Source organism: Haliotis rubra, unplaced genomic scaffold, assembly GCF_003918875.1.
Source record: "Haliotis rubra isolate DU_JTF1 unplaced genomic scaffold, ASM391887v1 Scf36, whole genome shotgun sequence".
NCBI lineage: Eukaryota > Metazoa > Mollusca > Gastropoda > Lepetellida > Haliotidae > Haliotis > Haliotis rubra.
Genome location: NW_025767035.1, coordinates 1,610,708 through 1,875,927, shown reverse-complemented (window position 1 = coordinate 1,875,927; position 265,220 = coordinate 1,610,708). Strand labels below are relative to the sequence as shown.

Genomic DNA, 265,220 nt, shown 5'->3' with positions numbered 1-265,220 from the left:
CATGTCTCCATTGTACCAGTATATATTTACATTAAATTACTCAGCCAAGATAGTCACATTTTAACAATAATTCATTCAATTTTCAATTACTTAAAATATAAATTATGTATACCTTATTCCTCTTAGTTTACATATAATTACATTGGACATTTGTTTACAAAAGTGAGATCTTTTTCTCTTCTTTTATGTTACTTGCAGAATTGAAATCTGGATTTGAATACACACTGCCATTTACAAAATTGGTCAAATGTGACATATGTTACATTTGGGATTACACTTTATTAGTAAAGTACAAATTCTAGTACTTTTGTTTGGTTGAGTCCCATCCGGGATTCGAACCAACACCCTCAGAGTCAGGCACCTAATCGCCTGCACACAAAGTCAGCCGCCTAACCTGCTCGATCAGCCACCGCGTGGTGGAAGCCGCGAATTAGTACTTGAATTTGTACTTTACTAAGAAAGAATAATCCCAAATATAAAATGTGTCATAAAGTCTGGATTTGCGAAAGCAGTCATCACTGGTAGGGCTACGCTGTTGTGAAAGTAATGTGTCCTGTCACAATACTCATGGTCACCCACCAGATTGTGTCGACTGTCAGGAGAACGCAAACTAGCCTTCAGCAGCCCCGCGCCTATCAGCTGGAAATGGCCTTCTTCTCCATGGTCACGACTTCACGTTGATTTCGCCGGCCCATTTGAAAGGACATGCATTCTTAGTCGCTGTCGACGCGCACTCAAGTGGATGGGAAGTCATGCCACTTCAGTCAACCACAGCGACTGTCACCATACAGCACCTGAGAAAACTCTTCTCTATCTTTGGACTACCAGAACACATAGTGACTGTTAAGGGGACCCAATTTACCTCGGATGAATTCCAGGAGTTCCTGAGAATGAACAATAATTCGCCTCATTCGCACAGCACCGAAGAATCCTGCTGCAGAATCAGTCAAGATGACTCTGAAGAAAATGAAAAATCAAGAAAGTGACATTCTGACAAACTTCTGCATTTACTCAGGGGAAAACCCACAGCTGCAGAGTTGCTCATGCCGCGACAACTACGCACAGGACTGTCTGCATTGAGACCATCAAAAGAAAGTCTGATGTGAAAGAAAGAAGATCCGACTGAGGAGACAGCAGGATTCTTCAATATAGGTGAGGCAGTGTTTGTGCTGAAGTGTCAGTGGGACAGCAGGTTTGGAAGAAACATGTGGATCAAATCAGTCCACGACAAGCTTATTTTACACAACCCTCCAAAGCGCATGATGACCTACCTGAGTTTCCAGTGATCCTGAGTCCTCCAGAACCTGAAGTGGTAGATAGATCGGACCATTCAACAGGCCCGGAGGAGAAGCTCGAAGCCTCGGGAGCAGTTGCACCTGAGACAACTACAGCTACACAGAGACGGTACCCACAACGAGTACGACGTCCACCCGTGAGGTTTGACTGCTGAGATGGGGCTGTGCAAAATGATTGTAATTCTTGGTGTTAAAGTTCCAGTTTCAAGTTTCATAAGGGAATAGACTTTAAAATTAGTGTTATGTTATTTTACAGAAATTTTCAAAGACGCTAGAAGATGTGTAGGCTTTACTTCGTGTTCGGTTAATAGTTTTAATGCACAATGGCATTATAACAATTAAGGTTTATTAATAGTTTCAATGAATAACCAACATTTTAATCGTAAAACACTTAGGGGGAGCGGTATAGTGTATTGACAGACTATACTTTAACAGTATAAGGGAGACAACTCCGCAAGCCTTGTTACCACGGTGACAGAAGTTTACCAAACAGAGTGACGTCCCTTAGGGGACCCCTGCATGTAATCCCTTGGCTGGGCCCCGTCTCGCATATCGTAATATACGAGCCGGTACAGGCCGGTAAAGAGACGATGGCTGAGAAGGCCTACGAAAAGCCAACATTGACAATGTTATGTCATTTTCCATTGGTTGCTATTTTTAGACGGCCGCGCTGTCCTTCATCGGAAGACGTCCAAAACACATTTTGTTTAAGAAATAAAGTTCGCTCTACCCCAATGTGTTTTGTAATAAAGTATAGTTTTGCCCTGAACTACGAACTTTACATCTTTTTCTAAGATGCTAAATGTAATACTTTCTAAGGATAATTACGATTAATTTAAGGCAGAAAACAAATGACGGTGTCGGTGACCTAAATTAAGAATCCTCGCACAGGGGCTAACTGGTGCGCTGTTCTATTGATGTGTTCGCCCCTACGTTAAGACGAACGTTACCAGAAAAAACAAATGAAAACAGTTTGATGACGGTTTACGTTCGGATTAAATATCTTCTGAATTATTTTAATTACATCTGTCATTAACGTAAACCTATGGGGAATATCAACGTCGCATTTCTTCTACCAACGTAAGTTTAGATCAGTACATCCAGATGAAGCGGAGTAGTCAAAGCGACATTCCACGATTGCATTGTGGGAATAAAAACATTGCGAACGTTAACCGTGTCGCTGAAAACTTGTGAGTCGAATTGAGACATTTTTTAACCGTCGGAAAACATAAACGTAATGTTTCCACCGGTGATGTTAGCTGCGTGAAGCAACTGCAAAAGCAAGAAACGGGATGCAACGGAGTAGTTTACTGTAGGAGGCCGTACGAGGCGATGACAACTGACGGTGCATCGTGACGTCACTTACATTGTGACGTAATGTAAAATAATTCGATTACGAGGGGCACACTAGAATGGCGCAGTGACGGGATAACGTCATTCAATTGTTACGTCATCAAAAACTAGACCTTTTTATTGTCTCATAATGTATTTTTTTTCGATTGTTCTAACAGCTAAGCATCTTAGAAATCGTTTTAAAAAATCGGTCATGCAGGCACTTGAAAGACCTTTGAAAATATAAATTGTTCTTATTTTCTGGAAACTTCTTTCAAAATTCTTACTTTCTGTTATTGTACATATTTGATATCAATATTCACGAAATAATAATAGTAAACGTAAATATTCGTTTTATTTGAGTGAAAGGATCGTCGCTATTTAAATGCACCCTAATTTCCCTATGCGACAAAGATTTTTATTATACGCTTGTCAGAAAAACTGTGAGCAGAATAAAATCATCACTGATGTATGAACGACACAAAATGTGCAGGTAAATTTATACATGTGTACATCAGTCGAGCCACGCATACAAATTAAATCTCGTATTGCAAATATTCTAAACTTTCCTTGCTTGGATGATGTTAGAAAGGTATGTGTGTTTTAGAGTGGGTAGGTGTGCCAACACTGTCACAAAATAAGTAGTAAGGCGGAAAATGAATTTATAACATTTTGTGGCGATATATAAGTATTGAATTATTCACTTAGAAAATGCCGACTGTGTCCTGAAGACACTTTAGTACAGCAACAACAAGAAAATTTTGATGCGATGCATCAACACCGCGGCAAACTCTTTGTTCATCAATTTTCACCAAATATTAAATCAACATGGGTAGGCTTTTTAAAAGCAATATGGTCTTGTCATCAATACAAAGTGGTTATATGAAATTGAGCAATATAGATAAAGGTGTGAAAAACGAAGGCGGAGCAAACTCTACTTGTTTAAAATGTAAACAAATCATCACAATTCAGATCTTACACTGTGGTTTACAGATTTATGAACGTTTGATAATTAGTTGGTTTGAACATACCTTTAATAGGAAATTGACAATGTTAGTGTTGTATACAAAATCTCGTACCTTTTAGACAAGTGTCAGCAGATCTAAAATGTATTCTACATCTGAATATAATGTTATAGTCGGAGGACCGTAGATCCAAGGCAACGTTCACTTTCAGAGATCCTATGAAACTGCGTCACAAAAATACTTCCGCATCCAGTGGTATTATTTTCAGTAATTTCATTACATTTGAAGATATGGCTAGTACTCTATTAATAATGATACAAAATTAGTCAAAATACATCTACACTAACAGGAGGAATATGGGAATCTAAGAACTAAATTATATATCAGATCGGGGCCATCCCAAAATCAACTCATTGCGTGCTTTCTCTGATGTAGTACTTTGTCATATTTTCTTATGAATTGTGAAACTATCAAAACATATCCGCTCACATTGTGGAACTTTGTATTAGTATAGTTTGGTTCATGGTGAACAAACCATAACGAAAATATAGCGTCCATATCCACAACAAATTCTCTCCCAGTATTCTGAGTTACATTGACCTAGTGTTAACCATGTGGGAGTTATGACCCCTTATCTTTATATGTGTATGGCCTCTCTGTCGTCGTTTTGACGTCATAGAACAAAAATCCTTTTTCGACATTTTATTGCGAGTCATTTTTAAAGATTGAGCGTATAACGTTATGCATAAGCACACACACCCCCATTTCACATATACTTATGTAGTTCAGATATCAGGCTGTATTTTCTTCGCTCACACTTTCCGTAACGATGCCAAATTAAAAAGTCGTAGCACAGTGCTTTCATCAATACACAAATCAAAAGCGGAGATATTTACTGCTTTTAACGCATAACAAAGATTTGGACAACATTTAACAGTGTCTATTTCTCAAACCGCCAAGGTGGGTGCACTTATATTTAATACCAACGGATAGGAAATTTAATATTTCTACATTTCTATGTAATTTTATAGGCATACGCAGAACCAGGGACCACGTAAGCGCAATTCTCGCACAACGTTCACTTTTCAAGTCTTATGATTTCTAGATCTTTCATCGCGACGGAATCCAGAGTGATCAATCCGGATGTGACGTCAAATAAACGAGCAGAGCGTTTTAAATGGCCTATACCGGCTCCTAGCTTTGTCGAACGTTAGCGCGCAAAGGGAGCCGGGGACCAGCTTAGTAATCCCTTCAGAAATAAACATGTCTGCGGTCACGTCAATGTACGTTGTTCTGTCATTGACTATGGTCGATTATGGTGAAGACGATAGGTTTGATACACATGATCACATTTTAACAATAATTCTTTCTATTTTAAATTGCTTAAAATACAAATTCTGTATACTTTATCCCTCTAAGGTTACACTAAAGATGTATACGTCTTTGATTACAACATATTTGTTTACAAAAGTGCAATCTTTATCTCTTCTTGTATGTTACTTGCAGAATTGAAATCTGGATTTGCAAAGTGATTCTTCACTGGTGGGGCTACTCTGTTGTCTAAGTATGTGTCTTGTTACAATAGCTATGTTCATTCAACCAAAAGTCTTAACTATCACCTTGTGCCTTTGTCTTTACAAGAAAAAGAGTAAATTGGAGCAGTTCTTCGTTTTAAAGCCACCATCACCATCATAGTTCTGACAAAACCTCGAAACAACATCATATATAAACTGCATTCTGATTAAATACCAGCTATTTAATGTGGATGGAAAACCAACAATAGACGTTAGCCAAGCGCCCAAATGGGTGATGCTGTTTGAACATTGTGGAGTGCGCATGCGCCAGAATAGCAAGTCGATGTCATCACGGCGCTGACGAAAAAGTCTTTTAAAATCATAAATAGGCAAGTACGGTTGTTGAGAAAATATTGATATATACATAAGGATATGCTGATCAAGCTGTGTTATAGTTTCTAATGAAAATGACTCACAAGTCCAAGGAAAAAACGATAGATAATGCGGCCAAGTCTAAGATGTGCCAACTGCCAGACGACGTCATGGATATGCATTGTGAAGTCATCATAACAGCACCGGCTGTTCACCAAATGGCGGATCGTTGTGCAACTAATTACGCCTTGAATAAGTCAAACTTACTCCAAAAGAAGCTATCAGCGGCTGCAAGAAAGACACAACGTGGTGGTGGAACTAAAAAAGGTAACAATCTAATTCTTATCCGCGGGTAGCTTTGAAGTCATCAAAGACTTTATCGTAACATTTTATACAGATGCTGAAGCCCGTACGATTCTCTCTACAAACCAAAAAAGTTGACAAAGCTGGTCTGATTGAATCTGAAACGTTGAGACTAAGTTCTGGGAGCAGCACAAGCCCACGTTCACAATTAACTTGTTGGAGCAGGACAACTTCAAAAATCTTAATCAACGGTCCACAGTTAATGCTATTTATGAAGGAAGACCTACAGTGTTTGAAATTAATCCTGGACAAAAATGTGTCTTTCATTGTTAATGTTAATGACTATGTGAAAAACGTGTGTTCCGACCTAAACGGGAAACATGTGAATGAAGAATGTTCATATTGCGAGCGACACTGCAAGTGACGCGCAGTCATTTGCAGTCAAGGCAAGCACTGGGTACATTATAAATGTGAAAAACTTACTCCTGTGGAAATCAACAACCTAGATTCGTATCCTGACCTACCATACGCCTGTACACACTGTAGCGGGGCTGATGATTTCAAGGCGATAACGATGACGGAAAACCACAGGACAGTGATCAGTGCAGCAAGAATGAGGATACAATCCAGAAAAGATCGGATGAAGATAACATCAATAGAAGTATTGATAACCTCATAAAGCAAAAGGATGATGTGATTCGCGGCCTGTTGTTAGAGAAGGAAAACCTGCTTCAACAGTTACACCAGTGCCAAAATGAAATTCTTAAACTCAAAAGCTCGGGTGCAGACAATAAACCTACATCTTCTAAAATTTATTTATCATCTGCAGATACCGCTCAGCTTCAACTACCCTCTACCGCTCCACCCTCAACCGGACAAGTCTACTCAATCTTCCCGTATTGACACATCCATATCGTACGGCAGATCGTACGCTGACACACTACGCACAGGTAGAAGGATGTCAAAACAAGTTCCCCAAAGAATCGATGAAGCACAAACTCTTATTGTGGGTAGCTCTCTGTTGAAGAACATGAGCAACAGAATCCTCTCAAACAAGCTCAACCAAAGATGCGTAGTTGACACAAACAGAGGAGCTCATCTGAGGGACATTCAGGGGAGATTGTCAACTCTTCTAAGCAAGACTAGAAAACTGCGTAACATTGTTCTTGTTGCGGGTGGCAATGACACTGCCGATCAATCAACATCTGTGCGAAAGATCGTTCAACAATATGAAGAAATATTAACAGAAATAAAAGCCACCAAAGACGTCTCTGTCTACGTTTCGTCAGTACTTCCTCGCTAAACCCCGACGTGGTACAACTCGAAATCCAAAGAGGTAAACAAAAACTTACAAAGGATCTGTAAAAGTTACTAAAACACACGACTGTGCGTTTTTGGACACGTTCGAGGAGATGATGCACTTCAAGCCACATGATGTGCTCGTTCAGGATGGCATCCACCTGTCAAGGAACAGAGTGAAAGTGCTCAGCAACTTACTAGTGGTGTCAATATCCCTAAAATCTCAGTGCGAACCACACGTCAACAGGAATCTTCGGGCCCCTCCGGCACAGAACTACTTCTCATACCCTGATGACACAACATTCTCCGTGAGATATGCGCGCCCGAACCCTCAGTTCCTGTTCCATTCGAATCAGATGCCTTTCATGTCATCTCCATACTATCCAAATATGCCTCCTCAAGTACCAAGTTCAATGTGGTCTCATCCCCGTTATTGACTGGGGTTTTCACTGTTTATTTTCAGAAACTAATAATGACTGACATAGCTTGTATAGGTCTTTTCTATAATGCAGTTTATTCATCTTGCTTTAAAAGTCAGATCTTTTATTCAGACAGCTTTCTCTATAATTTCTTCTTTATTTGTAAATGGATCCGCAAATGTTGAAGAAATTATCAAACACAAATTTTAAATGTTATTTTCATTAGCAGCTTGTTACTTTTACTTCTTTCGGGCGATGTTGAATTAAATCCAGGCCCTACAAAATCTGCATCTGAGTTATCAATATTTCACTTAAATGTTAGAAGCATCCGTCATAAATTGTGAAATATTCTTCATGATATATCTGACTTATATCTTGTGTTTTACTGAGTCGCATTTAGATAGTAATATCCAGACTAAAGAACTACTCATTGACTACTGTCAACCCCCGTTCAGAAGGGATAGAAATTGTTTTGGTGGAGGTATAATAGTATATTTTTTCTGATTTATTACATGTTAAAAGAAGACAGGATTTAGAAACACCTATGTGTGAAATGATGTGGTTCCAAATATTTTTGCCTTATAAATGTTTAATGTTATGTGTGTCATATCGTCCACCTAACACTGTGTCATGTTTTTGGAATTCACTGGATAATTCAATTAGTTCTGCTCTTGATATATCAAAACACATCGTTTTGCTGGGAGATTTTAATCAAGATCTTTTATGTACTCATTTTCACAACATACGTGACCTGATTATTCACTACAACCTACAAAATGTTATTACAGAACCAACAAGAGTAACGCCTGTCTCATCCTCCTTGATTGATCCCATTATTTTATCTGAGGATTGTTCATACAAAGACGCAGGGGTCGTTGAATTCACATCAGATATTAGTGATCAAAAGGGAACCTATGTCTATCTTTCAAGCTTTGTAAATGTCAACAGTGCATACAAGAAACAAGTTTGGTTGTATAACAACGGTAATTATGATGCTTTAAATAATCTGATTAAAGGAAACTAACTTGGGGAGTATTTTTTCTAAAACTCCAAATGTTAACGACGCTTGTGTAATATTTACTTCTCTGCTTAAGGAATATATGGTTAGATGTATCCCAACCCAGAACGTTTCAGTCAGACTTAAAGACAAACCTTGGTTTGACAGTGAACTTCGGAGAAATTAGAAAAGAGACCGTTTAAGGAAGAGAGCATTTCGAACACTGAATACTTCTGATGTATACAAATTAAAAAGCAGAGGAATAAAGTAAACAATCTTAAAAAATAGACAAAGGAATTTTTTATTCGAATTTAGGTATTTTTTTTTCTTTTCACTCTAAAATCAGCAGGTTACTGGAAGGTTTTAATTATTTGTTGAAAGGTTCTACTTCATCGGGACCCATTCCCCTCTCGTAACTGATGATACCGGAATACCTTCAGCATGTACAGACATTGACAAAGCCCAAACATTAAATAAATATTTTTGTATCTGTTTCCAATATCAATGATGACGGCAAGACTTTGCCACCTGTTAGCCATCGCTGTCCTAACAGCATTAGAAGCGTTAGTGTTTCTGAAAAGGAAGTATCGGATATGATTAAGACTTTACCAGCAAACCTAGCTAGGGGACCTGATTGTATTAACATGAGGAGGATGTTAAAACGAATTTGTACATCAATAGCTGAACCTCTTTGATTACTGTATAATATTTCTTTGAGTCAGTGTGTTTTTCCTTCAGTTTGGAAAACAGGCAATATTACCCCTATTTTCAAAAAAGGAGATAAATCCCTCCTTACTAATTACAGACCCATAAGTTTATTATCTATCCTCGGGAAAAGTTTTGAAAAAATAATGTTAAAGCATTTACATAACCATTTCAATAAACATAGCATTTTAAGCAGGTTTTACTACAAACCACTCTACCACATCTCAACTCATTGAAATCTATCACAATATATGTTCAGCTCTAGATACTCATCACCTTTATTGTATGATTTTTGTATGATTTCAAAGGCCTTTGACAGGGTGTGGCATAAAGGGCTATTGCACAAATTAGAAAATTATGGTATTCGTGGCCATTTACTTAGTTGGTTAACAAACTATTTATCAGATAGACGACAGAGTGTTTCCATCAATGGTACATTATCAAAAGAATTAAATGTTACTGCAGGGGTTCCTCAAGGATCTGTCCTTGGTCCATTTTGTTCCTTGTGTACATCAATGATTTTACCTGAAACTCTAACAAATGTCACAAGACTGTTTGCCGACGACACTTCAATTGGTGTTGCAGGAAAAGATGTAAAATAGTTAAGTTTAACCCGAACAAGACCAAATTCATGCTTTTTAAAAATGGAAATTGTCCACAAGTTCCTGACTTGATTTTCAATAATGAACATTTGGAACGTGTACATCAACATAAACACCTCGGTGTCATCTTTTCAGATAATACAAAATGGTCTCATCATGTATCTGCTGTAATAGAAAAGGCCTCAAAATTGTTTCCTCATTACGGACGCTAAAGTACGTATTACCTAGATATATCCTTTCTAGTATGTACGAAATGTATATTAGACCCTATTTTAGAATATGCATCTGAGGTCTGGGATAATTGCCCTAGCTATATTTGTGATAAACTTGAAATGTTACAACTTGAAGCAGCAAGAATTGTAACCGGATTGCCTAAATTCGCTTCAAGATATAGTTTATACAGTGAAACTGGTTGGTTACCATTGAAAGTTAGACGAACACAAAGGAAACGCTGTAAATTCTACAAAATTGTTAATATGCAAGCTCCTGATTACCTGATAGATTTCCACCTTTTACTGAAAGCATTTCCGGATACAACTTGCGTAACAAATCAGATTTGGCTGTTCCTAAATTTCGCACCTCAATTCTCCAAAAGTCATTTATTTATGATTCTGCAAGTTTGTGGTATGCTCTCTCCTCTACAACAAAATGCACAAATTCATTACCATCGTGTAAATCAAAGTTATCTAAAAATGACAAAGTTCCAAAATATTTCTAGTTGGTGAAAGAAAGACAAATATACTACACACGAAGTTAAGACATTCGTGTAGTTCATTACATGCAGATCTGTTTCGTGTTAATTTATCAGAGAGTAGAGCTTGCAATTGTGGTGCTCCGGTGGAAGATGCTAACCATTTCTTTTAAAATGTCCAAAATTCGTCAGTTGCCGTTTTGATCTGAAGCAAGACTTTGAACTATCAAAAGTTCACTTAGACATTGATACCATTCCTTACGGCAACCCTGCTCTGCCAAATGCTATTCATGAAAATATCTTTAGACATGTGCATAAATACATTATACGAAGTAAGCGCTTCGATTAATCAATACTATGTCTTAATGTTATTATGTCCATTCATTACGTCCATTCATTGTTGTTCATGTTTCTGATGGGAGCGGGCGGTAATAAGTTACATAACTTGTGCCCAATCCATTTCAACACTGAATAACATATTTTCAAACAAACATTATTATAATCAGGACGAGGGACGTCTTTTAAACCAATTCATCAGCAGATCCTGCAACGCCTAAGGGTACACGCCTCTGTCTCCCTAGTAGCATGAACTATACCAACTCCTCAGCCGTGTAGCATACACAATGTTATTCTTGTTTCAGATGTTGCTGGTGTAACCTACATCTTGAACACATGAGGAGGGTCTTCTGTCAGACAGAGATATATCCGTGGGAAACCCGATTCCAAGGACACACACCCCCGGTAGAGGTCCAACATGAAGCTCAGGGCCCACTTGCACAAAACGATTGTATCTCTACAATAGTCGTAACTCTGATTGTAAGGTAATTGTAGGGTCACCCGCCTCTTGCACAAAGCGATCGTAAGCCTACAATAGTTGTAAGTTAAAATTGAAACCTACAATAGCCCACTACCTATTGTAAGTGCCTACAATCGATGGTAAAATGGCGTCGTACATATATTTTAGAGATAGAACATCACATTTGGAGTTATTGACGGAAGGTTAACTCATTTCAAGGTATAGGTTGCCTGGGCATGCCATATTCTCACTTTTGGAGAAAGTTCGGCCACACATCGAACATGGAACCAAGCGTTCACATGCCATTTCCCTGAAACTCAGTTGCTGGTCTACACTTCGTTACTTGAGTAAAGGAGGTTTTTAATGGAAATAGGTGATCTACATGGCGTTCACGAGTCCTCTGTGTCTCGCGCCGTCCATCGGACAATCCGTGCCATAAACAACGTTTTGGTCATCAAGTTCAATCCTGACGCAAATAAAGTTAGAATGCAAGATTTGTACAAAATAGCTGAATTCCCCCGCGTTATTGGGGCAATTGATGGTACACTTATTCCCATTAAACGACCACCTGCTGACGAAGAATTGGCCTACATTTGTCGGAAAGGCTTCCACGCTATAAATGTTCAAGCCGTATGTGACGCCAACTTGAGGTAAACTTTAATTTCAGAGTAGCTTCCCTTGTATCTAAATATAGAATAAGGGAGTTAATGTTGTAACGATTTGATTACATAACACTGAAATGTTACGATATGACAGAATTGTAAAACCAGTTTCGTTATTATGAGATATATGGGAAAAGAATAAAGTTTCATATATACCAAAAATAAGTGGAAATAATAGAGTCAAAGCGAAAACGGCTGTAGGTGAATATTGGTACCTAATACGTACTCGTCTCCACCCCGAATTCGTACCCAAAACGAACTCGTACCAAAATAAACAATAATTCTTTATTCCTTGGTATTAAAGATGTATTCAAATTTAAGCACATAATTTATGTAGATAAATAAATAACACATACACACGTGTAAAATCACATCAGATAATTATCAAATATTGATAACAAAGCACATTGGAGCTGGTGATTTTGCAATAATTTCAAAGAGATATCAAAATACTTTTTATTTTCAAGCAGTTGTTCAAACTAGTGGTCCCTTAAGGAAAAATAAAGTCAACTGAAACGAAAATTAATGTTTATATAAGCTTCTGTTTATTCCCCTTTTTCTTATCAATGTATACTTTTGTATTGTGATTTTGATAACCTATAGATTTAGTGAAATGCAATATTTATCAAAATGATCAGATGTATGAATTTAATGTCTCAGATACGATAAAAAAATGAAAACAATGAATAAAAGTGTTTAACTTTCATAATAGTTTGCTGATATTCCCAGACTAGAAAGTGGCCACGAATTCACTCTTCAATTTGGTTACGAATCCACCTAAGGGACGTAACTCTAAATTGTTGTGTTTGTTGCTATGGATAATCTTATCTTCAGCACAGAAGATTACGATTGTAACTTACAATCGCAATTGTAAAATGAGATGAGTTACAACTGTGCTACAATCGCTTTTGTGCAAGAGTTGTACGAGTTACGATCGCGATTGTAATTTCGATTGCAAATGCCTACAATTGATTGTAGCTACGATCGTTTTTGTGCAAGTGGGCCCAGGAACCCAAGATGAGCACCCAGGAGCTTCATCTTGATGCCCAGGAGCTGCACTTCAGCCTTCTGTACGGCCCTTAGTGGTGCCTACCGCCAGGAGCCTGTGATGCGATGTGACAGAAAACACCTGGCCCCAGGGATAGGGGGTCAATAAAGCCCACTGTACGGGCTACCCTAGTCTCTCGTACAGACCCTGAAGCAAATATATCCCAAGAAAGCCCATGCAAGTCTAGAAAATGTGGCAAGTCTAGATTTCCTCAGCTTCAGAAAATGAAGAAAGTCTGAGGGCTCCTTTTATTATATATATATTTTTTACTATGAACGTTTTTTTTTCAGGAAAATATGTTCATTTCAGAGACTAGTTGTTAGTCTAGGGCTACCCCTTGGATGGAGGATGGAGATGAGAGTGACAACGATAGCCTCAGCTGTGAGGAAGCCTTCAATATACCAGCAGGTGCCCTGTGGGCCGACATTAGTCCTGTTGGGGACCTGGTACTGGAGGCTCATCTTGGGTTACAGCTCGAGGTGGAGGATCAGTCTGGTGGGAGGTACAGATGCTACCCCCAGACGTAGGAGGAAGTGTGAGAGGCACATGAGGGAGGGGCGTGAAAGGAGGGGTGTGTAGAAGAACTGGTAGAACTTAACAAACCCAATGGACCTGGGACTGGAGGCTCCTTACCAGCTCGAGGTGGAGGATCAGTCTGGTGGGAGGTACAGATGCTACCCCCAGACGTAGGAGGAAGTGTGAGAGGCACAGGAGGGAGGGGCGTGAAAGGGTGTAGAAGAACCTGTAGAACTTAACAAACCCAATGGAATTGGAACTTTACCTTGAAAACATTACCTTGAAGAAAACACTTGTTGTCGTTGCTATGTTGCGACCATCTTTATGAACAATGCATGAAACATGTATACAATAGAATGTTAGCTATTCTTTACATGTCGTAGGTGCACATCAACAAAGTTTACACAAATTTATGAAAAATATATATTTTGTTTTGTTGTTCTTGTACTACTTTATAATTGTTCAAAGAATGCCAAAAACATTTGTTGTTACATTAGTATTAGGCAATAAAATATCTTAAATCACATCTCTGGTGTCCTGATTGTTCCTTGTGATAGTGCAGATGGTAGTTACATACCATCCAAAGTTCGAGCTATTTATTTACGAAGTCAGTTTCGGGAAAGTCATTTAAAGGGTTAAAGGTCATCTGGATAAGCATACAAACTATAATTGAGCATAACCTGTGTGGTCTGCCTGGAAACTCTGACATCAGCGAATGCTGCCTGTTTGGTTCTCCGTTTGTCAGAGAATCTGTAGAACCTGGCTCCTGAGGAGACAGCCCTGAGTTTCCTTGTCGGGTCCGTCAGTGTTTGTCCTTAGCAAGATCTTATTGAAATACACGATTTGTCCCTGGAACCAGAACTATACTTTTGGAAATGAACTGGAGTGTCAACCACAATTTAATTAGTTGAAAACAGTTTCTAAATACGACTGGATTCAAGAAATCGTAAATTTTAACAACTTGTTAATGTTTTCCTTGCTAGGTATGTTTTGCAAATCTAATATTTTTTAACAAATATACCATTTGTTTTGGGATGTGAAGGCTCATGAATAACTGGAAAATGTCCATTTATATATTCCACTTAAAGTTAGGATCAAGTTTCAGCATGATTCACTTCTGGCCTCATCATATTGTTCGTAAAGGAAGGACATTTCCCATAGACAGGTCTTTGAATGTGAATATTATAGACAGTTTACCATGGATGAAGAGTACAGCAAAGTGCTCACAGAAACTATATGTTGAACAGTCACGTGAGAGTACACGCCTGCCGCTACTTTGTGTCGTCATGTGACAGTCATATGTTACCACAGCGAACGGTAACATTATAGGATTCAGTCGTTATTCGTGTCATGCTGGGATGTAGAACTTTACTCAAAATTGTCAAAATACGGAACCAGTAGCATCGATCTTCTTACATGAAACGGTCTTAAAATCACTGTGCCTTGTATGGTACAAAATTACAATTGAAGAAGATCTATTTCTTGATTTCACGAAAGCATATCTTTTGTCAAACCTTACCACGCTTATGGTTTGCTGAACACCAACCTGGGTCTTCACGGAAAGAACACAATGTGTGAGCTGTGCGGTACGAGAACATCATTAAATTGCATGACATCATCTGCGATGTACAGTACCTTAACCAGAATGGAGATACAATAATTACATGATAGAGAAAGGGGATTTGCATAATTTCAGGATTTCCTCACACAAAAATGAAAAATGCTACTAATGAGTTCCAAGTGGTTGTACATGTCGGGAAGTTAACTCGACCCATTCTAAATAGTCAGTGAAGCGGCAGTAAACTTAAATTACAAACAGACAATGCATTCATTTAGCTTTCAGTTACCCGTAATCCATGCACAGTCTGAATCAAACTTGCTGGGGGTTGACTTCATCTCGCAAAGAAACGAACTGACGGACATACGACAAAATTAGAGAATAAAAGTGTTACGTTTTTCATTTAAAGAGGCGGGTAAACATCAATACACTGAATAGCAGAATTCATGCACATTCCATGCACACCCTTCCCCCCACATACAGAGAGCTCCTCTGGCATCACATTATTTACCACTATCAAAGAGCTCCGCTCTTTGACTTAACGTCACTGTGAGGAGTATGCTAACATTCGTCATCAAGTGTGTCGTTGTTTTCGGCTATGACGTCACAAAACAGCATCACGACACACTTTGACAATCATTTGCCTCTGTTGGCTTCGATGACAGGAATGCCGTGAAGATGGGCTGGCTATTTTCTCAGTGAATCTAAACCATGCTTTGCAAAATAAAGAGAATGCGTATTGAATGGACGTTGCCGTTTAACATTTTTTCTGTGGTGTGCGTGGTGGAGATGTCGCTGCTGAAAGAACACTACAAGATTTGCAGGGTAAAATACTATAAAGATCTATCAAACGTTGCAGATTGATTTTGTATAAAAAATTTGAGTAAAACGTTGCGATGGATTCTATGAACAATTTCTTTGAGAGGCCTTTAGAACTTCTTTATTACATTCTTAGTATATTCAATATATTGTTATCCTTCTGTGTTTTCTGTGACGTATTACAGAAACGTAAATTTGAGAGGAATAGATTCATAAAATATACAGTTCGTTGTTTTAAAGCGCTGTTATGCTTCGGTTTATCTTTTCCATAATGGATATCTTTCGATACTTTCAGAATAGCAAACATGTATAATTTATATATACCTGCATATTATAGTGTGTGTGCGTGCGTGTGTGTACGCTGTCGACCGGGGATCGGCGGGAGCTCTTCAGGATTAAGGTTCTCTACTTGTGCTCTTAGAAACTGATTCAGTTGCCAGCCCGAAGCAGATACCCCCGAACACATATAATAGTAATACTTCTATTCATCATTATCATCACGTTGGTAAAGGAAGCGATAGGTTACGATTTGTGCTACCTATTATTAGAACACATACACACACGAACGCACACACGCGAATTACATTCCGGTTTTGAAGTGTAGAAGTACGTTTCAGGTTTAAGATGTATCTTTCCAGGTCCATGCTTTCAAGTCTGCCTCACTCTGTGGTTAAAAACGCCGAAGTTGATCTGAGTACGTCATTTACATTTGAGTGAATGTTGTCTATTAAGCTGACATCTCTTCCGTGTGGGGTCCAGCGGGGTGTTTTTGAAATAAAAGTACGGCCCCTTGTACAGCGAAAGTCGGTCTCCCTGACATTGACCTGACTGATCATTAGTTTATTAATGGCCGGGCCTGATAAAGGGAATACTAAATCCCGTTGAACTGTTCTACCTAATATAACACAAAAACTTTCTTAAATTTAGTCATAATAATACATTCATGTTACATCTCTTTAAATGTCCGTGGAACCATATAACCGAGAATACAGTGCCCGGAAAGTTAGCTGAATAGAAATGATTTTTTAAATATGCACTTATATGTTTTCTGCAGAACTGAGCTCTGGATTTGCGAAAGGATTCTTCACTGGTGGTGCTACATTCTTGTGTAAGCAATGTGTCATGCCATAATACTTATGATCATCACACTAAAACATCCGATCTATATCTTTGTGCCTTGGGGTCTACAATATAAGATATATATGAGTCTGGTTTGACACTTTGAACAGTTTAACAGTTGCACCGCGACGGTGTATTGTTGAACTGATGCAGATCTTTGACTTGTATAATACTGTCGGTCATCATCTTGGGTCATACATTCACGAAACATGTTTCACATATCTTATGTCATTGTTTGGAGACGTGAAACCGCCTGATATTAACCCCAATTACATAGTCATGTCAACGGTCATAAAAATACGTAATATCAAATAAGAAAATAATAATCTATTACAAAACTGGTATGTTTGGTTAAGTCAGTGATAATTATTCGATAAATGACCAACCCTGTCATGCGCTTGTGTGTTTAATGGAACATAATTGTGAAACCCCAGGTGTCAGTATGATGGTTGACAGACTGTATGACAGTAAAGTAAGTCATGGCCAAGGGTGCGGTTGTGTTTAAGCTAGACTCAAAGGCAACAATAGGCGTTAGACGTGTGTAACACCAGTGGATGCTAGAACAGCCAAGGCACACAACCCCTCAGCCGTGTAGCGTACACGATGTAATGATTGTTTCAGGTGTTGCTGGAATAACCTACCATCTTTGGAACAAATATGGAGGCTCTTCTGTCAGAAGGAAATATTTTAGTGGAAAATCCAAGGACACACGCCCAGTAGAGGTCAAACATGAAGCTGAGGAGCCCAAGCTGGACCTTCATCCTGACGCCCAGGACCTCATCTCCGGCCTTCCGTACGACCCTGAGTGGTGCCTGCCCCTGGGGGAGCTTGTGGTGCGTGGTGACAGGGGATGCCTGGTCCCGGGGGGAGGGGGTTCCATATAACCCACTGTACAGGCTACCCCCTTGGATGGAGGAAGGAGATGAGAGTGGGAACGATAGCCTCAGCTGTGAGGAAGCCTTCAATATACCAGCAGGTGCCCTGTGGGCCGACATTAGTCCTGTAGGGGACCTGGTACTGGAGGCTCCCTACCAGCTGGAGGAAGAGGAGTAGTGTAGAAGGAGGTGTGGCTGAGGGGGTGAAAATAAGATACGGTGTAAACAGGGTGCAGAAGGCGGGGGTGTAGGTGGGAAGGAGGAGAAGAAGCGGGTGTAGCGAGAGAGGAGGGGGTGCATGAGTGTAAAAGCAGGATAGGGAAGGGAGGCTTGGGCTGGAGGACTGGTTCAGTCCTAGAGGAGAAGCTGGAGCATGACATAGATACAACGGTGCAAAAAATGTTCTTGTTGCCAAGTTGTTATCATCACCATGAATATTTACTTAAATCTTTAATCGTATTTTAGTTACTTCATGTTCATATCGAAACATATTTTTACAAAAACATATATTTTGTTACCGAATTATTCTGTTATCATCTCCATGAATATATATTTAAAATATGTAAAAATGTGTGTTTTTTAATGTTACTTCGTGTTTATATCGTGTGTTATAGATATTTATACAAAAATATATATTTTGTTACCGAATTATTCTGTTATCATCTCCATGAATATATGTTTAAAATATTTAGAAATGTATTTTGTTACTTTGTCTTTATATCGTGTGCTGTCATATGTATTTATACAAAAATATATATTTTGTTTCCGAATTGTTGTTTTATGTATGCATATATTTACTGGATGTAAAAACATATTGTAATATTATTTTCATCAATGAAATATCTTAAAGTACATACGCGGTGCCCTTGTTACATTGAGGCCTGAAAGGCACGAACTATATAGAATACTATATGCATTATGACAAGGTCATGATGTATTGTACTGTGAAGCATTTCGAGTCGGGGGTCATCTCAAATGTTTTATGCTTTTTTAACATCTTTAATCCTCGAAAAGACACCAGGGCCTGTGCTCTGGAGGACATCTGTATCGGACTATTTCACAATACCTTAACATGATTTGTAGACATTGGAATGAGGCAGATACAAATATTAAGCGGGTAAGTTTATCATGGTCAAATATCCAGTGTAGGGTATTTCTTAAAAGTAAATACCCGCTACCTTCGTCATAGGAAAACAAGCAATAGGTGACGTTAGAAGAAACTGTCCACTCACATTACACCAACTGGCGATATATATCTGTGCGGGATTACTAATGCTTGAAAAGACATGGTGATGTCACTTAATGGTGTCGTATTGGTCCTGGGTATCTAACAGTACCCAGTGATGTAACACAATGGCAACCCGACGATCACCTGTCTATGGGGAAACTGAGGGTATTACGATGTTAGATTGTATTATGATTGCTCCCCTTAGGTTTATACAATGACTGGTCCCGGTATCCCATGATGCCTAGTTTGTACCAAGATGGAGAAGTATGCATTAAAGGTGATCGAAAGTAGATCCGCTCGTTGTTATAGAATTGTGGAATGGCAAAGCCGTGCCACCACGAGAACCCAACGAAACAGAGGGTAACTCATCAAAATCACAAAGGGTGGATGCTGTAAATAAAACGTTGTCAAATTGACAATTTTAGCGTTGTCATTATTGATTTGACAATTATAAGTTGTCAGTTTGAACATTGAGAGTTGTCAGTATGACAACCAAAGTTAATTATTGTGACAACATTGCGAGTCTTATACTGATTGCTTTAAAACAAACATTCATTAGATATGATATTTAGATAGTGTTGACGATCATGTTTATAGTTTTACCACGCGTTTTACACAGGATATGTGTTGACAATAGTTTATTGTCAAAGCATTGTCATATTGTTAGTTTTCTCAAACTTTGACAATACAAGGTTGTCAAACTTGACGGATTGAGCGCATGCGCAGTTCCAATGTCCTTCACAGCGAAGGTCACAGTAAATGAGTTACAACGCGTCGGCAGCGTCAAAGTGAGCTGGAAAGGTGGTTACAGTATGTATATGCAAAACACTTTTACAATGTCCTTTCATTAGATTACTATAGAGTACGAATACAGTGTTTCTGATTCTCGCATTGTCCATATTAACGGAAAATCATGGAGAAATGTCTCAACTGGTCAGCACACAAATTTGTGCACAAGTTCCGAAGAATAACTGGCCATATAGCATCAGATATAACACAAATATCTGTTGAGCAATAACATTTAGTACTTACGTGTGCTTGAGAATGTCAAGATGTTGAGTTTAATCGCATAGATTCTCTATTCCATTATTTTCAGGAACACGGTTTAAATTTGACAACCTTCATTGTCACATTAACAACATATTGACAATATATTAGAGTTACATCCCCTAGCTCAGTCATACCATTAGAGTTACATCCCTTATGTGTAAGATATCAGCATTAAATTGGTAATATATGTTTAACTTGTACAATTTAAAGTAAGAACTTCCTATTCAGTGATAAATCTCAAATTGTAATGTATCTGTAAAGCCAATAATACCATGAATAAGAACTGGGTTTTTGTTTCCCGATATCCTCTGTCTTATCAGTATAATGATATCATTGACGTCTTATTTCAAAGATGGACTCATTTAGCGAGTGAAGTTTGATTTATAAGGTAGCAGCACGAGAGTAAGTTTCTCAGATTTTGTTTGTTTAAAATGAATATATTCCATGAAGTCGATATCTTTTAATCCAATATTTACTCACAGAGACTAACATCTCAGACAATGAACTCCGGACTGGGAAAGGTGTCTGAAAGAATCTATTACCTAATCAGAAATTTATCAAAAGTCCAGGATTATGTCAAAGCTTTGATGAAAGACCTGGATACAAGAACTGATGAAACAGAAAAATATGTAAGCATGTTTTTTCCTGTTTCAGTCGCTATTGCGTAAATGTAGCTGTTCACCCAATGAATGGTTGGTCCCTGAAAATATAACCTAAAACACCTTTTTTATTTGTTGAACGGAAAATTTTATGCTCCAGGTAATTTGGACAATGAATGGAAAGATTTTAGCTTTCTGAAAACCTGATATATTTTTCATTAGGTGATACAACAATCTCCTTGTGTAAGCATGTGTTCAGTCATGCCTACAATAAGTTATGGAAATAGTGTCAATGATGTTATGCTCTATCCTTTGTACAGATACAGTTCTGGCCACAGTGATCCTGGGTCTTCCTGGGCTCCAAAGAGAAGAGCCGAAGACCTTCATAGTAAAGGACTGTCAAGTGAGTTACACTGGATATTGTTATATTGTTAAAATATAGGAGCAAATATGAGTCGATGTTAATCCATAATTCGTTGTTCTACATCATATAAGTTTGTAAAGAAAGTATTTTGTGTTCAAGTACTTTTCATCCAAAACGAAAATAAGTATTTATGGTATGAATATTTATAAGTAGATAAATATTTATATGAGTATGTTTTACATATGTTTATTCCTTTAACGTAAGTGGCTAAGGGTACACCTTTGCACGGCCTAGAACAAGTATTTCATTTCAGTTTATAGGTTGCAATTACATCCTTCATTCTCTGCGATGGAGTTGCAGAGGAAGCCTTCACGGACATGTGTTTCCATGTGTTTTCCGAGGGACAGAAAGTGTACACTACGGACAATGTTATTGATGCCGTCAAGGTTTACCTTGCAGTTTTTACATCTATAATTTGCAATGTGCCCAAGGTCTCAGGAAATCCCATTTTTCTTGGACAAAATTTTTGCTGAAAATCAACAATAAATTTATGGGTTAAAAACCTTGACAACCAAAGATGTTGAAAAATCAGTCAATTCCATGATCTCGAAACTAAATGCAGGAAATTGAATGTGCTGACTAGAGCAGACCGGAATATAGTAAAGTATTGTATATACATCTCGTAGTGTTTGATTAGACTAACGCTTAGTCTCTGAATATAAATAATTTTGATAGTAGCAAACAAGCTCCATTTAAATTGAAAAAGAGCGCCTGGGAAACCAGCGATTCGGAACCTGAGGCATCTAGATATGCTTCATTTACATTTTTATTTAGGGCTTTAGCATTGCAGAGAGGGCTAGGGCTGTAGGGAAAATGTTTTTTCAGGGACTGTGAGACAGACTAGTGTTTGATCTGTAATGTTTGTTTGAAAATCCATTTGGTGCAATTGAAACACAGCCTTACAACATTGCCCAATGCAGATTTTAATGTTGTAATTGAGAAAGTAATTGATGCTTGATTTGGCAGAAATAATGCAGTATCCTAAAGCATTGTGTTAAATGAAAATGTTACAGTTGACCCTGGTATCCCCTACAATTCAGATATGTTTTGCTTTGAATAATCCAAATTTATACAATACGAACATCACAAAGCAGGTATGAATGCATGATAGGAGCGGTTATTATTGTTACTTTTAATCATAGGGTTTGAAATGGAATCATTGTTCGTGAATGTATTTGTATTGTTGTAGAGTTTGCATATATTGCTTGCATATCGTCTAAAAGTAATTACGAGAGTTTCAGATATGAGTTTTTACATAATTAATTTTAAAGTAATTTTAGACATTCTTTGTGTAGAAGTTGAGAAATGCTGTGATATCTTGAAATATGTTCCATACTCACACTAGACAGAAGACATACATACATACATACACACACACACACACACACACACACACACACACACACACACACATGCATACACAGATACATGCACGCACGCACACACACACACACACATCTATATATGTGGGTTACAACTATATACACACACTGTTCATATACTAATGAAAAACAGTACACCTGATTGATTGTTTAGAAATAAAACATATTGTTCTCCACACAAGTGTTCATGTTTGTTTTCACAAGATAATGCTTATTCTTAAATGTATGGATTGTATTTTCAAATTGTAGTCATACTTTCCTTATGATACCTATATTGTTTGCCATTGGCTGTGTGTTTATATTATGCCATTGTCCAATTGTGACAATCGAAATGCATTAAAATTGACATCTTTTCCATTGCCAATTTTGAATATATAACATATTCAAATTGAATATCTCTTGACAACAATTTGAATATACAACCATGTGAATGACAACCCAAAATGCATTGTCAAAAGTTGCCCATTGTCAAATTGACAACTCAAGTTGTTATCTAAGGCACCCCCGTTTGATTAACTTTTTTAGTTGTCAAATTGACAACGTTTAATTACAGTGCATGCTGCAGGGTGAAAACTGTAGGTAACACGTGTTCGTGCCATACCCCGGATCGATGATTCAGCGGTCATTTGAAATGCACCCTGCATGTGCAATGGTTTCGCGACCGTAACGTTTTCTTAACCTGCACTAAATATATCTACAAGGCTATTTGGACGAATAACCTCTAATAGTAATAGTAAATGTTTTAAAAACACATGAGAACAGCACAGGAGATCTTCCTCGATTCCAGTAGGTTCTACGCTAGAGAATGTGTCCACCTGTCTTACCAGAAATGGGCTTCACACATTGTACGTATGTGGGGAATCGAACCAGGGCCTTCGCCGTGATGAGTGAACGCTTTAACCAATAGGCTAGAACACCGCCTTTAAGATCAATGTTATAGGTTCTACGCTCTAAATACTGTTGGTTTGTGGCTAGAATGTGTCGATCTGTTGACGGTGGTTCATCACGCAGTCGCCGAGTATGCAGGCGATTTCTAATAAAAATGTTAATCCTTTTTAAAAATAAAAATGTTAATCCTTTTTAATCCTTAATTTGAACAAGTGAAAAGCGGGTTCATTGGTAGTTTCGGCTCGATTTCCTGAAGCCCGGTTTCTGATTGATCCATCCTGGGCTTTGGTTGTTGACCTTGGGCACCGTGTGCGGGGCCGATCATTAACATTTTGTGTCTGCAGAAACCTGTTCCATAGTCTGCAATTCACAGACTGAGGCATGTATTGGCTCCGTCTACCAGTTTGAAGAATGTCAAGAGCACTAAGGCATTAATCACGTTGAAGTCAACTCATTCTCATAACAGGTGTTACAAACTGAAGCAAGAGTTGGGGAGCTCACCTCTTACAGCGGATAATGAACCTCAATATTACCAGAGCGATTTGTCGACCTTACATTGACCAGTGTCCTCAGGTGCACGGAAGAACTGCACGGTTTTGAGGGTTAGGTTTTGGTTCCGAAGCCGTTCTCTCTTCGGTGATTATTTTTCAAAGATGATTTTTCGTCTGATGACCAATCATAAAATGTATATTTTATTACATCCTGAGTGTTTGGACAGTATATTAATGTACTCTAAATTCCTCCATGTGAGTAATCAGTGGTATGGGTTGGACACCTTGTCCAGAAAATAACCCAGTATCACCTTCTTTGCCGGTTACATCGCAGAACAATAAATACTATATCTGAACGTTTTATATCTGAGTATTATCTGCCAAGGACATTTGTTTCCCATTTACCTGTAGATGTTTCATGATAAAGGGTATATATGAGGGATACTGACCGCATTTTGACAATCATTTGCCTCCTGGAATGCCGTGAAGATGGGCTGGCTTAGTGCTTTGTAGAATGCGTGTGCGTTGCCGCTGCAGTGTGTGCGTGGTGGAGATGTCGCTGTTGAAAGAACACTACAAGAAGCAGGGTGAAATACTATAAAGATCTATCAAACGTAGCCGCTGCAGTGTGTGCGTGGTGGAGATGTCGCTGTTGAAAGAACACTACAAGAAGCAGGGTGAAATACTATAAAGATCTATCAAACGTAGCCGCTGCAGTGTGTGCGTGGTGGAGATGTCGCTGTTGAAAGAACACTACAAGAATCAGGGTGAAATACTATAAAGATCTATCAAACATTGTCGCTGCAGTGTGTGCGTGGTGGAGATGTCGCTGTTGAAAGAACACTACAAGAATCAGGGTGAAATACTATAAAGATCTATCAAACATTGTCGCTGCAGTGTGTGCGTGGTGGAGATGTCGCTGTTGAAAGAACACTACAAGAATCAGGGTGAAGTACTATAAAGATCTATCAAACATTGTCGCTGCAGTGTGTGCGTGGAGGAGATGTCGCTGCTGTAAGAACACTACAAGAAGCAGGGTAAAATACTATAAAGATCTATCAAACATTGTCGCTGCAGTGTGTGCGTGGAGGAGATGTCGCTGTTGAAAGAACACTACAAGAATCAGGGTGAAATACTATAAAGATCTATCAAACATTGTCGCTGCAGTGTGTGCGTGGAGGAGATGTCGCTGTTGAAAGAACACTACAAGAAGCAGGGTGAAATACTATAAAGATGTATCAAACGTGCCCGCTGTAGTGTGTGCGTGGTGGAGATGTCGCTGCTGAAAGAACACTACAAGAAGCAGGGTAAAATACTATAAAGATCTATCAAACGTTGCAGATGGATTTTGTATAAAAGTTTGAGTAAACAGACGTGCTTCTATGAACAATTTCTTTGAGAGGCCTTTAGAACTTCTTTATTACATTCTTAATATATTCTATATACAGTGGAAGCCCTCTAAACCGGCATTCATTGGGACCGGCAAAACATGCCGGTATAGAGAAATTGTTCCTTTTTCATGTTGATAGTCATCATATTCTTTATTCATCAATAAAGATAACATCGGGAAAAGCACAGAAAAACAAACCAGTCTCATAGCAGTTAAAGACATCTTCAGGCGCAAATCCGTCAATGAAAGTCGGGAGGCGGGACTTAAACTTGTCAACATCACTCTGATCTACACTGGCACTTTCTCCGCTAACTTTGAACACTTTGATGTCGTATCGTGTCTTCCAACGTGCCAGCCAACCATCTGATGCCTTAAACTCGTTGACATTTAATTCTGAAGCAAACTGAATAGCTTCCTCTTTCAAAACAGCGCCAGAAATGGGCATGTTTTTACCGCGGGCAGTCAAAAAACAATCATGCGTCAGTGTTAATTTTGTCAAATTAACTGTTTTTATTCACACGACAATTAATTTATAATACAAGTGACAGGTGTCACTCACCAATTTACCTCACCTACTTACTGGCTAACAAGGATAAGTTGGACCGGCACAGAGAACGCGTTTACGAGAAGTAGGCGGTGCACGGCAATGAGGAAACCCATTTGGTTTGTGAAAGGTAGAGCAGATGTAGGTTAGTGCACGTGCATTACATGACGAATAAATCGATTCCGCGCGTAGCTGCACACGCCTTGCTGATAAGACTCTCAGTCGGTGTAGCAAGTCGCACTACACTTGACCGCGGACAACCTGGGGCCCCTTCGCTAACAATGGCAAGCGCCAGTGGGCGGCACTCATACATGCTATTACGGGTCAATTGTCAGGTCGGTGCTCAACTTATCCTTGTTTGCCAGTAGGCCTAATCTCTTTCTCAATTTCTTTGAGAGGCCTTTACACAACTTCTTTATATATTCTACATATTGTTATCCTTCTGTGCTTTTTCTATGAAGTATTACAGAAACGTAAATTTGAGAGGATTAGATTAATAAAATATACTGTTTTTAAGGCACAGTTATGCTTCGGTTTATATTTTCCATTATTGAGATCTTTCGATACTTTCAGAATAGCATACATGTATTTATATATACCTGCATATTTTAGTGTGTGTGTGCGTGCGTGTGTGTACGCTGTCGACCTGGGTGGGGCGGGGAGCTCTTCAGGATTAAGGTTCTCTACTTTAGGTATAAGAAACTGATTCAGTAGCCAGTCCGAAGCAGATACCCCCGAACACATATAATAGTAATACTTCTATTCATCATAATCATCACGTTGGTAAAGGAAGCGATATGTTACGATTTGTGCTACCTATTATTAGAACACATACACGCACGCACACACGCGAACTACATTCCGGTTTTGAAGTGTAGAAGTACGTTTCAGGTTTAAGATGTATCTTTCCAGGTCCATACTTTCAAGTCTGCCTGACTCTGTGGTTTAAAACGCCGAAGTTGATCTGAGCACGTCATTTACATTTGAGTGAATGTTGTCGATTAAACTGACATCTCTTCCGTGTCGGGTCCAGTGGGGTGTTTTTGAAATAAAAGTACGGCCCCTTGTACAGCGAAAGATGGCCTACCCCTTTCACATGGTAAAAGTCGGTCTCTGACATTGACCTGATTGATCATTAGTTTATTAGTGGCCGGGCCTGATAAAGGGAATACTAGTGAGTGAGTTTAGTTTTACGCCGCTTTTAGCAATATTCCAGCTATATCACGGCGGGGGACACCAGAAATGGGCTTCACATATTGTACCCATGTGGGGAATCGAACCCGGGTCTTCGGCGCTTTAACCACTACGCTACCCCACCGCCCCAAAGGGAATACTAAATCCCGGTGAACTGTTCTACCAAATTATAACACAATAACTTTCTTAAATTTAGTCATAATAATACATTCATGTTACATCTCTTTAAATATTCGTGGAACCATATACATTTTGTACTAGTAACCGAGAATACAGTGCCCGGAAAGTTAGCTGAATAGAAACGAATTTATTAATAAGCACTTATATATTTTCTGCAGAACTGAGCTCTGGATTTGCAAAAGGATTCTTCACTGGTGGTGCTACGTTCTTGTGCAAGTAATATGTCCTGCCATAATACTTATGATCATCACACTAAAACTTCCGATCTATAGCTTTGTGACACTTTGAACAGTTTAACAGTTGCACCACGACGGTATATTGTTGAACCGATGCAGATCTTTGACGTTTATAATCTGTCGGTCATCATCTTGGGTCATACATTCAACGCGCTTGTGTGTTTAATGGAACATAATTGTGAAACCCCAGTGTCAGTATGATGGTTGACAGACTGTATGACAGTAAAGTGAGTCATGGCCAAGGGTGCGGTTGTGTTCAAGCTAGACTCAAAATCAACAATAGCCGTTAAACGTGTGTAACACCAGTGGATGCTACAACAGCCAAGGGACACAACCCCCTCAGCCGTGTAGCGTACACGATGTCATTCGAACTCTGAGGGTGTGGGTTCGAATCCCGGATGGGACTCAACCCAAAATAGTACTAGAATCTGTACTTTACTAAGAAAGTGCAATCCCAAATATAACATATGTTACAAATGTAATTCTTGTTTCAGGTGTTGCTGGAATAACCTGCCATCTTTGGAACGCATATGAAAGATCTTCTGTCAGAAGGAAATATTTTAGTGGAAAATCCAAGGACACACGCCCAGTAGAGGTCAAACATGAAGCTGAGGAGCCCAAGCTGGACCTTCATCCTGACGCCCAGGGCCTCATCTCCGGCCTTCCGTAAGACCCTGAGTGGTGCCTACCCCCTGGGAGCTTGTGGTGCGAGGTGACAGGGGATGCCTGGTCCCGGGGGGAGGGGGTTCCATATAACCCACTGTACGGGCTACCCCCTTGGATGGAGGATGGAGATGAGAGTCATGATAGCCTCAGCTGTGAGGAAGCCTTCAATATAACAGCAGGTGCCCGGTGGGCCGACATTAGTCCTGTGGGGGACCTGGTATTGGAGGCTCCTTACCAGCTGGAGGCGGAGGAGTAGTGTAGGAGGTGTGCAAGGAGGAGAGGGGGTGAAGATACGACACGGTGGAGAAGGTGGGGGTGTAGGTGGGCAGGAGGAGAAGAAGCAGGTGTAGCGGGAATGCCAGAGAGGAGGGGGTGCATGAGGCGTGTAGAAGCAGGATAGGGCAGGGGGGCTGGGGTTGAAGGGGTGGACTGGTTCAGTCCTAGAGAAGCTGGAGCATGACATAGATACAACGGTGAAAAAAATCTTCTTGTTGCCCAGTTGGTATCATCACCATGAATTTTTACTTAAATCTTTAAACATCGTATTTTAGTTACTTCATGTTCATATCGATAAATCATATATATATTTTGTTACTAAATTATTTATCTCTATGAATACATATTTAAAACATATATTGGTTTTTTTGTTACTGAATTTATATGTTATATAAATATTTACATGATATATTTTGTTTCATATTTGATTATGAAAACATGTGAATGACAAATTGGTATGTACAAAATTTTAGTTTTCAAGCATGTTTTTTAATAATCTTATGTACAACATTTATAGATACAAAAATTTCATATATTATTTCCGAATTACAATAAATAATCTCTCAAAGCATGTCATTAACTGTAGTTATACGAACGACATATCCATAAGTGTTATTTTAGGTATATTGTCATGATACATTGAAAAAGATGGAGTATAAAACAAGCAATAAATGGAGTGATGTAAAAACAAAAAACAAAAGTCAACCTGTTAGGATATATTTTATTTCATTCTGTGAAGAACTCTACCACAGATTTCCTGTTGCTATTAACATAATTTACAATTGTATGGAACCTATGAGGCACTACTGTATACAGCAGTAGCCATGATCATGAGTTACCGTAAGTGATTAATGATCCAACATGAATGTAAGTCGACACATCTTCATAACCCATAACTCACGAGAAAATTGTACTTGCCATAGTAGAAACATGAAACTTCGAAAAATGTTTTTATTCCCTTAAATTATTAAAGAAAAAGCCCCAGTTACAATAAAAGAATAGTTTATTAGGAGGAGTACTATGTTTATAAATCCTTATGTTATCAAGTATTTTTGGTATGTTATAAATGTCTTGGTACTAACGACAAACCAAATATTTTCAACCTGTAACTAAGGCCAATTAGGGCATGCTTTGGTTACTCTTCTTTTCAAAAGAGGCAGCTACCAAAAGCTGCTTTTATTCAAGTCAAGAACACCACCACATAAATGTATATCTCCTTTTCTGTATCACCTATTGAGAAGAAATCTTACCAAACAGAAAAGATTAAGATTAAGATTCGTGATAGATTCTTTGCAACACCATGTCAGATCTGACATATGGGTGATTTACTCAACACATCACATTGTCATAGAAATAAATATCTGAATGAAGACAAGTTAAATGTGAAAATCAGAGCACCCTTGGCCAGTTTCTTAATCAGAGGAGGGATGTCCCCAGAGTGTTTTACTAGCAATTACAAAAGGGATCTGCGTGCTAATGTTTCAAATGGATATCAAAAAACTAATTTAAAGAAAACCAATTTTGATAAATCACATCAATATAAACTTGATGAAGGAACAATGGTGATTACCAGACAATTTAGAAAAAATAAATAAAATGTCTCCAGTCCACAAGGACACTCTGCTAGTCACATTTAAAACATGTCAATGATCACTGACTGACCTGAGCACCACAATTTGTCAATGAGTTCATGAAACAAACAGTAACACAAACTATGGAAATCAAGTTTGAGTGCTCTCAACAATCCAAATAATCATATTGAACAAGAAAAAGATCCTTCATGACAAGTAAGGCCTTAGATATTGACAATTGTGAGCAAGTAATTTTTCAAGGTAATGCTGTAGAGAAATAGCCTTCACATGTCAGTAATAATCGGAATTGGACCACTCAAACAGTGCTTGGTCACAGTGTTAAACATTCAATAAATAAGTCTTTTCATGTTCAGCTCCACTTAAGTCCATTTGCTCACAGATGATTATTTTATATGTTAAATAATTCTTATTACTGAAAAAAACTTGCATATCTACGCAAATTGGTGTCAATATAAATATTTCTGTACACATATGTATAGAATCACAACAGGAAGTGAACTCTACAGATTCATATCTTTCATGAGACACAAATACACAGGAAGGTAAGTTCACTCAACTCATCCACTGTCACTGTACTAAGAGTCTTACTGTTTATACAATCCCTGGAGGACATGAAAAGCCCATCCCAGAGCACATATTTACAAAACAACTTGATATGTCCTGCAGCAAGTTAACAAGCATGAAAGACCTTCTGATGAAAGGGCTTCAATTATTAACACTGAAAGACCTGAAAAACTCTGTACAGAATAAATTGTTCAGGACCCAGGTAGAACTGCATTCAGAGGATGACTGAAGATGAATGAGTCGAGTGAATATACATTTTTCATAACCATACCATGCACACCTGTTATGCAGTTTCTGCTTTCTATATACAAAACCAATACAACTACAAAGCTAAATCGCCTCCAGTTCTTTGAGCATTACATAGGAATGGAGAAATTATGGGGAAACAGGTCTATGTTTAATTGAAACAGGGCTGTTTGCAGTGTCACGGTTTACTTCTTTACAACTGGTGTCTCCTTGCAATATTTTGACACGTATCATAATGTTAGAATTTGTCAGTGGATAATTGAAAGTAAAAGATTATCATACAGAATTTTCAAAAAGTCAGAAATATACAAAGTCATGAAGAGTTTTCACAAACAGGTGTTAGATACGTATTCCCAAATTATGCATTTTGGTCACTTTAATGAATACAAAGACTGTTTCTTAGCATGTTATCTCCACCAGCCTGGATTGGTGTCACATCCAATTCAGAAACTATTAACCTACACAGTCAACATACATACCACCATCATTGTACTGGCTAGCTTCTCCCATCTTGCCACAGACAATACCAATTACACCAAACATTTTGCTGGAACCATGGGTGAACATGTTTTTACAAATGACGAAATCATTTTTTTTTAATACTCCAATCTAGTGCAAATTACGTCAAAACTTCACCAACGTGGTTTGGTTACAACAGCCAAGAAATACATACTGGATCTAAAACATTTGGGATGGAAACTGGAATTGATATCATGTGCTCCATGTATCAAACTTACAAATGTCTAAAATAGACAATACAAATCTGAAACATCCTTGTCATCTCAAAAATAGCATACCTCTGCATCAGAAGTGTTTTTCAAATAGTATGAAAAAAACACCAGTGCACACTCAAGTGTGTTTGGAAATATTTCCTGTTTGTAGTTGTTAACGAAAAATTGGAAGCTTACTGAATGTGTACGCATCGACAAAAATAATGTGAAGCAGGTTATTCCTCAATAGTTGAAGAACCTTGCAGAATATACAATCTTTTCATAAACAATCGTAATTGAAAATTCAACATTTTCAGCAGTATGTTATTTCGAAGAATATGATCTTGTGTAGAAAAGTCTACATCTGTCAAATATAAATGTTATTCATAACGCGGAACACAATATTCCTCTGATGTTGAGCATGTTTATACACTGCACAATGGGGACGTGAGAGTTGTCTCAAAACAACCCTGTTGCTTCAAAGCTAGCATGAAAGGTTGTCCTTGACAAGTATTTCTTAAAGCAATATCATTCACTCAAACCAGGGCCCAACATGGCCTCATTGACCAAAAAGGACAATCATTACCCTCTAGAGATGGGAGCAAACTGCAGTACCTGTACTGCTTGTGGAGGAAAGCCCTGATGCACAGAAGAACCTACGTAACTCAGAAACAAACAGGCTCAAATCAATAACAACATCAATAATAATCATAACACTTAAGCTAATGCTTTCAACCTGAAAATCTGTCATGATCAAACAAAAAAAGAAGAAAAAAGTCATTTCCCACATAATGAATGCTCTTACCTGAAAACCTAGGAAATGAAGTTTGCAACATGGGCTGTTTAATAAAAGTGAATTCTTCAATCAAGAGAAGGTACACAGACTGGACCAATTGGATGTAGGAAATGTTGCTGCTGAAACAATACAAATCCAGCACAATGCTGACACAACTAAATTATTTCATCCTTCTGCTCAAGATTCCACCATTTAAATTTAACATGATCTACTGAATTTCCTGTTGTGTGTTGAAACAAGGAAATATGGCAAAAATGTACAATTGCAACAATATACAGAAGATATCACAAGACCTATTTTTCTATACATACAAAACACACAGCTCATATGGTTCATCCCTTACACAAGGACTTGTTATCAAATTATCAAAGAGTATTTCATAGAAAAGCAATATATTACAAAGAAGACTTGACATCCTAACACCTGTCATTTAACCAAAATTATGATCTAAACGCTTGCCGCTATTTACTGTAAGCTCAAAGCCAAAAACCTCGAGTTGTATGCAAAACCCTGTGTGAAAAAAAAAACCATCAAAAAGAATTAAAAATAAAACTCCTTAGAAACTTTGGATGGATTTGAAACTATAAATGATGTTGTCATGAACCTGCATATTGATGCATTTGGATTTTGCGTTCACATAGAATCACTATGGTCCAATGTTTTGGCATATTCCTGTAAGATGGTGCAGGCCACTTCTAAGCTACATTGCTAATCAGCATGGCCTGCCAAGAAAGAAAGCTGCATCAACAGCAAAAGCAAACAGTGACCATTGGTAATTGGGGAAAAGAAGCATATTCTATCATGAAAATATCTTCTTTGAAAGCTTCAATAGTACAAAGAACCCTTAATTGAACAAGCGATCTTTGACATCAAGCAGAGAAGCAGGTTAAAATTATGTCCAATTGGCATATAAAACACGGACATTTTTTAAGTTATTTTCATGAAGAAGATTACTCGAGCCCCTACCCTGTTAGCACTCCTGAGAGGATAATGATAAAGATTTGACACTTGGTCACATTTCAAAACACGAATTCCGCAGAAACTATCCTGAATCTCAATGTTCTGTCAATATCTGAGAACGATAACATGCTGATATTGATACTATGTTGTTCGATGTTGATGAATAATATTCAATTATGCAAATGGTTATTAATGAGATCTATAACTATTGAATAATACAGTTATCGCCCTAGCTATATTTCATGGCTTATCTAGGAACACAAACGGTTCAAAAGGGTTTCTGTGTGAAAAGGAAGAAAAATGAACTGAACGCTATGTTCAAATATGAAAATAACAAGTCAAATCAAAGTCTAGTATGAAAATGTCTTAACAAAATGTACTCGTAACTTTTGATGATTTAACTTGAAGATTCTGGAGATTTTAGTTTGTCTTGAGCACTAGAGTATATTGTAAACGCCTGAAATAAATAACTGCCACCTCTTGGTGTCTTGTCTTGGCAGTACAGTTAACACAGAAAACGGAAGCCTTCAATTTGCCAGCTGACTCCATATCACAAAACATACGTACACATTATCACAATACAGAAGATGGTAGGCAAGATCATCCAGTTCTCTGCAATGTAGAAATCCAGGGGAGTCACATCCATGCATACTGGAAACATCAGATCACTCCTGAAGGTGTGTGTTACTACTAATTTATCAGGCCAAAACAAGAAAAACAAATAACAAATTTGGAGAACAATCCAACAGATAAATGAAAGCTACTTCATTGTAAGTTAAATGGCAAATGTGTTTTTGAAAGGCGATTCCAGAAATCAAATCATGAATACAAAAACATTCAAGGTCAAATGGTCGTCATATTGATTGTGAGCTAGCTAGATACTGATACTCCTTGCATTCATCTGTCTTGGCCAGGTTTGTCTGTACCAGTCAACAACGATGTGCTGCACACCACACCTGGACTTCACATCACCATCTTCATTCCGAGTCCTGAACACTCGTGTCCTCCAACAGGGGGCACTGCCTCCCACAGTAACATCTTTATTTGAGCATTACTTAGAATGACAGGACACCATGGACACAAGTCCTACTCCAGGACTGCTCACGGCTGATCAACTTAACACCAACGTTTGAAAATATTTCACTGTCAAGATTACAGTTAACGTCCCGAGAAATATTGAAAAAGTTCCTGAATAAAATCAAATGCCTATTTTCTTCCAGTTGAAACATGAAAAATAAAGAAGTTCATATATTTCAGAATACTGTTTGGACAGAATCTTCATTCTTAGGATACTGATACAAACTGACATCAGATTTTTCACCGTAATGACAATTTCAGTGACAGCTGGATTTGCACAAGACACAAGTGGCTATGTAGGGATTGTCAAGTAGGCATTTCACTGAGTGCACTATACATATTTGGTATACTTGAGGGAAAGACTGATACCTAAGTGTGTAAAACGTCTACACAGTGCCCCTGTTACAGTAATCTCCTACATATATACAGTGTTTGCTCTAGAGGAACAATTTTCAAGTATTGGCCCATAAATGTTACATACTGCCATGGAAATATTTCAACCAATCAGCATGGGATGTAACAAACGACTTTTATTCAGCTTCTACAGTAAATACTGATTAAGAAACTTATGGTTGGCAGAGTAATCCTGTGTATAATGCACACAGGTACATCACAGCAACACATCACTTATAAAGCCATTGCAATATTCTTGTGCCAATGTGGTGTTATCACTGCTCATATGAATGGTGCGCCTCTTCTACTTTATCAATGTTTTCAACAGCTTACCAGATTCTTACTGGCTTGGGCCTATACCAGACAGACTGCTACAAATGATCACAAGGAGAGCAATATCAACATATAGATCATATTCACTTTTTATTGAAGGAGCAATATCTAAGACTTGATGTCATTTACTTTTGTAAGTATTCGAAAATTTGAAGCATGAGTTTTTCAAAAGAGAATCACAATAACAGCTTGGTGTTACGTTTTATTTTGTTTGGGTACTTTTTATTACAAATAATGAATTCAATATTTTCCACTAAATTAAAAAACATGTATCCTAAGGTAAGTTGTTATAAACAGGTATTTATAAAGTAATAAATAAGCCAACTATCAGTTTGTTTTACAAAAGTATTTGTAACTTGTGTTCTCAGAAAGCAGGTCTCTCATTTCTCCACTGAATGTGTCAGACACGATCCATGATGTATTCTGGTGGCATGAAAAGACCACTTCAAAGTGTGACCAAGGTTTGGGTTGTTACAGCCAGGCTGGATATGAGATACACATCCAGAGTTTGGGCCAGCACCTACAACACTAGGCCCTAGTTGAGGATATATACCCATTTCCCACCTGGCTGTACTTGTCACAGTTCTGAGAGGATGGAATGGTGCATTGATATGAGTGGATCAGATTAAATAGTCGTCAATTTTCCTTGATATTTTATCATGGATATCAAGAAAAAAACATGTTTCAAGCATTGTACAAAGCGATCTGAAGCATCAGGCCTTCTTTCATCTCATGTTTGATGCGGTATGTGATACAGAATGACATTTCCCATGGTAGCACATCCTGGTGCTACCACAACGATTACAATGAAATTATACAAAAGACTTCAAAAACAAGTACCTACCATCTTCCCCTACATCTATGATCATACTAAATAAGTAATTTACAATAAAAATGTATACACAGTAGGGGTGAGGGAAGTGCAGTATATGATTCTCTGTACATTTTGTACACATTATACAAAATAAAAACAATAGTCTCTCATTCAGCTTCTTGCCACAAAGCTTAGTGTCCAGTAGTAAACACGGTAGTTACCTATGAAGTGATCACCTTTGTGTCTGGTGTAGCAAAATACATGTATTTCAGTCACCAAGTAGTCCATGCACCGAGACATCGACCCGGCACGTTCATACAACATTAAAGTTTCAGTTCATTGGCAATTTTGGATGCAATGTTCTTAAAGCCTATTGATGTGCCAGAGATCCGTTTGAAGCGCACTCCATTGAGGGAGAGCCGTGGGAGTTTACAAACTTCCATCTCCCATTGCACCAGACTGTCCGTGTTCGGATCCCCATGAACACAAAGTAACAGAAACTTTTCCCTTTGTTCATAGTCGCAATTGTTTGCATCCAGTACCTTCCTAATCTCCTTCATCATATCATTAGGATCCATGGAACTCGTCGTTTTCATACTCCACGTAAATCGCAACGACCTTGGCTTCACTGCCTCACCCTCCCTTGTCTCATTCACCGACCTGCGGAACAATTTGCTGAAAATTAGAAAAACAACCAAAAACACAATTAATGGCCAACCCTCTGTCACAGAGTCTGAGCTGAAGATTTTCATCCAGTAGGTAGAAACGTTTGTAAGTCTAGTAGTTGTATATCCCAGCAGCTGCACAAACCAATCAAGACAAAGGAGACACGATAGATATGGGTTATCTAGTGTCTGGGGGGCAAACAGGCAGGTAGATGGTCATCTACTAGGGGCCACAACATGCAACAGAGAACATGCTTGCGGAGACATAGGTGCATGCAACTGCGGTCTAGTAGGAGATGATGGTTACACATACGTCATAAATGATTATTTATATTTTTGTAAAAGTGTAAAAAAATTTGTTGATATAATTAAACAAAATTCATGAGATTCATAGCATTTTTTAGTGAATATGCGAGATAGCAGCATATGTATTCTGTTGAAAACAGAGAGCTTAAGTCTACTATTTTCAGTATTACTTTTACACTAAGACCATGTCTAGCTATTAAAATACCTTAACTACGCAAAAGCATGACTAAGCTTTTAGGTCCAAGGAAAGAGGACTCTTTGAAACCTTGTTAAATTTCTTATTATAACTGGAATGTACGTTTAAGAACATCAACCAAAATAATTCATTTCATGAGAATCTATTTCAATTAGAAAAATATTCAGTCCACAAGGTTTCGAAAATATTTAAAACAAATATATAGATTACAATACCTTCTGATCAAATAATTTAGGAAAATCGTGCGAACATAGTTCAAGAAAAACATACTCAAAACAGACCCATGGATGTTAGAAACAATATTGCTTATTTTATCAGCTTACCATAATGTACCAATCACGAGCATTAATGGTCCATGGAATTTAATTAAAAAATGGAGTATTTTTATAGCATTCAGAAATAATCTTTCCCATATTTCAATTCAGACAAATTTCTGTAAAGAAGCTCCCTAAAAATGTCAAATCAAGAACAGAAAACAAGAAGATTTAAAAGAAAAAAAAGGTGATCTGTGTGATACATGCCAGAGTCTCATGCTATTAAAATCATATATGTTGACTAGAGAAGGCCTGCAGATTCTTGAAGTAATGGTTGAAGAGAGCAAGAGATGAGGATGAAGATAGAGACTTCTTGCAAATAAGGTGAAATTGATCAAATGTCTTAGCATGAAAATGGAGTGGCAAAAATAAAGTTTATTTTGGAAGCCTGGGTCAAAATGCTATGTCCATGCACAGCCGGAGAGCTCCTTTTAGAGTTTCCAGAATGACTGATGATGCAGGTGAATCAGGATCTGCACATTCAAACAGTCACAAGCAGCCAAATAATAGAAATACAGGAACTGCTGAGATACAACTGTTTCAAGAGATTTGAAATTCCCCTCAAAAACGTGACATATTCCTAGTTCTCCCCGGTTTAACTCGGTGAATGGAGGGTTGACGTCAAAGAAGTTATTAACAGAGAGGTGAGGACAGAATAATATGGTAGAAGCAGCTTCATGCGTATACCTTACCTCTTCAAGTTATCTAGGTATAGGTTGCCTTACACAAGACAATGGTAGAAACTATACTCCCTTCCTGGCTTTAGTGCTGGAACAACTGACTTCAGTATGCAAAACAACTTTCACATCAAACCATGCTTCGGTTGGAAATAAAACACCAAACAAATACCATGCAGTTTGGAAATAATCATTGCTTTCTATCAAAACTGAAAAGTCTCAAAAGATGTTCATTGCTTTGATTGAAACAGAACACTCAAATGGTTTTCACAGAATTAGATATTCAGAATCACAGCCAAGGAGGGACAAATATAGAAACTACTACGTGCCCTGGGACGAGACCTGGACAATACTCTAGTGGACATGTATCATGAACACAGAGGTTGATTCAACTGAAATGATGTAACATTCTAGTTTGGGTTTTATTGCATTTACCCATGCCAACTGCACAAAGGTAGTGCTTAAACCTGAAAGAAAATGTTATTAAGTTCAGTGTTTTTTCTTCTCAAATCTCTCATCACTTCATATTTACCAAACAAATTGTCTTTCAAAAGTGAAATACAACTTTTGTTTTACCGAAACATTTGGCAATATATTCCAAAATGAGAAATTGTGAGACTTCCCACAGAACATCTTGAATGATAATGGAACAGCGAACATGTACATTTTTATTCATCAGGGGAAAATGTTGCTCTACCAACAAAACCCAAACCAGATCTATCTGAATAGAAAATGACACACATATTGGGAAACATCTGTGACTGAAATATTAACTTTCATGAAACATTTAGAATAGAAAAACAATCAAAATATTTCTGATACAACTCTTTTTCACGGATGCTTTCCCAATATTCATTAATGAATGAGCAATGATTTTATGTACTCTTCTTCTACTTGTCAGCTCAGGTCTAGGTGATCTACACAAGCCTGTTTCTACAGGACAACATGCATGTGTTAGAAAATACACAAAGTGTGTGAGATGTCAAGAAGTGGTAGCAATACATGGTCATGGTTACAGCTACACAGTTAGTACATATATTCATCAATAGTACACAACCTGAATCACATCATGAAATGGTAAAATTTCTCCTTGATGATATAGGTTTTTACATTTGTTTTGTTAACATTTCAAATATCCATTTTTTTGTTGTCTCAAAATGAGAAGAAGATAAAACTTCCTACCTTTTGAAATTGAACAAACATTTGAAAGTTGCTCACAAAATTTTTTTTTTAAGTTTATAACAAATTGTAAGTCACTTTTGAGATATATGAATCGTAAGACACTGGAAACAATGCAAGAAATACTGATAAATAATTTCTGCTAAATGTTATAGAGGAGAATGTGAGAGATGTGAAACATGATCAGCAAAAGGAAAGCGTATGAACATGAAAACTTGGTATGAAATGGACAACACAATCTTGAAAATCCAATACCATGAGAAAAATCGTGCAAAATAAAGGAGATCTTTGAAAGCAAGATACCAAGGAGAATGAATGTGAGGTAGATGAAAGACGCTGTAGGACAGTGAAGAGACTGACTTGCAATGAAGCCCAGTATGTTAGCTGGAGCAGTAAGGGAAAGAAATAGCACTGAAATTTGGGAGTTCTTCCCAGAGAGAAGAGATACAACAACAGCACACAAGTACATCTACTTCTTGCTTCAGACATAAGCAGTGTTATATTCAAGCTTTTCCACCTTGTCGTGGGTTTTAATCCATTACATTAGTCAATCATGTCTTCAACTAACATAATGATAGGCAATGGTATTAATATTTTACATATTGGGTTAGTTATGTGTTGAAGGATGTGGTTTTGTTGCTAATTTGCCTGTTAATATCTCACACAAAAATATTACGATGAAACTGATATATGGATGACTTAATGTTAAGTTGCCGACATGATATTCCCTTAATGTTATCACTAATACACAATGATTCTTTTCACATAAGAGCCCTTAAAACAGGAAATGAGAATTTTGATTTTTGTCTGATATGATTGTAGATGGTCCTCTCTTAATTCAAGTTGACTACAATAATGCATCAAGGGCCTTGACATGGTCAGCATTCACAAACACACACCTAAGGCCAAGGGAATCTTAAGATTCATACTTAAAAATAGACTTAAGGTGCACTCAGAGAGGTGAACAGGAGCCCATTTCACAAAGCCGTTCCTCCTTTTTCGACTGTTGTTATTCTATATTGAATGTTTAGAGTTTGGACAATATCCGTACTAAAGTTGCTACATGGCCTGGGACATATACAGATTCAGGGGCCTAGCTTAAAGAATAAAGTTTATCTTTTTAAATTTATCTCTCAAAGTAGTGGTAAACTTGGAGTTTCATTTGAGCGTAATGAAATTAATGCTATATAATGCTATATAAACACTGACATTACGCAGTAATTATTCTCTAAAACAGTAACAGAAGGTGGGACGGTATGAAAAGTTGTCAAGAGGATCACTGGTGTAGAAAATGTCCTGTCTTAAACCCTCAAGTTCTGCAAGTAACTGTGATCCAAACATTTTCGTTCAATTACTTTTCCTTCCATTTCCCTAGCGAAACAGAAATAAATTCCACTATAAAATTATTCAAATCCCACTTATTTTGATGGTTTGTGAATGGACTCGAGGATTAACATGTGCAAATGGCAAAAGAAGCAATATGAAATAAATGGAAGATGTGACTTTTGGGCCATGATTCTCACCACGTGGTTATCTGTTCTATCTGCTTGTAAACCGACCAATCAACACGTACAACTGATGGCCGGTTGGCATTCACTTACATGTACTTTGTAGCGGGGTTCCGTTTCTGACGAACGCTAGTGGGTTCCAGCTCTGGTTGCCCGTCAGGTCTGAATTGTGATCAAATCATGCAACACATATTACTTGACTGCCAACATAGCCCCAGCCAGCTGCCCTAAACTCCTTATCCATCCGTCAGGATGTATACACCTTCAGACAAAAAGTAGTTACCAAAAAATAAGTTCCCTTCTTCAAAGCTTTTTCTGAAGAAATGTCTAGGTATTTGAAATTAAATAGTTTTCTGAACCGATTCCTTGTTTCTTATAGAACATCAGCTGAATTGTTTAATTTCCTTAAAAAGTCGTCACACACAAATACGTTTCATTCCTTGAGTTTAATATCCCGCATAGTGAAAGGTTCAGAGAGTTTTGTGCAGGGTGGTTTAGTTCACAAAGATGTCTCTTGTCAGGCAAGAAGAGGTTCACAAGGATCAGTCAGGGTCCCAGTAGCCAATCATCTTGAACCAGCATCTCCATATCCCTTCACAATCTTAAAGCATTCTGTACTTATGTAATGGCAACCATATTTCTTCACAGAATGTTTCAAGCTTCAGTTATTCATATAAACAGACAAATGCCTTGTATACCACTATAAAATAACTGAAGGTTTCACTGTCTGTAATTCCACTATGTAAGGTTGCCTTGTGTTCTTAAGTAAGTACGAATGCTCTATGGATAGTTGTGTGGAAAAAGGCAGCTGACAAGTAACCCTGATTTTCTTGCCTGTGCAGAGATATATGCATGGGGGCAGAAAGTATGAGGGTTAACCTTGGCTGCAGGTGTGTGTCCTTACATAAAGACTGCTGGATAACAAGATCACTGTTGGTATTGATCAGGAAGTTGATCAGGAAGTTGCATTACCTTATTTCTTCAAAGTTTCTGTTTCTGAAGCAAATGTCTGTATGGTGCTCTAAAGGTCTTGCGAATGTTACCATAAATACAGAGACAATATTATGCCAATTCAAACACTGGTTACAGCTTGTGGCAATATAATTGGACATTTATTTTTAGTGTGGTCGTAACACATGAATGGTTGCGAATAGGCCCAGGGTATATATCGTAACGGAATGGAGATACAAGATTATGGATATTATGGGAAACCGCAGAAGAAAATCTTGATACAAATTTGAATCGGAATATGACAGAACTGCTCTGACATCTGCCATCCCCATGCTGACAAAATAATTTCTCACAAATGAGAGAATATGCATCACCCTGAGCTTATTGTTTGTTTATCCAGCATTCTTTGAGTAGAAACTCCCAGCAAATCATGCACCATAGTCAAGGAAGGTTACCTCCTCCAAAAGTGCACTTTGTATTGGTGGAGAGATTAGTGATTCACAAGCAACTGGCCAAACTTCCATGCAACATAGTAACAAGATGGAACGACTAACTAACTTGGAAAGCCTTAACGCCCAGAACACAGTCACACCCACTCTAGTGGCTTGTCATGTAGGATAGGACACAGGTCAACATTACATTGTTCTAACCGACAGACCTATGCCAAAAGTCATACAGTGTGATCCCATTGTTACGAAGGAAAACCTGCAAAAGGTTATGTAAATGGTTAAATGGGGAGATCAAAGAAGCCATTACAAAACAGACAGGAGAATGGGTGGGGACCATGCCCGTGAAGTAATTCTTCCACCATTGGGACCTACCTTCTACTGAACTGTGATTTTATCCGGTTGAAGAAAGATCCCCTCGCACTTGAAGGACCCATTGCCGTTGTGTCCTGTGAATGTGTGGGCATTGCTCCTGGGCCGTTGTATGGGTTCACATATTGCCGCCTATCTTTTCCATGGAATGTGTTACGAGCATTCGTGCCTCGTTGCAAGTTGGGCTTGTTACCCCCTGACATAGCTAAGGACTTCCCAGGTGCTGTCCTGTCAAAAGGAAAACCCCTGTAAACCAATGAATGTGCGGACAGTTACAACACGCAGTGCACACATGCACACAGGACAAAGCAAACATGGGTAGATGGTACTAGAGGAAACACAGGCCACTGCCCGTACTACATACAGTTGTGAAAATACATTGGCACAATACACACTAGGTCTATTATCTAAGTGCTACTTTCTCTACTATATGTAAAAACACGGACACTACAGAATGTGAATAAATCACTAGCATCAATACAATATAAAATCTAGGTGCTACTATGTGTCTCAAACAAAGGATGAGGTGACATTAGTACAATATCTACCACACATATTACATGATTGATTGATGGGAGGTGTCAGTAGTTTCACAGCTGATAAATGTTCAGGCATTACTATCACAAGAGAAGAGTTTTTTTTAACAGTCACAACAAATGACAAGATATAAAAGTAATTAAATTAGCAAGTGTGCATTGGTTGAGTGAAGTATATTCTGTCCACATCTCCTTCACATAACACAGCACTGACATTTACAAGATGTTACCATGACAACACTTTTGCAGATATCAGTCTTGACAAACTGGCTGCTTCATACATTTATTTAGGAGGGAAAAAAAGAAGAAAAGATATCAAGTCTCTAGTCATCCCTGTCCTCATATAAATGACTTGTTTGGCCGTGTCTATTGGAGATGACATCTACATCTACTACTAAAGCTAGCTCACCGACTATACTGTTAGTGGGTTGGACCTAGGGTGTAACACTGTCAGGGCACAAACAACACAGGTTTACACAAGGGAATGAGTGAACAACTGGCTGCAGTCATATTTCACCAATATCAACCTTTATTACCATACAGACTAGCGGCTGAGGGCAGGTGGAGAGATTCAGGGTACGGTGACACAATTCACATATAACTACTCTCACATCCTACTGTCCACATTAGTCATCTCGTTTGTTAGTTGGACCTTTACTAATCTGTATCTGAGTTAACAGATTGAGATGGATGTACACCTGTGAAGTGTATCAAGTTCCATATTATACCATGACGATCATTAATCGTGAAGGTTCTCGTGTAAGTATCCTGCCACCAACACTGGGAACATGCAGACAAGACAGAACGTAGTCTTACGTCGGCCGTAATGGATCATTATCACCGAGGGGAGGCAGGTCAGTAACCCGAGATGACTGAGAAATGCTGGCAGATTTCACATGACCCTTTGGCCGAGCAGAGGGAACATCAGGTGCCGGCGAGGTGGAGTTTGGAAGATGGCTGCAAAACAGAGGGTTAATCTTTCAGTTGCAGTTAGTTAGGATCATGATATCAAGTGACTGCAAGGTAGTTAGTATGTGTACAGGAAAACCACACATCTGCAGATTGCTTCAACACAGAAATTTGAAAATCATAGTTATATCTCTATAGTTATAGAGAGCAAAACAGCTGAGGAAGGGGAGTGTCATCCCCAATGATTCGTGGGTATGTATACACTATGTTCCTGAACCATCATGCATACACATGGCCACTTTGTGGTGTAGCCACTATTTCAAGCCATCTAATCAAGCGACGAATTGGTTCCACCACATATGGGCGAATGTACACATGGGAGATCATGGAACAGTGTAATTAGTACACACACGAAATACTATTTTGGAACCTCTACATAATGACCCACTTTTTTCAAAAGAGCCAGATTATTCTTCATATCCCAACAAGAACTCAATCTGCAGATGATGCAATTTCACAAACACACTCTGTTCACCTTCAGTCTTCACACCGAACATGGTCACGGACAAATCACACGGGACTGTACAAGGGGAGGTGGTTAGGGGGTGGAGGAAAGGGTGTAAATAAAACCAAACACTAAATAAGGAGTGTCCTAACCCTTAATAGAGAAAAGTAGCAAGGGTTAGTGCAATAGGACCATGCGTGGCGGTGAATAGACATTTTACCTTGACGTGGACTCAGCATCATTAGGCCTCTTCCTCCTTTGACTGGAAAAGTCAAAAAGATATGTCGGAACCAAGCATGCGTTCTACATAGATCTTCAGGTATCAGCCTATGCATGCTGAGAACTCATTCAGTAGCCCTTATACATTGGATATCATCAAGGTCTATGAAAACAGTCCATTTTGTTCATAATTTCCTGAGAATGGAGTCTGTTAGTTCTGGACATCTTAACATCATGCTGTGTAGACAGTGGAAACCTACTCGGTTCAGTCACTAGTCCCCGTGATATGTACAGGATATACCTCCACTTCAGGGAGTCCCAGGTCACCCTTAGTATCCAGGGTGCTTTATCGGAGAAATATGTAAGAATAATTTTCCCACAAAAATTGGTTTCGGAAACACTGTCTTATCCCATCACAAACTTGGCACAGGATTTTTCTCTCTTCAGCTTAAAATTAACTACAAATCAATTTCTTTTTGGGGAATCTGCTATTTTAAAGCACATTTACTTGCACATTTAGACCTTTAGATTTTTTCCTAGGAATCAAGACATTAAGTAGGGAATTTATCCCATTATAAGGTGCTCCAAGTTGTATCGAGTCTTTTGGCAACTAGACCATTTCCAGTGCCACACTACCTAGCTGAAAACTTGCGAAAGAATATTGTGATTCTTGACTCTGTAAGACAAAACTATTATGCAACTTTAGCACCCTTAGCTCAAACAGAAGGATGGAATTACTTCTCCCATAATCATCGCCTCCCATACTCCTGTGGTCAAGGGAAGGGTGGGGGATCTATGAAGGGACACAAAAGGGGGTGTGGTGTTTCAAGTCAAGTGACTCAATGTGGGAAAAAAGTTAGGTTCATCTCAAACAGTGCTTGCTGGAACATTGCAAGTTGTGTGCATAACAGTGTTAGACTGACAAACTGTTAGTCTGGGATTTTGGATTCCTGCTGTTTCATACATCATGAACTGAACCTTCTGTCACAGCAGTGTCATAGACAAACATTGTCCATGTTCCATAACTTACTCCAATCGTTTAAAGAGCTGAAGTTTTAAACATGCATGGAAAATGGCTTATCAGAAACATGCATCTTCATAAGGCAGCATACGTAGTAATGAGAAAACAGGCAGAAATATTCATCTCATCCATGCCATTCTATGCTTGCTATATAAGATTACTACCTGCTCCTTGAAGCAAATGAAATGACTAGTGAACAGGTAGAGCACGTCCACTATGACACAATACTTGTCACTTTTTGCACCTGTCAGCAATATTCCAGCTACAGCAGTCACAGCTCACAAACATGATGTTTTGAGCAATGCCCACAATGCCAGGACATCAAGCTTGTGACGGAGCCTGGCTTTCATTTCTAGTCTCCTGTCACAAAAGACAAGAGAGCACAGAGGAGCAATTTTAGCCTCCGGCCATGTGTTGTATGGCAATCCACTCGATCAGGGTACACAACATGCTATCAACCAATTCACCATTATGTCAACCATTAGCTGTGTTGTTATTCTGGGTAAGAACCGGGGTCTCCAGGTTACTTTCACGATTGGTTATTATATTAAATAAAAAGGAAGCTTACAACTAATCATTAGTCTTTTTCAGGAAAATGTCTAACTGAAATGACAGGTCATCATTGTTAAACACGACTATCCTTATGTTTCCTAACATAAACATGATGAGGGTCGATGTCTTGTCTTAACTGGAGCGAAACACATGCATGTAGTAACACCATAATGACAGGTAGAGCAATGGTGTCTTTCGAAGATGTCAGGTAGTGGGTAAAAGGAAAGGGCTACCCGGGGGCTCAAGTTATGGACAGAAGACTGGACATGACATACCACAAGACGCTTGCACACTTCAACAGGACACCAGGACCAAATGTCCCAAACAACATGCTACTCAGATCATCATCATCATCATCATCATCATCATCATCATCATCAATAAAACCACTGCCTATTCCAAACCCTGTGATCACAACATACTGGATCAAAGGAATGAATGCATGGTGGTCTTGGCAGTGTTTCCTAGTGTGTAGAACAACAATTAAACATGAAGTAGTAGGAAATTGGGGTGGTTTGCAGCACATATATTTATTTAAACATTTTAAACATTAAGTGGAGAGAATAGTAACCATTTCAAGACATGTCAGAAAATTGAATACTACACACCACTACATATATTTTATCTGAGATGGAGAAAAATTTATCATTTATGTTAGGTTTCCTCAGTTCAAAGATCATTCACAGCATTTTCAAAATTCACATTTTTTAAGTTTCAAGTCAATGTAAATTTGGAAGGTAAAAAAACCCCTCGATATACACAAAACTTTAAAACCCACCATGCATCATCAATTCAACAGGATTTTGGCCAATCCTAACTCCATACTTACTGCTGGTCAGATTACTCAACTACACTCATATCAGGTGACGATGATAGTCATAGGTAGAGGTCAATGTATCACTCACCTGCGGATGTCTTGCCCATTTGTTGCTTTTGTCTTGACAGGTGTGTTGTCACCTGGGCTAAAGGTGCTCCGACGCGGAATGCTCGGGTTTTGGGAAATGACGCTGTTCTTGGGTGTAGATGTACTGGAAGTGTGGGGAGTTTTCCTTGGCACTGTTGCACGACCTGGGCTTGGAGCAGCTATCTGGAGACGCCAACAAAATGATTCGATCTTTCAATCTGGCTACCTCATACCTAATGGCTCTCACACTGTTATTATTGAGAAACGTCTTGGCAACAAAAACAAGTTTATTATCAACAATAGTTTGTTAAATCCTGCAGTCAGCAATATTCCAGCTGTAAGACAGTTCCTGTAAATAATTAGGTCTGGACCACACAAACCAGTGATTTATATGAGCATTTGTTTGTTGTTAAATATTGCAGTCACGATGTTCTGGCTATATCAAAGCATCCTGTACATCATCAGGTTTGTAGGAGACAAAACACTACTGAACGTAACACTTCAAAGGGTTACTACAATTAATTGAGGACTGATAATTCAAACAGACATTTGTTCACACAGCCTATTCTAATGCTTGTATTATGATTTAGAATTACAAAAAAATAATCAATTTAGCAGTATTTGCATTAAAGAAACAAGATTAATTTTCACCTCGTGGTTTGAGATGCTGGAATGCGGACAACCTACCTTGGGCGACTCGACTGTCACAGAGCCACCGGATGGTGTTTTCATCCTGGCTGTTAATGTGCTTTCTTTTGTCGTTGACGAGGTGTGATCCACTGTGTTCTGACGACGAGACGATGATGTAGATTGTGCTGCAGATGTGGTGCCTGCAAGAGTTGTTGAATACATGCAATACTGATACCAGTCACAAGTAGGATAGTCAACAGTGAAGAGAGAGAGAGAGAGAGAGAGAGGGAAGATATAGACTATGTCAGAGAACTACACTTACTTTGTAAGGACGAGAATATTAAATGTATTTCAATTTTGTTTTAACTGAAATTTATTATTATATACTACTCACACTTTGCTAAAGATCACAAAACTTCGCAACTTTACTTAAATGTAGATTAATAATTTGAAATTGTATCCATTTAAAACTGGATAAATAATGATATGGTAACACATGTTTAACAGCCACTTTAAGCTAACAGTATGCACTTGATACATGAGTAACCATAAAAATGGTTTTCATGGCACCAATCAACCATTTTGCAAATCATGGAACGAGTCCTTGACGAGTACACACCTGTCAATAGCAGGTATGGGATCCACAAGATACAATGACATACTCAAACCTAGGCTCCATGCTTAAAATAAGCTTAGATGTTTAAACCAAATGTGATGCCACATCACAGTTTTCTGTTGAATCAATGATTTGATCCTTAGCAAATTGTGAATAGTATATTATTTTATGTCTTTAAAACTGTTCAGTAATCCAATAAGAATTCTTTCAAAAGATAAATCTGAATTTGTTTTTAAAATGCACTGGCTAATATACAGTTTCTTCCAAACACATTTTATCCTGCATTTTCACAAATGCAAAGCATTCAGAGGTTGGCATAATGGAATACAACCTTGGCATGTAAGTCTTCTTAAAAAGGTATATCATAATATCAGTCTAACATATTTAACGCTTAATGTAAGACTTGGTTGTCACGACTGGTTGATGTGACGTAATATTTTAACTCCCTCACTTAAAACATGCTCAAGACTCTATTGCAAGAATAGTAGTGTGTGTGTTCATTATTCATAAGAATAGAAAATTCTTTTCACCTGATTCCTAAAGAAAATGTACTTGCAACACCAAAGAACATGCCCAAACACCACTATCACTATAATCAACTGACAGTGCTTGCATTCACATCATCAATGAAAAGGTCACAGGACAAAGTCTACATATTCATTACGGGAAACGATATTCAAGAGGTATTAGACTATGACAATAAAACTGTGAAATTTAAAAAAATACAAACCAAGAACATTATATTTTGGAATAGTTAGCAAATGAAATTATAAACAAAAAAAATTGAAATAAAGAAAATTGTAAATAAACAATAAATAAAAAGTTACTTATGAGAAAAAGGAGGCTCAAAATCCAAAATTGTCTGAAATTCCTGTTATCAAAACAGGTGAAACCTGAAGCACCAGTTTAAAATCATAGTCCAATGCTGAGACAGGGACAGTGCGGAGTGAAAAAAGGGTGGAAAAATCACGGAACACCAACGTTTGTTACTACCGTTGTTCTCGCCGCCATGACTAAACCGCCGACTCTTCTGCCCGGTGCTGCCACTGGTTGCTGATTGACTGCGTGTAACCTTGTTTGGTGATTGGCTATTCGTGCTATTCTCCCCGTGTGGCCGATTTGGTGTCACTGGTATCCGACCTAACGACAAGTTGCTTCCTGACCTATCACTGCCCTCCAACTGCAATCAGAAAACAAGATCAAACAGTGAAGTATTGGACAAAGTATTTGCTAGTGTGATGGAAAAGTTGAGGTAAAATTTGTTTCACCCAATACAGCCAATATCTGTCTGTATGCTTATTGCAGAACACCACTCTCATAAATATTCCAGCTGAAGGAAGGTGGCCTCTAAACATTAATACCAGGACCAGACAAGCCAATGATTGATATAATGACCAACAAGCAATATCATCCACGATCATTATCAACCAAGTCAGAGAGTGTGACTACCCAATCCATTAAGTCATCATTTGCAACAATCAAAGGCTTCTGCAGACATCTTCTGAACCAAAACCTTGAGTGGATGCAACCTGTTTAGATATTTGCAGCAAATTTTGAGGGGGGGAGACTTTGGTCAATTGCAGCATACCATCATGTTGGCCCTTTGGTATCAAATCAAGGGGTCAAGCGGAGGGTTACCAACAGAAAAGTAATTCCGAAAATAATCGTAAATCAATCGAAAGAAGGATAAAAAATAATTATCGATTGTGAAAAACATTTTCGATTAATCGGGAATTTTCTTGCTTTAGTATAACACACATAAATGTTGTAAACTAACCATTAAATTTTACGAACAACATGTGCTCAACAGCGTAAAGCTATGCGCATTGTATTCATAGTTTCGTATTCATCACTATGGTAAATATTACTGTAACCTGTCTATGAATACATCTATTGTAAACGTAATGAGATATACTGATAAAGTTTTAACCACTCTTATTGTTTAATTACAATTCCAGTGTCTTTCTTGCATGTGTGCATTCACTGCATGACTGTATTAGTTATAAAAAACATTAATGAAAAAACATCTGGGGAAAACCCTTAAAATTGGTGAATACATTAAAAATGTATATATTTCGATTATAATCGATAATCCTTCACCAAAAGTCCTCCAATAATCGATAGTGGACTTGATTTCCGATTCCCAACACCATCCGGAACTACTCACGTCTGACGTCCTGCGTCCCAGCAAGAGGTATGATGCCTGAATATCATCATACTTCTGTAGCCGTAATGACTCCTCTATGTCTTTCCTGTTGTAGCCCATGTTCACCATGATTTCTGAAACAAGAACCACTTAAACTATACTACGTTTGAACCATACTTCTGTGCAGCAAGCAATTTAAAGACAACTTCATTACTTAGTTTCTCTGGGAGTAAACTGTTTGTAATGATGCATAACAACACAGGAACCTGTTACTAGAATACTAAAGACACTCAAAGAATCAAGTGAATTCTTAAGTCATCATTTAGACTCAAAAACAAAATACTGTTTAATCTGTTACACTTGTTACAAGAGTGTGTGCACACAATGAAATCAGAAACATTTACAAAACTTCTTAAAAATAACCTTGCCCACAAGAAACAAAACAAACAGGCATTATCAGGCAAGATAGAGGATGATTAATGACTGTCGTGATGATGGGTCAATGATGTCACTATGAAATGTATGTTGCTCAAAAGAATTTCAAGAACACACAATTCTTTCACATTACTGTAGTCATAGCATGAAATATAAACTGAAGTAATATGAAAGAATCAGGAGTTCTTGAAATTCTCTTGGGTCATACATGTTCTGAACAGGTGCTTGCTGCTAATACTAGTAATTCATGGACTATAATTTCCATCAGGGATGTTTTATGAAATAGAGTTTGCTCAACGTAACAGACATATTTTCAAACAAATTTCCATCATACTGTTGTCATATTTGAAAGGTGTTTTCATATTTTCTATTATTTACTTAAACACCACCAAGAAAAAATTAACAATCATTTTCAGATATTTAACTGTTTTCGGAGATTTAGTCTTTCATGTGAATCATCTAATAACAATCGATAAATGAAAATTCTTTACAGACTTGTATCACCAGATGTTTCAAAAGAAATGTGAGCTGCAAATACCTATTCATAAGAATAGAAAGGTTTGTTTCAATATCCCAAAACAAGTTTACAATTCACAACTGGCACACACAGTGAGGACAAGAAGAAAATACACTTCAGGAAATATGTGCTAAGGGTTTAACACTGCAACACCAGAATATGAGAACTGCAATATATATCACACTTGGGGCCATTAGTCTGTTGAAAGTCTAAAGTGAGTTAGAATAGATCAAGTGTTATGACTGCTTTGTAGATGGGATGATGATGATGATGATGATGATGATGATGATGATGATGATGATGTTGTTGATGATGATGATGATGATGATGATGTTGGGATGGATAGTGGTGTTATCCACATTTCTCTACATCAGCCATTCTACCTTCACTTCAGCTATACATTCCTTGCCACTTGCGAAAATACAGCATGTTTACTTCTCAACTAAATGAATAGCCAATCTTCTAACCTTAAAAAATTCAACATTTCTAATTCATACTTTCGAATTTGCAGTACTGAGCACTTATAACAAAAATAAAAAAACCTTTCAAATGATTAGCTTTCAAATTGAGAAAAGACTCTTAAAACACTTGTAGAAAAATATCTTTGTCAGAATGGTGTTCTGAAGTCAAGGTCATTTGCCTGAAATCACACCTAATTTCAAAAGTTGACAAAAACAAGCTGGATCAGTCAACATGATTAAAAATGAATTGAAATTGATGGGTTAGAATAATATATCTGGATGAAATGTTAAGTTTTCAATACTGTGCACTACAGTGATCTATATATTGAGAAGAAAACAAAGCAGCAAGGCGGAATATTCAAGGGCATGAAACAAGGATTCCACAAATAGGGTACCACCTACAGGTGGCAAAAATATCACCATGGATATACAAAACACATGCAACAACAACAAAATTGTTCCGAAATATACAAATAACGTGCAACAGTTGGAAACAGATGAGAATAAGGTGCCATATTGTTGAGATAGTGTGCATAAGTAAATTTAGCCTAGAAACTGTCTATGTGTGATCTTACATATTTTGAAATATATTGCTGTCACAAATGTAACAAATATTTCTTGATATGCATTCGCACATTTTTTAGATTAATTTTGTGGAAGAGAGGTCAAGAGAATCCTTGTTTGTGTTTCCCCACACAGTGCTAGGCAGAGGTAGCTGCAGCATTGCCATCTTGTCAAACAATAATTGCTCTTGAAAAAATAAATCTATTTAGTGTTCAAGTTTCAATCATGGGGACGAAAATATTTTCAGGAAGTATGCCAAAGCTTTTTACTTTAATTTTCTTCCTTGGGACTTGTAATGCATGGAAAGAAATTAGGCATTGATTACAATGAGACTTGAACTAAATAAACTCTTTTTTCAGCTTTATCAATGATTTGACAAGACCCTAAAGACATAGACACATTTACCTATCCGCTCAGGATCAAGCTGATCCTTTGACGGCTCTTGGTAAGGTTTTAGTTCTCTATCTTCAAAACCAATATTCATCCAGCGGTCTTTCATAATACTCTGATCAAAAAATAAATCATGTTGTGTTTCATTCAAAGCAATACACGTACGGTGTGTTTGACTTGGAAATAGAAGGACATGTGCATATTCGCTGCCATGCTGATGAGGTAACACAGATATAGCAGGTATAGCCGCTGCAGATATAACACAGATATCGCATGTATAGCCACTCAGTGGGATATAACACAGATATCACATGTGTATCTGCTATAGGAATAAATGTGACAGCCAAAATAAGCAATATTTGTGTGTTCAAGCATAGATATGCTTTTAAATGCAAACATGTTGCCAATAAATATACACACAAATGGGTTCGAAATACAACAGTAAAATAGGATTAGCTAGTTTCATGCAAATTTTTAATGGGAACTTATTCTTCCATCCAGAAATATTGTGTCCCCAACACCCCTGACATGCTCCATGCAGCAGTCCCTCCATTTCCAGACCTCCAACAACACTAGTGTGACAACACAGAACTAGCTAACAGCCATGTCCTTGGCTTCATACCTATTCGTACAGGATCGTTAAAATCTTGTGCAGGCTCAATATAAGGTTTAAGTTCATCATCCTCGTAACCTATATTCATCCATCGGTCTTTCATTATGGTCTGTTGCACAAAGGGAAGAAGAGCAAACACATACATGATTAATTGGTCCAAATTAGATCACTATGGCCACAGTTGAATGTCAATCCGTGTATACAGTTTCAAATCTCAAACTCATGCTGAAATCAAATTTCTTATGTTCATGGCAATAAATGCATGAAAAGGAATGTTTCGACAAGAACTTTTGGACATAATGTACGAAAGTTAACATTTGGAATGAGTGACCGAACACGGTGTTGTGCCAGTCAGCAATATTACAGCTACATTGTGGCAGATTGTAAAGTACAAACAAGTGGTCAATAATGCAAGCAACAATCAACACAAGGGACGTTTTTTTAAAAACTTTGCAAACCTTGCGACAATATCGTAGCAACTCCAAAAGATCAGACAGGTCAAGATACAGTCTGGTAACCACATGGCGAGTACAGGTTTACACTTCTTTGTGCAGTCTTTCAGCAACAACACAGTGGGTAATACCCAGAAATCGGCTTCAAACATTGAGCCATGCGTGAGGAACATGGAGCCTTAGTCACCAGTCACTGGTACCAGCCAATCACAAGTAAGATACCTTTAATTGTAGTCAATAGACTGGCAACTGTCCATAACTCTTGAAAATTCAGATAATGCCTTATTAATACATTTACAGATGTTGAAATTTTGAATCTATCATAGCACAAAATTGTTTACATTATTAATTCCTTGACTCACCTCTAAACTGGCCCTTTTTAATGGATTTAAAACTAAAAACTTCTTCAGTAGATTCTCACAGTCTGTTGACATATAGAATGGTATTCTATACTTCCCTCTCAAAACCCGTTCTCGTAGCTCCTGCAAATACAACATCATCATTAATATCCCCTAACTTCCAGGTGCAATCATTCAAAAAAAGTTTCAAGCATTTGGCAATCATTTGAACGAGTTCACAGACAAGAATTTCATTGCCAAAACATTCATTAATATTTTTTGTTTTGTTCAAATACTCCATACAATTTTGGTTATTTGCCACAGAAAGAAATAATTTCTTAAATAAAACTCAAAATTCAATTCCTGAGCATGACCCACAAAACTATCTTAAGACTTATCAGAACCCTGACTTGTTCTACAAAATGACCTTAACCCTAAGATACTGATGCAAATTAACATGACATATCCTCTAGTCTAAGTAGTGAAAAAATAGAGGGTCACTTCTGTAGTCAGGATAACCTTAGCACTCTACAGACAGACTTTAAGACAAAGATTTGTCAAGGTGAGGTGAAATGGGGTTTCACGTCCATGCCGCAGTTAAGCATGAATAGCCACTCAGACACTTTATACTTCAACATTGTTCATCTGAACTCATAGACAGAGAATAACAAAGCCTTTACAACAGGTCAGGTGAGTGATATGGGGTTTAAATTCACACTTAAGAATATTTCGCTCATATGACGACGTGCATGTGTGTGTATGTGTGGCCGCCTGTACTAGCCCAGACCCTCAGCAGGTTTTATAGGGCTAGCTCACTGAGATACCATGCCGTAGGCATGACTCCAAGCCGATCAGACCTTGTTGTACCCATTATTGCCGAGCGCGCCAGGCAGGCACCAACAAATATCATATTTTAATGTCTTTTGGTATGACATGGTGTGGGATCAAACCTGTGACCTTCCGTTCTAACCATTACAACACAGAGGCGGTCAAGATTTGTAAAGAGCATCCCTGGTAAGATGACTGACATCTTACTATAACACAGACATGACCGTTCATCCTTGAAATTGAAGCTAGCCTACTTAGCTACTAAATTTGTGTCGAGGATACAAATAGAATGATGGTAGTCCTCACTGACCATATAGCATTTAAAGGTTATACATTTAAACAGTTCTCAATGCAGAAAATCTTAACACAGTAAACCTCTGTGTCCTGTTCAAGCACAATGGTCCTCTTAACTAGTCACAAAACAATACTGAGCCTGCAGTGTAAGTGCTGGTTACCCTTGACTTACAACTGTTTGTCAATAGCACTTACTTTTAAATTCTGTCCGTCAAATGGCAAGGAGCCACTGACCAGTGTATATAATATGACACCTAAACTCCACACATCAACCTCTGGTCCATCATACTTTTTCCCTGTAAAACAAAAAGTCAAAAGTCAATAAAATAACACCAGTGGCACAGAAATTCTATGAAAACTACTGTCTAATGTCCAATCAAGCAATACAAATGTAAATATGTATACCAAAGCCATGACAGATTAACTGGATCTTGTGTTCTTTAACTTCTCTAAAACAGCCATGGCCATGACAGATTAACTACAATGTAGTTACTAAAATGAAATGCTTTTTCTAACTTCTCTGCTACCACAAAGAGCATTGAAATACATATTTTTTTTAAAAATTAAGAACCATTGTTAGAAGGTATGCAAGTTATTCAGAATTCATCTATGTCAAGATGGCATATGTTCACCAGGTTTCCCAGCATCTTATCTGGAGATGGTCTTACCTTGAAACAACTCTGGTGCAGCGTATGGAGGACTACCACAGAATGTGTCCAATTTGTTTCCAGGAACAAATTCATTGCTAAAACCAAAGTCTGCTATTTTGATATTCATATCTCCATCTAGCAACAAGTTTTCAGCCTGAAATACAGAAGAAACAAACATAAAAAATATGAAAAATTACAAACTTCTTATGACTATCATTTCAGAGAACCTAATAACCTATAAAACAGTCATATTCTGAAGTCCTCGCACTGTGAGAAATCTCATTGTTGTGAGACAGCATGATGTCACCATGGAATGTAATGACACCAAGGATGCTGTAACACACATCAGTGGTAGCTGAACTTGCTCAGTTAATAGAATATGAACAAAACAAAATAAACCTTAAAATACATATTGATCCAACATAATTAATATGGTTTCCATTTCCTCAAGCTGAAAAGCACACTTACAAATTCTGGACAGATAAAATAGAAGAAAATACTTCTCTACAAATATATTCATGAGAAGGGAATATTCACATTTCTTTTTCCTTTTTTCAAATCCCATTCATGGTTTCAACCCATCAGATTGCCACACACTATCCCATTTGTTTTGCAGTACTGTGTAAGCAATACTCACTTTTAAGTCCCTATGTACTATGTGCTTATGGTGACAATACTGCACAGAGGAAACAATCTGAAAAACAAAATAAACATCTTGAAAATCTGTTAACACAATCAACACATTTAAAAAGCCAAACCTTTCTTTCCCTGCAAACATATAATTTCCATGTCATAAGTCAGGGCATTTAATGTAGTGTACTTGAAGCAGTACGTGTGTTGCCTCACAGAGTCAATTCTTCAGAATTTTCCCTGTGTGTAGTTGGGGGCACAGTTGCCAAGTCACCTAATGTGCCACAATATCCAGTGCAGAGTTGTGTCCCTTGGGCCATAAACATATCATGGGTTCAAACCCGGGTACACTGCAAGTGTTTCATCATAGCCATGTTCATGGGTCTCACCTAAATTATAAACGTCTGAGATGTGAAACACTTCAGGTTTTCGTCCCACAATTAGCTGACATGCCATGATGTACCTTGGAAACTGTCGGTGGTGTTCCTCCTAACTCAATCCTGTGTTGTAACTGTGAGCTGTTGAGTGTAACCCAGGGTTGTATAGCTGAGACAACTGTGACCAAAGCTGACATGCAGAACATGTAACCTTGCCTTCACAAACGAGGACTAATGACAAACTGCTTGTTGCAGGGAAATAACTTAATCACCTGAAGACATTCACTTAATGTTTACGTGTGCCCTGGCAGATTTTATTAACAGAAAGACTTTGACTACAAACCATAATATGGGCAAATGGTTAGAAAATTAAAAACTGCCACTGAAATCACGTAACTGCTCAATGGCTTATTATGTTGAGTGAGTGAGTGAGTGAGTGAGTGAGTGAGTGAGTGAGTGAGTTGTTTCTTTTTGAATTGATGCCACTTTCAGCAATATTCCTGCAATATCACAGCAGGGGACTTATCCAGTTCAGAGAAGTGGTTCAATTACAATGCTGTGTTCTCCTTGTACATTCTTGAAAGATTTTTAAGGATATTTTTAAACCAATAGTAAGCTGGCAACACATGAGTGCATCAGACAGCCTGAATGGCCTAAACGGCCTTTACATCTATGCATACCACTTTGAACCAGGGTTTGAGCATGTGGCTAGGTAGGCCATTTACCATTATCATGAAGTAATCATTAGCACTCAATGCCTTAGCTGGTGCTGTCAATGATATTAAATGTTGACATTTTGACTGAAAATTATCCCATATGACAATTCAAAAGTCTGTAATAAAGACTAACCTGGCTGACTGTGAAAGTTTACTCTTAAAGCTGCTCAGCTGTTCTTTTCAACATGATAAGCATGTTCCAAAGGCTTCAGAAAATAAATTTCTTGTCAAGTTGTGTTTTGTAATCCCATATGAACTGATAATCAGGATAATCACTATATGGATACAGCATATGGATTCACTGGACTATCTTGTATTGTGGATGTATGCATGAATGTGGAATTACTGAACAGTTTAAAAGCTGCCAACAGCTGTGACATGACACAGATAGTGGACAGTCTCACAACACCTGGCATCACAGGCATCTTCATGTACTCTTCAGAAGTGAAATACAGGAATCTAAACACTTGATTACGACTTATACGGGAATGAACCCACCTGAATACACAGAATCAAATAGTACCTTTTGATAGGCATTGCGAGGCGACTGAAAGGACAATGTGGACAACCTAATTGAGAGTGCATGTCATTTTATCTCGATTGAACTGATCACTGTTTATGATAACAATCACTGGATTGGCCCAAATACATTTACTTAGATCATTGTTATATAGCTGGCATACAAGGTTAAAAAGAAAAGACAGAATACACAAAAGACAGAATTAAAAAAGTGAAAAAAAACACCCATATACATAAAAAAAGACTAAAATGAGGACCTCGCTCCTGAAACTGTTAAAGGCTACACACAGAAGGAACTGGATTAAGAAGCACCATTTCACGGGAGGAGTGGTGTTATTCCACAACTCAGCTTGGTTCCAAGACATGAACCGGTTTGTATCTAGTGCACTCAACAGTCTTGATTACATATCAAGACACTAGCAGTATGCTGTGTTTGCCACATTAATTCAGATGCGACATGAATCAATGAGGGTTGATTCATCAACTGTGTGCTTGGAATATGGCTTGCAGACCCTCTCCAGGAGGGTTATATCCCACAACAGTGGGTCTTCTCTGAAAAACATGACTCAACTTGTCGATACCCTTATAACAATGGACACAACATGTAGAAACTAACAAACACTTATTGTCAGTAACCCACGTTGTAAACATGAAGTACACAGCAAAGCATCTTGGCGTCATGTCAGATATAAAGTATTTCCATCGTAGATATAACATGGTTATTGTTCAAGATATTTATGCAATAAAACTTCATCCACCTAGATACTGGCCTAATTTCATGCTGAATGGTTTTGTAATCTTAGGGCCATCATTGCCTAACTGTTTCAATGTTCTAATACTAACACAAGGAAATATGATGATGTATACACAATATGAGCCTATCTGCCAAAGATTAAACTAAATTTAAATCCAACTCAAGCAGATCTGATATTATAATTAACCCAAGAGAAAATAAACTCAAACTTTGTATGACCTCAAGACTATGAATCACCATGTGCTCAAACTTAAAAGGCCAATTCATGACACTGTTAGATAAAACATGTAAATGAGTTCAAGGAACTAAAACACTATCACACAGGATCTGTGTATTCAACAGGAGCAGGGTTCAGCTGTACTGGGAAGGCAGTGCAGAGGCGACGGTCTCCCTCTGCAATGTATTATCAATGCCAGCATGTCCTGTGAAAGGTTTGTATTGAATAATAAGCTTTATTCCTTGGTTAAGTGTACACAGCCACTGACAGTAGACTTTGCCTTGCTTCCTACTGGAGCTAGTCGTACACTTAACCAACGAAGCCTAAGCATTATAAATAGACCAGGGTTGTAATAATTAACTGTTGATATTTTTTTATTTAATTCCCTGTCAAAGCCAAGAGCTTTAATTTGTAACTAAGCCTGACACAAGAGCAACTAAATGCACGATAAAGAAGACAGTTCTAATAAATGGTGGAATTGTCTTTCCAGCTGAGAGTAAGAGCAAGTTTCGATTACTGTCAGATCCTCATTAATGGCTTCCGTCCATGTTTGGAAAAATATGGATTTTGTTCAGGGCAAATCTTGGCATTAGTCCCATACATTTCCTGAACAATACATCACCATTAAGCAACAGGCATGAATCACTGATAAACAGGTCAGATCATGTATTAATCACTGAAACAGATGTTAAAGCAGACCCATTTCAGTGTCAAACAAGGGAATCAATACAACTGCATCACAAATCAATACAAACAAAATAATATTATCAACTGTAAAGCTGAAATATGTTTCTTGATCTATCACATATCACAGGGACATCTATCTGAAATCAGGCCATACTCCTTCAGTGAGAGGGACTAGAGCTTCAATATCACGTTAAACAGTATTTCACAAGAATTAAGGCATGCCAGAGGGTTGTTACTGTTGAATAATTGTCAGGTGGTCCTTTACAGGAAGTAAACAACTCTCTCAAAATCTCTCATTAAGGCAGGCCAGCTTAACTTGAGAGGAAAGCCAGAAGGGAGGCATGTTTCCAACGTTTACTACTCCGATGAATCCCTGACCACCCACTTGGTGATGAAAGGGCTACAGTCATACTGTGGGTGTACCAGGATTCGAACCAATCACGTGGGTGTACCAGGATTCGAACCAATCACGTGGGTGTACCAGGATTCGAACCAATCACGTGGGTGTACCAGCATTCAAACCAATCACGTGGGTGTACCAGGATTCGAACCAATCGCAGGTTTCGAGTACCAAAGGCATGCACAGCCAACTGCAACTATGACTGGCACCCACCTCATTAACATAACCAACAGGAACCACTGAGAACCTCAGTCAATGCCAAACACATTTGTGTCTTCAAGTCTCAACCATCATTTTCGGTAGAATTTAGGCTTACTATGTGAAATAATCTTACTAGAATAGAATATATTGTACTAGACATGGGCTATGGACAGTAGCTGATTGGAATCTTGGATCAACAACCCGCCAATACTGCGAAAGGACACCTTTTTTCAGGATGTGCTAAATAAAAAAATATAGTGCTAAATAAAAAAATATTGTGCCAAGTTAACCGCTGAAGAAACATTTCTATTTTCAAAGAGAAACAAATGAACTCTGTTATTTGCCAGAAATAATGTCCAATGGAAGTGATCTTTAGAGTGTTTGCCAAACCTTTCCCAAATGCATTAACTCCAGCGTTATATAGAAGCTCAAAGCTATTAGCAAGAATCATGTCCAATCGGACGCAAAGACCTACAGAGGAACAGTAACATATCAATCACTGATCTTAACCAATACCAGAGCAAAAGACACTACACTTCAAATGTTACAAACTTGCAATGACTTTTCCGAAGAAGAAATTTCTTAATGGCTTTAATTATAATGAAAACTGACATCTTCATATGGCTGTGGCTAGGTAAACAGTATTTGCAGAGTCTAATAATACATGGAATGTCTTAGTGGGATGCCAATCTAAAAAGCACATAGGATTAATATACCTGTGCATCTTCTTGAGTGTCTCTTCAAGTAATTACAGAACTATTATAAAGAGCAACTATTCCAATAACAGGCTGGGTCCAAACATGCCAAGTATCAAGTCATCATTGTACTCTTCAACTTCCTCAATGATTGCAAGTGAACTGTCTGTCCTGTGAAATTGGTTGGTTATATACTCAATTCCAAAAGATACAGCTATTTGTGTTTTGGTGGATGAAACCCAGGGATACATCCTAATACCAACTTTGTCAAACAGATATTTCCTTCATAGACGGCATGAAAAAGTTAACGCTGCATTCGGAAATATTCCAGCTATATGGTGGCGGCATGTTAATAATTGAGTCTGGTACCGACACTCCAGTGATCCATAGCATGACATCGATCTACGCAACTGGGTTGGTTCTGAAAACTCAACATATCAGATCCACCAGATCAATACTACTTTACCAACAACAGTGTTTCTTAAGGTAAAAAATTACAAATTCGAGTTTATTATTTGGTGAATATCTTATTCTATTCTACAACACAGTGATATTCTATAGCCCTAAAATAACGCAAGTCCAAACCAACAATTGCTGAAGGCATGAATTGCAATCCATCCCGTCCAGTACAATACCATTAAGTCACGTCACCTGCTGATGTGAACGTCAGTCACTCCTGTTTCAAGTTGATGGTACAGCGGACAACATTTCTGTTATTTTTTAAATACAGGTATGCCATAGAAAACAAGTAATACATAATTTGTTGAAATAATTTAATGAGTATACTTTAGCATACAGAATCGACTGAACATGCCATAGAAAATTCCAATACATTTTTTCTCCCAAACGAAGACAGTTTATTCAAGGGCTCTTTAGGACATACTGCACATTTCCTGGCCAACGTAAGACAACAGGCCACTACTTGATACACCTATAGAACAGCTGTCTATACCATGGTTAGGTCAGAGGTCAAACCAAGTGTACAGCACTTGGAATCCCCACTTCATTACAGAGCAAAAAAATTGTCATGGGTAAAAATAGAATATTCTTACATCAAAGGATATCAGATAACTACATTGATTAAGAACTGTTCCCATTTACCACTGACTTCACATTCTCAAAGGGCTGCCAGAGTAGCTCTACAAATCATTAGGTTCTCCTACTGAAGCTAGAGCATATATTTTACACAACAACCACACCCCCATTCCATTCCCCTTTTCAGCACTTGCATTTATTTGGTTGACTTGAGGGTTGATCTATAGTTATCTTAAACAAACCTCATACATAACTTTATTCTACCTGTGCAAGACTACAAATACAGATCAACTTCCAGAAACTTTGCATTACCAACAGTCATACACACCCAGAGTCTATGTCTGAAGCTACTGTAAATAGATTATGAAATAGATAAAAGATGGCGAATTATTAATCTTTTTGTTCATTGTGTGTATAAATCTATGCAGTCTAGTGATGAGTTCAACATTATTACTGAAGGCCAAGCAGCTTTTTCCCCAAATGTAGTCAAGGTTTAGTTTAGATATGTCTACTGTCACATTTCTTAAGTCAGGCTCAATGCATACATCATGTATATAGGGAAGACAAAGCAGCAAAATGTAAGAACCAGCTGGATTCGAAGCAACTGAGTTATTGTCCATAATAAATAGTGGACTTCTTGAACTGAACAAACGTAGACAATCCCTAAGATGACAAAACAGCTACGTCTACCCAATGTATTATTTCAAAGATGGCTGCTTGAGGGATAAGAAACTGCAACTGATCAATACTATTCCCATTTCTAAATACCCTAGATCTAACTTAAAATAGTAGCACATTAATACAAATATTTGTCTAAAATACTCCATTAACCTAATTTCTTGATAACATAGTCTGTCTCAAATCAAAGTAGACTGGGAAAGAGACCACTTGTTTCCGTGGAGCCTGTGCAGACATTCTCCTACTGGGCCAGCAAGGGCACCCAATAACTGCTGATGAACACAAGTGTCATATGCCTCTGAGGAGGAAGCAGTCAGGCAGGGATGAAGGCAGACTCTCAGATTGTCTGGGTTGCCTGGCAACGCACAGCTGATGCTTGACTAGAGGGGCTGGCAGAGCTGCTTGAGTATTTAACCAACAGTCAGGCGATAACAGCTTACCATTTGGAATCGGTTTGAAAGAACGAGGTGAGGGAGGAACACACTTTCTCACGCAACTCGAACACATTTCTCTTGTCAATTCATATGGTTGGGTGGCTGAATTTTTCACATGCTAAACTCAGTTGTATTTTTTATAAAGAATATTTGTAGTTTTATTTCGGGGCTTAAGCTTAAAACAGATGAAGTAGATTGATTTTCCACACCTTTAAACATGTTAGGTATAGAAGAAATTTCACCTTTGTTCTTGGAACAACTTCATGTCTTTATTATGGGGACCTAATTTCATTAAAACACAATTTTACAATGAGTGTTACTGAAAGTAACAACTAACTAAAAATAATCTTAAACTTCTGTAATCAAATGTAGTTCTTCGATAATATTTTCTACTTTTTCATATTTCATGACTATAAAATAAAGTAAAAGCTAACTGTCTGAACAATACAGATTTCATTCAGTTTCACTGTATATAAGTTTTTCTGTCAAATCTAATTTTTCTGTGCTTCAGTACTTCAGAATAGAGGTGGCATGTTTACAATGGTCGTGTAAGCTGCAAGTATTCCAATCAACCTAAATCTCAAACAGAACTAATTACCCTGACAAACACCAAGGGCAAATCTGGAAAATGCAGTGTATCTAATATTGAAGAACGTTATAAATGTATGGAACAAAATTTCAACATGAGCATAGTTTTACACTTCTCTTACCCATATTCCACCAATATTAAACAGAACACCTGAAATGGCTTAACACATAGTACCCTGGTTGGTAATCAAACCTGGGTCTTGGCATGAAGAGTTAACCACAACGTTACACCCTGCTGAGACCTGTGTGAACAGTTGAAATAACTGGTCAGTAAAAACTGCCAACTGTCTACCAACAACATAATTCAAGCCACTGGGACACACAGACATCTGACACATAATACGTGTGCTGCTCTTATGACCTCTGACATTAAATACAATATGTTAATTGAACTACTGATGATTTATTTCGTCTGGTGGTTATTAGTGGTGGCAACAGGATATTCTAATGAAATACAGACCTATTAAAGTATGTGAACACTGTTTTCCACTGCAGCCAGAATTATACAAAAGTTTTTAAACAATCAAGTCCTATGTCAAAGAAACTAGTGGCTGGTTATATGACCAATGATCCACACAATCATGGGTTGACCAATGATCCACACAATCTGGGTCGACCAATGATCCACACAATCTGGGTTGACCAATGATCCACACAATCTGGGTTGACCAATGATCCACACAATCTGGGTTGACCAATGATCCACACAATCTGGGTTGACCAATGATCCACACAATCATGGTTTGACCAATGATCCACACAATCATGGTTTGACCAATGATCCACACAATCATGGTTTGACACAATCATGCGTTGACCAATGATCCACACAATCATGGGTTGACCAATGATCCACACAATCTGGGTTGACCAATGATCCACACAATCTGGGTTGCCCAATGATCCACACAATCTGGGTTGCCCAATGATCCACACAATTATGGTTTGACCAATGATCCACACAATCATGGTTTGACCAATGATCCACACAATCTGGGTTGACCAATGATCCACACAATCTGGGTTGACCAATGATCCACACAATCTGGGTTGACCAATGATCCACACAATCATGGTTTGCCCAATGATCCACACAATCATGGTTTGACCAATGATCCACACAATCTGGGTTGCCCAATGATCCACACAATCATGGTTTGACCAATCATCCACACAATCATGGTTTGACCAATCATCCACACAATCTGGGTTGCCCAATGATCCACACAATCATGGTTTGACCAATGATCCACACAATCATGGTTTGACCAATGATCCACACAATCTGGATTGTCCAATGATCCACACAATCATGGTTTGACCAATGATCCACACAATCATGGTTTGACCAATGATCCACACAATCATGGTTTGACCAATGATCCACACAATCATAGGTTGTCATTTATCAAAACAGTTCTCTGAAAAGCATAGCATTATTTCTAGCACATACTGAGAATACTGTCTCTTCTTAAAAAGAAGTCAGCACATACTGAGAATACTGTCTCTTCTTAAAAAGAGGTAAATGTTTCATCAGTATACTGACTCATGATTCACAGCCATATTCAAACCCTTGCATAACACCTGTCTACAGCAGCTAGTGTATGTTGAGTAGAGCAAGGCATAGACTAACAACTAGTCTCTGAAATGAACATATTATACTGAAAAAAGTTCATAGTAAAAAATATATATATAATAAAAAGGAGCCCTGAGACTTTCTTCATTTTCAGAAGCTGAAGCTGAGGAAATCTAGACTTGCCACATTTTCTAGACTTGTGTGGGCTTTCTTGGATATATTTGCTTCAGGGTCTGTACGAGAGACTAAGCAAGGCACAGCTACACATGGAACGAAGACTGATCAATAGCATGCCTTCTGTCACAGTAGTGAACAGATCATGCATACTACGGCAAACTGAGAACACAATCGGAATGTACAAGGCTGAAAAACATTGGACCACGTTGTGGATCTTCAATCAATAGCCATATTAAATGAATGTCAACGTGTTCCCTGGATCTCTATTGACTTGTCACGGCTGACTAAGCATGTCCTGAAATAACGTAATTGCCCATGATCTTGCAATACTAAACTAGCCATGATTAACAAGCTTAGGTTCTAATCACGTAATTAGCTTGATGTTTGACCCCTACTGTATAATCACAGCTGCACTGTTCCTGCCCAGCGAGTTAACTGTGCTGTGCCTAACTTATGGACTCACCAAGTCATAATTAGAACACATACTGGACAGCAATTTGTGCAAACTCATTTAGGATCAAATTCCATCATCTTACACTGCTTGCAAGTTTCCTTTACATCACTAGGGGTTCATTGTTCATGTGAGGAGGGACAGAAAGGGTGAAGTACCATGGAAAACCACAAATTCAAATTAATTGGGGTTTAGGTGAAATGTCAAGTTGTTAGAGTCAGCAAGTAAGCAATCTTACTTTAAACAGTAGTTCTGTTGTATGACACAGCATGTCAGCTTAATGCAAGAGGAAAACCCAAGGTGATGTACGTCCTTGCCACTTAGGTAAAAGCCACAAACACAGTGAGTGAGTGATTGAGTTTAGTTTTACGCCACACTCAGCAATATTCCAGCTATATGGTGGGGGTCTGTAAATAATCCAGCCTGGACCAGACTATCCAGGTATCAACAGCATGAGCATTGATCTGCGCAATTGGGAACCGATGACATGTGTCAACCAAGTCAGTGAGCCTGACCACCCAATCCTGTTAGTCGCCTCTACGACAAGCATGGGTTACTGAAGATCAATATCCTAACCCAGACCTTCATGGGTGAACACAGATATGAAAGCCATGAGCACACATTTGGAATTGCCAAGCTAAGAGTCTATATCACGGTGAAATTGGTGTCCTCAAACCGCACCAAAGGTTTCAGCCATTCTCAAGGGACACAACCATGCACAGAATCATAAGGGCACTTTGGACAAACTGTACAATTCTCATTGTGCAACAATTCCATGCCCCATTTCACACTGTAAAGGTATATTACAGTATGTGTGGACCAGTTAGATATTGTTGACTTTTCATTGACTGGAGTAGAGGCTGCAGTATTACCTGACCAACTAAGGTGCCAGCTTGTTCATGAAGCTTGCTGGTTAAAATCTAAATGCACAGTTTCGGTAAGTAACTGGTGTTAAAACATTTGAATCTAGGGGAACTCCAAATCTTTGACTTTCAATATAAGAGGTATGACAATGATGCCTTATGCAAGGCAAAATGTCAACAACTGATATGTTTTGAAGGTAAACCTGAGAAAGGCAATATGGTACTACTGACTTACCTGTCTAAATTTTGCCCTTGCTTCTTTTTCTTTCATCCTCCCATGAGCAACTAGGTAATCAAATACTTCCCCTGCAAAGCAAACATACAGGTGTGAGAAATGATCAGAGGCAATAACTCATTCATCCAATAAGAGGAAACTGACTGACTGACTGAGTTTGGTTTTACGCCGCTTTTAGCAATATTCCAGCAACATCACGGCAGGGGACACCAGAAATGGGCTTCACACATTGTACCCATGTGGGGATTCGAACCCGGGTCTTTGGCGTGACGAGCCAACGCTTTAACCACTAGGCTACCCCACCGCCCAATAAGTGGAAACATCATAGAATGTCATCAGTCTTTTGTAGCTGGCATGTTTGTTGGACTAACTGAAATTCATATGGACAATTATTTTGTACTAATTTCAGCTACAGGTTATTCTACATCAAAAAAGTGTGACAGGGGTTCAAATTTTTTTTTAAAAGCCGCTTGCCACAGGGCAAGTGACTTTAAGAAAGTAACTTGTCCTGACTAATTTTCCACTTGCCCTGATTTTATGACATAATTATGATGATGTAATTATGAAAGAATAAATCAACATGGTATTTGATGTTAATGTTTACTGGACTATTGATTGAAAAGTGATAAATAGCAAAGAACGATAACTCTACTTTATTATCATTGCGAAATGTAATAGCTACATTTTGAGCAGATATGAAATTAAATCAAAGTTGATTTTCGGTTTGAAACCATAAGTGGAAATTATCTAGTAGCCCACGGACAAGTAAGATACCATTATTTGATTGTCCCGGGCGTCGGGCGTTTGGATTTTTGAACCCCTGTGTGAGCAGCTACATCAGTGGACACTGACTGTATTGTGTCATTTAATCTTTAGCCTGCTGAATTAATTTCAGCATAAGGCGTTGTAAAGAGGGTGGGTGATTTCAAACAGTCGGTGTGTCATTAATTAAGGGACAACTGAAAAAATATTTGGCACATTAATACTAGATAGAAAAACGAACATTATTATCTAAAAACATCCTAATAATTTCAAACATACAGAGGTTAATGACAAGGCAAACATAAATAATGTAACTTTTCCTGAAATTACCTGGATTACTTGATTGACAGTGGCATGCATTTCATATAAGGAACCTGAATAAATCATTAAATTAGCGCAAACCGATTTCAATATTCGTATTTCCGATAACTCTTAATTATCTTACTTCAAATTCGTATATTTGTATCGGCAATTATCTGCACGACGACAAATTAAAAACATTTCTGAAAAATAATAATCGAAAACTTTTCATCAAGTAAACAAATCGTTTTTCGATGTCATCACATATTTTATTCAAATGGCACTATTATGTTTATTCCAACGTGTCAGGTCATGAAAATTGCAGAATATATGATTTATCAATATTCACGAGTCCTAATTTTAAGTGTTATTGTTCATTATCTTCGACACAAGCCTACAGAAAACCAGTGTTGCATCGTGTTACCCGTTTGAAAAACAAACATGGCGCTCTTCGTCCAACCCCTACATTAATCAGTGTCTTGTTAATCAGTGAGTGGTACGTGTCACTTACATGGGCAGTTTGACTGTAAAAACCAGCAAGAGTTTAGTTGATTCGAGGGTACATGTATTTAAGGTAAAATCGTATAATGTCAGTCGTGTAATAGCCAGCATCGCCAAAATGTCTCGGCCGGCAAAACGAGCACGATGTGAGTTGACCCTTCAACAAAAAGTGCAGCTGATAGAAGATTTTGATAAAACGCCTCGACCGACACAGAAAGCATTAGCATCAACATACGGAATCGGCAGACAGACTGTGTCTGATATTTTGAAGAGCGGGATCATTACATTAAGAAGTTGGAAATTAACATGAATGATCAAGCTAAAGCGTGTGTTGGAGAACAACAAATTTGACAAGATCAACACCATGACACATGAATGGTTTATGGCAGCTCGAAGTAAAAGCCTGCGATTTCTGGACCTATTCTTAAAGAAAAAGCTGTTCAGTTTGCTCAAAATTTAGACATTAATGACTTTAAGGCATCAGATGGCTGGTTAACATCATGGAAAACCACGATACAGCATAAAACAATTCAAAGTCAGTGGCGAGAGTGCCAGTGTGAATGCAGATGATGTAGCAACATTTAAGTCCCGCCTTCCAGATTTGACTGGCGGCTATTCTGCAGGCGACATCTTCAATTAATGACGAGACAGGTCTCTTTTTCGAGCTCTTCCGACAAAACTCTTGCTTCCAAATTACATGCAGCAAAGGTGGGAAAGTGTCAGAAGAGCGATTAACTGTGTTGCTGTGCTGTAGTTCCACTGGTGAAAAACTCAAATCACTGGTAATAGGGAAGGCCCAGACGCCCAGATGTTTCAAGAATGTCAGTGTTGACGGATTGCCTGTTTTTTTGGCGAGCCAATCACAAAGCTTGGATGACATCAGCCTTGTATCGTGATTGGTTGGAGCAGCTTAATGTCGGCAAATCTGCGGAGACAAAGAAGAAATATTTTATTATTCATGGACAACGCCTTCCCACAACCATGGCCTTAGTCTGAGCAGCGTGAAACTTTGCTACCTTCCTGCAAACACCACGTCAGTTCTGCAACCCTAGATCAAGGTGTAATCCGGCGCATTTAAGGCACGTTATCGTCGATATCTTTTGAGATCACTTGTCTCTAGAATGGACACATGTTCCAGCGGATGAGCTTTACGCAAAGCAATCACGCGGTGTTAGATGCAGTGTACTGGATCGCGAGGGCTTGGAGCGAGACAACACCCTGACCATTACGCAAAGTGTTTTGCTTTATGTGGATTTGGTGTGTGTGAAACTGTTTGCAGTGGCGATGAAGAAGGGCGACAACATTCCTCTAGCTACATTAGTGGCCACGATAAACAAAGGAAACTACAAGCTGTGCAAGCGATGAATATGTCGAGTGTGATGGCGATTTGCCTACTGAAAACCCAGACTTGAGTGAATTTGAAACAGATCTGCTATCTCAAGTAAAACACACTGAGAACAAGTGTACTGAAGATGAAGGCGAAAATGGCGTCGAAGATGAAGGCGAAAATGTGTTTCCTAAACTGACTTTAAATGAAGTTCTAAGAATGTGCACCCAGATCAAACATTTAGCCTCCAGTCAGGAAACCGACTTCTGTATCATGTGCAGAACTTGGAAAGTGCAGCTGAGGACATTGCACTCGAGGCATCGGCACACAAAATACAAAGTAAAATCAGTGACTTTTTCACAAGGTAAACAAAATATATCTTGTTTTTATTTGAATGAATAAACATGAATGTGCATTCAGACACTGCCTTGTTTCTTATTCAGACATGTTGTTAATGTTAAAGTGACAGTACGACCTTGAACTTCCTGTGTGCGCTGGCGTCATAAGCGAACTTGCAACCCCCCTAAACCAGCACTCTGTCAAAACCGGCATTTTTATTTGGTCCCGAGTGATGCCGGTATTGACAGAGTACACTGTAATTATCTATTACTTGTGGCTTTGATATTGCTGATTCACAGCTTCATTACAACAAAATTATTCTGGATCTGGTATGATAATTTTACATTACTTCATAAAATTCCATGACATGAAAACATTCTTTCAATCACTGTCAGTGTAATCATTGCTCCAAGCCAGTTTTGGTCATCAGTCTGTTTCCCAGATGAAGTCTGGGTTTTTTAACAGCAAAATATGAACATTCACAGTGTGCAAGTAGGTATAAATATTAGGTTACATTTTGCAGTTTTAGATTGCACCAGTGCAAATTCTAAATCGAGCCATGCACTGGGTCACTTGACCAGTTCTGCAGTAGTTTTCTTCTTAAAAATGGACACACGTCAAACAATGTGAAAGTGAGTAGAATTAAAACTTTGAAAGCTCTGCTTTTTGAGGCAACAGAATTATTTCAATTTTTCTCCTACTTGGAGATCAAAAGATGTGCTGTTTAGCTGTTTTAATGTCTAAAACAAACACGGATTTGAGTGAGATGCATTCACACCTGTAGACGGTGACTATTTTTTATCCCATCATTCCAATTTTAAGAAATCCATTTACATCACATTCTTACACTAGATCTGGTTTCATCCGTTTCTGTGAAAGGAAAAAGAATTCATGCATAACGTCTTCGATCATCCGAATTGTCCTTCTTGTGACGATAGACATATAACAATATTATGTTATTATTATGACATACTGACATTTCATAACATCTCCCCGTGTCAGAACATTATTTGAAAATCAACGACCGTGAGATCCATTACGACTTTGAATTTGTAAAAATAAAGATCTACACACCAGCAGCAATATTGAGACGAAAAAATATACAACAAAAGAAGAAAATGACATCTACAGTTGATTACAGCTAACAGTAACCTATTGAAGGTGTTTAATAAGTTAATTCTACTATAAATTTTGGATTTTACGAGAATATGAATCCATTTAGAAAATGTATCAATGGTCCTTTTCCAACTCGTACATATTTTGCCTCCATGGGTGCCATGCCGTAAGTGCTTCCGGTTTCATCAAGGGTGGGTACAATTACAAATATTGTGATTATTTTTTATGATCTGTATTATATAGGTATTGAATCGTTTTCTTAGAATGTATATGAGTTCAGATTCTGATTCTGAACGTGTATTTTCTAACAGCCTTTGTGTATTGTCACCTAAAACCCCCGCGAGTTGGGCCACGCCCTTGCGCGTCACCCACGGCTGTCAACAATGTCACTGTCGGAAGGTTTATCAAACAAAATCATTATAAACTCAATAAATATGATAATTTTTTTACAAAGACAAAATAACAGATACCAAATCAGACCATGTAATTAATTCCAGCGAAAATAATTGGATCTATCAAAAGGATAACACAATTTTTTCGGCATCACGAAAATGTGGAGTTGTTTGTTTATCTATCGTTCCTGTTTCATCCAATCGATGTAACATTGAGATTGTTTTTGTTTATAACAAATTAAACCGAAAGTTACTAATTTTTAGAAAATATAAAACTTCAATGCTTTCTCTTCACCAAAGAACAAAAACATTGATCAAATTTGGAAAAAAATATTTCATTATGAAGAAAATATTAGACTGGGTACCACTCAACGTGATGTACACGAAGTCAACAATGGCCGTAATTTGTGGCTGTGTGCGGAGAAATTTGGTGAACAAATATTTAATTCGTGGGCATTTCGTTTTAAGGTACATAAACTAATTGAAGATTATATATTTAGAAAGCTGAGAATTAATGCATTCCATACATAATTCAAATGACACGTAAATCCGACTTGTTGAATAATTATTGCAAGTTTTATTTGGGGATGTCATTATGCTGCTGTCCTGTTGAATGGGTTCGACAGTAGCATTGAGAGGATTGAACTAGTCCCTAGTGGTTCTCACAATCAGTCTATTTATGACAATAATAAATACAGTTTTCAACCCTTAAATGACATTTACAATATTACTATAAACAAACATATATCAGGAAACACCAAGACTGAGGCCTTGTCTGGCATAAAACCTTTGTGGCAGTTTATCAACAATAGATACCCACACAAATATTTCATGTTCTTCAACATGTTCAGGAGTAAGAAGCTACAAAATTTCCACACCCTTTGATTCTGTACCCATACAGTAGAATTATACTCAAGCTGAAAGCCACTTTGATTTCAACGTTATATTTTAGTACTGTTCACACTAGTTCCCATAATACGACCTGCTACACTTGCAGTGTAGTTGTCTGTGCCTTACACTGTACACATCCATGACAGGATAACAGCTACCTACTTCAGGTACTTGACCCAGTGTTGTCTTCATTAACATAAATCAATCTAAGCAATGATGTCAGTAGCATACTCAGGTTTCATACATAGGTCACACAGGGAGAAAGAAACAGAAACATTCATTACCAACTGCTCAAGCCCGAGTCAAGTCTAACCTTATACTAGAGCTGAACTTGACAACCCATCAGGTATTTAACTTGACAACCCATCAGGTATTTAACTTGACCTGATCAGATCAATATACTGACATGTCAGAAGCAAACTATCACAAATTCCCACACTGGAATTAACTTTCCTAATTCATGTTTCATAACTAATATAACAGATTTGTAAAGGTAACCTGCATTTCACTGATAGCATGGCCAATACAGCAGCAGGAGGCGTAGCACTTGGTTTTGTATTATTTTACTGAATTTAATTTCAAAGTGAGGAATTATCTCTGAATCTTACAAAATAGGAATTCTAAAAAGATCTCAAACAAATGGGTGTAATGTTGAATGTCAACTTCAATGACGACCCTAACTTCCGCAACTAGGTCAAGAACAGACGACCCAGTGATTGAGATTATGAGGAGTGTTCCACTCAATAAATCACTCATCCAGACAGTGACCTGAGAGAAAATAAAGTACTGACTATAGCTCAGATACTTCTACAAGAAAGGTTATTTTCTGAGTGAGTATGATCATGGCATGTCTTATTACACACAATGATACCATAATGACACTGTCATCCTGGTAAATCATATTTCTTTAAACCAGTAACAGCGGGAAATGAAAGAAACACAGAAACTAGGGTGAAAATGAAGTGTGCACACACCCTTTTCTCAATAGTGTGCACCCCCACTTTTTCAGAAAGCTGTATCCGGCCCTGTTCTTGTGAGGTTAAATTTATATTTTAATATATACTAACAAGCACTCAAAAGATTTAGAAATCAGATATTAAGAGCATAAATCATTTTCCAAAGCATAAAATACTTCCTTGTGAATTGAATTGGTTTGGTTTCTAGTTCTGCATGAGACTAGAATCGAGTTATATTTAAAATCATGTTAGTGGTTTCTGTTATGTCCTATCTTAAACAACTTTAAGTGAAGACTTTTTTCAACAATGGATGTGAAGGCTCTAGTCAAAAATTGTTTCTGGTCATAAAGCAAAGAACTAATTCTGCAGTCAGACCAATATGTTTATATTACATGATAAATCAATATTTATCCATATTATGTATAATATAATTACCATTCCAGCATATCCAGAAATCAAATTCAAGTATAACTACCTCAAAACCTCGACCATTATTTGAGTGGGAAGGGAATATTAGTTTATGCATTATTATTATAACAGTGAGTGAGTTTTTAGCCGTTTTCAGCAATATTCCAGCAATATCACAGTGGAGGACACCAGAAATAGGTTTGACACATTGTACCCATGTAGGGATCGAACTCGGGCCTTCGGCGTGACGGGCAAACACATTAACCACAAGGCTACCCCACCACCCCTATATGCATTATAACAGCTGTATCTTCGTGAATGGTAAATAAATTCATTTAGGCCTGGCATTTCAATGTTTAATATAGCAGGTTCAATTATCTACAATGTGGGAGTACAATGACACAATCAACATCACAGTTAGACATGTTGAACATCATGGCCACCTGATTAGTTGCCTCATCAGTCTACTCACATTAACATATATACACGTTGGATACTGTTGGGTTTTATCCAATGCTCTTAACTAAATACCCATGTCAGACTAATTAAGGAAGAATGCGATTATTGTCTTTGGAATACAAGTTACCCTGAACAAACATCACATTAGCTACAACTTTACTTACTTAATATACATGATTAATATTCAAGTCACATTTCCAAATTCATCTGGAACCCAGGTCTGACAACTGTTGGAAGTTTAACCCATGAAGTGGAGAGGGAGAGAAAGAGAAAACATATTATTTTGTTCAAAGTGATTATTTTCTTGAAATTTAGAGGCAGTCCAAAATTGTAATTGGAGATTGCATCTATTTCCCTGATATAAACAAAGCATCAAAACCTCCTCTTCTTTCAGTTGAACAAAGGTTACCCTCACAAACCATAACAATATTTATGCTATATTTATTGATATCAATTAGAAGTTTTATATAGGACAAGTACTGAAGAACTGAACTAAGTGTCTGACTGTTCTAGGTTTGATGAATCTGTGTACTGGGACCAATGTTGTTTTTCATATCTAAATATTTCAGTCAGTCTGTCGGGGGGAAAAGACATACTTCTATGTTTTTGACAATCTTCTGAAGTGAGGTTTAACATCACATTCAAGATAATTGCCCTATTAGTGACTTGCATGCAAGTGTGTGTGCCAGTGTGCTTGTACTGGTCTGAACATAATTTTGAGAATATTTCGCTCATATCACGACAGCTTAAGGATATTCCATTCAGACACATTAAAAAGAAACAGATTCAGTCCATGTATATATTAACCATAGATAGGAATATCTCAAGATGGCAATATACTGCATGGAATTTCTTAAACGCCACTGATGAAATCAGCCCCATTCCCAACCGGTATCCTGTATGACTTGTTTCTAGTGGAGGTGTGATACTCATCCCAGTGCATGCTTTGCTGCTGAGCGCCATGTTTGATGGGGGTTAAGTACATGATGACTCAGTGAAGGACTGAATTCATAAATATAGCTGACAACATAGCTTGGAAAACCTCGGGGCTAAAATAGATTCAGGATCCGTCAACATCGTTGTATTCACATCCAAAGTTGTATAAATATTCAACTTCCTGATAGACAACAGACTGAAGTGAATAGTTCCTGTACATGACTTGATGCATTTTAACTGCAAAGATGCACTAAATAAAAGCCAAGGTCAAAATGTTCCTGCTCTTAGCATGTTTATATACGAGTGAGCGAGTACTGCTTCATGCAACATCAATAATATTGCATACAGCATGTTGGTATGCATTCATTATTAGGAGTGGGTGAGTGAGTTCAGTTTTACGCCGCTTTTTACAATATTCCAGCTATATCATGGCGGGGGACACCAGAAATGGGCTTCACACATTGTACCCATGTGGGGAATCGAACCCGGGTCTTCGGCGTGATGAGCGAACGCTTTAACCACTAGGCTACCCCACCGCCCTCATTATTAGGAAGACAACAATACCTTTTACCAGAAAATTTGGAAAAGTATGTTGGCAGTCAATTGGATTATATTAAGGGGAAAATTATATAAAGACGAAGTACTCACCTCCACTTGCGTATTCCATGACAAGATACAGTGTCTTTTCTGTCTCTATCACCTCAAATAGTTTGACTGAAACAAATGTACAGAACACCTTACAGCTCATACTAAACACAAATACAGAGGTATCTGACCATTCTTAGACAACATAATATTATGAAATGACAAATATCCTATCTTTTGCCTAACTGTCATCCATACAAAATAAATGAAAAAACCCAACATATATAGATGTTCTGTGATTTAATTCAAACTTTCCAAATTTCGTTATATTTAGTTATAATATCTGAAACCTATAATATCAAATTTATTCTGGAAGTCAAATTAGTCAACCCCTCTACATCTGGCTATGATGTCAGTGTTGCCATTTTGCCCGACAATTGAATCTGGAACGTCTTGTCGAGGAAGGGAAATCAATACCGCGTCCCATCTGCACAGCTGACATCATGTGCACAGATAGCAGAACAACCTGTGTTATACAGTCACAGGGAGTCACAATTACTCAAATTATCATTTTCATGACATAATTCCATGGGTTATAATTGGCACCACTGCAGTGTTGCTTGCTCATTCATTGGAACCTTGTCAGTTGTGACCAATTTAATCCAGAAACCCTAACGTACAGAAATCATGTCAGGAAACTATTTATGTACACAAAGGATATTACCACTTATAGTAATCCAGACAAATTCCACGAAGTGATATTTCTATTAGGGAGGTACCGTTGTTGTTATAATAGTTTGTGACTTCAGCCACATGTTCAAAGCCATAGTCTAGTGAAAGCCTTGTCGGTCGGTCTATCAATCAGCAAATTATAGTCTACATAACATCAGTGTCTACTGAACCATGTTGCAGCCTGAAGACTTAAATATTTTGGTATAAATTGATATAGAGGAAGTGAAGATCACAATCTTGTTTCACTTCAAAGTTAATGATATTTTAGCAGTTGAGTAAATGAAGCTGTTATCAGTATTCTAATTACTTTGGACATTAGTTCACTGCATAAATATGGTACACAAACAGAATACCGGATACCCATCTGCCATTTTTAACTGAGGTCATAGCATAACTGTTTTTGAAACAGGCGAAAAACATTGGACATTAACAGTGGAAAGATAATTTAAAATTGAAGTTTCATAATGGTGTACATCAACATCATCAGTGATGTCCATTAAGGACTAATTTCAAGAACACATGAAAGTATATTTCATTAACTTTGGAAACTGAAAATGACATTTACTTGCCATGGCATTTGTTTATGTGAAACTGTTCAGTTTCCTTATCACCAATATGATGGATGGTATCTGGTACTCCATAGTCTAGACATAATTTGGCTTGCTTTATATTGAAAGTACAGAAATATTTGAAGGAATTAGGAGGGATCTAATAGGAATGTATAGATAGAAGGAAAAATGTTCTTCTACATAAGCTCACTTGGACTTACAGTCCAGCGAGGCTAAAATGATACAGGGAAGCAAAGAGATGAGTGTAAACAGGAAGTACAGCAAAGGTTTTCTACAAACATATACTGGGACTAGTTAGGGATCTACAACATGCACTTTACCTATATCTGGATGATCAAGCACCTTCATTATCCTAACTTCTCGAAAGAGCTGAAAAGTGGAAATTAAAACACATTAAACGATGAACAAATAAAGACCATTTACCTATATTTGGGTGATCAAGCCACTTCATTATCCTAACTTCTCGAAAGAGCTGAAATACAAGTAGAATCTTTTCAGTGGACAACATCTTGACAATTGTATTGGATAATCAAACTGATTCACCAGCCTTATTCTCCTTTTGATGTAGATTTGCTTGATCAGCAACTGTAACTAGATCAATGCAGAGTAATATTCAGCTCCATAGAGCCAATGAAAGCTTAATGAGATGCTTTTACCTTCTGTGTCTGCTTTAGCAGTTGAATGTTCAGACATAATGCTTTATCCATTCTTAAGGGGATTTTCAAATTGCCCTTCAACCTTGGCAGTAGATATTTGCGATTGACATAGGAAAATGTCGCGATTATCTAAGAATGAAATCATAATATAAGTATAGTTTCAAAGCTGACCAATCATTTGTGTATTAAATAAACTGAGTTTTACACCAGGGTAGAGGTCAGTCGAGAGTTAAAAAAACACATTCTAAAACGGTGAATGAGTTGCAGAAGATAAAGAAGGAAATGCTCAAGAAAAGTCTTGTGTGTTTCTTTACATTTGCAGAAAAGCCAGCAAGTTCTTAGCTGCATGTAATACAAGACGGGGCCTGAAGTCTCCAAGGGAAGGGATGGGGACTCACCCACACACATTCCAATGTGATTCTGCATCATTAAAGTCCTAAAACATGGACCAGCGCCTATAGTGTACAACAGTAAGGGATCCTATGTCATCCAGCTGCCATGACAGCTGTGACCATCAATACATTCCAACCAGATAATCAGGTTGTAATTATGCTTGTATCATTGGTGAAACTAAGGCTTAATATTTCAACATTGTTCATCTGAACTACCAGATAGAGGATAACAAAGCCTTTACATCAGGTGAGGTGAAATGGGGTTTAAATTCGCACTTAAAAATATTTCGCTTATATGATGATGTGCATGTGAGTGCATGTGTGGCTGCTTGTACAGGCCGAGACTGAAGCTGGTTTTATAGAGCTAGCTCACTGAGATACCATGCTGCAGTTAAGCAAGAATACCCCACTCAGACACATTATACTGACTCCGAAGAAGCGACCAGTCCTTATTATACCCATTACTGCCAAGCGCCAGGCAGGGACTAACAAGTACCATATTTTAACGTCTTTTGCTATGATGCGGCCAGGGACTTTCTGCTCTCCGGGCGGATGCTCTTACCACTACACCATGGAATTAGTTCCTTTACATCAGAAGCTGTTACATGCAGTCCAGAAAATCTTCTCAAATTACAACAGAATACTGCCGCAACATATTTGAAAAGTAAACACATCAATAAAGAGAATAACAAAAGACTCTAAACTTTACTAGTCCTTAATGCTCATAGCAATGATAATATAGTCCAAATGTTTGCAGTATTGCACAGATGCATCTGGTAACCTGGGTTAGTACTGGTCTTCAGCCAACACACTTGTGATAGAGGCATCTTACAGGCTCAAGTGGTCAGTCTCACTACATGGTTGAAGCATGTTATCACATTCAGACATTTGGAATACCAATGCGTAATCCAACAACAGATACAACTGGAATTCCAGATGTCCCACTGGTGTTCAATCAATATTGCATATGTGTATTGAACTCCACGTGTGCATCAGACTGTAAAATAATCCACGGGTGTTATACAGTAAGGTGATGCTCCATTGATTGTCTGCATGCCGCAGTTTGCCTGAATGGTCCCCAAGTGCGACAAACTGCTGGCATAATTGCATATATCTTTCATTAGTTCAGCTACTCAAGAATGTTTCCTCAAATTACATTACAGATGAAATCAACAACCATTAAACAATTCAATATTATGCTAACAACTGCTTGCATTCTGGTATCTGTTTTATACGAAGTCTCGTGTTGACCATTTAAATGAAAACAGACAGGTTGCACTAGCCACGAAGATAAGCATGGCAGCCTGCACAAGCCACAGGACTGACTGACTGAGTTTGGGTTTAAGCCGCTTTTAGCAATATTCCAGCAACATCATGGCGGGGGACACCAGAAATGGGCTTCACACATTGTACCCATGTGGGGATTCGAAACCCATGTCTTTGGCGTGACGAGCCAATGCTTTAACCACTAGGCTACCCCACCGCCCCACAAGCCACAGGAAAGCATGGCAGATTGCACTATGCACAGGAAAGCATGGCAGACCGCACTAGCCACAGGAAAGCATGGCAGATTGCACTAGCCACAGGAAAGCATGGCAGATTGCACTATGCACAGGAAAGCATGGCAGACTGCACAAGCCACAGGAAAGCATGGCAGACTGCACTAGCCACAGGAAAGCATGGCAGATTGCACTATGCACAGGAAAGCATGGCAGACCGCACTAGTCACAGGAAAGCATGGCAGACCGCACTATGCACAGGAAAGCATGGCATACTGCACTAGCCACAGGAAAGCATGGCAGATTGCACTAGCCACAGGAAAGCATGGCAGACAGCACTATGCACAGGAAAGCATGGCAGACTGCACAAGCCACAGGAAAGCATGGCAGACCGCACTAGCCACAGGAAAGCATGGCAGATTGCACTAGCCACAGGAAAGCATGGCAGACTGCACTAGCCACAGGAAAGCATGGCAGATTGCACAAGCCACAGGAAAGCATGGCAGACTGCACTAGCCACAGGAAAGCATGGCAGACTGCACAAGCCACAGGAAAGCATGGCAGATTGCACCAGCCACAGGAAAGCATGGCAGATTGCACCAGCCACAGGAAAGCATGGCAGACTGCACTAGCCACAGGAAAGCATGGCAGACTACACTAGCCACAGGAAAGCATGGCAGATTGCACCAGCCACAGGAAAGCATGGCAGACTGCACTAGCCACAGGAAAGCATGGCAGACTACACTAGCCACAGGAAAGCATGGCAGATTGCACTAGCCACAGGAAAGCATGGCAGATTGCACTAGCCACAGGGAAGCATTACAGCCTGCACTATGCACAGGAAAGCATGGCAGACCGCACTAGCCACAGGAAAGCATGGCAGATTGCACTAGCCACAGGGAAGCATGACAGCCTGCACCATGTACAGGAAAGCATGACAGCCTGCACTATGCACAGGAAAGCATGGCAGACCGCACTAGCCACAGGCAAGCATGACAGCCTGCACTATGCACAGAAAAGCATGACAGCCTGCACTATGCACAGGAAAGCATGGAAACCGGCACAAGCCACAGGTAAGCATGGCAGCTTGTTGAGCTATCAACTCTTCACTGATATCTGTGGCCAGATAACGTATAGTAAGGACTAGACTGTCCTAGTGTGTGTTATCAATATTACAAGCATCAGCAGTTTGACTGAGCCATCACAACATCCATAGCCATTTCAATGTATATAAGGAAAACAACATTCTGGGCGGGTAATTAATTATGGCCTTTGCAGCATCCATGACACTCATGTTCAGTATCATAAGCAAGGTGGAAAAATCAGGACTATAACACCTGCTGACCCCCAAACATCGCCAAACCACTTACAGATAGAATATCTGGTGTGAAATTATTTCAACTGATCAAGTATCTACCTCAAGTTAACAACGTGAAGGTGACAGTTCCCTATCAGGGTGTCGCTAACTACCACCTGGACTTGTGATAACACTGAACTTTGAACTATCACCAGGCATGGTGAGACAGCAAAACAGGCAGCTCTATTCACATTATGTCGTGGGAATATACTGTCGGTTTAATATTGTTGATATCTAACGATCCCAGCATCCCCTTGATTTTGTTTGGCCAAGAAACATATATCTTAAATGAAACAAAACTGGATTTGATCATACTAATCTCAACCTTTGAAACTTGACAACTGAAATACATTTGACTTTGTTGGCTCAATTTTTTGTATTTTAGGAAAAGAATATCATTCATCATAAGTAGGACAAAAAATGGACAGTGTCATTGACAATTAGTACATGTGAACAACTGAAGGCACAAAAGTTCGCTATGAATGGCATTACAGGATCAGGAATGGCAAATAGAAGCCAACATTTACTTAAAAAGACCTACCTGTTACATGTACTAAGAATATATTAATAAAAAAGTGATTGCATGCCTTGATCTTTTGATCAATGATGTAAATGCTCACTGGAAAGCCTGATAGAGTTCTCAGATAGAGCTGAGTTTAACACTCCTTTGAATGGTATTTCAGGTGAACCAGGCTGACAACATTCACAATGTGTATGGAGCAGGAAAACCAATAATCAAGATCAGGGCAATGCTATGAGTCAGTGAGACATAATGTGCCTCTTTCAACAAATATTTCAACAATAATCCAGCAATATCATGGTGGGGGCACCATGTATGGGCAAAATAGGACATTCTAAGAAAGTATGAGTAAACTATTTCATTCCCATCCATTACATTCCCTGTCAAATGAAATACATTTACCAGTAGTTAATTTTATCAATGTGAAAACAACCAAGTGAAAGACTTTGAGGGGTCACATCAGCAATATTTCAGAAAAATCATGACTTGAATATGACCTAAAAATATTCATCCTGTCTCAGCATTGAGATTATTAACATTTCACATCTGGAATTGCTGGAACCTGTTTACTGGTAAGACAAGATGGTTGGCACCTATCATCAATAATATCCAAATAACCATTGAATGAGGTCTACCTCCACAAGACCAAGAGCAAGGTCAAGCCTTCCAATAGACAAAAGAAATAATATCTATTGATATTCATTTCTAAAAGTATAACTACTTCTAGATCTTATATTTTATAGAATAATTTCTCGGTCATCATTTTTTATATAACCTTGTCATTTCAACATTAAAATAAAAGCAGTTCTAACTAATAATATGAACAATGGTTTCACAGGGATCATTCAACAGATAAACATGACATCTCTACAGTAAATATGATGTTATGATATGTTTTGGCATGTAATACTTTCGACACATACTTTCATAAATTCACCACCAATCATAAATAAGTACTAAGTGATTTATCAAATCAAAAACAATAATCTGCAAAATGCTTGCACACAGGACCAGGAAAGCCAAATTTGTATGCCAAGACATTTTCAGACCTTGACCTATCAAAGTCATTTAAAACCTTGTCAGTTCAAGGCCTAGGGCATCATCCACAGAGCATATGTAACACTACAACATTCATAAACCTATGATAAACTTACAGTTAGGACACTTCGTAAGTCTACGAGCACTCAGTGGATTGGAATCTCGACGTTTAATTCACATTAAATGATTATGGACATTATGTTTTCAGTTCAACTAAGTTATCAAGTGACACACAGAATGACAGTGGCATGATTCCTGTCAAACACCCTCCCAAGGCAATCCAGGAGGATGGTGATAATGATTCAATTAGCCACATGCAGTATCACAACAAGAGCGGCAGAAAATCTTATAAAAAAACATTTCAAAGAAGACTTTTTCATGACCAGCAATGCCCAATCTCTAGATTTTACAGATTTGTCCGCAACAAAATCAAAGCTTTCGACACTTACTCAAGGCACTTGTACTCAAATTCAAAGGAAATATCCTTTCGGAATGCAATCACATTTAATATGTAGAGCATTAACCAACTGTTACAAAGGAGAAGCAATGTAGAATCAGCTACATGCTGATTCATGGGTCCTTTCAAGCTCACATTAATGTATTAACAGTCTACTTAATTAAGACTACACATAACTTCATGGGGCATCTAAGTGCACAATGAGGTACTTTAATAATTAGCTAAAAGAAATATTTGAAATCCTGTTGATATTCTACACTGATCAGCTGATGAATGGATGCATGCAACAGGCTCTCATCAACTGTATCTAAATATCAAGTAACAAATTGTAATGAATGAACGAGTTGGTTTAATGCTGCATTGAACAGTATTCCAGTTATATTACAGCATCAGCTAAATGTGGAAGGTAACCCAGACAAAATACAGGCCTGAATGTGACAAATCTTGACTCAACAAATAACAACACCTCAGACAACTGCTCCACCCATGCCCCTACCCAGCTTCAGTTAACACACAAGTCAGTGATGACTACTTAAGACATCACAATCTTGCAGCCATTCATGGCAAAACTAAAATTAGGAGTGAGTATGGTTTTATGCCACTGTTAGCAATATTCCAGCAATATCACAGCGGGGGACACCAGAAATAGGCTTCAAACATTTTATCCATATTGGGAATCGAACCCGGGTCTTTAGCATGACGAGCGAACGCTTTAACCACTAGGCTACCCCATCACCCCTCTAAAATTAGGAAGTCATAGTGGTATTACAACCTGCAAAGTATGGCAAAGCCTTGAGCAGGAAAGTCCTTGCTTCATACTTCCAGCATTCCACCTCTAGCTCTGATGATATTCAAAATTAGCTTGGTCACTGCTGACTATAGATCACTACGATCAATAATATGATACAAATGCAGACCTACACCCAACGGAAATTTAATCAGTATCAGATGTGTATTCTCCAACATCTGAGTTTCATATTTTCAGCCGTGTTTTATTAACTTAATTACTTGCATTGAAACAGATGCGAAACCAGTGGGCTAGGGATTCTATAGATAGAGATAACAAAGAAAGTACTTCTGGAACATATGTAAACGTGACTTCATCACAAACTGATGCTCATGGTTACTGTTGTTCCTTTGCCTGCAGTATTCCATGTCTGAATAGCTGCACGACAAAAATAGGCTGATTCTTACTTTTGAAACTTTTCAGGCACTTCTCATGACGTTAGTCCAGTTATGTCTAGGCCTGTCGTTAACTGACCAGACAAACCAGTGATTAATAAATATCCTCGGCAAAATTCAAGAGCAACAAAATCTGAGTTTGACACGATCAAATTTAGTTGCCTCAGCAATAAATTCAGCAATATTTTCAGTGTCTGGAACCTACTCTGGCCTGAATGCCAAAGTGTTTTGACAGTTCGATTTTTCAAAAGATTAAATAAAGGTGAATTTTATCAATATTTTCCAAGCAGCTGCTCCTAATGGACACATGACATACAAGATTTATGAATGTTTCATGGAGCAAAAGAAGATCAGCTCATTCATCATTCATCATACATAAATACTGACTGAACTGAAAAAAAAAATGGTATCAAATTGTCATCATTCAAGCTCATTAAAGTTTCTCACCTTCTGAAGACTTGATGGATTTAACTGTGTCTTGTCAATAATTTTTATTGCAACCTGCAAAACAAAAAACACCAATATAAACACCGGAAAAGATACACGCATGGATAAAAAGAATGATTTCCCAAGCTAGATTCACTTCAATGATATATTGACAGGAAGTAGTCGTGGTGTGAGTCACAGGAGAAAGTGTTAGTTGTGTTTCCATTGCTTTTAAGTACCAGAGAATCAAACAATAAACAGGCTCTGTAGCTCACCTGATAGGTCTAAGATATTTGCAAGATCACAAACCTGATACATTGATTAAATTAATTTACATTCAAGAAATTAATTCATTTACATTCAAGAAACTAATTACTTTTCATTCAAGAAATTACAATTTACAGATCAAATGAGATGGCTGAATGACACAGTAGTCTGAGTGAAATGATGCTCACATGCAGCTACAAATTGTGATAATTCTTTCACAAAATGTTTCAATCTAGTGTTGTTAAACTTTCTGGGTTTTATCATGTCAGTATTGGGAATTAAATGTGTTTGTGATAACTATAAATCTTGACAAAATGATGAGTCATCAATAAACTTGATATTTGATGAAATTGACAATGATTGTTGTTGATTGTTTACATTCTATCACAATAAAACCTTCAAAATATTTGGTTCATGTATTCAGAATTCCTTCGGTTTATCGGTGTAATTGTTTAATATGTTTTTAGCCTACTGAAATACAACTGGGTGTTATGGGGTAAAGGTGATTACAGAAATGTGGAAATGATGCATCTTGAAAGACTACCTTCAGCGGAAAAATATGATCATAAATTGCCAACACCATGTGGAACCTATTAATGAAGCACTAGATTACAAATTAAACCAGCATTACAGCTGCAGAGTACAGTATAATGAGAATCACACTTTGACCTTTCCTGTACATGCCAGGGTGTAACGGTTCTCCAGACATGTGAAGTGAAGATAGTTCAATGCTCAACTCAACCTGCCAAAATGCTCAGCCTACGCAAACATCTGCGGTCAACGGATGGGTGTGGATAAGTGCAACAATTGCACCATCGTACGGAATATTTCATCACAACGTGCAAATGCTTTAGAATTTATTTTGTTTGTACTTGAAATGACAATGTACAGCTAGTCTGTTTCACAGTCCCTGAACCAGATTATTTTCCTTACAGCCTAGCCCTCTCCGTAAAATGCTAAAGCCCTAAATGAAGCAAGTCTAGATTTCCCCAGGTTCTGAATCTCTGGTCTCCCTGGAGCTACTTTTCAATTTAAATGGGTTTAATTGTTACAATGAAAATTATATATATTCAGAGACTAAGCGTTAGTCTTCTAAAAATCAAGATGTGACATTTTCACTTGAAATGATATGTAAGAAAATGTAGCTTGGGTGGCACGGAACAGTAGAATATGATCTTTACACTCAAAACAGACTTTAAATAGTGAATGAACAGCCAGTGTTATTAATATTCATGACATTATGGCAATTTCTGTTGGAAAAGGACAATGAACTTCGTCTGGGGCTATTTCTGGCCTATTATCATTCATGTCAAGATATCAAATACTTCCTTAGTCTGTAACATAATGGCAAAATTCTCCACTACACTACAATTCAATAGACAACATGTACATATATAGCAGGGGTGGTGGGATAGCCTAGGGGTAAAGGTGTTCGCTTATAGCGCCGAAGACCCGGGTTCGATTCCCCACATGGGCACAGTGTTTGTACCCCATTACCTTTGTTATTCTACCGATAACAAAAACAATAATAAATAATTGTCTTGATACTGAAAATTAACATAATGTGGTTGGGTTTCCACAAAATCAATAATCGTGATGCCGGATGGTCTGTTCGACCATCACTGTATTGTCTGGTCCAGACTCTATAATGCAATACAGTCAAATGGCAGTCATTTGCCATGTAATCAAAGAAAGGGACACAGTCTTTTGAACATCACAATGGACTTCCACCCACGAGCGTCAATCCTTAAAACATGGAGGGGCAGTCAAGTGGTTAAAGTGTTCACTCGTACTGCTGTAGACCTGGGTTCGATTCCCCACATGGGCACAATGTTTGAAGCCCAATTCTGATATTGCTGGAATGTTGCTAAAAGTGGGGCACATCTTAACGCACTCACACATATTTAGCATCAGTGGCGATGGAGTTGTTTGGAACTATCATGCATGGAAAGTTTTAAACAGTGGGGCAAAGCAAGGCTAGGGAAGATATAATCAGCCTAACAGTATAGCTATCTCGGTCAATCCTCAACCCACAAACTACAGACAACTACAATAAAATAACAAATAATATAAGACTAAAAAGAAGATGTAACCCAGAAAAATCTCTACGTTCAACTACAATATTAATTAGTTTCATTCAATACTTTCATTTTACATAATCTTGGACTAGCATAAGATAAGTTCATACTGTGTCTTGGACTAAGGTTATGATGATCTACGATAAAGTGATGAAAGTAGACAAATGCTTAGTCTCAAAATTTGTATAATTTTGATAGTAACAAACAAGCTCATTTAAATTGAAACGGAGCCCCAGGGAGACCAGAGATTCAGAACTGAAACTGAGGAAATCTAGACTTGCTTTATTTAGGGCTTTAGCATTGCAGAGAGAGTTTGGCAGTAGGGAAAATAATGTGGTTCAGGGACTGTGAGACAGACTATGATGAAAGCTCAATGATTGTAATGACCAAACTTCAATAACTGATAGTATATAAAAAAATAAATGCTTATGAAATGTTCAATCATGCATTATTTATTCACATAATTTACCATAAACCTCAACATTAACCGATAACCTATAACTTTCAATTAAGGACATAATGACATGAATTTGTGAGTATATCTACCGTAATCGGCTTTATTAGTGACCTGGCAAATAATTCAAACAGGTCAGAATTAGCAATATTTCAACAGCTGCACCCACACAAATGGGTTTCATAGGACTTGGGGGATACTGTTACCAGTACTCTGGTAAACAAACGCTGAGGACACAGGGTGTCACATGGTGCCAAGTAGGATGGGACATCTAGTACAATTGGGTCCTTTAAGATGGGGTGATGAGTTGGGGTACAGAGAAAGTGTACCAAGTAGGATAGGGTGCTGAATATTCAGGGGTACTAGGTAGGATGGTATACAGTAAGATTGTGTACCAAGGATGATAGGGTGCTAAGGAGTGAGTGAGCGAGTGAGTTGGGTTTTACACCGCTTTTAGCAATATCCCAGCGGGTAAACACCAGAAATGGGCTTCACACATTGTACCCCTGTGGGGAATCGGGCCTTCCGCGTGACGAGCTAACGCTTTAACCACAAGGCTACCCCGCCGTCCCTGGGTGCTGAAGATGGGTAGACAGTAAGATGGTGTACGAAGTAAGACAGGGTGCTGAGGTAGTTGTACCAAGTAGTATGGTATATAGTAATTGCTGTACCAGTGAGTGAGTTTAGTTTTACACCACACTCAGCCATATTCCAGCGGTCTGTAAATAATCGAGTCTGGTCCAGACAATCTAGTGATCAACAGCATGAACATCAATGTACGCAATTGGGATGTGATGATGTGTCAACCAAGTCAGAGAGCCTGACCACCAGATCCTGTTAGCCACCTCCCACGACAAGCATGGGTTAGTGAAGACCAAATCAAACCCGGATCTTCACGGGTCTTGTGCTGTACAAAGTAGGATGGGGTGCTGTACAAAGTAGGATGGGGTGCTGTACAAAGTAGGATGGGGAACTGATGAGGGTGGGCTGCCGAGTAGGATGGGTATTGAACAGGATAGTGTGTAGATAAGTGATTCCAAGACAATACTGATTGTCATCTCCTACTCAGGGTAGTGGTCCTTTTCCAATCCCCTCAAATAACACTTAATGAACACATGAGCACAACTGAACAACATATGCTCCTTCATTATTGAGTTAAAGCGTAACTGCACTCAGTAATATTCCAGCCATATGACCCTTCTTGTGAAAAATCAAATCTGGACCATACAAACCAGTGACTGATATCAGCAACATCACCTGAGATCAGGGTACGCCAACACACAATCAAATAAGTCACTCTGTTCTGTACGCCTGGTGTATTGACACAGCTCAGTGAAACATGTACAACATGGGTGCTAACACAGTCTATTGTGAAGATTTATCAGCAGGAACAGTTTTAAGCTTGGTAACAAAATACCAAGCAAATCCTGACAGAAGGACATCAATGTCAAATATATCTACGTCAAAGATCTCAGGTTTGTTATTCCCTAAAAGGTGAGAGAATTTTGTGATATACAGCATTCAGGTTTGGACCTCGCAAACTAATGGCTGATTTTGATTTTCTCTATGGTATAAATAATGATGTTTCTTTGTTGATTGCCGCCGCACTCACCAATATTCCAGCTATATGGTGGCGATGTATGATGATCATGACACATTCAGCCAGATCACTGGCTGCACAATCACCATCAAAACATGTACAACAGTTAGCAACAATCAGAATAGAAGCATTTGTTTATAAAGTGATACAATGTTGTAGTTTTTGTCTGTTCAAGGAAAGGGAAATATATTGCCACATGAATCTACAGGGCTTACTGATATAGAGACAATGACACAAGTCAATATGTAAAGTTTGAATGCCACTAGACCAAAGCGTAAAGAATTACTATTAAAGATGACGGTATGTATCATGTGATACATGGACATGGCATTGGCATTGTTGCAACATGTATCATAAATCATATTACTGGGATACATGTTATTTGTCAATTATTTTTATGAACAGGTGGGAAGAAATGCAACTTCAGTCAATAATACTGTTTTCCCATTGACAGATACATGTCACTTAAAATGATTATGAACTAGTTTGATTTACTGTAATGAAAATCATTGGATGTCAACATCAATGTTCATCGTAATAGCAATGAAGTGTCCCTATGTATTGCACTAGCCAGCTTGTCCAGATACAGATAACACTTGTTAAAAGGGGAAAATATCTCCATTTGTGAAGCTGATGCAAGATTATCACTCTTATATGGCAACATGCATGTGTGTGTCAGCTTACACTAATCCGGATTATTGTCAAGCCCTGAACAATGTTTTTGCTTACTTTCAATTTTTCAGTAGAAACATATCTAAGTATTACAAAATGGGTAAGTTTTTTAACAAAATGTATATGAAACATGTTTGGCAGACCCATACAGATTGTCCATAAGGTTTTCTACCAGTTAATCCCTACTGTGACACTTAATGGAATGACTGACTGACTGAGTTTAGTTTTACGCCGCTTTTAGCAATATTCCAGCAATATCAGGGCGGGGGACTCCAGAAATGGGCTTCACACATTGTGCCCATGTGGGGAATGGAACCCGGGTCTTCGCCGTGACGAGCCAACGCTTTAACCACTAGGCTACCCCACCGCCCCCTTAATGGAATGAAGAGAAGGTTCCAATGCTTCTGCAGTCAGCAATAATATAGTTATTTGATGGTGTTGACTGGGCAGGCCATTGGATGAAGATGCATATGCAGTATTTCCACCACGATGGGGAATGAAAATCACTAGTCACAGAGCCTGAACATCGCATCCAGGATAACTTATAGTACAAGCTTCTTGTTACTAAGCAGTGCTTACAAGTGATAAACCTCTATACAGAATCCCTTTATGGAAAACAAACACCATTTCTTCCATTTACAATATGTTACTGAGTTAATCTATTAATAGTATAACTGTTCTTGCTTACAAAGCAATATTCTGTTTGGACCTTGATCCAGTTTCCCATGGGCACAACATCATGTCATGTGTTATGGTATTTGTTTAGTGACCAGCATGTATATATTCTTCGAACCCTGAGGCTGGCAAACCAAAAGTCTCTTGCATGTACACTGATCCATGACTTAAATGTACAAAGAATAACCTAGAAAAGTATAGAATCATCTGCTCAATTCATTAGAGCCCTATAATTCTCTTACTGGGTCATTTAGATGTTGGTCTTAGGATGCACAGTCGGGGGGGACATTTAGGTGTGGGGTTTAGGATGCACAGTCGGGGTGGACATTTAGGTGTGGATTCACATTCAGGTGTTAGGATTCATAGTCAGAGACTGGGGTCATTCAGGGGGTGGATCACTGGATTCACATTCAGGTGTGGGGTTTAGGATTCATAGTCAGGGGGTGGATGACTGGGGTGCACATTCAGGTGCAGGTCTTAGGATGCATAGTCATAGGGTGAATCACTGGGGTGCACATTCAGGTGTGTTTTTTAAGATGCATAGTCAGGGGGTGAATGACTGGGGTGCACATTCAGGTGTGTTTTTTAAGATGCATAGTCAGGGGGTGAATGACTGGGGTGCACATTCAGGTGCGGGTCTTAGGATGCATAGTCATAGGGTGAATCACTGGGGTGCACATTAAAAGTGGGTGTAAGTGGCACAGAGTGAAAGGTCACTGGGACACACATTTAAGGAAATTGGTCACTGAAAGCCCATTCATGGGTGGGTCACCAGGATGTGTGTACAAAAGGTGGGTCACTCCTAAGAATGCATGTACGGAGGGTGGGTCACTGGAACACTCATTTCGGGGTGGATATTTGGGGATATTTTACTGGGATTCACAGTTGTTTCATTTTAATGGGTATAATGCACAAAATTATCTGGCTCTATCCATAATCAAGATACCTCACAGTGTCATCTATTTACCAGTTCAGGGACAATCAGATTGGCACAGAATACAGCTGAAATATGACCCCAAAAACATATTGTCTGTAGCCAGAGTGGTGAATGATATCATGAACATTGGGATATTTTCAACAGCACTCACATCTGAGATGCTGATATTGGTTATAAATGTTGATGTTTTATCCAAATCATTGAAGTGAAGATTTAGTCCATGAATCACAAATTAGTTGTACACAGTGGTATACTCCTTGTGAGGCACACATCTGTGTGAAAGGCTTGGATGGTCAGGATCGGGAACTTGGTTAACTCCATGTCACCATACGCCATTTTAATCACTGGATTGTCTGGTCAGGAGTCTATTTTATAGACCATTGTCATATAGCTAGGACATTGAGGTGTGAAACTTTTGATGGGTGATACTTATATAACCCTGATCTGCAGTGCCCCCCACAACTGTGCACGAAAAACACATTATGTCGGAAAACGCATGTTAAATCTCCAAATCATCATCGACCCCCACATGTTTGAGCAAGTAGAAAGTTCACCGATAGTAAGCTTACATGTAATTTCATTATTTGGATTTCCATAGCACAGGGGAATTTAGCTAATTAAGGTAAGATCACTGGCATAACTTGTAACTGATTTCAACACAAACTGATTTGTATTTCCATAAAACAGATTTTTAACTGAGTGAAGTGACAAAATTAGAAATTCAGTAAATGTGCAACATGCAAACAGCCATTTACACCATTACCATGACATGGTCTGTGAAGTAAAATAGGTCTGATGCCCTCATTATTATCTGTGTCAACACTATCCCATTGGGGTCCTTTACACATACATAATCAATATTTTCTTATATGATTTCCAAAACAACCACACAATATACATAATAGAGGCAGATACAACTGATCACATCCAATAAGTTTACAGCTCTTAGGAACTAGTGATTATGAAACAGAATTATTTCTTTTAGATTTCCAGTAGTCTCAGGCTAACAGACCTGGCCTTGAAATGGTAGGCAAGAATGAGGTTAGGTAGGTTTAGAATATATTATAACTACAAAAATCTACTGTCAGTTCATATTTCAGAATTGTCCAAAATATTATATAATCATTACTTTTGTTTTTCTGTTACAAAGCAAACACTAGATACACTGTGTTGGGCACACAAAAGTGTCTTAGGAGTTCAATGTCAAATGGAGTCATGAATCACTCACAGCTGAATTGTGTCAATGTACGATTCATTTCAAACAATGAGATAAGCATATAAAAATATGAAAAAGTTTTGTTGTTTCTTATGGTTATGCAATGCCAACAACAAGCTCTGTGGGGACTTGACACCGAGCCTACTCTGTGGGCAAATGCAATCAGCTGATTTGACAGCGAAAGTGAACCATTTTAGTAGGCCATTGTTTTCACTCCTTTTCATGGCCTAATTATCCCACATCATATGGTCAATTACCTCTCTTCCAGTTGGCACATGCTTGGCAAGTTTGACTTTTGCAAAATTTCCCTTCCCAATCGTTTTGATGAGCCGGTATTTCCCTATGTGGGGCTCATCTGTGGTTCGGGGTCTGGTGATTCGTGGGTCCCGGTTCGGATTGTCATCCGTTGCCTTCAACAGAAATTGATCAGATGTGCAATACTGAACATTGACATACAATGATAAAAACTCAAAACACATACCACACTCAAATTCGACATAACACCGAGGCACTTACGTGGAGATCTACTGTCACCGACTCGGGGAGCGGCTGAAGGGGGGTCCGAGTTGTGGTAGACATTTTGAATAAATAATTGGGATGCTAGCGCTAATGAACTGCAGAAATAAGCTGCAAAAACAATAACTTCGTCCCCAAGAAAGGTCCAACACTGATTAAACTGACACACATTAATCCGAGTCAACGCAACAGATCCAGAAAATTGTTTTCAAGACAATCTTTTGTGCCTAGAACAGGTCGCTAAGGCTGACGGGCTGAGCCGAGTCTGACAGGAAGCCTGGCCCCCCTGAATTTTCGTGTGTTTTGCTCCTGACGAATCTGGCCATGAAAAGTCTATTCTACCCCAGTTCTAATCTTCATGGTACACGCCATCATCTAGGCAAAATTACCCTGCGTTTCTGCATCCCACAATTGTATATTTTCTCCAAACACTTCCGAAATTCCGTGAGGCAAAATGGCTGACTTTTCTTCCACGCCAGGCTCGCGAGCCGTGCGCATTGAGGTCAGGATGACGGTATGTTATTGGTTAGCCCGAGTATGACATCATTTTGCCAACACAGCTGGGAAAAATAGTAGTAACTTCGTTTACTGATATTCTTTGTAATTTTATCGTGAAAATGTGGTCTTAAAGTAGTACACATTACAATTAACACATTAAGTAAGTGTGTGGTTCATTCGTTCGAAGAATACGAGCTGCTGACAGACAAGTCAACGCGATGACCGGACCGGCAACTTCGCAGGTGCCCGATTGGTTTTTGAGGCGACGCCCACTTTAGGGACAGGAGTGCTTTCAATCAACCGTGAATGACCATGGCAAAAGTTACTGGGTTCAGACATGGCTCACATACATAGCCGTTCCCCAAAGATGATGACATCATTGGAGTATGTAGAGGACATGGGGTGTGTGACGTCACCAATATAGACGAGGTAGGTTTTCCCATGTGTCGACAGGTGATGTCAGATAAATGAAAGGGAGCTGGATCTATATATATAACAAGATGGAATATATAGTTATATACGAGTGTTTATTATTAATGAAGGAACTGAGAATGTTTTCAATTTAAAAAAAAATATTACTGACATATTCAGTGATTGTACACTGACCTTCACAGTGACTTTACACTGATAAATGTCATTAGGACATTTTCAAGATTGCATTACTTTTTGTAGGACTGTATGGCATTCTACAATGTTATTGCCAAATTGTAAGAATATCTTGAGGACATTTAGAATGAATTTTTATCAGATTTTAATTTCTGATTAGTACACATTCCTTTGCAGAGTAAAGTTATAATAGTATTACCTAAAATGGTTAATTTGGTATGGCTATTCATGCCTTAATCGCTGCAGTAGTGGTATAGGAAACAAGATGGCAGTCATAGCTGTTGGTTTAGATTTTCAGTATATGGAATCCTTATGAAAATTTCATTTTCAACAAAATATTTGGATTTGTATTTTTGTAGTTGTAGAAGTGAATTGAAAATGACTGAATATGACTGTGGGACACAATAATCACAGCTTTGATCAGGCCAAAATGTGTTTTCCACTATGGAATATATGTTTTTACATTGTAACCAAGAGTAAATGGTTAACCCAATCACCAAACACCCTGCCTTACTACCAAACACCCCTCACATCATCACCTACACATGCAGACAATTGCTGCCTGAATTAATTTCTTTCTTACTTGATGTAATACACCTGTACTTATGCCAATCAAACACCTGTGCTTCATAACAATTACATGATTGACAGTAACTGTACACAGAACAGTGTCTCAACTAATGTTTCTAAAAATGGCTTCCACCTCACAATTTGATAAAATTTTGATAACTATTTCATGTCCTGATAAAATAAGTTGCAATAGTTTATAATTCACAAATGTTGATGTGTGCTAACAGTATGGTAATATCAATGCATCTGTTGCTATAGAGACTAGTAGATGCTAATTACTCTGTCAAAGAAATGCACAAATTCTGTATGACTGTATTATCAACTATATCGACATGTTGTAATTAGCATGTCAGAATACCAGTGTTAATGAGACAGAGAGAATAGTTGCTTTACGACCAAGGCATAATTACTTGAGAACTAAAGAGATGATAATTACACTGTCATAAATCTGACTGTCTGCAATATACAAGCACAAGAACCATTGATGTCAAAGGTATTCACCAGATATTCCAGTTAATGTCCTGAAAACACCACTCAGGCCATCGTTACAACCCTCCACCTTATGATCACTCAGGCCATATTTTTTAGGAGACATGATTTATTTACACAGGTACGGATTCCACTGACACTAAACGAATGAAAAGGCGGACATAAACCTAAATGTATAATTACTTTTTAATGTCAATTAACAGACAATATAGGTTCAAAGACAACATTACGTAAATTTATGTCCTACTCCCATTTAGAAGACTGTTTGAAGAATATAAAAATATGATGACATGTTTTTTTATCTATTTATTTTCTAATTACTTACCAGGATCATGACATTCTATAAACTAAGAAATATATATGTATACAGCCTTGTCTGCTTCTCTGATCAGCTGACCTTAAAAATGGTGATACTGGTGCTGCTCTGTGTATACATTGCATTATCTCCTATAATAAATTCAGCATAGTCCCAGGGGGAATTAGTTAAAATGGGACAACAGGTCCCCATTCCTCAAAGTGCTAAGATGATCAGAATTCCTATACTTTAACATCAGTTTATGGCAATCACAGTGTTACTATTGCTTTGTAACATCACCTCGGAACCTCTCATGGTTGTAAGAGGTGACTTGTTGCTTGGGTAGTCAGGCTTGGTGATTGGGGTCATTGAGTGTAATCAAGCCCTGGTCCCAAGGACTGTTGCTCATGACATCAATCACTGGATTGTGTGGTCCACCCTCAGTTAAGTCCATGTTGCCACCAAATGGTATGAAACAACAAAGAATTATCAAAAAGCAGATGTGTCGGAACATGGATGAGAGTAAGCTGACTGTCATACAACAAAAGGCCGATGTGTCGGAACATGGATGAGAGTAGGCTGACTTTCAGTTTGGTTTGGATGAGAGTAAGCTGTCATACAACAAAAGGCAGATGTGTCGAACATGGATGAGAGTATGGTGACTGTCATACAACAAAAGGCCAATGTGTCGAACATGGATGAGAGTATGGTGACTGTCATACAACAAAAGGCCGATGTGTAGGAACATGGATGAGAGTATGGTGACTGTCATACAACAAAATGCCAATGCTTACAACAAAAGGCTGATGTGTCGAAACATGGATGTGGGGTATGGTGACTGTCATACAACAAAATGCCAATGTGTCGGAACATGGATGAGAGTAAGCTGTCATACAACAAAAGCCAACATGGATGAGAGTAAGCTGACTGTCATACAACAAAAGGCCGATGTGTCGGAACATGGATGAGAGTAAGCTGACTGTCATACAACAAAAGGCCAATGTGTCGGAACATGGATGAGAGTAAGCTGATTGTCATACAACAAAAGGCCGATGTGTCGGAACATGGATGAGAGTAAGCTGACTGTCATACAACAAAAGGCCGATGTGTCGGAACATGGAAAAGAGTATGCTGACTGTCATACAACAAAAGGCCGATGAGAGTAAGCTCATACAACTGGAACATGGATGGATGAGTAGCTGACCTGCTGACTGTCATACAACAAAAGGCCAATGTGTCGGAACATGGATGAGAGTATGGTGACTGTCATACAACAAAAGGCCATGTGTGTCGGAACATGGATGAGAGTAAGCTGACTGTCATACAACAAAAGGCCGATGTGGTGACTGTCGAACATGGATGAGAGTATGAGAGCTGACTGTCATACAACAAAAGGCAGATGTGTCGGAACATGGATGAGAGTATGCTGACTGTCATACAACAAAAGGCCAATGTGAGAGTATGGTGACTGTCATAACATGGAACATGATGAGAGTATGGTATCATACAACACTGTCATACAAAATGAGAGTTATGACTGTCATACAAAAAGATAAAAGGGGGGCGATGATGATTGTTATAGAGATGCATGTACTAAATGAATGACACCCTCCCTAAAATTAATGTACAAAGTAAGTGACTCTCCCTGCATGTCATGTACAAAATCATTTACCCCCACCTCTCATAATTTCTAAGAATGATCTTTTCATAATTTTATGTACAAAATTGCTTTCCCTCCCCCACCCCAGTACATGTGTACAAAATTGATGACCCACCTACCTCCCCAGAACAAAATGAGTGACCTCAACCCCCAACCCCCTTAAAATGATCATTTTTTAGCATATTTTAGGAGCAGTATTCAGACAGCTTGGTGTTCCAAGCCTCATCCCTTGTCCTTACCCCAGCCTGTTGTAGTTGTTAATCTCTGTATGGAAATCGTAGCTGTATCACCACATCTTACCCAACTGTTGATCTCAAACTGAAATAATACAAGTCTGGCAGCTCTGTCTTTATGCTATCAGGAATTTGGAAAATGATAATTCCAGGTTCAATCTTTTTTAATCATCAGCAGATCTAACATGTTTTGTCTTTTTGAGATGATAATTGATGTGAACATGGTCAGCTCTAAATCCACCTCATGACGATAAAGTTTTATAGATACCTATATGAATAACTGTTATTAAGTTCAGCGAAAGAAAAATCAAAGACCTAAATTGTCAAGTTTGCAAGATTCCAAAAAGATAAGATGACCCAAGTCAGTGCCCTAATGGTAATTCCATGTGGTGTGAAGAGAAACTTATCAAAAGGCCCACGTCACTGTCCTTCAAAGATTACACATGGTATATCTCTTAGTCATTCTTAAAATATGCAAGCTGTCGAAAAATATGATTTGATAATAGCTGACTCCTAGCCAAGTGCTGAGAAATAGTGAGTTGGGATATGTTTTGTTATGTTACAGTGAATGAAATTTAAACATGTTCTTTTCAACACAACATGTTTTGAACGTGCAATAGTGTCAGATGTAGAGGTAATGCTAACATGTGTCAAAAAGTTCTGATTAGAGATTGTTTTTTCTTGATGTTTGAACATATGCAAGCTATGACCTAAGCTGAAGTACTTTTGCAGGAAACGCAGAGCAAGAACTCATGCTGTGTCACAGACAGATGTACAGTTATAAAAATAATCATTTTCATGCAATCGTGTTATTATTTCAAAACTTTCAAGTGATAGAGGTGTAATTATCATCATATAAACATACCTGATAACTTTTTCCATTTCTAACCCCCCAAAAGAAGAAAAAAAAGTCTGGGCATTTTAAAGCATAAATCTTTTTTTTTTTCGTTAGGCCCTGCTCAAAAAATAAAATCCTAATGTTTTTATTGGCCAAAAATGTAAACTTACAAGAAATCTTTATTTAGATTGTTTTTTACCCCATATACACTTCATAAATTGCCAAAAGTAAAATACTCTTTGCATTTATAAGGAACATTACTTTGACTGGTGATTTTTTAAATATTTTTTTCCCCCTCCTGCGTTTAGGTTTTCTGAGGCCAAAAATGTGTAAAACAAGAAATAAAATTGGTCTGGCCTTATGTTCAAATAAAACCATGTTTCAGTATCTCCTATCTTAATCAGAGTACATGTACATGTATTCTCCTGTGTAGTACAGTTGGGTAACCCAGTGGTTAAAGTATTTGCTGAAGAACCGGATTCCATTCCCCACATTCTTACACCCTGTGAAGTCCATTCCTTGTGTCCCCCTGCTAAAAGCAGCATTAATCCTTCCAGCTCCCTCATTTGTTGTTGTTTATTAAGTTGATCTCACATTTGTGAGAACATTATTTTAATACCATTACTGTAGACCCTTGAAAAAGACTGGTGTTTTTTCACTTGATATGAGTAAAACATGCCTTAATTTATTAAAAACCATAAAAAAGGGTTAAACAGCACAGCTAGTAGTAACTTTGGTAAAGTAAAACATTACAATCACATTATGTGACAGTAAGAACTGACTTCAACAGTTGGTTTTTTTGGCATTTAAGGAGTTATTAAAGTAAAAGATAGTGCACACACTGTAAGTCAGTTTGAAATGTTTGAAATGCTTCAAAAAAAAAATTGGCCAAAAGAAAACAGACTGTAGCCATACTGCTCATCCTGATGCCAAGTTTCCATGTGTAATGATTGTGTTCAGCAGAGCATGTTTTTGACAATGGTCAACATCACGAACAACTGAAAACCTTATCAGTTTGTATGTACAATTTTTCATTGCACGCACTTGGCCTAGAAACCAAACCAAAAATGTTATATTTTTACAGGAAGGTGGTGTGTTGTTCAAGCTGGTCTATATCTTTAGGTATTCCTATTCCATTGTTGTTATATGAATATAGGTAAGTTAATGATTGTGGTATCATTAATGTTGAAGGAGTTGAAAATGAGCTGATCCATCAGACCAAGTGACCGTTAAATTCCTTGATGTGAAATGGGACTGATTTCAAACCTCAGATTGACCAATTCATCAACTTTTTAGAGATGTGCTGAATATAATTCAGGCTTAGGGATTCTGGGTTAGAACGGATCTCCAGCACTGAAGGACTCGATGACTTATTTGATTGTGTATCATGGTACCCCAAAGTATGGAACAATGGTCGTAATATCAATCAATGGTTTAGCTGGTCCAGATTTGATCATTTACAGGCAGATTGATACACTCTGAATATTGCTAAGTGCAGAATTAAACAAACACCCAAAAAATACCTTCATTGGGTTATTAGAAGTCAACAAATTAATTTGAGTGTCACCCCAGGCCTGAAATGTATCATTAAATTGATATGAGTAGCTCTGGCTTAGAGCTATATAAACTAATCAGCAGCTGAATCAGGCGGGGCTACTGATGAAGATTGCCAGGTTGTAGGTGTTATCACAGGTAAATCATCAGTGTCATGTATTCACCACCACTGATGTTGCTGTACTGGACATGTTTAATGTGGGGGTAGGAAGTGTTGTACTTATACATTATGTAACAAGTTTACCCGGAATACAGACACTGTCCCACATGGCTGTCATGACTGCTTGATCAACTTGTGTAAACAAGGGACTACATTTGACAAGGAAGTTGGTGATAAACACTAAGTCTTTTTTGTGAACGTTATGGTACCCATGTTGGCCATTGGTTCCACTCGTGCACAACAAACTTGACATGGAAACTTACAGCAAACTACAGTAATAGCGAACTGAAAGTGACCACATGTTTCAATTTGTTATAACCACATTTCCAATCGAAAAAAAAGTAAGTGGCCATGACCAGATAAAAGTTTGTCATTAAGTTCAATTTATCTTGGTTCCTTATAAACATAGTTTACTGGATTTGTTCAATCGGAATTCTAGGAGTTGGTGAGTCAGTAATGAAGCATGCAACTTTATAGATGGCAGTTTGTTTATTGCATAAAGCAATGTTTTGGTGTAGATTCTTACACCGTTATCACTTTTAGCTTGAAAAAGGTGTAATAATCTACACTGAAAAGTCGCTCTATGCAATAAACAAGAAGGTATCATCCATAAAGTTGTATGTTTCGTTCTAGTTTATTGGAGTCCACTATGTCCAGATACAAATGGGGCGTGGGGTAGCCTCGTGGTTAAAGCGTTATAAGACCCGGGTTACATGGGTACAATGTCCCATTTCTGGTGTCCCCGCCGTGAGATGCTGGAATATTGCATCCAAACTTCAGTCAGTCATTACAAATCATTATGAATGCATAGATTGCATCCTTTGATTTCATTATGTACTGTACATCATCGGTAATGACAGACAAAATAGCCTGGCATGGTGTTATCACTAATTGGAGCCCAAGATGTGTCACTAGTCTCCATTGTATGGACGACACCTTGAAGATGTCCTGTACTGAAGAGCGCCATCGGTAACAACTTGCAGGAAAATCAATGATGAAGCTGACAAGAAGGCTTAGCTTGTCATTGTAGATCTATCACCTTCCATGGCCAGGACAGACATGGGAAGTAACGCGAGGTTTACAGGGCAATTGGGTCTCTCATTTAATCATGCGTTGTAACAAGTCTTCACGCTGCCATCTCTCCTGATGTTCTGAGATCAGGCTTAGGCAGAGAGTACTATGACGTCCATGGAATGACTAACTGGTGTTATTATGGCCAAGGGCAGATAGCAGATTGTCTCAACCAGGAATCAAGTGTCTCTGTGTATAATCCATAGTTGTCTTCCAAGCACTCTGCCCCCATATAGCTGGTATATTTGTGAAACTGGTGTCACTGTAGGTGACCACATGTTGTGGCTGTTTGTCAAGCAATGTTGAATTCAAATTGTATTATAAGCCTCATTGCTATTATAAGAATCAGGTCTTTATTTTGCGAGCAGGATGAATATTTTTACAATATGAAGGAAATAAAATAGTCATACTTTCACTCTTACATTTTCCGTATCAAATCAACCTAAAATAATATATTACAATAGCAATGTGATGTTTTCTTTAGCATCTTTGTACACACAAACCTTTGTATAACTTTGTAGTGAATACCTTGGCTGTTCTGATCACCAAGAAGATACAAAGCAAGGAGAAACAAAACAGCTGAAGTGTTGAGGAAGTGGTTGGCTGTCCGTTTTCAAGCTGTTATGACCCGTGAAGATCCGGGGTAGAATAGGTCTTCAGCAACCCATGCTTGCTACAAAAGGCGACTATGCTTGTTGTAAGAGGCGACTAACGGGATCGGGTGGTCGGGCTCGCTGACTTGGTTGACACATGTCATCGGTTCCCATTTGCGCAGATCGATGCTCATGCTGTTGATCACTGGATTGTCTGGTCCAGACTCGATTATTTACAGACCGCCACCATATAGCTGGAATATGAAGGCAACTCTGCTTTCTTTGGGCTAGAAGGAAAGCTTAAACGACTGTTTTAATAAAGACAACAAAAATTCTGCAACTCAGTGAAAGGAAACAGAATTATTGCAGCCACTTCATCAGGTAAAATATTTTCCTAAAAGATGTTTGCAAACTTTGTGTCAGTAATGTTTACACACTGTAACAATCCTTGATTGTGATGACTAGGAGTAGCTTAATGAGTGCATTAATCCTCTGTAAGTTAAACATGTCTTCCCCTGGTAAATTGACGTCCTATATCCTGATATTAACCCTGTATCATCTGGTACATTAACCCTCCATCATCTATCATCAATGCAAGGCGACATCCTATCCCCCCGAAAGTTAAACCTATGTAAGTTAACACTCTGTCACCTGTGTAGTTTTCTGTGCGAGTTGTTGACCTTTAATCTCCCGGTAAGTTAAATCTCTGCTAAAGATAACCTTCTGTGACATTGTATGTTGACCTTTCATGAATATTATTGCATACATTTGCATACAGTCTGTATTTACATAAGTAATGTCATCTGTGTTCATTACATGACCCTTGCAAGGTGGGGATGACTGTCCCAGTGTTAAGGCTGCTGCAGAGTTGTATCCCTTAGTTGTACAGACCAGCAGGATAGCTTCACACTGACAGGATAAGGGGCAGTCGGGGAGCCTAGTGGTTAATAATGATAATAATAATGATAATATTTATAACATGCCTTTTCAGTATAAAGATCCTGCTCAAAGCGCACAATCTGATCATTATTACCCTGGATAACCCAAGCTGCCTGTTAGGTGCTAGAGGGTTAATAGTCCCACCGGGTACCCATTTTCTGCTGGGTGAACAGAGGCAATTTTGAACAAACTCACTTGCCTAAGGTGAGACCATATGTATCACATGTGCTCCTGGTTAATGTGTTTTCTCGTTGTTCTGAAGTCCTGGGTTTGATTCCCCACATGGATACAGTGAGTTTGTAAAGGCCATTTTAGGTGGCCCCTGTCATGATATTGCGGGAATATTACTACATGTGGCATAAACCCGAACTCACTCACTCACTTGTATCATGTGCATGAGGATATACATTTTTGTATATTTTCATCCTTACAGGATCTGTGGTCTAACACCATTCCAATTCTCATGGGTTTAACCATGGTGACAAATGTCTTCATAATCTCAGACATTCTTCCCTCATAATACTGACATGAACTTGTCCAGCTCAAAAGCTATTTAGATCAGTAACAGATGTTAAACTCCATATCGCTTACTCACTAATCATGATTTGTCGTGTGGGTAAAATTCAGGTCTACATTTAATCTATTTGGGTTTTCCACAGCAACACCATCAGTGTGTGCTGACCTGGCACATAGTTCTCGCTGTATCTTGTTATCTTATCACTGTATCTGATGTAAGAAAAACTATATAATGTTCCACTGTCATCACGCCAGTCTCGAACAGTACAACTCCTTATGAAATCCTATTAATCATGATCGATATGCACGTACAGGTTAACAGCACAACTGCATGGTGAACATGACCAGCGATATTGTGCACATGTGGGGCTAATAGCACCACTCAAAAACTGCTGACGTAAGGGAACACTTAGCCCTCATGACTAAATCATCATGTATGATAAAAAACAGTGGCAACCTCTGTGACAATAGACACCAATGCCATGGTCCCACCCTGGGCATATATATTATTCACAGATAGATGTGTCAGTTCTGCATATATACACCACTCGGACAGCCGATAATGGATCATTCATGACATGCTATGGTGTGCTGATAGACAGTTTACATTCAAGAGGCCTTGAGGATCACCATATGTGATGAATACCATTGTGAATGAGTTGCGGATATTTTCAATATTATACACCTGAAAATAAATCCTTAACAATGCCTCATGTGTGTAAACCATGACAACTGGAACGTAATGTGAGTAGGTGGATGTGGTTGGTATGGTCAAGGTGCAGATGTGTTGAGTTTGTTTCCATAGTAAGATTGTGTAAATCGATGTTGCTGCTGTTGCAAGCGAGCCTAGATTCACCTGCAGATTTGTATAGGTTACTAGGGCGGTGGGGTAGCTTAGTGGTTAAAGCGTTGGCTCGTCACGCCGAAGACCCAGGTTCGAATCCCCACATGGGTACATTGTGGGAAGCCCATTTCTGGTGTCCCCCTGCCGTGATGTTGCTGGAATATTGCTAAAAGCGGCGTAAAACCAAACTCAGTCAATCAGTATAGGTTACTGGTATAGTGGTTTTGCATTAATTAATGGGGGCCTGGCCCACTGGGATATATCAGAAATATTGGTGACTCCACCTTTGGGCAACTGTAACATATATCCAATTGATGCCTCTACCTTTGGGCCTTAGTGATATATCCATGTGATATTAGTGCCTCCACCTTTGGGCCATAGTGATATATCCATGTGATATTAGTGCCTCCACCTTTGGTCCATAATGATATATCTATGTGATATTAGTGCCTCCACCTTTGGGCCATAATGATATATCTCATATTAGTGCCTATATCATATCCATGTGATATTAGTGCCTCCACCTTTGGGCCATAGTGATATATCCATGTGATATTGGTTCCCCTAACACAGAATTACTGAACTACACCTTTGGGACAAAGTGTTATATCTAACACATTACTGACTGCACTGTCATAAGTGACTGTAATATATGAGTATGTGAAATACTACTGACAACACCTTTGGGGCACTGTGATATATATGATGTGAGCTCATCTACTTTATACCAATTCATTCAGATTCATTTAGAATTTTAAAAATATAGAACTGTCCAGAATGAATTCAGTATTACTGGATGTTTTATGTCTGTCAGCAGTGTTTTGGTCCAACACATGAAAGGGAGCTTCATTGAGGAAGTGGTTGTATAAACATTTACCCTGCTGGCTGGTGGACGGAGTCTGGCAGTAGCATCTCCAAGCTACTCTCCACATCATATGACCAAAACAGACTGATGTATATATACAGGAAAGGTTTACATATCCTACTTTCAACATTATGCGGTCCAAACAGACTGATGTATACAGGAAAGGTTTACATATCCTACACTCCACTGTTTGCGGCTAGGACTAGGTTTCAGGATGGCAGCAACAGACTCATAAAAATTCCTCAGATCACTTTCAGTTTTGTTATAACAGCTATGAAATTGTATAGCTGTAAATTTCAAATCTTGAACAGGAAACAAACAAATTAAACATGAAGGATGTGCCATGACTGCGAATTGTGACAGTAATGAATTAAAATGTTTTAAAATTGTTTCAATTAAAATGGAACCTTTTAGATCAGTTTTAGTATTCAGTTCTATTGAAGCCAATTTTTGGGTAGTAATTCTGGTATAATTTGAAATTGGTTTAATTTTGTTTGCTGGGTATTACACATGAATCTGTTTCTGTTTGAGTGAGAGGAACAGGATCTGACCATTAGAGAGCTAGTGAGCCTGGAATTGCTTAATTACATGCAATATATTAATTACATGCAAGATATTAATTACATGCAAGATATATAGCTCATCATCAGGAGAGTTAGCATGTAAATGTCAAATAAAGGAAATGGTTTTATTGATATAAAACAATCATTCTAACAATCACTATTAATCATATCAAGGATGTAATTGGTACAGAGTTGTTGTCTTTGTACGTACACTCACATTGCCTGTATCGTGGAGAAGCCGGGACCAAGTGCATGCATGAAAGTATCTGTGGAGTAGAACGTCAGCAAATAGCATTGGACAGGGATGTATTCCTGTGCATTTCTACATACCAACATTAAACATGAATTGTTTGCATTGTCATGTTACAGTAGACAAGTGGGCGTATGGAAGTATTTTTTTACATGTAAATGTCAATGAGAAGCTGGTTTGAATATCTGTCCAAATAACTGGTAAAATGTAAGCTGGCAATTTTATGTGGGAAGTGACAAGTGGAGGTTTGGGAAGGGTTGGGGTGGGGCGGGGTGGGGATATATTGGAGACAAATTCAACCTGAACTGGAACCCATTGTGCAATAATCTTGGTTAAAATGTAGAAATGTAATTCAAACTAGTAGGACAGGTCTATTAAGTTCCTTAGTTATGGCATATGAGGTTTCAAATAGTACATTGCAGGTTTCAGGTTTCAAATAGTACATTGTGGGTTTCAAATAGTATATTGCTGGTTTCACATAGTACATTGTGGGTTTCAAATAGTACATTGCAGGTTTCAAATAGTACATTGTGGGTTTCAGGTTTCAAATAGTACATTGCGGGTTTCAAATAGTACATTGTGGGTTTCAAATAGTAAATTGCAGGGTTTCAAATACATTGCTACATTGTGGGTTTCAAATAGTACATTGTGGTTTCAAATAGTACATTGCAGGTTTCAAATAGTACATTGTGGGTTTCAAATAGTACATTGTGGGTTTCAGGTTTCAAATAGTACATTGTGGGTTTCAAATAGTAAATTGCGGGTTTCAAATAGTAAATTGCAGGTTTCAAATAGTACATTGTGGGTTTCAAATAGTACATTGTGGGTTTCAAATAGTACATTGTGGGTTTCAAATAGTACATTGTGGGTTTCTGGTTTCAAATAGTACATTGTGGGTTTCAAATAGTAAATTGCGGGTTTCAAATAGTACATTGTTGGGTTTCAAATAGTACATTGCTGGTTTCAAGTAGTACATTGCTGGTTTCAAATAGTACATTGCAGGTTTCAAATAGTACATTGTGGGTTTCAAATAGTACATTGTGGGTTTCAAATAGTACATTGCTGGTTTCAGATTTCAAATAGTACATTGTGGGTTTCAAATAGTACATTTGTGGGTTTCAGGTTTCAAATAGTACATTGTGAGTTTCAGGTTTCAAATAATACATTAGAACATGGAAAGGACATTTTTTAGTGGGTAGCAGATCTCCATGATAATTGTTTAAAGCAACTATTTTAAGGACCATGCCTATCATCCATGTTTTGATGGTCGGTGGGACATGAAAAAACATTCCCTACTTTTTTCATACAAGAGCAAGCAGAATAGTAATAAAACTGATTGGGTTGAAGTTATTAAAACAGCATTGTAGATTTGACTTCCGTGGGATACTGAACGATTCGGTGAGTCACAACTAACAGGGAGGTGTTTGTATTGGCGAGCTTTGTGATGAGCTTTCCCGGAGTTTGAAGGTGATATTGAAAGGGGTATTATGACATTTTCTAATATCCCATTTCAGGTTTAGCTGAAATGATGTCTATGTATAAGATTAGCACTTTATAAAAAGGGAAGGGTTCAGCTTACTAATGTACTCATTTGTAAGGGTCCTTCTTCCGCGGTGTCATTGACCTTTACAATTTGTGGAAATACCCAGGATGATCAGAGGAATTAGATACTGAACAAACATAGCAGAAAACATGCCTGACTGACGGATAGCCACTGTTTACAGACGCTGTTCTGTCTCCGTGAGACAGAATATGATTGGTGATTCGTAGCGAAACTGTATGAAAATGTATTGCATATGCATTATTGAATGAGTGAGTTTGGTTTTAATGCCATTTTAGCAATATTCCAGCAATATCACAGCAGGGGACACCAGATTCTGTTTGGAAAGGGCTCTACACAATATGCATTATTGAGATAGGATCTCTAAGCATTGATGGATTTTTCATGGAAGAGACACATACCGGTAGTAATGTGAAAGTAAAATTTCATCCTGAATCTGAGCAGACGTTTTGACAAATTGGTAATTGGTTTGGACAGAATGTTGGATTACTTGGATGTTGGTTTCGTCAGATTGTTGGTTTACTCATATGTTGGATTAGGCAGATTGTTGGATTACTCAGATGTTGGATTAGACAGATTGTTGGATTACTCAGATGTTGGTTGAGACAGATTGTTGGATTACCCAAATGTTGGATAAGATAGATTGTTGGATTACTCAGATGTTGGTTGAGACAGATTGTTGGATTACCCAGATGTTGGATAAGATAGATTGTTGGATTACTCAGATGTTGGTTGAGACAGATTGTTGGATTACTCAGATGTTGGATTAGACAGATTGTTGGATAACTCAGATGTTGGATTAGACAGATTGTTGGAGTACTCAGATGTTGGTTGAGACAGAATGTTGGATTACCCAGATGTTGGATAAGATAGATTGTTGGCTTACTTGGATGTTGGTTAAGACAGAATTTTTAGGGAGAATGTCTGGTTTCTGAAGTTGGTTTGGATGACCCTTTAGTTTAGAAAGAATGTAAGACCTATAATGTTTGAACCAAGTTGTGGTGAAGAGGTCATACTGAACAGAAAGGTCTGTTTTCATAATTAGATAATTAAGTCTTGAAATAGATGTAGATTCTGTTTGAAGCTGAAGTTTCATTTTGTCATTGGAACTCCCTACTTGGAACTAAAACCAGACATGTACTATTTATTCCTACTTTGTTGTTTGAAGGAGACATTGTCCAAAATGCAAGAAAACTGCTAGATCAGTTCACAAAAATATCTTGCTGAACAGTAAATATTTGATAGTGCTTGTCTGATACCTTTCACAGAGTAAGGAAGACTCAATTAGGCTTTGAGTAGCTCCAGTCTGGCTGGAAGCTACAGGCTCTCCATGGTCGGTTAAAGGCATACTACTGAAAACAGCATTGTTCGTGTGATGCTGGATTGTTAAAGGCATACTCCTGAAAACCCAACACTGTTCACAAGATGCCTTTGCTGAATTGTTAAAAGAATACCCCTGAAAACACAGCATTATGCACAAGAGTGCTTTTGCTAGATAGTGTAGCCCTGGCTAGACTCAAGGCATTCCATTATCTGTTAAAGGCTTACCGGTACTATTCAAAACACTTTCACTGCTGGATTGTTAAAGGTGTACTCATCAAAACAGTTTGGTACACTTAATGCCTTCTACTGAGTTGTTAAAGGTATACTCTTTAAAGTAAAGTATTGTACACTTAATGCCTTCTACTGAGTTGTTAAAGGCATACTCTTTAAAGTAAAGTATTGTACACTTAATGCCTTCTACTGAGTTGTTAAAGGCATACTCTTTAAAGTAAAGTATTGTACACTTAATGCCTTCTACTGAGTTGTTAAAGGCATACTCTTTAAAGTAAAGTATTGTACACTTAATGCCTTCTACTGAGTTGTTAAAGGCATACTCTTTAAAGTAAAGTATTGTACACTTAATGCCTTCTACTGAGTTGTTAAAGGCATACTCTTTAAAGTAAAGTATTGTACACTTAATGCCTTCTACTGAGTTGTTAAAGGCATACTCTTTAAAGTAAAGTATTGTACACTTAATGCCTTCTACTGAGTTGTTAAAGGCATACTCTTTAAAGTAAAGTATTGTACACTTAATGCCTTCTACTGAGTTGTTAAAGGCATACTCTTTAAAGTAAAGTATTGTACACTTAATGCCTTCTACTGAGTTGTTAAAGGCATACTCTTTAAAGTAAAGTATTGTACACTTAATGCCTTCTACTGAGTTGTTAAAGGTATACTCTTTAAAGTAAAGTATTGTACACTTAATGCCTTCTACTGAGTTGTTAAAGGCATACTCTTTAAAGTAAAGTATTGTACACTTAATGCCTTCTACTGAGGTGTTAAAGGCATACTCTTTAAAGTAAAGTATTGTACACTTAATGCCTTCTACTGAGTTGTTAAAGGCATACTCTTTAAAGTAAAGTATTGTACACTTAATGCCTTCTACTGAGTTGTTAAAGGCATACTCTTTAAAGTAAAGTATTGTACACTTAATGCCTTCTACTGAGTTGTTAAAGGCATACTCTTTAAAGTAAAGTATTGTACACTTAATGCCTTCTACTGAGTTGTTAAAGGGTATACTCTTTAAAGTAAAGTATTGTACACTTAATGCCTTCTACTGAGTTGTTAAAGGCATACTCTTTAAAGTAAAGTATTGTACACTTAATGCCTTCTACTGAGTTGTTAAAGGCATACTCTGTAAAGTAAAGTATTGTACACTTAATGCCTTCTGCTGAGTTGTTAAAGGCATACTCTTTAAAGTAAAGTATTGTACACTTAATGCCTTCTACTGAGTTGTTAAAGGCATACTCTTTAAAGTAAAGTATTGTACACTTAATGCCTTCTACTGAGTTGTTAAAGGCATACTCTTTAAAGTAAAGTATTGTACACTTAATGCCTTCTACTGAGTTGTTAAAGGTATACCTTTTAAAGTAAAGTATTGTACACTTAATGCCTTCTACTGAGTTGTTAAAGGTATACTCTTTAAAGTAAAGTATTGTACACTTAATGCCTTCTACTGAGTTGTTAAAGGCATACTCTTTAAAGTAAAGTATTGTACACTTAATGCCTTCTACTGAGTTGTTAAAGGTATACTCTTTAAAGTAAAGTATTGTACACTTAATGCCTTCTACTGAGTTGTTAAAGGTATACTCTTTAAAGTAAAGTATTGTACACTTAATGCCTTCTACTGAGTTGTTAAAGGCATACTCTTTAAAGTAAAGTATTGTACACTTAATGCCTTCTACTGAGTTGTTAAAGGTATACTCTTTAAAGTAAAGTATTGTACACTTTAATGCCTTCTACTGAGTTGTTAAAGGCATACCTTTAAAGTAAAGTATTGTACACTTAATGCCTTCTACTGTGTTGTTAAAGGCATACTCTGTAAAGTAAAGTATTGTACACCCTTAATGCCTTCTACTGAGTTGTTAAAGGCATACTCTTTAAAGTAAAGCATTGTACACTTAATGCCTTCTACTGAGTTGTTAAAGGCATACTCTGTAAAGTAAAGTATTGTACACTTAATGCCTTCTACTGAGTTGTTAAAGGCATACTCTTTAAAGTAAAGTATTGTACACTTAATGCCTTCTACTGAGTTGTTAAAGGTATACTCTTTAAAGTAAAGTATTGTACACTTAATGCCTTCTACTGAGTTGTTAAAGGCATACTCTTTAAAGTAAAGTATTGTACACTTAATGCCTTCTACTGAGTTGTTAAAGGCATACTCTTTAAAGTAAAGTATTGTACACTTAATGCCTTCTACTGTGTTGTTAAAGGCATACTCTGTAAAGTAAAGTATTGTACACTTAATGCCTTCTACTGAGTTGTTAAAGGCATACTCTTTAAAGTAAAGTATTGTACACTTAATGCCTTCTACTGAGTTGTTAAAGGCATACTCTGTAAAGTAAAGTATTGTACACTTAATGCCTTCTACTGAGTTGTTAAAGGCATACTCTTTAAAGTAAAGTATTGTACACTTAATGCCTTCTACTGAGTTGTTAAAGGTATACTCTTTAAAAGTAAAGTATTGTACACTTAATGCCTTCTACTGAGTTGTTAAAGGCATACTCTTTAAAGTAAAGTATTGTACACTTAATGCCTTCTACTGTGTTGTTAAAGGTATACTCTGTAAAGTAAAGTATTGTACACTTAATGCCTTCTACTGAGTTGTTAAAGGCATACTCTTTAAAGTAAAGTATTGTACACTTAATGCCTTCTACTGAGTTGTTAAAGGCATACTCTGTAAAGTAAAGTATTGTACACTTAATGCCTTCTACTGAGTTGTTAAAGGCATACTCTTTAAAGTAAAGTATTGTACACTTAATGCCTTCTACTGAGTTGTTAAAGGTATACTCTTTAAAGTAAAGTATTGTACACTTAATGCCTTCTACTGAGTTGTTAAAGGCATACTCTTTAAAGTAAAGTATTGTACACTTAATGCCTTCTACTGTGTTGTTAAAGGTATACTCTGTAAAGTAAAGTATTGTACACTTAATGCCTTCTACTGAGTTGTTAAAGGCATACTCTTTAAAGTAAAGTATTGTACACTTAATGCCTTCTACTGAGTTGTTAAAGGTATACTCTTTAAAAGTAAAGTATTGTACACTTAATGCCTTCTACTGAGTTGTTAAAGGCATACTCTTTAAAGTAAAGTATTGTACACTTAATGCCTTCTACTGTGTTGTTAAAGGCATACTCTTTAAAGTAAAGTATTGTACACTTAATGCCTTCTACTGAGTTGTTAAAGGCATACTCTTTAAAGTAAAGTATTGTACACTTAATGCCTTCTACTGAGTTGTTAAAGGTATACTCTTTAAAGTAAAGTATTGTACACTTAATGCCTTCTACTGAGTTGTTAAAGGCATACTCTTTAAAGTAAAGTATTGTACACTTAATGCCTTCTACTGAGTTGTTAAAGGCATACTCTTTAAAGTAAAGTATTGTACACTTAATGCCTTCTACTGAGTTGTTAAAGGCATACTCTGTAAAGTAAAGTATTGTACACTTAATGCCTTCTACTGAGTTGTTAAAGGCATACTCTTTAAAGTAAAGTATTGTACACTTAATGCCTTCTACTGAGTTGTTAAAGGCATACTCTTTAAAGTAAAGTATTGTACACTTAATGCCTTCTACTGAGTTGTTAAAGGCATACTCTTTAAAGTAAAGTATTGTACACTTAATGCCTTCTACTGAGTTGTTAAAGGCATACTCTGTAAAGTAAAGTATTGTACACTTAATGCCTTCTACTGAGTTGTTAAAGGCATACTCTTTAAAGTAAAGTATTGTACACTTAATGCCTTCTACTGAGTTGTTAAAGGCATACTCTTTAAAGTAAAGTTTTGTACACTTAATGCCTTCTACTGAGTTGTTAAAGGCATACTCTTTAAAGTAAAGTATTGTACACTTAATGCCTTCTACTGAGTTGTTAAAGGCATACTCCTTAAAGCACAGCATTGTACACGTTTCAATAGGTGATTATTTTTGGACCTATTAAGGCCCACTCAGCTCTGAGATTCCTGTACTTAGAGGCATACTTCTAAAATGCTCATTTGACAGTACTGGCTGCTTTCTGAAGAAATACTGTTAAAAAATCCTTTCAAATCAGGCAGTTTAATTTGTAAGCCACAAGGATATATTTCGGCCTTTACAGTGATATAACCTTGGTAAAATTATTCAACATTTGATTCACAATTATTTTTCTACATCATGAATATTGAAAAATAGACCAGAATATTATTTCATGGTTAGATAGATATGAACTAAGTGATTTTTTAAAAGAAGTTTTCCTAAAAAAAACACCCCAAACATATATTTACCTGTGTAAATTGTATTGTTTTTCCACCTGTCCATGTGCTATATTTTGTTAATTGAATTGTACTCTTGGTCATGTGGCCATAAGTACTGAAGAAAGTTCTTCTTCTTTTTCTTGCTTTCAGGTTTGTAGAGCTCTAAATGGAGCCAACACGTGGGAAATAAGTGAAACAGTGTTAACACGATATCCTTCCAACAGTTAGTAGCGTCATCAGTTTTGAAACATGTTGATATGAAACATTACTGCTGTCATTACAGAACTGTCTGCTGTTTCATAAAACATTAACATAAAAGTAGAATATATAGGGGCTATATCCATTTCCCACAGATTTTTTTTATCCAGCAACAGGTGTCAATATGATTATGATGAAGATCTTAAATATTTTACTAAAAGGTATAGGTTTCTGAATTTTCTGAAGTTTTCAGTAAAATGGTATGATTGATTCGGCATGACATCATGGTAGTTTGGTAGTTGTGTTGCATGACCTTAATAAAGTATGTCGTAATAAAGTATGATGTACAAAATTTCTGTGACTTGTACAGAACAACTACATAACTAATATTATGTGACTGTTTTGCATCCTCGTGCTGTGATGATGCAGTAATGAAAACAAACACGTATGGTAGGGCTTGTTAAAACTAATTTCTTGTCATTCATTACCATCCTGCCTCAAATGTTGTTTAATTTTTTACGCACTTTTAAGAAACATTTCATTTTTCATTCAGAGTTTGTGTTTTAACTGTATTCCAACTTTTAGCACCTCAACAACAGGGTCTGTGTAGAGGTCATGTAGTATTTTAAAATAAATTTGTTCAGGGCTCCAGATAAGGGCCGTATCAGCGTATGTACGGATAAAAGATATGCACGATACGGTAGGAAATAATTTAGAAAACGTAGCAGATACGCACCACAGCAATGGTGTACGGTCTTAGAATCATAATTACAGACGTATTTATCTGAAAAAAAGTATTGTTTTATTGTTTATTGACCTGTTTACACAAGAGTAGCAATGTTGTGGTGCATATATGAAACGAAACACAATATTACTGATAGTCCATTAGCTTCCATTCAGTACTCTAAACGTACACTTAAGGTTTTCCAGTACTCAATATTGAACAAATAAGGAGTACATACTCCTGATGTTGAAAAATTATCTGGAGCCCTGTTTGTTAGAACAAAACAACTTAAAACATACTGATGAAAACCTCCATCCTGTTTCAATCATTTAAAAAAAAAAAGAAACACACAAGAAACTATTTTTAACCCAAGTTAACTTGTCTACGTTGGCCTTTATGTAGGGGGTAACAAATATACATAAGTGGTTATAGACATTCACCAACAATTTGATGACATCTGATAGTACACTCAGTGTGAAAACGCATACCTGTCAGTTCTGTGAGATTGTGTATACAACAGACCTCACCCCTCATGCAAGTCTAATGTAATCCCATGCTTGACAGACTTTGCTGTTATTTTGTACTGGTTCAGTATGTGAGAAAGCAGTTGGAGTTTATCGGTTCAACCTTCAGCATGTTCGGTGTCACAGAATGTTGTCACCCCTGATTCGTGTTTGACAGCTCACCAGGATTTGACAGGTGATGTTTAGACATGTTGTAAACCATCTGATCACTGTCTTCTGCATGGACTTTCACGTGATGTATTTATTATCTTAAAAATAAAGGTGAGCTACATAGATTAAGGATTCCTCCCTTTCACTCCTTCAAAGGCATTTCTTACGCTCAGTGCTTGTCAACAATTCAGCAGATGATCCTGATTACGGGAATCACAATTATATTTTTAGTAAAACTTGGATCTTTTAGTCTGTAGTTTGTCAAAGTTTGGCCTAGTAATAAATATCCTGAACAGGCTTTCTTATTGGGTAAATTTTGAAATAATCTCAAATGCACTCTTCAGACTGTTGGGGATACAAGGAAACAGCTGGGTTGTCTTCCTTCCTTACTGAAATTGTGTTTTGCATGTGACCAAAAACTGTTTGTGTGGTTTTGTGGTTTCATTTGATCAAGTTATACATAACTTTAACAACATTTTAGCTTGATTACCATTAACAGTAAAGTTTAATTTCACACTATAAAGACTTTTATTAACCTGTGTTAATCTTTTACATTAAACATTATTAGACTCTTCTTACATTTTCAATAGTTAAAAAAATATTTTATGCTAAATATTATGCCCTATCAGGACCCTGATAAAAGAACACTCTCTTTGATAACTGCTGTTTTACTTATAACTCGTAAATCACACCTGAAAGGCAATATGATCCAAGTATAAAGACATTTGTGTAATAGTAATTACTCTGGCAGCATCACCGCTAAGGTTAAGGTAACCTTTAAGTGTAACCTTTGCCTTATGTGATGAGTGAGCATGGATGTCTTGGGGCTAATGCAACCTTGATGTGGCCTAGGGTCTGATAGCTGTTAGTATGCAGATTCTGTAGCCTTGTGAATCAACTACACATCTTAACACTGATTGAAACAATAGATTTGTGTTGAATCTGGCCTTCAAGTGTGACTCACATGTTACACATAGGGAACAATGTGTTACCCACGCAATCCTAGTCATCACACTAATGATGCTGCGATTTACCTGAACTTCTGTTTATAATAAGCAGTGTTAAGCCAATCTCACTCTTGGTAATATCAGTATTTACAGTCATATACTTTTTTAAAAATAATAGTGTACATGCTAGTCTCACAACACGTGTTTACAGATTTATAGGCTAGATAGATATAGCATATCTTGGTCAATATGTCAGTGCCCACAGACCCACTTTCTAAAGTGATATCAGGTTTTAATTATAATTACTGGTAATATATGGACAAAATTTGAAAGTTTAAAAGTAAATTACAAAAATAATTCTAATAAAACACATGATAATATTTAGATGTTTTCACTCAGGTTTTATTTTGTCTGTAGAAAGAATTAAAAAAAATTCCTGACCATTGTTTTTAAATAATTTCCTCAACTGAATGACACAAATATAATTTAAAAAGTATTTGTTAAAATTTTCTGTGTAATTTAGAACTAATCAAATCACAGTAATCACAGCTGAACTGAAAATTGTATCAGAAAGGAAATATTGGGATGCATTTGGGTGTGTTTGTCTTTTTAGGTTGATCAATATTTGTGTATGTGACATTATTTTCTCTGTGTAGATAACAGCCAGGAAGTGAAACTATCACTATGGCCAGATCAGGCACCTCTGTCTGAACGAGTTTCCAGTCCGCTTTCAGTTGGAACCTCAGACAGGGGATGGGTGATGGGGAAGTTGAATAAATACTTCATGTCAATTCTTTTAATAAAAAACATTTAAGTGACAGTATATTGATGGTTTGGGTGTTTAGATATCATGCATTCATTTCTAAGTGTGACCAGTGTTTGCCTTTAACCCTGAAAAGCTGCAGGCCCTAAGGACCTAGAACCACAAAAAGTTGTGGGTCCTGATCAGAATGTATAGGCCTATATTTTAATTAGCTGACGCCGTCGGTTCCAAATGAATTCCCGTGCTTCAAATACTCAATAACACCCGGAAATTGGCCAACACATGATGTTTATCGACATTGTAAACACAAAAGTAAACCAAAAGGTCCACACACGTTTTTGTGTCTGCACTCATTGACATAGAGTACGGGTACAGCAGTGCAATGTCATCAGCCATCCGTTTCGGCTGTCTCCCATGGTAGCATGTAGAACTGCTCATTTGTGACGTCATTCGGACTTTACGTCACAATATGATTTGAATGACGTCATCTCAGCTGACGACGTAACAACACGATGGTGTGAGCGATGTTTGTACCTGTATTAATACGCAGCGAATTTCCGGGAATCGAATGCCATTTGATCAAGTTTTTCAACCAATCAGATTAAAGAACACAGTGACTTTTGGTTTACAATATGGAAATAATGCTCTTAGTTACTTCAGTCGGCTTTGGGCCTTAATTTCGAACGCTGAGTCTGACATCACATCTTTTGTTCATTGACAGTTAAGTCCTCAAACCGAAACAGTAGAGCCATGACGAGGAGGTCGTCTACCCAATACCTACAGAATAACTGACTTCTGTTTTTATTACAGGCAAATTGAAGAGAAAACTTGTTTGTTTTTTGTATGAAGGAGTATCAAAATACTAATTAACAGCTTGATTGGATAAGAAGCCAGAGTATTTATGAGAGCCACGATTACAACAGAGATGCTGCGGTCACGTGATGCCGATCAGTTCACAGCACACGTCATCATCGCCTGATCACACATATGATAAAGTATAACCACAAGTTCCTTCACTCTCTGCCTCAGAGATGTGATACCTTTTCAATGAGCTGTAAATGTTTGCTCAAAACATGAAATGTAGCCATGATACATGTATTATATATCCTAGCCTTGCTCCGAGGCTGTACTGAATGCTAAGCTCATGGATGTATATATAGTAATTCTATCCTTTAATGAGGCAAGTCTAGATAAGGGGACAGAGGATAATTTAAGCTATCAATTATTACCTTAGAGTCTTGGGCAAGTCTGTGTATATCCCTTCCATAGCACTTGTTGCAGTTCTAGCATTTTTGTCTCAGCTGACACCATTCTTGAGAAAAACAAAACAAATAAAAACCAGAGCCTAGTCAGGTTGATGAGTCTGTCAAGGGAAGTCATGGTTTTAGCAATGAGAAGTCACTTGACGTGAAAACAGTTTTTGCCAGTGTAAGCAGCTCATTGAAAACTTAACTAATCAGCACATTTGGCTGCCAACTTTTTCGTTGTTTATATACTTTACTCATAAACAGGAGGATCTGAATGGTGCCAGCAAGCTTGTTGTTAGACAGTTTCCAATGTAGCAGCCAAATGATTGACCTTCCTTGTTAACTTACGAACAACTGCTTCTGTGTTTTACTTTAAACTGTGTATTGAATTGTAAGATTTAATTATCATTCAATTACAGAAACCAATATTTCTTGTCAAGGATTTGGTAAATTAATGTGCTTGTGCATCCAATGGGACACAGTAGTGTTTTTCTGGGTCTATTGTACACATTTCTTTGTACTGAACACACATTCCTGCATCATGTAAAGCCCTGACTAATAACTGCTGTTATTGTAGCTCTAACTGCTTCTTCTACTACTACTACTGCTACCATCACTACCATTACTACCATTACCACTGCCACAACCACTACTACACTTCTACACCACTACCATTACCACTACTAAACCACTACCACCACTACCATTACCACTACTACACCACCACTACTACACCACTACCACCACTACCACTAGTACTACACCACTACCACCACTACCATTACCACTACTACACCACCACTACCACCACTACTACACCACTACCATTACCAGTACTACACCACCACCACCACCACCACCACTACTACCACTACTACCACTACCACCACTGCCACCAGTGTTCTCCAGCCCTGCGTTAAAGTGACAGTGTTTCGGTCATGAGGGCAGTATCTCTTGTTGCCCTGGCCCCAGCCCAGGTCAAGATAGCCAGCAAATGAAGCAGATAATAGCGATACAATTACTGTAGCTGATTTAATGTCAACATGGCTAAGTGTGAAACTGTTTACACAGCTCAGTAGCTCTTTGCCAGCCAGTGATAGAACGCCATGCAACACATAGTATTGCCAGGCTGCATGTGCTCAGGCTTGCCTGTAACGAATTTCACCAGGACGCTGGTTTTGGTTATTTAGTTATGCAGATAATTATGTATATCAGAGGCTTGGGATTTACACAGAATATTTTTGTTAGGAAATATTTGAGTGAACTTTTGAACTTGATAACTACTTTGAACATAATCTTGATTGGAAAAATTAATTAACCTGTTCCCAAGAAATCAACCAGTTATAGTCTGGGTTAGGACCGAAGGAAAATTGTATTCTTTTAACTCACTGACTCACTGACTTGCTCGCTCAGCAGCCTGATCACTCACTCAACCACCGGACCACCCACTCAACCACCCACTCAACCTAACACTCACTCACCTAACCACTCAACCGCTCCCTCACACAACCACTCCCTCACACAATCACTCACTCACTCACTCAACCAACCAACCACTCACTCAACCACTCACTCACTTAACCATTCAACCGCTCCCTCACACAATCACTCCCTCACTCAACCACTCACTCACTCAACCATTCACTCAACCACTCTCTCAACCTCCCATCCCTTCAAGAATATGATTGGTATAATTAATAACAGTCCTTTTCCCCTGCAAAACCTAAAAGACAACACTAAGATGTATTGCACAAGCAAAACTATTCAGTGAAAACAATATTTTTTATATTTATTTTCCCCAGTTCCACTTTAAGAACTAGTGGGAGCAATGTACAGGTCTACTACACTTTGATTTTTGAAAACCTTGGCATGGATGTCTTCATGAAAAGATAGACCTTGGCACCACCCCAGATACCTACTCAAATTGAACACACGAGGAACATGGTAATATCTTAGGAAATAACAGCTTGCTTTCATGTATAAATTAGCATAGAGCATTTCAGATAAGAGGTTGCTAAATATAGAAATACATGTCAGCATCATAACTGAAAGAGTACTTTAAACATATTAATATTTTTACTGTTATTGAAATCTTCATCAAATTCATCCGTTGATACAGACTTATGATAAGTCCACCATTTTGATAAGCCATTGCTTGTACATACATGGCAGGAGAAGAAAAGGTGTAATGGCCAAGGCCTTTTCGACTAACAACCAGTCTCTGAAATGAACATATTTTACAGAAATAAGACAGTTCATAATAAAAAAAAAAATATATAATGAAAAGGATCCCTGAAACTTTCTTCCTTTTCAGAAACTGGACATCTAGACTTGCCACATAATCTAGGTTTGCATGGGCTTTCTTGGATATGTTTGTTTCAGGGTCTTATATGATAAACTAAATGCCTGTATGTGGTCTATGAGGTGTGTAACAGGGAATTGTTATCTGCCCTTCGCTGTTTTAGTAAAAAATTTTAAAATCTGGACACCGGTTTCCAGTAATCATGTGCACATGTGAAACTTCGTTTGCTGGATTAAAAGTTCCTAATTAGGCAAGAAGAACTACACAAAATGAAATGTCATATGTATTGATTGACTGCCCCAATATAAACAGATCAATGCGACCGTGACACAGCATGGAGCTGATCAGTAAGTCATGGACTCATTAGGGATACTGATTGACTTCTAAGAAAAGAAATGTCTGATGGTTCCCTGGCAGCATGGCTGCTCTGTGATAAGGGATGATTGGAGCCACCATTAGGATTATGTAGTAAAGCATACTGATTCATGAATCATTAAGATTTCAAGTTACTCCAGTTAATGTAACAAGATCTCATCATGACAATGATAACAAATCAGAGATATGCTTTTAAGAGTTCAGTTGACAGTGCTGCATGAAATAATCTTTTTTAGTTGAGATCGTGCAGTGAACTGCTGTACGTGCATATAATGAACTGATTAATGTAGAAAATTGTTTTTATACACGATACCATTTCTTAGAAAGTTGTCAGATGTGACAGACGTAAAATTATATTGGGATTAAATGTTCTCAGTAAAGAACAGATTCTAGTACTTTTGTTAGGTTGAGTCCCATCCTGGATTCAATCCCCCACCTTCAGAGTCAGGTACCTAATCGCCAGTACATAAAGTAAGCGATCTAATCCATTCAGTCACACTTTACTGAGAAGGCGTAATCCCAAATTTGACATATGTTATATATATAGAGGATACTAAACTCGCTTCCGTGTAATACCATTTTTATTAAACGAGTTAATGGTTTGATGCTTAATCTTTCACGAGTTTAATAAAAATGGTATTTCACGGAAGCGAGTTTAGTATTCTGTTTATTACTCTCCAACATAAACTGATAGAAACTGCCTACGAAGTGTGATGACTCTCAGCTTTCCACGAGTCAAGCAAGGTCTAATACCACTGTGCCAGAGTTATTAGCATTGTAACCATTATGACGTCATACGTCTAGCGGTATTACACTAGTGTTATACTGCCGTAAAAATATTACACTGCAGTATCTTCCACTGGCGAGTAAGAAATGTTATTATGCATGTATTGTCTCGATGAGACACATGAAATTATTCATAGAGTGGATCATCAACATGGACTTTGTGTGTACTGGTTAACAGGGAGTAGTGGGCCATGGACTCCTCAAGGGTAAAGCCTGACAAGCAGTGTGCTGCAGTTGGGAAGACTTACTACCTGGGTATCTTTGTCACATCTAGGGTTAAGGAGTGGATCAGATAAACATGTATGTTTGTAAAAGGGTGATTGCTGGCAGGTGTTGATGAAAATGATTCCTCCCCTGTCTTCAGGATAATGGCTGCTGGTTCTCACTGCTTGATATACGGAAGCGGCCTGGCTTACATTTAGGGTTACGGACACTATAATATGCAGATTCTGGCACTGCATGACACACATGACTCATGACACTGCATGACACAGGGCTTCTGACACACAGGGCTTCTGACACAGCATGACACACAGGACTTCTGACACTGCATGACACTCAGGACTTCTGACACAGCATGACACACAGGGCTTCTGACACAGCATGACACACAGGGCTTCTGACACAGCATGACACACAGGGCTTCTGACACTGCATGACACACAGGACTTCTGACACGGCATGACACACAGGGCTTCTGACACAGCATGACACACAGGGCTCTTGACACTGCATGGCACACAGGGCTTCTGACACTACATGACACAGTGCTTCTGACACTGCATGACACAGGGCTCCTGACACTGCATGACACACAGGGCTTCTGACACTGCATGACACACAGGGCTCCTGACACTGCATGACACACTGGACTTCTGACACTACATGACACAGGACTTCTGACACTGCATGACACAGAGCTTCTGACACTGCATGACACACAGTGCTTCTGACACTGCATGACACACAGGCCTTCTGACACTGCATGACACACAGGGCTTCTGACACTGCATGACACACAGGGCTTCTGACACTGCAGGACACACAGGGCTTCTGACACTGCATGACACAGGGATTCTGACACTGCAGGACTCACAGGGATTCTGACACTGCAGGACAGACTGGACTTCAAATATGTATAGGTCATTATGGCCTGCAGTAAACGTGTGTTGGTGTACTTATCACAGTAAGTTGCATCATTTCTGTGTCATTTTTTTTTTCTTCCATCGTACCCATTTGAGGGATAATGTGTTACTGAAACCAGCTTTGAGTGACCAGAATCTTACCAGACACACTTAGTGAACTAAAGTAAGTAGTCACATGTTTTACATTATGTATGAATTAATACATTTAACTGAGTCTTAAGTTCAAGTGTAAAGTATTTTCAGAATTGACTCAGCAACCCCTAAAGTCTATGGATTCTGATGGGAGCCTGGAGGCATATTATCATTATTTCCAACACAGTGTGACATATAAGAACATGAAGATACTTACTTTTGCCATTGAGTATATGTCTGACCTGATCCTCAAGGGGTTAAACCTGGCAGGTGTGTGTTAATTTCTGGGTTGCTATTCCCGCATATCCTACCAGGTGTCTGGTGGTAGACCACAGTGTGTACTATTTGGGGCTGCACAAAGTTCATCCCAAGTGGAACTGATACAGAAGCTAATGGGGAAATGTCCCTCTGAGACTTAGCCTTTGATGATGGTGTATCACTGGAACCATGTCTGTTTAGTTACTTCGTCACTGGGTGTGCTATTGGAGATACAAACACCTGGCTGAAGTTTAACACCAAGGATTTTTTTTGTTTTAATTTAAGTTCCATTTTTAAAAATTTCAAATATGTAAATGGAAGTGTGTTATCTAGAATATATTGCGTACTGATGTTCAAAATAGTATATAATTGCCTTTTTGAGTAGGATTATTAGTATACTGCTGTGTTGTGTATATATATCTTTTCAGATCAACTCAATGTGAGAGGATTCCCAGCGTGATACTGATTTTAGATGCCTACTGCTTTGTTTTGATCTATAAGCTTGTGCATGTAGCTGGCAAACTGTGTTTGATAATACGAGGAAAATCTGTCATTCGAACCCACAAACATTGGTTTCAGTCATCCCTATAGGACAGAACTCGGACCAGAATGTTATGCATTGTTAAACAACGAACACAGTTCTCCAAATGATGAATGATAGCATTAAACATGAATAACGAAAATTTGATCAATCTAAAACATTTGGAACTTATAACCCCTTTAAGTATGTTATGGGGTGGTTGGGTAGCCTAGTGGTTAAAGCATTCGCTCGTCACACGGAAGACTCTTGCTCGATTCCCCACATGGGTACAATGTGTGAAGCCCATTTCTGGTTCCCCCCCGCCGTGATATTGCTGGAATATTGCTAAAACTAACTTCACTCACTGTCATTGTTTAGTGAGGTGAGGTGAAATTGGGTTTAACGTCATACTTGAGAATATTTTACTCATATGATGACATGCATGCGTGTGTATGTGTGGGCGCGGGTGCTTGTACTAGCCCAGACTTAAGCTGGTTTTATAGTGCTAGCCCACTGAGATGCCATATTGCAGTTAAGCAAGAATACCCCACTCAGACACATTATACTGACTCCGAGCCGACCAGTCTTTGTTGTACCCATTAATGCCGAGCGCCAGGCAGGGACCAACAAGTACCATATTTAAATGTCATTTGGTATGACACGACTCAGGGATCGAACCCACGACCTTACGCTCTCCGGGCGGACGCTCTAACCACTACACAAGAAAGGACTCAGATCATGTTTAGTGGGGACTACATCACAATCTTGTCTGCTTAGTCACCATGATGACATCTTCTTGGCCGCACATTCATACGTCTCATGTAATTTTCATGAAAAACATATGAACTTCCTTATTGTCAGAATTGTGATGAATCATTTTTGACATTTTTGTAGAAATTATGTAATTTTTAAGAGTTTAAGCTAAGAATTTTATAATATAAACTCAACTGAAGGTGCTGAATTTAATTTCTGGTTTTATTCATATATTATCATTTAATGTCCAGTTTAATTCTTCTACCTTAAGACATACATTCTGTGTTAAGACATTATTTCTTGGAGAGTGATAATTAAAGCTATTTGGTCTTGTACAGACAGAAAATTGCTTTCAGAAGAATGAAGCTCAACTGTTGAACTGAGGAATTCAATTTGAAAGTTATATTATGAAGGAAGACGAAAAGTAACTACAGTTTCAAATTAAAACAGTTATCTTTGGTAATGGAAGGCCATAGAAGAATCAACACTTTCAGATCAGCAGAGCTCCAAAAGATAAGTTTTGCAAAATCAATAACTTCCATAGATTCCACAGCGCATTGGATTGAAAGAAATGTTTTAATTGAAAATGATGTTTAGAAAGCCATTGTTACTCATGAAAAGGCTGCTAGTTGATAAGTGATACATGGTGTGTGCGATCTTCTTAACATCAGTCTTTGACCTTGAGCCAGGAGCATGACCTCCTCAAACAAAGGTCACCACCTAACAAGTTCACACCAGTCTGTTTTCATGTGTTTGTCTGAGTAGTTCACAGCCCTTGGATGAGGCAGATGGTCTGTAAATCTCCTACTGCCTCAGGATCTGCCAATAGTTTCTGTCAGACCTCTGTGGTCTCGCTGTAGGTCGGTGCATGGTTCAATCCTATGTCACCTCATACCAAAAGAAAATGTTGTACTTGATGATACCTTGCCTTGTGCTCCGTATTGGGGAATTATACCAGGACTGGTCAGTTCGGAGTCCTTGTACTGCATCTGATTGGAGTATTCTTGTTCAACTGCGACATAGTATTTCAATGGGATATCAACAGTAGTTTGTTAACCACATGTTTGTTAAACCACAACCACCCACTCACACACGTCTATTAAACCACACAGACCCACTCACACACGTCTGTTACACCACACCCATCCACTCACATACATGTCTGTTAAACCACACCCACCCACTCACATACATGTCTGTTAAACCATACCCACCCACTCACATACATGTCTGTTAAACCACAGCCACCCACTCACATACATGTCTGTTAAACCACACCCACCCACTCACATACATGTCTGTTAAACCACAACCACCCACATGTCTGTTAAACCACACCCACCCACTCACATACATGTCTGTTAAACCACACCCACCCACTCACATACATGTCTGTTAAACCACACCCACCAACTCACATACATGTCTGTTAAACCACACCCACCCACTCACATGTCTGTTAAACCACAACCACCCACTCACATACATGTCTGTTAAACCACACCCACCCACTCACATACATGTCTGTTAAACCACACCCACCAACTCACATACATGTCTGTTAAACCACACCCACCCACTCACATACATGTCTTTAAATCACACCCACCCACTCACATACAAGTCTGTTAAACCACACCCACCCACTCACATACATGTCTGTTAAACCACACCAACCCACTCACATACATGTCTGTTAAACCACACAGACCCACATGTCTGTTAAACCACACCCACCCACTCACATACATGTCTGTTAAACCACACACACCCACTCACATATGTGTCTGTTAAACCACACCCACCCACTCACACACATGTCTGTTAAACCACACCCACCCACTCACATACACGCACATACGTGTCTGTTAAATCACACACACATGTCTGTTAAACCACAACCACCCACTTACACACGTCTATTAAACCACACAGACCCACTCACATACATGTCTGTTAAACCACACCCACCCACTCACATACGTGTCTGTTAATCACCCACCCACTCACACACGTCTGTTAAACCACACCCACCCACTCACACATATCTGTTAAACCACACCCACCCACTCACACATCTGTTAAACCATACACACACACTCACATACATGTCTGTTAAACCACACCCACCCACTCACATACGTGTCTGTTAAATCACACACTCACACGTCTGTTAAACCAGACCCACCCACTCACACACACACGTCTGTTAAACCACACCCACCCACTCACACACATCTGTTAAACCACACACACACACACACACTCACATACATGTCTGTTAAACCACACACACACACACACACACACACTCACATACATGTCTGTTAAACCACAACCACCCACTCACACACGTCTGTTAAACCACACCCACCCACTCACATACATGTTTATTAAACCACACACGCACCAACTCACATACATGTTTGTTAAACCACACCCACCCACTCACATACGCATACGTATCTGTTAAATCACACACACACACACACACGTCTGTTAAACAACAACACCCCCCCACCCCCACTCAAACACATGCCATCATTATACAATTACAAAAACCTTGAACATGACATTAAACTCCATTTGACCATCTCACTCTAGCAGATCATGCCATGTGGGCGTGTGGTCTCTGAACATACATAATTTTGATAGTAGCAAGCAAACTCATATAAATTGAAAAGGAGCCCCAGGGACACCAGATTCAGAACCTGAGGAAATCTAGTCTTGCTTCATTTAGGGCTTTAGCATTGCAGAGAGGGCTAGGCTGTAGGGAAAATACTGTGGTTCAGGGACTGTGAGACAGACTATTGCTACACTATCAGCCTCTCATTGTCTGGCCAAGATTCAGTTATTTAGAGGCTGACATAACATAGCTTGAATATTGATAACATTTATACTTAAAACATTCACTCAAGTGTTTTGTGAGCGAGTGAGTTTTGTTTAATGGCAGTTTCAATAGCAGTTTTATTGTATGAGACTTGATGTTGGAGGAAAGCCTGAAGCGTTACAACTGTCTTAGATGTTTAGATCGTTACTGCTTTGGTGAAACCCACAAGCCAGGTTTTGGTGCTCACAAACCGAGAAACATAATCAGGGAGGATTTTCAACCCGTGATTACTAGCATCTCTTGTTATTCAATGGACACAACAATTACAGGTAGCTCTGACCTGTTAAGAGATACTGCAGTAATACATTAGATTAGACTAACAACTAGTCTCTGAAATGAACATATTTTACTGAAAAAAGTTCATAATAAAAAAAATAAAATACAATGAAAAGGAGCCCTGAGACTTTCTTCATTTTCAGAAGCTGAGGAAATCTAGACTTGCCACATTTTCTAGACTTGTGTGGGCTTTCTTGGATATATTTGCTTCAGGGTCTGTACAACAGACTAACATTGGATCTGTTTGTACAGAGACAGGACTTAGGTTGACAGTGTTGTAAGTCCAGAGGGCTGTAGTTTGTGTCAAGGCCATGCCATGCCAAGCTACGATATACTGAATATCATCATAAAGATGTGTCTCGTAATTAATGCAGTGTCCTGCCCTGGTCTGAAATGTGTCATGAAATTAAAGTAAGTACACTCGCTTATCTTCCATGAAATCTGCAATATGATATTGGTGTTAGTTGGTTAATTAAATAATATAAGTTGCTGTCTTCACAAACTTTAACCTTGGATTGTTGAACATGGGATCTGACATCCTGAGATAAAAATCAGAAAATGGGGAATGACATTTATATAGGTCAAAGACTAAGACTGAACTTGTTCAAGTACTGTTACACACGATTTGGCACAATATGTTTATAATATACGAGCCGACTTTACCACAGCTAAATTTCTCACATCGTCACGAAGGTGGTTGCGAGTATTTAATTATAAGATTAATTTACAAGGTTAGCGAGGATGTGGACATACAAGATTTGTACTTACATGACTACTTTGTCAATTGTATAAACAACTGACCACTCTTGACATGGAACTTGGTGAGCAGCACTGTCTAAATGTTGGGTTAATTTAGGCGATGGGGTAGCCTAGTGGTAAAAGTGCTGCTCGTCATGAAGACACACGTTAGATTCCCCACATGGGTACTAGGGTTGCGCAATATAACCGGTTTACCGGTATTTACCAGTTCAGACATGAAAACGATACGTATTGCGATACGCTGATCGAAAACCTGTATTTTGACATGCAATCGGAAAACTTCGTAACACTCGGAAATCTTCAGATATTTCCGTTTTTAAATTGTTCCTTTCCTTGTTTCATTTGTGCCAAACATTATTTACATTTTTATTTTGTCATGATTAAAAGTTTTTATTAAAGCCTAATCAAGCATTGTGATTTTGTTGTGTTTTTGCTTTATAAATCAAGCATTAACTCGACTGTAAGTATTTTTTGGTTAAAAAAACCTTCTTGCAATATATTGCAATACATATCGCAATACATGCTTTTAGTTTCTGTCCCTGTGCAGTGAACCTGATGTGACACACACAACTCCAATACGTCCAGATAATAGTCAGTCACTCCCCTAATGTGCGCCCGTTACATTTGCATTTTTTGGATTTATTTCATGGCAATTATTTCACTATTTACAGTACGCTGAAGTCTGCAATAACATACTCTCCTCTGAAACACATTAACAGATTTGAGTGGTCATGAATACAGTCGACATTTGACCAATTTCCCCGACTTCCCAGTCCATCAGCCATGTTGTAAATGTTTCCTCAACCAGATCTCCAGGCTGACTGTGCTGCTTACTCCTGCTGCTGGTGATGTTTGTGGCAGACCAGACGACCAAGGATGACTGAAAGATTGCCGTAGTGATGTGAAAAGAGCATTAATGAAGCAATGTGGCTCTCTGGTTAGACTGTTCAGTGATGGTACACCGATCTTGATGATTCCTGTTGATTGCTGCATGTACTGTTCTACCAGCTGGGAAGGAGGAAAAAAATGTCCATATGATTCCTGTGAACCATGTTTCAAAAATATGTCTAGACAATTACACCCGATGTATTCATGGATCTTGTTGCATTGTAAAGGGCAATGATTGTTTGCGGCATCTTAAACTCAAGTGGAGTTTTGTGTCAGAGTGTCATTTAATGTCACAAAGTCAGTGACGTATCGTCTGTGAATAATGGAGTCTGAACATGACAACCCAGTGGATGATATTATGAGCATCAATCCATGTAGAGTGACTGAGTCTGACAATTTGATGTACTCTCCCTTTACCACCAGCTATAATGGGGATGCCAATTGACTTAAAACTATCTTGGTTGATGGTAATAGATTGATGAAATATTGAAAACTTATACCCGACTCTGATACTGTGAGTACTAATAGTTTCATTGACATAAAACATTTACGAAACATGCATAATCACCACAGCATGTTAATACCATTCACCTATGGTGAAAACATCTTCACACTGTTATGAATGAAAGACAGTAATAGGAGTTACCTCCCTTAAACCTCCACCAGTTTTGTTCCCAGCAATGTGTTTTACCAAGGAGGTGGCAAATATGTTCGGCTTGTAACCATGTCAAATAGAGCCAGGAGATCTGCACTGATGGAGGTCAAGATTAGTAATGTCACGATTCAACGATGCACCGGCGCATCACTGGCAAGCTTTGCACGATGTGATACACGATTCATTTGTTTTAGTATTGATTCATATTTTGACATATATCGTTTATTAACTTATGTAATAATAACAATAATAATATAATAATAATTTTGATGTTGCTCCGATATTTCATCTAAAACATGTTTTGTTATGTCATGTGATTGGCCCACATTTTCCTCATTATGATTGGGTGGTCAAAGATCAATCAGGGATCATGAGACAGATACGGCAGCCATGGAGGTTTCATCAGATCATTGCATGTAACATAGCTAGGCAAGAGTTGGGATTGTAATGGGCCTGGTGGAGACTGACTGACTGACTGACTGAGTTTGGTTTCACGCTTTTAGCAATATTCCAGCAACATCACGAGGGACACCAGAAATGGGCCTGGTGGAGAGGACACCATGACATCAAGCACATGGTGGAGCTTTGTGTTATGAAAGTGCCGAGTCAGCATTTGGATACCTGTTGTATGGTATCTGCTGTATAGTTTCATTGGCTTCCCAGGCTGTGTCAGTTTACCAGATGCTCTTAATACATTCTCCTTGCACAGGAAATATTAACTTCATGAGTGTCATTTCTTCCTTCATTTGCCACTACAGGGCTGCACTGGCCGCTGCGAGGCACAAGCCAGCGATCCCACCATCAAAACACAACAGCCACACTTCTTGTATTTTTTAGTTTTTTCTAGAGAAAATATCTTTTTAGATTAAAAAAGACCCTAACAACTTCAGAGAAATTTGTCTGGTATATTTCTATTTTCTGTTTGGTATAACATTGTCAGTTAAGTTGGTTTACCTTGGAAGGAAAAGTGTAAAATCTGTTTGCTTACTGATTGTACCTGGGGGAGTGTACACCCAAGCTTGGTTTTAATACTTGTACTCCAGCACCTGGGGAGGCGTACACCTAAGCTTGGTTTAATACTTGTACTCCAGCACCTGGGGAGTGTACACCCAAGCTTGGTTAATACTTGTACTGAATGTACCTGGGGGAGTGTACACCCAAGCTTGGTTTTAATACTTGTTCATGTCACATTATTCGTAATTATTGAAACAATGATCAGCTCTGATTACAGCTTCCTGTTGTTCATGAAACTGACTTCTTTTCATAATCTTCTACATTATTTACAGGTCATGACTTTCAACAAACTACAAACAAGAAGTACAGCTGTTTCCATGGTTACGTGTTTGGCAACAGATTATAAAGGTAAAGAAACATGCTATATAAACATGCTATATCAATATCATCTCAATTCAACTTTCTTCACTAGTGATACAAAACAATTGTTGTGAAAGTATTACTGACAAAATAAACTGTACAGGTTATTAAATATCTCATTACCTTAGCAACCATGGAAATATTCAAAAACGGAATCAGTAATCAGGAGATTGGTCAACGAAGACCCTTTAATCAGTAAGCCTGTTTCTATTATACACTATTTACAGGTGCATTATATATAGTAAGCATAACTATCAAACACCTGTAGTAACCCTGTACGTTACACAGAATAAACTGTAATTCATCTAAACATTGTGTTGGTTATTTGTCCAGGACACAGTGGAGACAACACTAGTGTGAGTGAGTGTGTAAGTTTAGTTTTACGCCGCACTCAGCAATATTCCAGCTATATGGCGGCGGTCTGTAAATAATCGAGTCTGGACCAGACAATCCAGTGATCAACAGCATGAGCATCGATCTGCGCAATTGGGAACCGATGACATGTCAACCGAGTCAGCGAGCCTGACCACCCGATCCCGTTAATCGCCTCTTACGACAAGCATAGTCGCCTTTTGTGGCAAGCATGGGTTGCTGAAGGCTCATTCTAACCCGGACCTTCACGGGTTAGACAACACTAGACCTTTCACAGGTTCCAAGCATGACCTATGTCCCTTTGTGACTAGGGGTAATCATACCGTGAATTAGACTTATCTCTTTCTGGAACATGATCTCAGACCTGCATGGTGAAGACCACTCCTCTGGTAATATAAAAATGTGAACATCAGATGAATACACAATGGCTTTTTGAAAGTGTTCAGATGTGACATGTCATACTTGGTATTACATCAGAGATAAACCAGTCACAAACATCTTCCTTAACAGATTCCACTGGTAGCAAAATGGTGGTGAAAATTAAAGCATGTATCACTGAAAGTCAGTGATGACACCAGGTGATTGTTAAAAGGGTAGGTCCATGTCTACTGGTGGCACCCCATGGCCCTGCTGAATGAGTAGACACCAGGTGATTGTTAAAAGGGTAGGTCCATGCCTACTGGTGGCACCCATTGGCCCTGCTGAATGAGTAGACACCAGGTGATTGTTGAAAGGGTAGGACCATGCCTACTGGTGGCACCCAGTGGCCCTGCTGAATGAGTAGACACCAGGTGATTGTTGAAAGGGTAGGACCATGCCTACTGGTGGCACCCAGTGGCCCTGCTGAATGAGTAGACACCAGGTGATTGTTGAAAGGGTAGGTCCATGCCTACTGGTGGCACCCAGTGGCCCTGCTGAATGAGTAGACACCAGGTGATTGTTGAAAGGGTAGGACCATGCCTACTGGTGGCACCCAGTGGCCCTGCTGAATGAGTAGACACCAGGTGATCATTGAAAGGGACACCAGGTGAGGTCCATGCCTACTGGTGGCACCCAGTGGCCCTGCTGAATGAGTAGACACCAGGTGATTGTTGAAAGGGTAGGTCCATGCCTACTGGTGGCACCCAGTGGCCCTGCTGAATGAGTAGACACCAGGTGATTGTTGAAAGGGTAGGACCATGCCTACTGGTGGCACACTTTGGCCCTGCTGAATGAGTAGACACCAGGTGATTGTTGAAAGGGTAGGACCATGCCTACTGGTGGCACCCAGTGGCCCTGCTGAATGAGTAGACACCAGGTGATTGTTGAAAGGGTAGGTCCATGCCTACTGGTGGCACCTTGTGAGTGAGTGAGGCCCCCGTGGATGTTGCTTCTTTCCACCAATGAGTGAGTGGGTGAGCACCTAGTGAGTGAGTGAGTGAGTATGGTTTGACGCCGCTTTTAGCAATATTCCAGCAACATCAGAGTGGAAGACACAAGAAATGGGCTTCACACATTATGCCCATGTGGGGAATAAAACCTGGGCCTTTGGCGTGACGAGTGAACACTTTAATCACTAGGCTACCCCACCGCCCTGAGCACCTAGTGAGTGAGTGACTTAAAAACCGTAGTGTCACCTTCAAAGTATGCAACTTGTTGACATTGAAAGTAGGCCCAACCGGCCTATTACTGTTAGGACAAATATTTCGTACATCTGTAGAATGTAACAGATGAAATTATAAAAGAAAACAAAATAAATATAGCTAGTAACGTGACTTGTCACAGTATTCATATAAATGACTTTATGATTTCACTGACTGGTGACTTGTTTGAATTTATCAATCTTCATGCTTCAAAATAACAGTGGTATTACCTTTCTTGTGTGTTGAAGACACGATTCACTTTATTCTCATATCCCCAAATTACAGTGACTTAGGAAAAATCTATATTCTATTGAAATTTAGAGACTATCCACAGTTATGTTATTTTTGATACGCTTAGTCTTCAAGAAACTGCCACCATGACATATCCATGATGCTGTTTAATAAGGAAACATATTCTTTGAGAAAGGGAAAATTGGTACTACTGGTTTTTACAAACCAGGTCACATACCCCAGAGAAAGGCATGTTGAGTGAGGAAATGAATGTTGCTGCTGTCAGAAATGTTTTAGATGTATGAATGGAGTCTGGTGTAGACAAACCGGTGGTTGAAAATATGAACAACAGTCGATGGATCACAAACTGCAAACTCTTCAGTCAGACCAGCAGATCCTCTTGGGTCAGCATCATTGGATGTTGGTGACCAACTCTTCTGCGGCGTCATCATTCAGGTCAAAGGTGGTAATAATAATACTGTTGGAAAAGTGTATGTACAGTTTCAGGTGACCATTTTGTCCTTGACATTTGACCTTCTCCTTATGAATGGCAAAATCCACAGGGCCACAGGAAATTATCTATTGAAGAATATCTTCTGACGTCATTGGTCTTTGTGTGGTGCCCACAAGGCACCAGCGGCAACGTCAGCAGACACATTATGCTTTAGTAATTAATCGAACATCTCCAATTTATACTGTGATGCATCATCTCACTGCTAATATTAGAATATTAGAATCATTTGTTCTACTGTTGGAAACTGTTCATGAAAGATTAAACATCCTCTATATATGTCCATATATATGAGGAAACATTTTGCAATTTATTCCATCTTATTATATCAACAATTCTTTTATTCATATGAAAACTTGATTTTTAGATATATACAAAACAGACGCAGTAATGGATATGAAAAAAATTGAATTAGTAATATAAAAAGAATGAATTATTAATACAATAATATATATATCACAAAATACATTTTTTTATACAGTATATGATATTTTGATAACCAAAATGTGAAAAGAAAAAAGAGATTTAAAAACTTATATACTACTAAAATGATTTTTCATGACTATAGCTAACTCGTATGTCGTGTCATGGCAGAACAACTTGTCATTTTGTCACCAGTGGTAAGTCACATGTTTGATAAATATATAAGGTCACATGTTTCAAAAAATATTATTTATACCAAAAGTAAAATTATGGTGTAAATAAACATATAACATGGGACAAAAAGTAACATGGCACCAACTGAACGTACAGACGAACATGTGAAAAACATGTCACTTGTAAATTGCCTTGTAATATGTATAGACTATATCTGGGCACAATGAGCCGTACATCACTGTTGTCCAACTGTTAACCTTGTGCAGCTATTGCAAGATAAATACTTATCCTTTTGAAGGTGTCGTTACTCATCCGTGTACAGTGCAGCCCACAAGCCATTGATTGCCTGTGCCCTAGGGCAGAGCTATCTGTGGTGTTATTTGCACGGATTAATGCATGGCGACATAGCCTTCTGAGTGAGTTCACAACAATTCTAGGTGTCACTGAAACAGGGATCTGGTTGGTTGGGGAGCGGGGCTAGCAGCACTTAAGTGGTAGCGTGTCCACAGGTTCACTCTCAGGAATCTTACTACTTCACAGAGGCCCTCAACACATCTTACTACTTTACGGAGGCCCTCAACACATCTTACTACTTTACGGAGGCCTTCAACACATCTTATTACTTTACGGAGGCCTTCAACACATCTTACTACTTTACGGAGGCCTTCAACACATCTTACTACTTCACAGAGGCCCTCAACACATCTTACTACTTTAAGGAGGTCCTCAAGACATCTTACTACTTTACGGAGGCCTTCAACACATCTTATTACTTTAAGGAGGTCCTCAAGACATCTTACTACTTTACGGAGGCCTTCAACACATCTTACTACTTTACGGAGGCCTTCAACACATCTTACTACTTTACGGAGGCCTTCAACACATCTTACTACTTTACAGAGGCCTTCAACACATCTTACTACTTTACGGAGGCCCTCAACACATCTTACTACTTTACAGAGGCCTTCAACACATCTTACTACTTAACGGAGGCCCTCAACACATCTTACTACTTTACGGAGGCCTTCAACACATTTTAGGCTTTCAAATCAGTTCAGTATTTCATTGAATAAACCAACATTAATAATAGAAAACTGGGCCAAAAATACAATCTATAATAAGCATTGCAAGATTTTCCTTATGCTGAAGAAAGTATTGATCTTATTGAAAAAGAAAATAATATAAAAATATTTGCATCATCTTGAGTGTGTTTTATACTTTGACAGAAATTTATGACTGTGTTGTAAAGATCAAAATGATATTTAAATGTGCAGTGAGATTGCAGCAATTAATGGGTATTGGATACCTCTTCTACACCCAAGTCCCCACCCTGAGTGATTCATAGCTAGAGCCACGTCATCATATGAGCGAAATATTCTCAAGCACAACGTTAAACCCTATTTCACCTCACCTCATAGCTAGAGCAAAGCTTACATAATGTATTGTGTGTGCATTTTTACCTCAGTTCTATTGATATTTCAAGCCCAAGCAGGTTTATGAAAAAATTGTGTTTAAAAGTAAAATACAAAATAACCAAAGATTTCACTTTAAGGAATATTTTGAAAATGTTTTTTGTTTCAATTATGTTGGGAGACGTTTAGATAGAAATAGAGTATTTAAAAGACATACAGTGTGACCTTAAATAATGGCCCAAGGGAGACAACTACATTAACATCCGAGCTTGAATATTCTGGTCATGTTAATCGGTCATATTTTTCAAGAGAATGAAGGAAAAAGAGCCATAAATCTTCAGGATTAGTTATCTCAGGAAGATTACAAAACATGATAAAAAATTCACATCACATAAAACAAAAAACAGAACTAGGCCATTACCAGGGCGCTATCTAAGTGCAGAGTGGCACACAAAACCTTACAAAGCCTGGTATATTAATGACTTGCTGGTTGAAAGACCAAGCACCTGCTGGAAGGGCTGACAGATCAAGGCCATTGCTCAAGCTGGTGTACTTCATTAAGGGTTGTCTCTGTTTCCGCGACTTACTTTCATGACTATAGGAACCATCCTTCAGGCAAGTGGACTGGGAAGGTCAGGGGAGTTAGTTGTGGGTGAGCTTAGTTGATGAGTACAGTGGATTAGTGAGTGAGTGAGTCAGTGGGTGGAGTGATTGCGAGAATGTCAGTGAGAATAAATGAGAGTGAGCGAATAGTGAGTGAGTAAGGTACACCGCTTTTAGCAATATTCCAGCAATATCACGGCAGGTGACACCAGAAATGGACTTCACATGGGTATACCCATGTGGGGAATCGGACTGACTGACTGACTGACTGAGTTTGGTTTGACGCCGCTTTTAGCAATATTCCAGCAACATCACGGCAGGGGACACCAGAAATGGGCTTCACACATTGTACCCATGTCTTCAGTGTGACGAGCGGATGCTTTAACCATCAGACTTCCCCATCGCTCCGAGTTAGTGAATAAATGACAATGTATAGCTGAGTGAGCGCAGTGTGATCTGAGCAGTTACATTCCATGAGATCATAGTAAAGTGGTTTTGATCAACAATCTGTTACTGTCACCTCTCATGACAAGCAAAGGACGCTGTGATGATGCAGAGTCAGATGTTATCATCCTGTCAGGGTATGACGACACAGAACACAGCCAGGTTGCCACTCGGAGATGCTGCTTGTTGGGCCGGTGGCTACTTGGTGACACCTGCAATGTAGCTGATTTTGTGATTCTGACTTTGAGTGAGTGAGTGAGTTTAGTCTGACTTTAAACATGAGGGTGACTATTATGGATTCATATATGCATTCTCAAAGGTGAGGTATCGAACTTCTGTGTTACAAGGAGGAGAGCTGGTGAGCTTCAAACAGGAGAGCTGGTGCACTTGAGAACCGGTGTGCTAGAAGCAGCAGAACCGGTGCACTTGAGGCATGAGAACCGGTGTGACTGAAGTGAGAGAGCTGGGCTAGATTCATTTACACATGATGACCTGCAAAGTTGACAGTTTTAAGTTTAAATGAGAGTTCAAGATGACATATAGCCAAATCATCTAAATATATTCAAGACTGACTGACTGAGTTTAGTTTTACGCCGCTTTTAGCAATATTCCAGCAACATCAGGGCGGGGGACACCAGAAATGGGCTTCACACATTGTGCCAATGTGGGGAATCGAAACCCGGGGCTTCGGCGTGACGAGCCAACGCTTTAACCACTAGGCTACCCCACCGCCCATATATTCAAGAGCTTGTCAATACCAGACTAATATATTTAGAATATATATCAGAGTTTTTGTCACACTGAAATTTAGATGTACCGGTAGTTATATTTCTTGGTTTCCAAGGTCAGGAATAAGAATTCTCAACACAAAAATATAGTTTTCAGGCACTGGTTTTCACTTAACATGGATTTGGTCTCCAATCCAATGAAGACATTCAACAAACTCTCAATATTGTCAAGAAGCCATGTAATCTGCACTGAAGGTAAAAGGTCATGAATCATCAAGCGTCTCAGTTATGGACATAATTGCTGATCTAGGCATACATGACAGCCTTAAACATTGCCTTTTCCTAAATGTACTGAATTAAAACAGCACAACAATACTCCGCAAACATTTACCCTCCTTGAAATGTGGATACATGACATAACTCTATTACCCTGACCAGAGACTGCCCCAACAAGCCGTCCACCTGGATTACCTGTTGGCCAGGTGTACATCAAAGGAAACCTGTTCTGAATACAGTAGTAGAATAGACATGACCGACATGCTTACACCTGTACTCCAGCAGTCAGCATCTGCTGAGTCAGCACTTTGTACTGGGTGAATGCTGTGAATGATGGACACGCTCACGAAAGTGGGACGCATCAATATATACAGACAAAGCATTCTTGCTTTATAGGGTATGGAATATTACTTATACTACTCAAAACAAGTTTGAGAACACCCAATGGCATGAGGTATTAACCAGTCATATGAAAAAATCAGATTTTCTTTTACTTCTTTTGAGTGCTATATTACTTAGTAGAATAACAGGTTATTCATGTCCACAATAGATATATGATATATGGAATTCTGTTAGGTTAATGTTTGTCGTAATATAATATTCAGATAATATTCAACAATATTTGATCTTATAACTGTATCATATAATCAGAGATTTTAAGTCCAGAGCACTTGCAGTAATACAGTTTTGGGCCAAAGGCATGAATGTGGGCTCGCAAGCTGTTGATACGCGGTATGTTTAATACATAGAAATCATTTCACATAGTCGGAAACTTTAAGCATGCTAAGATGACGGTTTCAGCGTTGCATACAATAAAACATTTTGAGTAATTTACTGATTCACTATAATACTTGTGTCTCACAGGACAGGACATGGAAACTATTTGTGAATTCCAGATGTGTATGTGGATAGGTGTCACCATGTGGCGTCCAGGGAAACACTGCTGTTATGAATAGTGTTATGTGATACAGTCAGTGTGATAAACTTGCCATCACAATGTGATAAATATGTAAATGAGGTTACCTGGTGCAAAATACTTGCTATAAGTGTGATATGCTGAAAACATCATTGCTTGGCATTTTGTCCAAATTTAGAAGTGGGGATTCCTAAGGTATTAGTGCCTATGTAAAACAAATATGACTACAAACCATTTACTTTAGTGAATGGAAACAGTCTTAAAATTTGCTAATTATAGTTAGCGAGTGAGTGAGTGAGTATAGTTTTACGCCGCTTTTAGCAATATTCCAGCAACATCACGGCGGGGGCCACCAGAAATGGGCTTCACACATTTTACTCATGTAGGGAATCGAACCCGGGTCTTCAGTGTGACGAGGGAACACTTTAACCACTGGGCTACCCCACCGCCCCCTGTTAATTATAAGAATGACATCTCATAAAACAGAGATTATTACCCTTGTGTTAAGATGCTGTTACATTTCATAAAGCTGGAATAGGGTCGAGTTTGGCATTAAACATGAGCAAAAAAGCTTACGAAGCATCTAACATTTTCTTGATATAAGTCAAACCACACTTCAAGTAAGTGGCCTTGAGTCCCCCAGTCATGACATCAGTCCTGGGAGAATTGATTTCCTACCAACAAAAACCCCCCACACATAACAGTTAATTTTATTTCTCAATAACAACAGTATACATTAAACAAAACTCATGTCCATCTTGTGAATATACACAAATGTAGTACTCAAAAGAATTAACATAATAATTTTCAGTATTACTACAGTCAATCTGCTATGTAAGAAAGTGAGTGAGTGAGTGAATGAGATTGGTTTTACGCCGGGGGACACCAGAAATTGGCTTCAGACAATGTACCCATGTTGGATGGAAGAAATAATTAACCTGTCATTATGTGAACAAATCAGATGGTCCTTAACGCCTTTTTGACTAGTGTACGCCAATCTCTTACGTGAATTAAGACACATTTTTAGATGGTTTTGTAGATGAGAACGGTTTGCTCAAACAAACTGATACGATGTTTAACTAATGATGGCACTATTCATTTACTGACTAAACAATGCTGTGTGTGTCATTACGGTACTGCAGCATAAAGTTTCTTTTGTATGTATCTAACAGTCTTGTGTATACAGTATTATACATTTTTTAGCAGAAAACAGAACAGATATATAAAGAATCGCAGAAGGGATAAATGCAGAGTGACTTTTGCCCAAAACCTTGTTCACAAGCACCCAAGCTCTGAAAACAAATTTAACATGTGCATGATTTTAATTGACACCTTTTTTGTTTCCAAGAAGTAATGGCACTTATTTTGGGGAATACAGCAGCTATAATTGAACAGCTGTAAAACTTTATGCGACCAGTGTGTATGATTTTAATTCACAACCACTATGTCAGTTTTCTAAGTGCCGCCCTTATTACAGGGAATACAGCAGCTACAATTGAACAGCTGTAAAACTTTATTCGACCAGTGTGTATGATTTTAATTCACAACCACTATGTCAATTTTCTAAGTTCCGCCCTTATTACAGCGAATGCGGTAGCTCTAACTGGACACAGTCAAACTACTTCTAATCCCCTTCACTGTAAAGGTCATCCTCCTTACTGTGGTTGTTATGAATACACCTGGGGTCAACGTCCTGTCAATACACATACATGTTGTCTGTGGCCTACATGACAGGTTAAACATACCTGTCATGTCTCGCAGCCAGTGTTCAATTGTACAAAGTGCTTGTAATATTTCACATCAACATACTCCAAGTCTGAGGATACCACAACCACATAATACTTCCCAATCCAGTCATTAACATGAGAATACTGTGAGCCTATGTCTGCCCCACTCATGTACACACTCAGGTTAAACACATCAACAATAGCCCTGTCACAGCAAGGTGACATGATGTACAACACTGTATTCCACATTGTACTCACATTTACATATGGCTCATATCTTGCATATGCGATATCTGTCGGAATATGTATGTTCAAGTATTTGTTGTGTGTACTGAATTAATCGGTTATGGTACAAAGTGAAGAGTTGGCTAGAATTATGAGTGAGTGAGTTTAGTTTTACCCCGCTTTTAGCAATATTCCAGCAATATCACGGTGGGGCCAGAAATGGGTTTCACATATTGTACCCATGTGGGGAATCGAACCCGTGGGAAATTTTGAAAGGTTTCTTTCCCTGAATATCATGCCTTTCAGACACATCAAATTGGCTTCACACATTGTACCAAACCTGGCCATGATAAGCCAATGAATCAATGAACCTTGATCAGACTAGAGGTTGATATTATGAGCACAATCACTACTGTGGATGGAAACTACCTGCCTTAACGTAGAGTGTACTTGTTGTTTGATGCCATACCTAGCAATACTCCAGCTCTATGACTGTAAATAACCAAGTCTCGATTAGACAATCCAGTAATTGTTTAAATGAGCAATGATCCAAGTCAGTGGGTATGTTGACCCAGCATCAACAAAGACGTCATTGCATCAGCAGAAGCTGTGTGTTTTCTTGTTACCAGCACTGGGAATACATGTATGTGACAAAACATCAAAGCCAGGGAATTATTGATTATCTGCTGGAACAGATTCCACTGGGCATAAAAGACAAAAATGTGGTTAAAATATATGAGTGGATCACTGAAAATCTGTGATAACACCAGGTGTTTGTGCAAAGGGATATATTTATTATTCCATGGGCTTAAAAAAAATAAATATAAACATTGTTCTAGCTGTTCAGCCAAACTTAAACAGTTGGATGCATGTTTCCTTTCAGCAGAGCAGGCAGTACTTTCATATGCATGGAAGGGTTATTCAAATTGTCGATGTAAGGCCCATTCTGGTGTCCCCACCGTGATATTGCTGGAATATTGCTAAAAGTGGAATAAAACCATACTCAGTCTCTCACTCAAATTGTCAAAACTACCTACTGTTTTACTTAACTTTAAATGTCAAATTCTGTTTCATGTTTTGTTTAAAATGCTTGCAATGTTATTTTAAGGTTTAAATATAAAAAAGCCATTCAAAAAGAATAGGTAAAAAAGACAATGATTGAGCCAAGGTTTTTAATACATGTATTTGCAGTAAGCACTTCAGAGACCCTTACACCAGCACTGACACACCACAACTCCGTCAATACAAGTGGACGTTAGTGACCTTTATACACTCTCTACGGTAAATGATCACGCACACACAAGCGACACACTGTCCCTACTCCAGCCCAGAGACGCCCTGATGGTCAACAACAAAAGCACAGGCTCCAGGTGGAAGATGAGGGGCAAACATAACTTCTAACATCCTCACTGCACACTCGATGTTCTCCCGGCCCCCACCGACTGTCTGCACAGGTAGGGCCACCTTCTGGCGGGTCCGACGCAGCATCAGACGACACGTGATCTGATTGGACCAGGACAATCCCAGAGCTGGGAGGACAGAGCTCTGGCTGCTGTTTGATGACAGGTTAGCAGACACCTGGAAAATACAAACAAAACTTAATGAACGTGGATTCTTACAATAACAACGAGCTTAGGTTGGGAGGAGCACCTGCTTGGAATCGGATTAGGCAAGATGGTGGAAAAAAATTTTTCCGTCAGATTACTGTCGACTGTGGGGTTTTTTTTTACACTGTTCTGAATTAAGCAGCATCCTGGTGTACAACTTCTTTGATGGAAAACACAAAACAAAACTACAACCTACATGGCATATGTAAGAAGTGAGATGGATAAGAAATTATTCAGTATAGGTAAACCCCAATTTTTCCAACACTCTCTCATATAGTGGTATTATAGACACCAAGGAAGTACAAAATACATGTATATATCAAAGTCAAGGCATCCATGTCATAATCCCAATGTTGACAGTTTAATATTGATCAATTCTCAACAGCTGTACCCCAGTGAATTCAAACACAGATTTACCAGGTGCTGTTTCTGTTGGAGTAGTTAGAGATCAGTTGATGCATATATTGCAGGTGAAACGATTTGTGTTGAGGTTCTGGGTTGCTATAGAGAGAACTAGGCGTTGGTGAAATGAAATTCCACCCTTACAACAGGTGACATCCACTATGGTCTTACAGGGTTCATAAACTATTACCCTGACAAATTCCATAATTGTAAGGGCTGGTTACCTATATAGGTATTACATGGTTCATATACTATTATACTGACAAATTCCATGACTTTTAGCACTGGCAACCAGTATATTGGTCTTACAGGGTTCATATACTATTACCTAGACATATTTCATGACTTTGGGGGTTGGCTACCTAAATATTTGTCTTCTGGGGTTCATACACTACTACCCTGACAAATCCATAACTTTTAAGGCTGGTTACCACTATATTGGTCTCACAGGGTTCATGGGGTGGGGTAACTCAGAATAACAGAATGTCAATGGTTTAGTTTTATATATCTTCCTGTGGCTGGTTTACCACCAGAAACCTATAATCACAATAAACATTTTTCACAGAACTTTTCATGACTTTATAACAATTTTGTATTTTACAAAACTATTCCAGGCTTTGGAAAAGGAATTTTAATGACTGTCCAGGAGTTAATGATCTATTGGACCACTGTGCCAACTAAGACACCAGTTGCAGCCACTAGACAACATCTAATCACTAAGACACAACCACAAAATGTCACAGTTTCACTGAGGTGACATCTGTTTATTTTTCAGTTTACTATTTTACAGAATGACTAACTTGAGCCTAAAGCCTCTGTGAATATCACCCTTGTTACCTTGGTAATGTTTATGATGTCATTGTTCTATGATGTCATGGTATCACCCACGGCAACCCATTATCAAGTGTGACCAGTTGCTGCTGAAAGCCTAGGCTTCCAACTGTTAACTTGATGAGTTCCCAACACTTCCCCTTGTCATTTCAAATGTGTTGTGCCAGTTTCCATGACACGTCAATAACAACTGCAACAAACTAACAAACTCTGGGAGATTTTCACACAGAAAACAGACAATGGTTGACTTTTGTTTATTTCTCTGTTGCTAATTTGTCCCCTGCAAATTATTGATATAAAATAGTTTTAGTTTCAAAATTAACATGGCCTCTTTGACAATGTTTTATCCATTTTTCATTTTACGTCCGTCCTGTATTTTGGCATCTTGACAAAACACTCTGATTAAATTTAAAAACAAATTCAGTTTATGAAAGAGGGTAACTTTGGAAGTTATCGAGAGAGAGAGATATCATAATATTAAGGTATTATCTAAAAGGCTTCCCATGTTCCAATCCTACAACAAAGAACCTTGTTTACCGAATGACCCTCCTTAAAGTCTAACCCTGAAAATAGTCTACTGGTAATTTATAACTTCAGACAACTTCAATGTCTATAAAGTACAGATAGTTGCTGTAAAACCTTCAATCTTCCATATTGTTTTCACACTAGTGATATAAAGACAGGTATCAAGAAGTATATGTCAAGGTCGGTCTTCAGACTGGTGACATTTCCTGGACAAGTGCACCTATCTGCCTACAGCTGGATGACACAGCTTTCACTGCACACCAGTGCATGGCCTGGCCATCAAGATGGTTGTTGGAACACCCACAACAACAGCAAACTGTAATGACACCTGTAGGCTAGCTAGGACAGGACTTGATAGACAGGGTGACTCATTCACACTACAAATAGATGGCTTGTAAACCTTTCTTAAAGGGCAAATGTCTACAAAAATGAAACTAGTCTGCATGTGTTTGATAATTAAACAGATGAACAAGGACAGCTGAATCTTTCTGTAGTCTCTGCTGAACATCAACATGAAAAATAAAACGAAAACTGAACCGAACTCTTTAAGATTAAAGAAACAGAAATTCAAAAGATACAGATTTTCATCCATTCCCCAGTGACTGGTAGTTTTGCCCAAAGGCCTGTCTCATATCATCCTATTGTCTTCACATATCACTGACTGACAGACTGAGTTTGGTTTTACGCAGCTTTTAGCAATATTCCAGCAATATTACGGCGGGGGACACCAGAAATGGGCTTCACACATTGTACCCATGTGGGGATTCGAATCGGGGTCTTCGGCGTAACGAGCCAACACTTCAACCACTAGGCTACCCCACCGCCCCATTTCATATATCATCAAAAGTTGGTTGGTTTACCTCAGATACTTGAGTCCTTGAAAACAGACTTGAGTCCATTTATAACAAGCCATGGGGTTAACAAGTGTCCTACACAGCCCTACAACACACGCACAGAGTTTCTTTTGATGATAACACGTGAAGATCTGGTTAAGAACTGATCTTCAGTAACCCATGCTTGTTGTAAGAGGCGACTAACAGGATTGGGTGGTCAGTCTCACTGACTAGGTTGACACAGGTCATCATATCCCAATTTCATAGATCAATGCTCATGCTGTTGATCACTGCATAGTCTGGTCTAGACTCGATTATTTACAGCTGCCATATAGCTGGAATACTGCTGATCATGAGTGCGGCGTTAAACAACAACCATACCACAACTAATGCACATGCAGGTTCCATGATTTAAACGTAAATCTCAGCATGTCTCAACAATACAACACTTGCTTTAATTCAAACAAGTGGAACTAAGCTCTGTGACTAGACAAGCAGCTACATTTAAACTGAAATGAAGCCCCAATGGGAAGGGAGTTTCAAGTTCCTGACTCTGTGGTAAATCTAGATTTGCTTCAATCAGAGCTACAGCTTTTCTACAGGACTGAGATGGTGGGAAAGAATTTGTTTCAGAGACTGTGCGAAAGACTACATTGAGACAGACATTACAGGGCTCCAATTAAGCTAGGGATTTCCACTGACAGATTCAAACACCTGTCAAAGTCTGAAACATCAGTAACTACCAAAGGGTGCTAACCCACGTTAAAATAATTATATGGCATTGTCAAGAACTATACGAGAAACAATACAAAAATATACACAAACATTATTTGGCCGACCTTCAATGTCAAGGTATGAAGGTTATGCAATTGTCAACCTGAAAAGGAATTTTTTTTTATGTTTCTATCCCATTATCTTTTTCATTTTCAGAGTCAAAAGAAGAGTTGAAGTTAGGCTGCTTTAGTGGTCCTATTTCTTGTTTCCATAAACATCTGTATGATGTGACAGGTTTCATCTTCTTTATGACTTTGACTTCAGATAATGTTCATCATGAGGCATGACAAAGACATACTTCGTATCTGCGCCATCAGAACGAATGGTTCTAGCAATTCTGCATGTGCCTAAAAACTAAACATTTATACAAAAACAAAAAGAACTCCAAATCTATTGTCAATAAACAACGAATTGCAAGTTATGACTACAAATGATAAATAACAAGTACAAAAGGCAAGTTACGACCACAAATAGTCATGGACATTTCTAAAGCGCCCTGTATCCATGAACGTGTACATGATGAAAGCGTTAGGACATTACTACCCTGGTTAACCCAAGCTGCCTGTTAGGTGCTACAAGGTTAACAGTCACATGACTTATCCCACCAGGTACCCATTCACTTCTCCGTGAACAGAGGCAATTTTGAACAAACTCACTTGCCTTGGGTGAGACCACATGAATCAAATGTGCTTTATTGTGGAGCAGGACTGAAGTCATAGAAACTCTCAGGAGTCAAGCTGCCAAACAGGTTCACCCATCCAAGGACTCTCCGTGACTGATGATGCTTAACTTCAAGTGATTCGTGACCTGGGCTCTATGCACAAGGCCGCACACCACCACCAAATATCAAATACACCTACGTTGTAAACAACAACTACGAACTGCAAACAACTACTTGGGTATATAAAAGCTGCAAATGGCAAGTTACGACTACGAAAGGTACCACATTAAGTTACGACTGCGAGTGGGAGGATGCCTATTTTCTACCTAGATATGTCCTACCTGATTGACGCAGACAATGGGAACGTTGTGCTGATGTCCCAGCTTGTGCAAGTGGGCTGCGAAGGATGCCATGTGCTTAGCCCGCTTCACTGTCTCCCCCTGGCCGTATTCACAGCGGAAGAGAGCAGCGACTGAGTCTATGATCACCAACTTCACCATTCCCTTGGCCAGGAGGATTGGGATCTTCTTGTGGACACAGAACATTAGGCCCTCCTGGTACATAGACAAACATTAAACATGTATAGATGTAGGAATAAGACTTAGTGTACTGTAATACAGCCCAAGGCCAGATAATACATACCGTAAGACACAAGGGAAAAATGGGAACATTTTGGGTTGCATACCGATAAATTCAAACCCTGAAGTCAGCCATTTTTGCTGCAAATAAATAATATATTTCCTGCATACTCTGCCATCCAATAAATGACAAGTTTCATGACTGAAGTTGTAGAAGGTTCAATGTATAGTTGTATTCAATGCCTAGTTGTGCTATGTGGAATAAAATAAACAGTCTTCCGCATAACTTGGTTTTCCCAATAAAAACTAACAATAACCCTCCTGACGCTGTGGAAAACGTACCCATGAAAACCTTAATATTTTTTGCAGCCTAATAAATCTTTATCAAGAGAAAACAATATTTTACATTCAAAGAGAATACTTTGATGTGGTTGAAACATAGCCTCATCACCATAGTGATTCCTGGTTCAGCAACTCATGCTGTTCTGAGGAGGCCTCTTACAGGATCGGGTGGTCAGACTTGGTGACTCGGTTGACTGTGCGTCAAAGTGTGGAATATTGCTAAGATTATACATCACTGGTTTGTTTGTTCAAGACTTGATTACACACCAGAGAAACAATGCTTTGCACATGTAAAGTTAATAATATTCCAGCTATATGACAGTGGTTTGTAAACAATCCAGTGGTTGACATGATGAGCATCGGCTACCAAGCTGGGATATGATGACGAGCATCAAACAAGTCAGCGAGCCTGACACCCGATCCCACCTCTTTCGACAAACATGGGTTGTTGAAGACCAGGTATGACCCAGATCTTCACCAGTTTTAAAACGGTTACGCTAAGTTCCAAGCTTAATAAAAATCGTCCCATGTTTAAGTCACAAGTAAAAGACTTATCGTGAACTCACACTTCATGTTCCTCTGTCATCACATGCAAATATGTGTGTTATATTTTTGACAACTAACAAGTTTGTTCGATGTAACTTCACGGAATAACTGATATTGAACTATAGATGATCATAAGACCTAACAAAGATTTCCTAACAACATAATCTCTGGATTTGTTTTTTCTGGAGATTTTGCACGAGGGTAAGAACAGCTAAGAACTCTTGTTTATGTGATAGTGAAGAAGATAAGCCTTGACCTACATGTTCAGCCACATGCTCCACGAAGATGTTATCTCCCAGATTAGCGAGATCCTGCTGCAGTCGTGGCGGAGACCACTTCCTCGTGAAGTGCTGGATCACCTGGTGAAGCCTCTTGTTCGGAAACGCATCCTCAGTGCACACATACACCGCACCTGAGACAAACAACAGTCTTTTATAACTTACACAAACTAACCTCTCACACCACTGTCAAAGGAAATGTTGAACGCTTTATGTAGATCACGCTTTGTTGAATTATATAACTCACATCAGATATGTCAAGGTAAATTTTGGATTCCTCTGGCACACATGGTAAGCATGTTTTTTGGGGTGAACTTTCAGCTAACAACATGTTGTGATTCACGTGATTCGTCTTTCAGTGCACATCAGAAGACCATCTCTGCATTTAGCACAGATCAGACAATGTTCACTAAATACGTCCTTTCTGTCGTTATTCAAGTTACCACTTCAAGTGTTTGTTTCTAAGCCACTTGTCACCTTCACATTTGAAATTCACATTAGGCAGGATTTTTCTTGTCAAGAACATGATTACAGAGGCAATCTTTAGAGAATAAAAGACTGATTTTTTGAAAAAAAAACAGAATCAAAACGTGTTTGGAAACAAAATGTGTCAGGTGATAATAATTTTGACTTTAGTGATGATCAGTATTGTAATTATTTCTTTAGATAAATATCACGTTAAGAAAATTATCTTGATTCAGAATAACCTTACTCATTATTCTTTTAAATTTTGCATGATTGAAATATACTTTATAAAAGTTATGTTGAAATCACTGACCTACATACAAATCAACCTTATTCCTCTTTCAGTAACTTTCCAACTGAAATAACCCAGGTTTTGGATAACATCAGACAGAAAATCAAAAGGAAATGTCAATTCAGCATAGCTTTAACCAAGTACTGAAAATATCTGGCTATAAAATCAATGTCTTTGTGTCTAAACAATTGGGCATGTGACCTAACAAGGTTATCTAAACAACCTTCGCGATATAAGATATGTACATAATGATACCACTGAGTTACAAAACCATTGCTCAGTGAATCAGAAGGGTTATTTCTAGATACTGATTTAAAACAGTTTTCCACATAGTACATGCACACTAACATATTGTTAAAGAAGAGTGAGTGAGGTTAGTTTTACGCCGCACTCAGCAATATTCCAGCTATATGGCGCTGGTCTATAAATAATCGAGTCTGGACCAGACAATCCAGTGATCAACAGCATGAGCATAGATCTCCGCAATTGGGAACTCGTGACATGTGTCAACCAAGCCAGCGAGCCTGACCACCCGATCCCTTTAGTCGCCTCTTACGACAAGCAAGTGTTACTGAAGGTACATTCTAATCCGGACCTTCACGGGTTTTGTTAAAGAAGAATGTTATAAGATATGGTAAGAGTCCTCTTAATAATTTTGTAACATGTACCATTAACTTATCTTGTATCTTGAAGCGAGTGAATTGGATTTTATGCTGTTTTCAGGAATACAACAGCAATATCACGTCAGGGGGCTCCAGATTGACCCACAAGGGGAATCAAACACTGTCGCTGACATGATGAATGAATGCTTTAATGACTAGGCCACCCCTCTACCTTCCTATTAAAGTTCAAGCTTACATCATTGATCCGTTAACCTTGGACTGGTGAATAAAACAATGAAAAATGTCTGTAAGTACTTGCAAGAAACAGACCTTTCACTACCATTTCCTCAGTCTACACACAACCATGCATTGTCAGCACGACACAATTACACACAGTTTGGGGAAATACATGCCTTCTTCAGACACAAAACCTGGACAAGGGAAAAACACACACCTGGACAAGGGATAAACACACACCTGGACAAGGGATAAACACACACCTGGACAAGGGATAAACACACACCTGGACAAGGGATAAACACACACCTGGACAAGGGATAAACACACACCTGGACAAGGGATAAACACACACCTGGACAAGGGGATAAACACACACCTGGACAAGGGATAAACACACACCTGGACAAGGGATAAACACACACCTGGACAAGGGATAAACACACACCTGGACAAGGGATAAACACACACCTGGACAAGGGATAAACACACACCTGGACAAGGGATAAACACACCTGGACAAGGGATAAACACACACCTGGACAAGGGATAAACACACACCTGGACAAGGGATAAACACACACCTGGACAAGGGATAAACACACACCTGGACAAGGGATAAACACACACCTGGACAAGGGATAAACACACACCTGGACAAGGGAAAAACACACACCTGGACAAGGGATAAACACACCTGGACAAGGGATAAACACACACCTGGACAAGGGATAAACACACACCTGGACAAGGGATAAACACACACCTGGACAAGGGATAAACACACACCTGAACAAGGGATAAACACACACCTGGACAAGGGATAAACACACACCTGGACAAGGGATAAACACACACCTGGACAAGGGATAAACACACACCTGGACAAGGGATAAACACACACCTGGACAAGGGATAAACACACACCTGGACAAGGGATAAACACACACCTGGACAAGGGATAAACACACCTGGACAAGGGATAAACACACACCTGGACAAGGGATAAACACACACCTGGACAAGGACAAAGGGATAAACACACACCTGAACAAGGGATAAACACACACCTGGACAAGGGATAAACACACACCTGGACAAGGGATAAACACACCTGGACAAGGGATAAACAATACACACCTGGACAAGGGATAAACACACCTGGACAAGGGATAAACACACACCTGGACAAGGGATAAACACACACCTGGACAAGGGATAAACACACACCTGGACAAGGGATAAACACACACTGGACAAGGGATAAACACACACCTGGACAAGGGATAAACACACACCTGGACAAGGGATAAACACACACCTGAACAAGGGATAAACACACACCTGGACAAGGGATAAACACACACCCTGGACAAGGGATAAACACACACCTGGACAAGGGATAAACACACACCTGGACAAGGGATAAACACACACCTGGACAAGGGATAAACACACACCTGGACAAGGGATAAACACACACCTGAACAAGGGATAAACACACACCTGGACAAGGGATAAACACACACCTGGACAAGGGATAAACACACCTGGACAAGGGATAAACACACACCTGGACAAGGGATAAACACACACCTGGATAAGGGATAAACACACACCTGAACAAGGGATAAACACACCTGGACAAGGGATAAACACACACCTGGACAAGGGATAAACACACACCTGGACAAGGTGGACAAGGGATAAACACACACCTGGACAAGGGATAAACACACACCTGGACAAGGGATAAACACACACCTGGACAAGGGATAAACACACACCAGGCAACTGGAAACACACATTGGGCACTGCAAACACACACATAAAGCACTGGAGACCTTATCTTCTAGATCCTAAAGCGGCAACAAGCCAGAGGGAAAGAAACTATAGAAATCATATCACACATAGTAATCAGCCAATTACCGATTGAGCTCTGAAAACAAACCTTAGGTACTGGGGACTTCATCTCCCATGAATCTCCCTAGTGACTACACCAAAGGAAGAAATTGATATCTATCAATATTTCATATTGACATCATTTTCATCCCTGACCTGCATCCAATGCTTCCTTCGCCACCCCCTCCATAGTTCAGGCCCAAACTACACTGTAATCCAATCAGTGTTGCCAGACAGGTCCCTGATGTGATCAAGATACACTGTAATCCTCTTCCCCCTTGTATTTATTAGCATCATAGTGTGATTAGCCTGTCTATCTTAGACTCAATCATTGATCTGAAAACCAGACCAATTAGGGCTGGTTACTTGTGACTGAGCTTGTTTGATGGTACATTGTTAAAACTTACTGCTTTGGTACCACCAGCCTGATGATGGGAATAGGAGGAAGAGTGAGTGAGTGAGTGAGTGAGTGAGTGAGTGAGTGAGTGAGTGAGTGAGTGAGTGAGTGAGTGAGTGAGTGAGTGAGTGAGTGAGTGAGTGAGTGAGTGAGGGGTTTTATGCCCCTTTTAGCAATATTCCAGCAATATCAAGACGGGGAACACCAGAAATGGGCTTCACACATTATGCCCATGTATGGAATCGAACCCGGGTCTTTGGTGTGACAAGTGAAAGCTTTAACCACTAGGCTACCTCACCGCCCCGGAGGCGTGGGTGGAGGGGGTGGTGGTGGTGGTGGGGAGAAAGAAGGAGGAGTAGGTACTTCTGCAAGCCTATCTGCTAATTACTCTGTAAATCTGCAAATGTGCAAGTATTACATTTTGCAAATAAATCTGCCAACAAGTAGCGATGTAATTCTGCAAGTATTTCTGCATGTGGAATAGCGAGTGAATGAGCCTGGTGTACACCAGATGGTATGTCCTGGCATGTCAGTAACATGTGGAGGATAGCCTCAAGTGATGCAGGCATGAGACCAGAGACCATATAATAGAGACCTACACCACTTGAGTAATATCCATGAAGACTCAAACTGATAGTCAGCCCAAGGGGTGAAACTGACTCAACAGCTCACTGTGACTTGACTTTAGACAACTGGGCCACCTGAGCCCCTCCATGTGGAGTAACTTAGATGTCATATATTTGTATCTGCTTTGTCGGATCCAAGTCGTCATCAGAACAGCAGGAAGATGTTAACTTTGTTTCATGTTGGTGTCACATTGGAACTGTGATGCACCATGGGAGCACTCTATCAACATACGATACACTTCCTCGACATGTTCTGTTTCTAAGTTTATAACATCCATCTAAGTAGTTTGTTTTTAAACCTGATCTTCAGTTCAACAACCATACAATTTCACAAATGCGGAACAAAAGAATATCAAAAACAGCCTTTTGTTCTAAGTGCCAAATTTGTTATCAGTGATAAAAAACTTCAATGAGTGAACGGACTAAAATAACCCCAACACACTTTTTTCTTATTTTAATTGTTTTAATTTCTTCAGGATGAAGATACTGAGATCTAAAATAAATATAATATTTGATTGGAAGATATCTTATTTATTATATTTCAAAATATAGAAGTAAAGAGAAGAATCTGTCCGCAAATAAACTGTGAATGCTTCAAGAAATTTAGTCAGACAAATATTCCTGCTTGTTACATGAAACCCCCCAAATTCTGAGAAAGCCTTTGAGGGAAAATATTTGAGGCTTATTAATGAGTCTAGTACACACAGAACTGGATATCTGTCAGTCATGGTGTTGAACGGACAGCAGGTCAGTCAGAACGTGGGTCAGGATGATGTGGTAAAAAATAACCACCCCAAATCTCTTCTGGCAGAGGGTGGTGGGGTAGCCTAGTAGTACAGCGTTCGCTCATCACACTGAAGACATGGGTTCGATTCCCCACATGGGTATTATATGTGAAGTCCATTTCTGGCTTCCCCTGCAGTGATATTGCAGGAATATTGCTAGATGAGGCATATAACTCACTCACTCTTCTGGCAGATGTGTTGTCACTGTGCCCCATTGGCAACTGTTTCACAAAAAGCAAGAGACCAATCTTAACAAACCAATCAATCATTATTGTCCACAAAAATTAGGACTTATCAGAAAATCTTCCTTCAGATGTGTGGGGCGGTGGGGTAGCCTAGTGGTTAAAGCGTTGGCTCGTCACGCCGAAGGCCCGGGTTCGATTCCCCACATGGGCACAATGTGTTAAGCCCATTTCTGGTGTCCCCCGCCGTGATATTGCTGGAATATTGCTAAAAGCGGCGTAAAACTAAACTCAGTCAGTCAGTCAGTCCTTCAGATGTTGAGTCACACACACACACACATGGGAAATAACATCCACAACTGACAAAATAATGGACTTCTGAAATATTTGACATGTCAGCCTTCACCGTTCTGACCTCACCGATCACCAGATATGTTTATTACATTAGCCTCATGTTGATATACTGCAGCAGATACTATACATTGGGGGACACACATGATCCAGCCTGTCCGTCTGCTGGTGACTCATTCACACTGCAACCCAGAGTTAACTCCATACAATGGTGCAGCCCTCCACGTGTCAAGTGTCACCCTGCTCTACACCGTAGTTGGCTACCTAACAGGCAACAGTTACATTCCTGATGACATACAGCACTTTTAGTTCAAAGTATGAAAATGGCAACATCAAAGACCTGATAAATGGTGTTTTAATGGAAGTAATCTGACATTATCAATATCAGCATTCTCCATTTTTAAATTCGTGACACTTCAATACTAAGAAACATTTCAAAGCTTCAGCCAAGATAGGTTACTTGGTTAATGAGAGTATTGTGCATTTATCATTTGTGCCAGTAGAACAATAACCACATTAACGACAAGGACAGCATAAATAATATTATTGAATAGGTTTTTCAGGATAACCTTCAATTTTTCAAAATCTAAACCATTTACCCTGCTTCAGTGATAGCCAAACATTCACACAGGAAGTGCTCTCTCTGTCATGTGAAGGAGTTCAATCATGAACTTGGCAGAAGAGTTTGGCTTTGTAGGTTTTGTTGAACAATGTGAGGAGATTTATGCTGTAGGAAGGTAGAAGTGTCTGTTGTAACAGTGTAATGACGTCTACCATGGTGTGTAACACCACAGGTTATATTCCCCGATAATGGGCATATGTGCAGTAGTCCTATTGATCGGGTTCCTTTGTAAACACATTCTGACATGAACCTCCACTGTGAATTACAGCAGTATGACCCGTGTTTAAAAATATAATGTCATACATTATGAAAATAAATGACGTGCGTTTAACGCTTTGCTAATCTCTTCTAGTCATGTCACAGAGTGTCAGTTCAATGAGGCTGAAAAACCTGAAAAGACGCAGGTCTTAGATATTTATCACTTGGGTGAAAAGGTATGGTGTTGATTAACCTTGACTCATAAGGAGTTTGAATCTGGTATTCAAACAAATGATCACTTAATTGATGATGGAGCTTTGCACAGCAAATTGAGTTGGTTGGTTGATTTGTTGTTTAACGCCACACTCAGCAATATTCCAGCTATATGGCGACGGTCTGTAAATGATCAAGTCTGGACCAGACAATCCAATGACAAACAGCATACAGTGATATGTGTCAACCAAGTCAGCGAGTCTGACCACCCAATCCCGTTATGCCTCTTACAACAAGAATGGTTTGCTGAAGACCAATTCTAACCCGGATCTTCACAGGAGCAAATTAAGGACAAATTTATAGAACTAAACCATCCCTAATACAAACAAGAAATCCTTATGAGAGATTGAACATAAAAACTTAAATGTCATTTATTTATACAAATGGTAATTCAATCATTTTATCATGGTGTTTCATAGCAACCACTGTCCATTGTATCAATTATTTTGTAGAAGTTTAACTACCCTGCAGCCATACCATCTTCGCGTCTAGAATCTAACTTACTTTGGTATTTATTCAAAATGCAGTCAGATACTTATCCCTAAATGAACTTGCTTTGTAAATCTTTTCTGCATAAAGTTTATTGTCTTGTACTTTTATTGTCACCTATCCAAAAAAAGCTCGGCACCTGTATCAATATATTTGGAGGCACGTTTAATCCAGGTCATGACACTGTGGCTATATTAGCCTTGGTCGAGACTCAGTCAGGAACACAAGGACCCATGAAGATCTGGGTTAGAATTGATCTTCAGTAACCCATGCTTGTCGTAAGAGGCGACTAATGGGATCGGGTGGTCAGACTCGCTACTTGGTTGAGATATGTCATCGTATCCCAATTGCGTAGATCGATGCTTATGCTGTTGATCACTGGATTGTCTGGTCCTGGCCTCGATTATGTACAGACCGCTGCCATATGTCTGGAATATTGCTGAGCGCAGCGTAAAACTAAACTCACTCACTCACTCAGGAACACAGGGACTGAGAGCAAAAGGTCAGTACTCACACTAGGTGTTATGGAGGTGGCTTGCTTCTTGATAATATGCTGTTTCAACTGCCATTTGGAATTTTTGAAAGATAATGTATTTTTTACTTTCCTGTAGCAAGAGACACATGGAACTTGTCGCGGGAAAGAAACATAAATGTTCAGGAGTTTTAAAGATGTAATTTTTGGAGTAAAATTGATATTTTATACTTATCCTGACTCATGCTCTTTTTGCTTGTCTTCTTCTTCTTGCGAACATAGTGGAACACTTGTATCTCCCTAATTGAAGCTCCCTTCAATTTAAAATCACTAATTAGTATTCACCACGAGTTACCTCCTTTCCACAAGCGCGGGAACGAGGGCGCCACCTCTACCCATGTGCCTCACTCTCTCCTCATATACTGAGCCCAACATTTGAATTTACAGGGAAATCCAAAGTGTTATTTGGGGAGGATGGGAGGGCTGACCTCATGAGTCAGGATAAGTATAAAATATCAATTTTACTCCAAAATTACATATTTTTCCTTATCCTGACTCATGCTCTTTTGTTTGTAGCATCCTACGGAACGGAGGTGGGAATATCTAATACTTTGGATTTTTAATAATTAGTGATTTGAACTGTGATGATTGTAATAACCCTATGGGAACTTCATAAAGGCACTGAACTGATGAATTCCTGCTGCTAACTTATCAGCTGCCATATAAAGGTTATTACCATGTACTTATTATGATAAAGTATATATAACATTAATACAATGCTTAAGACTAATAGACTTAAGCTTGTTAATATGCTAGTATAAACTCCTTAGAGTTTGTTAGCTAAAATACTTTAAGATATAACATAGTACTAAGCTTAAGATATGATTAAACTTAAGCTAATTATATAATAGCAAACTCTTTAGAGTTTGTTAGTTAATATACTTATATGATATAGATATAATGCTGAGCTTAAGATATGAATAAGCTTTAGCTACATATATAATAGCAAAAACTCTGTAGAGTTTGTTAGCTAATATATTTTTATAATATGAGTATAGTACTGTGCTTAAGCTATAATTAACTTAAGCTACATATATAATAGCCAAACTCTGTAGAGTTTGTTAGCTAATATATTTTATAATATGAGTATAGTACTGTGCTTAAGCTATAATTAACTTAAGCTACATATATAATAGCCAAACTCTGTAGAGTTTGTTAGCTAATATATATTTATAATATTAGTATAGTACTGAGCTTAAGATATAATTAACTTAAGCTACATATATATAGCAAAACTCTGTAGGGTTTTGTTAGCTAATATATTTTTTACAATATGAGTATAGTAGTGTGCTTAAGATATAATTAACTTAAGCTACATATATAATAGCAAAACTCCGTGAGAGTTTGTTAGCTAATATATTTTACAATATGAGTATAGTAGTGTGCTTAAGATATAATGAACTTAAGCTACATATATAATAGCAAAACTCATTAGAGTTTGTTAGCTAATATATTTTACAATATGAGTATAGTATTGTGCTTAAGATATTATTAACTTAAGCTACATATATAATAGCCAAAAACTCTGTAGAGTTTATTAGCTAATATGTTTATAGTGTAACCATAGTACTAAGCTTAAGATAAGATTAGACTTAAGCTAAATGTATATAATAAAATAAACTCCTTAGAGTTTATTAACTAATATACTTTTATGTTAAAAACATAGTACTGAGCTTAAGTTATGATGAAACTTAAGCTATATATGTATAATAACAAAACTCCGTCGGTTTTGTTAGCTAATACCTTATAATGTAAACATACTGCTTAAGATATGATGAAAACTTAAGCTAATTGTATAATAGCGAAAACAACCCTTTAGAGTTTGTTAGCTATGATATAAACCTAGTATTGAGCTTATGAAGGAAAACTTAAGCTACATATATAATAGCAAGAACTCCGTGAGAGTTTGTTAGCTAATACATGTTATAATGTAACCATAAAGCTTAAAATATGATGAAACTTAAGCGAAATATATAATAGCAAAACCCTCTTTTAGAGTTTGATAGCTAATATACCTATATGATATAAACATAGTATAGCTTAAGATATGAATAAGCTTAAGTTACATATATAATAGCTAAAACTCTGTAGAGTTTGTTAGCTAATACATGTTATAATATAACCATATTGCTTAGAAATATGATGATACTTAAGCCAAATAGCAAAAACTCTTTAGAGTTTGTTAGCTAATCTACTTATATGATATAAACATAGTACTAAGCTTAAGATATGAATAAGCTTAAGCTACCTATATAATAAAGCAAAACTCCTTAGAGTTTGTTAGCCAATATATTTTAATAATATGAGTATAGTACTATGCTTAAGGTATAATTAGCTTAAGTTACCTATATAATAGTAAAACTCCAGAGAGTTTGTTAGCTTAATTAACTTGGCTATGTATAAAATAGCCAAAAACTCTGTAGAGTTTGTTAGCTAATGCATTTATCATGTAACCATAGTATTACTCTTAAGATATGAATAACTTAAGGTAAATATATATAATAACAAACTCTGTAGAGTTGTTAACTTATATATTGTATGATGTAATAATCATAGTACTGTGATGATAAAGGAACTTAAGTAAATTATATATAGCATGAAGCTATTTAGTATTGTTATAAGATAAGTAAAAATCTGTTAGATTGACTTATCTTCTCCGAGAACTGTCAGCTGTTGTGCGAGGACCATGGGATCGAATTGGTGTATACCTGAGGCGTCCTCGGTGGTGATATCTCTCAGATAATGGTTTGCAACCACCATATCAGTTTCAGAAATAAACCCTCCATTATTTCAATCACATTTGTGTAGAACAATTGTAGAAGTTAGCTATAATATCATGAGTATTAAGCTCATGGAGGGTCGGAATAGGTCCATCCGCATATGCCGCGTAGTATGACAGTTCTGATCCAAATGGAGATATAGTACATGAGACTTCACTCTGCGTAAGTTGATGATAGAGGAAATAATCTGTTGCATTTTTTCCTCCTGTTTGGTTTGGTGGAGATAAATTTACAGTGCTCTTGCTGGCCATCTTGATAGAATCATGCGTATCATGGGGTCCAAGTATGTCATCAAGCGTGTTCATAAACCTCACTTGTGAGGTGTTGGAGCACTATATTCATATCCCCAGGTTGAGCGTGAAATTTCGTTTTTATTCTCCAAACAGAAGTTTAGTAGGTTTACTAACCATCTAGTTGTGTTAGTTAAACTTGATGAAATTCAGCTGTAGTCTGAAGCGCTGTGGATTTAGATCCACTTGTATCTTTCGTCTAGGTAATTCGCTAAGTCCTTTGACGATGTAGGTGCACAACCAGGTGTGTCTGTCCTCGTTGAACTTTATGTAAATTAGCCTGACTGCCGATCCCTCGTCTTAACTTGACAGCGGAGGTCTCTAACTTGAAGAAAGGCAGTCTAATCATGAATGTTCAGGTTAACTGGACTGTAATGAGGCTTGCTCGTTCACTGATATATAGTTGTCACTTGTGGTAAGTCTTGAACTGTGAATAGAGATCGACCTCTGTGTGTGGTCGTTGTCCCTCATGGTCCAATCAGAACAAGGCATTTTGATTCTGTATAATACCAGCTGTGATGTCACGGTGTGGCGGGAAAAAACCCACCTTGAATAAATTCTTGTGAAGTAGTTGATATTAGCATAAACGTCGGTCTTCACCGTAGCTTCCGAAGTTATCCGGTGACCCGTGTTTCGAGGGTTAATGGTAACAGCGCTGAAAAACCTCGGTATGAAATATCTCGCTCTGTAATTTTATGCTGGGTAGGTTATTTTCCTGGTTGTCGTGAAAGTAATTTCAGTTTTGAATATAATTCCGACTTCCTTATATATAAAGGGGTATAAACAACTTGCAAGTTGTGAGCTTGTAGACTGTATACATGAATGTATCGTCATAATTGTAGAATTAACGTTGAACTTGTTGTACATATTTCTTCTCAGAAACTTTGACGATTAAGAGTTATACTCGCTGTAACAAGGCTGCTGTTCAATTTCGATATTGAATTGTCTGCAGATATGCGTAATGGTCACGCATGTAGATAATCGTATCGTCGTCCGGGATTGTATATTAGCAATTTATACGGAATAGTTGATTTCTGTGAAGATCTATGAAATGTCGTTGACTAATAATACAGCGGCGTTCTGTGTTGTAAATAGCCTGAGCAATTATCTTCGCGTAGGCTTATAGGCGGCATCTGGCATACAGTTGATAATCAACTTATGCGGCGTCTTGAAACGGACTGACAGTAGCTATATATGACGAGTGGCTAGTATATGGAAACCTTGGAGGAGACTTCCTCGGTGAGCGCCCGGAGACTTCGCGAAAGTTCTCGAAGTATCCCTTCTAGATCTTCTGGGTGAAGTAGACTTGGAGCCACTTAGCCTTAGCGACCATCGCGAAGGTGTCGAGAATCAAAGCCCGATTAGTATATATATATATATATAAATATATATATGAGCTTGCTTGCCGTGAACAGCCTCTGTGTTTAACAGGATGTGGGATCGTTGAGCGCTTGCCTAAGTAGGGCCGCATGGATCATCTTATCATATTCAGAAGTGGTATGTTCACGAAGTCTGGTGATAAGTGTCTAATTGATCGTTCTAGATCTATTTAGGCCAGCGAACAAGCGTCTGATCATGGATTCAACAGAACCAATATCGATTGTAGTTCTTATACTTGATATCGATGATCAACTTGTCTATGGGTTGATCTTCTAGGAGACTTGTGAGGGGAACGTTGATAGTTCAGCGAAGCTCTTGTATAGTCCCTCGATGTCCTTCTAGATGATGATGATCTGGATTCAGGTGTCGCTTGCGCATGCCTTCGCGAAGCTTCCTCTGCGTCCGGTCCGGAGAACGGCGATATGACCTTCAGCGAAGGCTTCCGTGATGTCTGATGGTCGAGTCCACATCTAGGGATGAAACCGCATAAGGTGATGATCTATCCTGCCTTCGCTAAGTCCTTCGAAGGCTGTACATCCAGGTTCTTTCCGCCTAGCGAAGGCTGTACATCTAGGTCCTTTCCGCCGAAGGCCTTCGCCGAAGGCTGTACATCTAGGTCCTTCGTCAAGGTGGTCCGTGACTTCCTTCGCGAAGGTGACATCGTCCTGGCTGCTACGTTGGACGGGGGTGCCTCTGGGGTGCTGTCTCACGTTGGAGCCTTCGCAGGCGGCTTCGACCCTGCTACCGCAGATATTGGTCCTCCATGATGTTCATAATTTGTCGCATCATGTCTTCTGGGATGGTCTGCGGCGAGGTCGCCGGTGCTTTATCTGCGGTGTTAATGGAGGGGTCCACCGGAAAATCGTCCGACATCAGTGTAGAGGCATCAGGCTGCATGGTGATCTCTGCTGATGTCGTTGTAGCTGTCACCGGTCGTTTCTTGTATGGCGTGCGTCGGGGATGATGATCAGCTGATCATCGTGAGAGGTCCAGGTCATCGGCTGGAACAATCTCGGTTGAAAGTCCTAGTAGACTTCGTTGATTTTCCCTCAGAGGTCGGCGCTGCCCTGGGTGTGTCGCGGCGTCCTGCGTTGAGTGTTGGTAATGATGGGACCCTCAGGGCGATCATCGCATATCTCGCGTTGGTACATCAGGCTGCATGCTGATCTGTGCCGACATCGGTCAATCTTTGATGTACATCCGGTATGATGACCGCTGATCATCATACAGGCCCAAAACTTCGATGGGAGCGGTCTCGGTTGTTGAGATGTAGTAGAAAAACCCTCTAGTCTTCTGCTGCGGCGATGGGATGTCTGGGGAAGCAGGATGCTTCTTGGAGATGGCGGACTACGCCCCACACCTCTCCACCACTCTAGTGGAACACCACACGGGAGGGGAGTCGACCAACAGCAGTAGACTGGCGAGGGTTCCGGCGTATCAGTCATACTAGACTCTGCATAACGCGACCTATCTGCTGTGCGTGCAAACGCAAAGTAAATATTAATAAAAAGGTAGAATTGGATAAATTAGTACCGCGAACTGCAATGTGAATATAATAAACATGGCGCCGTACATCATATTAAAGGCGGATCAGCAGCAGCATAAAAACGTAATCTGCAATAGTACAGAATTTTCATCAACGTAATCCACTGAAACAAACACGGCGTCCGTGACTAAACTGTAGAAAAAGCGACTAAATATCAATATATAATCGTTGAAGGAAACTAGCTAAACCTCTATAGATGTCTATACGAGGTAACTAACTAAATATAATTCAAAGGATATAGTGTGTCGGGAGACACAGGCGCTCACACGTCCAGCTCACTGGGCGAAGAAGGAGAGAGTGAGGCACATGGGTAGAGGTGGCGCCCTCGTTCCTGCGCTTGTGGAAAGGAGGTAACTCGTGGTGAATACTAATTAGTGATTTTAAATTGAAGGGAGCTTCAATTAGGGAGATACAAGTGTTCCACTATGTTCGCAAGAAGAAGAAGACAAGCAAAAAGAGCATGAGTCAGGATAAGGAAAAATAATACTTTTTAGTTCAGTACAAACAGAAGGATGGGTTGATGGAGAACAATGACTAGCACCCACTGGTCCCGCAGGACGCTGATCCAGTACTCTGTGATCTGAGGTTCAGACTCCTGATGAAACAAGAGCCATAACCACCATGGAATCGGAATAAATACTCTTGCCACACGTCGTTTCAATAAGATGACTGATGACATTTCCTGACTGACTCGTAAAAAAGGGTGGTGACATTAAAACCTTCTCAAGTGATAATCTACTTACTGTTGTTTCTGTATCCTAAACCTTCGTTTTAAGTGTTCACAAATAGAGACATCACCACCTAGAATTATTTCCAGCAAACAAACATACCTTTTTCTGCAGCAATAGACAGTGAGCATCAAGTTTGTTATTGCAAAGATAAAAGAAATTCAATATTTCCTTTTTTAAAAACATGTTTGGAGTTTTCCATCACTGATATGAATATATTACCTTGCAAATGGGTTTGTAGAATGGTTCATCCGACTCTATTTAGCCCTTGGGTTCTACATAGTTCCATAAAATATCAGTTTTTCAATACTTGGTAATATCAACAATATGCAAACAGATACCTGTCTGTATTTGAATTGGTCTTCATCAACACGTTTATTGTAAGAGGCAACTAATGAGATTAGATTGATGCTTGTGCATTGATGCTTACATCAACGCTTGTTGTGTCAGTCACTTGTTTGTCTGGTTCAGGCTGGATTATTTCCGTACTGACATCATATAGCTGGAACATTGCAGTGTTAAACAACAACGCTCTGTATAGACTGACTGAGTTTGGTTTCACACCGCTTTTAGCAATATTCCAGCAACATCATAGCGGGGGACACCAGAAATGGGCTTCACACATTGTACCCATGTGGGGATTCGAACCCGGGTCTTCGGCGTGACGAGGCCCAACGCTTTAACCACTAGGCTACCCCACCGCCCCCTCTGTATAGAAGAGTTGGCTTGATTGAGCCAGGTGAAAGGTGAAAGGATTTTAAAACTGCATTCAAGATTATGGCACATGCATGCATGTGTGTACAGTGGGCTGGTCTGTACCTTGCCCACTGAGATACCACACCGTAGTGTAACATGGATACCTAACTCAGGCACAGCATACTGACTCTGAGGGAACCAGTCAGTGTTTTAACATCTTAAAAACAAGACTTTTAGTCAGTTTAAAACTGCTGAGTGCCAGAATGGGTTATAACAAAACCCCTCTTAAACATCTTTTGGTATGAAACATTTGTGAGATTGAACCATGTACCTTCCACTCTCAACTTGACCACGGAGGCAGTCTGAGACTAGTGATATGCATTGAGGATTTGTTGGATTACATACAGATTCAGATACACAGGGTATCAAGTCCAGGTTTTCACATTAGTAGTGAGTACAAGCCAGTACCCAGGAAAATGTGGATTATATTTAATGCTGCAGTCAGTGTCAAGACGTCATTAATTTATTACAAGGCAGACTGACTGACTGACTGAGTTTAGTTTTTTGCCTGCCGCTTTTAGCAATATTCCAGCAACATCACAACGGGGGACACCTGAAATGTTACAAGGCAGAACTCTCACTTGATGAGACATAACAAATGCTTCAAAACTATGTTTAATAAGGATTAATAAACAATGAGAAACTCTGTCTCCTGCAACAGCCATTTCACATCCACTGAAAGATTATTAGTAGTTTGAGGTGAGGTTATGTGAAATTGGGTTTAACGTCGTGCTTGAGAATATTTCGCTCATATGACGACGTGCATGTGTGTGTATGTGTATGTGCGGCTGCTTGTACTAGCCCAGACTGAAGCTGGTTTTATAGTGCTAGCCCACTGAGATACCATGCTGCAGTGAAGCATGAATACCCCTCTCAGACACATTATACTGACTCCACTCTCTGCGACCTTCACTCTCGGGCGGATGCTCTAACCACTACACCACGGTGGCATCCAGTAGTTTGAAACTTACACAAACCCATTTACCATTCACAATGCTTTCAAATTAATGTAAATGTTTTGTGTTTGTTTGCTGTTTAACACTGCACTCAGCAATATACCAGCCACATGGTGGTGGTCTGCAAATAACTGAGTCTGGACCAAACAATCCAGTCCCCAACAGCATGAGCACAGATCTACACAACTGGGATACTATGACACGTGTCAACCAAGTCAGAGATCCTGACCACTCAATCCTGTTGTTGCCTTTTATAACAAGCATGGGTTATAGAAGACCAATTCTATCCCGGATCTTCACAGGTACACATCAAAGTAGTGAATAGGTTCAATGTTAAATCATTTGAGTTATAACATCATGTTTAGAATTATTGCACTTACTTAGCAATGTGCATGCACATGTCTGTGGTATGACACAGTAGGGAATCGAACTATTCATATGGCAACCTTCAGTTTTCCAGGCAGATGGTCTATCCACTAAACCACTGAGATGCTACATCAAATGATCAACACCCAGTCATTAATTCTATGATCAAAAAAAAACTTTCAACTCAAATATTTTCTCATTAATGAATAGCTTCCTATACCTGCAGGGGTGGAAATAACCCATTGCCCGACGTCCGAGTCCAGTGTTTTTTTACTGTCGGGCAAGCAAATTTGTATATCACACTGTACCGGTGTCCAGTTGACATTCCAATGTTAATTATGTTGTTTATTTAAAACATCAGCAAGAAAACTGTCGGTATAGTGGAAAAATTATCAGGGCAAGTGACTTTACATGTACCGGAGTACACTATCAATTTTTAAGTTATTTCCACCCCTGTCCTGGCAAAAGCATACTATTTTAATAATATTTGATTTAAATAGATAAGACTAAATATCATTGATAACTTTCTATGTTTGGTTAATTTTTGACAATATCATAATTGTCATACAGTTTGCCCAATTCAGTTAATAAATGTTTGTTCACATCCTTCACATGTGGTTTCCTTTCCTGTAAATACAGGATTGGTAGTGGAGTGGAGAACAAGGTTTTTCTGCATTTATAGCCTCAGGGTAAAAGGAAAGTGGGCTAGGGTGATCATATTGATTGTTGTGGTAACCATTATTCTACCATGACTTCAGTAAATACTAGATTGTGATTGGTTAGTCAAAGACATTCAGAGGATTTTCCAACACAGTATGTATTTTTTTTAAATCTTAATAACGCAGTTATGGTAGAATGGAGATAAACGTACTGTGTTGGAAAATCAGAGGTATATAACGAAAACATAATACCTTTAATTTTTTTATTAAAAACCTCACACTACGCATATGTGTTTGGTTTTAAATCAAATTTAGAGCTATTATAATTTCGTTATATACCTCTGATTTTCCAACACAGTATGTTTATCTACTAAGTAATATGAGGAGGTAATTATAAATGAACAGAACCAAGCCAGCTATTGGGGACTTTAAACAGTTAATACTATGACTGACTGACTGACTGAGTTTGGTTTTACGCCGCTTTTAGCAATATTCCAGCAACATCTCGGCGGGGGACACCAGAAATGGGCTTCACACATTGTGCCCATGTGGGGATTGAACCTTGGGTTCCATTAGGCTACCCCATTAGTAAATACTATGAACATTTCAGTGAACAAGTTTATTTTCATCCTTTGGGTTCAGGTAATTTAACCTGGAACTTGGTTTGTTGACACATGACAGTTGCTGTGATGGATGTACCGGTGAATACTTAACCCTGTATATACCGTATTTCCTGTAATAAGCACATCGGCATATATGTTTCAACCAGTTACCACATCTGTCAATTAATGAAGGACAGCAAAGTACTACATTAGACAGAAATGGGTCAATTATGTGTAAGTGTATTAAACAGATACACAAAGAAAATGAGGTGCATTTTATAAATTCTATTCATTGTGCCCTTTTTAACAAGAAATATCAAGCTATTGTAATTAAAATAATGTTCAAATCCAACAGTACCATATACAACACTATTTCATAACTCCATTGGGCACAACTCTTAACATCTACTACTGGGTGTCCTCACCACCCCTAGGTTTATAGCTCACGGTAAAACCCTGAAACATTCTCTTATCATTTTACGAGGAGATGCTGAATTTTCACCATTTATTCATTCCGGCCACAAGTGAGATAAATCTAAAGTATCTGGTGCTTATTGAAGATCCAGCACTAATTTGATCCCACGTGTTTATTTGTATCACGGGGCGGTGAAGTAGCCTAGTGGTTAGAGCGTTGGCTCGTCACGCCGAAGACCCGGGTTCGAATCCCCACATGGGTACAATGTGTGAAGCCCATTTCTGGTGTCCCCAGCCGTGATGTTGCTGGAATATTGCTAAAAGCGGCGTAAAACCATACTCAGTCAGTCACAGTAGCTTCAGATTCAGCACTTTTAGAGGAAATATAGAGAGGAAGATGTTTCCATGATGCTGGTTAAGGACCACTGGCCCCAAGACTCCCATGCTGAGTTGGTGTTTTCAGTAGTACAGGTATACTCCCTGGCATGAGTCATAGCTTACCCACATAAAGTGTCACTGCACTCGCAAACCTTTAATCAAATACACTTACTTCCTACATTTTGGTGTTAAAATGTCAAACAAGCAAACAGACACTCACTTGACATTGACATTAACATTCACACGACATTGACATTAACTCAAGCTAGCACCAGAAACAGTGGAACTAAAGAGAGCAGATTGAAAAAAAAAAATGACTGAAAGTTCTTTTTGAAGCAGTGTCACTAATGGAGCTATCATTAGCGCTGCTACAGTGTAGCTATCAGTGCGCTTTGTTTTTAGTGACCTGCACTCATCAACGTTAAAGTATATGACGATGGCCTGTAAATATTCAAGTCTGGGTCAAACAATCCAGTGATTGATATTATGAACAAAAATCAAAAGCATTGGGTACAATGTTTAACCAAGTCATCAAGCCTGATAACAATCTATTTAGCCACCTGTATCAGTGAAGGTTGCTGGAGACATCCTGACCTGGGATCCCGATAGGGGTATAACAGATCACAGAACATAATGGTATGGTTAAATGAGTTCCCAGTGCAGTTTGGTTTCACATTTACTATTCCAGCAATATCACGGCGAAACCAGTAATGGCTTCACTCATTGTACCCATGTAGGAATATTGAAAATCCCATTAGTGAGTTTAAATTTTACATCAGCTTTAACAGCACTACACTGACTACAAGCCTATCAGGTTAAATGAGTTCCCAGTGCATGAAGGTTTTACTAAACCCTTTTCAACAAACAGTAGCAATATCATGACAGGGGACACCTGATTTGGGAAAAACAAAATCCCATTAGTGAGTTCAAATTTTACATCAGCATTATTTCAGCCCTTAACCACTGACTACAAGCCTATCAGCAATGCTTAGACACTATAGCTAATATTGTTCATGTATTTAGGTTTCAGCTTGAAAGAAGTTTCTGTTTCAGACAAAATGTAACAAATACGGAAACATTAGAAAAAGGTTGTTGAAAACTGGATAAAGAAAACCCAATATGCCAAAATTAGTATGATAATAGGTAATAAGTAAACACATGACATGCTGCATATCACTTTTCACAATGGTGCAGAAATGTTAGTCTGTGATACAGACCCTGAAGCAAACATATCCAAGAAAGCCCATGCAAAACCAGTAAATGTGGCAAGTCTAGATGTCCACAGCTGAAAATGAAGAAAGTCTCAGGGCTCCTTTTCGTTATACTTTATTTTTTTTACTATGAACTTTTTTCCCTATAAAATATGTTCATTTCAGAGACTAGTTGTTAGTCTACAGAAATGTCTGACAGGTGCCAAACATGACAGTTAAATATGGCCACCATCCGAAGTCTGTGAAAATGTTCAGACACAATAGTCTGGATGATTCATTCAACTCTTCAGCTCAAAAGACTAAGTAGGATACTGGATTTGTTGCAGCCTTAATATACTCATAGAAACTAATAAGGGAACACATGAAAGTACAAGTGTTTCTTTATTTATTTCCAGACTTTCACTCACAGTGCAATACATACCTTGTGAAGAAACCTGGAAAAGAATAAAGGAACACGCGTACTGCCATGCGTTCCCTTATTTGTTTCCATGAGTATATACATATATATATTGTTTCCATGAGTATATACATATATATATATTGTTTCCATGAGTATATACATATATATATACCGGTACACAATAATAGCCTTATGGACATTAATTTAACTTGATTTTATTATGTTAGATTACATTGGAATCAAATTTACTTTTATTATGTTTATAGATTTGAAACAAGCTAAACATATTAAATCATAACCATATCATCCTGCACATGGTTGGAAACAACTCATATGAATCAGTAAACTGCTTAAAGTTTCAGGCAACAATGTATAAACCTCATGTAGAGCTTGACGGTTAAACACCCAACCCAAATCTACTATTAAACAAGTTACCATTTTGCTGTAACATAATCTACTGAGTCACAACATAATGTTTGTATTGTATATTGCCAGATGAGCTCAATGACAGTCAATAAACAACACAATACCTATAAAGGTATACAATAAACAACACAATATCTACAACGGTATACAAGGAGACTGTTGAGGTAGTCTCCCACGTGGACCCTGAGCAATAATCAACTGTCGTAAAATCGGAATTATTTCATTGTGGTTGGCTACACTACCATGATACTGCTGACTGTTTGACACTGTGAACTTCAGCCAGACAGCCTGCTCTATACTGATCCAAACAGGCGTAAAATATGTCCCTAGAGACGGCATCTCTCATACATGACAGTTTGAGTTGCGCACTGAGCACACAAAACCTACCAGCAGTTAACCTTCCACACTGATACATAAAAAACACTGTGTCAGTCTGACTTACTGGTTAAGAAACTTCGCAGACAAGTCTGATTGTAAAATATTTTGTAAATGAAACCAAACTAAAAAAACATGTCTGAGGAATATTAATAAAACATGCAAGAAGAACAAAATAAAAATCTACAGTTTTAATTTCTTTGAGTGGCATTTTAGAAGTTGGGAAGTACAATATAGAAAAGCTTTATAGATAACAACTTCTTTTATTCGTTAGTGTGACATTTCAATACAGATTCTTGTACCTTTGTACCGAAACGTCACACTCACGAATAAAAGAAGTTGTTATCAATTAAAGTTTTTTTCACAGAATTTAAATCTTGACAAATGCCTGGATCAAGTTGCCCTCATAGATTTGTGTCAACTGTTGCCTCATGGATAACATGAACACCTGATGAGAGCAACATTTCAATTGAAACACAGCAAAACACAGACCGCAACAAACCCTGTATTGAAACATCATTTTGTTGAAATCACCACTGAAAATGTGGCATGCTTTAATCACACTTTATGGGGTTTGTGTTTGTTTGGAACTTGTGTGGCTATTTTTACTTAATGTTCATATTCCAAAGTTTGAATTTCATTATGTCACAAGGGGCTCCTGGTTGCATTTGAAACAGTACACAAGACATGTCAACTGCAAGTGATATCATGTATTTATTCATAACCAAATCTTGACTTGTTTCCTATTAGGGGCACATTTAGGTTAGTAATGATGAGATACGTATCTTGATGTGCCAGGGAAACAAAAGGACAGGAACTGAAATACTTCAGATAAGTGAAACAAGATGGCGATACACTATTACAACCTTGTTAGTTTTATCGACATAAGGAAGGCTGAAGATCAAAAACGGCTGATTTGAGGGGCTTGGGCAGTTTCTCAGGCTTAAAACTATCCCTTTTCAGATAGTCATGTTACACTAATCAGATTTGTGTACCTTATATTGTACTGTAGGCCACATATTCCAGTGCATCAGAGTTCCAGAGCATCACTTCAAGCAGCAAGTACCCATGTATTGCAATTGTTCTCTGCATGATGCATTATAATTAAAAAACACCAATGATCTTTGGTTTGCTGGTCTGACAGTTGACAGGTTCCAAAGTCATATTTAGTTACAAACAAAACAAATTGTTTGTCAGAAAACTCAACGTTTACAGTCAAATGTCAAACCTGTCATGTGTTTGATGAGCAATGACGATGACACCTTACTTGCCTTAGGTTTGAATAGCATCAGGGAGGACAATGGCCAACTTTGATATTGCCAGCAATACTTTATTCAATAACATGGATAAAGTTAATTAATAATATTAATATCCGAGAAATAGCATAGCATGGGACACATGAAATTGACTGCCTATATGGTACCCATGAGAACCAACCAAGGTCTTCAGTGTAACAAGGGACAACATTTGCCATAAGGCTATAGACCTCTATCAAAGTCAGAGGGAAGGCATGAACTTTGTTCAAAAGTAGAGTGATCAAAATGCACACTGACATGTGCAGATCTTGTGCAGAACTGGATGATTTAGGCAGGAAGTCGGAGAGAAGGCAGTTCGCTGCGACTGCGTTCTGGCATTATTGGTTAGAAAGAAAGCTGACAACAAGAAGTCTTTTAATAATGTATGACTGTTAATGAAGGTGGTATGACATCTGATTTCTTCGGTGTGCACCCTTGTACAGGATGTGCTTGTGTCATTGGATTTGTTCTTGGGTTGATTGGTTGGCATTCGTAACTACTCATGTCATTCCGGCAACCGGATGGCATCTTGTACCCCTCTCGTTGGCCATGTTTAAGACGTGGCCATGTTTAAGACTTGGCCCTGTCTAAGCGCAAATGGGCACGGAGATGAAATAATCTAGTACTAGTACTAAGGAAAGATAACTCAAACATGGCTACTCTAAGAATATCCTATAGCTATATCCCGTGGACAAAACAACTATACAGTCATCCCTTTTGTAAGTATGTTTCAGTGTTGAAAGTTGCTGATCCTTTAGCTCAAATTTTATGTTTATATTGTGCTTTGTATAGTTAGAGAAGTTTCAAAGTTTACAGGTGCCGCCATTTTCATGCATCGAAATGTGTTTTACTACTCGCAATTTAATAGGTTTGCCAAAATTCCTGGCAATAATGGCGTACGATACAGGTATGAGTCTTCTTGTAGGTCACGGAAAGAGGCGAGTAGTTACGAATGGGTTGCCTGATTGGTTTGTTGTTTAATTGGTCTGACTTTGGACTAACTGTAAAAAAATCCACCCCAACCCACACAAGTTATTGTCTTTGTTATTTTAGGAGTTTTGTTCTGTTTCTGGATTACAGCTGCAACAAAATTGTAAAATTCTGACTCACCTCCTTCCAGGCCTCCATGTTCTAGTGGAAGCTGTGCTGTGAGACACAGCTGTAGACACAGTTGAGTCTTGCCACTCGCACTCTCCCCTGAAATCTCCGTAATACCGGTTGACAATATCCCCCCCTGCAAATAATATGACAATTGTCAACTCTAGACAAAGCATGTTCAGGTCTAATATCAGTCACTCAAAATAATTACAAGTCAATTTATAGCCACCACCTAAAGATGGTAGAAATATTTATTCTACATGTTTTCAATTAGAGGTAAAATGAGACTGGCAGGGTGAGGTCATGATGTCAATCACTGGATCTTGTGGTCCAGACTCAACTATTTGCAGACTTAGAACCGCAGTATACAATAAAGAGTGAGTGAGTGAGTGAGTTAGTTTGGTTTTACGCCGCTTTTAGCAATATTCCAGCAACATCACGGCGGGGGACACCAGAAATGGGCTTCACTCATTGTACCCATGTGGGAATTCGAACCCGGGTCTTCGGCGTGACGAGCCAACGCTTTAACCACTAGGCTACCCCACCGCCCCTACTACTAATAGATGAGCCATGACCTGACAAATGACCCCAATTTGCAGATACGGGGAACGCCCTCCAGAACATTCCATATGAAAAATGAGGCAAACAGGTTGTCGTCTAAAACTTGAAAAGTCCAATTTCCTCATGTGAATCGCGGTTTGATTGTTATATCATACTAAGTATGTGTACATCTCAGATCCTGAGAAACTGAACCAAGACAAATATAACTTTATTTACAAAACACCCCACACAGGTGCTAGAGAAAAGAACATTTGTTATGTTTACAAATGGATGTATAATCGGCAAATATTCTGGTGCATCCTCTCCACACAGGGGTCAAATATCGAATAGATCCATTATGGAGTTTACTGATTTAGGCATACTGCAGGCCTTAGTCGTCACTTTCTGAATCGGTCTCAGTGTCTGAATCACTTGCCAGTCCCACTTCAATCACGATTCTGTCAATTTCTTTTTCTACTGCAATTTCCCGTTGCCAGTAGCTATCTTCAATGGTTTTCACATGTTTACAACATTCGGACCATTCCTTGGCACCGAGATCAGACATTCTCTTGTTTAAGGCAACTCTTAGCGAAGTTTTTGTGAACTTCAAGCGACATAATTGTTTACATTGGCCCAAATCAACTCAATTGGGTTCAATTCTGTGTTTCAACATAGTGTCTACTCTATAGACAGGGTCTGATTTGTTAGATTTTGCCAGACACAACAGTTCAGCTTTGAGCATTTTATCGTCAAATACAACATTGTGCCTTTGTAACCAAGCTTTGATATCATCTTTTCTGTTAGCTGTTGTTAGTGAGGTGAGGTGAAATTGGGTTTAATGCAGTACTTGAGAATATTTCGCTCATATGACGACGTGCATGCTAGTGTATGTGTATGTGTATGTGTATGTGTATGTGTATGTGTATGTGTATGTGTATGTGTATGTGTATGTGTATGTGTATGTGTGGCTGCTTGTACTAGCCCAGACTGAAGCTGGTTTTATAGTGCTAGCCCACTGAGATACCATGCCGCAGTGAAGCATGAATACCCCACTCAGACACATTATACTGACTCCGAGCCGACCAGTCCTCGTTGTACCCATTAATGCCGAGCGACAGGCAGGGACCGACAAGTACCATATTTTAACGTCTAATTTTAATTTGGTATGACGTGGTCGGGGATCGAACCCGGACGGAGGCTGAACCCCATTTATCACAACCTCACAATCAAGCTGCCAACATTTTGGGACAATGTGGTGTACATGCAACCATGTTTCATCGATAAAGATGATAGTTCGATTTTCATCTCGACATTTTCTAATTGCACGTAAGCATTGCATGCGCTTTGCAACGATGTCTTTTTCGTTCCATAAAAACCTTATGATTTGGCTGCGTTTTTCGCCACCTAAACCCCATGTCTTTCAGATTTTTCGAAAACTTTCCTTTTAACCCTGGTAATGCAATTGGCTTCTTGCCATATCATATATCATATCTAGAGTAGACAGTTGGTTTTGCACTCCATATATACTTTGTACAAATTGACGGACTGCACACCGGTCAAAATCGTCAAGTTTGTGCGTGGAAGTTTTGGGTTTGCGCAACTTGGTTGGACTAATAAAAGTAGGCCTACTGGCACCCCTATCACCTTCCACTTTAATACATTTTAAAGTTGCCATGGAAAGACCAGTAGCAAGGCTACTGAAATAGCGTCTACTTTGGTTGCACACATCTTTTCCATATAAATAATAACATTGTAGGCCAACTCCTTTTCCTGATAATGAACAATTCACCCATGCTTCCCTAACTTGGACATGTTAAATTAATTAAAATCTGCAAACATTCAAAAATTGACTCGTGTCGAGATGGTGTCTTGCTGAACTAAATCGCTCTGTGAGACACGTGTTAAACAGAAGCAGTATTGAGTTCACGCCATGGTTAGCATGTATTGCACGTGCTTGATCACCAATCTACCTGTAGCAACCAAGTGTATTCGTCTAGATTCCCTACCCCGCCTACTTGTCACAAACACGTGTACTGCGCAGGCTCATCTAATATGAGTCAAGCAGTAAGTGTATGAAATCATACGTCACTTTCACTTTGCACTCAAGGCCTGTGAACCCACAGCATCTGTGTAAATCTTGACAAATGCCACTGTTGTATGTAGTATTCAGAGAAACATCATCAGGCAAAAACTGTACTACAAATGACACCCACTGCACACCAGCCAGTAGTTAGGCTAAAACATACAATTTGTTTATAAGTTGAATAGTTTTAAATAGTTAAATTCATGAGAAAGATTGCATTCTGGAACCAGAATATTTAGTCACTGACTAATCATGCTGACATGTGTCCTATGATTTTGTTTGACCAATTCATCCAGTAATGAGACCTGACATGAAATTGGACATATGACAAGTTAATTAGATTTCTTATTACCATACCGCAACAAGCCCCAGGCCAATTTCTCACTGATGTGGTTTTATGACCTTTAACCTAGTTAGTAATGGCTGATTTCGCTGATTGTCAAACTTGATCTGTCCTTGATGAACACAGTTCAAGAGCAATTATGACTGAGATAACTGTCAAAGTTATCATCCAGAAATCAAAATATTCATCAAGACAGACAACATGCTGGTTGTATCATTCTACTTTCCTAGAGAACAAAGTGAACTAACTAATACCATATTGTCAGACAACACAGTTTGTTTACAACAAATTGATCTGGAAATGACCTTACATTGGATTTATGAATGAGTGAGTGAGTGAGTTTGGTTTTACGCCGCCGCTTTTAGCAATATTCCAGCAATATCACAGCGGGGGACACCAGAAATGGGCTTAACATATTGTACCCATGTGGGGAATCGAACCCGTTTCTTCGGCGTGACGAGCGAACGCCTTAACCACTAGGCTACCCCACCGCCCCATTTATGAATGAACTGACATGGGATACCCGTATGTCCTTGAACACAACTATATGTCCAGGGGAAGCCTAGTGGTTCAAGTGTTCGCTTGTCACGCCTAAGGCATGGGTTAGTTTCCCCACATGGATACAATGTGTGAAGGCCATTTCTGGTGTCCCCTGCCGTAATGTTGCTGGAATATTGCTAAAAGTAAAAGCGGTGTAAAACCTTACTCACTCACTCATGTGTTTTCTTGATTGAAAGTATCTGCCAATAATACAGTACACTGACTGGTTTTTTAAAAACATTGTAGGCATCTGACGGCATCATCTGTGACTGCACAGGCTTGACAAGGATGACAGTTTGACCTACATCTGTTCCAGCTGTGTGTGTTGTATTTTTTTAATTTGGATGTTGTGAGTTATTATGAATGAAGAACCAATGCTTGTCTGATGTCAAACACATAGACTAATGCTTAGTCTCTGAACATATTTTGGATAGTAACAAATAAATCCATTTAAAATGATAAGGAGCCCCTGTGAAATGGGAAATTCAGAACCTGAGGAAATCAGGACTTGCTTTATTTAGAGCTTTAGCATTAAAAGGAGGGCTAGGCAGAAGGGAAAGAAATGTGGTTCAGGGTCTGTAAGTCAGTGAGTGAGTTAAGTTTTACACCGCACTCAGCAATTTTCCAGCTATATGGTGGCGGTCTGTAAATAATCAAGTCTGCACCAGATAATCCAGTAATCAACAGCATGAGCATCGATCTGCACAACTGGGAACCAATGACATGTGTCAACCGAGCCAGCGAGCCTGACCACCCGATCCCGTTAGTCGGCCCTTACGACAAGCATCACCAGGGTTACTGAAGATCAATATTCTAACCCGGATCTTCAAGGGGCATCAGGGACTGTGAGACAGATTATCAAACACACCGTGACTGCAGTAAATGTGTGTCAGTAATAAAAGCAGCTGATTGTTGCTGGTGTGTAAACATCGCATCAGTGATCTATAATTAGACCGTGGAAATTCCAAGTTTCTGTTTTGTGGATACTCATTTAATTCTGAAAGTGTGTAGATTTGTTTTATCTTAAACAGCTAGCTGAATAGTGATTAATATTTTATTTTACTATTTTATTGTAAATACTCAGTCTGAACATAGGGTTGTCAATTATGACTCAAACCAATATGTGTCATGTAAAATCCTGCTCTTGCACCAGAAAAATGACAATCAGTTGATCATATTATCTCATCAGATATATGATTCTGAAATCATTTTCAATAGTAATCATTTATAGCATGTCTCAGGTTTAGAAGAATAACAAACTGTCTTTGTATATCTTGACAAAGTTTCCAAAATCTATAAATCTTCCCATCATAAATTAAAACATTTGACTTAATTCATCTGTAAATGTTTGCGTATGACAATGACAGTTGAAAGGTCTCATAAATTACAGGCAATGTGTTGGGGGCACAATTTGTTACATTATTCATTTAACTGTAAAAGAGCCACATAAAGGCAGAATGACATATATATGCAATCATATTTAGGTAGAATCACATGTAGGCAGAATGACATAGACATGGTTCACATCTACTGGGAATTACCCACAACGCTGTCACTGTGGGAAAGTAAAGCTTACTATCATGCTAATTAGGCTAACATAATCTATTATGCAGTTTTTCAGAAGACATTGCCAATGCAAATGACATAAAACTAAGCCACAATGGGATTCGAACCCATAGACAGGTGTCTGGTGTGTCAAAGGGACATAACTGCGCACAGCAAATTGCAGCACTTCAGATGCCTGGGCCCTGCCTTGATCGTGTTTATGGAGAGTTGAGCACAATAATCAAGTCATCAACTACAATATGTTTCCATCCTTAATACCAACCAATCTGCAACTAATACATGACATAAGCTGATGGTAAAATATTATAATTTTGTATCTAATTGCTAATTTTACCTTTCAGATGCCTGTCTATAATAGGGCAGCCTGTGCTCAGTTTCCTGATGGGAACAACACTGCCAGAGCCTTTCAATAATTCCAAAGCTGAAAACCAAAATGACAAATAACGCATTTACGAAAATCAACATCTAAGCAATTTATGCTAAATACGTCTTTGTCTGCTTAACCCAAACTGTAGTTTTGATGTATGGAGCCATCAGCTTAGTATACTAGACCAAGTGAACTTCATATTGGCTCAGGTTTCCGATTAGTGCATAATGTCCAAATTGTAAAGAACCTTAATGAAATAGAATCAAGGACCATTGAAAGATAAATAAACAGGTGCTTGTTTTATATACAAAAATGAAAGCAGAGACTTGAAACTTGAATTTTGAGTCTCAATCAACTCTGTCAAGTCAGTTGAGATTGTGAATTAAAACCCATACATTTAAGAGCAAAATAAGATGGAAATATTGATGGAGATCACTGTCATTGACAACATAGGGATTTGGTTACAGAGTGTCAATGTTCAAGAGTCTGGATATTTCCATTGGTGCTATCTTGTTTGCCAAACCTGGTCAAAATAGGTCCTATGCTCCTGAGATGCCAACCCTATTTTGGGCCTAAGCGTAATACTAGAGGTCAAAAAGTGTAATTTGGACCTAAAAAGTGTAATACTTGTCTGCCGATCGCTTCAACATGGTACACGTTTTCTTGAAAGGAAGATTCTAGGCAGAAACACATGTGACCAATCATTATGAAGCTCCATACATCGAAAAATGTTGGTCATGTGACTCAAAATACTTTAATTCCTTGCAAGTTAATTGGAATTAGTGCGATGCTATGAGTAAGCGATTCCTATCGGTGCAAGGCCATTTCTGCACCCCTGCACCTGTGCATTACGAAACACTTCCTTGTGAAAATTTATCCACTTTATTGATTTTCGTAACACGAGAAGAAAAGCGTAATTTTCGCAGATTAAGTGTAATGGTGTAATTTAATGCTCAAAATCGCAATAATTACGCCTAAAGCATAAGGGTAGGCATCTCTGTAGGCTCTATTGAGTATTGATTGTGACCAGTGGTGGTGCTACTACACAAACATATATTTATGTTTTTTTTAATAAACGTGTTCATCTTTCAGTTGATTTGTTGAAGTTACATAATCTTTGGTTAATATATGGGTTGATACAGCTATGGGTGTGAAGAAGAAAGGGGAGAAATCTATGCATATAAAACTTCTGCATTATTGATTTGAGCAACCAAGTGCTCAATAATGGTTCAAGCAGCCACAGCGAAGCATAGCACATATTAATAATAAAGAAGTTGTATGTCCATAGGACTCACCCTGTTGTTAATCACACCACCTTCTAAATGCCACTCACAGAAGCTATGGGTGTGAACATTTCCTTGATGAGTTGGTTAGATATAGCTGTGGTTAGATATTTGTTTGTTGCAAAATGTTTAAGGACTTAGGTTATTTGTGTTAAGACCAAAGTGTGATGCAAACATCTTTGTGATATCTGTTTTAGAAATACAGGCATTCTACACTCTTGCTTGCCCTTAGTCTGTGATATCTCTTTGATATTAAAGCATAAGTGTTTAAAAAAGAATCGTAAAGCAAGATAATTTACTTACATTGTAAAAATGGACCAAGCATGGAAATTCCAAAGTAAAGCAATGCTATGACTATCGTAAGTCTTATGTGTCCTAAAGTGCTCTCATACATAAGCATCAAGTACTGAATGCGAAATGTGCAAAAGTTTTAAAAACTAAATGATGACAACTTCATGACCATTACCATGAGTATTGTTTATTTGTTTGAATGGTTTGAAGTCATTTCTTCATCAAGTACTGGTGACTTTCAGATGAATGTAAGTAAGAACTATACCTGTGACAACAGGTGGTTTCGGGACTGCTTCAGCAACAGCTTGCTTGAGATTATTGACGTCACCAGCAGAGAGGCCGGTGGCTCGCTCGATGTCAGCTGAGGACAAGCTTAAAATTGCTTCAAAACTTTGAAAACGAGCTGTATGAAAAAACAGAAAAGGTAAAATTACTCCATATTCCTTAATTCTTTGGAAAAGACTTGTTTCAGTTTACACTCTAGCTGGAGCCTTTACCAAACTTGAGTCTTTCTCGGCATATAATTACTTTGTCTTCATGATAAACTCAGACAAATGATATCTCATCATGATGCTTAAAGTGAGTCAAAACAATGAAATTACAAATGATAATATGTTGGGCTGCAATGAATCTACATATGACAAATATTTGGTAACAAATACAAATGTTATGGTGGGTAACAAATATTCATATTCAGTGAAACAATAACAAAATAGATTCTTTATATGTTTTCACCATGTTGACAGTTAATTTACTATGACAATGACCAATCACTACAGTAATGTTAAAATAAATATATGATAGTGTTGACTGCTATCCTGCCTGGCTTGGATATATTCCATTTAGCATATATCTCACTTAACACTGAATTCATGTGTAAACCAATTAATGGATATTCGATTCTTGTGATCACAAATAACGAAATGAATTCATGAAGGTATTAAGTTTGGTTCACCAAATCTGGAAGTGAATTGAAACAGCCCTAATACAGTTATAATATTAATAACATATATCAGGAACAAGAATGAATACACACTCCAGCACAGCGATGACTTAACATAACATCACTGCCACAGGCTAATTTGCATATCACGTGACCGGACTTTTCTCTTGTTTGTAATCAAACGAGCATATTCATAATAAGAAGAGACTGGACTCACGAAAGCTTTTCGGCGCTCTCTTCATAATGTTTTACATTGTTACATATATATTCTTCCACAACTGCGACAGTTAGGTCTATGACAGTACATATGTAGATATCAAACTGGCTGCATCGTTTGCTCTCCGTCGGCTTCGATGACAGCACGTGGAGCCGTACAACCTATGTAAACAAAGGATCGCTACGCAAATCGAAATAGTGTTACCTGTTTTTGGATATTTTCTAAGTGAAACTAAACCATTCTATTAAAGATGTTTAGTTAGATGTGTAGACTCGTCAAAAATAAAAGAGTAAAAGAAATCTGTACATTATAATGAATGGACATTGCAAGATGTGACGAATCGTCACATTTTTCTGGCCTGTGGCAGAGGTACTATGCTGGCTTGCCGCATGGAACTCTGGGTAGGAGAGTGGAATGAATACTGTATATTGAGCATTTCACTCCAATAAGTATTACAGACTTCTAGAGTCAACTGTAAATATTTGTCATACAATAGTGGACAGCTTATAATAAAAAATAAATTAATTGAATTCATTTTGATGCAGACCACCACCCCTAACCTAGAGTGAGTGAGTTTAGTTTTACACTGCTTTTAGCAACATTCCAACAGTATCACAGCGTTAGACACCAGAAACAGGCTTCACATATTGTACCCATGTGGGGAATCGAACCCGGGTCTTCGGCGTGATGAGCGAATACTTTAACCACTAGGCTACCCCACCGTCCCCCTAACATAGAAAAGGATGTCCAAATACTATCAGTACATGCAGGATATTTGAAGCGCTTATGAAAATTGGACAGTGTTCAAAACTCTTTCCATGTTACATACTCATTGAGAAAAGAAGGAAAAGCAGAAGGTGGTCAGAACGAATACAACATCACTTTTATGGTGTTCACTGGTGAAATTAGTGTGGGAGGATCCCGACAGCTTAGGCCAAATTAAGGATTTGCAATTAACTATCAACACTGTAAGTTAGCTTACATTAAATAATAACAAAACAAAAATAAACATTCAGTAATTCAGAAATTTAATTTACAACGAATTTAAAAGCAAATGAACTCAGTTTTGCAATATATATTCAATGTAAGTACTGTGAGCACTGAGCATATTACCACACGTAGCCAAAGAAATGCAGGACTGTCATTATAGCCTGTCCACAATGCTAAAGCCCTAAATGAAACAAGTCTAGATTTCCACTGGTTCTGAATCTCCCATCTCAACCGGGCTCCTTTTCAATTCAAAAGCAACCATTTGCTTCTGTCAAATTTTTACAGAGACAAAGCGTTAGGCTACTGTCATTATAGTACTGCTGGGTTGGTTAGCTGCATTCTTGCACTTAAATTTGACAAAAGGTTTTACTTAATTAAGCTATTTACTTGGGTCATTGTAGTCATGGTACCCATTGTATATCGTGTAATGTATAGGGTCACCTAGCAGGGGCGGATACAGCTTTTTTGTACAGTTGGGGAACAGCTGCACACGTCATTTTCATGAGTTTCAATGGTCATTTAATAAACTTTCAGTATAAAAGATAGGGGGGGGGGGATGCGCACCCGTGCTCTGGATCCGCCTGTGCTTAGCGTGTCTTGAAACAAATAATAGTTTCTAAGGAAATGTCATTTCTCCCTGAAATGAGAGACAGTCATGAGACATAAGTATTCGTCAGTCGGCAAAATTCTCATAGACTTGCATGTTATTCTAGTGGGCTGTAGGTGAATTCGTAGACCAGACTGGTTCGTAGACGTGGAAATCCGGTGGATTCGTAGACGTTAGTAAAATGGGAAAAGTTCAACCTCAATGATAATGAAAATCGACGAAAAGTGTTTGCATTTTGTGAAATAAATAAAATATATCAGGTAACTATGATCGGCGGTGAAAATATGCTTAAAATAATAAAATATGCTTCACAACGGTCCACGTCCGACAAATCATAGGCCGCTAATATATTAAATTCAGTTGTGTAAAATTAAAAGATAAGTATTAGGTAAGTATCGTCATTCAATTCAACTACGCAGACCAGCAGAGAAGTAGCAGAAAACACTTCTTAAGAAAACACTTACATCTCCTACACAGAGTGTTTCGCAATCAAAACAACTCACCACTTCCTAATTAACATTCACAACAACTCAGTGAAACCTGATAATCCTCCCACAACAATGAAAACAGTCGGGAAATTATGATGAGTAGACTAATTTTGTCTGATCCGCCGACAAAGTTTACCTGTACAAACACTTTTTGCTTCTTTTTACACTCTTTCAGATGATCTTGTTTAAAACATTATCTGCATTTTATTTGTATAATGATTATGCCTCACATTTTTACAATTTGTTTTCTAGATTCATACAAATACATGTAAAACAAGTCTAGACAAGAGACGGGAAAATATTCGTTCACTCTTCGATTCACACTTTCTTGTCCTTAGCTGCCCTTAGTTTCGTATCACTGAAAACAAAGCATAACAACTTCGTTATACACATTCTAAGTAAAATCAAACTTAATATATACTATTATTCAATTATTAATACACGTCTACGAAATCACCGTCTACAAACCAGTCTGGGTTCGAATCCACCGCGTCTACGAACTGGTTCAGTCTACGAAATCACCGTATCCCTTTTAGTGTAACTGTAATAATTTTCATTAATACAGTTTTCGTTATTTGGTTGTCAAATTTTGCAGGTTGTTAGGAAATCATCTCAGATCAGATACATAATTTCCATGTAATGTTCCTTCAAGTATTTTCCGCAATGTAGTTACATGAGCGGTAAGAGTTCCGGCCGTTTATTATGATTATTTCAGGGGGTTAGGGTTTAGATTTAGCATTATGTTAGGTGTAGGTTTAGGGGGGATACACCCGAACCGGCCCCTGGATATTTAACCCAAATCGGCCCCTGGATATTTAACCCAAACCGTCCCCGCACCCGAACCGGCCCCTGGGTTAATTAACGATAATCAGACAATTAATCAGACAGACATGAAGATTTCAGTTAATTTTTATATATATACAGACATGAAGATTTCAATTAATTTATTATATATATATAGACATGAAGATTTCAGTTTATTATATATATATATACAGACATGAAGATTTCAATTAATTTATTATATATATATACAGACATGAAGATTTCAATTAATTTATTATATATATATACAGACATGAAGATTTCAATTAATATATTATATATATATATATAGACATGAAGATTTCAGTTAATTTATTATATATATATACAGAAATGAAGATTTCAATTAATTTATTATATATATACAGACATGAAGATTTCAGTTAATTTATTATATATATATACAGACATGAAGATTTCAGTTAATTTCTTATATATATAATATATACAGACATGAAGATTTTAATTAATTTATTATATATATATATACATGAAGATTTCAATTAATTTATTATATAGGCACTGTTGTCTTTCGCGGCATCTCAGTGAGCAGTAAACGCAAGAATCGGTCACGTTATCCATGATGAACAAATTATGAATCATGTCCTTCAGATAATGTCTTTTATATGATTATACGCAAGGTGAAGATAACAGTATACGGTGCAGTTGACATTGAGTGAACGCAATCAGTGTCAAGTAAGAGCATACGCTTTAAGACAACATGTACATTAATTCGCCACGATAATCCGTTCAAAGAAATATTAAAACAACACATTCACTTTAATCGCTCAGTGAGACGCCATAAAAATAACAGTTTAATTTTGGAGCTGAAGAATGTTTTAGTTTTCATAATGTTAGCAGAATTCACTCTGTGAAAGGTGGTTAATGTGTGTTGAAAATCTTGACAAATGTTCCACACATGGAAACATGCTAAAAGATGAAGGATCGACATTATTTTTCGTTACTGGAAACTTGGTCGTAACAAAGGTGAAACGTGAATTCATTATATTGGATTTATGTGCTATTCTTGTATTGAATTAATGTGTCAATTCTGTGGATACGATGAACGAAAAATGTAAGTACACGCTTTTACTTTAGTATTGTTTTGCAATTGATCTTTAGATTCTTAAAAGAATTACATAAAATGTCCTCTACCACGGGATCTCGTGAACAGCAGCACTTGCATGTTCACTTGCCTCTCATCGACACTAATATTCGCTAATATATTTTCAAAAATCGATATTACATGTAAAGACATATGAGTAATATGTTTTCGTCATTTATGTTAAAGGAACTTTAATTCATATGTCAATGTAGAAATATTTACTTCCCGGGGCCGGTTTGGGTCAAATATCAGGGGCCGGTTCGGGTTAAATATCAGGGGCCGGTTCGGCTTGGGGCCGGTTCGGGGGTAATTCGTTTAGGGTTACCGTAGACTTTCTATAAAACAAACCCCATATATTCTCACTATAAATCTTAGGCGGAAATCTGTCCAAATGATTCATGACCCATGTGCAAAATATGAACAAGATCAAACGAAAAATAAATTCAACACAATTTTTCTAGCTGCACCAAATTAACATGTAAGTCTATGGAAATTAAACACAGTGACGAATACTTATGTCCACTGACTATGTCCTGGACGAGCAAGTTGACTTGGTTGGTCAGTGGATGAGCCATGAAAAATAATTGTCATCGCTGCGTTACCTTTTTGTAATGATCCAATAATTCTAGGATGTATATCCAAATCACTTATCGACATTGAGATCGATGTGTGTGATGTCAAACGTGTCTAGTTTGATATCTACAGGTTCACCGGTTCACATTTACCGCCATTCATTTTTGGCGACGCAATGCATAATGTCCTCAGTCAACCAATCTTTCCTCCAATACCCAAATAGTTCTTCGAGTGGTAAGGACAGCAATTCCATAGCTGCTTGAACGGCCGTGTGAACATGTATAGGAACCAAGATACAAACTATTTTCCACAATTTGCATATGGTGACAATTGTTGCTGCTGGGGACATCATGCCTGTGTGTTGACAGGTCAAGCTCCTCACAGCGATAGATTCTCCACACGAAGTGTCACACACTTTCGGGGAGCTTGCAGACGTGTGCTCTAAGGGAGGCTACTCCGTATTGAATCTGAAGGGATATATTTTTCAAATCGCCAAACTATAAGGTAAGATCAAATCTGGAGAATTATTCATAAAATATGAATTTTCACTGTTTTGAACAACCCCAGAGTTTGTTCAACAGACTTTACGTTTAATGACTGGCACTTTCCCTGTTATCATAAATGTAATTCTTTCTTGACAATTTCTGGTCTCTGTCGCCACTCAATTATTATTCTATGTCTATGATATTTATATATAGCGCACATATCCACGCAATTAGTACATGCTCAAGACGCTGGTAATTTTTCCCTCGATCATTGGATGTCAATCTCAACGGCACATCTTATTATCAATCTCAACTCCCCGGGGATCATACATCTCTTGCAGCCACAAGGCGCACTGAGTTTATTGTGGCTTTCTCATCCTAACGAGGTACCTATTCACAGCTGGGTGGACTGGGGACACATAGTCACAGTACTTTGTCCAAGTTTACTGAACGTTGCCGTACCCGGAACTAGGTGATTGCACGTATTCATGTGGCCACCATCTGGTCATATACCAACGGATCCGTGGGTTCTTTTTAAGTACACAGGGTTGTGTACTGTACACTAGCGGTTGTGACAACACTGAAAGATTCTGCACACAAAGTTGACTCCAAGGTTTTTACACCCAGTCACGGGCTCGATCCCGACACCTCAACCTCGCTGGATCACTAGCCTGGCGCTTTAGCCAGCTCACCCACTGTGCCCCCACATTAGGCAAAATAAGCATATGGCAGGGTATGAAACTCCCAAAAATTTCAGTCAGACCACAGGGCTGGTTATATGTAAAACTTGCCAGTCCTGACCAAAACTTACCTGCCCACAAAAAATACTAACTTACTTAATTAAAATAAAAAAAATTAAAATTAATAATGATTAAAATTTTAACCTGACCGTCGGGCAGGTGAATTCGAGAATCAGGCAGTCTGTGTTGAACATAACCTGTCCCGGGTGGTCGGGTAGGCAGGTATTTCGAACGCTGCATATGGTGTGTAATGTCATTGACTTATAGTCTAGTCTTTGACTCGCGGTGTGCGAGAGATGTTTTGAAATCAGTTCCTCCGTTTCCATATAAGCCTCCCTTACCAATCTACACAGACACAGCTGCACTATTCTGGATCATGACAGGTTGCATGCTGAGACCTTATATAATGTGTGACATGAGTCTATATTGATTGATGTCATCTTGTTTTGTCATTGCATGGACCAGAAAATAAAAACTGAAGCATTTTAAATGTCAAATATTTTATTGCATATATTATTAATAAATCTTGATAAATCGAGATCTATCTAAATGTAAAGATATTCAGGCTATTTGCAGACACTATTTATTGTAGTTTTCTCTTGAACATTGATCATAATCTGATGTGCAAATCCATCAGATTTTTTTGCGGCTTTTTTTCTGTGCAGAAAAGACAGAAGTTCATATGCAACCATCAAATGTTAAATCCAATATGTCTTGACAAAGGAAATTTTTAAGAAAGATGTTCTGTTAGATGTTGATTGGGACTACATACATGTGTGTAAATCTTCTTGTGTTATTTGACATGTCACTTAAACTTATGTAAACACAATTAAAATAATCTTCATAAAAATAATCCTTACTTGGCAGACATAAAACGCTTGGAAATGTACAGCATTCCTTCACAATAAAATTGTATTGCACAATAATACTTAGTTTAGATTCTGCATCAGTTAATACACAAATGATTTTTGTATCTCACTGAAAACATACACAACTGCCAAACTAGTGATAAGATCTCTAAGTCTGTATACACTGACCATGCATACATATACACTGACATATGTACATGTGAAAATTAAAGCATCGACAATTTGAGACTGTACAATAGATTAACCTTTCGTCATTTTGTCTTCGATTTTTTTCCTTTTCCCCCAAAAAATGCATTTACACATTGTATAGCTGGTAAACAAATTAATCGCAGCTTCGTCTTTTCATGTCCATAGACTAAAAGTTCATATCACAGTGGCCATCACTACAGCAAGGGTTATACAACGTTGTCAATAGTGTCTTTAGCTGGCCTTTTTCACAAACCCTGAAGAGGCCATTTCCTATCAGACCCATTGTGGAAGATATATATTGACATGTGTGTCTGTAGCTGAGTGTCATTCATTCCTGAAGCATGATAACTGTAGAAGGGTTAACTCATGCTTTCATTCATTACTGGAGCATGATGACAGCAGATGACTTAACAGAAGCTGTCACTTGGTTCAGGAGCATGATGACCACAGAAGAATCAACATAGGTGGTCATTCGTAGATGGAAAAGGATGACTACAGAAGGTTCAGCATCTGGAGTTGTCTACAGTGGAGGACACCACATGTTTCCGTTAGTGTCTGGAGCACGGACACATGGCACGTCCATCATCCATGGACGTCTACAAGTGGAAAGCGGAGATTATCAATACATATAATATATCGACAGATACATGACAAAACAAACATTTTAAAGGAACATAAATGCTACGGTCTAGAAAAGACAAGCCAAACACCAAGATCAACAGAAATAAATTGACAGTTTGTACAAGTGAAGAGTTAACTAACTCTCACACAACCATTGCACCAAAGCCATGTTATAGCCATTTTAAAATCCATACTTTCTTAACTAAGGTTGAGTAGGCTGCGGAACAACATACATACCTCCTTTGACATATGGAGTGAGGGGCAGGTCATACGGCAGAGGCAACACGACCTCATCACTTCGTGCAACTGCCTCCTGTGCATCACTTGTTGCTGGCAGTGTCTCACAACCCTTGATGACAGAATTCAAACATATTTAATGCTATGATTTTTCGAAATCTCAGTGAATTCAGTGCCATATAGGCTTTAACAAACCATAGCTGTAGCTCCCTTAAATGTAAACAGCAAACTTTAAGTTAACAGTCATGGATGCCTCAATGTAGTGTGGAGTCTGATGTAGTAATAAAGAAACACCAACATATCTTTGTAGATTACTGACTGACTGACTGAGTTTGGTTTTACGCCGCTTTTAGCAATATTCCAGCAACATCACGGCAGGTGTAGATTATTGACTTGAGTTGTTTCCATTCATCAAACATGACACTCATAGGGTGTGTGACCACTCTTTTATGTCTAGGTTTTTGTTTATTCAATTTCAAACTTATAGATATGATCAAAGCTTTTCCAAAGGGTATCGATCATACATATACGTTATGTAATTGACTGATAACACCTCTTAAAGTATTTGCAATCCTGTTTTTCTTCAGGTTCATGGCAAATCAGCATTCTACATGATACTGAAAAGAGATGTTATCTTTTTGTAAAGACAGGAGGTATCCTTACAAAATGTGCAGGAAGGAAGAGTACACCTATTTCATAGGACCTGATCATCAGCTGGCTGCCGTTCTTTTCAAAGGCACCCCATGCTGCCTTGGACAAATTGGCACTGGAAACATGAAACATTAATTATGGAAAGATATATCTTTTAGATCTTAACATACTGAAGAAATTTAGAGAGTAATCAAGGACCTATGTCAAATAAAAGATTATCTGTCCTTGGCAAAAAAGGACAGCATTCATTCACTTGAGACTTACAGCATTCGTCCATGATTTGCTTGCTGCATACATTCACATGGTACTTGAATTATTCACTTATAGTCTTCAGCTTCAACTCCTCAGTTATTTACAACATTCATGTATAAAGTACTGACATTGTTCATTCATGAGTAACTTATAACATTCCTTGATAAGTTTCAAGGTTAGTCTATACATTATGCTTTATCATGTTTAAGAGCAAAATGAAGAAGGTGTTTTTATAAGCCATTACATCTCTATTTGAAATGCATATTCTCACCTTGTAACGAGAAACCAGGATATTTCAGTACTGTCAGGTGAAGGACGAACATATGTCTTGATATGGGGACATGCTCGACTTCTACCGCGCCCCTCAGACTTCCACTGTCTGCAATATGGTACACTTTCATGAGTAACACCACCCAAATAGATAACATACATGGAGATTGTTGCTTAACAGTACACATGCTGTTTCTTATATGTCTTTCATCAGTTTGGACCCATGAAGATCCAGGTTAGAATTGATCTTCAGTAACCCATGCTTGTAACAGGCGAATAACGGGATCGGGTGGTCAGGCTCACTGACTTGGTTGACACACGTCATCATATCCCAGCTGCATTGATCAGTGCTCATGCTGTTGATCACTGGATTGTTTGGTCCAGACTTTATTATTGACATACTGCCACCATATAGCTGCAATATTGCTCAGTGCGGCGTAAAACTAAACTCCGCGCGCTTTCATCAGTTTGACTATCAACTTCCATTACTATCACAGATATAAATGACCAAGGCATGTGGCAGTAATCTCTCATTTAAAGTTTGCTCCCCCCAGACTCCGATCTACAGTCAGTATCAAATATGCCCACCATTCCTGTGCACTATTTCATGATGACAGTCTGTAAGTGACCAGACAAGCCAGGTATTATGAGCAATATCTCACAGAGTCACGGACATTGGTGCAGTGACCTGCAACCAAACAAGTCTCTCTGTCTGACCATCCAATCCATTTATTCGCCTCTTATGACCAATATAGGTTGCTGAAGACCAATTCCAACCCCAGTAGATTTGTATAAGGGTTTTGCTACCTGAAGTGCTGGTGTATGTACTTCTGTTTCTGGGCTGTCTTCATGGTGTACGGTACAGACGTGCCAGCGGGATACCCCTCCAGGCTTACACGCACATTGTCCACTGATGGGAACACCTGAAGATTGAGAGTTAAACAGAACATTCTTCCAACAAACAAGGCCAACTAATTCTGAAATAACTGACCCTCTTAAAAATTCAGTACTTATCCGAAACAACAATCTAACAAAAACAACAATCTAACAATCGTTACCTCTATTCACTGAGACCCGATTGTAATAATCTTTGGACTTGTATCAAAACAAGGACTTTGGTAAAAAGGTCCTTTATTTAGAAACCATGTAGTCAGCATGGTGGCCAATACACAGCAGCCAAGGGAGATTACTCTATTGGCATGTTTTACAGTGATGCTATTTGGCAAAACTATTTATGATTATAGTGACCCTACATTTCACCACACTGATCACCACTATTAAAACAGTTCTTAGTAGGGCTGTGGGTTGGTTACCAGAGTGAGATGTAAAACAATATGTTCATATGTTCAACTAACAATTATGATGCTCGCTGTCGGCTGTTGGACTGCTGTTGCAGAATATACTAGGAACAACTGCTACAATCAAGGACGTTTCAATGTTTGCATGAACCTTGTAGATGTTTACAGCTAAGTTGAAACTGACACACACGGCTGCATTCGTTGGTTTCACATTAATTTTAGACTCGCTGTGCGCATGCGCAGAGCGTGTAAAAATATCCTCAGGCCATATCCGGTTTGGTCGTAAGCTTTACCGATAGTGTAAACGCACTCTAAAGGAAGCAAAAATCAAAACAAATATATGGTTTTATGTCGAATTTAACTAATCTCAATTCATTTATGAATGGAAGGGACCGGAATCAGTTAAATAAATAGCTTAACGTTTGTTAACAAGCTCTTGTATAAACACATCTCACCACCACCCATCCACCGTCCTTCCTGCACATCCCCTTCTCTAGCCGAGAGCCGCCGGCTACCCCTTCTCACAAGTAAAAAAACACATCTCTGATGCAATGCCACCAAAATAGGACATCAAATATTGAAAAGCATAGGCAAATTAATGTATGTACTCAACTATGAACAGTTGTCACGCGTAAATAATTTTTATACAGCATTTATTTAGAGCGTGTTTACAATATCGCTAATGCGACCAAACCGGATATGTCCGGAGGATATTTTTACACGCTCTACGCATGCGCAGAGCGAGTCGAAAATTAATGTGAAACCAACGAATTGGAAGAAAGATCCTAAAAGCGATTTTCTGTTTTAGCTCCTTGACACTGGTTATTATAAACATGGGAAACACTTTTTCTGATTCATTGTTAATCTGAGTGAGGATAAGGAAGATTATTAGATCAGACACAGGTGTCTCGCACTGTTGTTTGTAAAACCAGTTTAACACAAATGATGTGATGACATTCCTACCAGTGTCATATTGGCTTTAGATGTGACAGACATCCCTCGTGTTGTAGACAGCGACTGCAGCCACTCGTTACACACCCAGGACTCTGCTGTTGGACCCAGGGAACCAATACTGGAGAACTGACCAATCACTGGCCAAGACTTCACACGACTAGCATCAGGACCTTGTTTCTGAAGAACCTGCACCCAGAAAACAAATCATTACCCTTACAGTCTTGATGAGGTGTCACTATGCCTTTTGTTCAAATTATACCTGGATATTAATCATTATCCTGTCATAGGTCACAATGAATTGGGTATTAGATTTCTTATCCAATTTTTAAAATAGATGTGGCGAGTGGGCATTTTAATTTTTAAATATATTAAGAAACACATGATAAAGGCATTAAGGCAAAGAAACAAGGCACCACATGAAGTGACTTTTTTTACTTTGTAGATGCTTGGAACAAATGATATTAAGTTTGGTCTTTGGTAGTGAGGTAGGAATGATTTTTACCCTTCTGAGTTTCATGTGGCCCCAGCAACTCTTCTGATCTCCAGTATGGCGTCCTGGCACGGACCCAATTATATGAACCCTGTTGAACATGAATTGACAGAACACTCCAACAAAAAGAATCTCTAAAATCACTTTATCAGTAAGAAATATTCTCTCTCTCTTTTTGCTACTGACCAACATGATTAAGTTAGTAGATTTACCAATATTGAGAATTCTAACAAATAAAAAGTGAAGTGAATGAATATTTTTTACACCCCAGGCGAGGGCTGGGACGGGTAACCTGGATACCCAGGACGGGTTTTGTCATGAGCTGGACCCGGGTAACCGTCTCAATACCCGGACCCGTTATGATCATGTGACTAATAGATTAAACAATGTAATACAGTGGAAACCGCCTAAGTAAAGACCGCTTAACTAAACAGACCTGATAAGTAAACACTTTTCTTTGGTCCCGGCAACTTTCTTCATTAATTATCATTATTAGAGTCTGGTTAACTAAACTCAGATAAGTAAACAATACCGCTTAAGTAAACGTCTTCTCCCGGTCCCTGGAAGTAAATTACAAAAGAGACTGGATAACTAAATTAGCGATCGCCACATAATCCGACGCGAGGGGCAGTCGTGTCGGTATCCAGTCAAACAAACATCCTACTTACAGCTCGCTGGTGTCAAGCAGTTGACACTGTTCGTTGTTACATATACATGCATATGGTTGTCATTTGCAGATTTGTATAAGTAAAATACCTGATAAGTAAACAATTTTGGCGAGTCCCTTGAAATTTTACTTATCAGGTTTCCACTGTATGTTATTCTTTCATGATAAAAAAAGTTGTATTGTCTTTGAAGATTTAGACATAATTACAGCCACTTCTTTAAAATATATAATACATGGTTACGATATTGAAAAACTCGAACTTTTAGTCTCCAAGCTGAAAAATCTTTTGACCTTCCTTACAAATTTGTAATTTGGAATTAACATAACGGGTATCTGGGTAGAAAATTTGGACCTGTCACAGCCCTACCCCATTCAGAATTATTCACGTGTGAACCCGGCAAACAAGAAGACCTAACTAGAAGACCTCGATCCATTTTGAGCAAGCATGGGGTACTGGGAATCTCTATGGGGGGATAAAATAGAGGGTACTCCTACATAAGGCTGTATGTGGGATGTGTACTAACTTTGCTGCTGACATGTCATGAGCTTTGATGTGCTTCTCCCACACTGTCAGTTTGTGGGCTCGGTATGCAGCAATGTATTGCAGCAAATCCTGCTTAAAGTGAGTGGCTGAGTCACCATGAACCTTGTCATCAGCTGTAACCTGGTCAGCTGGCATTTTAGGAAACACAGGGCTCACCCAGACTCTGAAAAAACAACAACCAGGAAATACTAAAAGAAACTGCGAAATCATAGTTACGAAAGGTATGATATGATACTTTGTGGATGACAATTTCTTATAAATGATGCGACGTTTAGATTGTCACACTTGCCTGACAACAGTATTAGAAATTTTGTATCATAAAGAAGTTGTCATCCATTAAGTATCATACTTTTCTTCTTATTCATCAAGAACCGCCTCCGTGGTGTAGTGGTTAGAGCGTCCGCCCGGAGAGCGGAAAGTCGCGGGTTGGATCCCCGACCGCGTCATTCCAAAAGACGTTAAAATATGGTACTTGTTGGTTCCTGCCTGGTGCTCGGCATTAATGGGTACAACAAGGACTGGTCGGCTCGGAGTCCGTATACTGTGTCTGAGTGGGGTATTCATGCTTCACTGCGGCGTGGTATCTCAGTGGGCTAGCACTATAAAACCATCTCAGTGGGCTAGCACTATAAAACCAGCTTAAGTCTGGGCTAGTACAAGCAGCCAATCAAACAGAACAAAATCATTGTTGACACATAAATTAATTGAAGGTCACCAAAATCGACTGGGCCCTCGCCTTCCCTGGATGAAGCTTGGTGTCAAATATGAAGAAACTCCAGTCAATGGTTCTTGAGGTATCTCAAAATTGACAAGCATAACCTGCAGGTTAATATGCTGAAATCTTCAAGTGTCTCTGTGACCTTGAGAATTAAGTGAAGGTCACCAAAATTGACTGGGCCCTGCACCTTCCCTAGATAAAGCTTGGTTTCAAATATGAAGACAATCCAGTGAACGGTTCTTGAGATAGCTTAACATGCAGGTTTACATGCTGAAATCTTCAGTGTCGCCATGACCTTGAAAATTATGTGAAGGTCACCAAAATCGACTGGGCCCTGCGCCTTCCCTAGATAAAGCTTTGTATTGAATATGAAGAAAATCCAGTGAACAGTTCTTGAGATAGCTTAACATGCAGGTAAAACGTGAAAGTCCCCTTGTGACCTTGAAATGAAGGTCAAGGTCACCAAACCTGACTTGGACCTTTCTTATACTTTTAAGAACCTAGGTACCAAATATGAAAAGAAATCTAGAGAACGGTTCTTAAGATATTCCAATTCGTACGTACGGACGGACGGAGCCTAATACTATATAACGTGCGGCGGGGGATAATAATCTAGCCACATAATGGCAGCCTGTACATATTCCCTGACACTCTTTGACACATCTGAAAGGTGGTTAGAAACATTAGATATCTGTTATATATGAAGACCTTTACTTAACAATGTACTGAATTCAAGAACTGAACGTGTCTGTATAAAACAGACAAAACAAAACATGATGTACATGCAGATGACATCTTCAAAACTCCCTAATAATGTTTTGATTCATGATATATGTGTCTGTTGGATTCAAGCTTGGGGAACCATGACCACTCACCCCTGACTCTTCTGGTACCAGTCCCGCTCTATGAGGTTGGCCGTGTGGATGACAACCCGCAACCCCTTGTCATATAGGAGCAACATCATCTTCCTGCAACCAGAAAATCTCATGGATTACTTGAATACTGGCAACATTTCACCAGAAAGTTTATAATAAAAAGGTTATAAATGGGTATAAAAAGGAGTAACAAAAGTTTGGAAACAAAAGAATGGCGTGAATATTTCACAATGGTACTAGCACACATGGTAAAAACATCGGTCAAATGTCATTTTCAATATGGCGGAAATTGGCAGCCATGTTTAAAAGTAGTTTGGAACATCGTTTGATAATTTCTTGAGAAACCATGTACAGTCAACTCTCGTTAATCCGACACTTGTGGTTGCAGAGAAATATGTCGGATTAACGAAAATGTCGGATTAATGAAAATGTCGGATTAATGTATTTGTGTGAAAATATCAATGTTTACTAAATGCCATGATCGTCATACTGTTGCATGCATATCAGGAATGGTAGATCTAGTTATCTTCATCGTATGTAAAAATATTCACAGAAATAAGAAATACTAACAATACATACTTGTTTTCATTTATTAACATTCATAGATGGCATAACATACATATATAATCACATAAGCGAACAGTTTCATATCTATTTCATGACCACATTGGCACAAAACTCACGTTTGTTTTTACCGCATATCAGCTGCCATTATGACCCGGATGTTGAATATGTTGCAGTTTCCATACAACTAATTCCATAATAACATGTGGACGTCTAATGTACAATCAGGGGTGTGTCAGAAATGTTTGCAAAGTGTTCAACGATGTTTTGGCCTCAGATAGCTTGAAGCATTGGAATTAGTCGTAGAGACGCTCAACCACTAAGCAGACTGCTTCAGGATGTCAGATACGGTTGATCGTCCAATCTTCACATCAAACTTCTGCTCAGCAAAAGTGATGACTTCTTGTTGTGCTGTCTGGGGTTTGTCTTTCTTCAAAAGGAGATTTCTGTCTTGATCAATGGCGTGACTTCTACAAGGGGTCGCTTAGCAGCTGGTGTACTCGTGACAGACATCTTGTGATGAAAACTCATGTCGGTTGTAAACATTTTATACAGCTCGCTCTACTGTTATTTCTTGATTAAATCGCCTCAATTAATTATCCTGTGTTCCTAATTAACAAGTGTGATGTTCACTGACGTGGGTGTTAAGCAGCCAGTAAGGCACGCGCTAATCACCTTTCATGTGTGATGTTTGTATACGGTCGGATCATCCGACCGGCTGTGTTGATTGTCGGATTAACGAATGTTTTTACAATGTATTTACAATGATCGGTTGCTAGATTGGTGTGTCGGAGTCGGAATGCGAGAATGTCGGATTAACGAGAGTAATTATCACTGTTTTAAATGGTTCCCTAATTTTTTGTCGGATTAACGTGATTGTCGGATTAATGAGTGTCGGATTAACGAGAGCTGACTGTATACCATATATATATACAAAACTTTAGTTTCATAACACTAAAGAGGTTTCTGAGTAGATGATGCAAATTGTAGTAAACCTTGATAAAAATTCTTCAACTGTAAGTGAGTCAAACTCAAGGTCATTTACATGCATTCCAAGGAGTGACAGCAAGTAAAGGAGAACATAAATATAAGTCTTTTAATGTAAGATGAGCTGGTGAAAAAATATTGTTTAACAATGCCCTTAGGTATATTTCAGCCACATGACAGGGAACTCAGGGGCTTCACAAAGAGTACAGATTCTGCTGAATCAGCTGTTTGGCTGCATGCTTTAACCACTATCCTAAACACCAAATGTTAAACGAAAGAATTAATGAAGAGTGTCTTACGTGTGATGTGTGCCATACATTATATCCAGTTTGGCCTGGAAAGGGATAGAGAAAAATTCAACAGTTAAATCAAACATGTCAAACAATTTACACAACACACTGAACTAAATAGAAGTACCTCGTCCACGGCATTTTGTTTCTTGTTTTCTGGACAAGTCTCTTAATTTCTGCACACACAAACACAATAATAATAAAGATGCTATGGGACAAGGTGTTTTAAGAAACAGTTACTTTTCTATTTTGTGTTTTTTATGAACTTAACCTCAAATGAATATTGCCAAGTGTTACAAAATAAGAAACAGTGCCATTGCACTGTGGCTCACTTGGAAATGTAGCGATTTCGATTTTCACATATATATATATATATATATATATATATATATATATGATGTCAGTATGAAATTTCACTTTCCTCTCTTGGGTACTTCAAGGGGGGTTTCAGGTTTGAGCATGTTAAGTATTGTAATAAAGTACAAAAGACAAGTCAAAGCAAACTTACAACTACAGCCAAGAAGGCCAGAAAATGCATTGTTTTGAATTTATCTAAGCAGTAGAAAGGTCAATACTTGAAAATATTACTAAAAATGGAACCTAAATCTTGTGCCTCACTACTTACAACTGTTATGTGTCAGTGTTATTTGTTGGGTAACAATGTTCAGGGATTAATACATTGTACATGTGATTTTCAGTGAGGGGCAGTGATGTGTGATAATTAGATGTGTGCTATATTTATACAGAGTACTGGATAGCGTGTTGTGACACTATTGATGAGGCTCACCTGGCAGCAGGTGATGTTGGGGTACGGAGCTGTCTCTGCCAACAGAGTGGCCAGACCTCCTCTCTGTTCTCCATGCACAAGGGTCAAGGGCTTCTTCCTGGACATGGACATACAAGTCAATCTCTACTCAGACAAGCATTTCATAGTATTGCCCACAATAATATGTCAATATGTCGAAAGGTGTTTTGTACTTTTCTTTGCTATTTTACCATTCAAACAGATGAAACGTAAAAGTAAGTCCTTTTGTATACCTGTGTTTTACTTATCTCCCTAGTTATGAAATATAAATAAAAATATAAATCCAAATGCAACAATTGACTTTTGTTTACTATCATCAAAATAGTATTAAGCTGTTTCTACATTCCAGATGTATGGCACACACAAAGTACAGTTCAATACATGTGTTATCCTGTTTTCTGATGTAGGTTAACCTAATCAAACCCTACTTAATAATTAAATAACACTCACCTAAATTCAGCAGGGTACTGGCTTATAATCCAATCCACTTCAAACATAAAGTTGAACTGAAAAACGATTTAGCAGAATCCAGACACATCAACAACAATAACTTCACAGACAGAACGTTATAGCATGAACACAAACACAACCGAGTATAACCATGATAACAGCACAAAATCAGTCAGATCCTTAGTTCAATAATGCAACACACACCTCTAATGCTGTACTATCAATCAATCAGAAAACAGACATCTGTCAGTGGGGGGATGGCTTAGCTTTCTGTAAGTTTATGGAAACATAAACTAAAACTACAGTGCTTAGTTGGCCAATTCAAGTCCCTAGAATTATGAACAATTTTGTTTTTGCCATTTGAATAATTGGTGTGGTTGGGTTATGTTTTGAATGCGAATTACATGAAGGACTTACCTTTGCATGGGTCTTAAGCATGATCATTCAACATCTGAACAATAATACTACCCCAACTCTCATTTAAATATTTATTTTCTTCAGTGTGTGAGTTAAGATTTTAAGTCACATCGGCAATATTTCAGCCAATCGTGACTAATATTTGTTTAGTGTGTAAAAAAAGCTACCACAGAAAAGAATCATGTTGATATTGGATTATTTGAGTTGTGTGTTGTGTATCACAAAACTAATCCTCACCTGACAAGAGGCTTCTAAATTTCCCATGCTTGGTGACAAGATATCTGTGAAAATAATACACATTCCTTACAATATATTCCACAAAAGGGCAACTCTTCTCAACATGTCGAACCCACAGTGGAACAGACGACTCATACTGAAGGTACACACTAGGTACTAAAGTGGTGAGTTACATCAACTACTAGGCCACCAGCAGATAGACAATATGAAACAAGAAGACAAAGTCATCAATATCCCCCTCAATGGCAAAATACTTTTAATGAATATGTCTACGAGTTATGACTATGTCAAATGTGTTGGCGTGTATATAGCTAAGTGGAAGGAGAGTACTGAAAGGTTTCAAAGTTCTGCTCCAGAAAGGAGCACTATCAGTTGAAGTCAAAATTGTTGCCATGGAAACACAAATTTTTACAAATGTTATTCAGAAATCCAAAACTACCAAAAGGCACCAGTAGACCACCAGATCTATCTATGAGCCAAGTTTGGTGAAGAAATACTGAACGGTTTTAGAGTTATGCTCTGGAAAAGACAAATGTGCACGGACGCACACACGGACGGATGCAGACAATTATCATGATAATACTGATGAAACCAATAGCATGTGGTTCACACAATTGCTGAAACATGATTAAAGATTAACAAAGCACTGATAAGTGAAAACGTGTCATGCATTCAATTAACATTCATGCAATGAATTCAAATATAATATGCCATGTGAAAACATAACATATCAGTGTTTGCCATGATGCAGAAAATCTGTGTATTTGACGCACAAATTACCTCAAATACGCAGTGAATTTAGGAGCTTGCGTCTTTGTTGACGCAATGCTACTGGGCCCTCAGTTCAGATAATCATATTGTAATTTGCTGTTGTTTAAAACTACTTAGTTTAATGTTTGCCAGTTAACTGCTCAGTGCTGATTACATACCTGACCTGCCTTACCTTCTTTTTGTTGTTATTAAACAATCACAGTTAATGTCTTGAAAGTTCCAAACTGAAGATGACTCACAAAAACATGTCCATGACTCCCTCTCATGACACCAGGGAGTCATGATGACTCCTAAATTTTTATGCCTTGGGCAAACACTCACATACATTTCTATTTTTAAACATAAATTTAGAAATGAAAATTCAGCTGCCATGTGTTTTTGAGCAATACTTTTCACTTTCTGCAATTTCCAATAACTTTAAATTACCTTTTATATTGATAGATCCATATTCATTGTAAACAGCATCAATGCCTGTAACCTTGGTCATGTAGAAACTCAGCGGTTGGTTTTCTTTAAAGATGTCAAGGCCACTCTTCTTAGTGTTCACACCAGAAAGTTTCTTTGAGATATGGGTTGTTTTATCATTGCTGGTATCCACATCTATAAAAATAAAATAATTGAGAAGACATTGGTGAAAGTACATTACAACTGAAATAATAGAATGAACAACAATAATTATTAAAGGTCACATGCAACGTAAAACACAACTTTGCAGATTCTGATACCTTTCAGTATGGACTTACCAAAACAAATAATCAAAAATGCAAATTCAACTTATAAAGATGAAAAATAACACGATGATAAAAACGCACGAAATCGGAGTTCAAACGATTCACTAATTTTCCCCCAGTGCTTGGGGGAAAAAGTAGTTTCAACAGCTGGGCTGCGCTGCGCTCCTAACGCATGACCACTGAATAGGTTCGCGGAGCTTGAAACAGGATGCATGCCTGGATTATAAGGTCGTGAGCAGGAGTAGTCTAATCCTGGTTGTGTACACAAATAAATAGTAAATAATCTACTCATTACATAAAAGAACCTTGTAAGGATCTACATCTACTCAGCTATGTGTCAACCAGTGAGGCATTCGACATTTCAAGACGGAAAACCTACGCTGGCAGTGAATACTCGGTGAAGGCTTTGATGTGAGCTGTTTCTAATGTTTTGTTGATATTTCACAGGTGCGAGCTTTTTATATGTTATGACAGTAGATTACCGATTTAACTGTTTATATAATTTCATTTATCTCTTTCACCACACGTTCTTCTTTCCGAGTCACTTTCTCAGTTCGATACTTAAAAGCATTATTTAGCGTTGACAGAATTTCTAACTGTGATATAAATATGTCGTTGTCACAGACAAAACTCAATGTCTGTTTTATTGACACCTATGTGTCTGCCTGCCTGTCTGCTAATGACAATATTCAATACACAACTTCGATCACTGACCACATGCAATTTGAACTTAACACCTATCAGGCTATACACAATAAACAAAACGCATGGATTTATGGCCCGAGTTCGGTCTCTGTCACATTATGCAATTAAACAGACAGGCAGGTGTGATACTTGTACACATGACATGTTATGATGTCTGTTGATTGCAAAGTGTTATACACAAAAAATGAGCATGTATTTACAAAACCCAACATCTCTATATACACACACTCACAATGAGCTGTGAGGGCATCGGCAAATGAACCATCCGTTACACTTGAGTGCACACCCACCCACTCTGACTGGGAGGGAAGTAAACCCAAGTACAAAAGATTGCACTTTTGATTTGCGATTGTACCCTTATAATTTTGTTTATATGTTTTTTCATAATCAGCAATGTATATTATATGTCATGAATAAGTGATAATTGTGTTTTAATTATGTTTGATTTTATGGTTGCATGTGACCTTTAAGTATAGGCCTATAGATAAAAAGATAATACAAAAAACGCTGATATAAGTTTTAGTTAGAAAAATGAAGAACATGAGGTTGGGGGTCACATTGTTCTATTTTCACCTGGATGATGTGAAATATTAAATGACATCAGTACATCACTATCAAGCAAACCAGTGATTGGAGACATGACCAACCATCATGGAGAAACATTTGCTTACCTGAATGGCGGAATTCAGCCACATGAGATGGATTCTTTCTGAAACACTCCTTCCCATATTTACACAAAGGCTTCTCATCAAGTGACAACAAATCTTTGTCTGATGTAAGTGAACTAGATCTTTTAAATGATGGGCTAGAAGAACAACTCAGGACGGATTTTGCTTTTGACGCACTCATCACTCCATTCATTTCAGTATCAGAGTCACTCTCCGACAAAGCATGAGTTACACTTGGCACTTTCTTAATACTGGGGGATAGACCTGATGTCTTCGGACTGTCCAGCTTAGATGTGAGTGACTGTGATTTTTCTGTCTTCATGTTCTTTGAGGGTGAACTCTTATATTTGGAAAATATACTGTAATTCTTTTCACTTTCCATGCTTTCAGAATCACAGAGACTTTTTCTCTTTTTGTGAGCGGAAGACTGATCATGTTCAATTTTTCTCTTTTTCAGTGTGGGAGAGGGTGCTAATGTTCTTGAAGTTTTATCTCTGTTTACTTGTATTTTCTTTCTTACATCTTCATCAGAATCACTGTCTGATATTTCATGAGTCTTGCTCACTCTTTTCTGAAGTGATGTGACAGACCTGCTGCCTGACATGTCTGAATATCTGCTCGTCTGTGCAGCTCCTGCATGATGGCTTGTCTTTTTTGGAACAATTTTCTTCGTCAGCAAACAGGTCTGGTGAATTGTCTCTCACCAAATCATCTGGATCTATTGTGGCATCAGAATCAGAATCTGATATACTGTGAATCTTTGCATAGGCCATGGCAAGAGTCCTATCTCTTTCTTCTGAATCTATTCTCAGCGATTCCTCTTTATCAAACTGAAACAAAGATTAACATGTTATAACTATATGCATGGACATGAATAACAAATGGTAGAAGGTTACTATCCCTTGTACATGTTGTAGATACAGTTAGCCAGTATATAATGATAACAAAAAAATTTAACTGTTGAATAAACCAAGTCTAATAACCTCTTTCTTCTAACAATAAAATCCTTCTGGATAAGGAAGGTTCTGTAAATGCATATAATAGACAGTGAGTTTAGTTTTACGCCGCACTCAGCAATATTCCAGTTATATGGTGGCGGTCTTTAAATAATCTAGTCTGGACCAGTCAATCCAGTGATCAATAGCATGAGCATCGATCTGTGCAATTGGGAACCGATGACATGTGTCAACCAAGTCAGCGAGCCTGACCACCTGATCCTGTTAGTTGCCTCTTACGACAAGCATGGGTTACTGAAGATCAATACTCTAACCCGGACCTTCATGGGTCAAATGCATATAATAAATATTGACACCATAAGCATAGTAAGACTTCCGCCTGTACCCACCATAAATTTTAACGATGACGAAAAATATATTTACATATTCAGGTACTGGCTAGCGACCAGTTATCGCCTTGTACCAGTTTTCGCCAACACCTGGCTGTAGCGCTTACACAGACAGCTTGACTTGCACTTCCATCATATTTCACACATTGAGTCTTTAGTATTGACACATCACACAAGCGATAGACTACGAGAGTTAAAATCAAGCTGTCTGCGCAAGCGCTACAGCCAGGTGTTGGCCATAACTGGTACGTGACGATAACTGGTCGCTAGCCAGTAATATTATTTGACTTAAGGGGCATACATGCGGAAGTATTTCCCTTCATGTCCCTTCTGTCTTTTGTGAACATATTTTGTGGTCCTCCAGAGCCCGCGTTCTGGCCCCACCATCCTCACGAGACGGATTTTTTTCCTTCTAAATAACATGTACACCATTTCCAATTGGGAAAGACTTCCGCCCGTATCCCCCCTTAAATTTCATTCTAGTCGAATCATATCAGCTGAATATATATATTCGTCATCTGGTAAGGATGAGTTTTAGCATGTTTCTTTAATTGTATCTTAACATACTGAAAGACATATCCAACTTTTAAAAATGCCACTCAAAGAAACCTTTCCTCGTGGCTAAAATTTAGGGGGGATACGGGCGGAAGTCTTGCCTCCAATTGTTCTTCACTTCCCTTCTGTTTCATTGTACAACGTATGGAAAGGCGAAATAAAAAAACGATCGTCTCAGCAAAACAAAAATAATAGTGACAAAGTTGTTTTAACTACAAGTGCTCCTACATATGAATGAAAAAGCGAATGTACAGTATGTCATTCAATACTGTGAAAACCAACTGGTATATATTCCTTCTCAAACACGTTCTGTTACAGTCAATTTCATGGAAAACGGTGAAAATGACTACTTTTGCTTGAAGCTTCCTTGCAATGTCTTCGTCACTTAGAAAATCCGCCATCTTCCCATATGACACAGTCATAGTTTCGTATTAAACGCGAAAAAACACTTCAGCCATAAATGATAATTTCAAAAAGGTATACATTGTCATAATTATTTTCATGATTATTTATAGTGTCATAGAGTTATAGTCTCCGGCTCAAACTGTATTGACTGCATAGTTTGTAAGAACTTATTAACTTCCGGTTACATTCCCAAGGAAAATGGCGGCATAAACAATGTTATTTCCAAGCACCTGTTAACAAGACAATTGTTTATATCGTTTTCACAGCAGTTCATTTGAAAGTGTGTGTGGAGTTACGTTGGGAAACTCAGATTTTAGCCAGAGAATCTCACCAAAAGTACGTATGTTTATTACATGCTTCTAGACTTTACTTAATGATCGGTAACCATGTCCAGGCTTGCATTCTCGTTTTCATTTTTAGACGTGGCTGTCATATGCTCTCTTTATCACACGAGAGCCTTAAGTTTTGATATCGTAACTCATCTTCTTTGTGTAATGTATTTCTGGGAGTTTACATGGACAATAATGTCTTTTAAATCTAAAAAGAAATGCTCATTTTTAGTTAGCCAGTCCAGACATTGGTGTTGCTTGAACTTAGCCGAGAGCCGCGATGCTGTCCTATACAGTCAAGTTGTAGTCTTAGTCTCCCTTCAGCTGTCACCAAATAACTTTTCTCCAGCTACATGATCTGCACATTTAATTCATCTTAAGGTAGTAATGTATGTTTTTGAAGTACATTGGTACACAGGTAATCTACCATTACAGATATCCCTGGACTCGTGAAGATCCGGGGTAGAATAGGCCTTCAGCAACCCATGCTTGCCACAAAAGGCAACTATGCTTGTTGTAAGAGGCGACTAATGGGATCAGGTGGTCAGGCTCGCTGACTTGGTTGACACATGTCATCGGTTCCCAATTGCGCAGATCATTGGTCATGCTATTGATCACTGGATTGTCTGGTCCACATTCTATTATTTACAGACCGCCGTCATATAGCTGGGATATTGCTGAGTGCGGCGTAAAACTAAACTCACTCACAGATATCCCTGACATTTCTTATATTCCTCTGTCAGGGATTTTCAACGAAGTAAGACAAAAACGTAATTTTATGTTATATTATTATGTTACTAACCTTGAGTGATAAAGGATATATTCATCTATTTCACACAAAAATATCAAGTGTTTCCTATAAAAAAATAGCGTCGATGACATCGTATGGGCGAAACTGTTGCCGCTCGCCACATGCAGGGATTTTGTATGGCTTTTCTACGATGAGCCATACTTTTTGCTCAGCACTGCGAGGGAGTGTTGTAATCACATGGCTTCCTATTTATATATTGCCTGTGACTAGCAGACGACTGATCTTACTGAATTTTCGCTTGCTATTTTTTTTTTTTTTATAAAGGCCTTTGATTTTGCATCTGAAGTGGTATTAACAATTTCGGGTAAATACTGTTTATGTTTGTTTGGTTTATATATAACTTCCGGATTTCAGTTGTCAATACAGTGTATGAAATAAGGCCCGGCCGTCTGCCCGAGACAGTCTCGATTTCTGACGGACGGTCTACTACAGCTAGCCAGCCCGATGGTCTGGTAAATTTGTTAGATGTTCCATACATCTGAGTAAATTCACCATATTTGGTCTGGTTAAATCCATTTGGGCTGGTAACATTTTTGAAGTTACCAGCCCTGATGTCTGGCTCGATTTTTGGCATATTTCATGAACTGGTCGATAACACTTTTCACGACAGTGATTGGGCATCCTCTCTGCCAATGAAACTGCTTTTGCTCTCCGAGCGAGCATATACTCACCCAATATAGCGCAAGCAATGCAATCGTCGAAATCACCAGAATTTCGAATTTAGCTTGTTTGGGATAGCTGATGGATGGTAATCCATCACTTCAGATATTATGTTCACCTGAAGAGAGCGTCATTTGAGAGACGATTTATTTTATTTTATTTGAATCTGTTTTTTAGTAGTCCGAATGAATTTAAACATGTTAAAGCAAACTGAAACTGATATTTTTTTACTTCCAGATGGCAGAAGTTCATGTGGTTGGACAGATTGTCGGTGCAAGTGGATTTCCTGACAATAGTCTGTTTTGTAAATGGGGTATTCATACAGGTAAATGAAGCCTATTTTGATACAGTTGCCTCTGCCTTTACATTCAGTTGTTGTGAAATTGTGCACATGACACACACTCTACCCTCACCCCATCCCCTCCTCGCTCTCTCTCTCACACACACACACACACACGTTTACTAATAAGGATGGTTTCAGTATTTACGAGTAGTTATAAGAGTGTGCACTGGGTCCAACTTTGAGTTGAAGTACTTACTATTTGTTCTTTGAACAGGTGGTGCATGGAAAGTGTTGGCTGGTCTTCGTGAAGGACAGACTCAAGTGGACAACCCCCAGAATCACGAGACAGCTTACTGGAGCCACCCAATTGATATTCATTTTGCAACAAAAGGCATTCAAGGTCTTACATCTTAATATTTTGTGATTTTGAGATCATTTTACATATGGTTATTGTGTTGCAAAGGAAATGATCAAATACACGAAATATGCAATATAACTGCACAGATAATCATGACAATGGAATAGAGAAAATATTTTTACATGTGTGCAAACATGGTAAAGGTCAAGACTTTGTCTTTTATTAGTGTCTGAATAAAATTATGTGTATGAGCATGACAAGATATGATTTCCTCATAATCATATAAAAGAGAAACAGCAAAAATGTTAAAAAATTGTAAGCTCCCAACCATTTCTGAAAATATACTCTGTATCGTTAATGAGACACAACTCAAATTGGGAGTCATTTGCTAACCAGCAAGTCTATTGTTCATTGCACTAACAGCAGTAGATTCATTTATTACAAACTTGAATATATTGTGTTTATGTGCATATATTGATTCTTGTAATCTGTTGAAGTGTGTATCCTTGAATCATAGTAAATCTTTCTGAAACAACTGTGGTACTGGTATGTACTTAATTTTACCTGTCTATTTCCATGTCAAGATCTGGGTTACAATTGGTTTATTGCAGCCAAGTAAGAGCTGCCTGGGTAGTCAGACTTGGTTGATGCATGACTTCATATCCAAATTGTGTAGATAGATGCTCATGGTTTCAGTCACTGGATTGTCTGGTCCAGGCAGCTATTTACAATCCGCCATAAAATAGCTTGAATATTGCCCAGTATAGTTTTAAACAAACACACAAATATGTTTCATTCAAGAGCTGTTTAGTACAGTATTTTTATAGACCACAGGTAACAACTATAACTTTTTTTTATTTTTACAGGTTGGCCTAAAGTTCACTTCCAGGTATGGCACCAGGATAGCTTTGGCAGGAACGAGCTGTATGGCTATGGTTTCTGTCACATACCAACCTCCCCTGGCAACCATGAAATAGACTGTCCCACATGGCGACCCTCAGGGTCATTCCTAGAGGGTGTGTCACAGTGCTTCCTGGGTGGAGGACCACAGTTGAAGAATCCAGATCTTGTCTACAGTGGGGCACAGAGATACAAGTTGCACACTGTTGCCATGGGAAAGGTTCATTTACGACTTGGGATCATTCTGAGAAACTTTGATAAGTTTGGAATTGAATGTTGAGATAATTTCAAGTCACACACTCTCCGTCCATGTAAATTTTACTTGTATAGTTCAAAGTTTTGTAAATATATGTTTGCAAATAGTTCATAGGAAAAATATTGTCCTGTTCAGATTTTGCAAGGAATGTCAAGTAAAATAAATAATGTTAAACAAAAGTTACTATATGATGATAGTAATTGTGGTAGCAAACAGATCCAATGTATTTATCAGAATGCAGATATTATCAACATCAATTTACTGGATAATTGACTTATTGTTTTATTTTATTAATATAATCTGGAAACATACATGACAATTTTAATCAGTTTGAACTAAATCTTGTACTGAAATAGGTCTTATTCTTTCATACTGTGTTTATCCTTTGCAAGAGTTGACTAGCATATATCTTATACACACGTACATACTGTATTTGTAAATATATATTGTATGTTTGGTTCATGATATATATTTTTCATTAATCAAATATCATATTCGTTTATTACAGTGAAGCCTGTTCAAAATATTCATAAAGAATCAAAGAGCAAGTTCAGGTTTTCATTAACAGAAAATTGCATCAATAGCTTGAACTTAAATGATTGTTCATTGGCATATATTTCTCATTCTTCAAGTTTGTCATTGTTCATGTTCATTTCATATACAATATTTATAATAAATTATTTTAGAAACAAATAATCTTTGTTTACATTATTAAAGTATTAACAGGATTACCTCCCTTACTATACTTACCGTCAGTGATGCAGTTACTCCCAAATGTTCATGAAAGCCTGTTTCAGATTGGCATTGCTGGAAATCACTTGGCAATCAGGTGACACCTGCCCAACGTGAACAAACCATCTTTGTCCATGAACAGTCTGTCACAGAGTATGATCAAACCAAGATCAAGATCATTTAGATTTCCCTGGACATGTATGTTCCCTGTAGACATTCATACCAATGTGGATATGGTAGTTCCAGTGACCTGGATGTTTTGGCCTTATTTTGAAGATTTTTGCTTTTACTATCAACCACTAGTTCGTCAGGTGGTTAGAGTGACTGACTGGTCCTCGTCCTACAACTGCACAGATCATTGCTCTTGCTATCAACCACTTGTCTGTCTGACCCAATTATTCACAGGCTGTTATGATACAGTTGTAATATTACAGACTACTGAGTGAAGAAAAGCACTCACTCAAAACAAGACTATTTCACCTTTGACATTCCATGGTAATGCCATGAGAATAATGTTCAAGGCAATCAACCAGAAACAGAGGTAATAAATAATTTATTGTGATTGCTTCAAGGCTTCAGGTGTTACAAAGCCTGCTGGTATGTAGTCTTTTTGTCGAGGATTCATTAAAGCTAAGAACTTAAATCTTTCTCCCATTTTCTTTGGGTTTGTCAGCATATCGTAACCTGAAATCAGGTCCTTCCAAGCTTCTTGGTCAGCTTTCTGAAGTAGAACCTGCAGTGGGAAAACATTTTAACCATTAACCAGGTCCTATCGGTTTTTACAGCCAGGACAGACTATTTTAGTTTCTTGGTTTCGTGGACTTACATGTATAAAATCCTTGTCCAATGGCAGGAAATATATGTCATCATTATGTTGCAATTTATATGCAGTGTTAATTATCCTTTATCTTTGTTCACCCTACTGTCTAGTAATTTAGCAACTCAGTGGAAAATTGATGAGCATGAATGTCTCAACAATCTGACTTCTTTCGTAAAATATTTTTGTCCATCAACAGCAATAATAAGGGTGATGTTCAAGAAACAATTCACTGACAGCTTTTTGTAGACTGAAAATTTGTAAAACTATTTCTTCTTTGAAGCTGCTGCTTGCACATGTGATAACTGAATACATTGATAATGAGATGGATAAAGTAGAAGGGGGACTTAAGAACAAATGATTAATAAAATAATGTAGCTGAACTATTTTGAACATGTAGCTGAACATATTTGCTATTTTGAACACACCTGTAGGCGAACACCAATTCCCATATTGTGTAGAAATTCTTGTTGTGTCAAAGGTCCATATGTTGAAACTGAAATATTTACCATCAAATATCTGAACACATGACACATTGGAACAACTGACGGAACTGCTTTTTGTCATTAGGCTTTTCAAAGTTACAATCTGACACAACATGGTAGGAAACATGAAAATGAAACTTGACAAAAACAACTTAAATCTACAATCAATCATCTTGCTTACTGAAACAAACATGATATACACATCTGTTATTGGCGATGTACTTTAAAAATATAAACATGTTGATGTTTTTAAATTAAACAAAAGAAAACTAGCTTGCTGGTTGTGTATTTAGCTTTACAGGTGGATAAACACAGACCTGCGCTAACATTTGTACAGCTATCTCAAGACTAGGCTAACTACATTGCATGACAATCAACAAATCTAATTCCACTTTGAAAATATGTTTGAGACCATTCATACTTACTGAAATCCATTACATTTGCATGTAATCAACCCACCTGTGGCCTCTGTCATGTTTCTTAAATATGTGAAATCTACATCAGCTGTTAAATCAGCTGTTCCTGGGTCAACCAGTACATCATGAAGTTGGTGATTCTTGAAAGCCTGTTGAAAGAACAGCAAAAACAATGAATAATAATGTCTACATAGATTATGTGAAATCACTGATTCTGCCGACAAGGAAGTGACTGACAGCATGTGAAATAATAATGTACAAAGCAATATGAAGAGACATGAAAACCAATGACGATAGTACACAGATCCAGATGACTTACTCTAAATGTGTCGGTCTTCTCTGCACTATGTCCGTAGTCGGCCAGGAGGGCAAATCCTTGATGTGACAGGATTCTTTTACACAGCTCCTGAACAATCAAACCAGCATCGGGACATACCTCTATGTGGTCTCGAGTCTCGCTAGGGGATACCTGTCACAGAACGGATACATAAGACAAAAAAGGTGAGATGCTACACTTTACACCTTATGAAACTCATTTTCAAAACATAAGTTTTGTATACACCTTGTTCTGCCATGGACCTGCAAAGTTTTGATGATGCATGAAATTTAGAAAACATTAATAATAGACTACTCTATGTCAAGCAATTGTCATCTCAGATTATAATCAGTCTTAGATGTCTAACTTACACATACACAGTTCTGAAAATCCAATTCATAGTTGAAACATTCAAGATTGTACTTGAGAGATTACTGTACAGTACAGTCCCAGGCCCCCTACAGCTGGACTACCTGTAGAAAGGCAGTGGATGCTACCGTCGCTCCGGGAGACAGCACTAACTTAAAGCTGCTGCTGTCATCATCATAGCTGATCAGCACCTCACACCAACCTCTATCTGTCTTCTGAAGTAAACAAAACATTACATGGCATCAGTAGAGGAAGTACTGCCTTTGTGTAGCGGTATATATTAATGACTACCCAGTGTCAGTTGTGTCCATGATTACGTGTGAATGGACTGAGGATTTTTTTAACTCACACAAAAATGTCTCCACAAATTTAATGTATTAAAATATGGAACAATTTTATAAACAGGTTTTTATATAATTAACTAAATGGTTGATATTCAATAAAAAATATAAAATGATAGTAAATACAAGATCCTGTGTAAATAGATATCTTTTAAGAAAAGGTTTGTTTATTAAGTGAGTGAGTGAGTTTAGTATTACGCCACTCTCAGCAATATTCCAGCTATATGGCGGCGGTCTGTAAATAATTGAGTCTGGACCACACAATCCAGTGATCAACAGCATGAGCATCGATCTGCGCAATTGGGAACCGATGACATGTGTCAACCAAGCCAGCGAGCCTGACCACCCGATCCCATTAGTTGCCTCTTACGACAAGCATGGGTTACTGAAGGTTCATTCTAACCCGGACCTTCACGGGTTGTTTGTTTATTAAGAGATTCCCAGACAGTGTGTGAATCTTGAGCTAAACACCTGCACACATTTGCCACTACATTGCATCAGCTTTGTCTGGGAAACCTCCCAATATTTACAGCAGTCTAAATAATCAAGACAATCCAGTGATTGACAGCATGAGCAACAATCTACACAACTTGGGCTTGGCGATGTGCATTATTCAAGTCAGTTACTCAATCCTGTTAGTTACTTCTTATGACAGTTACAGTCTCTTATGATAAGCATGGGTTACTAAAAGACCATCTCAAATCCAGACTCTTGAAGGGATCATAAAGTGCTGACATGGAAGGACAACATAAACTCTCCTCATACCTGAAACTTGTGGATGGGAAGTGCATCTAGAAACTCATGAGCGATGAAGCAGGAGAGTCCATGAGGTACATCCTGCAGACTCTGGTACCAGTAAACAGGCTGACCATATTTGGAGAGGCACTGTTTGTAATGGCCACCCTCCGAGACTGTATCTGAGGATCTGGTGGCTGCTTCAGCTTGGATCTGCTCTAACTTCTTCCCTGACAACTTGGATTCTTGGATGTCACTGAGTGCTGGACTCACTTCCACCAAGTGTAAAGACACACTATCTCTTACATCAGAAAACCTGGATATTGCCTGAAATAATTATATGTTTAAATGTATGCCAATGGCTACATTTTAAAGAAATCTGAGTGAGTGAGTGAGTGAGTGAGTGAGTGAGTGAGTGAGTGAGTGAGTGAGTGAGTGAGTGAGTGAGTGAGTGAGTGAGTGAGTGAGTGAGTGAGTGAGTGAGTGAGTGAGTGAGTGAGTGAGTGAGTGAGTGAGTGAGGTTAGTTTAGTTTAGTTTAGTTTAGTTTTACACCACACTCAGTAAAATCTGTTTCCTGATAGTTTATATTTTTTTCTGGGCTGATGAGGATTTTCTTAGCTTGACACACATCTAACAAAACTGAAACATCATTTCAGGAAATATATCCTCATCATTGACCTTTGAATTCATAAAATTTCCTTTTATAATGTTTGTTTGTTGTTTAACGCAGCACTCAGCAATATTCCAGTTATATGTCGGCGGTCTGTAAATAATCAAGTCTGGACCAGACAATCCAGTGATCAACAGCATGAACATCAATCTAAGCAATTGGGATACACTGACATGTGTCAACCACGTCAGCGAGCCTGATCACCTGATCCCGTTAGCTTCTTACGACAAGCATGGGTTACTCAAGATCAATTCTAACCCGGATCTTCACGAATTTGAAATTTGAAGAAAATATTCAACATGAAATTTTTATGGAGTGAGTTGTGTTTAACACCACTTTGACCAGCACTGACTGTCAGCTTAATGTGGAAGGAAACACTCCAATAATTTGCTTTAGACAACAGGTTCATCTGTGACCACTCTTTATCGATGACAATTTCTTCATTCTTTTGAAAATTTCATGTCTTCAGATTTCAGAATGATATGATTACCATGACAACTCAATTATTAAAACCAAACATTAAAGTAAGAATGCTGTTTCTTTATTACTGCTGAACACATACTGTAAGACTAAGATTTATATGAAAATATTTTGAAAATGATTTTACTGTTAAGTACTACAGATGTGTACTCTGTGTACCATACAGTGTACTGTACCGTACCCCAACCAAACATGTCTATAAATATGCTGGCAATATGCCAAAAGTGTGAATCCAGGGGGAAATCTTGCCAATACACCAAAGGAATCAGACTCTGCGTTCTGGAGTTGGTCAGGAGGCATGTTTTGGGGCTTCCTCATTTTCAAACCTCATGAATATTTTACCAAGACTATTGTGCTTCTAAGTTTGATATATACTACCATATTAATACATATTGTAACTGATAAGAACTCAAATAAATACTTCATTACGAACGCTATTAGTTTCATTTAGTGTGGTTCCAAGTTTCTGCTATTAGAGAAATATTACATTCTCAAAACATGCATCAGATAATATCATTCCTGTGTAAATGGGCCCTTGGCATACTCAAGTGATCTGCACATTTTGATAAAATATTATTGATATTTACATGAACGTCATAAATTAGACCTAAGTGGGTACTAAAAGCTAATGTCAAGACTAAGGAAACTTAGTCAAATGTTGAGAAGTGTTAAAATGTCCCCATTAGTATTAATAAAGAATGTTGCCATGGTGATGATTGTATCATGATATATGGTGCTGAATGTACTATTTTACATGTTACCAACAATTATTGTATTGTGATACAAGTTACCATGGTAATGAATGTATCATGATACATGGAACCATGTATCACCTTAAAAATGGTTGTATAATTATGTGCATGACATGATAACAGTTTAATTTTGAGGCAGACTCTATGATACCAGATACTGTGGTATATAATCAAGTCAGGATCTGGGAAACCAGTGACTAACACCGTGAGCATTGATCAATGTAAATAGTATATAATCACATACTTCAACCTTGTCATTGAGTCTGACCACCCAATCCTGTTAATCACCTCTTGTAAGGTGAGGTGAAATTGGGTTTAACATCGTGCTTGAGAATATTTCGCTCATATGACGATGTGCATGCGTGTGTATGTGTATTCACCTCTTGTAACAAGCATGGGTTGTTGAAGACCAATTCTAACCCAGATCTTGGTGTTTAAGTCAAATATCTAACTGCCCCTCATTGCAACCAAGTCCCACACTGACCCTGAGCATGTCATCAGCTAGAGTTCCACGGCCAGGTCCCAGCTCCACGACCTGCAGTGTCTTCGTCAAGTCAACGTGCATCCACTCATTCAGGCACCAAATACCCACAAGCTGAAATGATACGGGGAAAACTATATCACTGTCTTCGGAGATACAATCATCACAGACATTACCATAACAGATTACAATTACAGTTCATAAATTGGCACCTCAGCATAAAAGTCAGAAGCCAGTGTCTATGTCACACTAATCTCAGATAGGGATTTTATTTTATCATTATTAACATACTAGTCCTTAATTTCATATGAACAAATAATTCATAAAGTTCATATTGGTAGGAAAATGTTTCTACTCTTTTCCTCATGTAAGAGGTTACTCAACAAAAGCTATTGTTCTATATTTTACATAAGTGACATTTCATCTCTCAAATATTAATATATGGTACATTTTAATGGAAAAAAAATCCTTTATTCTTAATAACATTTTATGGCTCCTTATGCCCCATCATCTCACAAAAACTGAGGAAGCATATTTCATATTTACATGCTGATAAGATTGAACAGCCAAAGAGTTGAGTCTATTTTAAAATGCCAGCACACTTTCTGCAAACCTGTATGTTATTGAACATGTTATAAAACTTTGGTGATACGAAAAGTGACTCAATAAAAATGATGTAGATAAAATGTTCACCTCCCCAAACATCTGACTAATTTCTGGAGATGTAGTGAAGTCCCCTTGAGATCCGAAGACATCTCTCTTCATGTAGTAGCCCTGCAATATCCACATCACAGTAGGTCAGGGAAAATTGGGTTTAACGTCATGCTTGAGAATATTTTGCTCATATGACGACGTGCATGCGTGTGTATGTGTATGTGCGCCTGCTTGTACTAGCCCAGACTTAAGCTGGGTTTATAGTGCTAGCTCACTGAGATACCATGCCGCAGTGAAGCATGAATACCCCACTCAGACACATTATACTGACTCCGAGCCGACCAGTCCTTGTTGTACCCATTAATGCCAAACGCCAGGCAGGGACCAACAAGTACCATATTTTTACGTCTTTTGGTATGTTGCGGTCAGGGATCGAACCCGCGACCTTCTGCTCCCCAGGCGGACACTCTAACCACTACACCACGGAGGTGGTCCACATCACAGTAAATCATCAAGATGTAAACCAGCATTCCAACAGTAGTGTTTAAATTACTCATCATTTTGTGAATGGTTCCATGAAAGGAAAGAATAATTACAATTCATTTGGGGATAGCTTATGATAGAACAACATAACATTACATAACATTACTGACATCATGAATACATCTAACAAAATCATCCAAAATATCACACAAAGTGCATACATTTTGTTCTTCGTGAGTGAGCTTGGCTTGATGCTACTGTTGACAGAATTTCAGTTATGTTGTGGCTTGTAAGTGTGATGTGTGTTGAAATCCATTAACGATGCAGGTCTCAGATATTTATCTCTTTGAGTGAGTGAGTTTAGTTTTACGCCGCACTCAGCAATATTCCAGCTATATGGCGGTTTATCTCTTTGAATAAACCCATAAACATGGTATGACAAAGCCAGATATATAATCAGAGTGAAACTGTATTTGAATGTCACAGTAGCCTTATGTGCTTTTAAGCATATTAAGCTGAACAAAAGGACCATATGGCTATCACACCTGCATGTCAATACTACTACTACTTATAATAATAGAATAGTTTATTACTGTGTCATGTTGTTTCAGAATATATACAACGGTAAAATATATGTATGTAACAACCGGGCCTCATAAGGCCTAAAAGACACCACATTTAAAACATTACTATACATAGGGAACAAAAATAAAATCAGACACCCCAGCTCTCTCGGACAAGCATACAGACACATTCAAACCTTGTGGACAGGCACACCATCTCCCTCAGTCAGACACACCGATTCACTCTAACAGACATTCCATCTCAGTCGGTCGGACGCTCAAACTCATTCAAACAGACACATCAACTCCCTCAGACAAACATACAGACTCATTCAGAGAGACACATACACGGTAGACTCATTTGGAGAGGCACACCAACTCCCTCAGTCAGAATACTTACTGACAAAGGATTTGTTAGAACTTCTTTCATATATTCTGCAATGGTGAGGGGACCATTTGACTTTATCCTTGCTCTGAGGTGTCGAACCAAGTCAACATTCGAAGTAGTTGATGTAGGATGCTTGGTTTGTTTTACAGAGAGGCATCTTACTGAATAATCACATAGAAATATTGCTGTTTTAATGTCAATAGCAAGAGGAAAAGATGCTTAAACGATACCGCTTAAACATGTGGATAAATACTATGTTTTGAGTGGAGAATATAAATTCTTCACAATTATCCATTGATATAATGAAAACAAGAAACTGTTAAGTGTGATTCAGAATCTGAAGTATGATGATCACGTTTCTAAAAGCTGTTGTGTTGTTGACTTGGGATAATATTTTATCCCAGTAATATATTCACCTTACTTGATAATATGTATTTACAAATATTTATTCACAAATAGTACCCAGATAAATGCTAAATTTTAGAGCTGAAGATCTAGTTTGATATGTAATTATAAACTGGAGTTACCTTTTCAAACTTATTTTCTAGGGTCTGTGAGACCATAGATGCCAGTGATTGAGACTACGCTCACATATACAGAAACATACATACAATCCTATGCCGGACTACCCATGAGCAGAAACTGGTTTACTCTATTATTCACAGATAAAGATATGGGCAAACTATGGAAACTATGATAAAATAACAGATTAATATTTACTGTTTTGTCTAATCTTGATATATGTGAATTCCTGAAATGTTGAAAAATGTGAAGCAGACATATTTAAATGATTTTAGTTGTAACATTACTTCGAACATCTCAAGGACATGCAATGACTATTTTGAAGTGAAATTTATATATACCTAAATGTCATTAATGCTACTTATACAGAATGTGTCCATGTTACTTGTCACGTTTCAAATCATCGTACGTGTGGGTGCCAACCCACATCATTTGCAACTGTACGTGCAGTTTCGCGCGTGCTAGCAAAAATAAATGTCATCCCCACGTGTCCCAGGCCCACTGTTAAAGTTTGATTTAAAAAAAAATATAAACACACATGTTGTCACATTTTGATATTTGAATCCGCCGTGAATAATTCTGTATATACACGTCTTTCGTGCTGATTGCATCATCGTGGACCCTCCACAACCAAACACTGCAGCAAGGTGACTATTTGTTTTGATTAGGAGGGATTTCCTCGTGCCAGGCCGAGGGAATCCCAAGACTCGTTTTAGATCCGTGTGCCACGTATTATTTTGAACTTCCGGTAAAGTGAATTAATCCGCAACACAAACGGTCACTTGTGGTGTACTTGTAATCACTTCTATTGTTGTATATGGTAGTACGAAGCAACGTTTGTAACCATAACAATAATAATAATTCTTAATTACGGCTAAATCGTCCATGATTCTGCGTAACTATATTTCACTCGGAAGTTCTTCTGGTGGGTGTTGTTAGGCACTTTTACGTGTAAAGTGAGGGATGCATCAGCGTTGTTGACAGATGTCATAAAAGCCGGAACTGAACCGCGGGTGATCACAATCGCCGAAGCAGAAATCATGAGGATAGTTTACATGTGCACGTTTATGCTTGCTGTCAATCATTTGACAGCAGGAGTAAAAGTTAAGAATGGAAGTCAGAAATTCTCTGGAAACAAAGATGACAAATGCTTCTGCAAGGTGCGTTGATTTTATTCATTCTCATGAAAACATGCTTGTCTTCACTAGAATTAGGACGTCAAAGACTCAAACCAAGAATAACCTTTATGACAATCAAACTAGTAAATTATCACAACTGTAACTACTAACCAATGGAATAATTAGCATGAACTGAAAATGGTTGGAATCAAGATTGTTCACATCTGTTTAGTTTATTAGTTTAGGTGTGAAGTCTATAACAGTGGCTGAAGAGTATGTGAGAAATTATGCGTTTACATAACACCATGAAACATATCTTTACATTGAAACCCTATTCCAACGAGCACCCAATGACAAGATTTGTTATTATACTGCCACACCTTCATTAGAATGTTGATGAAAGACAAGGAATACACATACTTTGCTCATGCCTGTTGTATCTAAAATTATGGGGTTGGTTTACAGCTCACGCTACGTAAGTACGTTTCCAAATTTATATAATTAAAATCGGATAATTTTCTCTGTTACAATACCTCCCTGTCTGAAGACCTGAGGACATTTCCATAGGTGGTTGCATGAGATGAAAATGTTAGTTATGAGTCATTACAGAATTTATGCTACAGGGTCTAGCCTTGAACTGAGGTTTTCTGAATACTAGGGCAGTTCCACATATCCATAATCAGTGCTATTGTAGCTTTTCCACAGGATTGATTTATATTAGTTATTATTATGTTGAAATAAAAGGGATATTAAGGCTATCAACTGCAGATTTTCAGATTTTTAAGTAGTAGTTCTGAGTATAATATCCTGCAAGGTGATGAATTAACTACATTGTACTGTCAGTAACACATGGTTTACAGTAATTCTAAATGTTCTGAAAAAAAGCTTTGAATCTAAAGTGTTTTAACCCCCAAATTATGGTTATGACAAGGACCTCATAACTTTTATGTTCAATAATAAGCTCTGCAGTGTATAGCAATCAGCTAAACTAACTGGGTGGGCATACCTTTTAGCTGACAGAGAGTTCTGATTTGTGGTAGAACATCCAGTGATACTCAAAGTATTTTTCATGTGAAAAACTGCATACAGCTTAGATAACATATTCTGATAACCTGTAAAACAATCAAAAAACATGTTACAAGTATTCTATTTTCCACGTTTACTTTTTCATGTACAAAACACAATTTGTCTAGTCAGAATAGGGCTGTTCACAAGAATTGATTTTTCTCCCTGAGTCAGGCAAGCTAATTTTGATTTCCTGTTCTTATATAAAGTCCAGTAGTCTTTGTCTGAGTAAAATTATTTCCGATTTGTATCAGATGATAAACAAACTTTGAGGTTCTCCTTTGAAGTTTCAACAAAACTAAAGAACAGCTAAATAATGCTTTCTTCTCAACATGCTTGAGCTTTTTCATTTTCTAAGATTAAAAGCATGTTTGTATTTGAATACCATTTGTCATAGCTATTTATGATCTTTTTCAGCTAAAAGGGGAAGTTGATGACTGCTCCTGTAAAGTTGAAACAATTGATTCTGTAAACAACCAGAAGATTTACCCTCGACTGAAAAGTTTGGTTTTAAGAGATTATTTCCGTTACTTTAAGGTAAGATCTTACTGGCTTATTGCTGAGTTAGGTGGTTCCCAGTGTTAATCTGGGCCACTATCCTCTTTGTACAGGACAAGTTTAAATGTAGACCAGATGCTTTCTCAGAACAGTTGACTCATTGTACTTAAATCACTAATCTGAAATGAGCTGTTAGTATATGCCACCAAAATGATGAACTCGTGTCTGTGTTCAGTCCCATTGTTTTACAAAATGTCTCTTTTCAGTGTCTCATCTGATCAAGCTGAGAATTGTTTGGTATATTATGTAGATACTAACACAGAGATGCCATCCACTCCGATTTTGGAGGAGTTACTCCGATTTTCAAATACAAAATCCACACTCCGATTTGTCGGTAAAAAACTGTTTTTTTAGAAAATACAAATATGTTTATAAATTTAGAATGTTTGAAACAATTTTAGTAAATATGTTCGTTTCAGTTATGAATTATCCGGTTAAGTATGCCCAGAAATTGCATATTTCCAGACTAAATCTACAGATTTTCATAGGGGATGCCCCCCCAAACCCCCACCATCAAAAGGGCCCGAGCCTTCTCTCACGCTCATCCCCAACTCGCACCTTCAGGGCTCGGGAATTGCTTTTAGCAAGGCTTGACTCCACTTTCATTTGATTCAGGGTCAGGGTTGGCATCTCTGCTAACAGTGATACCAGTACATATTCCTCACAGAATTCTGTTTCAGCTGGAAATGTATTTGCAATGGCAAGCATGATAAGTTTTATCTTCTTACCCAGTAATATTTGTGTGGTGTGTATTTCAAAGCCTTTTAGTTTTGTGGTACTTAACCCTCTAATCTGAAGCTTGAGCCTAAAAAAACTCATAGTTCATTTAGTTTTGGTCCTTACATGTCGATGCTTACAGTGATGAACAAGGGACAGTTCTTGGCCATTAGGGGGCAGTGGGATAGCTTTGTGGTTAAGGCATCCGCTTGTCATGGCGAAGACACAGGTTCAATTCCCCACATGGGCACAATGTGTGAAGCCCATTTCTGGTGTCTCCCGGCCGTGATATTGCTGGGATATTGCTGAAAGTGGCGTAAAAACTAAACTCAGTCACTCATTCTTGGCCATTAGACTTTTCAGACATAATGCCTTAAAATGAACAAAAGAATCAAATGAGCTATGTGTACTTTGTGTAAATCCAGTTTTCATTATCACTGATAATCAGCGGTGCATTCATGTTGAGGATAAACCTGAATATTGCATCCATATAGATTTAGGGTTAGAATTGGTCAATAGAAACCTATGTTTTTTATGATTCAACTTAATGGGCCAAGGCTTGTAGACTTAATTGATGGTGTGTGCACCCAGCTGATTGTTGCTTGTAATAACAATCACAATTGTCTGGTCCAAACTTGAGTATTTAAAGGTCAGCATCGTATATTCAAGTGGAACATTGTTGCCTGTGGCCCTGAATAGCAAACAAAACAATTATTGATGTCACCTGCAATGTGTGTACACATTGTTGTTATTTGTTCAAGATATTTAATAGTTGTTTGATGATGTTCTGTGATGTTAATGATCATGAATGTTTTGTAACAATCTTGGCTTTGTGATTGATGCTGAATTATGTCCTTTTAACACCTACTGTTGGAACATTTTGACATTGGAACTTCCATACCAAATTCAATTTCAATGTAGCATTTAACATGATTAAATAATGTCATTTTGACCCTATAGTAATATATGCATTAATGTTTGGATACATTCACCAGCATGACCGCTGTTTTGTATACTTGCTTTGTAAATGTCAGTAATGATTTCCAATTGTGGTCTAAAATTAACTCAAATGATTGTGTACACTGTATTTGAGTCTGCTGCATACCCAATGCAGTGTTCAGGTTCATACAAAGTTAAACGAGGTATAAAATCAATCGCTTATTTGTTTATCAGTGGTCATGGTAGTAGATGAACAAGTCTTAGAATTATGTTTATGTTGTTTAATCACTTAACTACCCTAAGTACCTTCTTAACCATTCCTACCTCATTAACCACCTTTATTATTATATTATTTAGAGCTGAATCTTCCTATATACAAGTATTTGAAATCATATCAGTGAAGACATTAATCAAACAGACAGGACACAGTAGGAACAGAAGCAGTTGTGGTACACAGGATCTACATAATTCAAGAACTGACTAAAGTATTTACATAGGTTAGGAGCAACATCAGTTGTGTTAATATCCATGAGATCTTGTCTGTGTCCACTACAACAATTGCATGTCTGGGATTTAACAAAACACTGGATTCTTTACTAAAGTTAAAATGTGCCCAAATTACTGATTTTAGATGTTTTCATGTTCACATTTTTCCAAAATATGAACATGAGAAAAATCTTTATCCAGTTGATTTCATAGATGTAATACTTTAAACATAATACACACAATAGTAAAAAAAAATCATTTAAGATAATGAACTGCCAATACTCACATTTTCATTTGAACTTCTTAAAATCTGACTCTTTTGAGTCATACTTGTGTATGACACTAAGAAAGATAAATGTCTTGTCACATTGAACATGTCTGATAATTTGTATATGAATTTATAAAAGTGTTTTGAAAATAAATGACATTTCTAGTGTGACTCAAAGGACTTCCTTCCTGTATCTGACCCATTGTAAAACATGTTTTGGATGTTATAACACTGCTATGAATTATAGAGCGAGAGGTCATCTCAGTGGCTTTGTCAATAGAGAGTCTGTCCTGAGAGTGGATGGTCGGTGATCCTCGACCAGATGGTAACAGATGGTACTTCAGGGATAAAACCAGGGCTTGTTGTCTTGGAGTCATTATACTGTGTCTGGTGTCCATGTTAAACTGCATCAAGGTGTTTCAGTGAGCTTGCACTATAATTGGCATTAGTGATGACCAGTACAAATAGACACACTCGGATGTGAATGCACATCATTATATAGGTACTTTTAACATAATATTAAACCCCATTTGACCTTTGGTGTGAATAATTTGATCTGTTGCATATTTTTACTTTTGAACTGCAAGAAATGTGACATTGCATGTATATTATAGATCAGTCTTTGTGATGATGTCCTCCCCAACAGCAGGTTGTCTGCGCAAGCTGTCGTCATCATGTTGCGACACATGTTGCTGTGCTGACACACTGGTTATAGTGTTCATATAAACTGTAATGAAACACTGAAGATGTGTTGACAATGCCAGGTCATAAAGTGATGATGTGTACTTAGCGCTGATGAGGTGATTAAAAAGCAGTTATCGAACAGTTGAAATATGGGATTTGTTTTTTATTGTGGGTTTAGATTCCAGATATATTTGTTAGAGTAATGGACCATCTGTATCACCATTACTGTGTATATATTACATATATATGAGAACACATTAGCAGTTGAAACTATTACTATGGCAACAATGACATCCTAAAAGCATTTTTGCTGTAGTGATGTTTATGTTCATGTATATTGTATGCTTAATGTTATCTATGATATGTCCTTTTGTAATAATGTTATGAAATGCAAGTCGCATAAATGTTATTTTGTCTGGAGAGGCATTAATATAAGCTTTTTGCTTTTTGCTGATCCAGTTTCTGAACAATTTATCAGAAATAAATATGTTTAAACCAAAATTCTAGTGCGGGACATTTATGAGCCTATTTTAACATGTCAGCCCAAAGTGCTCATAAAATAAGATATAACAATAGGTTTATCTGCAAAAGAGTACCGGGTATATTAAACAACAAGACAAAATCATTGTCACAGGCCGAGGTTCATCATGCCACACATGAAACAACTGAATGTCAAAGTGAAGGTCATCTGTTCTGAATATCTTGTATGGTTCCAATGAGAGTGGATTGTTCACCCACTTTGCCTGTGCCAAGTATTGTAGGTTGGTGTGGTTGTTGCTCAAGATCGTCCCATAAATGTTGGATGAGTTTAGATATTGAGATCTTCAGGGTCTTGGCAGTACTTGGATGTTGTGGTTCCTCAAAATGGCTGTTGTCTGTCTTGACATGTGAGGTTGGGTGTTGTCGTGTTGAAGAATGATGTGTGCTTGATGCATAATGGGAAGGATGTGTGGCCGAGGAATTTAATTTGTGTAAGATTGTGTGTTTAAATTACCCTAGACATGTCTACCATGCATTGTTGCATGGCCAGTGTTTAAAACTCCAAAAATTCCAAGCCAGACAGCCGGACTGGTAACATTAAAACTTTTAAAAATTACCAGTCCAGATACAAACTTGCCTGTCCGGTTTTCAACAATCAAACACTGTGACTGTCAACCGCGCAAGCTCCATTCACTGTTTGTAGGCATCGCAGTGAACTACATAGCACTAACAGGCAATGCACTGAGTTTAGGTAAACTGAAAGTACATGATTGTGATTGGTTATTGTAACATGAACTGTCCAATCGTAAGTAGTTCCACATAATTATCATAATACCTTAAACACCTCAAACTGACGACAAGAGAACCTGTCTGATATTATGAAATATTTACTCTTAGGGGTAAAACTATCTACCAGACCACCGGACAGGCTACTTTTGAAATCTGAGATGAAAACAGACTGTTCCAGATGGTCGGGCAGACGGGAATTTTAAATGCTGGTCATGGCATGCTTTCACTTGATGTACTTTTATCATACCAAAGTTTTTGCATATTTATGGGCTGGACTTTATTCTACTTGCACAAATGACTTCTGATGCATGCAGACACGAGAAAATCATATACGGTATTAATTTTGTAAGAATATCAGCAAAACGCAGTAAGATATTTCCATTTTTCTACTATTGCCTTTCTTTTCTTTTCTTTTTTTTGAGCGCATTTTAATGGTTTGAAATTGATCTGAAATGTCTACATTATTGCTTTATGTCATGCTTTAAGTAGTTGTTATCTATACCTCCGATGTTGACAGCATGGTACGTCTGACATTAACACCAGGTTTTGCCAGGTACATGTCTATATTTCTGTAAAATCATGAGATGTGCCTTAATATGAAAAACAAATGTACTTTGGTATGGCAATATTAATAGGGCTAATGGATGTTTTAGGGGATTTGGTAAACAGCACACTTTCAGCATATTGCGTGCGCCATGTGACTGGGCATTGTTAAATAAGATAGCAGTGATTATATAATGTCATGCTGGAGTATGTTTGTGTATGTCAAAAGTAAGGTATCTGATGTATCTTTCTGTCTAGCCTTAGGAAGTTTTATGCATGTCAACAGAACCTTACAGTTTCTTCCAGACTAAACACAAGATACAGCCTCTTGAGTATTCTCAGACTGATGAGCAGCTTCTAAATTATATTGTTTGAGGAATACGTCAATAGAACTCTTTTCATATATACTGACAGTGTCAATAGAAAAATCTATTAGAGAATTCAAAAATTGTAATTTGTGTCTGAATTGCAGAACCAAAGCAATAGCACAATGAGTCCAGTCCATATGTTCAGTGGTATGTTATGCAATTTGATCAAATATTGGTATCAATATGTCTGACTCATTTTTTGATCAAATCATTGAACCAGCATAGCAGGTATATCAGTGTATATGAGATAGGTGTTTTTTGAAGCCAGTAATTTTGATATTTTGTTTAATGTGCATGATCAACAATGAAATTTTGGAAACTTTTTGTCAAGAATGATTTAGTAAACTAACCCATCAGTCAGTTTTGAACTTAAAGATAATGTAAAATCAGTTAAAATTTTGTGAATACATGTATGTCCTAAATTTATTTGTAAGTGAGTGAATAGGGTTTTACTCAACTCATAGCAATATTCCATCAATGGTACTGAAAGGAACACCTAAAATGGCCATCCAGCAGTGTATTGTTCCAATGTTGGGAATCAAATCCGGGTTGTCACCATTACGTCGATCAAGTTTTAATCTATCATAGAAACCCTACCCACATGAACCACTAACTCACCGCACATATTTGAATGTGGATATTAATCTTGCTGACAACATGAATTATTGTTGTATATCCTGGAACAGTTTACCCTCAGTGTTAAAAAATGAAACACCTTATCCCCCCAACTTCATGTCACCCTATCTGAAGTTCTACTTTATATTATCGCTAACCAATGATGACGATGAAGTTGCTTTGGCATATGATTTAATATGATCTGATTCTGGTTTCAGTGAGAATTACAAGTGCCACCAGTGATGCCAGTGTGTTTGATAATTATTTTCTTCTAACTAATTAATTACGGTAATGTATTTATTTACTATAGGTGAATCTTGCCAAGGGATGTCCATTTTGGTCGGACGACAGCCGGTGTGCACTGAAGGACTGCCATGTGGACATGTGTGCTGAGGTGAGAAACTACATATGGTTTGATTCAATCGAAATTAATTAATTTGATTCAGTGGAAGTGTTATTTAGGCAATTTACTGATTCCAAACTTGGAGATTACTTGGCGATATGTTGAACATGTGATGCACAGCATTCTGAAAAGATCTGTGAAGATCAGGGTTAGAGTTGGTCTTCAGCATCCCATGCTTGTTGTATGAGGCGACTAATGGGATCAAGTGGTCAGGTTTGCTGACTTGGTTGACACATGTTATATTCCAGTTGTTCATGCTGTCGATCACTGGATTGTCTGGACCAGACTTGATTATTTACAGACCGCCGCCATATAGCTGGAATATTGCTGAGTGCTGCGTTAAACAACAAACAAACATTATAAAAGGAAATTTTATGAATACCAAGGTCAATGATAAAGATATATTTCCTGAAATGATGTTTCAGTTTTGTTAGATGTGTGTCAAGCTAAGAAAATCCTCATCAGCCCAGAAAAAAATATGAACTATCAGGAAACAGATTTTTTAGGATATGGATCGGTTTCTAAACATTTTGAAGATTGTACGTCATATTTGATATTAATACAAGAAATTTAAAAGTAGCATTTCTTAGCGAAGAGATTTTTTTTCACAAATATTCAGGATTATTTTGTGGTAGAATATGTCTCCCATTTTAAGATATCTATTGATTTTCTCTTGCAGGCATTAAGCTTGTTATATGTTGTGTTTCTTTGATTGAAACTTTTCTTGAAAAGGATTTGTGTGAGACCCAATTACCATGTGTGTTCATTTCTCCGTGGGATTTGCAGTGGCTTGTTTTAGCAACATCAGCAAAATTGATTATTACATTTGCCCTTTCAAGTCTTTGTGAATAATTGATTACTGAGCTCATTACTAAAGAGACTGTTATCAGCTTTCTGAGGTTATATATCATGAAAATGAGTATTTTATTATTAATTTTTTATTGTCTCTATGATGAAGATTGCAACTACCAAAACCTCTCTGACATTTGTTTTCTCTGACAGTATGACTGACTGACTGACTGAGTTTGGTTTTACGCCGCTTTTAAACTGACACTGACACTGACCTATCAACAAACGAAAATCCGCATGAAACACAGATATTTGACTTGCAGTATATATGTTTAGGGGTTTCTAATGACATGGGTACTATTAGCTTATATTTCCGCAAGATGACATCCTTGAATATTGTCAAAAACACTATTTTCAGCGATTGTTTACTCATTGCGTCCTCCATGTGTATCACTTGGAAGCGATCGTGTGGAAAATAGCATTCGGCATCATTCGAGTTTTGAGGTAAAGGTTCAAACGGTATGTGCGAATGTGAACTTTCGTGATTTGGTAAGCTGTGTTCTGATTGGTCAGTCCAATAGGTTAGCTGACGCGCCTTCTACTAGGTTTGGTTAGACTCAGTATAACAGTATAATGAATAATACTGAGCCTAAGTTTACTTAGACTGGCTTATCTACGGTACTATACGGTAGATATGTTTTTCTTTTCTAGCATAGTAACATCAAATAGGTTAATTTCCAACTGATTGAGAATGTGGAAACAACTTTTTTCATGGCAGTTGACATGTTTATTTTACCATAGCAGTAATATCCCATAGTGATGATGAAATCACTGAATGTGGTCTTTCAGTTGTCTACCAACATGACCTGTATATGCTGTGTATTGGCTTCAGCACAACACAGATTTATTGCCAGCTTCATTATGCTTACGGCAAGATAACAAACCAGTAATTGATTTTTGACTGCACATCACCTCCCAATTTACTGGTCTGAAAGTAATCTGAGTGTTGCTCAAATGCCTAATTAGCTCATTAGACTTATCCTTGTTAGTTTAACAATTGTTTAATGAACACAGGACCCCAGCATGACCACTATATTGAATTTCTTTTCGTTTAGGGAAGATCAGTTAGTTCATATACTAAAACAGCAACTGAAATCACTGTGCAGGAAATATGTTTGTAGACACATACTATCTTATTTTACTTACATAGGAATTAATTTCATTATTTTTCTGTTTTAGACCTAAAAACTATGAGCATGCTGTGTAAATCGGCACAGCTGTTGATGTTATTGGTTGGAAGTCTTAGTTCACATCAGTCAACCACTTATTGACTTAGTCTGTCTCATAGTCCCTGAACCACCTTATTTTCCCTAATGCCTAGCCCTCGCTGCAATGCTAAAGGTCTAAGTGAAGCAAGTCTAGATTTCCCCAGGTTCTCCCAACTCACTGGGGCTCCTTTTCAGTTTAAATGGGTTTATTTGTTACTATCAAAGTTATATATATTAAGGGACTAAGCGTTAGTCTATCAACCACTCATCCAATCACTTATTCAGTCATTCTTGTTATGTGGTGATAATTGAAATATTGATTTTGAGATGACCCCCATCATACCCAAAGTTGTTTTCTACACATTTACAGTCATGGCCAGACCCTCAATTAGATTAATTGGGTGTGGATTGACCAGAACCCATTGCCTGAGGATGAGAGCTAGCATATATCATGGCATCCATTACATCAGCTAATTAACTTCCTGTTAGGGTGAGTTAGAGACGTGACATCAGCTTAAATATAACATCTTGTCTAAGAAGTAAAATATATGAAAACGAACCCTATATATTCCAGTGTTAAGCATTAGTAATATAAACTTGTATTTATGTTTTATCAGCCTAAATGGTTTAATTGTAGATAAATGTGGACATTATGAATACAAAGAAAGCAGAAGTTGTTTTTAAGATCTTGAGCAATATAAATATACATCACACTCAGATCTTGTAATGCTCATTTGAAGAAATAATTTAATCTTTACACTTTCACAGACAGACAGACATATTTTAATATGCAAATGCCATGTAACAGCCAGTATGGTGTAAAATATGATGTCCGAGAACACTGAAAATGTAAGCGTATACATACTTCATGGCCTGTTTTTAAAACAACCCAAATCAATCTTAAAAGTGCTAATAAGGTGAGGCTCAATTAGCACCTCTGGCTTGGCTTATTTGGTATTACCACCAACAGGGCACAGATTATACATAATTGCTGCCCGTTATAAATCTGTGCAGCTATTAAGATAAATATGGATTGTTATTTGTAGCCAGTAGGTGCTAATGAGCACAGTATTTGTCTTGCCTGCTGTCATTCTCACAGTAACTGCATGCAGCTAAAATATCATTGCATAATGTATCATTGCAGTCAATCTAGTATTATAGATCAGCCATGCTATAGTGAAATGTAACAAGTGACACGGTTTCTATTACATGCTTGTTGTGCTATTTCAAGACTGCAACAGGACATTGTGATTCCGACAAAAAAAACCAAACAATCTGTGTTTTGCAGTAAGATCACTGAATTGTCTGGTCCAGACTCGATTATTTACAGTCCGCTGCCATATGGCTGGAATATTGCTGAGTCCGGCGTAAAACTAAACTCACTCAGTAACCTGTTGTCTATGTTGGGGATCTTCCCTTGTTATCTTCCTTCCCATGGTTGCTTACAAAAAATAACAAATTCACATTCCCTGATAACTAAAAATGTATTGTCACTGTCAGAGTAAGACATAGTAGTAAGTCAGTTTGAGAGCACATTACCACCAAAAGGAAGGAAGTATGTATGACTGCTTCTTGATTTAGTACATATCAGAAAAGTCTCACAACAAAATAACTGAAAGTACCGATATATGAACAAGGAACACAATTGAATACACAATGTGTTTTTATAGTATTCAGATGTAACTTATGTTATGTTTAAGACTATACTTTCTCAGTAAAGCACAGATTCTCATGCATTTTGGGGGTTGAATCCCATCTGGAATTCGACTGACTGACTGACTGACTGAGTCAGGTTTTACCTAATTCCCAATATTCCACAAAGTCAGCACAGCCACCAGAAATGGTTCCACAAAATGATTCGAACCGGTCTGACAAGTGGTAGTCTAGATCATATACCCCCATCACCCCCTGGATGCCCTCACTCTGAGAGTCATACTTAATTCCCAGACACCCAGCACCCCCACCCTGCTTCCACAAAAATGGAAGTCTGACAAGTGGTAGTCTAGATCATATACTGTATGCATGGGCGGATCCAGTTTTGAAGTTCATTTGGGCTTTGCAAAAAAACTTCAATGTGATCTTAAGTCATTTTCAAACCCCCCCTGACCCCACCCCCCCCAAGATCCGCCCATGGTATGTATCCCTCTGGCAAGTGTAAAATGGTTTGGCTTCCATAGCCAAAAACTATGGCTACACAATGCCTGTCAATAAGTGGTCAAAAGCAACAACAATTAATATGGCAGTAGGATATTATTTAAAGACTTGCAGCTTTACACAAAACTTGTGAATCTCGCTGATTTTTCTGCAAAGTTCTACCCACGAGACTGGCATTTTAGTGTGTTCATAGAGGTAGATATGTTTATTACATACTGGATTGAGTTCCCTGTGAGATAAACTAGTCCAATAAACTTGGTATCAGTATACAATAAATATGCAAATGAGTTCATCCAGAAAGAATTACTTTTAGTAAACTCTGTATATCAGTATTCATATTTTATTGAAAATGATTTGAGATAAATTGAGATGACTCAAAATTTGTCATCTCCCAGTAAATTGAGGGTTCTTTGCATCCTTTTTGCCAAGGACATGCTTTAATTTGTCAAGACAAGCAAATGAGTGAACTTGTCAACCCCTGTTTATAAGAGCAGGTTACATCGCATCCATTGATTTTTGCGCAGCCTTCCAAACAATGCAAACATTGCACAAATGGAGGGATAGAAAAAAATGTCAATGTCAGCACATACTGGCAGGTGATTTGCAGGTGTTAGAAAACAGTGAATGACTCATCCATGTCTACAGGTATTTTGGGGGGATTTATCTTTCCAATTTATCATTATCAAAATAATAATATAACAAATCATATAGAACTGAACTTTATTGTTTCAGCATGAGGTGCCTCCAGCATTTAAAAACAATGGGAGAGAAAACAAGGTAAGTCCCTACTGCTGGGAGTGGTGTAGGTGTTGAGTAATTCTGCAGACTTCTTGCATGTGAATACTGAGTCTTATGGTATGCCCCTTTCATGTATAACCAGCTTTGGAAACATGATTGGAATGAGGATTGGGTGGATTGAATCTCTTTTGTTGGTTGTCATCAGACCTTCATGCTGAATAATGTTTCTGGAAAAAATATGTCTACTCAAAAAAAAAGGTGATTGAAAGAACAACAGACAAAAGCCAAGCATATTGTTTCCTTTTCAAATACATTAATGTGATGAAATACTACATAAATATTTTCTGATTCCCAAACTGTGGCGTGGTGATTCCAGAGTTGGCCTTTAATGCCCAATTTTTGTCATTTGAGGATTTGGTGGTTAAAATGTATGATTTGGCTGACTGTGTGCCATCAGACCTAAATCTATGTTCATGCTATTAGCCACTGGTTTGTCTGGCCTACACTCTCACAGTCCCATGAAGATCGGGGTTAGAATTGGTTTTCAGTAATTTATGCTTGTAGTAAGAGGTGGAACAGGTGGTCAGGCTCCCTGACTTTGTTGAGACATGTCATCGTAGCCCAGTTGCATAGATTGATGCTCATACATTTGATCACTGGATTGTCTGGTCGAGACTCGATTATTTACACACTGCCGCCATATAGCTGGAATATTGCTGAGTGCAATGTTAAACAACAAACCAACCAACCAACCGTATTTACAAACCACCATGGAGTTTTTAAACAACATCCTCTTGCTCACTTCTATGCAAGAAGCTATCAAATAATTTATTAGACCCCCAAAATGTCTGTTATTTTAATAGTTATATGCTACTTGTTTATAATGCTCTAAAGAGTATTTAATACTCTCAAATTTCCCACTAGACCACAGGACCAGTGAGTGGACAATAATTAGTGGTCCTGTCTGTACTTCACTGGTCCAAAATAACCGTAGATTTACTTAACTATCAATACAAAATTCACTGACCACCTGACCTGGACCACTGCAATCTTATCATTTAGTGATCCTGATGAAATTTTACTAGCCAGGGACCACAGGACAAGCGTAACTTTCGCACACTGATGAGGTGTTGTTGAAAATTTTGAGTTGTATACATAAGACATGCAGCATTAATTGTGCATTGAACACACTGAGCCCAAATGCCATGACATTTAGCCAGCTATAAATATTGATTTACTGACTAGTGAGATTTATGTGTGGACAACTAACAATGCAGCACCTATCTCTGCCATATGGCCATACAGTGATATTGGCTTGTGTGAAAGTGGCAGGTGTGTGTGTTGAACTGGCTGTTGTATATCAACTATACATGACTTACATCCAAGGATGGCACATACAGCTGAATGTTGATAGACAGCTGTGTTGATCCAGAGATTGTCTTGTTACACATACTGGCTATGTATTCCTATGTGTAGATGGGAGATACAAACATTTATCACCTCTACCATTAACCAAAATTTGAGTCTTGTCACAATAGCCTTTTTGGCTAAGAAAGTGGATATATTGATACGCAATTTGTTGAAAATAATGTAAGAAGGACATTTTAAGCCATAAACTTGGAAATATTTTGGCACAGACTGATAGATTATTTATGACTGGTAGTTAAAGCTTTTGCTTGTCACGCTGAACATCCAGTTTCGATTCCCTACATGGGTACAATGTGTGAAGCCCTTTTCAGGTGTGTCACCTGCTGTGATATTGCTGGAATATTGTTAAAAGCGGCGTAAAACTAAACTCACTTACTCACTCTTTTTTATAAGAATTCAAACTTTTTTAAAATGCCACGTGTAAGCTGAACTTGGCAGTCTTGCCTTCACCAGATCTATAGCTGCAGGGTAATACAAGATGTCATACAAGATTAGAATCAAGTTTCCTTTTAAGAATTTCTTACCTACTGAAAAAATATTTGAATTGGTATCTCCTGACCCGATCAGTTGTGAATAGTCATGTGTCATCAGAGAAGCATGAATAGTTTTAAACTTTTCTGATATCTATCTGTCATGTGTTTTGTTTCGAAAACCTACATTATTTATTGCTGTGTAATGTGCATACTAATACATTATGTATTTGAGGTAGGCCAAACAATATTTCATACACAGAAACATAGGATTGTTGATATTATGTAAATATAAAACATTATATGCAGGAATTATGAGTATATTTTATTAAGCTAAACTGCTGCAAACCTTTTGGTGAGTGTGTGGAAAACATAGCCTACAATTCCTTCTTTAGTTAATAGTTCATGAGTTAGGTTAACCACTGCCTAGAACAGTATTTTCGTTGTTGTTTTGACTCATATAGCCCAGGGTTCCATTCCCCACATGGGTACAATGTGTGAAGCCCATTTCTGGTGTCCCCTGCCACGATATTACTGGAATATTGGTAAAAGCAGTGTAAAACTAAACTCATTCACTTATAGCTGGCATTGTTCCTGTGTTGCAGTATGCATAGAAATAGTATATGAATTGTATAACAGTCGCTTATGTTAGACGGTTTCAGTTGAAACCATTGAGCATGGGTACAGTATTGACACATTAACCTAGATATAGGATCCTAGTACCCAAGTGGGCACAAGTCTGCGTAGTGAGTTACTGTTTGGGTAGTACAAGAAGATCGGTGGTTTTCCATGATGTCATACACATGTTGTGGAATATCTAGAAAGTCCCTACACAGTTTGTTAGTCTTTCAGTGGTGTACGCATAAAGCCAGCATTGTTTGTGTGTTGCAGTATGCAGAGAAAGCTCAAGAGGTACATTCTTGTGCAGAGGAGAGAGAGCTCAGTGCCCTGGATACCACAATCAGGTACAGTGGGACCTTAGGTTCATGGCATTTGTAAACTAACGTACAGACAGACCAAGAGCTGTTTCCACTTGGTGATTTGAGCACTACGACTGTCATTCTCCAAGAATGTGATCCCCAGCAACGTATGGTGGTTGTACATACACATACACACAGGAGAAAATGGCGTTCCATGACTGCATTTGGAATAGTGTCATATATAATATCATTGAAAATTCATAATAAACATGATAAAATATTAATGATGTTATCAGTGATGCAAGGCATGAGGTATTTGGTTTAGCTTGAGGTAGCCTGGCTTAGTATACCTCTTTTGTCTGTGCAGTCTTTTACTTCACTTTACTTCTCAGCAGACTGGTCCAGGCGTATGTCGACAGACATGATTTGCATATGCATGGTTGGACCTGGGGACATTTAGTTATGTGAGGCACAGTGATCGTCAGGCGGGCAGGGAAGAAAATATATTTATGTATTTATTCTGGCCTTTGGCATTTTCTGCAGCAGGTTTTGCATGTTGTGCATAGCCTGTTGTTCTCAGTTGTATAATGATGCCTATTTTCACTGCAGTGATGAGAGTAAGGAGGCATTCAAGAATTGGACAGAACATGACGAGTCCCAAGACCTCTTCTGTGACATTGATGGTGAGTTGTGCTAAGGTTACTGGAATATACTGACTGCGTATAGTTTTGCGCTGTTTTTAGCAATATTTATGCAATATTATGGCAGGGGACACCAGAAATGGGCTTCACAAATTGTACCCATGTGGGGAATCGAACTCTGGGTTTTTGGCGTGACGAATGAACGCTTTAACTACTAGGCTACCCGACCGCCCTGGAATATACTGAAGATGGACATAAATGTATTATGGTGCTGGACAGGTCACAATTGATGTTGTGTATGCTACAATGATAATAAGTGACCTAGTATATTGGATGTTATTGTACCCTCATATCTTTGTCTCATGTCAGCTATTTACAGTCCACTGTGAAATACTGTGTTGACACAGCTTATGTTTTGACCATGACACAGGTTATGTCATTTTCCTCCTAAGTGACCATGATGCGCTGTTACAGATTATTATCCTCTTCTGTGACCATGACACCATGTTACAGTTTGTGATATTCTATGACCATGACACCATGTTACAGTTTGTGTTATTCAATGACCATGACACCATGTTACAGTTTGTTATTCAATGACCATGACACCATGTTACAGTTTGTGATATTCTATGACCATGACACCATGTTACAGTTTGTGTTATTCAATGACCATGACACCATGTAACATGTTGTGTTATTCAATGACCATGACACCATGTTACAGTTTGTGTTATTCAATGACCATGACACCATGTTACAGGTTGTGTTATTCAATGACCATGACACCATGTTACAGGTTGTGTTATTCAATGACCATGACACCATGTTACAGTTTGTGTTATTCAATGACCATGACACCATGTTACAGGTTATGTTATTCAATGACCATGACACCATGTTACAGGTTGTGATATTCAATGACCATGTTACAGTTTGTGTTATACAATGACCATGACATCATGTAACAGTTTGTGTTATTCAATGACCATGACACCATGTTACAGTTTGTGTTATTCAATGACCATGACACCATGTTACAGTTTGTGTTATTCAATGACCATGACACCATGTTACAGTTTGTGTTATTCAATGACCATGACACCATGTTAACAATGACCATGACACCATGTTACAGGTTATGTTATTCAATGACCATGACACCATGTTACAGTTTGTGTTATTCAATGACCATGACACCATGTTACAGGTTGTTATTCAATGACCATGACACCATGTTACAGGTTATGTTATTCAATGACCATGACACCATGTTACAGTTTGTGTTATTCAATGACCATAGCATCACATTACAAGTGACAACATGTTAAACATCTGTATTGGCAGATGAAAACTCATTGGATCTGGAGTATGTGGATCTGAGTTTGAATCCTGAGAGGTACACAGGGTACAAGGGGGCATCCCCTCACAGGATCTGGAGAACCATCTATGAAGAAAACTGCTTTAAGTGAGTGTTGAATATCAGGAAGCCTTTAACAGATCTTCGACCAACCGTTCCATTTCATATACACATGACTGAGTCTGTATATAGATAATGATATAAGTATGTGATTATAACAGTCCTTGATAATATGTTGAGATACATGTTGCCAACTTGCATGGAAAGAATAATGTTTGAAATCTATGTCAATTTTCTTCATTGATATTACCCCTTCAGGGATAAACCTAGGATGCGTTTCCTGTGGACACAAAATATTTGAAAACGCCACATCCAAAATATACAAGTGTGGCCAAAGTAAATATAATGCAATAAATATTGTTATCGTTTGCTGCAATCCCGCAAAAAGACTGTTAAGTGAACCAGTTTTGATCCACATGCAATAATATCCCAGATTGGTTGTTGTAATAAGTTCAGCCAATGAAAGCGTGTGTTTCTAAAAAACTTTCATATGGTAACTTTTGTTTTTTGTTTTTGTTCATGATCGTGATTGATCATGTCTCAGAAAAAAATTACGAGCTTATTAAAACAGTTTATCAACATAAAATTAAGTAAATACATTTAGCTGAAAACTTCAAACACCCAAATCTAAAAGGAGCCCACCTAAAATTAACCAGGTGGGGCATTGGCCCACCAAAACAAATTCCTTGGTTTATCCCTGCCCCTTCTATCATGCCACTATAGTGATTATTTGCATCTATTGGTTTAATTCTGATATTTAATGTAAACTGTATTTGTCAGACCGCAGTCTAAGTATGGATACGGCCCTGACAGCAAACTTGCAAGTGAGTATGTTGTAAACATTTTAAAACTTAAACATGTCACTGATCGAACTTTTGTTGAGCTTATTGATTTAGATGTTTTTATAAGCTACATTGATCGTGTTGTCAGAGGAGGTTTGTATAATGATCATGATGTTTGTAGTATTGATTGTGTCTCATTATCTTAGAGGGTAAAATTCAGTAGCTTTGAGAAACACTATCACATTTTAAGTATTTATAACAATATAAGTGAAATCTTTCACTTTTAAACATTTTCTAACAATCTAAATGAAATCCAAGACGTGATTTTTTTGTTCTTTGTCATTCAAAGAAATTTCTCCCTGTAATTAAAATATATGTGTATATATCTCAAACCCTCTGAGTTAATTGCTAGATACAGTGTTATTTAACAGCTTTCTAGATTCCACCCAATTATTTTCTTAGTTCCCTAATATGATGATGCATGACGATCATAATGCTTGTTTTTATGTTTACGTGGTCATGATTTTCGTGATTTTAAATGAAACTGTTAAAGTTTTCTGATATTATATTTTTTGTTAACTAAGAAAAATTGTTTTTGTTTCACTGTCACCACATTCTTTGTCTGTTAGGTTTTCATCAGTTAGTTAAACCTAGTAAGTTCCATGGGAGGCATATTTCTTCATATTTTCTTTCATAAAAGATCAGACCAGGGAGAAGCTTGATTTTCTTTTGTGGTACAGTTAGAAAATGGACAATACATCTGCAAAATGTTTATGGGGGTTGGTGACAGTTTTAGCGATGGGTTGGTCATGAGAAACAAGACAATTATTAACAAGTCTTTTTTGTTCCACGTGCAGATTTAAATCAAAATTTATGGTTATATTGAATGTAGCTTGATATGTTTGAATCATACATTTATGCTTTGAAACTTCTTCTACGTTGTTAAGACCGTAGTTAAACCAGCTTAATCAGATCTTGTGACAACCTTTGTTACATTCTCAATATCATTGCTTCCACCACAGTGACAAGACATTCAAAAACTTATCTCAGATAAAAAATTCTTTCTGTGCAGGGAAATATCTGCACATATGAATATTGTTGATGACTCACCAAGGTTATTTGTTCATTTCCAAAAACTGCTTAAAAAATAATTACTTCCAAACCTGACTTTTTTTGCTGAGATGTATTTTCATGGTAACCTTCTTGTCTTTGTAAATATCATTTTATAATATAGTAGTCTGTTTTGAACTGAAACCTGAGGGTGGAAAAGATACATAGAAGTGTGAAGAGTTTTGTGTGGTGGTAGAGACTGTATGGAGAATGTTTAGAAGATGTCACTGTGAGGAGCTTCAGTACTACGTCTGTTGTTGGTTTCCTTAATGCTGCAGTAACACTAATACTACCTTTATTATTAGAGAAAGATGCTTAACAAACAGTACTCACAAGTTTTATCTGGTAGATCAATTCTGCTCACTTTACTTGTTGTGTTGCCTTGGTTACAAGCCTTGTAGGGTTCATTGCAAACATATTGTAAATCTCCTTGGTCTGAGTGAGGGTATTTTGAACATAACATTTTAATAACTTCAAATTGGTATATTTGACTTTAGCAAAATGTTTATTTTCGATTCTAAGTGGAAATATTTTTCTTATCTTCATGTATAGAATGGATTCCATAGGTTCATTTGACTGTGCTTATGTGTTGATTATATGTAAATACTGACTACCTAGAATTGAATCAGATTTAGATATTGTCACTTCATTTGGGCAATGTATCAGAAGCAATATAATAATCCTACCAGAGAGCTACCCAACTTTTGACAACGTACACACTTTAACGAGAAATAGCTACACAAATTACAGCTGTCAACAAGCTTGAATGTTTATATACAATCTGTATGGCAGAGGACATTTTAATGTATGTGTCACGTATGAAGAATTTATGATAAATGACTGAAAAAAATATACCACTAATGATTCCTTTGAGCTGCTTGTTGACAGCCAGTGTGAGTTCTGAAACAGATCAGAGCAAGCATATTCGGGTTCTTGTTTTCTGCGATTTTCTGTGTTAGGTGACTCTGAAAATGTCAAGTTTTTATCATTTTGATGGGGATTGTGTCCTTGTAGTTGGTATGCCAAGTATGTACATATTCCATCGTTCAGTAGCTCTCTGCTGGTTTTCTTGGGTTGCCTGAGATATGTATCAGACTGACTTCAGTAACTTGATATAAGCCAGAACATAAGCAGTAGTCAAAGATGGGTTGAATTTCCAAGTTGATAATTTCTGATTGGTTTATTTCAATGTCAAGACTGGATCAGGCGATTTGTTATCAATATTATTAACAGCATGTAGAAACTCAACTGGTGTCTAAACAATGTTTTTCACATGGTATTAAATATCGACAACATGCTAAAGTTCTCCAGAGCTTGAACACACCAACATTTTGTTTTGTAGATTGATAAACTTTATGAAAATATTTTCCCACGTGGGAGACCAGATCCAGTCTTAACATGTCGACTTTTAGTTATACTGGTTGTTACAGTGAATAGATTCCCATTGCAATACAAGCTTAGTGCATGCCCTTGGTGCTTTAACAATCTAACCAGCCTCTTGTGTTGTTTGATTACAGAGAAGCCTTATGAAGGTAACATATGGTTGTGTGTTAGTTTTGTATGTTGCTCCATTGTGTCGTTAGTCACTTGTCTGTGACACTGTCATGGTTATCAGTCTAATACTGGTTGATGGTGCTTGTGTAAGGATTGGTACAATGTGGGAATAGGACAAAATTAATATTCTCAAATATAGTAATTTTTAACAATAGAAGGGCATTAACACATAACAGTATATGTTAATCTGATGGTTGTGGCTCACCATACAATGTGTGTGAATTCATTTTATTTAAAAGGGTTGTCATGGTTACTAATGATACATTCTAAATCAAGCCCTAACCAAGAACTTTAAGTATCCAAGCACCCGTTGCTTCAATTTACTTTGTTTGAGTAAGGATGTTTAGTTTTTCTTGTCAAATAACATTTATTTCCTTGAGTGACCTGACCAGATATGTCAAATCTTTCAGGTCATGAAAATATCAGATACATTTGTAATATGACAGGGAAACACTCTTGCCTTCCTACAAAAAATAAGAGAGCTAATGAATTCACTGTAGCAGTCATTGCAGTGAATATTTACAATACTATAAGGTTGCATGTGCATCAACATGTAGTCAGTGAGATTTCACTTCATGCATGAACAGCATGTGACTCCCACACACAGAGAGCACAGTGGGGCCTATAGAGGAGCTCACAGTCACTAGTGCAACAGTGTTTTATATTTCATCTGAGGAAATACCATATTAATAGACAATATGGCAAAATGTGGGCATGATGGAGGGGACATCAACATTCCAAGTTGCTGGAATGTTTGGCAAATGAAAATTGGGGTTAGTGTTGTAAGAGGTGGTATCACACATACCAGGTGAACAGATTTGGGTTTTTATGAATGGACAACTGACCTGCCGCCGAGGAAATTGTGTATCATCTTGTTGTTCCACTGACAAGTATTATCTGCAGAATGTTTGAACTGCATGATGACAATACCAGAGCACATTATGACCAGGTCGTCAACGACTATCCCCGAATAGCGCCTCTGTGGGATATTCTGTTGGGTAGTGAACACCAGAGCATCAACTTTTAGGGCCAAATTTGGGATAACTCTCCCGACTAAATGGCAGGCAATATCAAGGGGAACCATACACAAGTTAATCAGCATGCCATCAAGGTGTTGTGCATGTATTCCAAGATGGTGGAAACACCAGACATTGATCAGCTGGCCTGGTATTCATTTTACAGAGATTAATGGTCATTACATCTTCAGTGTCATTTCATCAGGACCCTTATTTTTTCGGTCAGGAGTATATATATATAATGTTGAAGACCTGTGTGTCATTGAGCCGTGTCGAAAGTAGTTCCCACAGAAACTGTTTATACGTCATATAACTTAAGAATTTTCAATTATAGACTTCATAAATATAACAATTCTATCATGTATGTAACATATGAGGAATAGCAACTGAAACAGCCTGATATGGAAATACACTGGAAATTAGATCAGCAGATATATAGATTTTCATGCAAAGATATTTTTTTATCATTTGCTTTATTATGTAAGCATATTTTTCTGGCTACCTGATTGGTCTAGAGGCGGTCACGTGACCGTCGACAGAAAAGCATATTGACTCCAACCCAGGTCCGACCAAAAGTCATATTGACCTGAGTTACTATGACGTCATTCACGTCAAGCTATGACGTCATTCTATTGTTTACATGTCACAGTATTGTTGACATAACGTTATTGGTTTGTAGTGAAAATCTTTTGGATTTTAGAAGCTTTTTTTTTGGTAATTACATAATAAAACAATTATAGACTGGCAAAATTCGGTCAATACCTGTTTTTATGGACCCGCGAAAAGCAATATTGACCTCGGACTTGTATAATTGTATAATATTGATAAGGATCCATAATCATCAGTCTGGCCAGCAAACTGTTCTGGTTGTGAGAGATGATCAAACATGATAATGATCCAGACACACATTAAATGACAACTTAATCAAGTTCCTCATCAGTTCAATATCAGTGTCTGGCTATTATCTGGTATTTTCAGTGTTTTTAATTGTGTTAGCAATATATGGGAAATCACTCCATCCTGTTTCAAGGTTGAAAAGTAATATTACCCATGCATGCAACATGTTGTTAAGTTTATTACTGAAGTCTGCCATTGCAACTCAATACTAGAGGTGGTCTAATACTGGTGATATATTTCACAATCCTTGACACAGCACCATAGCATCTGGAAAAGTTTTCTTAACTCCTGAAATTACTGTTTTTTTGCAGATTTTCTGATTTCATTATCTTTGATATAGTCTTTATATATGTGTGCATTTATGATGCTTTGTATTTTGACTATCTGTTGAATTATTTTGATGTGACTTTACACTGAAAATGAATGCACTTCCTGTTCGTTTCACTTTCATAGAAGTGTTGGATGAACACAAAAACACTGACATAGCATTTGTGTGTAAAAGGTGGCAAGGCTGAGCTAACCTGAGCGCCTACAGGCCAGTTGGTTGGGAAACTTTGTAAAATAAGCATTCTTGCAATGCTGAAATAATAAGTATCTATTGACAAATGTGTAGGCTTGTCAGGTACCAAATCAGGTGTAACTTTGTGATGTTTCTATATATTGTGGCACCCCTATTGTCTTAAGTGAGATCTCACATATTGAAAATGTCCAGAAGCCTTTCTTAGCAGATAATTTTTATATTTAGAAACTTGTGACACACTCACTCTTTTCAAATTTTTATTGCATCACTTTATATCTTTGATTTTAGTACTGAATGCATGTTTGAGTATTTCTGATTAATGATGTTTTGTGAAATTTGAATTAAGTTGAAGTTTAGGATTCTTGCCAGGCAAAGTATACATTTACAAGAAAAACCCATCAAATACTGTTGCTATGATGTTGCTGTCTCCAGGAACTGTTTGAATGATCACATTGCCATTATTATTGTTCTGAACAATATCTCTGCATGATGCATGGTTGTCAACAATATATTGTGATACCTGATGTAATCTGTAACCTGTAGTGTTGTAATGCTTGTTCTGTCTATTGGAATATGTTATACAATGTGACTGAAGTCAGTGCAGTATTTGACAGGCTCCAACCGAAGTTAGGTATACGGTGCTACAGTTTCCTTAGTCATGACACACAGTCCATGTGTTTCCACTTTAAGAGAGTCTCTGGAGTTGTGAGTGTCTGAGATAAGTTGTATTCTCAAGTGAGCGGGTCACTCATTGTAAGAAGCCTGCTGGAAAGTTGGTGGCCACAGCTGAAAATACTTGTTAAAGTGTTATTCATTGTTTTGAGGGGGATGAAATTCAAATTTGGGGAATCCGGACTTAACTTATCAGCAGTGATTTTGCTGGAATATTGCTACAAGCGGCGTAGGAACTAAAGACCAAAGGTGACCAAATGGGTCAAGTGTTCAGTGGCCGGTTCCACAAAGTGATCATAGTGCTATGACATTTATTCATAACCCCCTTACTTTAACATAGAGTTAGACTGTCGAACAGCTACGAATGCTTTGTGGTACAGGGCAGAGAATCAGTGGTTTTGTTGATAATGTGTCATTATACCAAGAATGCATGAATTATTGTTTACAAAGTCAGTCACTGTATTGTCTGGTCCAGACTTGACTATTTGTAGATTGCTGTCATTTGGCTGGGATATCTCTTAGTGTTGCATTGAAGAACAAACAAACAAACATGCCATATGGATCCCTGTTTTCTAAGAGATTCCTCGCAATATATGTTTTTTAAGTCTTTTTCAGTATAAAAGAGTTATGATAGTTGTGAAAGGTGTTCAGTACACAATTAGTGAGTGAGTGAGTTTAGTTTTACGCCACACTCAGCAATATTCCATCTATACACAAAATACCAGTGCCTTGAGCATGCACTAGTTGCGTGGATATGTGCGCTATATAAATATCCTAAAATAATAATTAAAAAAATGATTACACATATTGCTTTCTGAATAATCTTAACAAAGAATGTTTCATTTTGAATCCATTAACAAGGTGTTGCCAGGTTACAGTATGACTTACTAACAACGATAATCCTTTGTGAATGTGTCTAACTTGGCTGCTGTCTCTATTTCCTCAGCTTATGTCATGTGCCAGTCTGTGCAAAATACTTTTGAGTCTACTTGCACAAAATTAAACACGACTTTGGCCTCTGGTGACTGAAACTGCAGACTATTGTGAGAGCATGATTTGTCAGGAAGCATGGTAGAATGGGTTGATAAATAATATACGTAGAGAAACAAATAGAGGAACACAGGAAAATTCAAGTGTTCCTGTGATATTTTCTTGTTTTCAGCACCAGCTTTGAATAGCGCTGTGGTGATGAAAACTTAAAAATAATAAAGGAATACTTGAATTTTCCTGTGTTCCATTATTTGTTTCTCTACATATATATAAGAATAGATAATGGCTTCAACTGATTACTTTCTTTACTTTATCCAAAGAGAACTAACTGTTAAGGCTGTCTTTAGGGAAGCAACTCTCAACTTGTACATTGTAATGTAGAAGTATCATTTGATGTTATGTAGCAGAAAATGTCTAATCCACCCGTATTCGAAATTAAAATCTTACTTCAGTTTAGACGTACTGTATATGAACATAGATTGCTGATCTGAAAGCTAAGTCGAGGTTCTTACTTGACCCATAAAATCATTATCAAAATGCTCTGTCTGGTACATAAGCGGGACCACTAACCTTTGTACACCTTCTCGTCGTGATATGTCATTGGAAACAGAGTATTAACAAATCCATATATTAAGTTACCCAAGTTAATCCTGGTATGTATTAATGTCAGTTGGTTCATAATGTACAAGAAACTGAAACCAGTACATATTAACTACTGACACACTTAAGAACACATATTTGAATAGCCACAAAAATGAAGTAAAGTTCTACTGGTTATTTTTGGCATCTCATAATGAAACACAACAATGTTGTTGGATGGTATTGAATCCCATTTGATGTGTTTCCAGATGTACTGCCAAAATATATTTTGGTCATTCCGTTTGAGTTAGAGTCAATGATATGTTTCACACATGTCAACGTATCCCAACTGCGTAGATCGATGCTCATGCTGTTGATCACTGGATTGTCTGGTCCAGACTCGATTATTTACCGACTGCCACCATATAGCTAGAATATTAATGAGTGCGGTGTTAAACAACAAACAAGCTAACAAGATGATATGTTTCAGTGTTCAAGCTCTTCAAAACATGTTTTTGAATCATATGAGGTGTCAGTGTTGCCACAGTTTTATTGTTAAATTCACTGATTCAATGAAAAAAACTGCAGCCATAAATTTGATCTGGTTTTGACAAAAATCACTGTTGAAAGCAGCCTTGCATTTTCAGATTGAACATGTTTCACATTGGCACATTGAATTGTCTATAATTTACTCACAACTAATCCACATCATTGAATGGCTTCATGGAGACTGGTAACATCTGCTGTACTGATGGTACAAGACAAAATTAATAAATGATCAGATTCTGGTTCAGGTTATCAACTGATATATTTGAAACAATTTGTTATTGTAGATGGAACTGGATAGTCTTAAATGTGGGAAAATTGGTAACATATGGAGGCCTAGTTGACAACTGATTTGGCAATTATTAATTATTTCTTGAGTACCTCTTATCAAACTGTACCAGCACAAAAGAAAAACATTGAGGATATTTTCTTTGTTTTCTAGCTACAAAAAGATTTATGAGTCTCCATTCTATTACCAGTTCGCATGTTTAGAAAAATTTAGAACAATTTGATATCTTCAAATATTAATATAAATTAGTTTTGCCACAGAATGTATTTGAGTCAGGTGAACTACAGATCCTTTTAATCAGGCAATATGCCACTTCTTTGCAACACAAGGTTCTTTATTTAGAACAAGCCCACCCATCAGCATTCATATTGTAGAGTGAATGAGTATGGTTTTACGCCGCTTTTAGCAATATTCCAGCAATATCACGGTGAGGGACACCGGAAATGGGCTTCACATATTGTACCCATGTGGGGAATCGAACCCGGGTCTTCGGTGTGACAAGCGAACACTTTAACCACTAGGCTACCCCACCGCCCCCTTCATATTGAAGATGTTCATCATGCTGATGTGTAATGTTTTGATTGGTGGATATTACCATACATGGTGAGTCTTGGTAGGAACATGACCTGTGAGCCTGCATATTAAACCTTCTCCTATGTGATAGTACAGCCAAGCAGTGGTCATGGCAGAGTACGGAGACGTGAATTGAACTTTGTGTACTTGCAGACATGTGCCTGGAGAAGCGAGCCTTCTATCGTATGGTGTCGGGCCTTCACACAAGCATCAATGTGCACCTGTGTGCAGAGTTCCTCTTCCCAAGTGAGTATATGTGTTTGTGTCATGTATGTGAATGGTGCATTATTCTGTATGTGAATCAAGTTATGCATTATCCTGTATGTGAGTGATGCATTCTGTATGTGAGTGATGCATTATCCTGTATGTGAGTAATGCATTATCCTGTATGTGATCAAACATTGTTCTGTATGCAATGATGCATAGTGTCTACAATGGGGACAAGGTTTCTTAGAAGTGGAGAGAATGTAACTTTGGAAGCTTACCAGGTAGATACATATCAAGACCGTGTATACAAATCCATGTCGGTAATCCGGAGTAATGTCTCTTGGTACATGTAAATTGATTTTGCTTATTCTGTCTTCAATGCAGACATGTTTCCTTTGCCAAATACATGAAAGTTGCATGTTTATAAGAGATACTTGTTTTATAGTTGACATTATCTTCAAAATAACTAGCTACCACATGAACAATTAAGACAAATTTACTGAACAGTGACATGGTGTCCCTGTTGTAGATACCCGTGAAGATCCGGGTTATAACTGGTCTTCAGCAGCCCATGCATGTCGTAAGAGGTGACCAATGGGATTGGGTAGTCTGGCTCGTTGACTTGGTTGACACATGTCATCGTATCCCAATTGCGTAGATCAATGCTCATGATGTTGATCACTGGATTGTCTGGTCCAGACTCAGTTATTTACAGATCGCCGCCATATTGCTGGAATATTGCTGAGGGCGGCGTTAAACAACAAACAAAACCAGAAGTGGTTGGTTACTAATGAAGGAACGCTGTGTTGACATGAGATGTTTTGTCCCTATAGTCATTGGTTATGGAGATGCTCAATGGGGTCCCAACTTGGGGGAGTTCAAGCTGAGGTTTGACCCCGAAACATCTGATGGCGAGGGACCACAGAGGCTGAAGAACCTGTACTTTGCATACCTGGTGGAGCTGCGTGCACTGGCCAAAGCTGCTCCCTACCTGTTGGAGGTAAGATGAAGTAGTGGCTGACTCGTTTACATACCCATACCTGGTAGAGCTGCGTGCACTGGCCAAAGCTGCTCCCTACCTGTTGGAGGTAAGATGAAGTAGTGGCTGACTCGTTTACATACACATACCTGGTGGAGCTGTGTGCACTGGCCAAAGCTGCTCCCTACCTGTTGGAGGTAAGATGAAGTAGTGGCTGACTCGTTTACATACCCATACCTGGTGGAGCTGCATGCACTGGCCAAAGCTGCTCCCTACCTGTTGGAGGTAAGATGAAGTAGTGGCTGACTCGTTTACATACACATACCTGGTGGAGCTGCGTGCACTGGCCAAAGCTGCTCCCTACCTGTTGGAGGTAAGATGAAGTAGTGGCTGACTCGTTTACATACACATACCTGGTGGAGCTGCGTGCACTGGCCAAAGCTGCTATCTACCTGTTGAAGGTAAGATGAAGTAGTGGCTGACTCGTTTACATACACATACCTGGTGGAGCTGCATGCACTGGCCAAAGCTGCTCCCTACCTGTTGGAGGTAAGATGAAGTAGTGGCTGACTCGTTTACATACACATACCTGGTGGAGCTGCGTGCACTGGCCAAAGGTGCTCCCTACCTGTTGGAGGTAAGATGAAGGAGTGGCTGACTCGTTTACATACACATACCTGGTGGAGCTGCGTGCACTGGCCAAAGCTGCTATCTACCTGTTGAAGGTAAGATGAAGTAGTGACTGACTCGTTTTCATTCCCATACCTGGTGGAGCTGTGTGCACTGGCCAAAGGTGCTCCCTACCTGTTGGAGGTAAGATGAAGTAGTGGCTGACACGTTTACATACACATACCTGGTGGAGCTGCATGCACTGGCCAAAGGTGCTCCCTACCTGTTGGAGGTAAGATGAAGTAGATGACTCGTTTTCATTCCAATACGATTTACTGTGATATTCAAAAATTTTGTTTCCATAATTTACTTTCTCTGTCAAAACCATATCTACCTCATTTTCACCTCACTACACAAGTTCTGAGTTCCTGCAGTACATGTTGATATCTGTGTTCAGCAAGTCACAGGATAACATACAATTACTGGACAGGAATTGCCAATCACCGGTATTTGTGAGTTTGTACGTACTTGTTCTGATTGGGGACCCTCTACATGACCTCATCCAGTGTTCTTGGATTATAGATTCATTAACATCTCTGCTGATATGTTTTAAAGAACATTTTTTCACATGACTCAGATTTTTGTATGCACTAATGGACTGAAAACAATGAACGGTTGGACATAGAATGTTGCTTCCCTCTCAGTTGGATCTGTTGATTTACAGGAAGAATTCTTCACTGGAAATGATGAAGAAGATGGAGAAACCAAACAAGGGGTGGAAGATCTGCTCACTGTCATCAAGTAAGACATTCCTCAGTTATTTATCTATCAGTATTTGTTTGTATTTTAATAAAACAATCTTCACACATGAAGTATTTGTACTAGTCTGTGAAAATGTAGGGGAATATATGTCCCAGTTGTCTGTGTGAAGAGTTTTTTCCCTTAGGTGCATGAGGAAACTTTGCAAGTTAGAATCCAGATTTGCCTTTATTATCCCCCTCAACATGTTTTGTAGGGGATATTACTTTGGCCTTTGTCCATCCGTCCGTGCAAATTCGTCTTTTTCGGAGCAGAACATTGAAGCCATTCTATATTTCTTCACCAAACTTTGCACATAGATAGGTCTGGTGCCTTTAGGTAGTTCTGGATTGTGAATGCAATATGTTTTTTCATGGCAACAAGTGTGACTTTGACTAAAATTGGTATTGGTGCTCTTTTCAACTGAATTTGATGTTGATACTCTTTTCCAGAGCAGGAGATTAAACTGTTTATCATTTCTTCACCAAACTTTGCACATAGATAGGTCCAGTTTTACTTTGCTTGAAATTGGTGGTAGTGCTCCTTTATGGAGCAGAACTTAAAAACCTTTCAATACTCTCCTTCCACTTTGTGGGTTTTCAAGAACCTAATGACATAAATCAACAGTACCACTCTGTTTCCAGTATCAACATTACTGAGGAACATCAAAGCGTGGAAGTACTCAGGCAGTCTGTTGTTGATACAAGCATGCTAGGATATGAATAGTTACATATGTATGTTTTCGTTAAATCAATGTGAGGAAACAATGTAACATTTGACATAGCCATAACTAGTTGCCATATTCATGAAGAGCAATTTTACCATTGCAGGGGGATATTGATGACTTGTTAAGTTTCATGGTTTGGCAACTCCATAACCTGGTTTGTGGGTTTGGCTGAAATGCTGTCTTAGACCTGCTACATGTTGGACTCTTCTCCCACTTTAAGCTAACAGTCCATGTCATGACTGAATTACTGTCCAAAGAAGCGTTTAGCCCATGTCACTCACAGCAAACATGTATGATGAGTAAATTATCACCGAATGATCACATTAATTGATCTTGATGTTTTGTGATATTACCAACAGGTCCTTCAATGACCACTTCGATGAGAGTAAACTGTTTGCTGGAGAGCCCACTGAAGCAAGGAAACTGAAGGTAGGAGCATAGCGTAGTCTAGAATATTGAATATGGATCTATACGTGATACAATCAGTATCAAAGAACATTTGATGCGGGCCACTTTTTTTTGTGCAAAATCTGGTCATAACAAGAATAGGCTCTGTACTAGTTTGCTCTTCAGTATGTGCAATAGACAAATTCAGAAGCTGCAAAAGATCCGGACTACAGGAAGCAGTCTCCATCTCTAACAACATGGCTGTGCTGGAAATTTAACCAAACCTGAAGAGGTTTTCAATTCTTTGAAGAGAGTCGTCCTTGGGGTACATATTATGCATTTTCCGGCTGAAAAATGTCCTGTGACAGTGGTATCAATGTTTTTTGAATAAAAAGATTGAACAATTAATAAACTCTTTTATTTATTATACGGTCCCTGCCTCACGGAGTTACCTCCCTTAGCGCATGCGCACCAACTGGGTAGGCTCCTAGACCCGTATCATCATTCCTTCTGCTGAATATATCAGTGAACAGAATTGCGGGGAGGCGGGAGGCCCTACCTCAGGATCGACTCTCTTCAAAGAATTGAAAACCTCTTCAGGTTTGGTTAATTCTTTTTCAGAGAGATCGTCCTTGGGGTACATATTATACATAAACACAGACTCCCAAAGACCGGAGGCCAGGGAGGAGGGAATTCTGTCCAAGCACACACAAATATAGCAATCGGTACATGGAAAAAAATTGAACAGACGCCATAACACTCACCTGTCACTTGACCCAGTTTCGCTTCCGCGAGAGGCATGCTGGGAGGGGAACTGACAGGGAGGAAGTGCACTCAAAGACGACCTCCATTTAGCATAGTGAGACAACGCACATAGTGTGAATGTCAATAAAGCCCCACCCACGAAGTGTCTATTAGTGAGCACCGTAGGGGGGAATGCAATACCGCTCACAATCGACAAATAACTCCTAAGAGAATCGAAAGGGGGTACATGTTCTCTGAGTGAGCTCACAGTAGCAGACATGTCAATAATACAAATATTGTACAGTAGCGTCAAAACAGACCAATAAACCAAGACTCACTCGATCAGGGTGGCAGGACACTGTCCACTGGAGAGAACCGTATGGCCAAAGCTTGCACGATTACGGGAATGCGTATCGAGCTGATAATGCCGTATAAACGTGCTTGGCCGGCTCCAAATAGCGGCAGAGCAGATCTCTTCAATGGGGAGTGCTGATGCAAAAGCTTTTGATGCGGCTACTGCCCTGACCGAGTGAGCCTTCAACCCCTCAGGGGGAGGCTTGCCCTTAGCCTGATAAGCAGCACAAATACACGAAACTAGCCAGCAAGACAAAGTCTGCTTGCTCGCTGGCAGACCAGCCTTCCCGCCACCGCAGAACAACAGAACAGCTGGGTACCCGCACGGATTCCCTGCGCTCGCTTGATATAGACTTTGAGCGTCTTCACGGACATCCAACGGTGAGTGCTCGTGGGAGTGGTCCCCGATGTGGAAGGCTGGGTAAGAGTAGGAAGTTCGATAGGAGCTGTCACATGGAAAGCGATCGACCTTCGGTCGGTAAGTATCTGGGAGGCGAATACTGACACGATCCGTGTGAAACACAGTCAGCGCCCGGTCGGACGACATAGCATGTAAATCGCCGACCCTACGTCCAGATGTTACCGCCACCAAAACACAGCTTTCCAAGTTAACAACTGAATGGAAATAGCCGATAGGTGTGAGAAAGTTGACTGGACAGCCAATCGAGCACAATTGACAAATCCCAAGGTGGACTGGTTTGCCTGAGCGCAGGTCGAATCCGTTCAGCCAGCAAGAAAGCGCTGTCACGAGAGGGTGCTGCCCCAGAAGAGCACCATCGACAGGGTGTGAAAAGTGGAAATAGCGGTGGAGTAGCCACGCAATGGTCGAAGCCGCCAGGCCTTCTTCCAAACGAAGCTTGCAAAACTCCAAAACTCGGACTAAATCAAGAGAAAGGGATCTGCAATGCCCCTATCTGAACACCAGCCAGCGATAGCAGGACCACCTATCCTCGCATCGAACGCTTTGTCGAATCCCGCCGGCCAGAATTGTGTCTGCAACTGCTGCAGGAATTCCGCGTGCCTCGAGGTTAGACCTGACAGAGGCCAAGCCACCAACTGAATCCGGATTTGGGTGGGCCCGTTCTGAGTGAAAATGTCCGGTCGTAAGGTAATAGAACAGGAGGCTGAGCCAGAAACCTGAGAATTACCGGAAACCAGCTCTGTGACGGCCAAAGCGGTGCCAGTAGCACAAGTAGCCGAAGCTGGCTGGGTGGACAGCTGTGAAAGGACACGGGAATGAGTGGTAACGGCGGGAACGCCCAGAGCACTTTGCCCGTCCCAATCCAGCAGGAAGGCGCCGGCAGCCAACGCCCTGGGTCCGGTATCCGAGAGCAGAACACGGGTGTCTGATGCGTCCGCCGGGTGCAAACAGATCCACCTGGAACGACCCGCACAACTGGGAGATTACTCTGAAAATCTGCCTGTCGAAAGCATCCACTGCAGTCGCGGGCCAGGATCCGGCGAGAGAGCGCATCTGCTCGCACGTTCTCCAGCCCCGGGAGATAAACAGGGAGTACCTGACAGTCGCACTGATCGCACCAGAGGAGAAAGTCCCACGCCTCCCGGAGGAGCGCTGGGGACACCGTGCCTCTTTGCTTCAGGATGTACGACATGGCCGTCTGGTTGTCCAACTGAAGACGGACTACCTGGCCACGGACATGCTCTCTGAAGCGCTCGAATACCAACCGCACAGCTCTCAGTTCCAACACGTTGATGTGAAGGTGGGCTTCGGCTTCGGACCAGAGTCGAGTTAGAATGTCTATCACTGTGTGAGTAGCATCTTGACTCGCTGGCTGAGTTAGTTCTCCGAGCAACCAGTCGTCTAGGTAAGGGTAACAACGCCTTCCTTGCGAACGAGCTAGGGTAGCTGGGACTAACATGAGCTTGGTGAACACCCTTGGGGCAGTCGATATGCCGAAGGGGAGCACCCTGAATTGGTAACACATCCCGTCGTAAGAGAACCGAAGGTACTGCTTGAACGATGGATGTATCGGTACATGCAGATACGCATCCTTTAGGTCGATTGACGTGAGCCAATCGCCGGGCTGAACAGAGGAGATCACCGAGCGCAGTGTCTCCATCTTGAAGGATGGTACTTCTAGCATGCGATTCAACCCCTTGAGGTTGAGAATCGGACGGAACCCGCCGTCTTTCTTCGGGACGAGGAAGTACGTGGAGTAAAATCCGCCTGTTCCTCTCCCGTGGAATGCGCCGATTAAGCGGACTTGTCCAGCAGAGCCTGAACTTCGCTCGCAATATGTCCGCCTCTGGCTTGACATGACGGCACCGGAGTGCGGCGTATGCCGGTGAAGTCGGGCGGACCCTCGCTTCCACAGTGGTAAATGGCCTATGCTGACCGTGGCCAGCACCTGCCGTTGTTGGTAGCCTTCTCCCATTCCGGCAGGAATAGAGAGAGGCGGCCTCCCACTGGGATATGGGGTAGGAGCGTCGCGTGGACCCTAGTAGCGGAGCTGACTGGGTGTGACACACGGCTTGAGCGGCAGCCTGATGGGTTAACGGGAGGTCGGGCAGACCTCCCGCTACCAAAAAAGGCTGGGAGCTAGTCGAGGACTGCTCCTTGCCCCTACCCTTGGCGGACCTGTTCCTCCGCCTACCCCTACCAAGCGGCCGGCCAGCCGGCAGACTTCGGCGTAGGCTGCTACCGGGCGGAGGAAGGTGGAACGGAGCGCGAGCGAGACACCCGCGGGTGCTCCAACAAGGCCTTAGAATCCTTGAAGGAGGTAGCTGCAGCAGCAGCCTCCCGTATGACCTGCTGGGCCCCTGGAAAGAGGGTCGCTCCCAGACGGAAAGGGAGGGCCAGCAAGGTCTGCTGCGTCGCTGCCGAGTACCTAGACGTCGACAGCCACAGCTTGCGCATCCCCATGACTGCGCACATCACCGTCGACGCTGCAGACCGCAAAGAGTCGCTCGCGAGGTGGGCCTGCACTTCCGAGAGCTGACGGAGCAGCACGACATGCGGCGAAACGTCGCCAGCATGCCCCTCCGCCTCCAGGGCCGACCTCTGAATAGAGGAGAGGTAGGCCTCGTGGACCACCACCCTGACCTGCTGCATCGCGTTCCAGTAGACCTCCTCGTAGTCCGCACGCGTGCTGCAGGGGATGCTCGCGAGGGCAAAGGTGGAGTGAGGCGCCCTTGCCGAGCAGCCGGAGCTGCTCTGGAGGAAGCCGAGCCTCCCCCCAGGGCGACGGAAGTGAACACGCACTCGTCAACGATGGGAACTACAAACAGGGAGTCCTCCCCAAGCTGGTAGCGCCGCACGAGATCCGGCAAGTCGAACCGGACTCGGGCACCAGACAAGAGGGGATCAACCACGTCTGAGACCAACGAAGGCAAAATGCGGAGCTGCGTCTGCGAGGGTTGCCGAGGGGCAAACGCCTCGCCAGGCAAGCGGAACTCAGCCGAGTCCGTGCAACCCACAGGCACCGCGGCTTGGGGTAGGCCCTCGGCAATTCTTTGCCGGACCTCCCGCAGAGCCGGAGCAAAATGGAAGCCTCCGTCATGCTCCTCAACCTCCCCAAGCTCCATTGCCTCGGCGCCGAGCCCGAAAGTTAGAGGCTGGGTCTCCTCCCGAAGAGGACCCTAACCCACCCGGTGGGCTGCCTAACGCTAGGAAGCACAGAAAGGGAAGAGCAGACAGACTGCTCCCCGTCGGCGCCAGCAGGCGTGCATGGACCCCGGTCCCGAGACGCTGGAGGCAGGCAGAACTTGTGCCTCCGCTCTCATGGGGCGGGAGTGCGCAGGGACCGGAACACCAGGAATACTCAACGGTCCCTGCGCCAACTCCGAGGGGGACTGGGAGCACCTCCCCTCCTCGGCAGCCGAAGCGTCCGGACCCGGCCAGAGGCAACGGGTCAACAGACGCCTCAAGGCTGAGGGATCGAGCCGAGCCCGCGATCCACCCCTGACTCTCCGCCCCGTCCGAGTGAGCGAGAACTCCTGGCGGAGACCTCCAACTGACTCATGAACGAGGGACTTCACAGAGTCCATATGCTGCTGAAACAAGTTTTCCATTATCGACATGTCAAAGCCACCAGTACTGGCGGGAGAGGGGGTTTGGCCACGGAATTTTTCCCTTTTTTGACGGCTTTTTAGCCTTAGACGGGGACCTCGCCAGTTCCCCACCCGCCACGCATCTCCCCGGTAGAAGAGCGATCTGCCGCCTCCTCTTTGGGCCCGGGGAAAACCCAAGACATATTGGACAAGATTCCGCGATCGTGTCCCGCCTTCTCGAGACAGGCAACGATTGTTTCATGCCTGTCGCCCGTGGAATACTTTTGTCCACAGACCGAACAGGATGAAAAGGCCTGAAAGCAAACACGCAAGCATGTAGCTAACAGCGCCAGCAGCATATAAACACGAGAAAACATTGAAAAATACGTGAAGGTTACCACGGAAAGTAATAGTTGGTTTTAATACTCAATATTACGACCACATGGCACGCTAAACTTCCCGCCATGGCAGAGCAACACGCGGCGTAAACCACGGAAAGTTCGCAGTATTAGAATTAATACAAAGTCACAATTATGAAACAACCAACTGTAAAGCTTTACTGTTCCTTTCATAAGCAAATAAAGGCCATACATACAGGTGGTGTTTGAGACATATTCAATTTCTGGTTCGTCAGAAAGTTCAGCTGCGTCCGGCTCATGAAGTATTACATACGTCTGTTCATGGCAGTGACAGCAGAAGGAATGATGATACGGGTCTAGGAGCCTACCCAGTTGGTGCGCATGCGCTAAGGAAGGTAACTCCGTGAGGCAGGGACCGTATAATAAATAAAAGAGTTTATTTATTGTTCAATCTTTTTATTCAAAAAACATTGATACAACTGTCACAGGACATTTTTCAGCCGGAAAATGCATAATATGTACCCCAAGGACGATCTCTCTGTAAAAGAATATTGTTATATTTGCAAATATGAGACTATGTTCCTTCAAGAGAGCCCAAGTGAAGTATCCTGCATGATGTTGGTCCCCAGCAAACTATGATTGTTATGAAAGGTGGATCGAGTGACCTGGCTCAGTGACATGCATGTTCATTTCATTTGTTTATTTCAGTAATAAGGCCTCAGGCCCACGTACATATTACATGCAAATATTTACAATTGGTGCTGTATTTCCTCAATTTTAAGATATGACGATCGTAGACTGACAGCGTCTTTCACAAAATTTGCCAGGTTGTTTAACAGTAAGACATCAGACGACTGTAGCATTCTTACAAGAGTAATGTCATCATGCATGTCATCATAGTTTAGTGGTGTGGCTCAGTGACTTGCAGGTGAGGTGAAATTGGGTTTAACGTCGTGCTTGAGAATATTTCGCTCATATGATGACGTGCATGTGTGTGTATATGCGGCTGCTTGTACTAGCCCAGACTGAAGCTGGTTTTATAGTGCTTGCCCACTGAGATACCATGCCGCAGTGAAGCATGAATACCCCACTCAGACACATTATACTGACTCCGAGCTGACCAGTCCTTGAAGTACCCATTAATGCCGAGCGCCAGGCAGGGACCAACAAGTACCATATTTTAACGTCTTTTGGTATGACGCGATTAGGGATCGAACCTGCGACTTTCTGCTCTCCGGGGTGGACGCTCTAACCACTACACCATGGAGGTGACTTGCATGTCATCATACTTGAGTGGTGTGGTTTGCTGATCATGATATCACTGGATTGTCTGGACCAGACACAATAACCTGGCAGCAGGAATATGCTCTACCACAAATGCTCTAAAAAATGTTCACCTTTACATTGAAAAGTATGATGTAATGTTGCCAATTTTCCCAGAAACAAGTAAGGTGAGCTGCAGACCCTTGTGACTGTCATTCTGTGCTTTGTAGGAGGAGTTCCGGATGCACTTCAGGAACATCTCCCGCATCATGGACTGTGTGGGGTGTGACAAGTGCAGGCTGTGGGGCAAGCTGCAGATCCAGGGGATGGGAACAGCCCTCAAGATCCTCTTCTCTGGGGACACCATTGGTCCACAGTCCACAGTCAATGCCAGCAGCAAGCGCAACTTTCAACTCACCAGATCTGAGATAGTGTCACTCTTCAATGCTTTTGGAAGGTAAGTCTTTGCTTTAATGGGCAATATATTTGTGTCAGTGCAGTGCTAGGAAGTATTGGCAGTGTTTGGAGTTCATATCAGGGCAGTGCTGGGAAGTATTGGCAGTGTTTGGAGTTCATATCAGGGCAGTGCTGGGAAGTATTGGCAGTGTTTAGAGTTCATATCAGGGCAGTGATAGAATACAGATTAATTGTTTTCTAACTGCAATGATGCATGATGATTCTGAGAAAACTGTCATAGGCAGTGTGATTTATAGCAGTTATGTTTAGTTATTACAATTCTCAAAATGTGTCTTCCAGGTTGTCCACGAGTATTCACACACTGGAGGTGTTTCGTAAGAAGCTGAAATGATGTTGGTGAAACTAGGCATCATATACTCCAACCGATCAACTGGACCAATTGATTCACGCTCAACTCTTCTGTTGGACAATTTGTCAAAAGTCACACATTCGGAAACGTACAAACAAAGAAAACACGAAGAGAATATTTTGAGAACAAACATTTTTGGGTGCAGTGCCTGTACAATGTTTGACATTTTATAATTTCTGCCAACATTGTTTTCATGCTATTTGGTCAGATTCTAATGTGCAAGATGACCACAAACAATTTCAGCTGACAATCTTTTACTTCTACCACTTTTAAATTTGGCTGTTTTCAATGTTTAATTTGTGTTTTTCTGATGTTGTATTGAATGTTTTTGTTATGTTAACCCTAGACTCCTCAAAATATCCCTCACACAAATGCAAAACATTCCACAAAGAAAGTCTTCGTTTATGTTTTGCTTTTTATGTTGGTTGTTATTGTTTTGTCGCTGGACCGAGATACGGCAGCTCCTTGAAGTACTTTATATAATTTCTTCATGATGATGCACAGAAGTACCCTTACACCATCAGCTGAATGCTTTGTTGAAGAAGGACATACCCTTAGATTAAATGCACAGGTCACTGAATCCATCCATGACCAGTGGCAGTTGGTCCTGACTGACACATGGAAAGCTCTTCTTCTGCGTCAGTGTTACCATGGTAATGATGGTACGAGTCAATATACTCTTGGGTTTTGATCAGAACATATGTGATTGCAAATTACCATTTGAGAAATTCTCTCTGAAGTTAAACATGCTTCATTTCTTATCCTGATACTAAGCCTCATTGTCAGTTTGATGATAATATAACATATAAAATGTTTGATCAAATGCATCAAGAATGCATGCGTCCAAGAGCTAGTTGATCAGCTCCTCAAAAAAACTATACTATAGATACTGTGACATCAACATTTAACATAGCACATTTTCTATAGAAATTGCTTTTGGTTCCGAAAACTGCTTATTAAGAATTACATTTACGTATTTTATTTATTTAGTTTGTTACAAATTGATTTAAATCCTCCATTTTTGTAAAAGATGTTTTGCTACATTAGTACATTTATGTGAATCTGTTGTGGGGAAGTATAACATCATGGTATCAGGTGACAAATTTTGCATTGCTTATATATATCTGTGAAACATTTGTTGTTATATTCAGATGACCAAGTGAAGATTATGACATGTTGACCTCATTTGAACAATACGATGTTGTTCATGATAATTGCCTACTTAAACAAATCACCTATGATAGCATTTAGTTGCTTCTTTATTTGTGTTTGTTTTTTTATAAGAGTTTGTACTTGCCACAACCAAATAGATTCAGATAACCCTGGTGCTCGATACCAACAATGCATGCTGTTTGATTTTATGTATCAGTTAGCAAGTGAAACATAATTTTTTCATTATGAATGGAGATTTAAGCAAGGATAGAACTTGATAAGATAATAGTAATCAGGGATACCCTCTCATTTGACTTTTTTTAAGGGGGATTGTTGTCACAAAAATAATATGTGAAATATAAAGTGTCGATCACTAGGGTTATGTTGCAGAGAAGATATCCAACATTCCTGGATCGCTAAACGATCTATTTGGACTATCCTGTGCAGTGACAGGACTGAAAGGATCTTCAAGGTCATTACTTTCAGGGTTGTTAGGGTTGCAAAATATATTTTACTTGTATTGATTTGTTAAATCAAATTTTCACTTCTATTTTAAAAACATAGATAAAAGATTTGTGATACAGTACAAATCAGTGCCTACATACTTAAATCAATGGTATTTTGTTATTTTCAGTTAGTTAATGACTGTTGTACAGTCCCTGCAGATAAATACCAACTGTTTAACATAATGTTTGTACTTACCTAAATAACAGAAAACAAAGTGAAATCCGTACATGACACACAGTATTGTCCACTACTGCAGGCTGGGTTTTTGAAAGCCCCTTTATTATGCTGTACGCTCCTTGTATGGAAAAGCAAATCCCAGATCATTGTTTTTGAATTCTGTGTACCAAAGAGGATAAATCGATTAGGTATTGTCTCTCTTTTTCAATTCATTGTTTGTTGTATGATAATGTTGATGTATATAATCCTTAATTATCTATTGATGATAAGACTGTGATATTCACTGTTTGATGTTGTGTAGGTTGATGGAGTATCTGTTTTGTACAGCACCTTGATGTATATAGTTCTGTATATCTCATGTATGTGGTAGAATCCTGAGTGTTAACATGCCAGCTTGTTGGGGGGCATGCTGGCTTTTGTATACTGTTCAAATTTTGGTAAGGACACAGATTATACAGTTTCATAGATGATAGAAAATGTCTATGTGTTTATTTTCATATGAAGTGTTAAAGGCAGGAATGGTCATGACTTTTCAGGAATTCATGTCCTTTTGTCTTCCAAGAGTTCTTTACTGATGCACTGTTAAAATGCATGTGAAGAAAGAAACTTCAAACAAAGAATTCAGCATGTTGAAGTGAGGCCTGAAGGGTTGCAACATGGCAGTAATACCTGAATCTGGATTCTCATTCATGTTGTCTAACGTGGACATCAACTTAGAGGTCTTGTAGCTTGTTGAGAGTTAAAATCCTCTATGAATTTTCTGGAGTAAAGTATTTTGGGTTTGAAACTGTTCATTGTTAGTAAGTCAGCTCAGTACCTGTGTTGGTTTCACCTAAGTGGTAAACATATATGACCGTTATCACATTTTTTCCTTCCAGATCCAGCTAACATGCTAATATAACTGAATTATTATCCCAGTGACTCATTGGAAACAACTCTTATTGTGTCGTTTCCATTCCAGCAGTCAGTCACATTGAGACCTGACATCCTAATATCCCTATCAAAATTTGAATGGTATTGTTTGAATTTTTATGGGTAGTTGGACATAGAACCATATTGAGTAACAATTTGCTTGCAATAAGTGTGTAAAAGCTATGTGTGCGTGCTCATGCGCGTGTCTGATTGGTAAATTTCATGTACAACAGCATTGACCTTTATGCTTGGAATGAATTTTTGAAAAACAAATTAGAATATAAGTATACACTATCATAATTTTATCTTGGTATGTGCTGACATTGACAATTTAATGTGTTCGGAACTTGTGTTTTCTGTAAATGTAAGCAGTGTACCTGTAGTTGATTGTTGTGAGAGAATTTGTAGATTTATACTTTGCTCATGGGTGTGACTTGTCCCTTGTGTCTCTGAAGGTGGTCCACTGAACAAACAGTTATGTAAGAAGTCTCCATGGAAAATGAAAACAGATATTAGCTGCTCAACCGAAATTGTGCAAGCTGGGAATTTTCCCTATTTAAAAGTCAGTTTTACATCAGATAGTGCCAGCGTTAGATTTGCTGAAAAGTCAAATATTCCTGAAAGCCTTAGCGTGTGTGGCCTGACCTTCTTTTACAAGAGTTACATATTTACTGAAAAACTGTACAGTCAGAGTCAAAATGAAATTTGAAATGAAATATCAGTGTTTACTAGTATATAAAATATTTCTCAAAACAATAATATGTTAATACTGTTTGTCTAGTGAATTAAAACCCCCCCAAAACTCATTCACCCTTCTCAAAAACGTAGTTTTATTCTGCTCATTCCACATACATATGTGAATCGTATTTAATTAGGAAGATGCTTTTGAACATTTTCAGATATTTTTCAGATATTGTTAATATTTAACTTCCTGTGTAGTACTATTTCTCTGGGTGTTTTCTAGTTATCATCGTTGTGATGTTAATACATTTAATTATGTTCTTGGAATAATTGGGCTTTTCACACTGATGGATTTATGTACAGAATATTTAGTAAATAGACTGAAAAATATTTTGTTTTTCACCCTGTGGATAAAATCATTAAAAACAATGAATAGATGAGTCGCTACAGGCACTTGTACATTGTAAGAAAGACATCTTTACAAAGCCAAGTGATCCCTTTTGGGAATCCATGAAATGTTGTATTTTTCTATGACCTATTTAGAAGTGTATGTTGACTCCATGTTAAGGTGGCAGATTAAACCAGTTTCTTGTACAGCGAGACCTTGTTTGACTGGACACTGTTGATACAGAAACCTATCCATTACTGATCAGATTTATGAATATAAAGGGACATAACTCTGTACACATGACTCTTTCTTGTGTAAATTGTTATCCCAGATTATTTCACTGTTAAGGTTACTGTCTAGATCCACAGGGTTTCACTCTATACAGAAAGTTGGTTTCATCATGTTGCCCAGTAACTCTGTATGTTTGTATCAAGAGAATCTTGATTTGAAGCATGTGTACATATTCATTATAAGCTATTGTACTGTGTTCATGACACTGGTACACCCATATCACTGACTGCAATATATAGTGACACTAGTCTGTTCAGAGATGATAAATAAGATAATATTTTCACAACACAGTGGGTGCCTTGGCATGACGTAAATCACCAAGTGAAAACATATGACAGGAGGGCAAGTGATTTGTCTGAGAAAGTAGATGAGCTTGCACACACCTAACCCACCTCTTAACCTGATATTGATCATGGGTTTCAAAAGTCATGGTCTAAAACATTAACTGCATCACTTTGATCATTCCTCAGTCATCACTGTATAATACGTCTCTACTTTTTATAGAGTATTTTATCTTTCCAAGATTTACCGCACCAGACTGTATGGGTTTTGTGTGACGATATCAGAATACATTCTGTGACATCAGAACTTCTTTGTCAGGCACCCACTGTGGAAAGGTCATTGACGTTTGTTGTTTAAATCCTACGCACCTATTTGTATTTTCCGATTTGAATTTCGTTAACAAACCTTGTATTATGATAAGATGTTTGGATGATATTTGCTTTGTAAGTTGCGTTCTTAGTGCATAGAAATGAGACTTTAGGTGTACTATAAGCCTGTTTATCTACTATTTTAAGGTTCCATGCATGTTGAATTTTTGGATTGGTCTTCTTTTAAAAATGTTTTCATATTTGCTTTGTTTTTCATTTACTTCTTGTTGCTCTTTGTTGTGCAGGGTAGCCTCCCTTAGCTGTTCCCACATCCAGTGAATGTTGGTTCAAATGATGTACTGATTATGATCAGTAGCTTCTCAGCCCTATAGCAATCAAACTGGAGTATGTCTACAATGTGACACTCTGTTATATAACTGAAAACTGTTAAAGTGACTTTGACCCAATCAACTAAGGGACTACTTTTCACAATATTTGTTTGAACAATTGGAAGCATGCACAGCAGGTTCCACCCTCTCTTATTTCTCTTTTTACTGTAAGTAAATGCAAGAATGAAATCAAAAGAGCCTCCTCATTAGGCTGACTGACTGACTGAGTTTGGCTTTACGCCGCTTTTAGCAATATTCCAGCAACATCACAGCGGGGGACACCAGAAATGGGCTTCACACATTGTACCCATGTGGGGATTCAAACCCGGGTCTTCGGTGTGATCCTCAGTAGGGCAGTAGCTGTTTCTGGGTGCCTGGTGGTATAACTTTGTGACTTGTAAATATGTAAAGTTTGGATTTCTATTTTCATATTTTGTGAATCATCAGAAGACCTTCAACTGCATACATGGACCTTGAAGCAGGATTTAGTCAGGGGACTTTCCTTTTCTTCAGTTAGCATACACTCAAGTGATGTACATCACATTTCAGGGTACCAATGATAATTTCAGAGATATATTTAAATACCAAAGCTGGGCAATAACAGCACAGAGTAAAATCACTGATCTTGCATCGGGGTAACTCAAATGTTCAGATTACTTATGGAATAACAGTTAGAAAACAGCAATAGTTTTTTTGCCAAGGGGTACACCTTGTGCTGATATCTGTTTTTAACACTGAAGACGAAATCTTCTTGCATTCTTAAAAAGGAAGTTTTACTGCCTATACACAAATTGTTATGTGTTTCAGTCTGTAATATGTCTCTGAATTATTTGTTTGCTACACTGAAATATTACTTGGAATGCCAGTGTATGCTAAATGGCTAATACTTATGTCCCATGTCTCTGCATCTCAATATTTTCCACTAAGGACTATTATAAAAACTTGAATCTCTCCTAATTTTTATAATAGGCTTCATTATCACCTAGAATATTAGAAAATAAGGTTATAAATATCATCAAATGTGGTTTCATAAATAATATGGGTTTGCTATAATGCATCATCAGATTTAAGGGGTTTTATTAACAAAATAGGTATACTTTTTATTTACAAACTTAGAATATGGTTATAATAAATTACAATTATATCTACTAATAGTTTGGAGGTAATGAAAAAATTGGTATTATCAATTGCCTGGCCAGTATACCTGTCTTACATTTATGATGTCATTGATATTCATGGAGGGTCTAATGAGCATGTTCCCCAAACACATCACATTGATGCTTGGCTGTGCATAAAAGTTTGCATGTCGACATATTGACTACCGGTACATAATACATGTACACACTGTGTGTGATAGGCTTGTACACCACAATGAAGATACTTAGGGTTTACAGGCCAGTGTAGCATGTTTATGGATTTTTTAGCCCAAAGTTATAAAATGCAATTCGAAAAAGGTCATTATTGACTTGAGGCCATTAATTAAACCGAAAAAGGAAGACAAGTCTTCAAATATTGGACTGGTGACATCATATTATTAGATCATGATAGATTGCCCCCGCCATCTCATTACTGAACTCTTTGTCTCACGTCATGGTCTTTTCCTAAACATTTCAAATGCTTACCAAACAATGTTTACCCTTTATGAAACTTTTCGAGTTATATTATTGTGGCCTTAGAGCACTTGTACGTTTTTCTGAAAAAAGGGGTTTGAATAGAGTCAAGTTTTTGGGAACACAGCAATTTTTTTTTCTTTTTTCTTTAAAGTAAGTCAGCTCCTCTGTAAAACAAAACAAATGTATCTGATGGATTTATCACATCTTTGTGGAGCTAGAGTCTCTTCGGATGCTCTATTCTGTTTTGTAATCATGGCGTAGTATTGGGTGTGGGGTTGCATGCAAATATATCTTCTGTGTCAGCTTTTTAGTGCTCTAACCTTCCGGTTTTCTTGCATGATACTACAGTTCATCAGCATTGGGTGTTCAAGTTTATTATGAACAGAGTGTAGTACTTGGTACAGGGATCCCTTATAAGGCTGGTAGTACTTGGTACAAGGATCCCTTATAAGGCTGGTAGTACTTGGTACAAGGATCCCTTATAAGGCTGGTAGTACTTGGTACAAGGATCCCTTATAAGGCTGGTAGTACTTGGTACAAGGATCCCTTATAAGGCTGGTAGTACTTGGCTCCCTTATAAGGCTGGTAGTACTTGGTACAAGGATCCCTTATAAGGCTGGTAGTACTTGGTACAGGGATCCCTTATAAGGCTGGTAGTACTTGGTACAAGGACCCCTTATAAGGCTGGTAGTACTTGGTACAGGGATCCCTTATAAGGCTGGTTGTACTTGGTACAGGGATCCCTTATAATGCTGGTAGTACTTGGTACAGGATCCCTTATAAGGCTGGCAAAATACAGGTCCCTGTTATAGGTAAAACAAGTCATTCAACAGTAATTTTCTTTTGATCCTTACCAAATATGTGAATTCATCATGTTAGGCAACAAGTTTTAAGCTGTATAGATTGTTCCTAGTAGAACTGGACAAGTTAGTGCCTTAAGGAAAATGAATGATCTGTCTCTGAAGCTATGATCACAAGCCACTGATATGGGGGATATTGTTCAGCATGTTTCTACATCCTGTCCCAGGTCCTATTTGTGCTTGTTGTAGTATTTACAATCCATCTGTAGACTTTCCTACAGATATTTGTTGAATATTTCTGAAGAAAAATGAAATAAAATCATTCATCAATATATCGGGTGTTTCTTTTATCTTCTTTTTTACTGAAGTGTTGCAATGGCTGAATGATGATTAGTTCTACGCCAGTTTTGAAATGGCCACTAACAAACTACAAGATTATGTGAATCAATAAGAAATATCATATGAACAATCAGGACACCGGAAATGTGATTTAAGATATTTTATTGACTCATACTAATGTAACAACATATGTTTTTGGCATTCTGTGTACAGTTATAACGCAATATGAAAATAGTAAAAGAACAACAACACAAAATAAATATTTTCCATGAATTTGTGTAAACTTTGTTGATGTGCACCAACGATATGCAAAGACTAGCTAACATTCTTTTGTATATAAGTTTCATGTAAATGTTCATAAAGATGGTCGCAACTTAGCAACAACCAGAAGTTTTTTCTTCAAGGTAATGTTCCATTTCCATTGGGTTAGTTCAACCACATCTACACACCTATCTATGCTCCCTCCCTTCTGTGCCTCTAACACTTCCTCCTACGTCTTGGGTTAGCTTCTGGGTGCTCAGCTTGGGGTTTCTCAGCTTCAAACTGGCCCTCTACCGACCACCCTCTCCTGTACCTCCCTCCGGACTATTCCTATTCCTCCAGCTGGTAAGGAGCCTCCAGTACCAGGTCCCCCACAGGACTAATGTCGGCCCACAGGGCACCTGCTGGAACAGTGAAGGCTTCCTCCCAGCTGACGCTATCGTTCCCATTCTCATCTCCTTCCTCCATCGAAGGGGGTAGCCTGTACAGTGGGTTATATGGAACCACAGGAACCACCTCACACCACAGGCTCCCAGGGGCAGGCACCACTAAGGGTAGTACAGAAGGCCGGAGTGCAGATCATGGGCGTCAGGATGAAGATAGTGCTCAGCTTGGGTTCCTGAGCTTCATGTTGGACCTTTATAGGGCGTGTGTCCCTGAATTCTGGTTTCCAACGGAAATATTTCCTTGTGACAGAAGAGCCTCCATATGAGTTCCAGAGAAGGTAGGTTATTCCAGCAACACCTGAAACAAGAATTACATTGTGTATGCTACACGGCTGAGGGGTTGTGTGCCTTGGCTGTTACAGCATCCATTGGTGTTACACCCGTTTAACGCCTATTGTTGCCTTTCTGTCCAAATAAATAAACAGCACTCTCGGTCATGACTTTGGCCACTGTAGTAGAGTCCGACTGTAAACTTCAAAGATCTGCATCAGTTCGATGTTACCTCCACAATACACCGTGCATGGTGTAACTGTTGAACTGTTCAAAGTCTCAAACGAAACTCATCTAATGTTACATTGTAATGCCCAAGGCACAAAGCTATAGATCGGAAATTTTGGTGTGATGATCATAAATCTTATGACAGGACACATTATGTACACAAGAACGTAGCACCACCAGTGAAGAATCCTTTCGTAAACCCAGAGTTCAGTTATGAAGGAAACATGTAAGGGACCGTTCATAATTTATGGCTAGTGGGGGTGATGATGATGTTTATGTAGAAGCATGTACAATGTGAACGACCCCCCTAGAATTCATGTACAAAATAAGTGAACCCCCCCTGCGGGTCATGTACAAAATGAATGACACCCCCCCCCCCCCTTCCCATAATTTCTAAGCATAATTTTAATCATATTTT

General features: G+C 38.5%; 6 protein-coding genes and 3 long non-coding RNA genes across 25 annotated transcripts; 4 read left to right on the top strand and 5 right to left on the bottom strand.

Annotated features, from left to right (window-relative positions):
* Window positions 1-29,142: 29,142 nt before the first annotated feature.
* Window positions 29,143-94,064, bottom strand: LOC124285363 (MAP/microtubule affinity-regulating kinase 3-like). 13 transcript variants are annotated; one of them, XM_046721576.1, is made up of 20 exons: window positions 93,563-94,064; window positions 93,304-93,456; window positions 85,169-85,222; window positions 78,044-78,092; window positions 76,383-76,448; window positions 67,348-67,418; window positions 56,752-56,808; window positions 56,133-56,268; window positions 55,660-55,760; window positions 54,367-54,486; window positions 53,562-53,661; window positions 50,594-50,706; window positions 49,408-49,606; window positions 47,868-48,010; window positions 47,182-47,363; window positions 44,705-44,746; window positions 43,887-44,027; window positions 42,538-42,780; window positions 40,859-40,927; window positions 29,143-36,595 (listed from the first exon to the last, which is right to left on the bottom strand). In XM_046721576.1, exons 1-20 carry the CDS (start codon window positions 93,623-93,625, stop codon window positions 36,244-36,246), a joined length of 2,454 nt encoding a protein of 817 aa, XP_046577532.1. In that variant the 5' UTR covers window positions 93,626-94,064; the 3' UTR covers window positions 29,143-36,243. The 13 variants fall into 13 exon arrangements, with proteins under 13 accessions (XP_046577532.1, XP_046577535.1, XP_046577534.1 ...); XM_046721579.1 differs by lacking the exon at window positions 53,562-53,661 and adding an exon at window positions 52,955-53,054 and having other exon boundaries at window positions 49,420-49,606; XM_046721578.1 differs by lacking the exon at window positions 78,044-78,092 and adding an exon at window positions 77,941-77,989.
* On the top strand, window positions 94,061-131,408 carry LOC124285366. The gene is made up of 2 exons (XR_006900802.1): window positions 94,061-94,489; window positions 131,011-131,408. It is a non-coding gene; the product is annotated as an uncharacterized LOC124285366 (long non-coding RNA).
* Window positions 99,001-117,562, top strand: LOC124285365. Its single transcript, XR_006900801.1, has 3 exons — window positions 99,001-99,113; window positions 114,461-114,472; window positions 117,549-117,562. It is a non-coding gene; the product is annotated as an uncharacterized LOC124285365 (long non-coding RNA).
* Window positions 99,045-123,175, bottom strand: LOC124285367. The gene is made up of 3 exons (XR_006900803.1): window positions 123,166-123,175; window positions 122,363-122,368; window positions 99,045-99,139 (listed from the first exon to the last, which is right to left on the bottom strand). It is a non-coding gene; the product is annotated as an uncharacterized LOC124285367 (long non-coding RNA).
* Window positions 131,409-141,920: 10,512 nt separating the features above from the next.
* Window positions 141,921-184,889, bottom strand: LOC124285429 (DNA repair protein XRCC3-like). Of its 4 annotated transcripts, none has more exons than XM_046721651.1 (7): window positions 184,729-184,889; window positions 179,031-179,168; window positions 177,159-177,245; window positions 171,765-171,887; window positions 148,122-148,273; window positions 146,737-146,949; window positions 141,921-142,340 (listed from the first exon to the last, which is right to left on the bottom strand). In XM_046721651.1, exons 1-7 carry the CDS (start codon window positions 184,790-184,792, stop codon window positions 142,080-142,082), a joined length of 1,038 nt encoding a protein of 345 aa, XP_046577607.1. In that variant the 5' UTR covers window positions 184,793-184,889; the 3' UTR covers window positions 141,921-142,079. The 4 variants fall into 4 exon arrangements, with proteins under 4 accessions (XP_046577607.1, XP_046577608.1, XP_046577609.1 ...); XM_046721652.1 differs by having other exon boundaries at window positions 184,543-184,868; XM_046721653.1 differs by having other exon boundaries at window positions 184,666-184,868.
* Window positions 184,890-186,396: 1,507 nt separating this feature from the next.
* On the bottom strand, window positions 186,397-203,379 carry LOC124285361 (tyrosyl-DNA phosphodiesterase 1-like). Its single transcript, XM_046721574.1, is given in 18 exon segments — window positions 186,397-187,386; window positions 187,389-187,392; window positions 187,655-187,766; window positions 188,318-188,420; window positions 188,829-188,936; window positions 189,635-189,750; window positions 191,089-191,265; window positions 191,582-191,660; window positions 192,761-192,943; window positions 194,374-194,466; window positions 196,224-196,258; window positions 197,002-197,098; window positions 197,470-197,525; window positions 198,124-198,167; window positions 199,321-199,494; window positions 201,002-201,598; window positions 201,600-201,828; window positions 203,249-203,379. Coding segments are annotated over 18 exon segments (2,328 nt in total). The 5' UTR covers window positions 203,300-203,379; the 3' UTR covers window positions 186,397-187,316.
* Window positions 203,380-203,477: 98 nt separating this feature from the next.
* LOC124285356 (B9 domain-containing protein 2-like) lies at window positions 203,478-207,585 on the top strand. Its single transcript, XM_046721567.1, has 4 exons — window positions 203,478-203,639; window positions 205,341-205,428; window positions 205,661-205,786; window positions 206,611-207,585. The coding sequence occupies exons 2-4, from the start codon at window positions 205,341-205,343 to the stop codon at window positions 206,922-206,924; spliced, it is 528 nt and encodes a 175-aa protein (XP_046577523.1). The 5' UTR covers window positions 203,478-203,639; the 3' UTR covers window positions 206,925-207,585.
* A 585-nt stretch (window positions 207,586-208,170) lies between these two features.
* On the bottom strand, window positions 208,171-216,844 carry LOC124285354 (protein arginine methyltransferase NDUFAF7, mitochondrial-like). Its single transcript, XM_046721565.1, has 10 exons — window positions 216,644-216,844; window positions 215,596-215,744; window positions 214,189-214,269; window positions 213,499-213,609; window positions 211,142-211,438; window positions 210,140-210,250; window positions 209,670-209,819; window positions 209,394-209,499; window positions 208,878-208,945; window positions 208,171-208,365 (listed from the first exon to the last, which is right to left on the bottom strand). The coding sequence occupies exons 1-10, from the start codon at window positions 216,717-216,719 to the stop codon at window positions 208,186-208,188; spliced, it is 1,329 nt and encodes a 442-aa protein (XP_046577521.1). The 5' UTR covers window positions 216,720-216,844; the 3' UTR covers window positions 208,171-208,185.
* A 17-nt stretch (window positions 216,845-216,861) lies between these two features.
* Window positions 216,862-260,719, top strand: LOC124285352 (ERO1-like protein beta). 2 transcript variants are annotated; one of them, XM_046721563.1, is made up of 15 exons: window positions 216,862-217,265; window positions 218,706-218,825; window positions 225,046-225,129; window positions 230,082-230,126; window positions 232,877-232,950; window positions 233,515-233,588; window positions 234,894-235,014; window positions 235,747-235,790; window positions 238,376-238,390; window positions 244,648-244,740; window positions 245,535-245,701; window positions 247,014-247,090; window positions 248,174-248,243; window positions 255,163-255,389; window positions 255,689-260,719. In XM_046721563.1, exons 1-15 carry the CDS (start codon window positions 217,146-217,148, stop codon window positions 255,738-255,740), a joined length of 1,383 nt encoding a protein of 460 aa, XP_046577519.1. In that variant the 5' UTR covers window positions 216,862-217,145; the 3' UTR covers window positions 255,741-260,719. The 2 variants fall into 2 exon arrangements, with proteins under 2 accessions (XP_046577519.1, XP_046577520.1); XM_046721564.1 differs by lacking the exon at window positions 238,376-238,390 and having other exon boundaries at window positions 216,863-217,265.
* Window positions 260,720-265,220: the final 4,501 nt, after the last annotated feature.

What these genes read in the sequence shown, in the direction of transcription:
- LOC124285363 (XM_046721576.1), bottom strand. Translation starts at nt 93,625, where the DNA reads ATGTCTACCACAACTCGGACCCCCCTTCAGCCGCTCCCCGAGTCGGTG. An exon ending in TGGGACGCAGGACGTCAGAC is followed by an intron (nt 49,607 to 50,593) that starts GTGAGTAGTTCC and finishes TTCTGATTGCAG; the next exon opens with TTGGAGGGCAGTGATAGGTC. An exon ending in AATGGGCAAGACATCCGCAG is followed by an intron (nt 44,747 to 47,181) that starts GTGAGTGATACA and finishes TGACTTTTCCAG; the next exon opens with TCAAAGGAGGAAGAGGCCTA.
- LOC124285429 (XM_046721651.1), bottom strand. Translation starts at nt 184,792, where the DNA reads ATGTTCACACGGCCGTTCAAGCAGCTATGGAATTGCTGTCCTTACCAC. An exon ending in TGGAGCATGTGGCTGAACAT is followed by an intron (nt 146,950 to 148,121) that starts GTAGGTCAAGGC and finishes TCTATGTACCAG; the next exon opens with GAGGGCCTAATGTTCTGTGT. An exon ending in CCATTGTCTGCGTCAATCAG is followed by an intron (nt 142,341 to 146,736) that starts GTAGGACATATC and finishes TGTATTTTCCAG; the next exon opens with GTGTCTGCTAACCTGTCATC.
- LOC124285356 (XM_046721567.1), top strand. Translation starts at nt 205,341, where the DNA reads ATGGCAGAAGTTCATGTGGTTGGACAGATTGTCGGTGCAAGTGGATTT. An exon ending in TAAATGGGGTATTCATACAG is followed by an intron (nt 205,429 to 205,660) that starts GTAAATGAAGCC and finishes TTCTTTGAACAG; the next exon opens with GTGGTGCATGGAAAGTGTTG. An exon ending in TGCAACAAAAGGCATTCAAG is followed by an intron (nt 205,787 to 206,610) that starts GTCTTACATCTT and finishes TTATTTTTACAG; the next exon opens with GTTGGCCTAAAGTTCACTTC.
- LOC124285354 (XM_046721565.1), bottom strand. Translation starts at nt 216,719, where the DNA reads ATGATGCAATCAGCACGAAAGACGTGTATATACAGAATTATTCACGGC. An exon ending in ATATCAAAATGTGACAACAT is followed by an intron (nt 215,745 to 216,643) that starts GTGTGTTTATAT and finishes GTGATTATTCAG; the next exon opens with TAAGATGCCTCTCTGTAAAA. An exon ending in TTCCCATCCACAAGTTTCAG is followed by an intron (nt 210,251 to 211,141) that starts GTATGAGGAGAG and finishes TGTTTACTTCAG; the next exon opens with AAGACAGATAGAGGTTGGTG.
- LOC124285352 (XM_046721563.1), top strand. Translation starts at nt 217,146, where the DNA reads ATGAGGATAGTTTACATGTGCACGTTTATGCTTGCTGTCAATCATTTG. An exon ending in TATGAAGAAAACTGCTTTAA is followed by an intron (nt 235,015 to 235,746) that starts GTGAGTGTTGAA and finishes TGTATTTGTCAG; the next exon opens with ACCGCAGTCTAAGTATGGAT. An exon ending in TGCAGAGTTCCTCTTCCCAA is followed by an intron (nt 244,741 to 245,534) that starts GTGAGTATATGT and finishes TTGTCCCTATAG; the next exon opens with TCATTGGTTATGGAGATGCT.